Consider the following 288,358-nt stretch of genomic DNA (forward strand, 5'->3'; position numbering starts at 1 on the left):
GTGTTCTTCTCTGGCACCCTGACTTGTAACCGTGCATACAAAGAACACATTATAGCCTTGAGAGACTGATTATCTCTATTGTCACATCTCTCCATGGTACTATATAATTGTTTCAGCTGCAAGTACATTCCTGAAATACTCAGTACTGCACCCTGGATGAATGTCTGCTCAACCTTGCAAAAATGCTAGTGATTATACAAAGGGGAAAGGAGGTCCCTTTAGAGGCATTAAGGTTGCAGTTCATTCTTTATGTGTTGACCTGTGAAAACACAGATGTTGCCAAAACTAACAAATCAAATGAGGAATTTATACAGACTAGGTAGTGAAGAAAATTTGTCTTCAGTGATTTGGACTGTATATTGCAAAGGAATGATTGCATATACCATAAACACATTGTAGTCTGAGCAGATAAAAATAAATGCTACTTTGATATTTGGCAATTGGATTTTTTTCATTACTTCATACAGATAATACGTGTAAATAAATTCACTGCCAGGTGTTAATGGCATACAATATCAGGAATGAACTCTTTTCCCTAAAAATATATGTATGTTTGAATTTTTAAAAACAAGAAGAGAAAAAAAAACAAGAAATAAGCAAACTTATTCAAATTAGAATTTTTCTTTTAATTAAGCAAATTTTACTCAAGCTTTTCCAGATGTTTTTAGTGTTATATGTAATTATGACTTAGTGAAAACACGGTGCTTTTGATTATTAGATGGGACCTGAAACCAATGATCTTCTAATTATCCTGATTTTCTACTAGTGTGATAGCTAGACGACACTTAGATTGGTTGCAGAATAAAGTTGGGATAGATTTATAATATCAGTATATGAAGCAGTAGCAGCTTGTTATAGAATGGGAGGGGGGATTACTGAGTGTATACAGTTGTATTGGTGTTTATATTTTTGAAGCTAGTAACCTGGCCAAATTGAGTGCAAGATGAATCATTAACAGTTATAAAATTCAGTTATGATCATGAAGTAAAAGATTAATGTTTTAAATGTAATCATCTAGGTATCATTATGAACCATACAGTTAAAATCAGTATCCATGGGCTACAAATATTTTAGTAAATATTGCAAGAAAGTGGAATATTATGTATTATACCATCTTTTGACTCTGAGTAAATGTTTCCATTTAATGAGAAAATACAATGGCACCATTTCTGGAGGCTGCTTACTCTTCTTCAATTTTCCTGCTGTTTCTATGATTAAATATTTTCTTTACAGGCTCTAATTTGTATGCCAGTGTAGTGCTGGATTGACAGGTAAATTACCCTTTATAAACATTAAGAATATTCACCAGATAAACTATTATACTAAAATACATCACAGAGCTTAGAGTTTTTTCTTGACCTTAGTAGTGAAAAATATTACTTTTGAATCTGCAATGGAAATGAGCATAAATTATAACATCACTTAAAAGAGAGACTCCCCCTCCCCTATAATAGAATACATAAGAAAGCCAAATACTCAAAAAGAAAATAACTAAGCCCTGATTCTCCCCTTTTGAAATCAGTATGTACAACCTCAAATTAACTGCAAAATCCTTGTATATGACTGAGGCAATAGAATATACAACAATTGTTACGTTTGATAATCCAGAGAGTTTTATTTGTGGATTTGGCTGTGGTGTCTGCCAAATATAATTTTGGGTTAATACTACATTTTTTTCTCATTGTAACATACTTCATTGTACTTTCAGTAGAGATTTATATCCATGCTTTCCTAAGGCAAGTATTAGACTGACAGTTGGAAAGTAGTATGGTAGGTTACATGAATGTTTTCAATTTGACAAATAAAAATTTAGAAAGTCTTCAGAAGCATCTATATAACCTCTAAGGGATTTATATTACATAAATTATTAGAGTAAATTTCTTGTTATATTTCTATAGTTATATTTCTATATAGTTATATCTTTATGGAGTCATAGTTACGTTTCAATAAATATATCTACATACATTTCAGTGATAATATTTATAATAATATTTTTATCTGTATTTTTAAAAAAGATTTTATTATCTGTATCTTTATTTTATAGCATCAAGTGGGAAATAACCCAAAAGCCCACCAACACTAAAATTAATAAAGCAATTATAGTATATACCTACACTTACTAGTATCTAGATGCATAATGAATGAACTAGAGTTACATGCAAAATCTGGCAAAATCTGGGAACAAATCATTTAGATATTGAAAGATCCACATAAAAGAGTACACACTGTGTGATTCCACTTAAATAATACTAAAACAAAACAAAACAAAACAAAAAACCAGTAAGCTTAAAAGTCAGGATGGTGTTTACCTATGAAATATGAGAGTGATTGAGAGGGGCAAATCATTTCTATGTGAAATTATACATGCTTCTGGTTTTAAGCTGCAAAATATTATGGTATTTAGCTTTACAATAATGCATATATGCTCTGACTTTAGAATAGAACTGTTTTCAGGTATATCTCTGGCAGACCCCTTCCACAAAGAACAACTATCATTACAAAATATATATAATATATTGAATGTCAGGGGTGTTATTCTCTCACTTGCATGTTTACTCTCTTCTTGAACAGTCTGAATTATTAAATATTATCCTTCCATTGAAGAGTAGAGTCCATAATTTTTACTCATATCTCCTAATTCTGTGGTTACCTGATTCTAATTAGCAGCACACAGAGAAAGGTAACTCTCTCTTAATAAGACATATCCTTTCACTTGTGAGAAGCAAACTGGTAGATTTACTTTAGGTATTTATACCTTTATGGCTTCTGCATACATATACAAAATACAAGTTCAGCACTTCTGCTAATTTTACCCACTAAAATTTTCCAGAAAGAAGAAATTCTAGTGAATTCCTGCTAAGAAATGCCAGACCAAAAGGATTAGTACTGCTCCAGGTTCTAAAGGTCAATGGGTTTGTTAAAGAGGGAGAAGGAAAGATTTCCTGAAGCCAAGTCTCCACCATCAAAAATGCCCTCTCTGGTTTCCAGAAACCCAGATCTTCAGGCTGCTTACAAGTCAATATTTATAAATCTTTTATGAAAAGGTCAATGCTAGGGTATTGCAATACAAGCTATCATCACTAGAAATAATGTAAAGGTCCTGCTAAAGGCTGGCAGGGTAGGTCCAGCATACACAGTGACAAAGCAGTATCACCTATGCTAGTCATGTAAGAGCAATGAAGATTATTGTAATTAGATTTCAACTTTCTTAATAAATAACCTATACTTAACTACATAATGACTCATACTGGAAGATTTTCAAATAGTCCTCAGAAAAATTTAAAACGCGTTCATATTTTTAAGACTTTGTATCTCAAAATGCTTAAATTAATGATTAGAAGTCTTATATAAAATTAATTTTCAAAGAAAACCTTGTGATACTGAAGTCTGAATAACATTCATAAAATCACGTGGCCTTGATTAAATATAAATAATGCAGATAGATTGTTCATTTCTAAAGTGTTTGGAAAAATAGACCTCAAAAGGATTTCTATTCTTGATACCAAGCAGATTTGGCATCTTAAAAATCAACCTTGTTAACTAAGTAAAATTTAAATTAAAAAAGAAAAATGTTAAAATAAAATAAAATAATAATAAAATTAACTTGATTCATAACACCAACAAGTCTGGATTTAATATAACATTTTAAAAAAGAGTAATTGAACTCCTAAGTTAAAAAACAAAAGAAAAACAAAAACCATTTGACCCTGACATGGAGGACAGTGGCAAACTGAAGTGGCCAAATGTGGCTGAACTACAGCTATTTGGGGAGCATCTTTTTGGGGGGGGAATATATATATATATATGTATTTTTATATCAGAGCCAAGAGGCATGCCATTTAACTACTTTTTCGAGAATTGGAAATAGTACCTTCGGCCTACAAAATTTGTTGGGTTAAATCTGAGACCAGTAGAAAACAAAGATGTTAATCACAAGGGAAGTAAGAAAAATATGCCCACTTAGAAAGAGGTATGATTAGAAACAGAAGTTTCTAATGATACTGACTGGGGTATCTATAACACATGAAAACTTGAAAATATGGACCTAACTACATGGAGCGTTGGAGTTTGAATTTAAAGTCTGAGTGTATTATGGGAATTCCCAAACTAAGAAACTAAGAAAGTAGCCTAAAATGACATGAGATAGTGGCATCTCAACTCACCTAAAACAGCAACTTTTCTCTGAATAGACAACATTAAAACAGGCTCCACAGGTTTTCTGCAGATAATATCCTGCCTTAAAGGCTCATGATCCTAAATCATCAAAGACACAAGGATGCAACTATGAGTGAGATGGAATAGAAACCACACCACAGCACAGTTAATATGCTCAAAAATTAAGGTATTAAGTAGTCAGATATAAAATACAAATAGGTACATGTAAAGGTTTAAAAGAAATGGAAGGTGGAGTCACAGCTGTGATTTAAGAATAAGATATTATAAAACAAGTCCAAGTATATTTGATGATGAGTCAAATTCATTTTCTAAACTTGACAAATGTAATCTTACAATGAGAATCTACGGCTAAGTTAAATGGATGGATGGATGGATGACAAGAGAAGTAGTATGGATGACAAGAGAAGTAACGATACTGGATGCACAGTTGAAGAAATTACTCAGATTTGTAGCACACTTTTACAAGAAGCAGAAATAAGAGCTGATAAAAGTAACAGATGATGAAATGTCTTAAATTTGCCTTACTGGATTCCAAAAAGAAGGAAAATGAGAAAATGAGGGGCAGGCTATAATGAAAAATAATATAATAACTGAGAATGACTCAGAATTGATAAACACAAAAACCAAAAAAAAAAAAAAAAAAAGAATCATCTTATTTAGAAAGCATGGACACATCCCAAGCAGAACACATTTTTAAAAATCCATCCTATGAAAGATTATATTTTACAAAGGTGACTGCAACAGTGTCTCATATTCCAGATGCTTTTCTATAGTGTGACCATACTATAGAGGTATGGTTACATACCTCCCTCCAAGAGGAGGAGTTGAATTCCCTTCTTCTTGAATCGGGGATGGTCTTGAGATTTGTTTCAACCATAGAATGTGGAAGAAGTGATGCAATTTACCTTCTGCAGCCTGGTCAGAAGAAGTCATGTGACTTCTGCCTCTTTTCAGATACGTGTTTTAGGGAAATTCCCTCCCAGAAACCTCTCTCAGAACTCTACTGGATGCCGTGAGAAGCACAAGCTTCATGGAGATGCCATAAGGTGCATTACTCAATGGTTCAAACTGAACCTTGCCTTAGAGTCATGGCAGCTGAAGTGTCAGACACTTAAGGGAAGAGGTTCCCTAATGATTCCACGCCTCAGTTGTTCAAACCTTCTCTGGTGAGGATCTGGACATTTTGGAGCAGAGAAGTTGTCTCTGCTGTGCCCTCCCTGGATTCGTGACCCATAACAAGCACAGTAATATAGTTGTTTTATGCCTCTACATTTAGGATGCTAAAGAAAATTTACCTATGATAGTTACCTGTAGAATAATAAAGGAAATTAGATCTTAAAATCAGTCTTAGGATGCCTGAGTGGCTCAGTATGTTAAGCATCTGCCTTTGGCTCAGGTCATGATCTTGAGGTCCTGGAGTGGAGCTCTGTGTCAGGCTCCCTGCTCAGCAGAGAGTCTGCTTCTCCTTCTCCCTCAGCCCCTCCCCTGCTCCTGTGCACTCTATTTCTCTCCCTTGAGTAAATAAAATCTTTTTAAAAAATCAGTCTCTCAATTTGATGTTCACATATTTATTAAAGTTATTGTATCAAGAATATAAAAAAAAACATTCTAGAAAAAGACACAAACCTGATAGAAATAAATAGTCAAAATTGAGAAAAATTTTAAAAAGACAATAATAGAGGATAACTATATGGCCAATAAGCATAAGACACTCGACTTCATCAGTCATTGGGAAATGCAAATAAAAAACACATTTCATAGAAATCCCCATACTGCAATGGTTAAAACAAAAAAGATGAAAAATATCAAACAATGGTGACATTAAAAATCAATTGAAACCCATATAACCCATATAAACTCTTGGTGAGAGTGTAAATTGCTACAACTCTTTAAGAGATGTTTTTGAGATATCTACTCAGGTGAAATATGCTTAACCTATAATGCAACAAATTTAACTTCTAGTATTACATACATAGGTTCACCAAACAAATAAAACCAAAACATGTACTAAGAGATTCCTAATTGCTCTTGTGAATTCAAATGCCATCAAAAGTAGAATGAACAAATATATTTTGACATAGCCACACAATGTAATACTTTAGAACAGTGAGAATAAATATTTCAGCATAAATGCATAAATCTCACAAACACATTGTTGAACAAAAGAAGTTAGACACAAAAGACTAAAGACTAAAAGACTACATGCTACATAATCCTTCTTATGTAAATCCACAAGCAGGCAAAAACTAATAAAGTTCATTAGAAGATTTAGTAATATGTACCAGTGAGAGGAAAGAGCTAATAATTCTAAAGCAGCTTGAGATCAGAGGTTCTGGGGTATTGGTAGTGTCTTATTTCTTCATAGATGGTTGTATTGGTTCAATTCATTCAGCTGTAAACTCTTAATACCTTCTTGTATATTTTATATACTTTATAAAGCAATTAAAAGTACTCACAGAAGCACAAACAGCACATATTTAAATACTAGCATTTACAACTATCTAGGACCAATCCCATAACTGTTTTGCCTCAAGTTTTTCACTTGTAAATATAGGAAATACTAATACAAGATAATTATATGAGTTAATTTATATAGAGGAAATGCTTGAACTCTCCTTTAACCAATAAACAATAATTTTAGTAATTAATATTATGAAAAATATTTTGTTACAAAATTATCTATATATTTCAAAAATCTCTATATTTAATTGGTTCATAATTTTCTTCATTTTAACTTGAGTTTTTTCAGGATTCAAATATATGTCAACAGTCCAAATTTTCCATTTGAAAATGTAACTTAAATTATTCTGTATCAAAAAATTTTTAAAAAGTGTTAACTTAAAAAAATAAAATAATAACTATAGATATAACCATGATTTAATTTCAATTAAATTCAAATTATTTCTTTTTAATAATCTTGAATCATTAATTTCTCCCACTTCATAAACTTCTAATCATGAAAAATATACGCATGAGGGGCGCCTGGGTGGCTCAGTGGATTAAGCCGCTGCCTTCGGCTCAGGTCATGATCTCAGGGTCCTGAGATCGAGCCCCGCATCGGGCTCTCTGCTCCGCGGGGAGCCTGCTTCCTCCTCTCTCTCTGCCTGCCTCTCTGCCTACTTGTGATCTCTCTCTCTTTCAAATAAATAAATAAAATCTTTAAAAAAAAAAAAGAAAAAGAAAAATATACGCATGAAATAAGGTTTAAAAAATCTTTCCATAATTTCCTTTTAAATCTTAAATTTTGAACCTCTTCCAAACAAGGCCAAAAAACTAACCTTCTGAGATAATGCAGGAAAGAGTTATTTCAGATGAAAGATAATGCCCACAAACTTGCCCACTTCTGACCATTAAAAGGTTTTGATCATTTCTCTACTTATGTTTGATGATGAAGGTGAAATACACTAATTAGGCTTTTCAGTGTTACTTGCTTAATCTTTTTCTTATCCAGATTTCAGGGAATGTGTTTGATCTAATGGTGTGATTTAGAATAAATTTCAGTGAGTACAAGATGGAGTTTTAAAAAGGTAATGAATTTAGCTTCTGATGAACTGGAAATTTCATATAATCTTATATAATATCAATTTGGAATATTCAAACAAATGAAAATGTCAAGATAGTATATATTTATAAAATGTCTTGACAATTTCATGTGATTTCTATATAAATTTCATTAACTAAAAAATTATTGATTCCTATAGAAGAAACTATAAAAATGGTTAAATCATCATACGTGAAAAATAATTTGAAATAATTTTTGAAACATTTTTGTTTTGCAATATTTAACTGAAAACTACTAAAATATAAAATATTACACAGTTAAGGAAAGGAAGAGAAATTAAATTTTCTGAGCTCTATTTTAACATATATAACTGTAAAGATTGTCTGCAGTTTCCACAAGTGGGATATAAAATCTTTTTTTTTTAAGATTTTCTTTATTTATTTGACAGAGAGATAGAGAGAGAATGCACAAGTAGGCAGAGAGGGAGGCAGAGGGAGGGGAGAAGCTCTCTGCTCTCTGTTCTCTGCTGAACAGGGAGCCCAACATGGGGCTGGATCCCAGGACCTGAGCCGCTTAACAAACTGAGCCACCCAGACACCTCAATATTAAAATCTTTTATACAGCTTTTGGACTTTCGTTTTAAAGTGTTGCTAATAGATCTTTAATCCAGTTGAAAGATTTTAAGGTTTTAAATCCAAAACATATATCTAATCAACAAAATCTACTTCACAAGAGATTAACAACCCAATCAAGTATTATCAAATATCAGTAAATAATTCTAGGAACAATGAAAAGTTTCAAAGCACTAAAGAGCATAGTTGTAAAAGTTGATATGTTAGCTAACATTCTCCAGAGAAACAGAATCAATACAAGACCAATGGATAGACAGATAGATAAAATTCATGTTTGTTTGTTTATTATAAGAATTGACTCATGCTTTAATGGAAGCTGAAAACTTCCATGATCTACTATAGGCAAGCTACAGAACCAGGAAAACCAATGGGAAATTCAGTTTGGGTCAAAAGGCCTGACAGTCAGGAGTGCCAATGTCCAATGTCTAAGGGAAAAAGAAGATGGATGTCCCAACTCAACCAGAGAGAAAATTTGCTTTTCTTCTGTCTTTTTGTCCTATTCAGGCTCTAAACAGATTGATTGGATGATATAAACCTGCATTGGTAAGGGTGCTACTGTTTACTTGGTCTAATCATTCAAATGCTAATCTCTCACAATCATACTCAGAAATAATGTTTTACCAGCTATCTGGGCATCCCTTAGCCAGTCAAACTGACACATAAAATTAATGATCACAACTACTTTATACTATGTGTTTTAGAGTTATGAAGAGACTAAGAGATGAATAGATTTTAAAACAATATGCAAATATTTATTACTCAAAAAATATATAATTTGAAAAGGAATCCAAGCTACCCAAAACACTATATCAATTTATTTACTGTAGTGTACAATAAGTATATGGTCCTGATTAGACACTTATGTCTCTATAATGAAAAAAATGAAAGTTTAACTTACTATTATCTCATGAAAACATCTCTAGAAACTTAGTACTCTTAAGCCATTAAAAGAAAAAAAAATGTGGGTCTCGCATGTAACTTTTGATCTCAGGGTTGTAAATTCAAGCTCACGTTGAGGGCAGAGTTTGCTTAAAATAATACATTTTAAAAATGTGGGTCTTCAGTGGAACAGAGTAGACAGCCCAGATATGGACCCTCAACTCTATGGTCAAAAAATCTTCGACAAAGCAGGAAAAAATATGCAGTAGAAAAAAGAGTCTCTTCAACAAATGGTGCTGGGAAAATTGAACAGATATGTGTAGGTTCTCTTACACCATACACAAAGATAAACTTGCAATGGATAAAAGACCTCAATGTGAGGAAGGAATCTTTCAAAATCCTAGAGGAGTAGCATAGGCAGTAACCTCTTTGACATCGGCCACAGCAACTTCTTTCAAGATATGTCTCCAAAGACAAAGGAAACAAAAGCGAAAATGAACTTTTGGGACTTCATCAAGATCAAAAGCTTCTGCACAGCAAACAATCAACAAAACAAAGAGGCAACCCACGGAATGGAAGAAGATGCTTGCAAATGACCCTACAGACAAAAGGGTGATAGCCAAGATCTATAAAGACCTCCTCAAACTCAACACACACAAAACAGACAATCATGTCAAAAAATGGGCAGAAGACATGAACAGACATTTCTCCAAAGAGGATATACAAATGACTAACAGACACATGAAAACATGTTCATCATCATTAACCATCAGGGAGATTCAAATAAAAAACACATTGAGATACCACCTTACACCAGTTAGAATGTCCAAAATCAAGAACACAGAAAACAACATGTGTTGGAGAGGATGTGGAGAAAGGGGAATGCCAGTTGCTGCAGCCACTTTGGAAAACAATGTGGAGATTCCTTAAGGAATTAAAAATAGAGTTTCCCTATGACCCTGCAATTGCACCACTGGGTATTTACCCCAAAGATATCATATGGTTTCATTTACTTGTGGAGCATAAGGAATAACATGGAGGACATTGGGAGATGGAAAGGAGAAGTGTTGGGGGAAATCAGAAGGGGAGACAAACCATGATAGACTCTGGACTCTGAGAAACAAACTGTGGGTTTGCGGGGGTGGGGGGAAGTTGGGTAAGCCTGATGGTGGGTATTATGGAGGGGATGTATTGCATGGAGCACTGGGTGAGGTGCATAAACAATGAATGCTGGAACACAGAAAAGAAATAAAATAAAATGAAATAAAAAAAATGGAACATTTGACACAAGGGATTGTCTTATTATCAGGATGACCTTATATTTAGGTATATTGCGCATACAACTGACCACTGTACAACACAGGTTTGAACTATAGGTCCAATTATATGTGGATTTTTTTTCAATAAATACAGTACAGTACTGTAAAAAAATATGGGTCTTTAGTAGAGAAAGAAAGAACTTATTAGTCACTAATTTTTTTTCATTTAATGATTGTCATTTATAAGAATTAGTAATTTAGCACTCTAATTTTCGTATGACTCACAAAAAGTAATTACCAAGACAGCAGAATTATTGTAGAAAATAATACTGGATGTTAATTAAAAAAAAAAAACAAAACTATGTTTGGAGTCTTGTCTCCCATTTTATTACTTTGTGTCCTTGAGCAAGATACTTATGCTTTCTGATCATTAGTTTCTTTGCATGTAAAATGAGAATACTAAAATAGGATATCTCTCATAAACTTAAAGTTAAGTAATTTACCTAAGCCAGAAAATATACATTAGATTCTATTTTTAGATGGAGTTTCCACTTTTCAATCAAAAAGAAGTCCTGGATGTAGTAGGTCATGTTTTCTAGAGGGAAAAAAAAAAAAAAAAAAAAGCACAGGCTAGCCATTTTGTCAGGATCCTAAGAGTGGATAAAAAGGGATGATGACTTCCTCATGTGGCCTCCTCCAACTCTTATGATCTGTGACCACATTCTTTTCAGTGCCATCCATTGGTTTGTTGTGCACTAGAAAAGAACTGAAATGGGTGTGTCACTTGTTCAATGATACGATTTTATTTGAATTCTTAGCTCTGTTTCCTGTTTTGCCATTCATGTCCCTATGTGGTTTTGTATTCTACTTGCTTACCTGACACAGATTAGCAATCTGTACTGAACCTCAATTTTAACTTGAGAATCACGCCAACATAAACTTGTCATATAGAGAGAAAAATAAAATATGTGATGAAATCTTTAGTGAGGATTTAACTGACACTCCTATATTGTCTTGGCCTTGGCCTTTGTACACTGCCTATAAAGACATACATAGGATATTCAACTATCTGTAGCTCTAAACAATGTCTATCTGTTGCCTAAATGTTATCAAATATGTACTGTCATGTCCCCATATACGTTTTATTTATAGACCATTTTACTCACTGTTACCTAAGGTATCAACCTTGAAATTATTGTCTGAATGCTATTAACTCCAAAAATAATTATTAATTTCTCTCAAGTTTACTTCCAAAATTACTTTCAACAATATTTAATTTTCTCAGTATCTGTTGTTGCTATACTATTCTGGCCATGTTCTCAGATCAACAAACTTAGACTGGTCTCCTTGGACCCTGTAGTCATCTCAAGCCTACCAGTCAATCCATTCTTCACTCAGTCACCAAAACCAGTATAAACTCCAAGTATGACCATACTCATCTGTTCTTTAAATCCTTAAATTTTTCTGATTTAAGTCAAAACTTCTTAACATGATTTGCAAGTTTTTCATGAGCAAGAGCCAGTTTTACATGCTAAGTACCTTACTGAATTATTTTCAGTGCCATTAAGGTATCATGTTCATTATGTCCTAACTTACCTCTTTACCTTTTGAGAAAACTGTCTTCTACCTGGAAATATTTTTCCATCACATTCATCAACTTTTCCTCAACCTACATGATTCACCCATCAGTTTAAGTTTTCCTTTCCTGAGACTGCCTTTTCTGACTCCCAGAACACTCAGTCTGGAACATTCAAATGTGAATTTATCGAACCTTAGGACCAAGTCCTTACCCTGTAAGAGAAATTGCCCTGTTTGCATTTTCTTATGTACTCATTCCTTTTTTCTAGCAGAGTCTTTAGCACAGAGTGAACATCTAATACTGTTTTTGAGAGAAAGAAGGATTAGACAAAGGGAGGGAGGAAGGGAGGCAGAAAGTGAGGAAAGGAGGTGGGGGACAAAAGAACAGCTAAAGCAAGAAGAAAAGCAAGAAAGTAATCTTTCTTTTTTATTTTTTTTTATTTTTTTATATTTTTATCCCCAGGGGTACAGGTCTGTGAATCGCCAGGTTTACACAGTTCACTCACCACAGCACATACCCTCCCAATGTCCATAACCCCACCACCCTCAAGAAAGTAATCTTTTAATCAAATAAGAAGTATTTAGCTGAGTTATCAATCTGTATTTCATTTGCAAGAATTAATTCAACCATAGTAAAAATAATACTATGTACAATGAAATAAATATATTTTCACTTTCCTCAATATGACATTCTAGGAATGACCACTAATGACATTTCCCCCCCCCCCCTCTGGTTCCAAAATCTATTATTTTTTTTTCCATTTTATTTATTTTTTCAGCGTAACAGTATTCATTCTTTTTGCACAACACCCAGTGCTCCATGCAAAACGTGCCCTCCCCATTACCCACCACCTGTTCCCCCAACCTCCCACCCCTGACCCTTCAAAACCGTCAGGTTGTTTTTCAGAGTCCATAGTCTCTTATGGTTCGCCTCCCCTTCCAAATTTTTTTTTTTTAATAAACATATAATGTATTTTTATCCCCAGGGGTACAGGTCTGTGAATCGCCAGGTTTACACACTTCACAGCACTTATGATAGCACTTACCCTCGGGATTGGGAGAGGGGGAGGGGGCTATGGACATTTTTTAATATATGAAAATTATAAGCAGGTTATAACTCTTTTTTTTTAGATTGTTCTTAAAATCTGTTAAATGGGGGTGCCTGGGTGGCTCAGTGGGTTAAAGCCTCTGCCTTCAGTTCAGGTCATGATCCCAGGATCCTGGATCGAACCCTGCATCGGGCTCTCTGCACAACAGGGAGCCTGCTTCCCCCTCTCTCGCTGCCTGCTTCTCTGCCTACTTGTGATTTGTCTGTCAAATAAATAAAATATTTTAAAAATAAAATAAAATCTGTTAAACTGCAGATGCATTAATCCAATTCATTGGCCAGGGATAAAAAAGCCATTCCAAGTGATAAAACTATAATTTTAAGAGAAAATCAGAAAACAATCTGCTAGATATCTTTTTCTTAGTAACACTACAACTTTTTAACATTCTAAAACTTTGTTATTTTAAATGTTATAATCAGGTATTTAATTGAACAGAGCTGACAAAATATTAAAATATGTAACATATTTGCTCATTTTTTCAATACTTTTACTAATTCAGTGAGATTCATATTCAGATTAGTAATTTGCTCAACTGCATGATTCATTGTAAAAGAACACTAATTTGAAAGTCTCAGAGATAAAGTGATGATAGTCTGTATAAACATGCAAGTTAAATTATCTTGCTAATATGAAATTTAGAAGACATTAGACTGAGAACATAAGACACAAAGTATTGAAAACTACAGTCAGAAAAAACTAAAAAGGTTGCAATTTATAAAACGAGAGAGAAAAATTCCAGCAATATCATTATGTCAACTTGTTTTCAAATGCAGGTCCTAGCTCAGTGGTTTGAGGTGATTAATTCTTTATTCACATAATAAATATTGAATCTGTAAAAAGGTAAAAAATACTTGAAATCAGTGCTTAGTAATTCTTTGTGACCAAATTATTAATTCAAGTTAGAAAGAAAAACACTATGTAAATCTCTCACAAAATAACATGTTTGCTAAACTGTCATTTAAAAATCATCATGGGGAGGGCGCCTAGGTGGCTCAGTTGGTTAAGTGTCTAACTTCTGCCCAGGTCATGATCTTGGGGTCTTAAGATTTAGCCCCTCCCATGGCACCAGGTTCCCTGCTCAGCAGGGAGTCTGCATTTCCCTCTCTCTCTCTGCCCCTCTCCCCGCTCTGTGTGTGTACTCTCTCTCTCAAATAAATAAATAAAATCTTTACCAAAAAATTAAAAAAAAATCATCATGGGCACTGTGGAAATATTAATATAAATTTCAGAAAACAGAGATGTAATTGTGAAAAAAAATTTTTTATTCAGCTGTGAGATTAAACTAACTTAATACATTCTTTTAAAAAAGGGGAGGGGGAGGAATTTCAAAGATCTGTTCTTCTTCCTCTCCTCATCTCCCCTCACCCATCACTCTATCCATCTGTTCAGTTTGCTTTCTGTCCCTCGTCCGTCTCCCCATCCCCCACCCCTTTTCCTCTGTTGTCTGTGTTTCTGGATGTCCTTCTTCTTTTTTTTTTTTTTTTTTTTTTTTTAAGATTTATTTATTGGACAGACAGAGATCACAAGTAGGCAGAGAGGCAGGCAGAGAGAGAGAAGGAAGCAGGCTCCCAGCTAAGCAGAGAGCCCCATGCGGGGCTCGATCCCAGGAGTCTGGGATCATGACCTGAGCTGAAGGCAGAGGCTTTAACCCACTGAGCCACCCAGGCGCCCCTGGATGTCCTTCTTTTGAAGTATCTGCAGACCAAATACTTTAACTTGACAGGGGCCAGGATTACCAAAAGCTCTTAGCACCTCACATCTCTTTACTACCAGAAAAGAAGTGCAGGTCACCGTCCTGGGAAATCTTGCTGATTCGCACTATTTGAGCCAGATCCCCACGCCTGCGCTAAGCAGCTGTGAATGGAGGCAGAAATGACCGCCTTAGCCTAAATCAAGTACTTACCTCCAAACCAGAGACTCTAAGAAGGTAAAAGCTTCCATTTTAATGCATGTTTAGGAGAATTTTCCAGGCACAGGGGGTGCTGTTTTTGTCAGAAAAACTATAGATGGCATTTCACAGGGAATGCTGGGTTATATAGGAACTGAAAGAGGCAAAGATAAACCTATGACATTTTTCTGAAAAATATTTTCTAAAGGAGCATAATAATGTAATTATATCAAGGGAAGAACCAAGGCTATTTCTCTGTGAAGTGATCTAAAATTAACTAGAATTAGTCAATACATCCATGTAAAACTTTTTATAAAAGCTACTTCCTTCTTGTTCTCTTTCTACAGTCCAAACTCCTTTGGCCTGACAACAAACTATTATACTTTGGCAAAATTACTTTCTGACATTCACAGGGGAGTTGCACACAATCAAAGAGCAGAAAGGCATGTCTATGTCTATCCCTGTCCTAGGCTAGAGTGAAAGCAAATAAAAAGGCTTGCCAGGGCATAATGCCTCACAAACCCATGTCTGGTTTGGGATTTTGCCCAAAGTAAAGGAATGGATATTTGGGCTGCTGGTTTGCCCACGTTCATCTCAAAAGTTTGTTTACTTTTTTGTGACTCACAATAGTTTCAACAGTCTCACAGTGCCTTAATTTTAGATCCACAAATTTATTAGCTTTTTCATTTCCACTTAATCAGTTAGTATTATCAATACTTAAAACAATTTGAAGTTTTATAAATTTTCCAGATATGTTTACATTTTCTCTTCAAATTTTTTTCTTAATCATTACAATGGATGTGTCAGCTAGTTATTTTTATTCTCATTTTTGAAGTAAGAAAACAAAGAAGCAGGGTTAAAGAAAGTCCCCAAGTTCATATAACTAGGAAATGTGTGTGAGTTTCACTCCTATCTATGACTGACACTGTCACCCATGTTCTTTATGCTTTAACAACTACAGCATTCATATAGATCTCAAACACATCATTATTGTCCTCTACCACTGCTCTTATTATGTAATGTTTAGGCATTCTTTAAGTATGTTGTCTATCTCAAGTATCTCCTTATTCAGTCTGTTCTTCAGATCCCTGCCATATCCCTTCCACATCACTGTAAGTGGTGGCCATTCCCAAAAACCATCAGGACAAAATGGGATAATTTACATACCATTTTCTTATATGTTCCTAGTGAGAAATAGGTATTCAATGTAGCCTTCAATAGATTGAACACTGGTTATTAATTGCAGTCATAATCAAATCCAAATAACTTCCAATTCTACTCTATATTTAGCTAAATGAGCACTTGTTTAAGGCCACCTTTGAGTCTCTATACCTTTGTGCTGCCTGCTCTGGACCAGAAGCCATTATTAGCTCTTTTAAGCTTCCATAGAACTTCCTTGCCATGTCACATGCTGTCTAAGATTCTCATATTAATAATGCTTTATGTCGCTATTTGGCCATGTACTTGAGACTTGAGGTTTGGAACTGAGTAAAACTTTTTGTGTACTGAAGAGCATTTACCAATCACCTTGGACATAGATGTTCTGATAAAAACCTAACTTTCTGGAACTAGAGGGTATCATGCTTAGTGAATTAAGTCAATCGGAGAAAGACAACTATCATATGATCTCCCTGATATGAGGACGTGGAGATGCAACATGGGGGGTTAGGGGGATAGGAGAAAAATAAATGAAATTTATTTTCATTCATTCATTCATTCATTCATTCATTCATATCATTCATTGGGAGGGAGACAAACCATAAGTGACTCTTAATCTCACAAAACAAACTGAGGGTTGCTGGGGGGAGGGGGGGGTTGGGAGAGGGGGAGGGGGGTAATGGACATTGGGGAGGGTATGTGCTATGGAGAGTGCTGTGAAGTGTGTAAACCTGGCGATTCACAGACCTGTACCCCCGGGGATAAAAATACATTATATGTTTATAAAAAAATAAGAAATAAATAAAAAATTTTAAAAAAATAAAAAAAAACCCTAACTTTCTCTTAGTTGTTCTTGACCTTATTTAATTAATCATAGGCAATTTCATAATGGGATTAAAACATTCTCAAAAAATAATTTTTGTTTTTTAGCTAAGATTTTACCATAAACCTGCTTAGGGAATTTTTTGGTGTTGTTGTTGTTTTTTGTTTTGTTTTGTTTTGTTTTTAACAGCAAGAAATAAAAGAGATGAATTCATATGGGATAAGGAGAAGGCTATGATGTTATACAGGATGTCTATACCAGATACAAATAAAGAGTAGAACAGATACTTCCATTCCTATAAGGAGAGAGAGAAAAAATGGGGGGAACTCATATAATTAGACAAATTTGTGCTGGCTGCTATCTTCCATGACAAAATCCTAGAGAGATGCTACATAAATTAGATAGCAAGGCAAGAGATTGTGCCCAGATCCACTTTTGGAATTTTGGAGGTGACCACTAAGCAGGCATTCCCAAAAAATCTGTGGGGGTTGGGGAAGGGTATAAAATAAACCAAAAATGCATCATGACATGGCAGGGTGAGAGAGGACCAGAGAAGCACTCCAACAGTTCTTACAAATTCTGTTCATCAGGAACATCCTCCAATTTTCAGTACGTCTCAAGGCTGAGTTGAGACCCACAGGTCTGTCATGCAAGGGGAGAGATGACCCTGCTCCAGAGGGTGATTACGGATGGACACCCATCCTCCAGGTGGAGGCCATGGTTAAAACTCAAGAGGAGTTTGCTGAGTCTGTGTGATTAAATCTGGGTTTGGCTGGGAGAAAGCACGGGGCATTCATTCAACAAGAGAATGGAAAATGTCATCAGTGGTCATCCTGACAGATAAAAGTACCAGCAATTTAGAGACCACTCAAGCCAAAAGCCTTGCAGCTGAGTCCAGCTCAAGGACAAAGAAAAAGCTCTGTATTATGTCAAGGAGTCTCCTCCTCCATCCAAGGTTTATGGAAACTTTCACACTCAAACCCCTTCCGGGACAGGGAGAGAGTGATGGAGGTGGTTATGAAGAGACTGGTTAACACAAATACTATCTCAAATAATAGATTAAGATACCTTAACTGGAAAGTTTAAGAATGCCTTTATTTTTGTGCCAGTACCATACTGTTTTGATCACTATAGCTTAGCAGTATATCTTGAAATCTAGAATTATGATAGTTCTAGCTTTGTTGTTCTTTCTCAGCATCACTTTGGCTATTAGGAGTCTTTTTCAGTTCTATACAAATTTTAATATGATTTCTCCTGGTGCTGTGACAAATGCTGTTTGTATTTTGATAGGAATTTCACTGAATCTGTAGATTACTTTGGGTAGTATGGGCATTTTAACAATATTAGTTCTTCTAATCCATGAGCATAAAATTTTTTCATTTGTCTTTTTGTCATCATCAGTTTTTTTCATCAATGTTTTATAGTTATCAGAGTATAGGTCTTTCACCTCCTTGGTCAGGCATATTTTTTTGTGGTGAAATTATAAATAAGTTGTTTTCTTAATTTCTCTTTCTGCTACTTTGTTATTAGTATATAGAAACACAGCTGATTTCTGGATAGTAATTTTGTATCCTGTAACTTTATTGAATTCAGTTATTACTTTTAATAGTTTTTTGGAATGAATAAATCATGGGATTAAAAGGCACAGCATAGGGAATATAGGCAATAATATTATAATAGTGTTGTGTGGTGAAAGATGATAGCTATACTCATGGTAAACTCATTTTTTTTATTAAAATTTCTAATTAAGCTTTAAAAAACTCTTTTACTTTTTTGTCTAGAATATTATTTATAAAATGGCTTGAAAAAATTCAAAATGGGCACCTGGGTAGCTCCATCGGTTAAGCAACTCTTGATCTTGGCTCAGGTTTTGATCTCAAGAGCATGACTTCAAACCCCAAGGTGGGCTCCACGGCACATGGAGCCGTCTTAAAAAAGAAAGAAAGAAAGAAAGAAAGGAAGGAAGAAAGAAAGAAAAGAACTCAGAATGTTTGCTGGAAGCATATCATAACTGGTGACAACCTGGTTAATAAATTTTTTCCAGAAGGTATCACATAATAATTCACATACTTTATGGTCCAGAACTTAGTCACACCCCTAGGTAAGAAGGTTGTCAGGAACTGCAGTATTTATTTTGAATGACTGTATTTCATTAAAATACTTAGAGGTTTTTCTTTCTAAAGCAATAGAGGACAGTAAACATTGGAGTAGACATACACCAGTCTCTGACAAAGGGTTTGTTCACATTTTTTTCCCTCAAATTTTGGATTAGAACCTTTGACAAAAATGCTTCACTATCACTGTTAGAGTCTAGAAGAGCGTTAATAGAATTCTATGAATCACATATATAATTTTAAAAAGCTTATAGTCACATTAAAAATGTAAAAAGAAGTAGGTGAAATTAATTTAATAATATATTTTAGTTAACCCAATACATTCCAAATATTATCATTTCAATATGAAATAAATACAAATTATGATATATTTTTCATCCTTATTTTCAAGCTAAGATTTCAAAATATGGTACATAATTTATGCTTACAGCCCATCTTAATTTGAGTACATTTCAGACACTCAAGAGTCACATGTAACTATTAATAACTACATGTTGGATAGTATAGCTCTAAGACAACTCTTTGTCTCCGTGCGCCTATCTTCCAATAATTACAAAACATCTAACTTTACCAAGTTTCTTCTCTTTGGCATTATAAGCAGAAAATGCAAATCTGAAGTCTCTCTCTCTCTCTCTCTTTTTTTTTTAAGATTTTATTTATTTATTTGACAGACAGAGATCACAAGTAGGCAGAGAGGCAGGCAGAGAGAGAGGAGGAAGCAGGCTCCCTGCTGAGCAGAGCGCCCAATGCGGGGCTCGCTCCCAGGACCCTGGGACCATAACATGAGCAGAAGGCAGAGGCTTTAACACACTGAGCCACCCAGGCACCCCTGCAAATCTGAAGTCTCAACTGTGTTCAGTAAAAGGTAACGGCAGACTGTCAACTTTCTTTATACCTTCTTGGGACAACTGAAAAAGAACACTGAAGGATGGTGACACTATTATAGCATCTTTTCATATACCATCTTTTTTTCCTTAGCGTGACTTGGAATAATTGATGAGTGGTGAAAGAATTCCTAAGATGATAGATAGCAAAAATTTTTAAGACATAGCAAAAAGAAGTTAAGAACGTAATGTATCTAAGATTGATAAGAGGATCTTGTGGACACAGACAAGTAATTGCCAGATACAATAAATTTGATTGTAATACAAAAGAAAATAATGTTTTTTCCTCTGATCTTTGGAAGACCTCAAAGAAAACAATATGTTAATCACTATGAATAGTTAGAAATGCTTAAAAATAGAAACAAAAAACTGAACCTAAGTACAATGCACACTTAGAGTCAACTGAAAACTAAAGATACATATTGCACACTACTTCCATTTTGTCTTTGTGCATTCCTCCATTGAGCTGCCTACAATGTGATGTAATTTTAGAAAGTACTGCAGTCATCTTGAGCGATAAGCACAAAGTTCACACATCCAGAAATATTAGAATGGTGAGATGAAAGAAGCTGGCTACCAAAGCAGAAACTACTTCCTGACTTTTTCTTATTTTTTAACACTTGGTTGGTGCCCTCAGTATGGCCCTCTTACAGAATGGTGTACAAATGAGGATTATGCCCATGTTTTCAATGTTATTTCCCCACTCAAAGAGACTTTCACATAGGGCAATGATAAAGTCAATGCTAAATTACACATTAGAGAAAAAAAAAACTCTTATTTATTTAAAACATCTTTCACCTAACTTCAATTTTCTTCTCGTTTTACTTTCTACTTTACTGAATGACTGGACAATTCAAATGTCAATCAGGGTTTCTTTCATTTTTAAGAATGCATTGATGTTGAAATGATGAAAACTGGTGAACAATAATTACCACGTAAAGTGAAATTTATTGTAAGAGTACTGATAAATCTTTGAACACATGAAAATTCTATTTGTATGTTTATTGCCATCTCAATATAGTGCTAGTTCATTCAAACAGGACTACAGTGGTTATAATATGATTTTTAGCCCTTTTTTTTTTTACGCTTTCTTAAGTCTGGGCACTGTATTATCTATATTTGTTTCATGGTTGACTATGAATAAAACATCAGAAACTAAGTTATATGTCCAGGTAATATAAAATTGCCTTAACCTCTTTGTAAATATCATCAAATCTTGCAGAAAACCACATTTTCTTATTTCCAAACTATAGAGTAGTTTCTTTTGAAATGAATAGGTCAAAAAGTAAATCATATGCATTTTAAAATATGGATATAGGAAACTACAAAGAAGAAAGAGAGCATGTAGGTCAGGTTAATGATCCTTTGCTTATCACAACCTGACCAAAATCTACAAATGGTAAAATATTTTTAGGTTATTTTCTCTGCACAAACATAGGAAAACAGAAAAACTGTTTTCTAAGCACTCAGCCCAATTTTCCTTTTGGTGTTAACACATATAAGGAGATATATAACACCAGGTTTAGGAATACAAGGACTTTGATGAAGAGAATTAGATGACTAAATCTGAAAAAAAGAAATTTTTTTTTTTGCATGAAACAAAAAAATGAAATGAACTTTTCTTAAGGAGGGGAAAAAACTAAAAGCATCTTGCATCTTTCTTCAAAAGCATTTTTGTCTTAGTAACTTTTAACATGACAAAAATGAAAGGTGAAATTTACAAATAAATTAACATTTGAGTTTTCATGTCTGGATTATTCATATCGAGTACCTGAAAAATTCTTGTAACCTATATTGTCCTTTTATTTTAAAAATAAATCTATTTGTGAACAGACTCTACAGTTGGAATTAATTTATTGAAAATTAAAGGCATGGAGACAAACAGAGAAGACAATAACTGCATTCTGAGTTCTACTCTGACCTTTATCTTTCAAAACAGTAACTCTCCAAAATTGCTGAAAGGTTAACTAATCTCTTAAAAGGTCACCTGTCTTTAAACTAGCTCCAGTGTATAAATGCTTTTCTGCTATCCTGGAGCAATTCATCAATAACTCATTAAAATGGCACTGTTTCTTTCTTAAAGTTTTTATTTTCCTGAAAGGCTATTTCCTCTTGGTCAATATAACATTTAACATATGTCATAACTTATGAAAACATGATTATATAAGGCTATTATAGAGCCATTTTGTTCATTAATATTATTGAGCACATAGTATATGCCCAGTGCAGGTCTAGTTGCTAGGAAAAGACAGCAAAGAAAAAGTCATAGAACAGAAAAAATGTTTGCTGTAATATATGTTTATGGATCATGAGTATGGTGTATAAAAACATATGATATTTAAGCCAATATAATGTTTCATGAAGCACTTTAAAGGAAAAGGTACTTATTTTAATATTACTGAATTGATTCAAACATTTTCAAAACTATTTTTTTCTAACTCATTTGAGGGCCTGCAGTGTTTCTTAATATACTTAGTTTTAAATATAAAATAATGCAGAACTTTGTCCTCTGAGATAAACTGGATATTTCAATCTGGTCAAAAGTCACTAAAATTTAATGGGTTGAGTAAGGTGACTATGATAGATGAAAAGGGGCTCCTAATTGTGGACAAGGAGAGGATTCTAGAATAATAACACAGAATTTTCTACTTTCTGCAAGTTGATCCAGAAGCTTTTTTTTTCTTTTTTGGTATTGTTATTCTGAAAAGAATAAAAAATATTTTTTATATAATTTTTGTTTATTATTGAAAAATGAGTCTCACGTAAGTCTATGAACATGTGTTAGAGTTAACCATAACCCACTCATTAATTAAGGCCTGGTATGCAATTCTACTCAGAAGGACAAAGATATGCTTTATGAAGAAAGACCTCTTTCTTTCAAAGGAGTAAAAATTTGTCCACCCTATAATAAATAATTATAGTTAAAAATAAAAGTGTAAATGCAGTTTATAAATCCATTTTAATTGAAAGTGTCCTCATTTTTGGCATTTATTAAATTCATGTTTTTTCAAACTTTCAAACAGTTTTTCAAACTGAAGAAACATGTTTGTTTGTTTTTTTTTTTTCAAATATACGATCTGCCGTATATTACCTAGTTTTTCCTCAGCATAAAAAATTATAAAACAGAAAATGCAACAATAGATATCAGGGTGTATCACATATAGTAAAGCCAAAAAGTGCTTGGAATCTTGTGTTTCAATTATGTTTATTTCTTGTCTCTATATATGTATTTACGCATAATAGGTTGCAGTGTAAATCCTTTTCTTAAGTTTTTTCCTTAATTTGAAAGACACTGAATTTGAATATTAAGTCAGTCTTGAAAACATCAATAGGATATAATGTCTGATTTTCATAAATACTCGTTAATATCACATCTCTTGGGTTGCCTGGGTGGCGCAGTGGGTTAAAGCCTCTGCCTTCAGCTCAGATCATCTCAGGGTCCTGGGATCCAGACCTGCATCAGGCTCTCTGCTCAGCGGAGAGCCTGCTTCCTCCTCTCTCTCTGCCTGCCTCTCTGCCTACTTGTGATCTCTCTCTCTCTGTCAAATAAATAAAATCTTTTAAAAAAAATCACATCTCTTACTTTTCCTGCAAATAAGCTTGAAAGTTTTAGCATTCATATAAAAATTAGTGATGATTTGAAAAGAGAATACAAACTTGTGATCTGAGTCATAGGAAAAGAGAAAAACACAGAAATTATTTAAAGGCACTTAACTTATATGGGCATTCAGAATATAAAAGCTCATTCATTACAACACACAACTTAGCTCATGACCAGGAGATAAACTTAAATAATACAGTTCATTCAGAAAAGCATTTACAACTTTAGCTATATTAGCTATCTAACAAAATTATTTTAAATATAATTTAACATATCGTATCCACGCTTTTTAAAATATATGCACTCAGGCTTCCAATTCCCTGTGGGAAATTGAGGCAATAGTTTTTTATGTTAGTGCTGTTATTGTTGCCTTATAACTAACTAAATGAAATCCTGAATTATTTACTTAATTCCTTACTTTTGAATTCGCCTGCTTGCCTAGGAGGGAGTCTTAGCTCCAATGACACTCCCTATGAGAAACTTTCCTTTTACTTTCCAAACTAAAGTACTATCGACTTTTGTAACGCCAGTCTCTATTTAGAATGTCATTCTGTTTTATTTTCTTGATAGCAATTTTGTCATAGGAATGACAGCACTTGATTTAGGAAACCAACAAAAACAATGAAAGGCTGGAAGTCCTTTTAATATAAAGACTTTTTTTTTCAACCTTTCTGTAAAAAAAGAAATGATACAGACAAAACAGAGGACAGGTCAGTAGACTGCATTTCAAATAACCTTCCCAAGCCCTTAAACTCTAGCACATTCTATATTTACCTTCATTCAGGAGGAAATGAGGCAATTTAACTGGAGAAAAAGAAATAGGCTTCAGGCTTGCTTGAAGTCCTTTCCTGTAATCCACCTCACCTGTGATTCAGTATTTTTGCAGTACCACTTTGCTAGTTCTATCATAACTTCTCTTTCTAAAATATTTCTTATAGTTTGTATACCTGTTGTTTTTACCATGATAAACTCATGCACTGCATACCCAGGAAGGGAAGGGTATTATATTTAATTAAATAAATAAAAATATTCTACATTTCTTTGTGAATTTAAGGTTGTTTCTCCTTTTTCCTGAGGGAAAATAGGCAACAATTGACTGACATCTCTAGGTGTGTATTTGTTATAGCATTTCCTCTGCTACTTATCCACTTGAGGATCATTATGGCCCCGTGGCCATGCATAAACTCATCAAACTCATCTATATACAGTGTTGTTTTCTGCCCTAATTTTTAGTAGTATATATATATAATATATGATATATATTATATTTATGTATGTGTTATACGTAACATGTACAAAATACTAATATCATATATATGTTTGAGATATATATTTTTTGTTTGTTTGAAATATTTTTGTTTGGTCATATCAATAAAAATTGGAGGTCCACTGAAGTTATGTTGAGGCTAATTTTTAAATTCTAAGATCTTTGTATCTTAATATTGTAGTATTCCAACTTCAGTGGTTTTTCTTTTTTCCACCAATAGACTATTTAGGGTATGAAATAAATAATACATAGAATTAACAGTGGAAATAAATGTAGTGGACTAACACTCAAAAGACCAGATTGGTGAATAGCTTTTGTCTGATTATCAAAGTTAATGAACGTAACATTAGTTTTCCCAGGTGAAATTCACAGTTAACTGTACGTGCTAACAAAGTACATACTTCTGAGCTCTCAAATGATGGCAGGAGTACTCGGGAATAGACCCCAAGAGGGTAATATAAAAATGCTAAGTCTAGTAGACAAATGATATGTCTAAAAGGATGCCAACAGTCATCAGAAAAATTGCAAATTAAACTACTTTATATATAATGACACACAGCAAATTAGCTAAAAATTCTGATACTGCCAAGTGTTAGCAGAAATGTGGAACAACTGAAATTCTCATATATTCCTGGTGGAATATTTCTATGTCTACTCAAGCTGTGTTTCTGTCATACAGCATAGCATTGCCATAAAGAGGGTAGAAAAGACAAGATTACAGTTCCACTCTGAGCAATTGCCAGTTGTCAGCATCACTGTTAAGTGACCAAAAATCAGGCGCCTGGGTGGCTCAGTGGGTTAAGCCTCTGCCTTTGGCTCAGGTCATGATCTCAGGTTCCTGGGATCGAGCCACACATCAGGCTCTCTGCTCAGAGGGAAGGCTGCTTCCCCCTCTCTGCCTGACTCTCTGCCTACTTGTGATCTCTCTCTCTCTCTCTCTGTCAAATAAATAAATAAAATCTTTAAAAAAAGAGAGAGAGACAGAGAGACAGAGAGACCAAAAATCCACAAAAGTTTGAGCAATCAGGATGGTGATACTTGAACATAAATTCCAGTCTCAAGAAATTAGGCCTGAGCAAGAAGTCTAAGGAAAGAGATAAGGGTAAGAGCAGAACGTAGCATGATCCATTCAAGTCTGCTAGATATTTTGTGTAAATTGTGCTTTCTACATCTTTAGAGGGCATCATTTCCATGTTGGCTATGTTAATGGAGTACTCTAGAGCTGTGCAGTGTACTATCTGACCATATAAATGGTCCTCCTATGCATGGGCAAATATCTAATCACAGATATGCAAATTTAGATCTTAGATCTAAAGAATCATATATTAATAATTTATATTTTTATAACTAAAAGTAATAGTTGGAAAACAATTAGGAACAACCTCTATCAAATAGAACTTTGTTAACTTTTTTTTGTAGACGATAACAATAACTAAGAGCGATTTAGCCCATAACCACGGTATATGGTCCAATGTTGAATAACAGATCTATTATTTTTGTACAAACCTCTAGATTTATTTATAAAATAATCATTTAAATAGCAGCAATATCATAAAAATATGTAATATATATTCAAGAATTAATAAAATAAAAGAACACAATTAAAAAGAGAGTGTGCAAACGAAAGAACTTTTACATCTCTAACTTCATGTAATGGAAAACAAAGCATGAAGTCTTTTCTGCCAGTCTCTGTTAAATCAGATTGAGAGCAGTAATATCCAAAATATTACCAGATAACTTTTCCTCCTGTTGTGTGGTACATACAAAATAAGTTATACAATAAAAAAACACATTTTTCCTTTCAGTATTAGTGAAGCAGTCTCTGGAAACTTATTTTCCCACTGAAGTATTTTCTAAATAAATAGAGGTTTTTTCCAAATAAAGTTATTTTAACACCATGTTATATTAGAAAACCTAAGATATACATGGAAATTAGCTCATAGAGTGTTCTGTTCATTCTGAAACTTAAATCACTGCCTAGTAAAAATATAGATACTTCAAAAGGCACATTTGCTCTGAAATGTTACTGCCACATGTAAACTAGCCCACTGTAGCAGTAGTGTGCTAAATGGCACCGATTAATGTCTCATTATGTAGAAGCTTATTTTAGAAGAGCTTCTACTCTTTCAGAACCCATGGAAAGGACACAGAAAACTTCATTTTCAGTACTAACCACTAAGTAAATTTGCCAAACTTAAGATAAGTGCTCATTATCAGTGTAATCAATTTTTTAAAGAAAGGAACTAATTGTCGGCTTTGTGGCCAAATCTTAACAGAGACAAAGTATTGAATATTTTTAGAAACTTAGAAGTGATCTATAAGCTCTCAATAGAAATCTGTTCCTTAATCCTACTGTTAATTATTCCATAATAAAAAAGTAATATAGAATACATTTGGGAAACTCTATAAATCAAATATTAAATGAAATGACAGAGTTTATATTCACTTTTCAAAAGAAAAGGCATAGATGATGACCTATTATAAAAGACATTAGGGGCACCTGGGTGGCTCAGTGGGTTGAGCCTCTGCCTTTGGCTCTGGTCATGATCCCAGATTCCTGGGATCAAGCCCCACATCAGGTTCTCTGCTCCACGGGGAGCCTGCTTCCTCCTCTCTCTCTGCCTACTTGTGAGCTCTGTCTGTCAAATAAATAAATAAAATTAAAAAAAATCCTTTAAAAAAAAACAACAACAATCCTTTAAAAAAAAAAATAAAAGACATTAGACTTTCCCATAGTATTACAAAGGTAGAATTGGAACATGGAATTATCTTTCATTATCTCCACCAGGTAATATGTCTTAGATACTCAAATCCTATACAGTGGAAGAAGTAAGAATTTACCATAGCTCATTTCAAAATTGATTTAATTTATTCGATATGCATTTGAAGAAAAGTTATTAAGTACCTTCTGTTTAAATCAAGATGCATTTTGTTGCAAAGAATAGAATACCATTGCAAAGTAATTCATGAAAAAAAATCATTTATCTGGATTCTAAAATGCAAATAAATAATGTCATCAAATATCTTTCTCTCTTATTTGCTTAGTTTTGCCTGTCTTTCTTTTCTTTACCTCTTGATTGCATTCTTTTCTTCTTCAAATAGGCTGAATTTATTTTCTGGGGAAGGTAGACTTCCAGCAGCCCACCTTAACACACTTATGAGATGAAAACCCAAAAGAAAAAGAAACTTAAGTTTTCTAACTACTAACTACTAACCTCCTCACATTTCAGAAAAATCTAGATAGTGGGAAACTTCTACCTTTACATCAAAGACTACACCCCAAGTATAGGTTCAGTGAATGGTAATCCCACCAATACCACAGATGGTAGGAAAATTCTCTAAAGGAAACATGGTGGGTTACTTTAGAAGAAAATGTATGGGAAACCATGATAAGCAGACAAAATAAACAAACAAATAAAAAATACAATTACTACATCTTCTACAACTAAGGTATTTAAAACTTCTACAGCCTTCTATGAGATATATAAAGTTAATATATTTTTCATACAGTATAGTACTTACAGTTTTATTTTGTTGCCATAAAATAATAATATACAATCATAATCATCAAGTCAAGCATTTTTAAAACACACAAACTCAGGAAATGACAATATTTTAAAAATTGTCAGTTCTGTTTATGATTTCCAAATTATTATTATTTTTTAAGATTTTATGTATTTATTTGAGAGAGAGCACAAGTTTGGTGGGGTGGGAGGAGCAGAGCAAGAAGAAGTAGGCTCCCTGTTGAGCAGAGAGCCCAATGCCAATAAATCACAGGACCCTGAGATCATGACCTGAGCCAAAGGTAGACACTTAACTGACTGAGCCACTCATCGTTTCAAAAGTATTATTTTTCTTGATTTAATATTAACTTTAAGAGCTATATGAAAAAAATAAAATATTTTCTTTCACATTATAATTCAAAAGTTATTATTGTATAAATCATTATATCTAGCATATGCAAGACCACTTCTGGACTATTATTATGTGTGATTTGGAGGGCCAAGATTTAGGAGAGATATGGATACGTTAATTTTATTCAGAGGAAGCTGGCTTGATTTTTAAAAATGTTTAAAACTCATATTCTGTAATTAATTTGAAGAACAAAGAAAACAAGTCCTAAGTGTCAGAAACTTTAAGTATAAGGGATTAAAAAGTATCAACAAATAGTTGAAGAATCTTTTGTTAGAAGAAGATATCCACGGAAGTTCCAAAAGCCACTAGGAGTAATGAGTGGAAGTCATAAATAGGTAGAATTTGACTCCAAGTATAAATTTTAATAGCATAAATAATAAAGAAAAATTGAATGGATTTCTCCTAAACTATCTTTCACTCAAAATACTTAAACAGAGCCAGAATAAGTGTTCTAATAGCAATAGAGAAGACTTTGAGTTGTTATAAGTTAGGAAAATGAATGCCTGTATACTTAATAATTTTTTAAAAAAAGATTTATTATTTCTATTTTTGTTTTAGGTAGGTTTTTGAAACTAAAATAAAATAAATGTTCATCTTGATCAGTAATGGAATAATTGATATTTTAGAAAGAATGTCAGTTAAGTATTGAATGTGTTAACATTTTGACTTCATTCATAGATATTTTTAAGAGTCAATTTTGTTTAAGAGAATAATGCCTGAAATATAATCAACTTTATTAATATATTATTACTGACAGGAAGTGATATTCATTGTAACTTAAAGAAAATGTTCAACTAATTAATGATGATTTTCCAGTAATGTGTAATGAATTCTTAAACTATATTAATATTAAGGAGCATGTAATATACTACTAGTATGGTAGGATTTTATCATAGTATTATATGAAAAGACCAAAAGGACCTAAAGGTAATTTCTAGGTACAACTTATTTTACTGATGAAAAACTAAATCAGGAATAAGTTACTAATTCCAGGACACAATTAATAATTTATTCCAAATCAATGACATATTCAAATTTCTTCACATTATTAATGATCTCACATACTGATACTCTACTGATCCACTTACTTGGAGTGTTTGTTTGTTTGTTTGTTTGTTTTAGGACCACAGTTTCCAACACTATCAAATTAGCATTCCTCCAGGAAAGTGTGATCAAAATGCAGGAGGTTTGGAGGAAACAATATGTGAGAGGCAATTTTGGAAACTAGGGATCCTTTTACTGAAATCAGCAACAATATCTCAGGTAATGAAATGTTGAGAGCTCAGGGTAATTCTTTTCTTCTTTAAATCCAACGAAGTCAAAACCTATCAAAACCAGCTTTCCACAACCTTCACTATTTTAGCCCTTGTCCTAACCAACATTCTCCTATATTAATGTTGTGGTGTCTCAACTAGCTAGCCTTCCTCATGGTAATCTTCTGGAGACCTAATACCATGACTTATATATAGTACAATCTGCTTTAAAATTTTGTGATTCTATATGCTAATGGTACTCAAAGAATGGTCCACGAATTCTGAAGGTCTCTGAGACACTTTTAATGGGGTCTGCAATGTCAAAGCGTTTTTCTTAAAAATAGAATTTGAAGAAGTTTATTGACACTAATTCAGATTCTGCATCACCACTAACCTTTAGAAACAACTATTTGTCAAGTTTTAGTATGGCATCAAAGAAAAATACCTATAATTATCCCAAAAGACTACTGAATTTCCCTTTCATTTTCAACTACATATCTGTGTGCCTTATACAGACATTTACTTCATATTCGTTAGACATAAAAATATACAGTAAGAGATTGAATGTGGAGGAGTGGCTGAAAATCCAACTTTCTTCTACTAAGCAGACACTAAAGAGATTTACAAAGTTGTGAAACAAGGTTCCTTAAATAAATTCTTAAAATGAAATATTTCATATAAATTGAGACAGCATTAATGCTTACCTAGCATATAAAACCTCTGAATAACTAAGAAAATGTAAGTTTCTGGCATTAACTGCCTTAACATAGCTATTTACCATGACAAGCTCTGCCTGTGAATAATGTAGGTATTCATTTATACATTCATTCACTTCACTGATTTTTGACAAATATTTATTGAGTCCTTACCTTGCCCCATGCACTCCACTAAGTCACAGGAATTCACATGGAAGTGCAATGTCTCTGCCTTGTGGTCCACCACTAGAATCTAGTCATATTCCAGAAATTACAATCAAGACTTTGCATTCAAGATAATGGCAATCAAAGTCATTATGGAAACCTGAGATGGGATGTTGGAGAGACTTCCTGGAAGTTAGGAAACATTTTGTAATATTTTACATGAAACTAGTAACATAGAGTTAGAAAAGGTAGTGTAGGCAAGGGGAACAGCATATCATCTAATTGGCACATTATTGAAAATACTGTGCCAATATTTTTAACAATAAACAGAAAAGGTCAGCAGTAAAGGGAAGAGAAGTAGATATGAAATTATAGACAGAGAAAAGGATAAGGAAGCTATTTGAGTACTCTAAAGGAACTCTCTGAACTAAGGCAAGGACACTTTGGGTACAAAATGACTTCCAGATTTCAGACTTTGACATTTTGGGACATCTACTACCATGGCCTGTAGGTGCTAAGGAAAAACTGGGAGGGAGATCTTAGGATATCCCTGTGGGGATGTCGAAAGGAGAGGCAGATATGGAGAAACAATGAAATTCAATCCATAGTGAATAGTTATATCAATGATCATTTAAGACATGAGTCTCAAACCCAACAAGAGTAAAGACAGAGTGATATCAGAGGAAGAGTTCAAGAAAAGAAGTGTATAAATAAAGGCAAAAAGGTGTATATAGGAAACTGATTCGATACAGAGATAAACATAAAGAAGTAATGGAATACAATACCATGAAAATCAAGAGAGCAATGTGTTGTGAGGAGTGGAAAATTAATGGTGTCAAAGCATACATGATTGAAAAGCATAACATTTAAATATACTCTGATATAGTGATGCAAAATGAAGGAACAGAATATAGCAATTCGTCTGCTATCATGAGTAATGGTCATAATTTTCCTAAGAGAATTAATGTGTAGACTTTTGAACAATGTACTTCAAGAGAAAGTTCTTAGAGGAAAGTTGGAAAGATAGTTAAAAATACTGTAAGATTTGACACAGCAATGAGAGATTAAAGAAAGTAGAAATCTTCAGTCTATAGAAAATATGATTTAATGTAGTTCTTCAAGTAGTCCTTACATGAAGGTCTCTTACATGGACTCTTCTCTGGAACACACCTATGGAAATTAAGAAGTTAATACCAGAAAGATAATTCACTGGGAAATGCTGAATTCTAATTTGGAAAAATAGAACAGGTTTGTGACTAATGAAGTAAATTATGTGTTTGAATTTATTTGGAATAGAAAAAGGTAGGGAGAAGTTATAAAGATACATAGTATGGTACCTAAGGGAATGCCAATGTTTAATTGTGGAAAATAATATCTTACTTAAGTGGTTTTATTATCAGAAAAATAAATATACGTGACTTTTTTTTACAGACTAACTGAACGTAACAGTTTATGGAGATGAAAGAGATTTTGCTTCCAGTTATAAGAGATTATATACTATGTCATTTTTTTTGTATTTTCTCAAAATATCAATTGTTGATGCAGTTTCATGTTTCTAGAACAAGTATGGTAAGCACAGTAAAATTTTGCTTTCGGCTTCAATTGTTTGTGAACCTGGAAAGCATTGTTAAGTATTAGAATCATTATTTAATCTTTATTAGGTACTGTAGCTTGCATTTTCTGAAAGCATATGAAGATAGAAAATTATAGGTCAGTAACAAAAGGAAGTATAAACCTGATAAATTAACTTTCTTTTTTAATCTAAGAAAATAATGTAGATCTAAATCATCCTGATAATTCTAAGTTTGAGTGAGCAATTTTTTGTGATCGCTTTAATATGAAAATGATAAGAAATAGTCTGCTTAGCTGTATATAAAAACTATTTGGGATTTAAGTGGTAGAATAGTATATTTTAGGAAGATATGATTGACCTTTCATGACTAATGGTTTATGATTTATCATTTTACCTCCCTTCCATAAAAATGGACTGTAAGAGAGTGACAGACACTTAAAAGGAATCAAGGGTCTTTTCCTGGCCAAATTTATGATGGAATTTACTATGCTTCCAAGAAAGAAAAGGATATCTTCAAGGATGATCATCTTAGGCATAAATTTAGACATTATTGATTATATTGTCCTCTAGTTGATGTAACTAATCCTTCAGCTGATGGCAAATGGAAGTAAAATGGTCTGATTCTTTCACTTTGAATTTTAAAAGGCACACAGTCAAGTTTAAACTTAGCCAGCTAAAAATAAAATAATGAAAAAAGGTGTTGTCAGCTAACTGAACAAAAATAGAAATGTTTTCATTACTTTAAAAATAATGAAAATATATTTTAGTAAAGAAGAAATCAACACTCCATTTCCCAGCATTATTTTGGAAACAGATCATAGGATGATAATGTAAGAAGACCAGATGGGAAACACAAGAAACAAAAATTAGACTTTCAAAATAATTCAGTATAAGGTACATGGGAACCTGGAAAATAACTCCGTGCTTTAGAAAAAAATTTATTATTAATTACACTAAAATTTACCAAAGACACTTTATGTTAGGAGTCACATGGAAAAAATTAAATAAAGCATATGCGTGTGTGTGTGTGTGTGTGTGTGTGTGTGTGTGTATGGATATATACACGTGTGGATATACTCTGTGTGTGGATATATACATGTCTGTGTGTGTACATATATACACACACACTTTAAACATATTTTATTCTTAATTAAGTGAAACAAAATGAAAATGATTCACTGATTTTGTAGAATTTATTAAAAATCACAAAACCTTTCTGAATGTTGTAACACATAGTATGGTGCTGAATTTAATCAACTATAGCATATTATAAACTTTTCCACAAATAGGTCTCTATTATGACTATAAGGAAAATTATGGCTAATATTTTCCTTATTGGAACTTGTGCTTTATATTTTAAAAGAATTCAAAAGAACAATAACAAAGAAAGAAATATATACTACTTGATGTAAGGTGTAACACTAGTTGCAATTTAGAGTAATGCTTTTGAAAATAACAGGGTCAATCACTTCTTTTCAGTTTATATGATAAAAAATTGCACACCACTTAAATTAGGGTTAATACATCGCATATTCAATGTAACATTTGGTTAAATAGACCATTTACCCAAATTTCAGTGCCCACTTTTAAAAATCAGAGTCTGTAATTTCTTAATCAAATACTATTGAACAAAGTTATTTGTGAATTTTTCACAGCTGTGAAATATCAAATGTGATCATAACTCCACAGTTAAAAATAAATAGAAAATTTATGAAATTATTTTGATACTTGAGACTAACTTGCCAATATGTATATTTTTTATATGACTTCTTTTGCCAAAACAAAACAAACCAAAACAACATATGTAGAGAGAAATTATGGAATTGATGTAATTGACAATTAAAATTAGGCCTTTATGGTTTCAAATGACATGATTAACTGTAGACAAATCAATGCTGAAAATAAAGATTACCAGTCATGAGATGATTTTGACCTATTAACGTATGTTCCTGTGAATACAGTTAAGGTTATTTATAAACAAGGAAATCACAGAGCTCTTTCATATATTTATAAAAAGTGTTGTCCTTAATTCACTCATTAAAAAAAAAAAAAGAATGAAACTTACTATCAGCCTAAGACTGTGCAAGGTATTTAGAATAAAGAATGCATAAAAAATTGCTCCTCGACTTACGTAACTGAGGACCCTGTTACGTCTGAATCCATCATCCACCGCACCCCATCGTCCTCACTCCTAGCAAGTCATGATAGCCCACCTTTATTCTTCAGATGCACAAAACACTTTCCTACCTCAGGTGCCTGTGCTGGAGGTTGTCTCCACCTGGGATGCTTGACATGACCAGCCAGCTATTTCTCAACCTAAGGTCTTTGGCATTCATGAAATAGTTGCTATATCCGTGCGCTTTTCTCCTTCTTTTTGGTTAAAATTTTGCATGGAGGCAAAGGTGATGTTCATTCAAAGCCAAATATAGCAAAAATAGTCCTATTTCTTAAACTCCTTTGCTATTAGTACATATACATATTTCCCAGTTGTGGCAATCCAATGTAAGCAAGAATCTGTTGGACACTTCTCTGGGAAATCTGTCCTTTCCCTAAAGACATGCAGCAAATTTAACTATTCTCTAGTTCTTTCTGCTTTGAACAGAAGTGGGATGGATGGAAATGCGGTGGCTATTGGGTAACCATGAGGCAACAAGCACCAGGGAGAAAGCCAGCAAACTAAGAATAAGTAAGTCACTGGTTCCATCATCCTCTAGCTAAACCACCATAGCAACCACCTACCTCTGGAATTTTCAAATGAGGAAAAACACTCTTTTTTATGCTACTATAGTTAAATGCCATTACTGATTGGTACAAAACCCCAGTTCAAGTTCTCTGCTCGAATATAGAGGATGTTCTCTAAAATTCCTTCCCCAACTAGTTATGTTCAAGTGCCTGAAACTTTCTATTTATTTCTAAACATGTATAATAATATGTGATTTTCTCATGTATTTATTTGTTCACCTGTTTATTGTCTCTCTCCAGCTCTGGATGGACTTCAATCTCCCTGAGAGCAGGGACTTTGTCTTTCTGTGTATCCTTTTATTCTCAGCACTTAGACTTATCAGAGCGACAACACAGAGCAAGTGAAAACTGCCTGAACCTAAGAGATAGAAGAGAAATTTTCCATGTACCTAGAGAGGAAAAATATTCTAGGCAAGAAACACTGATATGGGAAAAGACAAGGAAACATGAAGAGAGGACAATCTGCTCTTCCCAAGTGGAAAGTGTGTGACCCAAAGTAGTAAAGGTGAGATTGAAATGGTGTTGTCACATCGGTGGGAGTTTATACTTCACCTGCTATAAATGGGGACTCTCTGATTGAATTTAGTAAAGCAAGTAATGTGAGAGAAAGAAAAGTTTGATGCCTTGTGTATTAGAAGAAAAAAAGATTAAGGTTGGTTCTCAAAAAAAAAAAAACTGGAGTGTGTTGTACAAAAAAGCTTCAGTCAAGTTAAATATATTGGGATGGAAGAGGACAGGTATATCGAGGAGACTTTGGAGCTAGAACCTATGCTGATTTAATGATAAATTTTTTAAAAAAGTTAAGTTCATGTCAGTATTTCAGAAGAAAGAATATGCTTGGTATAACAATTCAATTGGTTTTATTCATCTTGATCATAAAGTGCCTACAGAACAATAGCTAACAGTAGCTAATTCTGGATTGGCACTAAGATAAGTTGTCAGGTCTGAAGATGCATACAGGTAGTAGCTGAAAACGTGGAGATGGATAGATACCTTACAGAGGATGCAGAGGGAGATAGAAAGTACAGGAAAGACCTTTGGGGAAACCCAAGATTAAATGGGAAAGGAGGGGGAAAATAAGATGGAGAAATTATAGCTAAAAAACAAATGAAAAAAAAAAACTAAGAAAGTCAGAAAAGAATAATTCTTCAAACACAATTAAAAGGACAGATAAGCATCTCGTGAGAAAATATTTTAAATTCCACCAATATATCAAGTTAGGAAACAAATTCAAAATGCTTGCTGAATTTAGTAATTAAGACAATCTCTACTTTTGGAGCAATAGAAAAGCTTCTGTTTCATGTAAATCTTTTTCTACTGACAAGAGTATACATGTACAACTTCTTGCTCTTGTCAAAAGAACAGTAGCATAAGAGGAAGAATCTGCATTAGTTGGACATCTCTCCACTCTGGCAGATGTGATAGGAGAGTCAAATACAATTTAATTTGGGAAATCATAAAATGTACTGTTTTTGGCACACATATGTTGTGCAGCGTGTTGTACCCATAGCACACAAATCAACCATACAGCCGTGACTACCTAGTGAACAATAAATAGAATCCAACTTGTTGGTGGATATCATTCCATCAGGAACAAACTATCCTCTCTTAATTTACCATTTTCAGTTATTGGTAATCTGAAATGACAAGTGGTAGTAAATGTTACTGAGTTGGGAACCGTGGAATGCATAATTCTTTCCATATGAGAGAAAATACTCCTCTAGTAATGACAGCTATTTCTAACTTAGAAGTACATGGTAACAGCTACATTTGTACCCCCATGTTACATGGAAATTCATGCCCAAATGATGATTTAGCTCTGTCATTTTTTTTCTCTTAAATTGTCCTGGCTATTACTTGTTTTTGTGTCAGATGCAGTTTATTTCCACAACAGAATTCTCCAACATCTCTGGGAAGGGCTTTCTTGGTTTTGGATGTCTATGGAATAATTGTGTTCTTTAGTGTCTTTAAATTTTTGCTGAAATTAAACTGTCAACAGAAAACTGCACATATAATAACAGAGTTGCTTTCCAATTAAGCACACCTGAATAATTCGCACCTGAATCAAGCCATAGAATTATACCAACATCCTGAAATCCTTCCTTACGCTTGTTCAGATACTACTAAACAAACGATAACCATTGCCCTGAATTCTAACACTGTATATAATTTTGCCTCTTCTTGTATGCTAGATAAACAGAATTTTACAATGTGTACTCTTTTGTGTCATATTTTATTAGATCAACATTCTGTTTGTGAGAGTCACTCACATCATTATGTGCAATTATAGATGAATCATTCTCATTGCTATATTTCATTATATACTTATAATTAAAATATATTTAGCCACCTACTTTTGATGGCCATTTGAATAGTTTATTCTGTTTGATTTCTCAGAGTAACCTGTTTGTTTTTCCAGGCTTTATTTTTTTGTTTGTGCATTTGTATATCTGAGTGTATGTTTACTACAGATAGAATTTCTAGAAATATTCTCAAACATGTCTTTTGGTGTACTCATGTAAACCCTTCTTTGAAGTGGCTGGCTCTTAAAGTGTTTATGCTCTATAGTAAATATTACCCATATTTCCATACTGTGTGAGAGTCCCTACAGCTCCACATCCTGCTGCCAAATTTGTCGTGTCAGTTTTTCATTTTAGCCAGTACAATGAATATATAATGTATCTGATTGTGGTCTTGATTGGCATTTATCTGATGACCAATGCAGTTAGCCTCTTATGTATGCTTACTGATTTTGTTTACTAGAAATTTTTATTTTGGTAAGTATCTGTTGAAATCTTTTGCCCATATTTCTATAGGGTGTATGTGTTTTCACTGTTTGTAAGAGTTCCTTATTTTAGATAAAAGATTTATTTGAAAATATGTACTATAAAATCTTCTCCCTTCTATGGGTTGCTCTTTCACCACGTGTCTGGTGCCCCATGAAGGTAGAAGTTCTTATTTTTGATGAATCCAAATTATTTTCACTTACCATTAGGTCTGTTTAAGAATCTTGTCTACTTCATGTCCATCAACAGATGAATGGATAAAGAAGATGTGGTATATATACACAATGGAATACTATGCAGCCATCAAAAGAAATGAAATCCTGCCATTTGCAACAACGTGGATGGAACTAGAGGGTATCATGCTTAGCGAAATAAGTCAATTGGAGAAAGACAACTATCATATGATCTCCTTGATATGAAGAAGTGGAGATGCAACATAGGGAGTTTGGGGGGTAGGAAAAGAATAAATGAAACAAGATGGGATCGGGAGGGAGACAAACCATAAGCGACTCTTAATCTCAAAAAACAAAGTGAGGGTTGCTGGGGGGAGGAGGGGGGTGAGAGGGGGGTGGGGCCATGGACATTGGGGAGGGTATGTGCTATGGTGAGTGCTGTGAAGTGTGTAAACCTGGCAATTCACAGACCTGTACCCCTGGGGATAAAAATACATTATATGTTTATTAAAAAATTTAAAAATTATAAAAAGAAAAGAATCTTATCTACTTCAAAGTCACAAAGATATTGCATCATATTTTCTTCTAAAATAAGCAATCGACAATCAATTTTTTTCTATGATGTAAGGTAAGAGTATGTATGTATGTGCTTTTTATATATATGTAAGTATACATATGTGCATGTGTTTATATATATTACTTGAACAACATTAATAGAATTCTAAAGCTGTGTTTTATACAACTAATTTTCTTAATTATTAATCTTAAACCTTTGAAACTTTCTTACAATTTTAACAAGGAAAGAAAATGTTGCAGTAAGAGCAGACCTTTCCATCCTGAAACCTAGGACAGTGTTAATTACACAGAGGATCACAAACTAAACCTTCATCTTCATTATAAATAAAGGGATACCCACACAGAGAACACAGAGCCCTGGATGAAAGGAAATAGAGACAGGAAGATTGGAAGGCAGAATAGCGAGCTGTTATAATAGAGATATGGCTAGTGAGGCTTTTCACGAGAAATCAGGCAGGCTATACAATGTAAACTTTTTAATATGTTTCTCCTATAAAAATCTTTAGGAATTGTCCAATAATGTCCACTAAATAAAGAATATTAATTTGAGGGGCACCTGGGTGGCTCAGTGGGTTAAAGCCTCTGCCTTCGGCTCAGGTCATGATCCCAGGGTTCTGGGATCGAGCCCCGCATCGGGCTCTCTGCTCCGCGGGGAGCCTGCTTTCTCCTCTCTCTCTGCCTGCCTCTCTGCCTAGTTGTGATTTCTCTCTGTCAAATAAATAAAATATTTAAAAAAAAGAATATTAATTTGAAAGGATACCAAGTTATTAATCTGCATATGGCTTTCTTTCTTTCATAAATTTTTATACGTATTCAAGTTGACCTTGTATGATATAACCCATCATATTTATTTGCCAAGAACATGTAGTCTGATACAATGTCTGAAAATTTAAAAAAATGTAGCTATGAAATGACAAATAGATGATCAGCAGCAGATTTGCATAACAGATTTCTGCAGTCTCCCTTGTTGAACACATAATTTCTTCTATAATTCATTAGATGGCCCAGGATATTTGTATACCAAGTAATGAAATATCAAAGTTGTACTATTTAAAGTGTGTGAGTAAAATGACATTGGTAGTTTAAGTTATCTGTAATATACAAATACATAAAAGAGAAGTAGATTCTCTATAAATAAATAAATAAAATCTGTCTCTGAACAACCATAGCTAACTATTAAAGGAATCAATGAATTTATCATTATCAGAGGTTTCTTTTGGCATTTTAAGTATGTAGATCAATTACTACTGATGTTTAACTTGCTTTGATGGGAAAATAAACTCAGCATTTGTTGCTCATATAATTTAATAAAAACTTCATTAGAATCCTCATATTTTGCTTCATTTCAGTCTTGATTTCAATCATGAAAGATGGTTTGTGTACTTTGGAGTTCACAGCAAAACTCAAACCAGTGAATATGCTCAAGAAACATATTCCAGAGTGATTACGAAAACAGGTAATGAGCATACTATCCTTGACTATACAGAGGGCAGATTTTTCATAGTCTCTGTATGTTTACATGTATAATATAAACCAGAGAGTATGTTAGTTTGTTTATATAGTTTAAAGAACTATACTGCTCACTAAGGTTTTCTGCTCCAAAGTGGTGGTGGTTTCTTGAGAATGGCAGTTTCCTGACTATGGCAGTGACAGTATTGAGACACCCTCTGATCACAGACAAGGCAGTGGTTCTCTTAGGAACTTGGTCTTGCCGCATAATATTAATAAGGATTCCTGAATTCTCAACCAAAGATCCCTTTCCTTAACCTTCCCTAGGATTATGTGAGGCATTTCATAATCTGTAATAAATTTCTTCCTGCTTAATAGACCTAGAGAGGATTTCTTTCTTTCTAATGTGTTTTGACCAAAAGTGTGTGGTGTAAAAATGAAATGTAATGTAAATTGGTTAACGCAATGAGTGGGATATTGTTAATATACAACAAATGGTAGTGAGTATCACAATTATTGAAATGAAGAGTCCTCAGGTATGTTTTGGGTATAAGCTAAGTTATAGTGATGAAATATACTTTTGAACAAAGTTAAAAGCAAAACAATTTCCTGGGAATTTTAAGATACCTCTGGCTATTGTTTACAATTTCTCCTTATTGTCAGTTGCAATTTACTTAAATCTGGGGGTGTTGACCTTATTCTTACCTTCATAAGTGAAAATTATGATGTCTCCATTATAGTTCAGAGACTCCATAAAACTGTTTATGATAGCTTTTAAACAGAGTCCAAAAAATATGGTATACTTGATGATTGAATGAAGGAATACAACTTCGCTTTGGATGTCCTCCAAGTTTACTCATCTAAGTATTGATTTCTAAGTAAAAAAGATGTTACTCTGCTCCATCTGATATGAAAAAAAAAAGGTGAAATCTTCAGACCAGATGAACACAATTCAGTCAGTTTTGTCCAGTTTGCATAGTAGTTTTTTTTCATAATCATGGAATACTTGTGCAACATAGGAACATTTGAATATGAAGTTCTGAGCCATCTTACTCATCATTGTATCACAGGTCTTAGACAGGGTTGGTATGGCGGCTCACTTAAAAATCACCATGCTTGTCACCATCAACATCATAGCAACAAAAATATCTACTGATTACTGTCACTTTATGTATAGCTTGTCCATAGCAAATGCTTGGGGGAAAGGCATTACAAACCCAAATTTACTCATGAAGTCTCTGAGGCTCACTGAAATTACCCACAATTACCAAGATAGAAAGTGGCAAAACCAAGCACTGAACATAGATTTGTCTTAAAAATCTTTTTTTTTTTAAGATTTTATTTATTTATTTGACAGAAAGAGAGAGGTCACAAGTAGGCAGAGAGGCAGGCAGAGAAAGAGGAAGAAGCAGACTCCCCGCCAAGCAGAGAGCCCGGTGCGGAGCTCAAACACAGGAGACTGTGAACAATAGAGAGCTACTTCAGTGTGAGATATCATTTTTTTCCCTATGGGATTTATGAAACATTGTTACTATTTGCCTTCCCCAACTATCATTTTTGTCAGCTGAACACAATGGGGATTTACTGACTCTTCTGCTTCTACAACTGAAACTATTGTGTCTCTTCAAGTTGCTACTCTGTCTTAAAGGAAAAAAACAAAAACAAAAAACAGACCTACAGGAATTCCTTCTTACTATTAGCTTACTGTTGACCAGAAGCCTTACTGATAACAAAAACAGTTGGTGAACACATATTTTGTGTGTTTTATGTATTATACACTACATTCTTATAATAAAGTAAGCTAGAGTAAAAACAAAATTGTTAGTAAAAATATCATAAAGAAAAGAAAAAACTCCAGTACTGTATTAGATTTGTCTTTTTTTAATCCAGGTATTAACAGACCTGCAGTTCAAACTCAGGTTGTACAAGTCAACTAAATATAATTTTCTCTATAAAATTAGAGGGTACAGTTATTCAAAGAACTCATATCATTTCATTAAAGGCAATTAAGTCATACTATGAAGAAATAATTTCAAAGAGTTGGAAAGATGTCCACATATTCCTTCTGTTGTCAAAATAAACTTTCTCTACTTTTATATAACATTCTAGGGGGAAAAAAAAACTGCATTACTTCTCCTATTGATGCTGAAATCAACCTGAATTGAGCTGTTTCTTTCATAAAGGTTTTTAACTTAAAATGAATATCTAATACATATTAATACTGGCCATAATCCTAAACTCCTGGGATGATAAAATTAATTCTTTATAGTTCCTGATAATGATAACACCACTGTCAAACTAAACCTTGGACATAGAAAAATCCTTCCCAAATAGTTTAGATGAAAATGGCAAAGAAGGGGCACCTGGGTGGCTCAGTGGGTTAAGCCTCTGCCTTTGACTCAGGTCATGATCTCAGGGTCCTGCGATCTCTGGGATCGAGCCCCATGTCAGGCTTCTGCTCAGCAGGGAGCCTGCTTCCCCCTCTCTCTCTGCCTGTCTCTCTGCCTACTTGTGCTCTCTCTGTCATATAAATAAATAAAATCTTAAAAAAAAAAAAAGAAAAATGGGAAAGAAACCTTAAAATGACTTTTGCTCTAATATTCTAAAAAGTCTAGGCTTTATTTTGATGACAGTATACAGATAAGATGGTAACTGTTATAGTCAGCAAAATAAAAAAAGATTATTCATACAGCAATATAAAATCCTTCCACAACTGTTATATTAAATTGTTCAATTTTTCAGCATATTGTTTTAATATATACACATTATTACATTAACAAAATAAAGTGAAGTGGCCTTTACCACGTTTATAAAGAACATACAGCTTATTACTGATGTTATAATAGAGCTCACATAACATAATTTCCTTTGTTTTCTGTAATCTCTAAATCTAATCTCTATAAATAAGTCTTCTCCAATAAACTCTATATAGACCTATTCCATAATTTCTTACCTCATAACATATCTTACTTAAATAATGATTTGTAAATTGTCTTCCTCATTCTTAAAACTTTTTCATGTAACTCTCAGATATGTCCAGATTATAAACACCGTGAAGACAAAAGTCATCTTTTGTTTTGTTTTCAAGTCACTTCTAGAAGAAGAACAAAAAGATCAAGTAAAAGAAGTGTAGACAATTATCTTGGTAAGTCAAAGATGTCACAGAGAAATTGGCATTTAAACCATTGAGGAGTGAAAGATGATTAAGGATTCATTAGACAAAAAAATGTTACTGAGACTGTTCCACACAAAATGAATACCAAGTGCCAGGAGCAAAGAGATTGAGGAATGTTTGTTCAACTAAGAAGAAATATATTTTGGCATTCCTAGACTGAAAAATGTGAGGCAAACTTAGGAAGAGGAGAGGTTGAATTCATTGGTCAGGGTATGAACTGAAGTTGTTTCTAGTTTATCCTGTAAGTTAATGGCATTAAAATATTTTACCAGTAAAAATCTTCTAAAATATTATCTGTTATCTTAGACCCAAAATAGACAAAAGTGGAATGTCTGTAGTTGAAAGGGCAGGCCAAATATCCAAATTTTTGTTGTCTATCCTTCTCTCACAGCACCACTTCCCAGCACAAGTGATAGATCTTTTAAGTATATTTTATTGTGTTCAGAGAGTGGCTTATTTTTGTGCAAACACAGGCATATCTCAGAGATATTGTGGAGGTATTGTGGATTCTGTTCCAGACCACAGCAATAAAGCCAATATTTAAATAAATCAAGTCAACTAAATTTTTTTGTTGCCCAGTGTTTACCCTAGAGTCTATTAAGTACACAGTGGCATTATATCTAAAAAATGTTCATATGTTAACTTAAAGATACTTTTTTTGAATACAGTATTTTTTTTAAGATTTTATTTATTTACTTGAGAGATAGAGAGTGAGAGAGAGAAAGAATGAGAGGGGGAAAGGTCAGTAGAAGAAGTGACTCTCTGCTGAGCAGGGAGCCCAATGTGGGACTCGATCCTGGAACTCTGGTCATGAACTGCGCCAAAGACAGACGCTTAATTGACTGAGCAACCCAGGAACCCAGTTTAAAAAATGCTTAATCACTAAAAAAATACTATCATCTGAGCTCTCAACAAGTCATAATCTTTTTGCTACTGGAGGGTCTTGCTTTGATGTTGATGGCTCTTGACTGATCAGGATGGTGGCTGCTGAATGTTAGGGTGGCTGTGACGATTTCTTAAAATAAGACAACAGTGAAGTTTGCTACATCTATTGATTCTTCCTTTCATGAATGATTTCAACTTGAAAGCATTTTACCCACAGAAGGACTTCTTTCAAAATTGAAGTCAGTCCTCTCAAAGCCTGTTGTTGCTTTATCAGCTAAGTTGATGTACTATTCTAAATCCTTTGTTGTCATTTCAACAACCTTCACAGCATCTTCACCAGGAGTAGTTTCCATCTCAAGAGACCACTCTCTGTGCTCATCCATAAGAAGCAACTCCTCATCTCTTAAAGTGTTATCATGAGATTGCAGCAATTCAGTCACATCTTCAGGCTCCACTTCTAATTCTAGTTCTCCTGCTATTCCTGCCACGTCTATAGTGACTTCTCCCACTGAAGTCTTGAACCCCTTGAAGTCATCCATGAGGGTTGGAATCAACTTCTTCCAAAGTCCTATTAATATTGATATTTTGGCCTCTTCCTATGAATTACAGATATTCTTTATGGCATCTAGAATCCTTTTCAGAAGTTTTTTCAATTTACTTTATCCAGATCCATCAAAGGAATCACTATCTATGACAGTTATACCCTTATGAAATGTATTTCTTAAATCATAGTACTTGAAAGTAGAAATTACTTCTCGGTCCATGAGCTGCAGAATGGATGTTACATGAATCTTACAGTCCATCTCCATCATAGCTTTTGGTTGACCAGATATATTGTCTATGAGAAGTCCTATTTTGAAAGGAATCTTTTTTTTCTTCTTCTTTTTTTTTTTTTTTTTTTCCTGAGCAGTAGATTTCAACAGTGGACTGAATATATTCAGTAAATCATCTTATAAACAGATGTGTTGTCATCCAGGCTTTGTTGTTCCATTGACAGAGCACAGGCAGAGTAGATTTAGATAATTATTAAGGTCCCTCGGATTTTCAGAATGATGAATGAGCATTGGTTTTAACTTAAAATCACCAACTGCATTAACCCCTAACAAGAGTCAGGCTGTCTTTTAAAGCTTTGAAACCAGGTACTGACCTCTCCTTTCTAACTGCAAAAGCCCAAGGTGGCATCTTCTTCCAATAGAAGGATGTTTCTTTGAATATCTGTTGTTTAATGTAGTCTTAGTTAGATCTACTTTATTAATTAATTGTCTTAGCTAGATCTCCTGGATAACTTGCTCTATCAGCACTGACTGCTTTATCTTGCACTTTTATGCGATGGAAACAGCTTCTTTCCTTAATATCATAAACCAACCTCTGCTGGCTTCAAACTGTTCTTCTGCAGCTTCCTCACCTCTCTGAGTCTTCATGGAATTGAAGAGATTTAGGGCCTTGCTCTGGACTAGGCTTTGGCTTCAGAGAATGTCTGTGGCTGGTTAGATCTTCTATCAAGATCACTGGAGCTTTCTCCACAATCAGCAATAAGGCTGTTTTGTTTTCTTACCATTCATGCCTTTACTAGTGTAGCACTTTTAATTTCCTTCAGGAGTCTTTCCTTTGCATTCACAGCCTGGGTAATTTTTACAGCAGGCTTAGCTTTCAGCCTGTCTCATCTTTCAATATATCTTCTCACTAAGCTTCATCATTTTTAGATTTGATTTAAAGTGAGAGCCATTAAATAAATAAGCAATAAATAAATAAAGTCAGAGCCATGTGACTCTTCCTTTCACATGATTATTTCAATATTGATGAAATATTGGGAGGGACTAGGAGGCCTGAAGAGAGAAAGAGAGGTGGGGGAATCATCCAACAGTGGGGCAAGCAGAACACACCTTTATCAATTAAGTTTGCTGTCTTAAGTGGGCATAGTTCATGGTGCCTCAAAACGATTACAATAGTAGCATCAAAAATCACTGATCACAGATCACCATAACAAATGCAATAATAATTAACATTTGAAATACTGTGAGAATTACCAAAATGTGACACAGAGACATGAAGTGAGCAAATGCCATGGGAAAAACGGCACCAGAAGACTTGCACAGTGGAGATCTTGCCACAAATCTTCAATTTGTAAAAGATGCACTTACGTGAAGGGCAATAAAGCAACATATGCCTACGAATACCTTAGTAAGAGGAGGCCTTGGCTCATTTGAGCTAGAAGTGAGACCTTAAAGAGTGAACAGAAGAGCTGGAAAGCAAGGATACTCAGAGATTGAATGAAGTATAGGCTCTAGCTTTGGAGAGTACCTTGACCACTTTTGTGGCAGGGGAAAGTCAGCAGTACTGGGACAAGTTCTACAGGGTCCAAAGTGAGGCTTTAATATTCAGGTGTATTGAGTGTGTGGAACTGGCCTGAGAAACATGAGCGTTTGAAGTGAAGGGACATCAGAGTGGTTGGGCTACTGAGACAAAGTGAGAGACTACACATATATGAATCGAGATGTTGTGTAAGGATGTAATTTTTAAGTTAGGGTAGTTTGAACATGTTCATATACTGAGGAACAAACAGTGGAGAGGAAGAAGGAAAGGAGGAGACAACTGAATGGAACAAGATGTCCAAAAGGCAAGAGGGAAGCAATGGGATTAAAATCATCAGTGAATAGATTAACCTTGGAATTTAAGAATTCATCTTCACATTTGGATCCTTGAATACACCCATCCGTAGACCTTTCAGTTACCTGAGTGAAAGTAATCCTTTCCTCTTAAGCCCATGTAGGTTGACATCCTATTGCTTATGAGGAGTCTTGACAAATACAAACAGTGAAAAAAAATGTTCTTTTTAAGATGTAAGGATGGATGCAGGTGATGTGGAAATTGTGAGACTTTTAGAAGGTATATCATCCTTTCTGATGATTAAACTATCTCTCTGAATTAAGAAGCAAGGTCATCCACTGAAAACTAGAGGTGACTCAGGCTTAAAGGAAAGGAATAGAAAATAGTATGAAATGAGATTACATTGTAATGCTTAGACTATGTGCAATCTGATTTGATGAAATTTAACTAACTTTAGAAGGTATTATCAAATTTTCATTTTACTAGGAAGCATTTCTCAGAAAAATAAGTTTATTAAGTTTTATGTTAATTTTAATATCATTTGGTTCTTGAACTGGGAATATATGTATACTTGGCCTAGATGAACTATTCAAACTTGAAAAAGTAGACATGATCTTGTATTACTGATAATTGCACACATCAAGTATTAATTAGGTAAATCATGTTAGAAAAGTTTCCTGTTAGAAAGGCTAAAAAATAGGTATCTCCAAAATGTTTTCCCAGTGCTTATATTAATTCCCGTCTCTCCATTCCTTTTAATTAAGAATAAATAATAAATGCAATTTATCAGTGTCTTAACGTGTTCCTTATTAGCCTTGATTTTGTACAAATCAATTACAAATAATCTGTTTTTAAACAAAAAACATTGTTTTTCACAGCATATCTGAAGGACAATAGACACCCTTTTAGATAATGAGGTGAAATATCTATTAAATTTTATATATGGAGGCACCTGGGTGGCTCAGTGGGTTAAAGCCTCTGCCTTCAGCTCAGGTCATGATCCTAGGGTCCTGGGATTGAGCCCCGTGTCGGGCTCTCTGCTCAGCAGGGAGCCTGCCTCCACCTCTCTCTCTCTGCCTGCCTCTCTGTCTACTTGTAATCTCTGTCTGTCAAATAAAATAAATAAAATCTTTTTAAAAATTTTATATATGTACATGCATTATGTATATAAACATACATATAACATACCTGCCTATATACACGTGTATGTATACATACACACATACTAGGTTAAAAAGCATTTAAACAGGACATTTTTAAGTAAAAAGATTCCTGTGAGACTTTTAACACAGTGAGGTGAATTATAAATTTTTCAGAAATGGATGTAGTGTGCAATATCCATTTGAAAATGAAAATTCCTTAACTTCTCCCTTTTTCCCCACCTTTGACCAAGTGACACTGAAGGTTCATGTAACATGCTTTGGGAAACTTTAGGCATGGAGATCTTTAAATCATATTTTACTGCAACATGTTCAACTGTACTCTATTGCATACTATTTTATTCATGTCTGATACTGTGACCATCAAGTTCCTACCTCATTTTATTCACACACACACAGACACACTTGCACACAGAATCAGGATAGTGTGAGATGCACTATTGTAGTTTGAAGCTGTAGGAAAAAGCATACAACCTACAATTTAAATCTGTTAGTCTTTTTATCACTTCTAATACTCGCACCATGAGCTTTTTTTAGACCACAAGACCATGTGGTTTAAATGTGAGAGGAATGTATGTATCTTAGTTTACCTTTAAAATTCAGCGTATACCTATTATGGGCATTTCTAATGAAACATTATTTGCTTAATTGCTTCATTTTATCTTTTCTTCTGCCATATTATTTAAAGCAGCTGATAGTAAGATCAATATGTCAGAAGTCATTTTGAAGTTTCAACACTCACTAGCCTTATAATTAAGAAATAATCAAGTTTACATGCTTCTCATAGTTTCATCAACTGCAAATTGATTAAAAGTATCACTTTTCATATAAATGTGATGAATAGCACAGTACTTGTCACAGATGGAATACTAAATAAATATTAGCTTTTATTATAGCTTAAAACTATCATAGTTTTGACTTTAATGTGAGTCCTCTATGTTAACTTTGTTTTATGCCACAATTTGAAATTGTATAAAAATTCATGGTAGAGGGGTGCCTGAGTGACTCCATGGGTTAAGCGTCTGCCTTCCACTCAGGTCATGATCTCTGAGTCCTGGGATTGAGCCCGCATCAGGATCCCTGCTCAGCGGGGAGCCTACTTTCCCTTCTCTTTCTCTGCCTGCCTCTCTCCACCTACTTGTGAGCTCTGTCAAATAAATAAATAAAATCTTAAAAAAAAAAATTCATGGTAGAGATGGCTTTTTACCACCTTTATCAAGAAAAGATTACTAGTCACACCTGCCAATATAACTTAATATATAACTATTCCTTCCTTATCACTAATAATTAGAACCATTTTAGTAGGTCCTTCACAGTATTGCAAGAATTTTTTCATTTGCTTTTTATTCCTACCCAGAACCTCTACTGAACAGGGGGTTTCACATGCATTTATGGAATGAATATGCCATGCCCCACCCCCCTTCCCAGCAGGTCATCATATATTCTCTCTATAAAAAGGAAATTGTTTTGTCTTAAATTATTCCCAACTAAAACTTGACTCATGACCCTAATTTAGATATGAGAACAGATTTGAGTCTCTAAATCAACTGCAGAACTCTAGCAAGGTCATAAGATTTTCAGTAGTAAAGCTGGGAGATAATCTAGTTTGAAATAATTTCAGAGGCATCATGCTGCCCATTTCCTATTGTTTGTATATTTTCTGTAGTATCAAAGTTAAGAGTGGTACTAATCTAATATATACATTAAGTTGCATGTTTAAAGCCTTTGAATTTTCTTTTAAATTCATGTCAATCCTTTCCTGAAAAGAGACATTTTAGTATATAGGTATATATGTTTTTTTGATTATAGTATCAGAGCTAATTAACGATTATGTTTTTTCACAACTGTTTAAGTTATCATCATCTCCTTTCATATATATTTTGCAGATTAATCAGTGGCAAGCTTTGCAAAGTGCCAAATATGGTACAATTCCCTAGCCTAGATTGAATACAAAAGTATTAAATTCATCATCTAGTCAGTTCTGCTTGAATCAGTATTAGTATCAAAGTATATATTTTGTTCAAAGTTTTACACTTTGCCCTTGATCTGATTTCAATTATACTTAATATCTGCACATTCTAGAAACACCAGAATTTAGGAGATTTTCATTTTCAATTTTAAGACCTATTCCCTTTACTAGCAAACCCAGATGAGATGAATATTTCATTTTTTTGTTTGGATTATAATTTCTGCCTTTTAAGCAGAAAAAAAAAAGGTCTATTCATGACTGATATAAAGACCAATTCTAAGATGTACTGTTACTTAACGCAAAGCAGTTAGGGTATTAAAAGTGAGCAGTACATACTCTTTGCATATAAAAGTTGGGTTTTTTAGAATCTGCTTGTAAATAAACATGGCATTGATTTCAAGGTTTTGAACATACAAAAATTCACCGGGTTCCTTTTATGCTTTTATCTTCCTGTTAGTTATAAGAAAGAATGTGGGCGCTTTAAATCCTCTTGACATGTCTGTCACCAGCACAATAAACTCCCCTCCTGAGCAGAAGAGACCCTGTCTGTCACTGGGATCTCTCCGGAGGTGACGATTGCCAAGTGGGTTTTCTGTCGACTTCCTAAAATGTAACCTCCTCATCCAGGCTGCCAACTCTAGCATGACAGATTGGGTGGATGATTCCATCATCGCGTCACACTATGTTTTACCATTTGGGGCCAGATGTCATCTTTGGGGAAGAGAGTTAAAGCTTTTGTCAGAGAGTATTTCTCTTGTTTCACTTAACATCTACTCACCTTTTGGTATTGAAAGAATAAAAAATACAAACTGATAAGACTATCCCCAGGCAGAGTTTCCATGCTACCCAAAGCAGTCTCGGCAGTTATAAAGATCCTTCAATAATCTGTCAAAAACTGACATCACAGTGTAAAGAGCTGTTCATTTCTATATCTCATTTTGGATTGATGTACGTGCACTTTTATATCCTTCAGTTCGATATAACATTTGGCCTTTCATGTTCTCAGTTTAAGCTACAGGGAATTCAAAGCTATTTCAAAGCATAATTATATCAATCTGCATATAAAAGGCTCTATGTCCTACAGAGGGTTCGATGGAAAAGCAAACTCTTTCAAAGAAGAAAATTAGAAGCAATTCCCACAACTAAAATTCACAAAAGTTAATACATTTTTCATCTGATGAGAACAGTTTTATTTTTTTTAAACCAATAGAAGATTAATCAAGAAAGTGTTGGGGACTTTTTTTGTGAGGTAGGGAGGAGTAGAGTAAGAAAGGAAAATTGGAAAGGACAGCCAAAACATGATGCAGGTACATTATACATATTGTTTGATTATATACATCACATCAGAAAAATCAATAATTCATATTGCTATGGCAGATAATAGGATTGCCAATTCCATATTGTATTAGCTATACGTGGCTGGAAAACACTATACTCCAAATTTGTATGATTCAAAACTCTTAGTGCACTTTAACTGGGAACCTCTGCCTAAGGGTTCCTTTGAGATTGCACTCAAGCTGTTGGCAGAAGGTGTGGTCTTCTCTGAAGATGCAATTTGGGAAAGGGCGTCTGCTTCAGAGTTCATTCATGTGTTTGTTGAAGGGCCTCGATCTCGTGCCACAGGGGTCTCACCACAGAGCTGCCTCCACATCTCTGCAAGCAATTCAGAAGAGAAAGAGAAAGTGTACAAGGAGAGTTCCAAGATGGAAAACATAACCTTTATATTATCTAACACCAGAACCAAATTCTGTTTCATGGAAGTGGGTTCCATAGCTCAACTACTTTCAGGAGAAGGGGGATACTCAAGAGTTCAATACCTGGAGGTGATAATCATTATGGGCCATCCTGGAGGCTGCCTACCCTACATATTACATTCCTGTTAAGTTGGTTTTGGTATTTTGTTATATTACAGAAGACTTTTGAAAATGTAAGTCCTATAGTTGTGGTTTTACACTGAAAGTAATTGCCACTCCACAAGTTTATTTTTTCCAAATATCTGCTCTCCAAATATGCCTTTAGTAGTTTTCAAACGTTTCATAACTGGAAAATGACAAGCACGGTTATTTTAAAAACTTTAAAGTAACTCGTTGTTAATCTTTTTTTGTTTTTTACAATGGCAAAAGAAAGATTAAAAAAAAAACCACCTCACAAACATAATTGTGTAAATTCTGAAGCTAGCAAAATACTTAGCAAGGAAGTTATGTAGCATATGGTTATCCTAGTCCCAAACAGTAAAATGTGTCTGTATGTGCCAGCTCTTAATTACCGGCTCATTAACACTCAGGTGTCAATTGCTGGTGGCAAAGGCAATACCCAAATGGCCTAGTTTCTGTCATGCACAGTGTAATTAAATTGACCTCAAGTACTAAAGCTTGCAAGTTGCCTGATACTTTTGGACACTAATTTCAGGCATTATTTAAAATAGAATAATATGGTGAATAAACTAATGTAAGAGAAAAGCACTATCAGGTTTCAAATTGTATATTCATACATAATTATAATCTTAAAAACAATTGAATAAATAATCACAATTCTAATCTATACCAAATATAACAATGCATATCACCTACTTGGTTTTACCATTATCAATCTAAAGCTCAAGTTTAATCAATTTTGAAACTCAAAATACTGTTAAACTTGTTACAAATCAAAAGAAAAATAAATCACTGTAATAGTCACATTTGGGAAATAGAAATGTGTATCATTTTTTATAATTTCATTTATTAATATATAAAGAGAAAATATGTATATCTTACATTTAAAATATTAATTCCCAAATGTAATCAAATGTGAAGCATATTCGTGTCTTCTATATGGTTCTAACAACAAAGAAATATGTACTTTTAGCAAGAATCCCACAAACTCTCCATAATCTAAGAGCCGATTTTTTCATGACTTTGTATTGTAAGACTTAGCTCATTATGTGAAAGCTTATTTTTAAGCTTCCATTTAAAGAGAGAGAAGAGATGAATTCATGCACAAACCTTTGCTTTTCATAAAACCTCACATAAATGAGAAGAACATTTTCTGCAGAAAAGCCTATAAGAACAAGCAAAAGACAAAGGAACAAGTGAACAAAGAGCTATAACAACATTTTGGAAGTTTGGAAGTGGATCAGTAAGTTGCTATCAAAGTACTAGTTTTAAAAATATGTAATCTTGAGCTGGAAGTTAAGAGTATGAGGAACGAAATCTGATTTATCCCACAGAATATTCCAAAGGCTAAGGAATTAATAGAACAAATTAGTTCTGAAGTGGGAGTGAATATAAAAATAAAAAGAAGGATCAAAAAATGTCATTGAGAAACAATTAGACTCCAGGTTTCTCTCATCGACTGTGCATATGTAGGTGATCAATTATCCTCTCTGGTTAGAAGACAGGAAATTTATTCTCTAAGGAGGTTAAAACAGAGGTGCCTACATTGGAAGACAGCAGGTACGGTTTAATGTGAGATCATCAGACCCAGAAAACTTGGGCTTTTGGGTCTCCCAGACATCTTTCCCCAATTAACTTTCAGAATGCAAGTACAAAGGCTTATAATTCTAGGCAGAAGACCCGAACATATTTCTCTGGATACCTCTAACTAGTCTAAGAAGAAAAATATACCAAACATATTGACTTTGGATTTTCCTTAATTACATGATCCAGCAAGATCACCCTATAGACAAACATATTCAACAAGCTTTCCACACAAGGGCAGAGTTTCCTTTCAGCCTTTTAGAGTATCATTTTTAATTATGGACACAAAGCTAAGCATCATCAGACATTGGCAAAAAAAAAAATCTCTACTGTAGATTTCTGGAAAGAGACACTATTGCAAGAAAATAAAATGTAATATAAGCTATCATTAATCTCTTCAGGTGAATAAGAGAAAATATTGTATACCTGAAAAGAGTTCAAAATACCTTTAGAGAGAATATTGAGAAAACATTTTAAAAAAAAACTCAGTCTTAATAATAATACAATGGAATAAAAAGCTCAGTAGAGGTTTGAAAGATAAAGATAAGAACATCTCTGAGAAAGTAGCTGAAAAAACTATAGAAAGTAGGAAAGAAAAAGTGAAGAAAATTGGTAGGTCATTAGAGGAGGTTCAATATCTAAATATTAAAGGATTAAAGAAAAGATGAAAAGAAGTAAGGGAAGAAATGATGAAAGCAATAATTCAAGAAAATTTCCAAAAACTGAAAGGTTGGGTGTAAAGACTGAAAGAGTTTACTAAGTTTCCGAAATTCAGATGGAAACAGATCTACATCAAGTCATGTGATAACTATGAAATTTCAGAACTTGATGACAAAGAGACCCTCCCATAAGTTTCCATAGGAGCTGGGAGACCTATGCTCATAAAAAGTTTAGTTTCTACTTTGGAAAATGTTCTACTTTGGAAGGCAATGCAGGAAACCTCTCAAAGAACTTAAGCTTAATATCTGACAAATTTGGCTTGAAGCAAGCCTAACCAAGACTTAAATTGTTCAAGATTTTGGTACTCTACAACAGCATACCACTCACTCTTATGGTATAAACAAAATTAAGCCCAATGTATGTGTTGCCTTGACATCTGGCACAACTAGGAAGACTTCAAATAACCTAACTCCCAAGTTTCTCACTCCATTCTGCTCCCAAAGATAAGATCCCCTAACCAAACAACCCTACTTATCAGGGGGACCAGTTGAAGGTGTGTGTCAGTTCCTTGCTCACTTGTAGAGCAAGCCAATTCAAACAAGCCAATCCTATCTCACCAGAACCAAGGAATGCCTCCCGGTTGATACTACAAAGCATACCTCCTGCAGCCCCTGGCTATTGACTCTGTTACTGAATGCAATCCCTTATGGCCATGTGCAGCATCCTTCCTGCCACCTTCCACCCCAATGCTGTGACTAGTAAATTGCTGTTGGTTCTTCTGTCCAGTATTAGGTGCTACATAATTTCCAACCCCATAACTCTAGGATAGAAATTTCTCCCTCACCAAAGGGGTGATGAAGAGGTAAGTAAAACAACTCTTTACATGATGATACAACCATGACCAAGGACACCCGGTCAGCTTAAATTGACTGCTCCTGGATAACTAAATGGTTTCATGATATAGGCATGGCTGCCTGGGACCAAACTGTCATTGCTGGTGGACTTGCACTCTGGCCTATTGGCCACTGTGTTGTCTTTAGCAGATATTGCCCTCCCTTCCCATCACAGAATGCTCTTGTCCTCAAGAAGAGATCTGTTGTTAATTAACGATTCCTCAGCATATGTTCTACTGGAGTTAGTCTATGTCTAGCAAGAGTCTCTGGGACTTCTGCCTATAATGGCAGTGACAATACAAAACCTTACCCGATCAGCTGGTGCTTCAGTTCCACTTACAATGATAAGCTAGAGCTCTCCGGTCACTGCACCTAACTTGAGAACCATCACTAGCTACTTGGGGTAGCCATTTGGACATTATTGTGATTGTCCACCCTCAGGGAGAGTCAAGGGGTGGCTCATTATGAGGTTTGTGGAAAGGAAGAACATCATCACCCTAGCAAGAATTAATCATGACCCCTAAGTCACTTAATAAGAGTTGTTTGGGCAAGTATAGATACCTTGCCCATTTCCTGTGCTGCTGTTCCCCTTGCTGCTATCCCAAGTATACATTTCAGGCAACCTATGGACCAGGCACTGATGAAAAAAAAAAAAAAAGAAGAAGAAGAAGAAGAAGGGGAAAAAACATGGGGTACCAGGTCTCCCCAAATAATGGAGGAGGTGACACAATTGCTGTTTCAATGAAACATCCCTAGCCAGTGTGTCTGGACTTGTCTTCGTGCTGCTGGCTACCAGCAGACCAAAGGGTTAATCGTCTAATCATGGGGCTTGACTACTCAACTAGCAAACCGACTAGCAGTGGTAGTTGTTGGCCACATACCAACCTCCTCTACAAACAGTCTCTCACAGACCCTGAGCATCTATTCTTCCATACCACGCTGGTCATTATGCCTTGGGTCAAGGAACCAGCACTCAAAAGATCTGCATAGTTATCAAGCCCGCCATTCTATAAGCTGGAGTCAAATCTGACCCTCTGACATATTCCATCTGCAGGAAGGTGTAGCCTCACCTCTCCTCCGATCCTTGCTAGATACCACAGTGTTAGAGGAGGTCAACCCTCTCCAAGCCCCCTTAGCAACATAGAAAGCCCCATAGGAGCAAGTTAGTGAATCATTAATGGAGTTTATACACTTTATGGAACATATTGCCATGATTACATATGATGGAATCTGGTGGAATGTTCTGCTTTTTATTCCTTATCCAGGATGTCCCAGATAATGCAAGATCTAAGGGTCAGCACAGTTGACCATATATTAGGCAGTCAACTTAGCACCACATACCCTGGCCAGAAAATGGCTCCATATGTACATTTTTCTAAACTCTTGGTGTATTTTGTAAGAATTGCTCCCTTAGAGGTAAAGGACTCTAGCAATCTCTTGTCTCACAGAGACCTAAAATATAAATCAAAGGAACAGATGTCACTATGTGTACTAAGGCCACAATTTGGCCTCACCAGAACATTCCTATTCTCCCCTTTGGAATTTCAGAGATTATTGATAGTGACCAAGGCATTCATTTCACTTCTCAAAACAGACACTGTTAGGCTCTGGAAGAAGACATTCAATACAACTTCCACGTCCCCTATAGGACTCAGACTGCCAGTTTAGTTGAGAGGTTTAATGGATCCTTCAAAGAATTCCAAAGAAAGCAAATAACACTCTGCTATTGCCACAGGCATGAATTAGTTTAAATCCACATTCCCGAGGGACATGCACTCCCTGTACTAATGCCACACATGTTCCTCAATTTCCTTTATTGGCCATAAAGGGAAAAACCTCTAAGGGAAAAACCTCTAAAGTTCATATTTTTGAAGTTCACCTCACTATGTGGCCCTCTGTGTTGGGAAGACCCATGGCTGATGCATTCAATTGAAAATATACAGATTATGATCTGCTGAATGAAGAGGCATAAGCCATCCCCACAAATTTGGCAGATATCTCCTTCAGTATCTAAGCTCCCACTTTGTGAAAGTGAAACCACAGTCATTTTGATCAAAAACACAGTTTCTGTACACTCACACAAAGGAAGTCAAGTCACGAGATTTATTACTTACAAATCTCAGTACTGTGGTCAAAGAGCCAGGGAAAGGCAGATTCCTGTCCCAGGCCATGAGTAAGCAGGCGATTAAGAACGGGGTAGCAAGCACCTAAAAAGCGGTTGCAGTGGACGTCACTGACTTTTCACTGGCTTAATTCTAAGTGGTTAGTTTAAAAGGTGTCCCAGGAAGAGCAAAGTGGGAACTTCTGTTGGGAATCCTAAGCTCAGGTCCTTATCTAAACATCCAGACTCTCTGCAAGAACAGGGTTATCATACTCTGAAATGCCTAGGAAGCAACTCAAAGTGTTTATTTTTCTCCTCACACTGTCTTCTTCCTGGTCAAGTGCCTACTTCATGTCCTGGAAGATACTTATACTACCTAGAAATCTCAGTTCATCACCAAGGTAAAAATTGGTATCAAGATAATAAGGAGTCAATTAAAGTATAAGGACTAAAATTAAAGCCCAATATTATGTTCTACCTTGACATCAGTCCTATCTAGGAGTACCTTCAATGGTCTAACCTCACCTTCCTCATTCTCCTGGGGATATGATCCCCTGGCCAAACAGCTCTGCCTATCAATGGGACAGATTACAGCTGATTCTTAAGTAGTGTGGTTTCATTTCCCCCTTAGCTCCATTGAATTCTCCCTGGTCACATCCTCCCGCAGAAACCAGGGAGAACCCCTCCCTTTTGACACCAAAAAAGCCTGCTTCTTATAGCCTCCCCACCCCACCCCCCATAGTGTGGCCCTATATTTTGTGTGGTGTCCTTCTCCCCTGGTCTGTGAGAATATGTGATTCATAAATTGTTGTCAATTTTGTCTGTCTCTCTAGCGTCACATGTTGCGTGTTCCCCATCTCCAAAACCCTAAGGTGGATAGCTGATGACTATCCAATAGTCATCACCTCACCAATAAGGTGGATAGCTGATGACTAAAATCACCCTTTACTTGACTTCTTATTTGGACTAAATTAGTTGAAATAAGTTGAGCTAGGTTGGGTGAATTTATTAGCTGGGATGATGATGATTTTGTAAAGTCAGGTATATTTAGACCTATTCTCAATGAAGTAGCGGTTGTTAATAGCATTTCTATGGGAGATATACTCCTATTTGACTCTAGTTTTGCTTATTCACTGCCAACATAACATGGTGGTTAAGAGGAATAAGAATGCATATATTAAAACAGTTTATTCTAAATATAAATCATAAAAGGACAGTCAGAACTGTCTTTAGTTTCTTAGGCCACATTTCATGGTGACTTCTACATGGGAATCATCCTTAGAAATGAACATGTGGCATAGGGAGAGCATTGAAATTTAAAAATATAAAGTGAAGTTCTAGATGCTATAGCTTATTTTTATATTTTCAAATATAGTTACTCCTAGAATTTCAAGTTAAAATAAGACACAGAGACTAGAGATGTAGCCTGGCATAGGTTAAGAATTCAGTCAAGAGAAAGAGTTTGGACCTTACATTTATGGTTATGTTCTTCCATCAGTTGGTCTATATTTGTCTCATTTGCTTCTTAGGTAGGTTAAGGACGAAAATATTTTCAAGGACCTGCTCTGCACTAAAAGTTTATTATTCTGTGGGGTCCACTTAAAAAGAAAAAAAGAAAAGAAAATTAATTGCTAATAGAGTTTAAATAGGAGTTGATGAATACAGGTCAAACAGATAATAGAAGATAAATAGATAAAAAAAGATAAACAGATAAATAAAAGATAAATAACTTCTTTACAATTATCATGTCTTGTTTACTTTTATTTATATGTCTTCCTCTTCATTATGTAGTGTCAGGCATGTCACAAAAAGAGCCAGAGGTTTTGAATTAATCTGCATTCTTTTTAAATTAGTCAAGATCACGTTTGGCATAAACACTAGCCAAAGTTGCACAGGGGGAAAAAAGAAAACATTTCAAAATATTTCTAATTTACATATTATGTATTTGTAGAATTATTTCCAAATAATCATAAAGAAAAAATTCAACTTAAGAGTTTTAATTTAAATGGTCATAACAATAATGTTACCACAGAGAAAATGAAGTAAAATACAGTAGAGACTGTCATTTGATTATAAGAGCAAAAATCTAAAATATTCTGAATATGTTTAAATATAATGCAGTTGGGGTTCCAGTTGGACAGCCCAGCATAGCAAAAATTGAATGATAGAAAATTAGCAACCCCTCCTACAAGTAAAATTACCCTTTTCTTTCTTTTATGTTGTCTTCCCTGAAGGCAGCATGATCCACTCAGACAAACCAAAACTCCCAGTCATAATTACTTCTCCCTCACCCTCATCAGTCATCTGACCACCTAACCAGGGAGGAAGTACCATCTGTTTGCTTTCTCAATTGTCTCTCAATTCTGTCCTTCCACCTCCATTTTTACCAGTCCAGTCTGTAAGTTACTTGTGCTCGCTTGCTTCCTAGTTAAATTTACAACAACAATAGGTTTCTCATTATCCCAATTTCTCTTTTTTTGTTTTTATTGTTATGAGTTATCTCATAACATCATCTAAATCATAAAGTGTCATCATTTGCAGCATTTATTTTCATCTCTTAATTATTATTATATGTAATACTGGAATAGACTCTTAGAGTGTTAAAGGAAGTATTATATTGAAACTAAAACTATGCTACATATCTAAATTTTAAAAATACATAATATCCTTGATCACTCCACCTACCTGACTTGTAACTGAAAACATACTTACCACCTCAGCAGCAATACTCTTGGCTAATAATCACAGTGCTGTAAACTTGTCATCTAACTTCATGAAATGTTATGACAGTGCACATGATTTTGCAAGATCTCTTAATGGCATTTCCAGTTTCTCCCCTGTTCTGGTCCCTATAATTGCAAGTTGACTTTCTCAAGATTATTGAGACACCTTTGAACTTAAAATATTTGCAAACACTGTCATGTAAATCCATACATCCTTGTCAGAGAAACAATGGACACAAAACACACCTCTACGGAAACATCCCAATGAGATAGTTTGGTATCTGTATATTTTAAAATAAAATTTATATATCCTTTCTCTGTTTTACTCCTTTTTTTCTTTAAGATTGTATTTATTTGAAAGAGAGAGAGACAGCAGAGTGAGAGAGAAAGAGAGAGAGCATGAGCTGTGGGGGAGTGGCAGAGGGAGAAGCAGGCTCCCCACTGTGCAGAGAGACTGACACTGGGCTGAATCTCATTACCCTAGGATCATGACCTGAGTCAAAGGGAGATGCTTAACCAACTGAGACACCCAGGTTCTCCTGTTTTACTCTTTTCTAAGGTATCTCACTTTACCTCAGTCTTTATTATATTTTAATTAGAATTACCTAACCATCATTTATTTTCAGTAGCTTTCTCCTTGTTTTACTTACATATGTATATGATTATATAAACTTTAAAAATCATAACTGTTTCTCAGTCTCTTAAAGCTTACTGGAGAATGAAGGAAGGCAATGGTTGTATTCTCTCTCCCTCTCTTTCTCTCTTATTTTCACTTTTTCTCTCTAATTCAACTTTACTTAATATATTTTATTATAACCACTGTGTTGTCTCTTTGTGGTCCGTGTAGCCAGTATAAAATAAGGATATGACCACAAAATGCCAGAAGAAATTGGATCATTGATTTCCTACATGTGGAAAAGGTCATGCCAGCTTCTTGAAGATCAAATATATCATTACCTTCCAACCAGACATTCTGATAGTCTAAAGATTAATTAATAGAGTGTACAGAATATATGTTTGCCTATAATATGATTTTATCCATGCATTCCTCCTTGAGCCTCTTTGTGTTGGTTAATATCTCTACCCATCACAGACACATACACACAGACATACACAGACACACAGACACATACTCACACACACACAAATATCAATTTTGAGAGAAGTATATTGCCAGAAAATCTTGAAGTTGGCCATTCATTCCATTATTAATTAGGAAACACAACAAGAATATTAAAAATTCTCACACTTCTAGGATAAAATTCAGTTTCAGTCTTATGTAGTTCACCACACCAATGCTTGTTTTCATCCCTCTTTTCATGATCAAGAGTCACTCATCATGATAAAGGAGCAAGCGGATGGAGATGGTGTTCCAAATTAGATAATTGTAACATTCATTAAATGTTTCTTACTCCCAGGCCGACTAGGTGAGCAATGATCCAATGATTAGCAACTACTCTCTCAAAGAAAAGTAAATATGTAAGATGAAGCAAACTAAAAACTGTCTTCATCTATGCAATATTCTCAATAGAATTTTTACATGGATTAATTAATAATTAATTATATTTCTTTTAAAATTCAAGCACCCCTTTGGAAACACTAATTTAGTCACAAATTAATAAGAACTGCTTTAGTTTGGTGGTAGATTAAAAACCTAGTTTTCATAAGGAGGAAACAAAAGCTTTGATTAATTAAAGAGAAAAGAAGAAAATAAAACAATTTTGAAGCACCCACGGACAGATCTAGGGAACAGGGCCTGCCAAGCTAAGAAATGACAACTTCAAGATGTCTACAATTACAACCATTGGGGGGAAAAATCCATTCAGTGCAACAGATACTGAATACGGAAGGTTTATATGGCACTCCTTTATTATCTTGATTTAATCTTGTTTCTTTAAAGATCATATCCATTAAGGACTACTTGAAAGGGGAATCTCCTACAAGCTAAGTCAACTCAACAAGCAGAGCTCTAGGCCCTTACCAGAACACACCAGTTATCGGAAGGATAAACTGTTAATATTTATACTGACAGCCAGTGTGCCTTTGAGGTAATCCATGATTTGGGGATGTTATGGAAACCAAAGGATTTTTTTATGTCCTCTGAGACCCTAATCAAAAAAGGACCACGAGTAAATGAACTTCTTACTGCTATTCTTTTATCTTCTGAAATTGCTGTCATCAAAATTGAGGTCCACACAAAAAAGACTGAAATTGAACGTCAGGGAAATCTAGCTAACTTTCATGCAGAGACAGTAACAATGAAATCTGTAAAAGTTGCAGCTCAGGTGGTGAACTCCTTCTGCTTCAGCAAAAAATAACCACTCATTGCTAGACTTTTGTCATCTTGAAATGCTTGTAACATAGCAATTGTCTGATCCTGAATCAGAAAAAATAAGATGGGCAAACAATGGCTATAAATTAAACAAACAGTTGGGGCAATGGGAAACCCAAGAGGATGGTTTTTCCAGGCCCTCTAGTAAACCCCAATTTTCAGGTTTCCATTCCTTTATCCACCACGGTGCCTTTAACATTACTGAAATTATGAATAGACATTGGTGTAGCAACTTCCATAAAATTGTGCAAACAGTTTACTACCAACATCTAACCTGTCAGATCTATAATACTAGAGAAACTATTTTTGTCCCAAGAGGCCTCAGACTTACTCCCTCTGGTCCTTTCAAGCACCTGTAGCTGGACTTCATTCAGTTGCCACTTACTGTAGGTTATTGATATGTACATGTTATTTTCTGCATGTTTTCTGGGTGGTTTGAAACTTTCCCCTGCTACAAAGCTGATGCTCTCAGAGTGACAAAGAAATTATTAGAGAATGTGTTTCCATTTGGGGATTACTTTCTGCAGTCTTCAGTGATAGAGGCACCCACTTCACTGGACGAATCATCTCAGCCTTAACAAAAACCTTGCAGACTTCTTGGAATGATTACTAGCCCTATCATCCTCAATCATCAGGCAAGGTCAAGAAAACTGATGGTATTCTCAAACTCAAAATCTCTATGCTTGTTGAAACTACTGGACTCCTTTGACCTACAGTATTGCCTCTGGCCTTGCTGATTGTTCTCAGATCCCCTTTGGGAACCATAAACTAACTCTACATGAGATAGTCACTGGAACACTAATGTCTATTGGTATACAACTTTCTGCTGCTCCCTCATTGTCTTGCTAGTATGGCTATCTACTGTTAAGTATTTAATGCCTTACGCTAAAGAGTATCAATCAGTTAAAGAACCCCTCCCAGATCCCAATTCAAAGGGTCTCGTTAGTTGGCCATTGTCTGAAGCCTAGTGACTAGATATTCTGGAAACATCATCATCAGAGGACTCCTCTTGAACCCCACTGGAAGGGATGTTACCAAGCACTCTGAACCACTCACACTGCTGCAAAACTGGAAGGCACCGAGTCTATGGTACACACACATCTCACAGCTAAAGAAGGCTTTACCTGACATCTGGTCCTGTACAGACACTGAAGACCCCTTAATCAAACTGACAAAGAATACAAGTAGCTGACATTAGGGTAGACTACTTCCACCCAACACACCAGATTAAAACTTCCTCCTTTAACTGAACATCAAAGCTTTTTTTTTTTCTTCTGTGTCTTTACTTTTCTCTAGCATTGGCCTGGAAATCTAACACCTTCATCCATATTTCCAGACCATGCTAATGGCGGTGAGCTTCAGTCAGTTCCTCTTAGAAGTCTTTTACCAAGTTCAACTTTTATGACAGAACATCTAGTGCCTTGTTTTTTCCTTTTTCCAATTATAACTGTACTTATGCAATTCAACTCATATAGCTATGTAGATCTTTATACAATCACACTCTCACATTCCCATGAGTATCTAGATCAGATCTGCTCCCAATCACTAAGAGATCTCTCCAACAGCACACATCTTTGCAAGGTATTCAGAATGATTCTTTATTTTAGGCTATGAGATTTACTCTCTGAATGTGCTGAAATCCTAACTGATCCCTGGGTCGAAGGGGCAAATGTATTCTTCTCAGAATTTGACTCAGAATTTGCTTCCTTTGGCATGGCCATACTTCCCTGGTTAGGAATAAATGTAAATGAGAATATGATCAGAACCCTCTCCTTAACTTTTGAAGATAGTGTAGAATCTGTTGCTAAGACAATAGCTACCCAACAACTCAGACTTAGATTTTCTGAACACAGTCATTCTTGATAACAAGAAAGTCCTCGATTTTTCTTTCAGCTGAGTAAGGAGGTATCTGTGCTGTGGCCACCACCACCCGCTGAACCTGGATTAACACTTCTGAGGAAGTTGAATCTTGGGCACATAGGATCCCTGAGCAAGCCACTTGGCTTAAAAAGACCCCTTTAGTGGGGTCTTTGACTCATTTGATTTTGATTGGCTTGGGTTTTGGGGACCATGGCTCCAAAGTGCACTCCAAACATTAAAAATATCCTGCCTATTATAATCGTAATAATCTCCCTAGTGAATTGTACTCACTCAAAAGCCTTAAATGCATGTTCACAGCTGCTAACCACCAAGAAAATGATTCCCCTAAGACTAGAATTCCTGAAAAGAAGCGAAGAGAATGACAAATTTAAGGACTGTGAACCTGGAACCATGACCTATGGATACCTCCAAAAAAAAAACAAACAAACAAACAAACAAAAAAACCAGAAACTGACAAGTGGTAGCTGAGAGTGGTGCTAATGCCTTGAATTTTGATCGCGTCTCTCAGTCAAGCTGACAGTCTGATCAAAAGGAAGGAACTGTTAAAAAGGAAGCCACAGCTCCAAAATGAAGTCACTTCTGCTAGGCCCACATCACCAAATGGGGGCTTAATTCATAACCTAATTGCAGTTTCAACCTTCCCCAGGAATGCAATCTTAATTAGTACGTCTGGAATTTTCTGCTCAGCACCAGTGAAGTAACCCACATAATAAGATCCTTTTATTCCCTAAAGGGAAGTGACCTTTCCTGAAATAATCCTTTATTTTGTTTATGACTCCCTTGTCCTGGCTTTAAAAACCCTTCCCTTTCTGTAGCACTTCGGAGCTCTCTTCTACTTTCTAGATGGGATGTTGCCTGATTTATGAATTGTTCAATGAAGTCAGATCTTTAACATTTACTCTGTTGAATTTTTGTTATTTCACACTGCCCAAATTCACTTCATAATATAAGTCATATGCAAAAAAATATCATTCTGTCAGTTATTCAGTAATTCCAACAAACATTTATTTGCATGGAAATAGAAAGTTATTCAAAAAGCACATTAGGGGTTGAGGGGGGAAAAATCAGGTAAATATATCCTAGTGCAATCACACATATATTTTTCAATAGTAGGAATAGAGGGCTATTTGAGAGTTGCAAAGGGAAATGACTGGAACTCAGCAGCTGTGAGTTTTATTTCCTGGACTCCAAACCACCAATAAATAGAGAGGCAAAGGTGAACTGAGCTAAGTAAGGAGTGGATACCAAAGGCAAGTCAACTTGCATGTTGAGATTTTGCAATAAGCACTGCTTACATAAACTTGAAAGCAGTCTGGAGTTTTGAGAAAGGAACAATTTCCATTTGTAGACTGTATTCCATACTTGTGGTAATCAAGAATAGTGATCAAAGGATGAAAGTGATATTAATAGTAAAATACACTACCTAATGAGCATTAGCATTGTGCTATGCATTTCACATGTGTCAGTTCACTGAATTCTCATAAGACTTTTACAGCTAAGTGTACTTCATATTTTACAAAGATAAAGATCAAGATTCAGATGTGAAAGAACTTTTTGAAAAGATCTTCCCTCACTTTCTACAGCATTAAATAAATTTAATTTGAAATAGTGATCATATGGTGCAGTGCTTTTCAAACATTTGGGCAATGATTCACAGCAAGAAATATATTTCACATTGTGACCTATTTCACACATGTATCAGAAAAAATGTTTCACAAAGAACTATTTGTTTTTTACCATGAGTGATGTGCTTTCATATTCTTCTATTCTACATTTTTACTATTCTATTTACTTATAGTTTTGTTTTATGTTCTCATCTTAATATATTGAATTACTCTCATGTCCACAGTTGGATTTTGACCACAAATTTGATTACTTAATTATTTGACCATTTAATTATTCAGTATTTTCCTATGAGTTCTTTGGTTCTCAAGGCAAAGTAGAATTTTCATGAAGGCAGATATTACTTCCATCCATCCTTACCTCCCCTCATTGTTGGACCTTACTATAGGTGTGTAATTTAATAAATTTAATTTTTGTGTCTGAAAATTCATAGTCTTGGTTAAATGGAAGATTCCATGATATGATTCCCAGAAAGGGTAAAAGTAAAAAAAATCCTCCCAGATAGGAGGCACAGGTCTAGGGGAACAAAGTAACTTGCAGTTATAGCTGTCAACGTTTCATTGAGAATCATCATTCCTGTGTGTTTCAATTAGTACTTTGCCATGATAGGGTTGGCTTTATTTGATGTCCAAATATGAGAAGTACTTAGTCCTGTCTCTAATTGCTTCATAAAATGAATTTCTGTCCAGATATGTGTAGTCTGAACTCAAGAAAATCAGTTACATAAACCACACATGAGATTACAAAGCACATTTCTTCTATTACCTTTTAGCTGTTTCAGACTGTAAATTTCTGTAAGATTCATTCAGATTATTTTTACATTATAAAAAAAATCTATTCCATAATTTATATTTTCTTCTTGAATAATGATCCCATCTGTATTTTATTTTTTCTTATGATTCCTTTGACTTTAAATATGAAATAATTTCTAAAATTTTAGATAAAATGTTTTCCTCTTATTGCTTGAAGGCACTCATATCCTGTGTGCAACTTCTCTATATCATTCCCTGTGGACACTTGTTATTGCTACAAATCAAAAAAAATTAAAAAAAAATTAACATTAAGTGGAAATATATATATATACATATATATAATATTCATTGTAGGAATCATGAGAATCATATGGAACTAAATGCCTACTTTTAGAAGAATAAATATCATGAAATCCTTTAAACCTAGCATATGTTTCTTCGAATAAGACTCAGTTTTGAACAGATGTCCCCTTAGACCTGTTATATTAAGACTAAAATTACTAAATCAGCATTAGTTTTTTTTAAACTTAGGGCCATATTTTGCCACTGATTTTTATTCAAAGCTCCCACGGGCGTCAGTGGAAGATCCATGCATGGAAAAATGGCATAATATGTATCCTAGTTTTATTTATTTCATATGTATACAGCAGTATAAAATAATATATTACATTTACACTCATTTTACTTATGTATTATTATAGCATTCACAGTAACAAACACTATAGTTAAGATTTAAACTCATCTTTTGTTATAATACCCTGTTTTCACTCACAGATAACTGTCTCAAAATGTGTTCAGAGCTGAAATTCCCTGCTTACTTTCAGCTCCACGATGTACGGATGTATTGGAAGTCTGAGTTCTATCATTCAGAAATTTTTGAGTCTCATGTGAAATTTTAATATTGCATCATTAATGCAAAATTTTCATGCAACTCAAAAACACCTGGAGTGTAAAACTTCAAACGAAGCATGTGACAAGCTTTCAAGAAATAAAAGTCATTTTTCTAATTTTACAAATACTTAAAAAATAACAGTGGTTAGAAATACATGCATGCACACTAAAGGTATTAGAATTTTAGTCATATTATTGCCTGCAATACTCTGGCGGCACCCATCTACCAGCATCCTCATAGAATGCTATAATCTAAAACCTATGCCAAGTTTTAGAAGAAAAAAAAAAACTCTATTGAACAGTAGTTTCACAAATTACTATATCAGCATTTTGTTGGACCTAGAAGAGGGAAATTCTTTGAAGTGTAACAATATATAAAATAATTTTACTACTCCATGACATAAAAAATACGGAATTTTGTCGTTTTCTGTTTTTCCTTGTTAAAAAGGAACATAAAAAGGATGTTAAGTGCAAAGCCTTTACCACTACAAAATTAGCTGAAAAAGATAAAGAACCCAAGAAACTGCAATATGAAAAATATAGGATTTTCAGAAAAATTATCAAGTATACCAATGTTTTAAATATTTTTGACTTCCTGGGGTATTAAAAGCACATGTAGAAATATGAGGGGAAGAAAGAAAAACACATGAAATGACAATTAACAGTGCTCTTATTCTTCAGTACCGTAATTTTCTTTATCCTGCCTAACATTTGCAATATTCTGGGTAATTATATTAAATATTACCTTTACTCTAGCAAATACTTTTTGTAAGGTGAAATGGTACAATGCATATGCAGTTATTAAAGTTTTTTTGAGAATTGTGATGATTTTTGTTCCTCCTCTCGTCGGAGAAATAGGAGTTTCTATATTATGGAAGATCTGACGTCAAATTATAACTCTATTAAGAAATAAAGCAAGAGGATGAGTAGTTAAGATATTTAAATCTTTTCCTATAGTACTTAATTTGCAATGTTTGATAAAGGCATTGCATTTAATATCTTCAAAAAACAATATACATATTCCCTTCATATTTCCCAAGAAAGATGATACACTTATAGTGACACCATTATATCTGTTAAGTAATTCTGACATGATATTTAAATACTGGATTTAAAATGATTTCACAGAATTATGTTTATAAGGTAAAAATTAGAATTTCACATGTGGATAAAATATTTCTAAAAATTGTCGTTTGACATACCTTTGAAACATTAAGACACTATTTCCACAGGAAAATATTTTGACATTCTTACTACTTTAAAACTAACCATGTTATCAAGGAGTAAATATCATGATTATTTGTTTTGGAAATAATTTATTGATGAAATATTGTCTAATAATTTAGATATTATTTTCCTTTGATAAGGATAAAATTATATAAGACTGGATATTAGGACAACTGGATTAAATAGAAAAACTTTTCTAAAATTCCTTTTCATGCTACTCTAATAAACTTTAACTTGGAAACCTTTACTATTGGAGGATTGCATTTTTCTGTTTTATATATCATTGGTAGATATTTTCTGTTTTATATATCATCGGTAAATAATACTTTAGCCAATTTGCTAAAAATTATATCTTTACCCAATTGTAAATTCTGATTTATTCTGGACGCAATAGAAAATTGGTTAATAACTAAAATTTAGTATTTTGTTTTAAATAATTCTATTTTCCCCAAATATTAGGTAAAGTTTCCTTGTTTTTTCTTATTGTTTGTTTTTGTAGATTAATGATATAATTTAAGAATTTAAATGCAAATTAAAAGAACTGTTACTATGACATAAAAACCTAATGCATAAATATATGGCATAAAAATTTGTTCAAGTGAGATTATATACAATGACATAAAGGGCTAAATAATTAAAGAAACTTTAAGGTTGAACGAATGAATATAACTGTAATACATAAAGTGAAAATATCCTTACTTTTAATGCATGTGATAAGGCAGATGGATGTGTGTTTTCCATCATAATTGTAAAATGATGAATGAAAGGTTTTAATTAAAGCAGAGTGACTCAACAAGAAAATCATTTTCTTGTTTAAAAAGCAATTACAACAAACAGACGTTTATCCAGCTAAATTATATAGAAACAGAACCTTACTAAAATAGTCTATCATTCAAAATATTAATATAGTAGTGCCAAAAGTTTGAGAAAATGTTACTGCTGCACTTATGTGAATGCATGTGCTTTTTATGTCATATATGATGGATTAGTTTTATATATTTTAAAGGGTCCCCAAAAGACTGGAACACTACACATTTATTTCAATATATAAAATGATTGGGATTATGATGTATTAATATCTATAATTCGATAACAGTCAAATGAATGATGCCAAAATCCACTCAAATATATACATATCAAGGACATATAAATATGTGTATGCATTTTAATGTTAAATCAAAGGAATTTTTCCCATTTAAATGACCATAAAACTGGGTGGGAAACATTTGTTATGTGTTAAGTTTTAGTCTGTTCCTTAATAATATAGCACAGCTCAAACTATCATTGAATTCACAAAATCAGTTGACAATTAAGGTTAAATATTGCCAAATTAATCTGTAATTTGTATTGGACAAACATTCAGATATGTTGAAGGCTTTTTTAGAGGGGAGCTATGGGAATTCTGGTTTTTGCTAAGAAGATTATCTCAAATTCTCTGATTTTTCTCTCTTAATTTCTCTCTTAGTTAAGCAATATACCACAGCAGGAAAAAAAAAGAAAAATATGTAAAAGAAAGAGAAGTACATCTTAACAGATTTAATAATTAACTTAATTGACCCCAAAATAAGAGGCAAGCTTAACCTTTCAAGGTTGACTCAGGAAGAATTTGTTTCATTAATAAAACACTGGCTATATTTCAGCTATAAAACTTTAACATGTAAGATAATACTGAAACAATAACAATATCATGTTTCTATCTCCAAATTTATTTATTTTAAATTTAGAGATCCCTTATATCTTACACTTACTCTTTACCAGTTCAGATATTGATATATCTCTATATAGTCATATAGAGTTATAAATAGATTTTATATTCATGTTTTATTAGGAGACACAAAACTATGTAAAACTATGTAAAATAAAATTCTGTGTGAGTTCTATGGTTGAGGACTTCTTAAAATAGTCATCTCAATGTCAGATTTTACATCACAAAATGTACAGACACCCAATGTTTGCTTTTGTTTTTTTCTAACAACAAATACAGGAGAATTTATAGATTCCTTATAAAAACTTTAAATGATTCTAAATTCAAAGCCATAGAAATAGAATCGAAAAATGTAGATTGTTAGAGATTTTGATATTATTACATGTTCAGTGCTCTTTTGATAACATCGACAGCTATATCTTTGGCATTGAAAATTCAGTATGAGTTCTTGACAAAATTTTGTAGCTTAGAGCTTCGTTTTCTTTTAAACAAGGAAAAACAGGGTTGAGTAGATATGAAAATTGGGATGAAATTATTAATGATTTTTTTTTCTTAGTAAGTTTATCTTTGGGACCCTGAATTACCTTTTACTTTACTGTATGATGTGGACTGTATGAATCCATTTAAAAACCAACTGAGTTGTACCACATTTTAGGAAAATTATATAATATAATATATATATTTTATATTTATTTAGAAGCTTTGAAATAGTACAGTAAACACTTTGCAACACGGTGTATAAACTACAGAATGTCTTTGATATTTTGTGGGTCTTCAGAATACAACATTTTTTATAACCCACAGGTGAAAAGAACAAAATCACAATCTCTCTTGTAAAGTTGGAATAGTTTGGGGAACACTTGATCACACAAAAATAATATAAAACAGTCAAGTTTAAAACAGTGATATTGCATTTATAATGCACAGATTTCCTTTATCTCTATGACTGGCTTCTCGTGGTGAATATAAACATCTAAAGGGCTCAGTGACATTTGGAGAGAGAAAGATATATAGTGCTGTAAACAGGCACACACTGATCGGAGAGGCAAAATCCGTTGCCTCTAAAGTTTCTACAGTTCTGCACATTTCAACTCATTTCTCAGGCCTGCTGAGAGCAATTAGGTCCTATAATTGGCCACGATGACTCCGCCGGCAATCTAAAACTCAGTTACACACAACTAACTGGATGGCCAAGATAATGAAGTTGAAAAGTTGATGCTTTTGTTGGTCGACTTTGTGCAAATCATGCTGCTTCAGGTAAATCCTGTAGAATTGACTAGCATATCCTTTTCCGTGCTGTGAAAAAGAAAGAAAAATACTCTAAGAAAAGGAGCCTGGGTTTTGGAGTTTTATAAGTGCATGTCATTGTAAAAGAAACAAATACAACTGGAAATAAGTTGTGTCCCTATACCAGACCCATGTAGTGTCAAAATATTTCAGTGGTAAACTTGGTTTCTAATAGTCAAGTCATTCTGGTGCTTGGCTTTCTAAAAATGACAATTTTGATTTTTAAAAAATCAGTTTCGTGTGGGAGATGTATACTTTATATACCAATCACCAGTAATGTGCAGACTAACCTTTTAAAGTGACATACTAAACAATCCCTACTTCACTACTTATGCGTGATCAGAGTATAGAAAAATATGTGTGGCTCTTAAACATTCTGGAGTTGTTACTATGAACAACTGGTTTATGTTTGGTGCAATAAATTCTAAATTATATTTATTAAATCAATGTATAATATAGAAAACTATGCCAGGAAATGTTTATGTAGTTAAAAAGCTAAAGGATATTTCACATTTTCTAGGTTTACTTTATCTCATCTTTGAAATTATGCAAAAACCAAACCTATTTATGTCTACCAAAAAAAAAAAAAATCTAAATTCATCCCCTAAAAGGAATCAGTTTTTTTATAAAGAAGGCAAAGGTGAAAAGAGAAAAAAATACTGAATTTGGCCCAGTCATAAAATTATTGAGTTATGAAGTAGAATTTCTAAATTCAATCATTTAGGTTTTATGATGTTAAGTATTTTATTTATTTATAATGATAATGGGTATTTCTTCCCACCTATCCATAATCTTTATAGTTGGCAATGAGCACAATGAGAACAGAAAATGCATCCCCTAGGTCAGTATCTGGCACATAACAGACATATGATGAAATGTACTGAAAACTGTAGAATTGTGATAAGAGGAAATTTGGTTGCATAAAATCAATTATAATAAAATTATATATATATAGAGAGAGAGAATTAAAAATTAAGAACTACTCTAAAAGCGTAACTGAATTGTTTCAATCTGGTGAATAGCTGGATTTTTTTGTTTCTTTTTGCAGTTTCTTTACAGAAATGTAAGAACATATAGGTTAGTTCAATTCCTCATCTATGGTATTTCCATTAGTTTCAAGTAGATTATCTGGTTATATGTTTTTCCTAATTTGTTTCCATGATTCTCTCATTTATTTTTCCTCACATGCTCAGTTTGTGACCAGACTACGACATTTCTTCCCTAGGCCACTGTTTAGCTGACACATCAATTAAAATTGTAAAAGTCAGGCACCACTCATTGACAGAAATAAAGTGAAAATGAATATACACATGTACTATATAGTAAGTAGTATCAAAAACAATCAAAACATATTTTGGTTTGTAATATTATATAATAATATCATGAATTACAAAACGAGTTAGCTTTAACATGGTAGTTATTATAACTTACCTGGTCATAATGCTACAGAGAATATTCTATAAAAGCAAATATAAATTTGGTCTTTTTAAATAGTCAGATCCTATTTTCCTATGTTGTTGAATTCAAATTTCCTGTTTCATGATGTACTTGAGTATATCTGATTTAAATACATTTGGTTTATACATATCAGAATTTAATTCTTCAGTAAATTCAAATAATGAAGCACTGTAGAAATTCAGGTTTGTAAAATGGATTGAACAAATAATTACAGTGACCAAATAATTTATTGTCCAAGATGAACAATTTTGTAAATAAAAGGGAGCACTATTAATAATTACATAACACATAATCTTATGCATTCATGGACAACCAGGAAATATGAACACCTTATAAAAATACTACTTTTCTTAAAAATAAGTTAGAGATATTATTTATAGGATGAAGTTTTTTCTTAAAATACTCATTTAGAGGAAGCATCTTAAAATGCTCACTTCTAGGAAACTAATTTATTGGAAATATCTTGAACACTTACAGTTCAAGGACAAACTCAAGAGTGACCTATCCTCAACTTATAAAGTAGTTTATTATGTGCAAAACTTAATATACTGAAAAACTACATCATAGTGTAGTGCAGAAATTAGCCAACCCGATACATATTTAAATCAATAAAATATTTCTAATTAAGTTAAAAGATTACTTATAGGAAAAGCTATTAGCATGGATATTATATGTTCATTTGATTCAAGCAAGATACAAAAAGAAATTATATTATTAAAATAGTCCAGAGTTTTAAGAACATAGAAGTGTAGCACACATTATACTTGATATCTTAAGTCTAAACATAAGCTTAAATGCATATTTTAATTACTACTTAGAGTTACAGGTATGTTGCTTTTATTTAAAAGTGCACGTTTTCCAGCAGTTGTGTGAATAATATAATCACTTTTTATTAAATTACTTCTCCCACCTATCTGTTAATTCAGAAATGTAAATCTGAATAGGACAAGTGTTAAGGGCTGAAGTTGAAGGTCAGAACAAAGTAGGACAAGGAGGAAAGATTTCCTCCATTTCTGAAGCAAATTTCCCAAATGTGAAGTACTGCCAGACAAACTAGAGAAAATGAAATATTATTACTACAGTTACAGTCACATACATTTTTGTTTCAAGGTTTTTAAGAGCTAAGTTTGAATACTAAATACTCATTATCTTTGGGGGTTGTCTGAGTTAATGTTGGACAAGTAGCACACAAATATATATGTATATATAAAAAAAGCAATGTTATTACATTTTAGAGTCAGTGACAAAGATAGCTATTCCACAGCATTAAATGTTAAGGCTATGCATTTGCTGAAGCATTTCAGGCTATAGAGAATGGGTCAAATACATTGAATCTCTATGCTTTATGATGTATTCTACATATGTTTCAGAATTATGAAAGCACACTTGAAAATTTTCTGCTTTTTCTTTTGAATTCACAAATGTGTTTTTTTTCCCCTAGCTATTCATCAGCATATGTAGGGAACTGGTCACTTGATAGAGATGAAAGATTTTTTTTCAGTCAAATCTAAAGTAATAGGAAAAGGACTGTTAGTATTTCTTTTTATTTCTACTTACTCATTCGCTGCATTTATTCTTCAAAGTAAATCACAGAAATCTCACATTTAAGAGCTTTATCTTATTGTTTGAACTATGGATGAAAAAAATCACTCTTAAGGAAAAGAGATACTCAAATATTTACATTTTTGTAGTTTAGCACATATACATATGTATATATTTAATACATATGTATGCATATATTTAACATATTTTTTGATGAAAGTTCCAGGATGCATATTTTTCCTCATATTGTGGACTCCTATTATTGCCTTTGATAATTTGTAAAGTATAATATTAAACTTTGGGACTTTACAAATTCTGATCGATGACTATAAGCATGTATGTTGCAAAGACAATAGTAAAAATATCAGTACTGATATCCTATTTTATACCATGTATAATAGTATAATTAGCTTGGTGAAAAATAGTTTGGTGTAATATATTAAAATGACAACATAATAATTTAAATATTCACATTTCTGTACTTGCATAACAGGAAGCAAAATACCTTTTATACTTTATGACTATGACAGTATGAAGCACAGAAGCTAAAGAAATATATAAATATGTGAAGGGACCTAACCTATTTCTGTGACTGAAAGAAAGAACAGCCCTCAAATATCCCAGATGATTGAGACTCCACTGCAGTGAAAAACTTCCAGAGACTGAGATCAGTAACCTACTCCAAAGCACATTAAAATATTTAATGAGCCTCACGGTCAGGATATTTCTTTATATGTAAAGTGAATCTAGCAGACAAGAGTTAAAGCCCATTACCCTTAGAGAAGTCAGAAACACCTGCCCTCTGTTCCCTGGGTAAAAGCACATCGTAAACTGAAAGATCGTTTAAAAGCAAGCCTCCATTAGAGGTCTGTCCAGTTGAATAATCAATTCTTTTAACTTTCCTCTATCTTATTCTTGAGACATTTTCGAGGATTCTCTTTCAAAATCTTGCAAATTTGTTGTTGTTGTTGTTGTTATTGTTTAACTGTAAAGTCCAGCAATAAGCATAGTAGCGGTAACTACTAAACGTGGGTCACTGCTTGATTTGTCTTTTACCTTCTCCCTTGAACAGTATTAGATTTGCTTTTATATTTTAAAATATAATTGTACATGGTTCATATTGTAGATGTTTCCTTTCCACAAAAAAATGACAGAAGGATTTTAAATTTTAAGATATGTATAATGGAAAAATTGATTAAATGCTATAGTTTATTATGAATTATAAAAAGAGTGAAAGCCTTCAGTTAATATAACATACATTGTCTTTTGTCCAATAGTACTAGCTTAGTGCAGCATAAACTTGTATTCTTACATTTATTTCATAACATTCACAACATCTTCATGCTAAATCTCCCTTCTTCCTTCCGTCAAACGGTAAGGGATTATAGAATATATCTAGAAAACAAAGAGTTCATCTGGAGAAAGTAGTTCCCATATGTAAACTTGATTAGTCTTTTAGAAAGAAAACTTTGTAAGATAAATGACTCAAATAAACCTCAGAACACACGTGCAAGAAAGATACATATTAAAGCCAAGTGTTCAGGTCAGTCTATATGTGTACATAATGCTTACAATGTGATTTGCAATTAATAAATGTTTGTTAAAAGATAAATTCATGCGTATTTCAAGAGGTAAGAAATTGGCAAGCGTAGTTTTGCGGTAGAGAAATTGACATGAATGAATGAGTAAAATGGATCTCTTCTAAGAGAGAAACCTAGTATGTTGAGCAGATTCTTTCCAGAGACTGGATTCTAGCTCTAGCAATTATAGCACCCTTAACAACTATTAAAAAGAAAACCACTGCCTGTCGTTTTCATCTTTCAAAATGACATCACTTAGATCAAATTCCTAAACTGGAGCCTCATACCTAATCTAAATGCAGTTTCAGTCTCCCCGAGAAATGTGGTATTAACCAGTCAGAAGAAACTTTTTGATGAGCGATTAGCACCAGTGAGTCAGACAGAAGTACCCTCTCCCTTCCCCAAAGGAAGATGAGGTAATCTGCATGTTAAGACCCCTCCCTATCTTATTCCCCCAAGGGAAAGAAGCCTTGCCTGGAACAATCCTTTACTTTTGCTAATAACTTTCTTGCCCCACCTTTCTTCTATAAAAACCTTCCATTTTGCAAAATTCCTCAGAGGTCCCTTGTATTTGCTGGAAGGGATGCCGTCTAATTGTGAATCATTTAATAAAGCCAATTAGATCTTTAAAATGTACTCCGTTGAATTTTTGTTACTGAACAATAGTCAGCATAACCCATACTACTCTGTTTTAGTTATGATGAAGACTGCATACTAATTTGAGGCTACGGATTAAAAATGAATTTGCTCACTAAGAATGGTATGTCCAAAGAAGGAATTTATTTTGTAAGCTGGAATGTGCCCCCCAAGATCAAGTAGAGCGATGCACTGTGCAAAGATCTGAATTTATTATCAGTGAAAATTTCAGAATTTATTGCTCAAAGTTTATTTTCAAGCCAAATTTTATTGTTAATTAAAAGACTTAACAACCTTGAAAATAGTAGTTTCCATTTGTCCAGAAGTACATTCCACAACTGTGACAATATACCATGACCCTCACATAGCTTTGCATGAGGAAATGAATCCCCTGAAACATCATGGGTTCCTTCTAGATAGAGAATCCATAAGCTTTTAGAAGTTTCTATATACTTGCATGTGTTTTTGTGTATGTGGGTTTTGTAATTTAAAATTACTTTCACACAAAGGTGTTGGTACATTTACAACTGGTTCCCTAGAAAGTTTCTGGTCTGTGGGTTACTGCAACCATGCAAGTACCACTGTATTTTTGACAGGGTAGATGTAAAATTATAGTAACTCAGTTTTGTTTGGTTTAAAAATCTTTGATTCCAATTAACTAGATTAATTAAGAGTGATTTGAACTCTATAGCAAAAATCAGTGATAGTGTATCAGCTCCTTTAATTAGACAATACACTTTGATTATTATCATTATCTAAGTTGATTTAAGCAAGATAGCTAAAAACAATAATCGTGCATAATTTTTCCATCTAAACACAAGAGTTGTCAATATTCTAAATATCTGTTTTTAAATGCTAAAAACATTACACTTTAAAGTTAAAATATTTGGGGAAAAGTAAAAACCTACTATGGCAAGATATTGCATAAAATTTTATAGATTGAAGGGATCTATTCCAAGCTCATCTAGAAATGTGGAAAATTATGACTCAGAAGCTTAACAAATTTTCTCTGCAGGGAAAAAATAATAGGACATGACCCTACTCAGCATACTCTGGTCACTCCATCAGGCTCTCTTTGATGAGCAAAACCACCTTGCCTCACTGGTGTCTTAAAATGGAGTTTGGAGACTGAATTAGTTTTTAGATGCTTCCACCCTACACTGGTATATAATGAGGTAATGGAACTCTAACATATGTGGCCCTTTATGTTTATGATATTGTTAAAATTTCCTGGAATCATAATCCACTAAAATATGAACACTGATTTGTTCCAGAACTATTTGAAAATCACATTTTTTTTTATACTGGCAATGAAGAAGTATCCTGGATTTCTTTTGAAGACAATCCACTCAACTATCTGACTTTAGTAATTAAAAGAATACTTCTATTCAAGTTAAATAAATAACATTATTCTGTGTATCTAGAATTCTAACAAGATTATCTGTATGTTCCTTTAAAGAATAAATAGTTCTTTTTTCTTTGAGAATCATGAGTGATAACATTTACTGACATTTAGACACTTGTATTTCAACTAATTTCCTTCAAAACAACATTATAAGATCAAATTAGTTATTTCTCTGTAAGGTTGAAATTTCTCTGTAAGGTTCAAAGCAGAAGGCATGAAAAATGCCTGAATGGGATTGGTCATTCACAGGTAAAGGGATATATAGAGCTATCTACAACAATCATTGTACGGTGATATTAGATCAACTATTAGTGATGTGTGCAACTTTGTCTTTTATATGAAAACCAAGCATAAATTCCACCAAAGATAGGTAAAACTTCAAAAATAAATACATAAGACCTTCCTTCAAAAAATATGTACACGCACATCTAATTTATTAACCACTAATAACCTACTGAAACAGAGATACAACTTCAAAATAATTTAAGTAAAACCTTAGATAATTAAGCCATGGAAATAAGTGGAAAATCTTCTGGACTGGTCACTAAAATACTTACAACACAATTTATACAAGTTTATTTTCAAGAAAGACACAATACACACGACTTAGAAACTGTGTGTAAAAATGGCTGTTTATTTAATACTCTTAATGATATGATTTCCCCTAACATGATTCTACGTCGAAACAAATAGCAGATTAAAAACAGGAACTGCAGGCTCAGAGAGGGGTTGGAAGGCTGACCACTCACACTAAAATAGGTTAGGAACCCCAAGACTATGTATGGACTTCCAAAACCCCTTTAGCAAGGTTGGCAGAGGAAATATAGAGTGCCCAGGTACATCAATAATGAATATCTTGCAGTATACATATGTCCCGTGCAGTACTTAGGTGTCATGTCTTTTGTTTGCTAAACCTGGCAACCCTACCCTAAGGCGTCTGCTTCATGACACCGCAGATGACACTGGTTACCACTGAGGCCAATATTACAGTGTTTCCTAGAAAAATGTTGCATTGTGTTTTCTAATTATTTTATAACACTGTAATTCATATATTCTATATGTCTTTCCATCTAAAATGATTAAAATTAAGATATCAAAAATTTTTGTAAATTTAAATTAAGATTTAAAATTCAAGAGAAGAAAGTAAATAAAAACACAAATAAAATTCAAAAGTAGAGAAATGAAACTCCATTATCTACAATATAAATTCATATTTAATGAATTAAATATCATACATAGATGAATTTTAATTGTCATTTAAATTAGTTCTTTGTATCAGAATTAAATTTTAACCTTGTTTTTTTTTTTTTAAATATTTTATTTATTTGACAGAAAGAAATCACAACTAGGCAGAGGGGCAGGCAGAGAGAGAGGAGGAAGCAGGCTCCCTGCGGATCAGAGAGCCTGATGTGGGGCTTGATCCCAGGACCCTGGGACCATGACCCGAGCCGAAGGCAGAGACTCTAACCCACTGAGCCACCCAGGCACCCCAAATTTTAACCTTGTTTTGAATGAAATCTTTGTTTTTGTGAGATAGATATAGCATATTAGATAAAATGTTCTTCTTTTGCATAATAAGCATAATTTTAAATACTTTAAAATCTAAGACTTTGTGTACATTTTAATTTTAGTTATCCCCTAGAAACTCATTAAACCACCTCTTCCTTGCCCTTTCAATTTAACCTACCATCAGATAAATAAAGATTTGAAAACTGAGAGGCGGGGCACCTGGGTGGCTCAGTCAGTTAAGCATCTGCCTGGGTCTCAGGTCAAGATCTCAGCCTATGCACTGGGCTTCCTGCCGGGCAGGGAGCTTGCTTCTCCCTCTCCCTCTGTTCCTTGCCTCCCTGCCCCCACTCCTGCTCTCTCATGCTCTCTCTCTCTCAAATAATAAATAAAATCTTTGGAAACTGATAGTGAACCAAACTCACCTTTTAAAAAAATCTCAGAAATGCTAAATATTGAAATTAGATTATATCATGCTTGTTAAAGTTTAGTTATGTACTAATTATGTGACAAGATTTGGATCCTTAAATAGTTAAATTACTTCTCATGACTTTACACTTTGTGTTTCAATAGTGTTTGTCTTAATTACTATAAATATTTAACCACATAATAAATAAAAGTAATGCTATACACTATTTATGAAAAATATCACAATAAATCTAGGAAAGAGTTCAAATTTTAAATAATCAACCTTTGCTGAGGCCAGTAACAGATTCCAGTTAAATAGTATTGACAATGTATGTTTATATATATCTATAACATTATTAAAACATGATAAATGTACAAACCTACCTGCATATGTAATAAAGTTCTCACACAAAACAAAATATCAAAATTTTGTCTTATTCAAAAAAAAGTATCTGAGATACTCAGTTATCACAAGACCATAGAAAAATAACTGTCTAAGAACCAATCTGGAAATAATTTATGCAATAATGATGATGAGTGAAAATATCAAACACTTAAAAATTCTTACACTGAAACTCCCCAAAGCTAAAGGAAAGTCAGATAAATTACCTGTAGTCGTAGTTATCCTGTACTATGAATAATCTCCTGTCCCTGCCTGTAAACATGTATTACAATGGATTTCCATTTATGCTCATGTCTAATTACCTTATATTTACTTAAATATTTACATACATGTTTGCAAATGACACACAACAGACCATTGAAAAAATATATTAGTGAAATTAACAGTTGGTGATTGTGAAACATGAGGCCTAAGGGTTTTTTTTTTTTTTTTAAGATTTATTTATTTATTTGAGAAAGCAGGTGTGCTTGTTCAGGATCCTGCGAGTGGGGGAGGGGCAAAAGGAGGAACAGACAGAAAATCTTAAGCAGACTTCCTGCTGCAGGGACTCTCATATCATGACCTGAGCTGAAATCAAGAGTTGGATGCTTAACCAAGGGAGCCACCCAGTCACCCTTAAGCTTAAGGAGTTTTTAAAGAGAAAGTGATCAATTAGAAAAAAAGAATAAAATGACTAATATAGTTAAGGCCAGAATAAAAAGGACATGGAAATTATGGAAGTTTGAAAGATGGTGAAATCAGGGAAGACTATGTTAAGAATGAAAATGATTAGGTTTGGGGGTTTGTTTGATTATTTGTTTTGGTATTAAGACATTATTATAATTATATTAATTTGTGTAAGTTGGGAAGATGCCTACCTAGATAACTAAAGAGAAAAAAAAATAGCACTTGCTTTCTTTAGCTTTAGGATGTTTCATTTGTTTATTCATTGGTGTAGTCTATAAGCATTTATGGGTGTTTACTTTGCTCCAGACAGAATTCTGGGACTTGAGACTCTAAAATGAATACACATGGATTCTGCTTTAAAAGATTTAACAATCCAATAGTAAAAACAATTGTTTTACCAGATATTTTAAAAATAGAAATCATGTATAAAAATCTAAAAGTTATAAGAAGAAGGTGTATCTGTCTTTGTCTGGAAAGGCTTCTTATTAAAAGTAAAATTAGATGAATTAATGAGTGAGAGATGGCCACACTGATGTAATGAGGAGTGGTTTTGGAGAAGAGAGAACATTCCAGAGGGAGAACAGAATGTGTCAAAGCACAAGGACCTGTGGAAAATGGTGTATCAAGAAGGTGACAATCACTGAATGACACGAAGCAAAGACTGTAGGCAGGGTTTAAACATAAAAAAACTTTAAAGCTAGAGAATATTATTGTGGTCACAACAGGGAGCTTCTCAAAATTTTTAGAGGAGGTTATTGAAGTCAAATGTCTATAAATATAAATTAATACTCTACTTGGCAGTAGAAGCCAGATGGAAAAACAGAGGGGTTTTCGTTAATTTTGGCGAGCTAGTCAGAAAGGACTTGGATTGGGGAATGCAAAAGAAAGTACACTTGCATCTCCTCACAGAGCCCAGTGAAGACCCAGAGTTTATATTTTACAAATCAGGAAATAGTTTGCATTCCATCACCCTAAATTTCCCAAATTTAACAAAATATTTTGCAATCAAATGATTACCTGGGTGTTTTGAAGCTGATCACTCAATACTAAGGTAATTGTGAAAGAAAATTGGTGAAAGGAGCTGTTCAAAGAAGTGATTCTGTCCCAAATCTCAAGCCTCGCCTCGAGTACATCAGTAGCAATAAAAGCTAAATACCTAAAGAAAACCATGGAACATTTTTTCCCACACATCTTAACAAAGAAAAAAATAAGGCAGATAATGATCATAAATGAACATTAAATTTACTTTATAACTGTGAAACTGATTTTTTTAAAAATAAAATATAGCTCCTGGTTTGTTGTTTCAGAGACACATAAGTAAGTCTCATCCTGGGAACATCTGGTTGGCAATTCACAGAAATAGTGAAAACACAGGGACAATTTTAATTATGGCATTTAAAATAACATATTTTAAGTGATTAAAGGTCACATGCATTGATCAGTCTTTCCTATCCAAAAATAACCTCAGCCTACTAATATTTTCAGTTATCATCTTTCCTTGTATCTACTTTTCACTTCCCAAAATATTAAATATTAATTTAATAAAGTACACATATTTCATCTTCTCCATCTTACTGATACATACTTTCAAGGGTGCTCCTAGCTGTTTATTAGTTTTCCAATCAAAATATAGTCCCTTCTGGGTGCCTGGGTGGCTCAGTGGGTTGAGCTACCAACTCCTGGTTTTGGCTCAGTTCCTGATCTTAGGGTTGTGAGATGCAGCCCTTTGTAGGTCTGAGCACTCAGCACAGAGTCTGCTTGTCCCTCCCTCTCTGCTCCTCACCCTGACTCACACACACTCTCTCTCTCACTCAAATAAATAAATGAAATCTTAGAAAATAAAAACAAAAACACGTATTGCCTTCCAGCACGTGATCCTCAGTAGTAGTATAATGGGGGTGCAAACTTTTCCCAATCATTCAGTCTAAAGTTTTCAGAATGGTCCTGGATAACTATTTTATCTTTTATTGCTACATTGAGAATTCTAATACTTTCTATTTCTTTTTTTTTTTTTTTTCAAAATTTCTCTAATAGTAATCCTTTCATTGTCGTTGTCCACCAGGCTCTTATTGTCACAAAGCTTGACAACGCCAATAACACTCTGCTGATAAAAAAACAAAACCAAAACCACCACACAACACATCCTTTCTGACCCCCTCTGAACAGTGCTCACTTTCTTGAGCCTGGGATTCAAACAGTGAATGGGTTACAAACAAACACTCCCTCTAGAATCAGGTGTCCTCAAATAAAGTCTAACTCTCCCTAGCCATCAAATCACGGACAAGCTACTGAACATTTCTTTTTCTTAATTTTATAATCTGTAAATGGGCCAGAATACCTACTTCATTTGGCTATTGTAAGGCTTATATGTATTAATATCTGAAAAGTTTTTAGAATCACGAGTGCTAGGCTGATAAGTTCTTAATTGTTAGCTACTATTACTATTGGTATTATTACTTAAAATGAGTCTTAATCTCTCCAAAACATAACTTTCAAACTATTCCCTATTTCCTAAACTATTTAAAACTATTTCTAACTATTCCTTTTGGATTTATGTTATAGATTTGGCAACCTATATTATTCACTTCTTCATATACATTTGCTCTCTAGTTCCGCACTTTCGTTCAATTCTGTACTCCGAGAACACCTTTTTTTCTCTGTCAGTTAAAATCATTCAGATAGTGCTCCAATAATGTCCCCAAAGTAGAATTCTATAAATCCTTCATTGGTTACACTCGGAGAGATCTTTTCCAAAGATAGCCAAAGGCATTTATTATAATAAAGTAAATATCTTGTGTATCTGTATCTGTTAATGAGCTGAGAAACTTAAAGTAGAATCATTGAAAAACTGCATTTTGAGAAGAGAGAAAATGCTTAATTGCAGTTGATGCTGTGATTTCATTCACAGATATGTAAATGAAAAAAACAATTAAATCTGTTTTAAAATTTCATTTTTTCCCCCATAGTTGGGCAACAGTACTATTAAGTGCAGGAATTTTCACCATTTTATAAAAAGGTGAGAAATTTTTATTTTCATATGAAAACATATGAAATATGTTTTTATATGCACATAAAAAGAATATGTAATGCTGAATTGTAATCAGGCACTAAAACTTAGTTGTTAGGGCTATTGTTATTCAGGCAGATTAGTGATATACATGCAAAACCAGCCTGGAAGGCAGTAGACAGAAAACACATAGAATCATATTCATGGACAATACACAGAGAGCCCAGTGAAAAAACCATAAACAAAAAGTAAAGTTTGGGTAGATTTTTAGGCACTTCTCAGATGAGTTTCTGACATCACTTGCTAGTTCTGTGTGACTTCTAAAGACAAAGTTACAAAAACATAAATATACAATGCTGCCTCAGAGAATTAGGTTTATCAAATGGGATTTCAGTGAAGAAAAAGAGGCAAGAAAATATCTGAGCTTCTGCATGTTCAAATACTGATTTATGACAGACAGAGATATCTATCGTATATCCTATAGAAAGACTCAATTTTCACATTTACTTTGTGATGATCTTTGGGCATCTGCATCTCTGACATAAGGATATCAGAATCCTTTGGAGTAACAATGCCGTGCCTAAGGCCAGAATTTACTCTAATGTGTTAGTACGATTGTCAAAATGTAGATTGTGTCAAATTAGATATGGGCATCTATTCGTATCACTTAAAATTTTTGTTTTTGGCCTAAAGAAATATTTCTTTATATTCAAATATAATATGCTGCTGCTTAAACTGAAATAAGAATCTATCATCTCAAAAGTGTTTCTTTGTCAGATTATTTTTACTGTTTGTCGTACATGATCAAGTGTCTTTACTCATTGTAAATGCACAAGGTAAGTAAAATATTGAGAACATGACATTTTAAAATCACACTTTGTGACTAACATCACCATAAAATTAATACAACCTAGTCTTTGCTGGTCATTACGCCTTGGTTCTATTCAATCGGTTTCACAGATATAAAAGAAAAATAGCGATACTGTACTTTTAAAACATATGTATTATATGAAAGAATATATACTGCAGATGTAAAATAGTGATATATTGTGAAAAGAACATTTGGAGTCTGATTTTTCTCTGGGAGTAAAAGAAAGCATAATTAGTTCTATTTGAGCCAGAATTTTAATTTTCTCCATACTCAGGCTGATGTCATTGTTCCAATTTTAACTGAATATATGGTTGCCTTGAACACTTAATGAGTGCTTCCTCTGGTCCCAAGCACTCCCTGCTTCAGATATGTTAAATAATTTAATCTCTGCAATGAGCTTTTGAGGATCTATGTCACAGATGAGGTACATGAGTTACAGGAAGGTTAAAGAAATTACAGAAGTCACCCAGCTAGTAACTAGCTGGATCAGTATTGGAACCCTGGCAGATCAGCCCTGTAACCAGAGCTCTTAACTATACCACATTACATCTCTGATAGGAGGACAGATATAAAGACCTACTCTTGTAATTATGTCATGGGCTACAAGTCCAAAGGAAGTACATACATACCATAATAACAAAATCAGAAAGTGATATTTACTGAAAATAATTTCGAGTTATCATAAAGTCAGAATGGATAAAATTGGTGATGCTTGGGGAAACTTACCCTGAAAACAAAACTAGAATATTTGTCAAGTGTTTGCCAAGACCACAATCCAACTAGGTAAGGAAGGTTGTGCTTCACGTACATCTTAAAGAGGGAGTTGAGAACTTTTTACTAGTGTTGTAATATGCCTCTTTTTTTCCTTTTTTCCCCAAAATTACCTCGAAAGAGGGCTGGTCGTTAGCATGAGGTATAGGGTGGGGAGATATCAATAATCAAAAATGTTTTTGCATATTTCTAGATTGGCGCAGAGCAGGTCACACTGAGATGACCTGATCTGAGTATATTGATCTATGTAGAAGATACTGTATCCTTCTACTTAATGATGATGTATAAGGCTATGTATGATCACTAACAATGAACCTGATCTGATGCCATTTACATTTTCAACCAAACTTCTCATAATATTTCTGTTTTCCTCCTGGATATCCCTCGAGTATTTCAATTGATTCCATTATTACATATGTATTTAAATTAAGATATTAATCTTATTTTCGCATGTGACAGTGATGAGTTCATGAGCCATAATAATTTTCCTATATAGTTGGCCTAGAGAACATTTATGTAATATAGTTCTAGGGCAAACAAAACTGAAAACCACTATGCTTGGAATATAACAGGTTCTCAACAATAAGTTTTCTTGAATGTGGGTCACCCTGTTTTTGTCAGTAGCTTGGGCAGACATGCCTAAAGCAGCTAGCTAAACACTTTCCTTACAGTTCTACACTGCCATGGAACCACTTTATAATATATAATAGTATTACAAATAATAGGAGCTATCAACATCCTTCTGAAATTAGAAAGTAATTGAAATAAGAAAATCTCTGAAAGATTAATAAAGGGCATAGAATTAAAATTAACCTCAAAGCAATGTAATATATCTTTTACAAACTACATTAAATGTTTTTATTTAAGGGGAAGATTATATTTCCCCATTTTAGATATATTAGCACGCCTTCCCTATAAGCATTATGAAAATATAATTTCTATGAAGAATTCCTACAAAGCAAGCAATTTAAGTTCCCAAGAATTATGTCCCTAGATTCCAAGCTCGACATTAAATGAGAGAGATGAAAATTAAATTATTTAAGATCAAGTATATCCTAAAAATAATTCTAAGTAAGCCTACATTAAAAAATTACCTTTTTCAGTAATTTCAATGAGTCAATATTTTGTTGTTATAATTTGAGAAATAATTATCTTCACACCATCCCATATATAATTAAAAAATACTGATTTCCCAAATACTTAGCTTAGCAAAGTTCAAAGGAGATAGAATTCATTCCAGTCTATCAATAAAAGGCATTTTTACATCGTCTAATACCAAACAACCCCTTTGGCTCTATATAATTAAGTATATTTACATAATCACAATTATTCCTATATCTAATTCAAAAATTACTTCATCACCCTTGATAGATAAAAATAACTATCACCTTGTAACATTGGTTGTGTATTTATGAAATCAGTGCCTTATCGTGTCTTATTTGGCTTTTCTTGCCTATAAAATGGACCTTCAGTAGTAGCTACTACTGTTATTAGACTTAGACTTAGTGTTTAGCTAATTTCCTATTTGATTATTTTTCTTTTCATTTTATTTTCTTAAGTATGTAATTAATTTATGATTTCTGTTTTCAGGCCAATGCTACATTTTAATTTACTCTCCAAAGTAACTAAAATATAATGATCATATACAGTGTGTTGCAATATCTTCCGAAATAATTAAGAAAGCACATGTTACTACTAGGTTTAAGGAAGTAGCCAACTTGGGGTGCCTGCATAGCTCAGTTGGTTTAAGCATCTGCCTTCAGCTCAGCTCATGATCTCAGGGTCCTGGAATCAAGCTTCCTGCTCCAGGGAGCCTGCTTCTCCCTCTCCTCCCTGCTCCTGCTCTCTCTCATTATCTCTTTCTCTCTCAAATAAATACAATCTTGAAAAAAAAAGAGGCAGCTTGACGTTGAATCATTATTAATGTCTGTTTCATTTTTTTTATTTAATTGTGAGCCATTTCACAGTAACTGATACCAAGGATTTTCTTTAAAATTCAGCAGAAGATAAAATGATACCACAGGTGGAGAATTCTTATTATAAGGGAAATAAAGCAGCTCAATGAAGATTCAGTATTTGACAAAGTAAGATATTTAAAATCTAGTCATCTGTCTTCCTTTTATTTATTATTATTATATACATTTTTAAGTTGTAACACATACTTTCAATAGACATGATCTATCTTATATATTGTGTATCTATCTCTCTATATATTTATAAACATAATAGACATTTTATATTCAATGTTCGTCCTGTACACATGTCCGCAAATTTCCTTCTAAAACTATGATTTCTTAATTTCTGGTCCTGGATATTTAATCATCCATTGCAATTCAATGTGAGGGGGACAAAACTTTACGAATCCATTTTTTTTCCTTTCAAAATCCTTCAGAAATACAAGAAGTAATTTACACAGAAACAGGAAGGAAAGGGAATGGATAAAAACCTAGGCTTTCTCACTTGCCTTTCCTTTGTCCTCCAGTAACACTGAGCCTCATCCGCTTCACTCCTTCACCAGCCCCCGTGCTGGGAAAAGCGTTCTGCAGGAAATACATATCAGGGCTAGAAAGTGCCATTCCACCAAATCACAGCTGACATATGCCTACGTTTGTAGTTTGTAAAGCTCTCTAGGTAAAGCGTTTCCACATCTCTCAGGAGCAAATACCAATGTCAGGGTCAGGATATTTCCCATAATGTGTAATTTACATCTCTCAGGATGCAATATAGATCCATTTTTTCCTTTCGGCTCTCAATAAAGACAGATTAACTGATCCTTATCTTATCTATGTAGTATTTGTTTAAACACTTAACATTTGTTAAGTCACCTCTCCCCTTTTCTTCTCAATTCAGTCCCTCAATCCTTTTAAACTCTCTTTAGATATGCCATTTTCCAAAAGGTTAATCTCTTCATTTTAGTAAGTCTCCCTTTAGCATCCGGAGTGCCAATTCGCCACAATCCTCTAACCTAGACTCAAGAAATGTGAAATACATACATCTGGTATTCAAATGAACATATTTAAATATTTGCTTTTATAAAACACCACTAAGTTTACAGATAATGTTTCCATAAATAAGAAAGATGTAAAGACAGGTACCAAGCATTTGTGAAAGACTAGACACGATAAGAATTCCAAAAATAGTTAAGAGCAATCATGTTCAAGGGGAGTACATGCTAACTAACTTGTCTTTTTAGTTTACATATTGGTGTATTTTAGGCTCTGCTGATTGCTTTCCCTATATTGTCAGAGAGAATATGTGGTTATTATATTTTAGTGAAACAAAAATATTATTCTATTTCATTTATTCAAATTATATAAATTCGAAAACCCAGAAAAGTTCATTTTTGGTTAGAGGTCAGGACAGTGGCACCTCCTGGGTTGGTAGTAGCTGGAAGAGGACAGAATACAGGGCTTTTTGAGGTACTTTTTGAAGTACTAGGACTTTTTGGCTACTGGACATGGTACCAAGTTAATGTTGGATCCCTGATTACACAAGTGAGCTCATTTTGTGAAAACTTGGGTTATACATTTGTGACTTTTACACCTTTCTATGTGTATTTTATACTGTAATAAAATTTTAAAAATAAAAAAACTAAAAATGGGTTGCTATGTATGGAGCTTATTTTAATCATGAATCAAGTTAATAAAATGTAGATAATATTAATAATATTTATGAGAAAATTATAAATAATAAATGTAAAAGTAAATAATATTTATTTAAAAACTATGGAAATTTGAACAATAATGAGACAACCAATGATAGTAAGAACTTTCCTTAAAGAGGAATACTGTTCTTGCGGTTATGTTAAAAATAAACTTAATCTTTAATAAACATATGCTGAAATATTAATGGAGTAAGCTGTAGGATCCTCTGGATTTGCTTGAAAAATCTGAGTGAAAAGACAGTGTTTTAGCATTTGGATGAAACAAGTATGGCCAAGAATTGATCACTATTTAGGCTGGAGAATATGGAGAGTTTAATACTACTCACTCTATTTTTGTATATGCATGAAATTATCCATCATTTTTATGTTTAAAAGTACTATTTAGTAGAACTCTGTGGGTTCTACATAGTATCATTTTCTATTACCTTTGTTCTTAACAAAAAGATTGAGGTAATTCAAGAATCAAGATACAGCTACCAAAACATATAAACATATCTTGATTTCATGACTTTCAATATAATCATCTGATGAGTACTTCTCTGGCAAATAAATCTTAAACTCACACCACCAGTGACTAGCAAGGGGACTAGTTTTGGCATTAGGTTTATTAACAGTAGGGGAGAAAGAACACAATAATTTTATATTAATTTTACAGATCAGCCTCCAGATTTTCTATATGTTTTGTAAGAATGAAACGACAGCAACAGTTAAACTATTTAACATTCACCTTCATATCTATGGACCAATTTCTAACACTATTTTGATTAAACCTACATGGAAAATATTTTATCTTATATACACTATCAAGTGTATCCCAGAAACTTATTATGTACACTTTATATACTGTTGTCATTGTTGACTCAGAACTTTCTACCACGTGTCGCACTTTGAGACAAAAACCAATGTTATGTTTAGTGAGCTTGCAAAGAATCCCTTCATTATGGCTATTTCTTTATCCAGCATGATTCAAAATTAAACTCAAGAAATATACATTTGATATTGATTTTATTTATGTATTTCTCCTCGGCTTGGGTCTTTTTTCCTTTTTAAGACACTTATTTGAAAATTTTAACAAAAAATATTTACAAATACGCTTTTTATGAATAATGCAATCTTTATCTAACTTGCAGCTGAAATACAGTCATTGGCATAAAATGAAACTTACACCACTAGATGACAAACTAACTCACTTGTCTAGTACGTGTAAAATACACCATTGAATATCCAACACAGGTAGTACTGGAATCTAGGGTAGGATTGTGTCTAATAGCAACATGAAAAGAGGAAAAAAGTCCTACTTATTATAACATTTTTACAAACAGTAACAATAATGTTTTCCTCAGAATTCAGGCCTCTATTTCCTCCACACTGTCACGATTAATTTTACTATAATACACAGTGTGAACTGGTCCTCAAAAAGTACAATCAGTATCCTAAAAATAAAGAAACAGACCAAAATTTATTACATCACTTATCTGTTTCTCAAAGAACACTATGTTCTGATGTTTAGCAGCTTCTGATAATGAAGGAGCCATTAGTTAATCACACTAAAATAATTGGAAGATAAAATTAAAAATTAAATCATATTAAAAATATAATATTTCTATATGAGATATCTGTATGCACAAATGTATCCACACAACAGAATCATGAAATGGAACAGAGAAAATATGCTTACAATCACCTGTCAAATTCAATGACTTAAAAGCTATCATTGATAATTTTCTTTGTTACTGACAATCTAATAACACTCTACAGATTATGGAAATTTTGTGATAACACTCTACTGTACAGATAATGGAAATTTTGTTGAAATTAAATTCACATATAATCTTTCAATCTCATAGTTAAAAGAAAGATATTCCTAGGAAAAAGAAAATGGCATGTGCCTAGGTATAATGTACAAGTATAATGTCATAAATGCACTGATGAAAGATTCAGAAATAAAACCCTGATTTTTATCTGTGAAAATTTTTAGTTTATAATTTGTCCTTATCCATATCCTTTTGTGTGTATTTACATTTGGGATTCAATGTTTTCAAATCCTCCATACTGTCCTCACCTAAACTGATGTAGGTGATTAGGACCACTAATGAAGTCTTATTGGACCTCAATAGAAAACTTCCAAGATTTTTATTATACTTTGGGAAACATTAAATTGACTCCCATTATGCTGAGTTTAGTCCTAATTTGATAGTATTATTTAATCCTGAACAATGAACATCACAGTCCAAAACAGTTTCCAAGCTATATTGTCTAAATGATGTTATCTAATTCCTATTAAAAGGACTTTAGAAGATGCAGACTCACCCAAAAAATGTCTGGCACATTGAGTATTAAATAATGTTTAATGATGTTTATAAGCAATTGAATTTATATATTCCAGATTCTTTACTTAATGCATTTGAATTTTGACCCACACATCTTCAGTATGATGAGGCAGGGAAAAAAATCCCACGTAGATAATCCTTTTCATTGAATAATTCTATTTATATTTTAATTGATAATCTTCCTTTGTTAGGCTCACATAATGGACAAGTGCTTATATGGATTTACTTCCAATTACAAAATAAGAAAGAAGATGGAAATTATCTGTAATATAAAATGAGGTATATAAATAATATTAACATGCTAAATGTTAGCTCAATAAAATGCAAAGTATGCATGAAATAAACTTCTTTAAATAGTATATGGAGCCTCATATACTAAGGATTGTAAAATATTGAGTAGAGATATTAATTACTTTTTTCAATTAAGTCTTCTCTAAAAACCTTAAATTTATTTTTTATTTAGCCAAGTATCTGTCAGTTCAAAAATATAATTAATAACATGCAAATAAATAATTCCTACATGGGAATTATATAAGAAAAATAAGTAACTACACTAGATGAAAATTTGTATCTATTAGCTTTACAAAGAAGTGAAAGATAAGACCTAAACAATGAAAGCTGCTAGTAAATAAAATATGTCAAGGAAAGATTCTCTCAAAGATTTGGTACGAAAGGGAGTATTTAAATTCTAAGAGAGTTAACAAGTATGAAACAAATTTAATACCTTTTTAGAATATAAGTTCTTAGAATGAATCAAAAGGTGTTTAAAATCTCAAAGTATTGAAAAACTCCATCATATTTTACAAAGCACCTTGGATATGTGCATATCAATATTTTGAATGAGTTCACAATCTCCTTCCCGTGATAAAAACTTGTAGCATTGTAATAGCCACGAGAGAAGGATAACTAATTTAAAACATATTTTAAAAATTGGAAGAAAATAAAGTTTGCTTAGAGATGAAAAAACAACACAAAACTGTGTACAGAAAGTGTGTGTGAATGAAAGTATAATGACAGCATTAAAGATTATTTGGGTACTTCAAAAACACTCATTCAGCCATTCATTCATTTTTTTTATCACATAATTTTTTAGCATTTATAATATGCATAGCTGGGTAATGAGTCTAAATACGCCAAGAGAGTATTGGATACCAACCAGTTCCAATGCACCCAAAGGCACAAATTTTAAATGACAAGTGATAAGTCACTGAGAAGCACTGATGTCTGAAAGTGAACAAATTGCTTACAAAAATTGCCAGATGTATAGATGCAAAATGAATGTTCACCTCAGAAGGATTTTTATAGCTTTCACTTAAAGTCGTATTAATTGAGGTAGACCATTAATGAACAACTACAGAAGAAATAAGATAATGTGATAATATCTCAGTTATCTGGAGTTACAGGAAGGTTCCAGGCAGCTGTGCATCAGCTAACTGCAGTAAGAATATAAATTATGAATAGATTACCATTTTTCAAAGAAGTAAAATATCATAAAATTCAGTGGACATTAAATCTAACAGTACATGTACAGAGAATATGAACTGGGATTGGGTTTTTTCCTGGCCCTGAGTTATCATTTATTTCCTGCTCACAAAACTGAGGTGAGTAAACTACTTTAATTATGAGAGATCAATTCTTAATTACTAAACAAAGGAATTTAATGAAAAACAGAAGGACTGGTGTGATTCAAAGACCCAGGATTTGTCACGAAGGTTTAAACTAAAAAAGTGAGAAAGTTAGGTTCACAAATCTAGAGCTATTCTTATAAAGAAGAGTAAGAGAAGCAAAAATCTCAGAAATAAGATATTATTAAAAAGTAACACAACTTGGAGAAAAAGGAAACATGTGTACTAAAATTAATATATGTACTAGGAAAAAAATATCCTGAAAAAGATGTTCATTCATTTAGTGATGTATGGACCTAGAGACAGATTAAAAAGGCCCTGTATAATAATGCTTATTTATGCACTTCATTATTTGATAAACTGATGCTATGTTTATGACGTTACAGGAATATAGAAATCCCAGAGAAAACATATACAAGGATTCATAAATATGAGGGTAATGTGTACCAATAAGAAAAGTTGTTTTATTTTGAATCTTATGTGTGCTCTTACCACACTATTGAGTTAAATTACGAAAACACAGAAAGCAGATTGAGACAATGAAGGGATTGAAAGAGATGTGTCTAAACAAAACATGCTCTACAATTTTAATCAACTAAAAACTTGAAGTGCACCATAGAAATAACATAGATGCCCAAAAGAATTTTCTCAAAATGACGTTTACTGAAAAAAGTCTAGGTAAAATGTCAGCAATTTTTCAAATGGGATGGTTCAAAGTTCTGACATCTTTTCTTGTGTTATGTTAAGATTGAGTTGAAGTTTCAAAAGGACTCAAAAAGTAGGCAAAAATAAAATTAGGTCAGGAGAAAACCAGTAATTTTTTGGCACACACTGACTAGTCTAAATGCTGTGTAATGTGAACAGAGGATGAACCATGACACTTCAATAAATAGTTCCCTACAGCCCTACGAATCTAGAAAATTTCATGGATTAAGGTTTTAAAAAATTATTATGTCAATGTGTGTTTTTCATTTCATTCAGTATAATTTATTACTGTATGACCCTTTAAATAAATGAAAGAAGGATTTTTCACAAATGTATTTTAGGTGAAATTTCATTGGTTATTTGTCTTTTGATTGTTGTCAATTCTTAGGCATTGATTAGGTTTATTGACAAGAAATCAGCAAGTTTCCAATGAATCCTTACACCTTTATTACTGTACTGTTTATGCTGATTAGAACCAAAAGATATGCTTATTTACTAACAAAAGTTTGCAAGCAATGATATTCAAAATGTGAAGCCAAAACCATAAGTAAGAATGATTGCAAAAGTAATATTTAGGTGTTGTGTTAACTATTGGGTTTTTCTAAATTTTCTTAATAATATAGCTTTTATGTATTATATTCTTTAACTTAAATCATTTTTATGCTCCTTATTTTTTTTCTGTATAACGCTGTGTTATTTGAAATACTGTTATTTTAAATAAGATGTCTATAGTACTAAAGAAATCCTTGAATTCTTTACAATAAAATATGGTATTATTTTTAGACTCCAGGTAATTTTTTTCATGTTTTATTTTAATAAGTGTTAAAAACAGTGATTAATTTTTATTAAAAGGGTGATATTTTAGTATTTTTTGTGTCTCTGAAAAGGTAAAGCTATGCGAAAATTCACTAGCACTTTAAGATAAATCAAAACACTGAGTTTTGAATACAACCATTTTTTACATGTTTATATTTATTTCTTTAATCTTTCAGTGTATCCCTTTGGTTTTCATCAAAGTATTAACAAACTACAACATTATAACAAAAATAAGAACAAGCATGCTCATAAAGTGCTCATGACTAATGAGTTTGAATTGATGTTTTCAAAATTATTCTTGATTTAAAAAATAACTTCCATTTCATTAAATGCATCATCCATACTCTTTGTGGATCTTTCCTTACACATTAAAAAAAAAAGGAAACATAGTTGTATTTGGGCATTTCAAAAAACACAAACTTTTTTAACATGTGCATACATGTACTTTTGTGTAGAAGTTGGTTTCTTGTGACTTTTAATTTTAAATTTAATAATCAGAAGTATAGAAATGGGAAGTTCCTGGATATAGATAATGATTTCATTTGTATTATTAAGCATATTACCATTTCCTGATCATTTTATAAATGACAGTGTTCCTTCATTAGGCTTTATTTTTAGAGCTCTACAAAAATAACTATTCAGCTACTTTCTTAAGATTAAGTAAACTTTATATTCACTAGAAAACCAAATGCATGTCCAACAAAAGAAAACTACTACCCCAATAATTATTTAAGCATTCTGGTTAAAAACAAGTTATAGGTGCCAAGTTCTTAGTTTAATGATGTAAGAGACATTCTTTTCCATTTAGAAGGTGAGAATATTTCCATTCCTGATGATAAATAGTACAAGTATTAACAACTATCCTCATGTGAATTTGGAAAGCAAAATGGTCAGGGATGTTATCTGTAGTTTATACCATCAAATTAACCATAAAATTGTCTATGTCTATTAAATCAGAGCCATGATATAATTTTTAAGATAATTGTGTGAGACTAAGACAGCATTAAACCCTAAAAGCTGAAGTTCTATGAAGAACTAAGGATAGTATAAGTAAAAAACAACAAAATACTTCTATTTCTGCTTATTTTTAGCCAGGTCACACTTCATCCCAAATCCTAAATTTTAAGTGGTATGAGTTGGCTAACACAGAAAAAAAAAAATAGGTTTTAAAAACTAACTTATTTTACCATATCTGCATCATATGCAAACAAATCTTAATTTTCTTAACTAAATAACTTACGCATTCTTTGATTTCTAGCAACATACATAACTATTTAGGCTATTTGAAATCACTAATGTGTGTAGATGTGTGAGCTAAACTTTAGGACTCAAGCATCCAAATTTCATCATAGTTACTATGACATTTCAACACTTCCCTTAAGTATATGTGCTCTTCTTGTATTTTTTAACTTCAAAAGATAAAGCAAAACAAATATCAATAGTTTATAGAGAGAATAGTTTAGGAGAAATTATTTATACTCAATACAATATACAGCATACATATTGTATTTATACAATTATATTTATACTCCTAATAGTTTAGGAACAATTATTTGGTTCTGAAATGCTAAAATACTTATTATATCATATGTGGGGTAATGGTATTTCTGAGTAGTTTGAAAAGTTGAAGGCATTCCTTCATAAAACAGTTTAATCATTGTTGCCATCACAATGTATATATCCAGTGGCAGATCTATTCCTTTATTCATAGGACTTATCAATGTCTAGAGGAGCAATCTTGTCCCCAATGCATTCAATCCATGCCTTTCATATTTACATTCATAAGAGCTAAAATATATGTTCTTCTATATATGTTTTTTCTTTCCTTTCTTTCCTTTCAGTATTTTTTTATTTCCCTCCCAACCATAAATCATAAAAGAAATGACACATCAGCAATCTGTCTCATTTTTGTTCCTAGCTTATGATTTTTTTTATACTATAAGAGGAAAGAAAAGAAAACATCATGTATGTTTTGTCATCTTTTGACTTTTTGACTTTTTAAGAGCTTCACCTTTATCAAACATTAGTTTATATGGTTTGACCAACCTATTGAATTGTCAGTGGCATTTACCCATTAAATAAAGGAAAAGATAACTATGTGGCAGAGAATATAGGATTGTTTCATTGCCAAGATCCTCAAAGAAAATACACTACAAAAATCTCTAAGCATTTTTATTTTCACAATGGTTATATAAAATAATCCACTTAGATAATATGGTCCCAATATTGAAAGAGCTGAGTACAGGTTTCAATGTCTCCATGTTAGAAGAACATATTACTTTAAGTAAATGAAGATTATTGCTTTATTTCTATGTTTCCATCACATAGTTCCTCTGATTCTGATCAGAGACTAACTCCATATGAACATATTTCTAAATTACATTAAATGGCCAAAGTGATGGCTGCACTGATTTCCTAATTCAGCCTAAAATGTTTAATGTCACTATGGAAAAATGATGATTATGTGATAATGCTGGCATCAAAAAAATAAATAAACAAAATCTCCCAGTGACTCAAGTGTCAAGAGATGTTCTTCCACCTTAATTAAGCCCTTCAAAACACATGGAAATCAAGTAAACAAGAGATCAATATTCAAAGGAAGTATGAAGCACATTTGAAAAATGTTTTCAACATCAAAAGTTATGTTTGATTGTTGTCAACAACCATGTCCTAACACAGGAACCTGTCTTCCTGATACGTATATTCATTTTTCCATAGTAAAGTGCTGCCTGCATCCAAGAGTCACTTTTATCTTGTTTCGGAAAACAACCTGAACTCTATTTTTACTAAGAAGAATGGCATGTTGAACTTATTCCCTCAAAGGGAATACTTTGATAAAGCCTTTTATGTAATACTTACTCAAATATGGTGGTTTGTAAGGCGCTCGTGTATTAGACAGCAGTCCATCCAGCTCCTTCCTCTCCAGAGTGCTGTGAAGGGCCTTCTCTTTGCCAAAGGTGGAGAAAGACCTCTCCGTCCCAGGCTGGGCTTCTGGAGTTTCAAACACCTCGGTGTCTGGAACAGAGTCCATGCCAGGAACATGTAGATTGCTGCGATAATCAGCAGCCTGGCGTCCATCAGCGGGGACAAAAGAAGGCATCCAGCACCGATCTGAGTGGCCCAGAGCTTTGCATTCCTCAGTGCAGTTGGAGAAGAGATCCATACCTGTAACCAGGAAAAAAAAAGAAACTCCGAATTCAGGTTTCACTATGTGAGAAGTTGCAGGTAACATAAAGAGTGCTGGGTAAATGTGTTTTGCCCAAATGTTCTTGCCTTAACCTCATAGGAACCAAAAATGTCTTTGTACTATTTTCCAAAGGGTTAGACTTCTAGCAAAGAAGACCCTGAGGTAGATGTTTCTAAAATTCTCAGAGTATTGGGAAAAAAGTCTGACTCTAAATTATTTAAGTAACTAGGGAATGGTGAGTAGAAAAAGGACAAAATTTTTTTAAATCTCTGGTGAAATTCATAACAGAGAAAAATGCACAGTAAATCTTTTATAATCCATAATCTCTAATGATGATAAGGCATCCAACATTGTTTCTTCCTTAGAGACAAAAACATCAAACTATGTGAAGCACAAATTATGATATACAGATTATGAAATCTGGATATGAAATAAAAAGTGAAATTCAACAGAAATACAGCACTCATATTGATAAACTCACAAATAACAAGAATGAAAAATTTCATGAGTGGCCAAAAGCATGCTTTCTCAGGTTCTCAGAAAATGACCCTAAAAGGTATATTTCAATGACATTCTGGTAGCCCATATTACTACAAAACACTTATCATTTACCACTGCAGACAAACCCAGAAAAAACGACTGTAATTAGTGAAACCAGGGTAATCAAGTGTACTGTGAGTCAGGTGCAGATACTATTGACAAATACCTTATTACTTGTTCCATATTGGAAAAACACTTGTACTAGTCAACACAGAACTGTTTCCCTGCTAATCTGAGAATATTAAGATTTCAAATGAAATCTTCAAGTTTCACTGTCTCCCACAGATTAACAAGATTATTCAACATTATCTATCTGATTATGACTCAAGAAAGTTCAGTTTCTTAAGCAAAGTATGACAATTTTTGAGCATTATAGAATACTTTTTGATATTTATTTTGTTAAATATCCCATGCAGAAAAACAAGTACATAAACCCAAATCACATTTTAATATTTTTCTAAACATACCAACACATTTACTGTGCTTGTTTTTAAACAGGATCAATTTAAAGTAATTTGAGTGTGATTATTCTGTATAAAAGAAACTCTCAAATGAGCATGGGTTTCTTTTTTTAATTAACAGATTAATATTTGTTTAATGAACCCATCTGATTATTTCTTCTTATAAATCCAATGAGTGATTTGAACTCTTGAGTCAGTTTTAGTTTATAAATTCCTGATGATATTGTGTCACAAATTGCTTTACTTGTTTTTGTGTGTATGTTAACATCTGTATGAATAAAATATAGAAAAAATTTTTTTCAGAGTATTAATCTTCTAGATTATCCACAAGTATTTTGGAGTTCAGAACAGTGAATTATGTAAATTATGTTTAAAGAAATAAAACAAAGCTACTTATCCTATGTTAATCTCACTTTATTACTTTTTTATTTTAAATTAAACTATATATAATGCCGAGTCTGACTTTGACTATAATGTTCCATTGATAATTGTCATGCATAAACCGGGAAATAAATTACTGATCAGTGAACTGCTGGGGAACTTAAAACGTGAGCTGAAATCAGGATAAGGAACCAGACTAAAAAAGCATGTAAAACAAGTCAATGTTTTTCTAGACACCAGAGTAGCCCAGTTTTTTATCCAGTTTCTTCAAGGAGCGATGTATAAAGGAAAAGAGTAAGGGAAGGACAATGTCCCTGATACACATTGACACACAAAGTCGGCAGAAGCTATAGAACCAGAGAGATTTGTATTTTGAATACTGTACTAGAATTGCTCCATATTTGCAGTGCGATAGAGAAAAAAAGAGTTTTTGATAGATGGAACTACTGTTAAAAGTCCAATTATTATGAGCAATCATTTGTTTGAAAATTAAATTCAAGGCATTAAATTTGAAGTTGGTGGAATTAATTCAAATAGTAAGATCAAATTGTATTATTAGACCCTAATAAAGATGGGTATATAATGCAAAATTTGGAATTAATGCAGTTTTTCCTCACATGGACTGATAAATATTTTAAATATACTACAAGAACCATTAATAATCTTCTATGTCTTTTCGAGCACCTGTACCCAAAGACTCTCATATTCTTAAATATGATCATCTCTCTTATAGAAAATTTGTAATAAACTAGTCTCTCAACATTATTAAGATGTTTGATATATTAGAAGTTACTTTCAGTAGGACTGGTTTTTATAGATAGTGTATACGCAATTGTGCCCATTTTCTTTTCTTGAAGTTAATGGTTTTTCTGGTTTTTGGCTTCTTTAGTTATTAAAGGCTAGTTAAAATTCCCTTAGATGATGTAATCAAGCTCTCATGAGTTAAGAAACTGTACAGAAAATATGTCGTGTGCATAAAAAGAAAAATGTGAAATATGATAAAGTTTTTGTTGGAAGAATAATCTTACTTGACAGAAGAAAGAAAACACTTGTAAATAATGTTCTTAGTGTATTTATGAACTAGTACTTTTAAAGTTTACTTCCCATAGTAATAACACACAGCTTTACATGACCAGAGTGAGAAATTTGTTGCCACGAATTGTGCTTGAATATATTTCATCAGTTTTACTTATAAAACAAGTGTACTGATTTCTCATGAGGAAAAAAATATCAGACATAGCAACAAAATTAAAAGAAAAATAACAAACAGTCCATCAACAAATTTCAAATCATTTGCCTTTTAGATGTATAGTTTGAGAACCAGATAAATGTTCCTATTATCATTCCTCACTTCAGGGAGTCTCTAAAAGACTAAAGTATTTACCTTTTTTTTCCTTTATCCCCAGGCCCATTAAACATACTATTTAATGGCCAAATAAACAGAATTATATTTCAATTTTGTGGTAATAAATTACATGATATACAGGAATGCCTGGTATTATACGGCAGGTGACATAGTAAAATGCATGCCTTTCACATTGCTCTTGGAATTTTTTAATAGCTCAAACTGAAGTCCCAAGAGAAAATAAATTTAACTTGATTTTTGTTTTTCTTATTCAAATGCCCTTACTATAGAACCTGTGAGATTTGTACAGCAGAAAAATACAGGCCAACCAAACCTCAGTTTTGAAGTTTTGGTATTTTCTAAGAAATCTCTCTCTCTCTCTCTCTCTCTCTCTCTCTATATATATATATAATTTGAAATTATTTGAAATTTCTTCTCCTAGTTATTTATTTTTACAACTTCTCAGAAATAATCTGTTCTACAAGGCATGACAGCTGACGTGATAGACTGCCTGTTAATGCAAAGATATATTTAGAACAATTTTAAAATACATATTTTTAACCAGCAAGTAACTTGTTCCTTATAGTCAGAGGCAGTAATAGTACCACTGAGAATGAATTGTCATTTCAAAAATATTATAATTGTATTCAATTTGTGCTGTTTTCTGATGAATGTAATAATATGAAGTTATGGGTACATTTCTTCCTCATGCATCAAAGCTTCATAAAAATGTTTAATTTTTCATAATGTGATAAATTAATTTTAAAGAAAATCAATACTTAATTTTTTGAAGAAATTTCCAGTCCTCCTTTAACCACTTAGCACCAAAAAATGGAGAGATATTAATTACAACCACAAAAGTTGCTATAATTTTTAGGAAAATATAGCTCATAGTCAGATATTTATCAACATAATTCACTCATGAAAAAGTCAAAACATGTACATCAAAATTTCTCCCTACTTATCTTTCAAAATGTTTATATTTTTTTGTTTTCTCTAATATTTTGTCATATATTTTTCCAATTATAAATCTTTCTGTAACATCATTTGTAGTTCAGGTTTTCACCAGAAACCTGAATAAGCTTTTGCAAACAATCATGTAAATTCGTTTTATTTGTAAGTCCAGCCACTAATCAACCAGCATCTTAATTCTTACTGGAGTTGGGAAAGGGAAATTTGTACTTTCGATAAATCAAAAATTGTCTTGTTGGTAATGTAGTAGTTGTGCAATGGCTGAACACATTTCATGATATACTTTACCTACTAGTTTGAAGATACTAACGATTCAAATCACTTTATTTGTTTTTATGTATAGCTTAATAATGACCATGTATCATGTATCAAGCTCAAGAACTAATTAAAAAATAAACACACTTAGAAGCTAACTGTAGCTGAAAGAAGAATTTACAAGAACGAGTGACTTGACAACTTTCAGGTACACCATAACAAGTAACATTAACAGAATCACTTATTAGGGTTATCTTCTTCAATATACTTTTTAAGAAGGAGCAATTAATTCCAGGAGTATGCATATTACAAATATTTAAAAAGAGGCAAAAAACATTCTTACAACTGAATACATCTCCTCAGGTGTACCTGCAATAATGTTAAAATGTTTAAGAATATACAACTAAACTGTATCAGTGTTGCAAATCAGAAAAAAAATTCTTTTAATCTAATAAGATACTAAACAAATGTGAAACTATATTTCTTTTAAGTATACTTTGACTTTTTTTTTTTTTTTTTTTTGGCTATTTGAGTTGTGATTAATCAGATTTTCCTCCTGTGATTTTCCTCTTTTATGCATATATTTACCACATCTCCCTGGACTTCTGCCATATCTAACCAATACATCAATAGTGCACTGAAAAAAACGGAAAGCACCTTGACAAGGCTATAGAAAGAAAATGCCACAGAGCAGTGGTCAAGCTGAAGAATTTCACACATGGAGCCAGGTGCAGTAGAAAACTGAAAAAGCTTATGTGATTCTCTGTGCAGCTGCCTCCGTGTTTAAAGCCTTTCTATGAACAAGATTGGTGACTGCAAATGGTTTAGAAAGGAGAAAAGCAATGGGGATAGGGAAGAAAGAACAAAAAAGAAAACTATTCATAGAAAAATAAATAGAAGGTATATCTAAATAAATAAATACAAAATAATGTTAACATAGAAAAAGAAATTGAGAATAAACAGTAAGTTAAGAAGTTTAAACAGGTGAAGCACTAAGCTCAGTAGTATATATAATGTATATAATATGGAATGAGATACAGACTGAAAGACAGAATTCAGTGTCTATGACTTTCTAGTATTATTTTTCCTTGATAACCTGGTGTTTTCCCCCTAAAAACTGCCCAAGTAAAATTTGTTATGGTATGAAGTTTTTCCATATTGTAAACCTGGAAATAGATGTGCTGTGAATAATATTTCCTAAATATTACAAAACTGGAAGGTCATCAATATCTGGCTTTACAAGAAAATAAAACAGAGGTACTTATTCACCTGAAATGGGTTTAACTTTTAGGAAATATTACAGCTGCTTGCTATAAAGTTTATGGTACACAACATTAGTGTGAACTGGAGAAAGTCATAAAAGCAAATGTATTTCAATTCTCTGCATTTAGGGCTTTATACTTAAAAAAGAAAACACTTCAAAATAATTTTTACAATAAAATTAGACATATTAAATCTGATTGCAATTCAGTACACAAAGGTGAGATTACTTCTTAACACAAATATGTCATTACAATTCTCAAACAGCAATTATTGTGCTCAGTATGTTGCAACTGCCCTGGAACTACCAATGAAATAAAAAATAAATTAATTCTGTAACACTTTTCATGTTTAAGAATGTAAAGGCGTAGGTAAATTTTTTTTGCTATTATGATAAAGAAAAATACAAACTGCCTTGCTTTTTAAAAATGTTTTCCAGCACACGATTTGGCATTTCCTTTTTCCTTTAAATCTTTGACCTCTCAAATAATTTGAAAGAAACATTACCAAAATGGCAACATTGAGTCTCTGAGAAATAAAATAGGTACTGGGAAGGTGCATTGATAAGAATCTATCCCCAACCATCTTACAAATCTAGCACTTTTTGCAGCTGTTTATTCGTTTCTCTTTCTTTGGTTAGGTTATTATAGCTCATTATGTCTGAGGGACTAAACTAATTGAAATGTTCATTGAGACTGGAGTGCTACAGAAAAAAACAAAGCAGGGGGTGGGGGAGTGGGAAAAGAATAAAATGCACCCAAGGAAACATGCAGCAGATACTGTTTAAATATTAAACATTTTGTTTTAAAAGTTTAAAAAGGCTAACTTAAATTAGAAACCCTGAAAAATGAATAGGAATGAACAATTCTAAACATACAGCTTTTTACAGATAACAATAAATCATATGCCATATATAGGCCAAAAATGAAAGGGACTTTGTACTCAAATATAAACTTCTGGCAAGATCTGGTTTGTTGTCAGGTTCCCAGACACTAAATAGATGCTCTGTTCACTTAGCGTGAAGGCCCGCAAGGGGCAGGGACCTCCGGGGATTCTTGGCAGTTCTCAAGTCTCATTAGGTCTGCATATTAATGACTTGCAGCAATATAAAGAGACCCTTGAGCAGCCTTTTTCCCCCCTCCTCCTGCCTGTGTTTCCCAAGGCTAAGACAGCCTCAGACACAGCACACATTAGCCAAGTGAGAGGCTTGCAGTAACCACTGCTGCCAGGAGACCATGGGGCGGGTACTGCCCTTTGACACACTGCCTCAGCACCATTCAGAGGTCCACTGAGTGTGTTAAGGAATGTGTGCTCTCTAGGACCAAGGTTACCTTGAAAATGAGGGCTCTATCTCTCTGTGGTTACATCATTAACCAAAATGAAGCTCAAAATCAAGTGAACAGAGTTGAATCTAGAGATGGTCATTTTTATAAGTACAAAGGTTAACTTTCCTTTCTATTTCTTTATATGTCAGAAAAACACAAAACTCAATCAAAAAATAAAAAGTAAAAAAAAAATCAACAAGCACCTTTCTTAGTTGAAATGCAAATGAAGCGGGAAGAAAATCCAACCATTGTGAAATTATTTTCATCATTATAGGGTATATGCTTTATTTTTAAAAGTTCTTTAAGGATTAGTAAACAGAGTTATCAGCATCCTATAAAATTTAACAGTTAAATTTATATAGAAAAAAGTAAAATAAACAATGTAAAATATATGCATTATACTGCAACCCCATCAGTGGCTATCATTACCCTGACATACAAATACACAATGGGATTCAACACTTGACAGGTCAGGGACCCTGCTGAAAATATGGGGAAACCTAGGATGCTTGAGAAAATACACATTTTGAAATGTTTACTAATGACCTGAAGCCTAAGAACCCAGCATTGGAAATTTTGCTTTCAGCCTATTCATGACTTTTAATCACCTTTCCTTCTTTCATTCAATACTCAGTGGCTTAAAAAATGCATTGCTCTCGAAAGGAATAAATTTGGATTCTATTTCCCAATCATCCACTTATTCTCTGTGATTTTGTGCAGGTCAATTAATTTCATTCATCTTCAGTTACCTCATCCATAAACAAGTCTAATACCTTACTTGACTGAAGACCAAGGCCTGATCAGGTGAGAAATCTATGGTTTTTTTTTTTTTATGCAATATGATTACACTAAAGAACATTATATAAGAAAGAAATAGCTCATATTCTATTGTATTTCACAACAAATCTCTAACTTTACCCAAAGGAACATTAGATTTTTATAATCCTCCTTGAATATACAATTATCAACATAGGATGACACCATTTTCCTGTGGACTTACCAACCTTAACCCTACAGAAAATTACCCAGAACATCATTCTTTCTAGATTTACTTTTAACAACAACGACAACAAACTAAAAAGTCAGCATTGCCTTTTGAACACACTTACCAGCTGACTGGCCGCGGTTGGTGGCATCATGATCACTATCTCCCTGTTCACTGTCTCCATGACCACTGTCCTTAGAGCTTACAATGTCAGCTTCCTGGAATGCAGAACTAGAAGTACAAAAACGTGAATATTAGAATAAAAAATGTGAAGAAACACAGAAAACATTCTTCTGCCACCACATGGTCACCAATGGTGCTGCAGATTCATAAACCTCTCAGTTGGCTTTATTTCTGCAGAAAGCTAGTTTTCATCACCTTAAGTCTAATTCTTTAAAACTGAGCAGAACAGTCAGTTCGAGCCTTTAAGACATGTCACTTTAGTCATTATTCTATGATTAGCGTTATGTATGTGTGTATATCATTTTCATAAAAGAGAGTATATATTCACCTGGAATAGGGAGGCAATCAGAAGCAGTGTAGGAGTATAAATTGATAAAATATTAACATATTTAAATATATTCAGTAAGCTTTATATAGATGAATTATATCCATATTTTTAATGTATTGTCTAGGAACCCCAACATAATCAGTATTTATGTTCTGACCTAGCTGGATATGCTTTATACATCTTATATTTTAATACTGGACAATACACCTAATTCCTAATTTTTGTAGGTAGAAAACTGTCCACACATGGCTAGGGGAAAAAAAAAAAAAAGTCCATACCTGTTAACTCGGCGAGGTCTGTCAACTAGATAGCTGAGCTCTGCTCGCTGGTGTTTAGTCTAGAAAAAAAATAAATAAATCAAGAGCATTTGAATGCTAAGGGCTTAACTAATAGTCTTCTTCTGAGGTTAGGAACTGAGTCTATCTAGTTTAAGTAATTGTGTGTAGTTTTATGAATTTTCAAGCTGTTCTAAGACCTCATCCTAGTGATTACTGGGTAAGGTAAGGGCAATATACATACACATGTCAGTCTAGATTTTCAGTAAAAGTTAAAAAAATTGGAAAAATAAAAGGCCAACTTTAAATGTGTGTGTGCATGTGTGTGTCATTAAGGAGAGAATGCAAATGACCTCATAGCTAGGGCTCATAAACTATTGTCCCTAATAGAGTCAACCTAGGTATACTCTGCAGTATTTCTTCCAGTGGCCTAAAAAAGTGTTTAGGTGCATACTGGTTGACACAAGAAAAACAGCACGCTCAATAAGCAAAAAGTTTGGATATTTTATGGAATTATTTTGTTGTTTATTTTCAAAATGTGCTTAAGATACAAATGAGCTGTACAAATATTCATGAAAGTCAATTAATAATATCTAAGACTCAAATAAATAAAATAACCTGCCAAGAAAGGAATTCATAATCCCCCTCCAAAACTTTTCCCCCTCCAAACACCCTCTGCATTTTCCTTCCCACCTCCACCATCCACACAGCTTTTCTGCTCCAAACCTTCTTGTACATAAGTCAACTCTGTTCTCCCCCTCCCTCCCTCCTTCCAACTTTGCCACTTCTCCATCCTTAAAAAGAAATCAGAATTGACAAGCCAAATTCTTCGAGAAAGAAAGCCAACAGCAGTGATTTATCAAGAACAGTGGCAAAAGGTGATTATTAGCTAAAAGATGTATTTAAGGTAACAATTGTTTAAGCCTTTTGTTAGTTTACGCTTACAGGGATTTGTGCCAAAGCAACTTCATTCAAATTCATACTGTGTGGGCGTTGGACTTGAGGAGCGTCTGTAAATGCTGTCCAGAGCAGAACTGAAGGCTTTTCTGTAACCCGAGTTCAGAGGACAAGGATCTGATAACTTATTCACTAAAACATGCATTTGAGTTTAGACAACTGTGCGAAGTTAAACAATCTATAGCTTACTTTACACGCGACTGAAACCATCGATAAACAAAGCAAACAGAATTAACTTTATTAATGCCTGGGGCAAACGCAAAAAGACCTTTGCCAGTACCAAAAAGTCCCTCCATCGCAGTTCCCTTGTTCCCCTCAGAATTCTGAGAAGGGAAAGGACTGAGAAGGGGTTAGGATTTTAAAGGAACGATGCCAGAGGGAAGAAGGAGGGTCCAAGGTGGCAAAGCACCAAGGGGAGGAAATGAAAGTAAATGTGGAGGGGTGGAGCGCAGAAAATTAGGGACAACACGAAGTTTAGGTTACATACGAAGGGGTGGGATAGCCTCCCCCCAATTCCTGCCCCCACAAAGATACAAATAAGTTAATATCCTAAATATAAATACACAGTGCACCAGAGATACAAGGGCCGGGCTAGAGAAGGCTTTCAGATGGAGGAGATGAGAGATGGTGGTCCTTTCGCTTCAGCCTTACCTCGTTGGACAAAATGCTTCCGTTGGAGATGATGTCGGGCTGCTGGTCTGTGTAGCCGGTGACGATGGCCCCACAGGGGTTGTGCTCAGTGTCCGTACTCCGTGAAGGACTGCAGGGCTTAAGGAACATCAGGTCGGTCTTGGCAGACTCAGGGGTCAGGCAGACCTGGTAGCAGTAATTCTGGTTGTGGTGGTGGGAGCCGAAGCTCCCGGACTCCTCCACCGGCACTTGGGCCGGGTTACTGGGTACATTGGAGCTTTGCACCAGCATGATGTCCGACTTGCTGAGTTTTTTCTTGCGCGCCCGGGCTTGGCGGCCGCAGCAGGTCGAGCTCCCGCTGCCACAGCAGCAGCAGCAAAGGCAGCAGTCGCTGGCTAGACACGTGTAGATGTTGAGCTTCTTCTCTTTTTGGCAACGCACGGCAAGCACGATCATGGCTAGCAGGAATATGAAGGACACCGAGCCCAGCGCAATTATGAGAATGAGGGTTAGGTCCAGAGAGGTCTCCCCGCCGCCAGAGCGGCTGGGGCGCTGATGCTCCCCTGACCCCCCGCTACCGCCCCCGCCCCCACCCTGGGGCTCCACAGCTCCATCCACCAGCTGCACCACCAGTGTGGCAGTGGAGGACAGGGGCGGCTGCCCGTGGTCGCGCACCTCGATCACCAGCTCGTAAGGCCGCTGGGGGTCGCGCTTGGCCGGCACCCGACGCGCGGTGCGGAGTTCCCCAGTGCGCCAGTCCATGCGGAAGAGGTTCATTTCGTTGCCCCGCACAATGCTGTAGGTGAGCCGGGCGTTCTCGCCGTCGTCCGCGTCCACTGCGGCCACGCGGGTCAGCAGGTAACCTGGCTCCGCCGACCGGGGCAGCACCTCCCGCGCTGGAGTCCCGTTGCGCCCAGGGAGGGGCGCCACTATGGCAGGGGCATTGTCGTTCTGATCCACGATGAGGATGTTGACCGTGGCGTTACCAGCCAGAGCCTGGGGGCTTCCGGCGTCCCGAGCTTCCACTTGGAAGCTGAAGTCCTTGAGCTGCTCGTAGTCGAAGGAGCGCAGGGCGTACAAGTAGCCGTTCTCAGAGTTGATGGACACGTAAGTGAAGACGCTCATGCCCTGGATCTGGCACTCCAGGATTGAGTAGGCTAGCTGGGCGTTGGCGCCCTCATCGCGGTCTGTGGCGCTCACCGCGTAGATGTACGCGCCCGGCACGTTGTTCTCGGTCACATACACGTCGTAGACCGGCTGGCTAAACCGCGGTGCGTTGTCGTTCACATCTGACACTTGTACCTGGATCGACTTACTGGTTGAGAGCGCCGGCTCGCCCCGGTCCCGAGCCACCACTGTTAGGGTGTAGGAGTCTCCAGCCTCTCGGTCCAGTGGGGCCTCAGTCACGATGGTATAGTAGTTCTTGAAGGAAGACTTGAGGCGGAACGGCACATCCCCTAACAGCTCGCACTGCACCTGCCCATTTTCCTCTGAGTCGCGGTCGGTCACGCTGAACAGGGCCACCACTGTACCGGGCGCGGCGCCTTCGCTCACCGCCTCCTTCACCGTGCTGAAGCTGATCTCTGGCGCGTTGTCGTTAGCATCCAGTACTCGCACTAGCACTTTGCAGTGCGCGGGCACGGCGTTGGGGCCCAAGTCCTTGGCTTGTACGTATACTTGGTACACTGGGCTCTCTTCATAGTCTAGCTCGCCGCTCACCTCCAGCCGGCCGGTGCGCGGGGAGAGTCCAAAGAGCTCCCGCGCCCGGGGCGAAATGTGGCTGCTAAAGGAGTACACGACTTCGCCATTCTGTCCCTCATCTGGGTCTGTGGCGTTGAGCTGGATTACGAGCGTGCCGGGTGGCGAGTTCTCTGGTAGGGACACAGTGTAGACGGGTTGGTCGAAGGCGGGGACGTTGTCGTTGGAGTCCAGCACTCGGATGGTGAGTAGGGCAGTACCGGTGCGCTGCTGCTGGGGGGGTAGGCCCCCTCCCCCGCCGCCTCCCCCTCCTTCTCCTCCTCCTCCCGCTCCTCCCCCGTCCACCGCGGTCAGCACGTAGCGGTGCACCGCTTGCTGTTCTCGGTCCAGTGGCTTCTCCAGCACCAGCTCCGCGAATCGGTTGCCATCCCCCTGGGTCTGCACGTCCAGAGAGAAGTAGCTGTTGGGGGTTATCTCGTAGTCGCGCAAGGAGTTGGTGCCCACGTCTGGGTCGAATGCGCTCTCCAGGGGGAAGCGGGTGCCCGGCGTGGCGCTCTCAGAGATCTCCACCGTCAGGTCCGGCTCGGGGAAGGAGGGGGGGTTGTCATTGATGTCCAGCACTTCGATCTCCACCTGGAACAGCTCAAGGGGGTTCTCCAGGAAGACCTCCAGGTGCAGGACGCAGGATGGGCTCTGCTTGCAGATTTGCTCACGGTCGATCTTCTCGTTCACGTACAGCACCCCGGTCTCCAGATTGAGGTCCAAGTAAGGGGTCCGCGAGTTGGGCACCGTTTGAAACCTGCGAGCTGAAAGTTTTGTAATGTCCAAGCCCAGATCTTCAGCGATATTCCCCACGAAAGTGCCATGTTCCTGCTCCTCCTGCACTGTGTAGTGAAGCTGGGAAAAGACTCCTTCTACCATCCAGAGCAAGGCAAAGAATAATAGCACAATCATCTCCAAAGGGAAAGGAAGCAGCTTCCCGCAGCCAGCCAGCCACCCAATCACCTCCCCCACCACCACGAAAAAAAAAAAAATCTTAAAAAAATACAAATAAAAGTGCGCTATGTGGGGGGCTCCTGTGGCTTTCTGTCCTTAAAAATCTTATTCCTTTTGCTTCATTTTAGGGCTTCCCCCAAATCAGCCTCATTTTTCAATCTTAGCGCAGGAAGGGTGACAGGCGTCCCTTTTCCTCATCTGTAATCTTCCCACTGACCAATTAATAAAATAATAATACAATAGCCAGCGTCCTTTATTCCGACAGTCTTGGCGCAACGCGGCGCTGGCAAATCCCAAGGAGGAAATTTCGATATTTCAAGACTGTCCTCGGTTTGTCTTCTTGCTGATGGGAGGAGAAGGAGGAGGAGGAAAAAGAGGAGCAGGAGAAGGAGGAGGAGGTGGAAGAGGAGGAGGAGGAGGAAGAAGGTGAAGAGGAAGAGGAGAAGGAAGAGGAGATGCTGCTGGCACCGCTGAACATGCCTCAATGTCAATGGCTGGCAAAAGCAAAAGGGCTTAAAAACAGCAAGAGAATTTTGTTCCGGAAAAACATAGAACGGCTCTGCAGCATAAAACTTTCATTCTCTTCATTTCTCCGGATGGATGTTCTTCTTGACATTTTCTCCTCTTTTCGCTCTATTTGTATTTTTTGGCTTTCATAGTTCTGTCTCCCTCTGTCCTCATCTCCAGCATCGTCTGCCTCTCTATAAGTGTGATGAGCAGTTTCTTTCCTGCTGTTTTCTTCCCAAGCCTCTTTCCCTCTAACCTGTCTCTCTTCCTTCCAGTCTTTCCCTCCTCCTGCTTTAGCCCTAGAGCCTGTGATCTAGGCTGGCAGTTTCTGAGCTCCGAACGCTCCGCTTTTCTGTTTTTGCGCAGCGCCCTCATTCTGCCAACCAGTCGCTGAGGAGCACCACCCACCGACTCGCTGCTAATTGGCCAACCTGGCTGTCAAGCAGGTGCGTCATTCGGCAGCCGGGAGGGGCGGGATGGAACCCGCGTCCGGGCTGGCCGCCGGGGTGAGTGTGAGTGTGAGAGTGAGAACAGCCCCGCAGGTCCCAAGACGCTGGCTGGGGACTCTGCCGCGGAAAGTTCCCAGTCCCCAGCCGCAGGTAATGAAGAGGGAATAGAGAGGTTCCCTGTTTGCATCAGCAAATGCGAAAACATAATAGCAACAGCAGCGTGTCCTCTCTCCGGAGCGGGGTTTCCAATGACGCTAGCATTCTTTTTCCTTTAAGGTATTTTCCTTTACTACTGATCGTGGTAATAAATCACCGGGAAGGGAAAAAGTTGCAGTGGAGCCACTAACTACAGGGGTTACCTAATTAAGGGACTCTGGCAGAGTTTGGCTTTTTTTTTTTTTTTTTTAAAGAGATATGGATTGTGTAAAATTAAGCGTGAGGGTCTGAAGGGACTGTGTGGAAAGGAGTGAAGCGGTTGGAGTGTGGGGCGGAGGTGGGTACTGAAACGCCCAGGGATTCACGCCAAGGGATGTTGGAGGACAGGTACTATAGATGTGCAGACCCCTCAGACTTGCCTCTTCCCTTCCTGTATATCCACGACATTCTGACCAAATAGATGAATTCCCTTGGGGACCTATTTCAAATTGAGAGTGCTTTGATCAATGACTGAGGAGTTTCATTTGAGCTCTGCCTTCAAGCACGCCAGCCTAACGCTCGACTCGCTGGCATCCGACCATCGCTGGGCGCTGCGAGGCGCCTCGGATATCCCTGCGCCTCACCCCGCCAAGTGCTATGCTGCGGCGGCGCGCTCAGGCTATTTTCTGCTTTTTCTGACATTTGGAGATCCCCCTCCTCACCCCCATGCTAAACCGGGGCACCGATTGTTGCCCAGTTTGAGGTAAGACCGCTGGATGAGAACAGCGGAGCGGTTGAGAACACCGGCCGGTGTGAGGATGGGTAGGTGGGCAGGGGCCGAGCGCATGCAGTGTCCTAGTCTGTGGGGCTCCGGGTATCGGAGAATGCGCTTGCACACTTAACGGTGCTCGCATCCATCCTCCTTGGCCCAGTGCACAAGTCTGTGCAAAGCCCCAACGGAGCGCCAAACCACACACCCCGATCTCGAAGGATGCGCTTGAGGAGCTCTGAGTGCCCACTGCCGTGACGCGGGGGCAGAGCAGCGCATCCATGCATCCAGTTCTTGTGAACTTAAAATACAGCGCGAACTCTTCAATGCTAGAGAGTGGAATGAATGTCAATTCTCCAAGAAAAAGATTTTTTAAAGCGTATTTTTTATATTAACTAACGGGCTGTAGAGGATTGTTATTCACTAAAGCTGCCCCTGTTCAGTCTTCTTCCTATGCCACAATATAGAACGGTCCCCTGCGGCTTCCTGGTAATGAATGACCCGAGAGTAACACCGCCACAAACTGCGAGAAAAGGAGAGCCCTTTACCCAATCCCGAGGTACGTCGACATTTCTTCGTGGCAGGGTATTGAGAGCGAGTGTCCACAGGCGTGATTACAGACTGAGGCATGGCTCTGTGAGTCCCGTGAGTGCGTGTCTAGTGCCCTGACACCCCCACCCTTGGCTCTTTCATGGAGATTGGTCCTGCCTTTGAGCGGTTAGAAGGAAAAGATGCCAGCAAAAATGGCTAATCCTTTTTCAGCTGCAGTAAATTGACTACTGGCCATAGCCAAGAGAAAACCGCTGCAGTTAAAATGATTTTAGCATCGTGTCTGCTGCTGAGAATGGAGTGGCAGTTTATAAAAAGGACCTGTGGATCAATGAAAAGGAGATTATAGTGTATCTGAATATTAATAACGACATTGCATCTGCATTTTCTACCCCCCCCCCCCTTTCCTTTAGATCTGCAGGATTGAAATGAAATATTTTGAGCTCTTCCAACTGACTCATCAGAATTCTGGAGCATTTTTAAAATGACGGTAATTTTCTAATGTTTTCATTTATACGTTTGGAAACACTTCTGTGTGCGCGCGAGTGCACGCGTGTTTGCATGTGAGAGACATGTGGCTGAATGACAATGCAGATCCAGAGATTGTTTGAGGAAGAGGGTTTGTGTTTTCAAAATGTAGATGAAGTTTGAGCCGACTTGGGGCGTTCGCTGAGAGCCACAGAGCTTCCAGAGGTGAAGATGAGAACGTGGAGAGATGGCCAGATTTGCCTGTAAATAATCACTACATCCACTGTAACACTTGAGCTGCCTTTTTTTTTTTTTTTTTTTTTTGGTGGCTGTTGTGTTTGAGCCGGGAATTCTCTCTGCAAACGTGGGTTACAGGCGTCTCCTAGCGGCGAAAGCAGCATAGGGCAAGCCAGAGAATTTTTCTTTGGCGCTTTCTCATTTGGCAGGGTTCGCCTGTTGGGGGCTCTGCAGGATTTCTTGGGTCGCGAAGGCCTGTGTCCGGGCCGGCGACACCGGCCCGGGTCCTCTGGGGGTCTCGCCTCTCTGACTTCTGGTCTCTGAGGCTGCCCGGGACCTTCGGGGTGACGATGGGGTCTTCTGCCAGGGGGAACATACCCGAGTCCAGCCGTCCTCCTCCCTCTAGGTAGCTCCATCCAAGGGCAATTGAGAGAGTATTTTGTTCAGGGCAAGATTCAGATACTGGCATTAATAGCCTTCCTCGCCTCTTTACCCTAGAACCATTACACAGCCCCACCCCGCCACCCACAAAACAAAAACCTTTTAAAAAGGCCTCTTAATTCCTTTTCCTTTTACATTTCCTTCGGTGAACCCCGGAATTTAGTGAGGCCATGATTACAAAAATAAGAACCTCGGTAGTGGGGTTCACGACCGCTTTGAAGTGCAGAATATCCTGTGATACTGCATCCCACTCTCCTCCCTCCCCCCATTGTGGACCGCAAAGGGAGCAGTAACACCTAGACAACACAACCTTATCCCCCACCCAGGACACCCGCTCCAGGGGAGCCAATATGGGCTAAAACAAATTGCATCCTAAACCAGAAGGGAAAAGTAGTTATTATTTCGAGGGATGTATCAAAATCAATTGTCATAAAAGTCCTGGTTGGTGTATGAGAATGATAATGCACACTCATGTATTTCATTGGCCTCTAAGCACAGCAGAAATTGGGGGCGCTAAGGATCCCACAAATGTGTTTTATATACATAGTTACAAACTTCAAAACTAGGAAACAGGGTTGCTTTCTTCCCTACCCTTTTCTGGAAAAGGCGGGAGGGAAACAAGTTTGTTAACCAGCGTTTGGATAAATGAATGTTTGCAGTGATTTAACTTGACTTGAAAGCAATTTGTTTCTAAATCCTTTTATTATTGCAGTGTGCCCAGAGCTTTGAGAGGGTTTTTTTTTTTTTTTTTTTTTTTAAAGAAATGGAAGAGAAAAATTTAAATTGTCAATGAGAAGTCTTTCAAACACCAGACCCCGCCAGGATTGAGCTAGGTGGTTCCTGGCATTTGTTTTCCCAGCAAGGAGAGTGCAGAGAGCAAACTCAGAGGACCTGGACCTTACTGCATTTCTTATGGGTATCCATGAAATAGGTTTATTTGTAGTAGTGTAACCTAACTTAAGAGTTAGGAAGGCAAGGTTTTGGGGGCAAGACACTGTGTTAGTTTTGTTCATCTACTTTAGAAAGAGAATGTTGACTAGAGCTTCTAGAAAATATTTGTAACCTATGCTATTATAAGCATTTAGGTGACTCTTTAGATACTGTGGCATAATGTTCTTGTCAACAGAGAACAAACCAATCCATGTTTTGGGGATTGGGAATACTAGCTATTCCATTAAAACATTACTTATGTTCAAAGTAGAAATGTTCTCCATTTTGTTTAACCTAGTTAATATTGGTGCAGCTTCACATTTCAATGTCTTTTCAGTTATCAGACAGGGCCAGCGTTTTGTTAAACTCTAAACAGTGAATTAAAAGCACTGATGAGCTGAAGCAGCCCTCTAATGCAAAATGACAAATTGCACTTAAGCAATACATGAAGAAGAAAATGATTTATGGATTTTTACAATGGTCTGAGCAAATGAAAGCAACATGAATTATACATCCTTATGCTCACGATATCATTTTCTAATAATACTGTTTCAGTTCAGATGCTACACTCTCATCCTTTCTATAAGAGATATTGATCAATAAGAGGTCCAGGAATATTTTTAAATTAGGCAATGGTGTCTGATATGGGTTCCAAATACATATATTTTTTCTGAGTATGGGGCAGGGGATGAACATTGAACATACTAATATTCTAGCAGCTCCTTCACATATTGTGTCTTTGGGTGATAAATAGTCCTTTGGAAACTTATGTTTTGTTCCACACCTTTCAGAATGCAAATAAATAGATCTAATTTAGAATGACAAGCTTTATTACATCACGACCTCATTCTCTGAAAAATCAAAATGCATAATCTCGTTTTACCTTTTCCTTTCATTGCTTTTGATATTGAAAAACCTGGTTTCTCCAAAATGTCTCTTACCTTCTTCATATTTGTTTTATCCTATTTTTCCAGAACACTGTTTAATTCCTTAGTGTGTTAAAGACACACCTGAGTTAGTAAAAAGGTCATATACCTTGGTTTTATTTTGGTCTTAGTAGACAGAATAGATCTTATGGCTGTCATAAATTACAGGGAAAAAAATCAGACTAAATTTTATGTGGTGCTTGTTTTCTGAGTCTGGAAAAAAAAAAGTTTAGTTACCTTTGTGTTATAATGAGTGTCTACTCCTAGCACTTTTATTTAACCATTTTTGGCTAACATAAGTAATTTAGGGCATGGGTAGAATTTTAAGTGAAGACCGTCTTTTCTGTATTATGTACTCAACCACAGGAAACTTCTAATTACCCTGAGGCCTCCAGAGCCACATTATTAGGCTTAATCTTAATTATCCAGGTTTATAAGAAAAGAAAAAGAAAAAAATTGAATCACAGCTTCTGCTTTTGACAGCATTAATAATCACTCTTACTGCAAGTTTACTGAAATCAATGAAGTGATTAGGATTGTAAATAAGAACTACAAGATATCACATTTAAAAAGCAAGCTGCTTTGCTAATATAAGTGATCTGTGGGTTTTACTGATGGAACCCAATGGTAGAAATGAAGGTTGAAACATTAAGATCAATTCAGAACAATTTCAAAAAGTAATTACAAGCCCTGATTAAGTTTATATAAGTAAGAAAAAAAGATGTTTAGAGTTCTGTGTTTTTTTCTTCCCTAGTGTGTTTGCTTCTGATTTGACAATGATACAGTCAACATAATGCTAGCATTTGTCTGGTAAGTATAAATTGTGTTCTTAAGGGGAAGCCCCTTGAGTTTATAAATACAAAATTGTGATTAGGGTTATAAGCCATAGCATTATTTTCTGAAGAGTCTGAAAATGTTATTGGAGACAGACACCAGACAAAGAATATCAAACATAACTTGAGAATTACATTAGTAATTAGTAATTGGAATTACAATAGTAAACAGTAAATAGATACTTCAATAAAAAATTTTATCTATTTTGGTTTGATTGCCACCCTACTTAGTATAACTTTTTATAAATCAGAAACTTGATTTTCATTATGTCTTATTTCAATGGGCCTAGGAATGCTACACTGTAAAGTGCTTTATTTTATTACAGTTTTTGGGAGGCTTTTTAGATGAAATTGACTAATGACCTTTTTTTTTTTTAAGATTTTATTTATTTGACGAAAAGAGACAGAGAGAGAGAGGGGAACACAAACAGGAGAGTGGGAGAGAGAGAAGCAGGCCTCCCACAGAGCAGGGAGCCTGATGCAGGGCTCAATCCAAGAACCAAGAACCTGGGAACCATGACCTGAGCCAAAGGCAGACACTTAAGGACTGAGCCACCCAGGCGCCCCTTGACTAATGACTTTTAAACAGCCAATGTATTCCAAGCATTCTTACATAAGTTATCATATCCCTCCCCATATCTATAAGTATACAAAATGAGAATTTAGAATGAGTTTGTCATTTCAACATTGTAGGTAAAGATACTAAGGATGTTCAGAGTTTAAGTAACTCTTCGAATTAATACAAAATTCACATTCAGGCCTTTTGATGCTCATGTTGAGGCTCACTTTCCTACACCATGATGTTTTTCTAGTTTGAGTTAGATTTATTTAAGAGGCAAAACAAGCAAAAAATTAGCTAATTTAGAGGTGGGGTTCATCCAGATTTTGTATGGCAATAGTGCTGGTTTTATCCTAGTCAAAATGGCTGGTAAATTGAGTTGAGCCATGGAGAAATTCATAAATGAATTTAAGGAGCTGTTTTGTGTGTGTGTGTGTGTATGTGTGTGTGTGTGTGTGTGTGTGTGTATGAGGGAGTATTGTCAGGAAACCCAAGCTTGAATATGTTTTCTTAAAAGAGTGAATGGTTTCTAGACCCACCTCTTTCTCATGCAGAAGTGTCTGACATGTGAATTGTAGGTTTTAATAACTGAAAATGTAAATTGATAAAACAAATGTGTCCAAAAGGAAGGCAGCTCTGCTTCATCCAGTCCTGAAAAATACAATGTTAATCAACGGTCCCGAAGTATTGTCTTAGTTTATTAGAGTTTGTTAAAAGCTAGAAAAAAAAACAAGAAGTGTATCAGTTTTTTACAGTTCAAATATTAGTGTTTATTTTGTATACGTTTCTGAACTTGTCTTTAATTTAAAAGGAAAACTATTTCTTTAAGCAACATTTCTACTATCATTTTGTACTAATTTCTTCAGTGTTTCTCAGAAAAGATTGTTTTAACTTTATATTTTAAAGTTAAAGAAATTTATTTGACAATTTTGTGCCAGCAGGAAATGAAAGGAAACAACTTTAAAATAATTTTAATATGGAAAGAAATAATCAAAGAAGATGATTATGGAATCTTATTTACCTACTATAAGTAAAATATGTATTATTATTTTGATAATAAGTGTTGACAGAGGAAAATATCATATTTCTTTTAGAAGTGTATCCAGTCACTCAGAGAATGTGCAATGTAGACTCTACAGGGTAGGTTCTGTATCTTACTCATTTCTAAAAGTACCCAACTGTGGAAGGCAATGGTACAGTCAGTTATGAAGAACATAAACTTGAGAATCAAGTCAAACTAGGCTCAAATCTCTGCTTCTCAAAATATTTGAACTTGAACACTTTACTTTCCTCCTTTGAAATTCTGTGAAAGTGTATTTAACATGCTGAACATCTGTTAAAATATGATAATATATATTGACCTTGTTGAGTCATTGTGAGGCTTAACTAAAATGTTCTATGTAAAACTCTTGGCCCATAGTAGACTCTCAATAAATGTTAAATATTATTATAGCAAGATGTTTGGAATAAAGTGTCCTTAAATAGGATGCTTATTGAGAATAATTGGCATTGATTCCTAACGATTTATCTCCTTCATGAAACACAAACTATTTACTTTGAGGTGCAAAAACAATTTCACATTGTTTCTATTTTACAGGAAATTGTAATTTTGAAAATTGGATGCAAAAAAATATATGAAAAAAGACTAAACCAACATTTTAATTAGATACCAAGACATAAAAATCAATATTGACCTTTTTTCATAGTTGTGTTTTGTTTTTTTTTAAAGATTTTATTTATTTATTTGACAGAGATCATAAGTAGGCAGAAAGGCAGGCAGAGAGAGAGGGAGAAGCAGGCTCCCTGCTGAGCAGAGAGCCCGATGCGGGGCTCGTTCCCAGGACCCTGGGATCATGACCTGAGCCAAAGGCAGAGGCTTAACCCACTGAGCCACCCAGGCACCCTTAGTTGTGTTTTATTTTAAAACTTGTATTTGTTTTCTTCCAGATAAGTTTAAATTTTCTATGTTTTTAATTTATATAATACTGACATGTAGACAGATTTTAAAAATCATTTTGATAAGAATATGCTCTTTCATTGTGAAAATTTGTTTTTCTTACTTCTGTAATTATCAAAATTTTAGGATTAAAGTACACTTATTTGATAGGTTCACTTATTTTTCTTCCAGTTCTTTGATGTAAAGCCTTCATACCAACTATTCTATTCATGCTGATGAGTACTAAAATTCTCAAAATTAAAAACAAATTAGTGAATATCAGTTACTTAAAATAGAATGAGTTTGTTAGAATTAGACTCAATTCTGAGTCTCAAGCCTTACTTGTATTTGACTTTCTCCTCAGCATCCTTCTCCTTGCAATTTTTCTGCCTAATATTGCTGTTATTAGAATTGTATTCTCTTTAGCAGCTTCTTATAATTTTAGAAGCAAAAACATGCATGGGTGGCTAGTGTGATAGGAGCACAGTCATAGGAATACTGAAAGAATAGAAAAAATGTAATTCATGGGCCCAGCACGCTTCCGCTGCGCTACTCTGCTGACAAAATGTAATTCATGGATATATTTTTTTAAGGATTCATACTCAATTTGAAATATAAAGAACATACATTAAAAGGTTTGAATAACTTCATTGAATGGAATGAAAAAAACCTGTTAAAACATACAGTGACTATGACCACCAAGTGCATAACGAATAAAGAAAAGACTACAATAAAACCAATTAGTTAAGCAAAGATTTTCAGAAAAGGGCATTTTTGGTTATGATCAATTGATCTTTGAGCAAGAGAGAGCAGACATGAGTGAGGGTGGGCAGAGGGTAAGGGAGAGGGAGAGAGAGAATCTCAAGCAAACGCTATGCTGAGCACAGAGCCTGACCCGGGGCTTGATTACAGGACACTGAGATCATGACCTGAGCTAAAATCAAGAGTCAGTCACTCTGAGTCACCCAAGTGCCCCTTGTTATGACTTAAACTATCTGAAGCAGGGCAGAGAGGTTTGCACAGTGAAGAAGTGAAGGCAGTGAGAACAGAAAGCTTTCGGTTGAGATCATAAAAAGAGCAAAATGGTCTTTTCAATTATGGGGCAATATCCTGACCCTGGACTCAGTTCTTTAAGTCTACCATGTCAGAAGGCCTTAATTTTGTTTCATTGGATTTTTTTCCTCTCCATCATCACCTGCAAGAACTTGGCCAAATTTAAGGTCAGCAGACAAGGGTGATATCCTCATTCAGTATATATACCTGAGTAATGCTTTTGGTATGGTTTGGGCTAATAGCCAAAGTTCAGCCTTAGAATTATGATAAAATGTAATATTATTGCTTGTTCATTAGCATATATATTTGAGGACCTTGGGGCTATTGTTAATCTAATGATGAAGTGCTGATTGCTGATTTTCTCAAACCATTTTTTAACCTTTCCTACTCAGAATACCTAAGTATCTAATTTAATAAGAACATATTTTCATTCTGCTGGACAGATAAGAGAGAGAAGTATTACTTAAGTCTAAGGAACCTAACAGACATTCAGCTAACTGGTCACATTTTTGATGGATTTGTTGGCAGCATAACTGGTACTTCATAAAAATGTGCTGATTAAATAAATGAATGACCCTTTAACTTTCTTACTATTATTCATCTTAAAAGATATTTCTAAGATATTTTGCTCAATTCCACAATCTATGTTTTTAATAATCTGTATTTGAGAAAGGTCTTTTTAAGTTGGTTATTGCAAAGAAACCCAAGATGGAAAGTTCACCATGTAAGTGCTTACAACTAAAGAAATGCATTTCTTCTCTCTCCAGTTACTACTCAAAAGTGATGTATCATTATGATTTTGTTTTCCAATTTTCACCCTATTTCATATATACTATGTTGACCTTATATACAAATATGAATAGAGTAAGTAAAATGGCCAATATTCTGAATTTATTCCTTTTATAAGGTCATGACAAACTAAGGACTCCTCTGTGATTAGAATGTTAGATGTTAAGGGTAAAACATAGATGAGAAGGGAGGACATTTGCTGCCTCAGACGGAAGCAGAAGATACTATAATTTAGAAGAGTATTTCAGGATTAGGTTAAAAAAATGTTGATTAATTTTGTGGACTCTAAGTGATATACTGAATTTCAAGCCAGAGGGGACACTGTCTTGCTTCTAAGCTTCTCTATTCTTTAATCTCCCTAAATGGAATTATGTCACTTCAAGAAAAGGCTATCAGTTGCCTTAGTGTGTATAGATATATATATCTCTCTTTCATATTCCCCAGCTTCCTTATTCCAAAACTGCCAGACTCATATTGTAGTTTAGATGTTATGGAGTTTGGAAATAATTCTGTAATTAATCTGGCAACTATTTTACATATGCAAGATTCAGAATAATCCTGTGAGGTTTTTCACAGACTAATAAAGTCAGGATTAGTTGACCAGAATGAAAGGGTTTCAGTGTGAAGGTAAAGTACACACATTAGGAAAAAAAAAAGGCATAGTAGTTAAAACTATGTTTTTGGTATAGGAAAATTTTAAAAAGTACCAATGGAAAAGGACAGATGACACATCAGATGATGTAGAAGTTTGCTTGGTTTAACATGGAGAAGTTTCATGTCTGTTGTGAAAAGAAAGGTTTATTTTTTCATATTTCATGATAAATGAATCCTGCAGGATTTGAGCATTAATTAAAAGATATAAAACCATGGGATAATTAGATTTATGATAGCATCTGTCAACTGAAAAAAGAGGTAAACTCGAATTACCAGAAATTGAGTTTATTCAGGAATAGCAAAAGAACTACAATCGGAAGGCAAAACTTACCGAGCTTTTGTGACCCGGAGGGCCGCAGGATGCTGCAATGGACCAGGAGTGCAAAGAGTGGGGAGTCCAGCCAGAATCTAAACAGTAAATTTATTGGCTTGAGAAGAGGGAGAGATTCTTCGCGGATGTCCATTGGCCCAGAGATAAGTTTCCCTCTTTTTAAAATGGGACTTATAGGGCAAATCAGTATCCCAGTTTTCTCTAAGAGCGCATGCGTGAGATTCTCTATCTCCGAACCTCTGAAGCTTGGTTTCGGTTTTAGATTGAAATCTTTTCAAACGCGACAGGTTTACGTCGCTCAGATACCCTTCTTGCAACGGGGCTTAACGTTGTGTTCTTCGGGTTTACTCCTGAAAACAAGTGAAAAAACTTCCGGAACAAATATGTGAGAGATAGCAGAAACTGTGCTCTTCCCACTACGTGAGGCCCTCCAATGGAGAATGGTAGCCTCCTCCTCTGGGGCACTCCTGGAATCCCCACCTCAATTAACCCAAACTGCTAATGGTGGCAACAGATGGAGATTCTGGAAGGGGAAATCGAGGCTTGAACTTTTCAGACCTCTCTTTACTGCAATGTGAGTTCCCTTTTGACATTGATGTGGGAGGAGGGGAATTAGGAGGAGGGGAATTAATATTGTTAGCCTTTCTTCATTCCCAGGGTTAGAAAAATACCCATTTTTTGGTGTTGAGATCCCAGAGACTCGTAAGAGGTCACTCAGTTAGGGAATCCTGAAATGATAACCTGTTTTTCTGATTCTGAGTGGAAAGTTTTGTTTTTGTTTTTTTTTCTTTCTTTCTTTCTTTATTCATTCGAGAGTGAGCGAGAGAGAGCGCGTGCGCGAAGTGAGAGCAAGGCACCTAAGTCCAAGCTGGGCGAGTGGTAGGCAGAGGCAGAGGGAGAAGCGACTCCCTGCTGAGTCGGGAGCTCCATCTGAGGACCCGGGAATCATGACCTGAGCTGAAAACCGATGCTTAACCGCTTAAACAACTGAGCCATTGAGGCTTCCCCACCCCCAAGTGGAGAGTATTTCTAACATGCATAGATAGCTTTGACAGTGTCTTCTGATCGGAAAACCAAGTTATTGGTTGTTTTATGGTTATTTCTTACTGAAAGTCACATTAAAATTTGTCTAAAATGTTTTTGTTTTTTCATTCATGTTTTAGTATATCATTTCTTACTTAACTGTTTTTCTACAATTAAATATGTAAGATTTATCTCTGAAAAGCAAAAGAAAAAAAAAAGGGTAAATATCAACCCAGAACACATGCTTTATTTTAAAAATCTATTCATCTTTGGAGCGCCTGGGTGGCTCAGTGGGTTAAGCTTCTGCTGTGGGCTCAGGTCATGATCTCAGGGTCCTGGGATCAAGCCCCACCTTGGGCTCTCTGCTCAGCGGGGAGCCTGCTTCTCCCCCTCTCTCTGCCTGCCTCTCTGCCTGCTTGTGATTAGTAAACAAATAAAATCTCAAAAAAAAAAAAAAATCTATTGCTCTTTGTCATGATTCTTTTTAATGACACACCGGAATTAATCTAGGATGGGAAAATTCATTTACAAATTTAAAATAAATCCTCCTTTAAACAAATGCTCCTTTTTTTCTTACTCTTAAAGTTGGGGGCTTAGATTTAGCTGACTTTCTTATGACTTATGTAGCATTTTTACGTTTAAAATAAGGACACTCATGGGAGCGTGAGATCCGATTTATAGATTGAAGACAATAAGAGGAATGCCTCTATTTCTGTTCTCTGAAATTTTACATATGAAGAATTTTAGATAAAAGAATAGAAATGCTATTGATTTTATAGTTTATTCTAACTTAAATAATTATGAATAAATAGATTAAAATGAAAGGTTATGGCATCTAAGAATATCTTTTTAATAGGGTGCTGTTCTCTTAAATTGCTGATGGTCACAGAATCCCTGCTGAATTTGTATTGTGTTCAGCAACATTTGCAAATTTTCTTTTTTTATCTGAGAAGAATGTGTTTTATTTCAGTGAATTCTAGGTGGCAGTATACACAGCTAAATTCTGTTTTATTGCAGGTAGATAGGAGATATCTCAGTTGGTTAACAATTTCATATTTAAGCTTTTTTGTAATTCTAACTTCCATTCTAAACTCCCCTCTTCTTTTTGTTTTTGATATAAAAACATCAGATAAACTTCCTCAAATAAGAATATGCTCTTGGGAAGTATTTTAAAGCTTAGGTTTATTCTGAAAGATACAAAGATTTTTTTTTTTGTAATGTTATTAAAGGTACATTAGAAACAGATAATAATATTCACTGACCAGTTGATTTAATATTAACATCAGAATTTTAAAACTGAAAATCCTCTTAGAATTATATATCAAACCAGTGAGAAGAGATTTTTTAATCTGTCTTTACATCTTCTGTTTTAAAGCTTATAAGCAAATGGGTTTTGACTGCTAATTATAAAAATTCAATACTTTCTTGATTTACTTTCTTGAGGTGTGATATCTATCTTTGAGAAGAAGTAGAAAATTGCTATTCTTTATGCCTCATATCCACTCTAAAGCATTATATTCATGAGTATGATTATAAAATTATACATGTTGTAGAGAAACAGAAAACCTTTAAATTGATGATCAATACCCATACCCACCTTATAGAGAATAAGAACATTAAAGTTCTTATTCTCTATAAGGCATTATTCTCTATAATAAGGCATTAAAGTGGTCCATTGACACCATCCGTTCCGGAAATTTTCACAAAGTGTGTTCAAAGGATTTATGAAGGTTGCTCAGAGACATGCAGGGTTGGAAGATGTGGCAGAGTGGAGGTGAGAGCCAAAGATGCAAGCAGTTCAAACTCTGGTGCCCTGCAATTTTCCTGTTGCTTTGTTTTTACATGCTGAACTTTGTAAAACAATCTCTTTCCCTTTTAACCTCAAACCATTTTATCTAATCCCAAATTCTTACATATGAAGGAGAAAATTGACAATGGAGTAGATTGAGATACTTGCTGAGGGTCAAGTCAATAATTGGCAGTGTAGGGCTGACTTTATCCAATATTGCTACTATACTGCCAACCAATAAGTGGTATTTACTTTGTATTTGTCTTTTCTCTGTTGTGGGGATTTTTTATGTTTGTTTGCTTGCTTGCTTTGTCCCTTTCCGTACCATAATTTGTTTAGTTATTTTATGCAGTCCGTTATTTTGCAATTTTTGGCCTATATGTAATTTATAGTTTTCAAATAAATTTGCTTGCTTGCAAATGCTCACATTAATGTCGGGCAGTTGTTTTAGGATCATTTGGTTCTCTCAAGCTGATATTGAAATATTATTAATTCTAATAAGAAATAAGTAGATGTAGAGGAATTCAGAGACTGTTTCTTCAGATTTTTTTCAAGGTCAAAAAGATAAGTTCTCAAAACTTGAGTGTTTTTGAAGTGCTTTCCAACAGGTTTTATTGTTTTTTGATAAGATGTGGTTCTCTAGCATTTGGAAGTCTGAATACCCTTAAGCATTTGGAGTCCTGAGGTAGGCATAGGCTTGCAGAAATGTAAGAAGATATTAGTTAAATGTATTGAGCTAAGTGCATTTGAAAAACAAATTGAAACCATGAAAATAAACCCCAAATCTCCTCCCATTTGGATTGGAGAAATGCAATGGACCCCAGGAATTAGCCTCCCTGTTTTTGAATAATTTACTCTTTCAGATAGCTTTTGAGTCAAATAGTTAATGTTAAGAATAAGTATTTTTTCACCTGAAAGACATATTATGCTTGGAGCTATCATATTCCCACAGATTATGTCTTTCTGAGAATGTTTTATTATTGTATTAGTTGAGATCTCAATCTTTCCCACTACAGATGCCTAGGTTTAATAAAAATAAATAAATGAATAAACATGTTCAAGATGCCGATAGATATTGCAGTGTGAGTACAGTGGACTTATTTTGTGTGTTTGTCTAGAGCCTAGGAAAAAATCATTTATTTAGATTGTGCTTGCGTGGATCTGTATGATAATCTAGATTCCAAGTTTATGAACTCAAATTTATTAAATATAGGGCCTTCCCCAGAAGTTAATTCATCTTTATGCTTCAATATGAAATAAAATGAAATAAAAAATGGCAGGAAGTTTTGGTTCATTCATTTATTCCTTAAAGAAATGCATATTCAGCATCTACCATGTGTCAAGGTGTTTGGGATATATTAGTGAATAAAACAGACAAATGTTCTTGCCTTCATTTTAGTGTGTGTGTCTACAGACAACAACAAATCAATGTATTAAATAAATAAATCATCTAATATGTCAGAAGGTGAAAAGTGCTATGGAGAAAAGGAAAAACTGAACAGGTTAAGAGGATCTTTGATTTAAAATTAAGTACCTCCGAAATTTGTGAGGGTTATAGAATTCAGAGATGACATGGAGTGTGTTATTATTAATTGTCTATGGTTGTTTTGCCATAGAAAGAGAAAACAAACATAACCTTAGCTGTTCTTTTTTAAGATTTCCTTCAGGAGTTGCTTTAAAGTAGATTTCTCATTAGCCATTAAATTGAATGTTTTCCCAGTAGGCGATTTGCCCCAAACACTAAATTAGTGAGAGAACCACTAAGATAACTTTGTCATTCTAATGGCAAAAAGGCTTTTAAAGAAAAGGTATAAAGGGCTGTTTGGATAGAGAGAAGGTTTCCTTTTTTTTTTTTTCCCCCCCTTTGTAGAAATTGAAGGTAGTATTTAAGAATGTGTCGGTGGAGGTAAAACTGTGGTTTAAGATCTTGAGTTCCCACAAGGAGACCTTAGGAGAATTTGTTGGTTACATGATCAAAACCCTTATCTTCCATGAGGAATGGCTAAACAATAATAAAAATAAATTAAAAGCAAAAAAGAAAATGTAGTTATTGTCATTTGAACAAGTAAGTTTCACATGGAAACTGACAACAAAGAACTTTATCAAATTTGACTGCTCCAAGAGCCTGCCTCCATTGCTCTTTGCAAAAATACCATTCTTATGCAAGCAGAAGTCAGAACAAGTCCTGTCCTCTGTGAATGCATACTCTGTGATTACAAAATGCTCACTTTTGTTTTAAAGCTCTGAAGGATTTTCTCCTGCTGCCTCAATTTCCTAATTTTATTTTAGCAAAATGCCTATCTTCCAAGCTTACATAGTTATTTGTTACTAACTTCATATATTTATTTACTCACTTATTTAAAAATGTGAAATGAAGTCCTATATGTTTGGGACATTGTGCTCAGTGCTTACAAAAACTTTCCAGTCAAAAAATTTCATATGAAAAGTGGTAAGGTGATACCACTAGTCTGAGTACCTGATTTGAGAGCCATGGTTTAGTTCTTTCTGGCTTATAGCTGTATAGAGATAAGAAATGGATGACAGTCAGGATATGGGTAGAAGTATCTCTAGATACTTCTGATACACCAGATACACCAGAAAGCAGAGAGAGGTATCTGTATGAATTCAGTTAAGTGCTACACATGTGATGATATACATAATGAAGACAAAGAGAAAAAGTTAAATGTTTTTGTTTGTAGTCCTTTTAATAAGAAAGAGACATTTTTAATTTATTTCAGAATGATTTCAACACCGTGGTCCACATTTATACAAAGTTAATAATAAATTACATTAATGGTAATAATCCTTTACATTTATGTATTTAAGAAGTTTGTGAAGTCCTTGATTAGTCATTTTTGAAGTTCTTTCGTAAAAGAAAATTATTTTGGGTGGATTATATTTTTAGAATTTGATAAATAAATTATACCATTATAGATTGTATTTAATCTACGTTTTTTTAAAGATGCTTCATATATATTTAGCTTACTGATTTGCTGTACCTGATTTGCTGCAAACCTATTTTTTATATAAAGATTTTCCTATTTTGCAGATTTATAGATTTATAATGCAGTTAATGAATATATTTTTAATCCTAATGTTATGCCGGAGTTTTCGTGTCTGAGAGACCACCAAGGAGCCAAGCACCGATGCAATCACACGAGGGTTTATTTGACAAGCTTAGGCTTGGGCCCAAGTATACCCGACACAGCGGAGTAGGGACTTGGACCCCGAGGTGACATGCTTAAGCTTGGGTCCAAGTATACCCGATGCAACGGACGGAGTAGGGACTTGGACCCCGAACCAGATTATAGTCAGAGTTTTTAAAGGCAGAGTAGGGGTGGACTCTGCAGTGGGTGAGGACAAAGGGGGTTATGGATGATGTAAGTCTCTAAGGAATTTTGGAAGCAGGTCTCCAGGACCTTGAGAGGCTATCTGTTGTCTGGGGAAAAGGTTATTCATTACCAATAATAAAAATCTTCTTGTGAGATCCTTTAGATGTATATCAGTGGGTGATATGCTTGGGAATGATCGCTGACACTGTCTTGGAGGTTTAGAGATAAAGTTTCACATTTCTCCTATCAAGTGTCCTTGTTAGTGAGATTTAGGTTAGGAGAAATTTAACTTTATTTAGGGCTTGAGGAACTGAGTTATTTGCCTCTGGAAATTGTGCTATTGTTAAGATAACTTCTTTGTTGTAAATCTCTAGGACATTTCCTGCCTTGCAGGATTGTGATCTTTTCAAGTTAACTATTTGCTTTTCCCCCAGGGCAGCCAGGGGTGGCCAAGGAATATCACACATACTACGGAGGGGAGTGGGTGGAGAGGAGGTGCAAGGCGCCAGCTTTTGCTTTGCCAAGATGGCTGTACTTATGCTAAAGCTAAACCTGAGGTGGGATGGCCTTAATTTTTTCGGCCTCCACACTAAATGTTAAAAGAATCATATTTAAATCATTCTTGCATTTACATACACTGAGCTCAGTACAGTACACCATATATGTAATTATCTTATATATGCTTGTGGATGTCTTGTTTCTGATAATTTTATCACATATTGGAAATATGTGTTTTAGTTTCTACAGAATAATTGTTAAATTTCATATAATATCTTTCTGGGAGAAATGTGAGTAATTAAGCAGCACAAAGCTACCTATTTAATTAGCCTACTTGTATCCACAGAAGAATCTTTAGTTGTAAAAAGTCAGAGGGAGCTTGCCTTTAGTTAATTGAATCAGAGGATTTTTCACCTTTTTACATTTCTCTCTACTCATTTGATTTAGGTTTAGTCACTCTCAATGACTCACTAAAAAATTCCAGACTGTATACTTTTGTCTAAGTAATATTTTGTTGAAGTCTCTCTATGCTCAAATCTAGGGTCAATATCTAACTTATTTTGTTACCAGAAAGGCATGAATATGTTTTTTTGATAAAGACGTATATTCAAATATAAAAATAGATTTCATTGATCTTTAAGAGTAAGGGATTTAATATTTTGACATCTACTGAATAGTTCAAAATGTAGTTTGAGAGCTGCTTAATCTTTCTTGTGGATATTGGTAAACCACAGGTGTGGAGAACTTGGCTTACGTATAGATCCTTCTGTCCCCAGTTAATTGTAGTGTTTATGAAGGTGAACTTTACCTGTTTCAGCTTAATATTTCTTTGAAAGGGCAGTCCTAATTTAGAAGCAATTGAATAAAAAGCATCATGCTTTTAATTACTTTATAAAAATAACCCGATTCTTTCCCCCTTTGAATACTCTAAATTAGATTAAACTTTTTGGGGAGAAACAAAGCCAAGGGGAGTTGCTAGTGGAGAAGTGTTTTGAAGCCCAATGTAAGTTACTAATCCTTTTATGGAATAAAGGACACTAAGAAAAACAGCAGCTGCCATTTCAGCACAGTAACTCCAGTAGCTCCTAGTGAAATCATTTTGAGACTGCTGAGTAGAAATAGTTTAAAGGTCTATTGTAAAAGAAACAATAATTTTATTCATTAATTAGACTCGTCAGAGACTGCTTTGATTTTGCAAAAGTGAATAACCTTTTATTCCCTGGTTATAGTTAAATCCTTAAGCTCATTTGATTTCCTGTGCCCCGTTCGATTTCACTTTAAGGTTTCACCTTTGCAAATGCATTATACCAGGCCAATCCCTTTAATGTTTTCCTTTCCCTCTCACTTTAATAAAAAAGCAGGGTAACTTTTCTTAAAATGAACACAAGACAGGGAGAACATAAATTGCAGAATTGAATGTACAAGTAATAGAATGAGCAACATTTTGTTTGTGTTTCCTACCTCAACTCGAATAGATGATGAAGACTGATTTTTTTTTTTCCTTACTAATGATTTTTTTGTGTTGCAAAATACTGGATTTTTATGGAGATTACTTTCAGTTTTGCTACTTTTTAGTTGAGATTGATTCAAAGGCAAAATTTATGCCAGCATTTGGGATTTTGCTGTCTAGCATCTATCAATTCACACTTGATTAATTTGGAATTTTTGAAAATTTTGGTGTAGTATTGAACTTTTTTGGCCCAGTGGAAAAAAGTATATGAAACAAATAAATAGTGTAAAAAATTATATATGAGAAGTATACATACTTAGAGATCAAGCAGTTTTCAAAGTCTTTTTTTTTTTAAGATTTTATTTATTTATTTGACACAGAGAGAGAGAGAGATCACAAGTGGGCAGAGAGGCAGGCAGAGAGATGGGGGAAGCAGGCTTCCTGCTGGGCAGAGAGCCCAATGTGGGACTCCATCCCAGGACCCTGAGACCATGACCTGAGCCAAAGGCAGAGGCTTTAACCCACTGAGCCATCCAGGTGCCCCAGTTTTCTAAGTCTTAAAAATAGTTGAAAATGTTGAAAACATTCTTTTTTGTTGTTGAAAGCATTCTTTTTCAATCACTTTGACATGACAGTTTCAACTTATTTATTAATCATAGCGTTTATGTTCCTAAGAAATATTTTAGATTTTAGTATGTTTCAGGTTACGGTTGCTTAAAAGTAATTTTAATTTAATTTTTAAATGTAATACATTTGCATACATTTTAACTAAATAGTTCAGTGTGCAAAAAATGGGAATTTTCTGCGCCTATCCTCCCCATCCAAGATACCCAGTCACCAAGGACAAATATTTTGAACTTTATAAGCTTTTTCTTTGGATATTTTTAGCTATGTATCTAAATACCTCATTGATATTTTTATGTCTTGACCTCTCAATTTTAGGCTGCATATAGCTATTATTGTCCCAGAGTAGAAGCTCTTTTAACAATGCACTCATACATATTAAAACATGCTTCTATACCTTCCATTATCCCATTGGAATCTTATTGTAATTTTGGTTAAAATATTATTTGGTGATTACATTATTATAAGTATGAAATTTGTTTATATCTGAGTTAAATGCCATATACTATGAATATAATTGCTTTCTTGTGCAATGGATTTTATATGGAGTGGATGATAAATTATGTCTTTAATTTGTATATACCTATCTCTCCAAATTCTTCAGAAATGCTATAAAATTCCCTCAGTACATACATATCAGATAATCTTTTAAATTCTTTTGTTTTGTTTGTTTTGTTTTGTTTTCCCTTTTCACTGCCAGCATCTTATTCTGTTCTGTGGTAGCTGAGCTGCAGGTCAGAGAAACAGTTATCAATCCCAGGATTTCCTTTCACCATCATCTGGAAATTTCCTGTGTGTTCTCTTTTGTTCAGTTTATATTTATCCTCTTTCTAGGTTTTTCCTTAATTTTAGGTGAATGTGTTGTCCAGAAACAAATGAGAAAGGGGTTTGTCTTGGGAGTCACATTTTTGAGGTCATAGAATTCTGAAAAACATTGTTGAACATTGTATTTTGACTAAAGATCTAATTCTAGTTCAGAAATGTTTATTTTTCCAAAAGTTGAAGATTTCATTTCTTCTAGACCCCAAGGTTGCTCTTGAAAAATCCGACATTCTTGAAGCACCTGGGTGGCTTAGTGGGTTAAAGCCTCTGCCTTCGGCTCAGGTCATGGTCCCAGGGTCCTGGGATCGGACCCCGCATCGGGCTCTCTGCTTGACTGGGACCCTGCTTCCCTTCCTCTCTCTCTGCCTGTGTCTCTGCCTGCTAGTGATCTCTGTCTGTGAAATAAATAAATAAAATCTTTAAAAAAAAAAAAAAAAAGAAAAATCTGACATTCTTATTCTAAATCTAGCTCTGTGTAATGTGACCTGTTGTGCTTATTTACCTTTCCAGAAGATTTTAGGATTTTTCTCTTTATCTTTGGTATTCTGAAATTTCAGGATGATACAACCTGTGTGCTGCTCCACACAAAACAAAACAAAAACACATTTCATTGAGCTGAGTACTCACTGGATCATTTTGCATTCTAAAATATGTGTGTTTTTAAAAATACATCTGTTTAAATATACATATATATGTGTATCTTTCAGTTTTTGGACATATTTTGATACTATTTCTTAAACTTTCTCTATTTTGTTGTTCTAAAAATTAAATCAGTGTCTTAACTTTATTATATTTTCCTGTTTATTTTCTATGTCTTTGTGATCTTTTTCCTGCTGTCTAATTTTTTTCTCAATTTACTCTTCCAGGTTTTCTGTTGGATATTTTTATGTCTGCTATCATATATTTAACTCATAAGAGGTTTTTTTATTCTTAATGTACCTTTTTAATACCTCTCTGAGGAAAAAAAAGATTTTCTTCTGAATTATTATTCTTTTCCTATATTTACTCTTCTTCTCAGATCCTATTTTCTGTTTGTTGATTTTGTTCAATGTTTTTAATTTATAGGATTGTTTTATGTGTGGTGTTCATTGACCATCAATTCAGTTTTTAATGCAGAACTAAAATGTTGCTTTAATGATCAGAATAAAAGAGTTCACTGGATGCTCAGTGTACAGGGGTCAGTGTGAGAATAATGTGTCCCTCACAGTAGGAAGAATCTAATCAGGGATTCTTAAAAATGAATGTTTGGGATCATTTATCTGGGACTAATTTGCACAAAGCAGGATCTTCTAATCTCTTGCAGAAAGATGTAAAATGGGCTGGAAATGCCACTTTTGACTCTGCAGATTTTTGTGTTAAAACATTTGTTTTGATTTGGGTACCTCACCTCTACCTCTGTCACCTTTGTCTTGTGACCCAGAAATATCAGCCTCTTGTACTTCCCAATTCCATAAAGTTAATGTGTGTTGAGGGGAGGAAGGGGTACTTTTAGGACTGGGGGAATGATTAAAAAGATCTGAGAAGTGATCTATTCCATCTTTTAACAAATCTCTTTATTTTCAGTCTTATCCCATGTGCTCTCCATGTTGCTCTACCGGTAACTCCAATTCCTGAACAATTCATTGGTGTCTAAGAAGGGATATGACTTTCTTCCTGTGAAGGCACTTTAGCATTGGCTTTGTTTGCAATGCTATGTCAGTTATCATGTGTCCATCTACTTTTCTTTTACCAAAAAATTTCCTGACATCTTTCACCCACTGTGTTTTCTTCTTTTTCTCTTCTGTATATGTAACTTCTTAAAAATTAATTTACTCGTCATTTTATTTATTTATTTTATATGTCATTTTAATACAGTTTTGAGAGGCATCAGAGAGAAACCATGTTCAACCAGAAGTCACATAGGATAATTTTAATTTGTAAAACAATTCGGTAATTCAAAATTTTTATTATTTTAGTGAATTCACATTAATAACTTTATGTTAGCTGAGATGGTGAAATGTTCTTGTGAGAAATTATTACTTGCTAACAACAGAATTCAAATCAGATCTTCTACTGGAATAAAGATGATCTATATATATATATATATATATATATATATATATATATTTATATACTGATTGAATTCCTTCATCAGTAAAAAATGTATCACCAGTCCTACCAGAGTGTTCAATTGATTTTCTAAAGTACTCAGTTCCAAATGTTAAAAGTGTATGGATGAGATGTCCTATGAGTAATATTGGAATCTGTTGTTTCTAGAAAAACTGCCACTGTTGTTGTCCATGTTTCAGACATCATTAATGCTTATAAAAATATCGATATCATTGGCTAGTATCATAAAATGTCCTGCTCAAATGTATAAAATTCAGTGAACATATTCATATGTAGCATTATTTTTCTATAGTTTAGCTAGAGATAAGAATGTACTATTGAAATGGGGGTAAACTCTGGAAGGAGATGAATTCAAGTCAATTCAAGGTAATATTGTTGACTATTTCATATTTACAAATGAGAGTGGAAACATCCAAAGGAATGTAGGTTTATGGGAATGTAGGTTTATTAGATATATGGGAAAGAAGTTTGGGAGAGACAACTGTTTTGGTTTCAGATGCATTAACCTTGAGGATCTTTGGAAATGTTAAATAGCAACCTACATGTAATCTGTAATCTTTTAAAATATTAAATAGCAATCAGCAATCTGATGAGGACTGGACCTCATCAGAAAGGTTTGGTTCAAGTATATAGAATTGATTGAATTAGCTAAGCTTTACAGAACAGGAAGACTCCCATATCACAGGTGCTTAACTTTTTTTACTTGTGAAAGAAGCATAGTGAAAGTCAACTTGGGCTGAATTGGACACTAAAAAGTCATTCATCCTTATTTCAGATATTCATTCTGCCATTCCAAGGTGTGGCACCCTTCCATAGGATTCAAAATTGCTAGTGTAAATGTTCCATCACAATGGTGTATCCAGTAGCAAAATGGAAGAAGGCATAACTCCTCCCTTTTAAGGAGACTTAGCCAAACTTTCACCCCATTCTGTTTATATCTATTTCACAAGAATTTAGTTGTATCTCACCAGGTTACCAGGATGCCTTGGAAATATTATCTTTTATTCTGTATGGTAACATGGAAAGCTAAAAACAAAACAAAAAATGACTTTTTATATTTAAATAGAAATAAGGGAATGGAAGATGGAGTATGCATCTCACAGTCCTATATTAAGTCACTGGCATATAGATTGCATTTTGAAATGTGGATATGTATAAATCACAGCATGTATATTAAAAAAACCTTATTTTGAAGTCAGATTTTTGTGTGTTGAGCAATGAATGGCAGATGAGGAACTGAAGAGAAACAGAAAAATCCTTCAAAAATCTTGGATGAGAGATAAGAAAGAAGATAGGTCAGTTGTCCAAAAATACAGGGTTTGTGAAGAATGAAGCTAACTCAGAAAAAGGTGACTCAGAAATGGAGGATGTGTTGAGGCTGAGGACCAATTAAAATTTATTAACTGATGTTATCGATGTATTGAATGATTTTATATGCACTAACCCTTTGCTTTAGGTATAATAATCTCCATTTTATAAATGAATAAACTTAAGTCTGAACGATTAAATGACTTAAATTGAGACCCAGAGTTGCTAAATACTAGATCTAAGAATTTTATACGTAAGAGATCCTTTGCCAACTCATAATCACAGTTTACCTATTTCTTATTAATTAGGCAGGATCTCCCTAGGGTCTTCTGGGTGGCTCAGTTGGTTAAGTGACCACCTCTTGGTTTCAGCCCAGGTCATGATCTCAGGGTCCTGATCTCAGAATCAAGAGATTGAGCCCCTCTTTGGGTTCCGTGCTCAGCGCAGAGTCTGCTTGAGGTTCTTTCCCTCTCTCTCCTTCCCTCCCCTGCTCCCTTTGCTCTGTGTCTCTCTTAAAATAAATAAACAAACAAGTCTTTAAAAAAAATTAGGCAGAATCTCTACTCTGAACCACCATTCAACTTAATACTTGAATTTTTAGTTAGGAAGGTAAGGAGCTCAGTGAAGGTGAATGGATAGGTTTAATCAGAATGGAGAATGAATAAGCTTTTAGTGGAAAAAAAAATTTCCTAAAGATGAGAAATTTCAAAACAGTTTTACCAGGAAACTAGATTAGGTGCCAAAGGTACATGTTCTAATTATGTTTCCAAAGCAGAAACTGATGACCATATTTTAATAAAATTAATACTACTAATCCTCTTTGAACTATAAATATTGCCTTAAGGGAATTAGTGGTTGTGTTTTACATTTCATTATTTTTAGTTGTATTTGGTCTCTTGTTTAAAAATTTAAATAAAGGACAATTACGATAACTGTGATAATGTTATAATTAGAATTAATTTTGTTTATATGAAAATGATACCATAAATGTCCATTGAGTTGGTGACTACGTTTTTATTTTTTTTTTTTTTTTAAAGATTTTATTTATTTATTTGACAGAGAAAGATCACAAGTGGATGGAGAGGCAGGCAGAGAAAGAGGAGGAAGCAGGCTCCCCGCTGAGCAGAGAGCCTGATGCAGGGCTCTGAGATCATGACTTGAGCTGAAGGCAGAAGCTTAACCCTCTGAGTAACCCAGGCACCCCAGTGACTACATTTTTAGATGATTTTGTCCTTTAGAACCGTGCTTTGCAGTAGAGGTTCAAATAAGTGTATAGAATAGAAAAAGGGTATGATTACTTCTTAGGGAGGTACCAATAGGTTATTTCCTAAAAAGTCTTCATTTAAGTGGATTTTTCAAGGTTGCTGAATAACCTGATTCTCTGAATGTATTGAAATTATTTCTGTTTCTCTAGTATCGTTTCATATTGACCAACAGTATAAGACTGATGCATACGAGCAGAGTGTATTTAACCACAACAGTGGGTAACTTCACAGAGACCAGAGTTGTAAAAACCTGTATGACTAGAAAAACCTTCTTTATTTCATGTAGTTAAGCCTCCTCTGGGATCAGTTGGTAGGTGTTCCTGAAATGAGACTAAGACAAGTTGATTTAATTTAATCTTATAGCATTACTAAAATTGTTTAATTCACCTCTCATCTCATGGTGGTCTTCTCTGAAGAATAGTCTATTAATAATAGTCTATAGACTAATATATAATAGTCTATATAACACACCTGTTATATAAAGGTGTGTAATTGTCTAGGCCCTTAACATGTATTAATGTACTGAGATCTTTAAATGCTTTTGTTCAGCATTTAATGCAAGATTTTAAGGTTAATAGTATTATTCTCATTTTACACATGAGAAAACTGAGGTTACAAAATATTATGAATTGTCCAAGGGTTGTAAGTGATTCAGTCAGAATTGTAACCAAGGCCATTTCCACAGCCCAAAATGTAAAGGATTCAGTGTACAATATTGTCTATAGGATGCATGTATTCGTGTTTCAGGCTGCTGTAACAAGTTACCAGACACTTACTGGCTTAAAATGACGTATGTTTGTTCTCTCAAAGGTGTGGAGGCCAGAAATCCAAAATCAAGCATTGGCTTCCGCCAAAGCCTCTAAGAAAGTATTCTTTGCCTTTTCTAGCTTCCGGTGGCTTACAGTTTTTCTTGGCATATGACAGTGTAACTCCAGTTGCTTCCTCCGTCTTTGCAGTCCTTCTTTCTTGTATGTCACTGTCTTTTTTTCTGTGGCTTGTAAGGAAAGTTGTTATTGGATGTAGGACCCACCTTAATCCGGCATGGTCTCTAGAGATTCTTAACTACATTTGCAAAACCTTTATTCCAAATAAGATCGCATTCTGAGGTTCTGGGTGGAAAGACTTTTGGAACATCACTTTTCAACCCATTACAATGGGCATGGCCAAATTTTAAAAATGCTAAAAAAATTTGAACTATAACAGAAGTACAGAAAAATATATAAACGTAATGTACAATGCAATTAGTAATTATAAAGTGATCACCTGGTAGCCATGACCCATATCAAGATATAGAACACTCCCAGGAATCTGAAAATACACTGTTTCCTTTAATGATTTTCTCCGTGTTCATTATAATTGTTCTGACTTAAAGTGAATCACTTCCTTACTCGTCTTTAAAATTTTGCTTTTCATGGAGTGAAATAATGGTTTTATACATATTTTTTAATTTATATAAAGGAAACATTATCACATATTTTATTTTGTTTTATGCTTCTTTCAATTAATAGTGTATAGGAATCATAGATATCTTTGAGGGTGGCTGTGGTTAATTTGTTTTCTTTACAACTTATAAATTTTATTTTTATTGCATATGTTTGTTATATTTTTGTCTATCAAAAACACTGTTATCAAAAATATACATTTTTGTATATTTATCCTCCTGTAACTGCACAGTTTTATGTGAGATATATGCTTACTAGATGATAACATATTTTCAAAGCAACTGTAGCAATATACCTCTCATCAGCAGTTTATCTGAGTTCCGTTGCTCTCATATATTTAATAACCCATGGCATCGGCTGAAATTTTAATTATCTGATAATTTCATAGGTGTGCAGCCAATTCCATGACAGTTTTCACTTAAGTATCTCTAATTGCCAATGAGTATCATAAATTTATTGGATTTGTACTTTTATGAACTGCCAGTTCAGTTCTTTTTCCCATTTTCCAATTTATCTTTTCTTGCTATTTCTTTTTTCTTATTATTCTGGGTAGGAGCCCATTTTTATTTTATGTAATGTAAATATTTCCTTTCATGTAATGGTTGTCTTGTTCTCCTTTTGTGTATGTTTTGATGAGCAAGAGTTCTTTTAACATCAGTTCAGTCCGTCTTTTTCTTTAAGATTAGTGCTTTTAAAAAAATTTCCTATTCTTTCCTAACAGTGCTACTGTTTGTAATTCCTTTTATCTGTGTTTCTTTGACCAACCAAACCTTTTCTGATTGACACTTCCTTTTTTAGAGATGGTGGTATTTTTAGGTTATAATCAAGTCTTGCTTATTGGGAGCAATTCTGTCACTTTCAGGCATGTTGTACATTTCTTGTGTATTGATTTTTCTAGGTTAACTTGGAGGTTTGCTCATTTTCATCTTCTTGGGAGATTTGTTTACAGTGGGCCTTTGCTATCTAGTAAGTATGGATAAAAATGGGTTGGGTTTGAAATTGGATTTACTCTGATAGTGTTTTTTTTTTTTTTAAGATTTTATTTATTCATTTGACAGACAGAGATCACAAGGAGGCAGAGAGGCAGGCAGAGAGGGAGGAGGAAACAGGCTCCCTGCTGAGCAGAGACCCCGATGCGATGCGGGGCTCTATTCCAGGACCCTGAGATCATGACCTGAGCCGAAGGCAGAGGCTTAAACCATTGCGCCACCCAGGTGCCCCTCTGCTAGTGTTTTTTGGATAAAGAATCTCCTCAACTGATTTCAGTGTTGGTCCTACTTCATGTTGGTTAGGTACCTCTTTACCAGATATTTTATATATGACATTTCAATTATCTCATGAAAACAACAAATACATGTTTATATATAATTATAATCATATTATTGATGAAAATTATGAGATTGAGTGGCATTAATATACTCAAGGACACATTAGGAAATTATGAGTTAAAATATGTGTTCAACTCTCATTTTTTTAGACTCCTTTGATGTCTCTCCTTAAATGCATTTTCAAACTTTAAAGTTACAAATTCACATATTTTATATGACATTGCCAGTTTAAAAATAAGTGAAAGAGCCCTGCTCTAATTTAAACTACTTCCAAATTTCTCCCTATGAGCATTCTTCCCTTATCCATATTCAAGTAAAATTATTTACATTTATAATCTTTTTAAAAGTTATTCCTGTTGTTTTACATGTTAGTTAATGTATTTTCTTTTTCTTTGAGGAATTTTGGGGTGAGTCATAGGGAGTCTTTCGAGGACAACTTGCTTAGCAAATAGACTTCTTCCTTGTTTGCTTTTTAGCAAGTATTTTAGATAAGTGAAATAAGGGCAAGATAGGCAAGACAAGAAAAAAGATCCAATTAGAGAAGTTCACTTAACATTTGTCAGCAATAGATTTGACTATGGTTGCCATTTTGAAAGTTTATTCCTAAGAGGATACTTATTTCCCGTTAAGCTAATACAGTTTTATTCGCTTTAAAACCTTGAAAATCACACTTAGCTGGTTGTAATGAGCTAAGTTCCAACCTTATATCTCAGGAATTATTCTTTAAAAACAGACAGTAATTCCAAATGCTTCTACAAGATTCAAATCAATGATGAAGGCTATACCTCTGAGGTTATGGGATAGGTAAGGGAAGTCTTAAAAAAAAAATGGGAGTATCTATCTTTTGACCCTATTTAACAAAGTGATGAAAATATAGTAATTAATTGATAAATTTTAAGAAAAAAACTAAAATGTGGTGTCTAGTTCAATATAGTATCTTCAGATAAATATGCTCACAGTTGTGAGATTTTCTAATCCTCATTTGTCTTCTAGCATAAGGCTATGAATAATTTATTGTCTGTTCAATTTTTAGAAATTACTATATTATCCATATAATACCAAATTCTAATGAAAATTTAGTTATTCAAAATAAGACTGAACCTTGACTAGCATTAGCCACTAAGTGGTAAGCCATATTCTGCACATGCTCTTACCTATGGTTGCTTTTTAGTATGATTTCTTATTTTGAAAAGTTTTAGTAGTTCCTAGGTTTTAAATCTAATTCTTTCAAAAGTTTCTTGTACTTTATAATTATAATCACTTGTCTTTCAGAAGAACAATACAAAAGGTGGCTATTATATGCTAGTCTCTCAGATGGATTATATTCTATCATGCTGCTGTTGTCCAAACACAAATACCCTGTTTTACTAGTTGATATAGATTGAAATCTGAGTAATCTATATTGTCATTCTTCTGGGTGTTGGGGTTTTCCCTGAAAATCATGCTTTTCAATTTCCTTTGAGTCTCTTTGGCTCAATCTCCTGCTGTTGTAATTATTAGAAGTCCATAGAGACTGGAATTTCTCAAAATATAGACAGTTTTATTCAGAACATGAGCCCTCAGACATTTCTTTTCATTTTTACTTAGCTTGGGATATATAGGTACACCTTTGACTTTAATGTGCTTATTACAGAGCCTGAACGCAGAGTATGCTTCCTTCTGCTTTGAGATATAGGTGGCAAGAATTCTTGATCTGCCAAGGAATTTTATTTGCTTCTAAATTCTGACTGTCCCATTATATGACTTTGTTATATTAAGATTTTAATAGTGCAGATAAGGGTCAAGGCTTCTTTGTTGATGAAATATTAAATCACTCTTTAGTCTTCTTACATCTGACAGTTATTTTCTACTTCATCTGTAAAAGCGGAAGTGTGTGAGCTTTCATCCAGTGGAGTAGTTGGAATTTATTCATATGAGTTCAGATCCATTGAAATCTGCCAACCATATAAAAACAGTTGCCAGTGTGGGAGAAGTCTTCCTTGTGTTGTGATAGAAAGGGTTTCACTGTTTAGATGTGAACTTAAAATAAAAATGTATTCCTCCATTTAAAAAAAAAAAAAAAAAAAAAGCTTATGCCTGCTTGTCCCAGATGGCTTTCTACAGGAATGAGGAACAAAGTGGATTTATTTGATAACATCTTAAATCTTAAATTATTTTTCAATTTATATGTGTATGTGCTTACATATATTTTATATATACGTGTGTGTGTGTGTGTGTGTGTGTGAGAGAGAGAGAGAGAGAGAGAGAGAGAGAGGAGAAAGTCTTGATTTAATGTCAGCTTTAAATTGGACACAGAATTTAGTTGGACTTGTTTTTGACCAGCTAGGCAAGCCAGCAAAGACTTTTTTTTTTTTTAAAATGTATGCATTTGTTTTTTGAACCATGACTGATACTTTGGCATTTGGATTTTAAAAGTATCCAAAATGATCTGAATTTTTATCAGTGAGTGTTTCTTGACACTAGTATGGTTTTTCTCTGCTACCTGGGTTCTTTGGTTAGTGGTGGTGTTTTCATTCTAATCACCCATAGCAGCAAAGATGGATTCAGAGTTAAACACATCAAAATCCTGGCTCAGAGCTCCTCTGGCCAAGGGCCTGAGAGTTGAAGGAGCCAAGATTTCTCAGGCATGACTGAAAAGTGAAGTCCCAATGGTGCTACAGTGCCAGAAGATGGCTCATGAGTGAGGTGTAGAAGAATGATAGGGAAGACATCTATCATTTGCTTGAAAGTATGCAAGCCAAATCCTGGGGAGAATCATGAGAACTCTGATCCCTGAACAGTTACAGAAGCAGACTCTGGATGATCTGAAATGCACATGCTTCAGCATAGTTTGGTAAAAACTGGTCTTCTTCTCCATAAACTCTTCTCCCTTTTTCCTTTCTGAGGCCAGTTGTTGCTATTATTTCATCCTTGTTCTATGCTCTAGGAGTAATGGTACTTGTACTAGAGAGCCCTCTAAAGTCTCAAAACCCAACCCAAAAGGAAGGGGGCGGGTATCTTTCCATTGATAAGGAAGGGACACCAAAACTTGGGTAAGAGAGGTTGAAAGATGTGGATTGTTTTACACACTTACTTTGGAAGGCAGGAGAATACTTAGGAATTCTTAACATCCCTATTGTGCATGAATTGCAAGAGTGAATAGTACAGGGCTTCCTGGAAATCTGAACATGACTCATGGTGGATAGTCTCTCTCTCTTAACCTTTGATCATGCAGACATTTAAAAAAAAAAAAAAAAGTTAAAATCCTGTTTATTTTGCCTCTTCAGTGTTTCACAGTCATTTTTTCCCCTTCCATTCATCCTGTCACTGCCCTAATTCAGGTCTTCAGTCCCTAACATCCAGATTTTTGCAGTTAGTTTGGCTGTTTAGTTTTCCAGTTTCTCTATACTCCAATTCATTCTAAATGTTACTTTCAGTATTATTTTTCAGAAATATAATTCTCATCTCATTATTTTTCCTCCTATAAATCTTCCATGGGTCTTTGGTTTTGAAGTTCCAAATGCCTTAGAAAATGCACAGCTTAAGAGAGTAGCCACAGCCATTTTCAGGTCTTTACATTTAAATGGAAACTTAATTAAAAGTAAATAAAATAAATAAGTTCCTCAATCACAGCTTCATTTCATGTATTCAAAAGCTACTGTGGCTAGTGACTACTGAATTGGATAGCACCAATTTAAAATATTTCTATCATCACAAAGTTTTATTGGATAACTCTGCCTTAGAATGTTGTACAAGTCCTTCCATAACATGTTCCAGCTTACTTTTCCAGTATTATGGATTTAGTCATGGGAGTCTACTTATTGTTGAAAGCATCAACCATTCAATCAACAGACATTCATTGAGTATACTAAGTATCATTCTATTGGCAGCACTGCTCTGAATTAAGAAAGAACAAAACTGTTCTCATCAAGTTTATATTAGTGGAGAAAATAAACATCCAAAATTTTAAACATGTAAAATATGCAGTGGTAAGGGGTACTAGGGAGAAAAATAAAAATGATAATGTCCGGTGAATAATGGGTGGGTTGTTACATGGGGTGTTCAGGAAAGACTTTTTGTTGAGGGTTATTGGCCAAGACCTGAATGAAGTGAGGAAATGAGTCATGACCTCTCTGAGGGAGTATAAGTCTTTCATTCTACTACCTTCAAGCTTTTGCCTCTCTTATAATGTTTGTGAGAATATAATCTATAAAGGTCACATCATCATTAAGTGGTAGTCTTTATCTTGCTCTAAAGATTTTTGGTCTCAAGCCAGAATGTAATCAGAATCCTAGACTTTTAAAACTAGAGACAACTATAGAAATCATCTAATCTATTTCCTAATTTTTTTTTAAGATTTTATTTATTTATTTATTTGACAGAGAGAGATCACAAGTAGGCAGAGAGGCAGGCAGAGAGAGAGAGAGAGGGGGAAAGCAGGCTCCCCACTGAGCAGAGAGTCCGATGCGGGACTGGATCCCAGGACACTGAGATCATGACCTGAACTGAAGGCAGAGGCTTTAAACCACTGAGCCACCTAGGCGCCCCTAATCTATTTCCTAATTTTAAGGAGGAGATAGCTAAGGTGTAGACAGATTTAACTGATTTAAGTGGCAAAGTGAAATAGTGGTAAAATGTCAATTAAAAACCTGGTCTCCTGGCTTCTACTGTTGTCTTGCTTAGGGTTGAGTTTTCTAAGTAATGGGATTAAAATGAGGAAGATCTCTTGAACCTTTAAATTTTTTTTCTTTAAATATTTATTTTAGCTTTCTCAGAATTTTGTTGATATTTATGTTTCAAAAGAACCATTGTTTTTCTTTTTACACTGCAAAGTCTATTTGATTGTTTAGAGACATATTTGTAATTATTTCTGCATTTAGTTGTCTTTTAAATTTTAGCTTACCAATAAAATTTAGCTTACCAATATTATAAGCATGATACATACACGCTGCTTTTGTGTTCACACAGTGTATTTTCAAAAAACAAAAATGTATTTTGTGTATTCCCAACTAGCATAAATTCATGGATTTTAGTTGACTTATGATGGCCTTATTCTCCAAATGAAATCCTGAGGAATTGCTTCAAGAATTCTCACAGATGGTGGGCTAGTAATTTAATTAATTTTCTAGAACATTTTTAAGAGATTAGAAGCCTTAAACTCATCTTTGGTAGGTAAGGGCTAAGTCTTCTCTCCTTGTGGAATGCAAGTTCATGGCACATTACTCAAGATTAATAGCTTAGTAGTATAATTTTTATTAAACCTACTATATTGTCAATGAATAGTAAGCTCATAAAGTAAATCTTTAATGATTTTGGAAACAGTGAATTTCAACACTGAAACTAGGGGTATTGAGAATGTATTTCAAATTATGTGTTTTGGAGAATTACATCACCAGTATGCCAACATGGGTCAATCCTGGTTTTGCTCCCCTCACAAGAATAACAGCTGATATCTATTCAAGATATCTGAGAGATATTCTAGAGCTGAGAGAATTCTAGAACATGGGATGAGGCTGAAGCATACCCCTGTACCTCAGAGACCCAGACAAACTGCATTAGAAGGGTAACAGAAAGAGCTACATGTTGACTGCATTGCACTTTCCCAGGATAGCATAGCACCATACAGAGTGGTCTTCCTTGAGCCTCTTTTTTTTCCAGTAGGAAAAGAGAACTTGCAGGTCTTTGTGGGAGCCCTCACTCTGATCTTGCATCATGAAGATTGCAAGAGAATCTGTGGGGTTCAATCACTGAGAATCTGACTGCCATAGAGAAGAGTGGGACGGTTTTCCAACAACCAGCACTTTTATCTTGGCGGACTGAGTTGATACCTGAAGTGCCCAAGCAGTGATCCCAAAGAGCACATCTGCTCATCTGCAGAACCTAATCAGAGGTGCACTCTGACCAGGGAACTTGGAAGGGTGCAGATCTGCCTGATTCAGATCCTCAAAGGAGGAGTTTGCTAGCCTAGGGCCCAGTATGCCTACATAGAGGCTGAGTCATGATCCATAGCCCCACCCACTATGGAGACTCTCATGTGACTCATAGGGCTGACAGACAGACAGGCAGAGTTGATTACCCCCAGAGCAAAACAGTACCTCATGTCGAGGCTTCCTGTGCTATGCACAGGTGGGAGACTTAATTCATAGAAGGCTGAAAGTGGCCTCAGTCTCCACTGAAACAGAGAGCCTGTTTGGGAAATTGAGAGTAGTGTGGAGTGGCTCCTCCCCATTCTGTCCTGGCGAAGAGGCTGAGATATAGCCCCACTTGCTGTGGAGAGTGTCTTCAGTCCTTTGTAACCAGAAGATCTGGCAAGACACCTGAAAGGTATGCAGTTTAGTGCTCATGCCAAAAGAAACGACAAAGACAGCAGTTTATAGAGAAAACCCAGTGGCCATGTACAGCCAGGGACTTTGGGGTGTAAGTCATCCTAAATTAAGACAACAAAGACCTTCACCAGTTTTCAAGCTACTTCAGCTGCACCCAGGCAAGGAGTCTAGTTCATAGCCCTGCTCATTGTTAAATTCAGCCTCTAGCCTGTTTAACCAGAGAACTTAATAAGAGCAAACAGGAAGCTACATAGCTGATTCAACAGTGGTACTATGTACAGTGGTCCTTGACCAGAGTGTAGCCTGTGGCTTCTCCTGTCTGCGGAGCAAAACTGGTGGCCTTATCTGACCTAAGAACTCAGTGCACATTCAGCCCTGATTCAGCAACCTCCCCTCAACCCCCAACAACAAGCTGTACAGGTTATAGCCCTGGCTTGCTTTCTTTCTAGGGCAGGGAAGCTAATTCATAGCCCTGTCTACTACTATAGACCCAGTCCCAGCACTCTTGTAAGTCTGACCAGAATATTCACAAATACAGAGATCATCCTAAGCCTCACCTGGGTAGGGAACCAAGCCAGCAGTCTTATCCAACTATTCTGTTAGTGAAACACCTGCTATCCCTGTCCTCAGAGTTCAAACAGTTTCCTAGCCTCAAAATAGATCATGATAGCAGGCCCCAGCTGTCCAAGGACATTATCGGCAGACATACCCAGAAACTCTAATTGAGCTGACTGGTGAGAAACAGTCTCTTCCAAAACAAACCTGTGAAATCTGGAAGAGGAGCCCCATTACTCAAACGAACAGATACGAATGTAGGGAATCAGGCATCACAAAAAAATCAGGTAAATATGATACCTCCAAATGAAATAAATAAAGCTTCATTAATTAAACCTAAAGAAATGGAGATCTGTGAACCATCAGAGAATAGGGAATAATCCTCTAAGGAAGTTTAATGAATTATAAGAAAACCTAGATAACTAAATGAAATTAAGAAAAAAATGCATGAGGGGTGCCTGGGTGGCTCAGTGGGTTAAAGCCTCTGCCTTCAGCTCAGGTCATGATTCCAAGGTCCTGGGATCAAGCCCCGCATCAGGCTCTCTGCTCAGCAGGGAGACTGCTTCCTCCTTTCTCTGTGCCTGCCTCTCTGCTTACTTGTGATCTCTGTCTGTCAAATAAAAAAAAAAAAAAAATGCATGAGTAAAATAAGAAGTTTGACAAAGAAATACCAACCATTAAAAACAACAACAACAAAAAGAGATCCTTGAGTTGAAAAATACAACAAGTGAACTACAGAATTCAATAGTGATTTTTAGAAGTGGACTTCTATGATGTAGAAGAAAGAATCAGCCACCTAGAAATATTGGAAGTTAACTAGTCAAAGAAGCACAAAGATTAAAGAATGAAAAATAGGGAAGAAAGCCTATTGGACTTGTAGGATGTAATGAAACTAAATATTTATATTATGGGAATTCCAGAAGAAGAGAGAGTAAGGGATGGAAAGTATATTTAAAGCAATAATGACTAAAACTTCCCAAATCCAAGGAGAGAGATAGACATCCAGAAGTGTGAGGCCCAAAGGACCCCAGATAGATTGAATCTGAATAGGCTACCCTGAGACACAGTATAATTACTTTGTCAAAAGTCAGAGACAAAGAACTTCAAGAGCAGCAAGAGAATAGAGAGAAGTTACATGCAAGGGAATATAGGTGGTGGATTCCTCAACATAAACTTCTCATGTCAGGAGAGAATGAGTGACATTCAAAATACTGAAAGAAAATAACTCAATCAATAATTCTATATTCACTGAAGCTGTTCTTCAGAAATGAAGGAAGGATAAAAACTTCCCAAACAAAAGCTGGGAGAATTTATTAGCAACAGACCTCTTTTACAAGAAATGTCAAAGGGAGTTATTTGAGTGGAAATAAAATAATGCTAATTAACATCATAAAAACACAAAAAGGTAGCACACATTTCACTGGTAATGGTAAATATATGGTCATAGTTAGATTTTGCAGGTAATGGTGGTTCATTAACTCCAAACAGTAGGTTAATGGAACTGAATGTAGCAAAAGTAATCATAAGTACAATAATCTGTTATTGTTACAGAATATAAAAAAAACATGTAAATTGTAACAGAAATAACCTAGAATGTGAGGGGGAGAAGGAAAAAAAAAGTGTAATGTCTATAAATTCTATTGAATTTAGCAGTTTAAAATAGTTTTATAACTTTAAGATATTTAATTTACGCTTCATGGTAACTATAAGGGAAATTTTGGTAGTAGTTACAGAAAAGAACACAATGAAACAAAGTATACTGATATTAAAAAACATTAAAACACAAAAGAGAAAGCAAGATAAGAAACAGGACAATAGATCTACATAACAACCAGAAAACAATTAACAAAGGCAATAATAATTCCTTACTTATGAATAATCACTTTAAACATAAATGGATTAAATTTTTCAATCAGAAGATATAAATGGCTAAATAGATTTTAAAAAAGTCAATGTCCAATGGTATGCTGCTGCAAGAGACTCAATTTAGTCATAGGCACACACAGACTGAGAACAAAGGGATGGAAAAAGACATTTCAAACAAATGATAACCAAAAAGGCAATATAGTTATAGTTATATATAAGTGTACTTATGTAAGAGAAATACAGATGGAAACTGTACTAATATCAGACAAAACACATTTTAAACTAAAAGCAGTAAGAAAGAGACAAAGGTCGTTCTATAAATGATAAAGGGTCAGTACATCAGGAAGTTGTAAGAGTACTTTCACAGGGCGCCTGGATGGCTCAGTGGGTTAAGCTGCTGCGGTCGGCTCAGGTCATGATCTCAGGGTTCTGGGATCGAGCCCCGCATCGGGCTCTCTGCTCAGCGGAGAGCCTGCTTCCCTTCCCCTCTCTCTGCCTGCCTCTCTTGTGATTTCTCTCTGTCAAATAAATAAAATCTTAAAAAAAAAAAAAAGAGTACTTTCACAAATTTTGTTGTACTTTTACAAATTTGGAGCCAAAATTAGAGCACTTAAATATGTAAAGCAAAAACTGACAAGTAAAAGGAGAAATAAAGAGCAATACAATAACAGGGACTTTAATACCCAATCTCAACAATGGCTAGATCATTTAAACTGGGAATCCATAAGGAAACAGCAGACTTGAACACTATAGACCAAATGGATCTCACAGACATGTACAGAATGTTTTATTTAACAACAGCAGAATGTACATTCTTCTCAAGGGCACATGAAACATTTTCTAGAACAGATCATATATTAGGCTATAAAACAATTCTTGAAAATTCATTAATATTTAAATTTTTCCAAATATCTTCTCTGACCACAGTGGCATAAAACTAGAAATCAATAACAAGAGAAAAACTGGAGAATCCATGAACACATGGAAATTAACACTCTTCTGAAAAACTGATGGATCAAATAATAAATTAAAGGAGAAATAGTTTCTTGAGACAAATGAAAGTGGAAGCACCACATACCACAGCTTATGGGATGCAGCAAAACTTGTAGTAATAGATGCCTACCTACATTAAGAGGCAAAGAGCAGCTAAGGTGGTAGAGTAGTAGGGGGACCCGAAGCTTGCCTCTTCCTTCAAACACAGCTAGATAAATATGAAATCATCATGAATACCCAAGAAATTGATCAGAGGACTCACAGAACAAACTGCACAACTAGAGGGAGAGAGGAGGCCACATTGTAGAAAGTAGGGGGTGTGGAGATGTGTTTTTGGTGGGGGGAAGATCATAGGTGCTGCAGAGGGGAGGGAGCCCTGGTCTCAGAAAGGGGCGATATTGAGAGAGTGTGCAGAGGCGTGGATCACATAAGGAAAACACTTCTCTGAAGCCACTGACTGGAGGAAATGAGAGGGGCTGATTTTCCCGAGTTTTTAACAACCAGTGGATCTCGACGACTAGAATTTTAGTGGTCTGCTGTGTGGCTGATGTAGAGCCCTGAGGGCACTGCAGTGCTTCTGTATAGAAGGCAGGCAGGTAATGGGGGGCGGTGGGGCAGACCACATGATTTGAAGATCACCCAGAGATGCACTAGAAGAGAAGATTCCCCCTTCTTGGAGTGCATCTGAGAGAGGTGACATTGCCTCTCTAGGGACAAAGGAGCCTGTGGGACCCATTTCCCTCCCCCACCCCTCAGTCTAGGCACAGAGACATCTGCTGAGGGTAACTAATCTGGAAACTGACTCCATCATGTGCTTTGCTCCAAAACCCATACACACCTGTCCTCTGGTGTGACTGGCCTTCTGGGTCAAACCTGCATCAATTCCAGCATGGTGAGACCCTCCCCCAGAAGACCACCACAGGTCCCCTTCACACCAGGTCCCTAAAGTTTGAAGTTTTAAAAACTCAGCCAACCTGGCTCGGATAGAGCCCACAGTGCTCTGCGTTACTACAGGCAGGTAAGCAACAGTGTAAAGACAGTGATGTGAAAAACACCTAGGATACACAAGGGACATTTATTCACTCTTCTGGGAGGTCTTCCCTGACACCAGCAAGCACAAACTCCTCTCTTCAGGGACAAAGGAGCTGGAGGGTGCCATTTCCCTACTCCACCCCTCAGCATAAACTACCTTCAGTAAACAGTGCAGTGCCAACAGTGGGACCTAACTTGCTTACACCAAGCCCTGTCTGCCTCCTCCCACCCCCCATGGTCTGCTGATACTGCTTTTCTTAGGCAGCTGTGCCTGAGAACCAGTGCAGCAAGACCCCTCCCCCAGAAGACAGGCATAAACCCCTGCATGCACCACATCTACTGACCACAGAGTTCTACAGAACTTCAGCTCTAGTGGAAATAGCATCAGGTCGCTTTCAACAAGCAGACCAGAGCACTCCTAGTTAAAACTCGCCACATTCTGGCCAAAGTCCAAACACTCCCCACTGCAGGCAAGGAGATACTCTGCTGAGGAGTGACTTGAGGGATAGAGCAGCCAATAACACAGCAGTAGAGTACACACAGAATACACAGGAGACACTTCCTGAAGCACTAGGCTCTGGAGAGTATATGACTTCTTCATAAAACCATTACTCTCAGGAGCAGGAAACCTAATAGACTTTACTAATACACAGATGTTCTAAGAAAGATTCACAGCAGCTTGTAGTCTCAGTTTTGAAAGGGAAAAAACACATTATTTATACTGCAAAAAATCTAGGAACAAGAAAAGGGAAATCTGAGCAAAGATGAGGGCAAAAGTAAGCAGTAAAAGGAGAATAAGACAGAGTTACATCAAATCAGTTACTTAACAACATGCAACCTCATTAGCTGGGAAAGCCACATGGAGATGGTCAGGCTGAAGTCCCCATTGAGAGGTGTAGGTGGAGCATCCTCCCCTCAGGTGAGAATTCCAACTGGCCATCCCTATATGGGCCCTATATATGGGGTAAATGATGGGGTCATTTGTTTTCCTATGTGCAGGGGTTTTGTTTTGTTTGTTTTGTTTTGTTTTGTTTTGTTTTTGCCTATGTGCAGTTTGAGGCAGGCTGCATTTTTATCTTGTCTTTACATCTTTAAGGAGCCTGGACAATATACCCTTGTTTCCACTCCTGGATTCAATTCTGGGGGGCCAGCCCATCCTGGAGCTAGAGGACATCAAGGCAAAATTTATAGCCCTTGGTGTCTAGACCAGAAGGGTCAGTTCTGACCTGGAGACCACCTAATGTCAATTAACCAGGCTCCCAAGGTCACTCAAGCAGCACAAGTCTCACAAACAACATTTATTTTATTTTATTTTATTTCATTTTATTTTATTTTATTTTATTTGTTTGAGAGCGATCACAAGCATGCAGAGAGGCAGAAGCAGGCTCCCTGCAGAGCAGAGAACCCGATGCAGGGCTCGATCCCAGGACCCTGAGATCATGACCTGAGCTGAAGGCAGAGGCTTAACCTTCTGAGCCACCCAAGTGCCCACAAACAGCATTCTTTAGCCTGCCTGAGTACACGCAGTTCAGGATGGTCAGTTATGCATGACAAATCACAGACATCTCCATGCATACAATGCAACAGACAAAGAGAGACTTAGACAAAATTCCAAGATGGAAGGATTTATCCTAAAAGAAAGAACAAGAAAAGGTTACAGCCAGGGATCTAATTGAAACAGTTACAAGTAATATGCCTGATCCAGAATTTAAAGCAGCAATCATAAGGAACTAGCTGAGCTTGAGAAAAACATAGAAGACATCACAGATACCATTACCACAGAGATAAAAGAGCTTAAAACCAATGAGACTGAAATGAATTATGCCATAACTGAGATTTGAAACTTGCTGGGTATAATGGACCACAAGGATAGAAGAAGTAGAGGGATGGGTTAAGAGATATAGTAGATAGAATTTTAGAAAATAATGAAGTTGATCAGAAGAGGCAAAGAAAAATCTTGGATCATGCAAGTAGACTTAGGGAACTCAGCCCATCAAATATAATAAAATTCATATCATGGGAATCCAAAAAAAGAAAAGACAGAAAAGAAAGCAGAAGTTTTATTTGAGGAAATTATATCTGAAAACTTCCTTGATCTGGGGTAAGAAACAGATTTCCTAATCCAGGAAGCACAGAAAACTTCCATGAAAATGAACAAAAACAGGCCGACAGCAAGACATACCATTGTTAAATTTGCAAAATATATAGAGAAAAAAATCTTCAAAACAGCAAGATAAAAAAAGTCCCTAACTTACAAATGAAGACAAATAAGATTAGCAGCAGATCTCTCCACAGAAACTTGGCAGACCAGAAGAGAGTAGAGTAATATTTTCAACATGCTGAATGGGAAAAGTATGCAGCCAAGAATACTCTATCCAGCAAGGCTATCATTCAGAATAGAAGGAAAGATAAAGAGTTTCCCAGAGAAACAAAAACTAAACGAGTTCATGTCTACTAAACTGGCCCTGCAAGAAACATTAAAGGGGACTCTTTGAATTGGAAAGAAAGATAAAAAAACTACAAATGCTAGAAAGGAATAGAGAAAATCTCCAGAAATAATGAAAGAAGTAATAAAGTGGCACTAAATTCATATCTATCAACAATCACTCTGAATGTAAAAGAATATATGCTCCAATCAAAAGATAAGAGTGTCAGAATGGCTAAAGAAACAAGACCTATCCATATGCTGCCTACAGGGGACTCATTTTAGACCTAAAGACACCTGCAGATTGCATTTACCATGCAAGTGGATGTCAAAAGAAAGCTGAAGTAGCAATACTGATATAAGACAAACTAGATTTTAAACCAAAGACTGTAACAAGGTAAAGAAAGGCACTATGTCATAATAAAGGGTTTTATCCAACAAGAAGATCTAACAATTATAAATATTTATACCCCCAACTTGGGAGCACCCAAATATATAAAAAATAACAAAGAAACATTGATAATAATACAATAATAGTAGGGGACTTTAACACCCCACTTATATCAATGGCAGATTATCTAAGCAGAAAATCAACAAGGAAATTTTACACACTGGAACAGATGGACTTAACAGATATATTCAGAACATTTCATCCTAAATAGCAGAATGCACATTCTTTTCAAGTGCACCTGGGACATTCTCCAGACTGGATCACATACTATGTCACTTAGCAGACCTCAACAAGTATAAGAAGATTGAGATCATACCCTGCATATTTTCGGACCACAATGCTATGATACTTGAAATCCACAGGACAAAATGTGGAAAGACCATGAATACATGGAGGTTAAAGGGCATCCTACTAAAGAATGAATGGGTCAACCAGGAGATTAAAGAGTAAATTTGGATACAAATGAAAATGAAAACCCTATAGTCCAAAACCTTGGGATGCAGCAAAACATGGTCCTAAAGGGAACTATATAGCAATATAGGCCTTCCTCAAGAAGCAAGAAAAATCTCAAATCTGCAACCTAACCTTACACCTAAAGGAGCTAGAAAAAGAAAAACAAATGAAGCCTAAATCCAGTAGAAGAAGGCAAAGAATAAAGATTGGACCAGAAATAAATCTTATAGAGATGCACAAAAAACCAGTACAATAGATCAATGAGAATAGGAGCAGGTTCTTTGAAAAAATTAATACAATTGACAAACCCCTAGCCAGACTTAAAAACAAAAGAGAAAGGACCCAAATAAACAAAATTACAAAGAAGAGAAATCACAACCAACACCAAAGAAATACAAACAATTATAAGGGAATATTATGAAAAAATATATGCCAACAAATTAGGCAATCTGGAAGGAATGGATAAATTCCTAGAGACATAAACTACAAAAACAGAAACAGGAAGAAATAACAAACCTGAACAGACTGATAACCAGCCAAGAAATTGAATCAGTAATTAAAAATCTTCCAACAAATAAAAGTCCAGGGCCAGATGGCTTATATCAAGGGAATTTTACCAGACATTTAAAGAAGAGTTAATACCTATTCTCAAACTATTCCAAAAAACAGAAATGGAAGGAAAACTTCCAAACCCATATTACAAGGCCAGCATTACCCTGATTCCCAAATCAGACAAAACACCACTAAAAAAGGAGAATTATAGGTCAATATCCTTAATGAACATGGATGCAAAAACTCTCAAGATAAGAGCAAATCATATCTAAGAGTACATTAAAAGAATTATTCATCACAATCAAGTGGGATTCATTCCTGTGCTGCAGGGGTGGTTCAATATCCATGAATCAGCCAACATAATACACCACCCTAATAAAAGAAAGAAGAACCATAGAAATTCAGAGGATCATAGGAGGCTACTATAAACAACTATGTGTTAACACATTGAGCAACTTAGAAGAAATGGAAAAAATCTTAGAAACATACAAATTACAAGACTCCAATCAGGAAGTAGAAGTAGATAATCCAATCATAATAGATAGACTGCAATCATCGTAGATAGACTGCAATCAAGAAGTAGATAATCTGAATAAACCAATTACTAGTAAGGATATGGGATCAGTAAATAAATATTTCCCAGAGAAGACAAGCACAAGAACAGATGGTTTTATTGGTGAATTTTACTGAACATTGAAAGAATTACCACCAATCCTTCTTAAAGTCTTCCAAAAAATCAAAGAGGAAGAACACTCAGTCCCAGACTGAATTTAGAAGGCTGGGATTATCCTGATAGTAAATCCAGAAAAGGAAAACTACTGGAAAAGAAAACCACAGACCAATATTTCTGATGACTAGGTATGCAGAAATTCTCAGTAACTGAAACTGAATTGAGCAGCATGTTAAAAGGATCATTCATCATGATCAAGGGTGATTTACCCCTAGGATGTAAGGACAGTTCTACATATGCAAATGATTGTGATGCATTGCATTAATAGAATGAAAGAAGAAAATAGTATGAACATCTCAATAGATGTAGAAAAAGCATTTGACACAATTCAACATTCACTTATGATTAAAAACTTAACAAATTAGCCATAGAAGGAACATTTCTCAACATAAAGGCCATATATGACAAGCTCATAGCCAACACCATAGTCAATGGTGGAAGAAAGAAAGCATTTTCTCTAAAATGAGCAATGAGACAAGTGTGCCCATTGTCACTTCTCCTATTCAACATAGTGCTGGAAGTCTTATCCAAAGCAGTCAGACAGGAAAAAGCAATAAAGTATATTAGAATTGGAAAGGAAGAAGTAAAATTTTTCTGTTTGCAGATGACACAATTTTATATATATAGAAAATCTTAAAGATCTAAGGATCCAGCCAAATATTGTGATCTCTAATTAGAATTCAATAATTTGTATAATATAAAATTAACATACAAAATCAGCAACATTTCTACACACCAACAACAAAATTTCTGAAAAAGAATAAAGAAATGAATCCCACTTACAGAAAGTATAAAAAAACATTCTTGTGTGAGAAAAAGAGACAAAGGGTTCATTATTATGAGAAAAATGCTTTTGACCTTGTGGACCCCTTGAAAATTGTTGGAATCACTGGGAGTCCTTTGACTATACTTCAAGAACTACTGCTGTTTTTTTTGTTGTTTGTTTGTTTTGTTTTGTTTTTGTTTTTTTAAGAACAGCTATTGAAGAGTATTACCCTGTTCATTCAATACATTTTATGTTTATCACAACTCCATATCTTTTAAAAGGAGTTGCTTGTGGATTTTTATATTCCAGTCCTATAGTAATGGATTGCTGTTTGTAGTGAGATCAAGGTATGGGATTAGAGATGTCTCTGACTTTGCATGTGTTAACCCTCACTGCTGAGGAAAGTTTTCCTCATCTTGCATCTTTTTCAGATCATCAGTCACCTTCTCTGTGACACATTTAATAATTCCTGTGTCTTTCTTACGTACTTCATACATATTTTTAATATTTTACAATCATGCGGGAATTAATTACAGACAAAAAGCCATGGTGTGTATAAAATACTACTTTATTTCCTGTGTAATCTGTTTTACTGTGACTTCTCAAATTTCTAACTTCACTGGAAATTCCATATTCAGCATGGTACATTCTCCTAACCTGACCTAATATTCCTTCATACTTTGAGAACCTACTTGGTGCCCAGAGAATGGAAATGAGCTTCTGGTCACTGATGCAGACATTGTCTTCTCTTATGGTAGTACTCTACTTGTCTGTGGCATTTTAACTGCTGCCATGCCATACATCTTGTGACCAGATCTCTGCTGAGTCTGGTGACCCATGACTAGTGTCAGTGGTCACTTCTTCCATTCCTACGCAGCTATTCCTTTTGGAGGCTTTGGGGCACTGTCCCTTCACATCTGTGTCTCTAGTTCTGGGACCCCACTAACCTAACAAAAACTGTAGGAAGGGAGAACACCAACTAGTCTCCTGCTTTTGCAAGACTCTTTTTGATTTATAATTGACACTATTATGCTCAGTGGGTCTAGGACTTACAAAAAAAAAGGGTTAAGAATTCTGGCAAGCTTTCTTTTCCTTCCAGCTATATACAAATCCTGAGTATACTGAAGTATGGAATTTTCTACTTTCTTGAAGGGGAGGTGGAAAAAAAGAAAATCTGGAAAGGGAGAAAAGACAGCACTAATTAATCCAACAATATATTATCTATCCATATATGTATTAGACATGATTATTTTATTAAGTTTTATCTTTGCACCCCTCTCCAACATACATACACACATGTGTACACACATAATCCATGACATTAATGTAACTGTTTTGACATAGGTAGCTTCTAGTATGACACATAGTGATCAGCATATCATAGAATCTCTAAATATTTGATAAAGCAATCTAAAAATAATGTAACTAAGATTTTACCAGTATATTTTATCTTAATTTTCTTTGGAAAAGAATCTAAGCTATGCCTTCTTGTTCGTTGTTATTATAATTGAGGAATGAAAGGCTAAAGACCATGCATAAAATACTAATACCTTTAAGGATTTAATATACTAAAACAAGTTCTTAATATACTAAGGACATTAACTGTCAGTGGCAGGCAAAGATCTAGATTTAGGCATTGGAAGGAAGCATGCAATAAATAGATGATATGTCTTCTGACTCAGAATTTTTTATAAATTAAAAGTTCCTTTATGCTGGAAAATTATAGCCATCTAGTACACTTAGGTATGCACAGAAATTTCTGGTAACACTCATTGAAACAATGTTTTAAAATGGCTAGTGTGATATGTCATAGGTGATGTTCAGGAAATGGCAGCAATTTGCATTGCTTTATTTTCCTCTCAATGTAGACCGTGTGGGTCTACAGCACAGCTATCTTGGAACTTTGAGAAATGCCAGTTTTCTCTGCTGCCAGTAAATTCTTTTTGCAGCAAGAGGAAATCTAGACTTCTTGCTTAGTTAATGTGCATAATAAAATAACTGTTATAGAAGTAGAAAATGGAGGGTCAAAATGATCCTGCAGTGTCTTAAAAATGTACTTCACACAGACAATTATAAGAACATACTATGAGCAACTCTATGCCAACAAATTTGACAATCTGGAAGAAATGGATGCATTCCTAGAGACATATAAACTACCACAACTGAACCAGGAAGAAATAGAAAACCTGAACAGACCCATAACCAGTAAGGACATTGAAACAGTCATCAAAAATCTCCAAATAAACAAAAGCCCAGGGCCAGGTGGCTTCCCAGGGCATTCTACCAATCATTTAAAGAAGCACCAATTCCTATTCTCCTGAAACGGTTCCAAAAAATAGAAATGGAAGGAAAACTTCCAAACTCATTTTATGAGGCCAGCATCACCTTGATCCCAAAACCAGACAAGGATCCCACCAAAAAAGAGAACCAATACCCTTGATGAACACAGATGCAAAAATTCTCACCAAAATACTAGCCAATGGGATCCAACAGTACATTAAAAGGATTATTCACCACGATCAAGTGGGATTTATTCCAGGGCTGCAAGGTTGGTTCAACATCCTCAAATCAATCAGTATGATACAACACATTAATAAAAGAAAGAACAAGAACCATATTACTTTCAATAGATGCTGAAAAAGCATTTGACAAAGTACAGCATCCCTTCCTGATCAAAACTCTTCAAAGTGTAGGGATAGAGGGCACATACCTCAATATTATCAAAGCCATCTATGAAAAACCCACTGCAAATATCATTCTCAATGGAGAAAAACTGAAAGCTCTTCTGCTAAGGTCAGAATGTCCATTATCACCACTGCTATTCAACATAGTACTAGAAGTCCTAGCCTCAGCAGTCAGGCAACAAAAAGAAATTAAAGGCATCCAAATAGGCAAAGAAAAAGTCAAACTATCTCTCTTTGCAGATGATGTGATACTTTATGTGGAAAACCCAAAAGACTGCACTCCAAAACTGCTAGAACTTGTACAGGAATTTAGTAAAGTGTCAGGATATAAAATCAATGCATGAAATCAGTTGCATTTCTCTACACCAACAACAGGAAAGAAGAAAGAGAAATTAAGGAGTCAATCCCATTTACAATTGCACCCAAAACCATAAGATACCTAGGAATAAACCTAACCAAAGAGGCTAAGAATCTATACTCAGAAAACTATAAAATACTCATGAAAGAAATTGAGGAAGACACAAAGAAATGGAAAAATGTTCCATGCTCCTGGATTGGAAGAACAAATTTTGTGAAAATGACTATGCTACCTAAAGCAATCCACACATTTAATGCAATCCCTATCAAAATCCCATCCATTTTTTTCAAAGAAATGGAACAAATAATCCTAAAATTTATATGGAACCAGAGAAGACCTCGAATAGCCAAAGGAATATTGAAAAAGAAAGCCAAAGTTGGTGGCATCACAATTCCGGACTTCAAGCTCTATTACAAAGCTGTCATCATCAAGACAGCATGGTACTGGCACAAAAACAGACACATAGATCAATGGAAAAGAATAGAGAGCCCAGAAATAGACCCTCAACTCTATTGTCAACTAGTCTTCGACCAAGCAGGAAAGAATGTCCAATGGAAAAAAGACAGCCTCTTCAATAAATGGTGTTGGGAAAATTGGACAGCCACATGCAGAAAAATGAAATTGGACTATTTCCTTACACGACACATGAAAATAGACTCAAAATGGATGAAGGACCTCAGTGTGATAAAGGAATCCATCAAAATCCTTAAGGAGAACACAGGCAGCAACCTCTTCAACCTCAGCCGCAGCAACTTCTTCCTAGGAACATCACCAAAGACAAGGGAATTAAGGGCAAAAATGAACTATTGGGACTTCATCAAGATGAAAAGCTTTTGCACAGCAAAGGAAACAGTTAACAAAACCAAAAGACAACGGACAGAATGGAAGAAGATACTTGCAAACGACATATCAGATAAAGGGCTAGTGTCCAAAATCTATAAAGAACTTAGCAAACTCAAACCCAAAGAACAAATAATCCAATCAAGAAATGGGCAGAAGACATGAACAGACATTTCTGCAAAGAAGATGGCCAACAGACACACAAATAAGTGCTCCACATCACTCGGCATCAGGGAAATACAAATCAAAACCACAATGAGATATCACCTCACACAAGTCAGAATGGCTAAAACTAACAAGTCAGGAAATGACAGATGCTGGCAAGGATGCAGAGAAAGGGGAACCCTCCTACACTGTTGGTGGGAAGGCAAGCTGGTGCAACCACTCTGGAAAACAGTGTGGAGGTTCCTCAAAATGTTGAAAATAGAGCTACCCTATGACCTAGCAATTGCACTACTGGGTATTTACCCTCAAGATACAAACGTAGTGATCCGAAGGGGCACGTGCACCTGAATGTTTATAGCAGCAATGTCTACAATAGCCAAACTATGGAAAGAACCTAGATGTCCCTTAACAGATGAATGGATAAAGAAGATGTGGTATATATATACAATGGAATACTATGCAGCCATCAAAAGAAATGAAATCTTGCCATTTGCGACGATGTGGATGGAACTAGAGGGTATCATGCTTAGTGAAATAAGTCAATCAGAGAAAGACAACTATCATATAATCTCCCTGATACGAGGAAGTGGAGATGCAACATGGGGGGTTGGGGGGTAGGAGAAGGATAAATGAAACAAGATGGGATTGGGAGGGAGACAAACCATAAATGACTCTTAATCTCACAAAACAAACTGAGGGTTGCTGGGGAGAGGGGGGTTGTGAGAAGGGGGAGAGGTTATGGACATTGGGGAGGGTATGTGCTATGGTGAGTGCTGTGAAGTGTGTAAACCTGGCGATTCACAGACCTGTACCCCTGGGGATAAAAATACATTATATGTTTATAAAAAATAAAAAATAAATAAAAAATTTTAAAAAAAAGTACTTCACAGGAGACAATGGGAAGAATTTACCAGTACTTTTAAGTTTTTTTCTGACTTCTTTTTCTGTGGTTTTTTACATGCTCAATTTCTGCTGTGTCTTCTGCTTCCTCCTCTCTCTCTGCCTGCCTCTCTGCCTACTTGTGATCTCTCTCTCTGTCAAATAAATAAATAAAAAAAAACTTAAAAAAAAAATAAATAAAACTCTAGGGGCGCCTGGGTGGCTCAGTGGATTAGGCCGCTGCCTTCGGCTCAGGTCATGATCTCAGGGTCCTGGGATTGAACCCCGCATCGGGCTCTCTGCTCTGCAGGGAGACTGCTTCCTCCTCTCTCTCTGCCTGCCTCTCTGCCTACTTGTGATCTCTCTCTCTGTCAAATAAATAAATAAAAAAAAAATCTTTAAAAAAAAAAATTAAAAAAAAAATAAATTTCTGCTGTGTCTTGATAAACTCAAAGTATGTGTTCCCATGACACCTGATCCTCGGTTTCTTGAAGTATATTAATACATATAAGATCTCTTCCAGGACAAAAATTAGTCTTCATCATATAATGAAAGAATTGCCTTAACTTTTTAATAAATATTTGAGGAAGAATGATTCAAGGCAAATTCAGAATTTATTATAAAACTTTTTAAAAAAGATTTAATGTATCTATTTGACACAGAGAGAGAGAGAGAGAGAGAGCGAAAGAGAGCTCAAGCACACAAGCAGGGGGAGCAGCAGGCAGAGAGAGAGGGAGAAGTAAGCTCACTGCAGAGCAGGGAACCTGATTTGGGGCTCAATCTCAGGATCCAGGGATTATGATCTGAGCAGAAGACAGACACTTAACTGACTGAGCCATCCAGGCATCCCTGTTGTAAAACTATAGAAACTTGATGGATTTGTAGACAGGGACTATGTTTGGATAATTTTGTCAAAACAACAACAACAAAAAAACAATAATGTAAAATCTTCAACATCAAACTCTTCCTCATGTTGGTTCTTAAAAATGCAGGGTGTAACATCTGTGGTATAATCTTGGTTCTACATTTGCCACCATGAGCAAATTCTTACATTTTATGATCCCCAGTTTTCACATCTAAACAAGTGCAATGAGAAATAGGACCTTGTCATAGGTTTATTGTGATTAATAAGTGAATAATTCATATAAGTTGACAAGAGTGTCCACCACATTATAAGTCTTCATTAAATATTAAGTATGATAATAAATTAACTTCCAATTTCTACCCTCAGAATTTATCCTTAATATAGTTCATGAAATATTATTTAAGTTTTAAGAATTATTTTCTTGGGGCACCTGGGTGGCTCAGTGGGTTAAGCCTCTGCCTGTGGCTCGGGTCATGATCCCAGGGTCTTGGGATTGAGCCTCATGTCGGGCTCTCTGCTCAGTGAAGAGCCTGTTTCCCTCTTTCTCTCTCTGCCTGCCTCTCTGCCTGCTTGATTTCTCTCTCTGTCAAATAAATAAAATCTTAAAAAAAAAAAAGAATTATTTTCTTCTTGCATTTAAACTATGCTGAACAATTATAGTGCATTTGGTTGATGGATTATCTCATGGAATTGTTCTTTATTTATTATCTAGTCCTAGGTTTCAGGAATTAAAGTTTGAATTTAGAAAAGGAGTTAATATTCCTAATTGTAAATGCAATCTTTATAGCTCGATTTTATCATAAAGAGTATTTATTTGACATTCTTGTTAAGTTTCTTTCATTGACGGTAAAATAAATCTCTGTTGTATTGTTTGAATGATAGCATTGAATATGTGCTAAAAGACTCCTTTCAAAAATAAAAAAATTTTAAAAAAAGTCTCCGTTCTCTAAACTTGGTATAAATATACTTTCCATTCTTAGATAGTTATAGGAAGTAGGTAAACTTTTCCTTTATTTTCTCTACTTCAAGATATGTACAGTGATAAGTATCATTGATATTCTGAGACTTATCCCACTTTTACACTCACTGTTAACTTGCCTAACTTATTTAGTTCATCTAAGCTTGTGTGCAGGTCAACTTTGACAAGTAATTTAGAAGGTTGTCATGTTTGACAGGAAAGCTTCTGTGATCATGGATTTTCTACTCTATTAATATTGTCAACTGGACTGTTTTCTGACATTTTAAAATAAATGTGAGCCATATTTACTTATTATTCAAAAGACCACCACTCAACTACTGTGAATGAAGAGTATTTCACTGGCTAGTGGGAATTTTTTAAGACATAAATGTTATATTCAGAAAACTTAGTGAAATGATCATTAAAATTCCTATTATTTAAAGGAATTGGGGCTTTTTTATATATAATTACATTTAACTGCAGTGTTATATTTTCTTCAGCTAAATTAAAAAAGCAGTAATTTCTTAAAACCTCAAGTCTAGATAATGGGTGCCTTTGTGTACTTCCATTTTATATTAGCAAATATTTTCTCCAAAGGTTACAATGTAAAAGTACCATGGGGCAAATTTTCTCTTATTCACTAAGCCCCACCCCACTGTCCTGCCTTCCACAAAAAGAGGACTCTCTTGATTTTTTTTTTTTAGTTAAACAAATATAAAGCCGAGGTTTCTTCTAAAATGAAAGTTTCTAGTGAAGTAGTTCCAGAACATTAAACCTATTTTCAAGAAAATAAGAGCAGCACTCCAGTCATTTTTCAATCAGCATACCATTGTACCATAGTATTTAAGGTAAGGTTTTGTTTTGTGTGTGTGTGGTTTTTTTTTGTTTTTTTTGTTTTTTTTTTTTTTTAGACATGGCATGGGGTTTATAATTCTGTCTCTACCACCTGGGACCTTGATCAGGTTGGGGATAAAAATGATACTACCTCATCAGGTGGTTATGTGGGACAAGTGAATTTGTTTTTACTTTTTATTTTTAAAACACTCAGAATTGTACTTGGCATGCACAGTAAACACAAAGGGGCAGAACAGCTTCCCTGATTGGCACTACTCAGTGCATATTGAGTCATACATATTACATCATATATTGTAGGGGGAAAATAAAGACACTCTGGGAGACGATGAATGGAAGCTTATGCTTGGTGACTCCTGGACCTTTTTGATACTAGTATGTACAATTTTGTTGTAATAAACTGTATCTGTGAGTATAATGCTTTTTATGAGTTCTGTCAGTTCTGGTGAATTATTGAACCTGGATGTTCTTGGGACCCCTCCAAACTTAAAATCCATGTCAGAAGTGAGGGTGATCTTGAGGATTCCTGAACTTTGCATTGCCATTCACAATTATCTTCATACTCTGTGGCCATTTTGAAAGTTTCATGCATAAGTCTCCTTCAGACCTGTTTATTCCCACTTTTCAAACATTCCCTTTACAATTGAATGGCTAGTAGCCAAACTTAGCTCTTGCCCATGAGTGCAAATGTCGATATGTCTTTTCTTGTAGGAAGAGTGGACAGCCAGATACACTGCCTGAAATTATACCCTCTGTACGATTTTCCTTACTGATATTCCTCAGTAGTGCAGTAATCCTGTATCCTTCCAAGTTCCAAAAATCAGGTCTGAATTTCTCATCTCCTGCTAGCTGGTCATAGGAAATCCCATGCACCTCAGCCCTCAGGCTTTAGCTGTGGGTTTAGGAAAAGTTTGTGAGCTGCATGATTAACCATCATGAGATTCTGAGCCAGCAGCTCATGCAATTTAATTGTGTGTTCTTTGGTGTTGGACTCAGTCTCATGCATACCATTTCCATTTAATGATGGAGTAAATACAGACCAGTTCTTGATGGGCAATTCATGCTGCATATTTCCTTGATGTTCTTTAATTAGAAGTCTTTACCAGAACCCAGTAAATTGCCAGGAGTTGCTTCTCAAAAGTAGAATGATATTTGGCAGAGAGGACATAGCTTTACTCCAAAACTAATGAGTCTTTAATGTGATTCTCCTATTGAGACTTAACAGATACTCCATGTACCATTGTCATTGCCCATGAATACTTCCCAATATTGTTGGAACTGTACTACCTAATCACTTTAATAGTAATCTGTGGTTATTTTCAAACATGTAACAAGCTCTTCCACTGTCAAACAAACAAGATAAAAATGGATCAGATAGGAATGACTAGCCTTGCAACTTTCAAATCTTCAAACCATAGTAAAAATCTTTAGCTTTCTTACAGATGTGGTATTGTTTATTTATCCTTAATTTGTATATACAGGACAGTTCCAAGAGTTTCCTTTTAGCTTTTATGACCCTGATACTGGGGAGTCAATGTAAGGATTCTAACTTTGCATTCAGGAACTGAAAAAATAACCACAGGATTTGTGGTGGGTCTGCAGGATCCACTGGGAGACATATATGAAGATTCAGTCATTTGACTTCCCATTCTAGAAGTTGGGCCTGAGATGTATTTGCTTTCTCAAGTTTAGTGTTAATTCAGGCCCTATATTTAACAAACCTTTGGAGATTTGGGCATTTATCTGAGTCCAGTTATAAAGCACCCAAATAAATAGCTGTTTATCTCTCTGGAGAAGTCTTGGACACCTGTTCATTTAATATAGCTAGGTGCACCATTTCAGGGATCTTCCACAAAGCCTCTGCATTCATTAATCAAAGGACTCATGGTCTATGAATTGACTCAAGGCCATAAATTTACTAATCAACTCTGTTAAGTTTTTATTTGCAGTACTTACTTTATTTTTTTTATTAATGTCAAGCACATAAAGGTTGCTCATTTATTGTGTTCTAGGGATGGCATAATAAAATATCCACTGCTTCAGTTCCCTCCAAGTCAATATTCTCTCATTACCACTCTTTCATTGTGGTTTTGTATTAATTCATATGCCTTCTTCATCTGGCTTTTATTATACTGGGATTCCATTTTTTCCTGTCTAAAACTGTGAACCCAATTACCTTCCAGTCTCACAGGACAATTGCCATAAAGCTCTTCACAGATGATGTTGCCTCCCTCATCAATACATTTATTAATGTCTCAGAAAAGGAAAACTCCCTGTTATTATTTCTTTTCTTTTTTTTTAAGACTGATTATTATTATTACTACTACTATTATTATTACTACTACTACTATTGTTTTGGAGAGAGAGAGGGAGAGAGAACATGAGCCGGGACTGGAGGTGTGGGGGACAGAAGGAGAGGGAGAGAGAATCTCAAGCAGGCTTCCTACTGAGCATGGAGCCCAATGTGGGACTTTATCTCTTGACCATGAGATCATGACCTGACCCAAAGCCAAGAGGCAGAGGCCTAACCAAAGTGTGCCAACCGAGGTGCCCCTCTTTTATTTCTTTCATTCTCATTAGTAATTGTGTTCTTTATTGGTTGGTTTGTTAACACAACAACCATCTTTCTAGTATGTGAGATTTCTGTAATGATAGAGTAATTCTTGTCTTCTTATTCTCTGATAGTTCTGTCGTGCCTAAATAGGTCCTACTATACAGAGGTGCTTAGTAAGTCATTACTGACTGACTGACTGACTGACTGACTGAATGATTATATCTCTGTGCTTCTATGTGAATGTTAATATGGGATGGATTTCCAGAAATTTCAATTGCTTTGTCTAAATTTATGGACCTTTTAATTTTATGAAGTACCATCTGCTTGTCCCTCAGATATTACTGATGGACATTTTCATCAAGTATGTATGAGAATACTCATTTCCACAAATTCATCCTAATACAGGGCCTTAATTGCATTGTCAGTCCATATGTGAAAAAAAATCCTATTGATTGATTTGCATTTCTTTGATGATTGGTACATTTGAACATTTTATATTATATATATTTCATATATATGTGTATACATATAAAATATGTGTGTATATATAAATACTGGCCCTTTATATTACTTTATAAGAACTTGTTCATACATTGTTCATTTTCCCATTGAATTTTAAAAACTGTTTATTTGTAGAAGGTTGTTTTGTTTTGGTGTGGTTTTTTTTTTTTTAAGATTATTTATTTATTTACTTGACAGAGATTACAAGGAGACAGAGAGGCAGGCAGAGAGAGGAAGGGAAGCAGGCTCCCTGCTGAGCAGAGAGCCCGATGCGGGGCTCAATCCCAGGACCCTGGGATCATGACCTGAGCCGAAGGCAGAGGCTTTAACCCACTGAGCCACCCAGGGGCCCTGTTGTTCTTGATTATATATTGATTTGTGCTTACCAACCTTTATCAATCTTGTGCTTATTGCATAATATTTTCTATAATTTCATTTGCATTTTTGATAAAGCTTATCTTGTCATTTGTGAATAAGAGTCTAGGTTTCCCCCCCAATTCTTAGACATTATTTATTTTTCTTGCCTATTGCAACAGCTTAAAGTCTTGTACACTTCTAATTAAGAAATGAGAACTGCAAGCTCCCTTATAATGTCTTACAGAGTATTTTCGTTACCCTAAAAATCCTCTGTGCTCCACTTATTTATCCTCTCCTCCTTCACAACTCTGGAAAATACTGATCTTTTACTGTCAGTATAGTTTTTTGTCTTTTTCCAGAATGTTGTATAGTTGGAATCATACAGAATCTAGCCATTTCAGATTGACTTCTTTCACTTAGCAATATGTATTTAAGGTTACTCCACATCTCTCATGGCTTGATAGCTCATTTCTTTTTAGGGCTGAATAGTATTTCATTGTCTGGATACACCATAGTCTATCCATTTACCTAATGAAGAGCATCTTGATTGCTTCCATTATTTCACAATTATGAATAAAGCTGCCGTAAACATCAATGTGCAGGTATTTGTGTGGACATAGATTTCCAACTCCCTTGGATAAATACACAGGAGTGCAATTGCTGGATCATATGGTTAAGAGTATGTTTAGTTTTTTAAGAAACTGCCAAAGTGTCTTCCAGCTGGTTATACCATTTTACATTTTCACCATCAATGAGTGAAAGTTCCTGTTGCTCCACATCTTTGTCAGCATTTCTTGTCAGTGTTCCAGATTTTGACCATTTTTTTTAAAAGATTTTATTTATTTATTTGACAGAGAGAGATCACAAGTAGACAGAGAGGCAGGCAGAGAGAGAGAGACAGAGGGAAGCAGGCTCCCTGCTGAGCAGAGAGCCCGATGCGGGACTCGATCCTAGGACCCTGAGATCATGGCCTGAGCTGAAGGCAGCGGCTTAACCCACTGAGCCACCCAGGCGCCCCTGATTTTGACCATTTTAATACGTGTGTAGTGGTATCTTGTTGTTTTAATTTGATTTTCTCTGATGACAGATGATGTGGAGCATCTTTTCCTATGCTTATAGTATCTGTATATCTTCTTTGAAGACTTTGGCCCATTTTTAAATTTTTATATTGTTGAGTTTTTAAGAATCTTTGTATATTTTTGATAAAATTCTTTATCAGCTGTGTCTTTTGCCAGTCTCCCCATCTGTGTCTTCTTTTCTAATTGTTTTGATAATGTCTTTCACAGAGCAAAAGTTCTTAATTATAAAAAGTCAAGGTTATCAATTCTTTCTTTCTTGGGTTGTTCCTTCATATTGAAAAAGACATTGCCATACCCAAGGTCATCTAGGTTTTCTCATATATTATTTTCTAGGAGTTTTATACTTTAGATCGATTTTGAGTTTTTGTGAAGGGTATAAGGTCAATATATAGATGATGATAAGGGTATAAGGTCAATATCTAGATGATGATGATAAGGATATAAGGTCAATATCTAGATGATGATGATGATGACGACGACGATGATGATTTTGTATGTGGTTGTTCCACTTGTTCCAGTGCCATTTGTTGAAGAGAGTGTCTTGTTCCATTTTATTACATTTTCTTCTTTGCCAAAGATCAGTTGATTACACTAATGGGAATCTATTTTTGGATTCTCTATTCTGTTCCATTGATCTATTTTCTATTCTTCAGTCAATACCACAGCATTTTAATTACTATAGCTGCATATATCATGAAATAAGGTAGTATCACACCTCCAAGTTTGTTCTTCTCTTTTAATATTTTATTGGCTATTCCAGGACTTTTGCTACTCCATATAAACTTTAGATTTAATGCTTGTTGATATCCATATAATAACTTGCTAGGATTTTGAATGGGATTGCCTTGAATCTATAGATCAAATTGGGAAGAACTGATATCCTAACTATATGGGGTGTTCCTATTCATGAGCAAAGAAAATTTATCCATCATTTAGCTTTGTGATTTCTTTCATCACAGTTTTATAGTTTTTTCTCATATAGAACCTATAGATATTTTGTTAGATTTATACCAAACTATTTCAGTTTTTGGTTGCTAGTGTAAATGTTATTATGTTTTTAATTTCAAATTCCATTTTTTATTATCATAAGTATATAGGGAAGCAATTGACTTTTGTGTAATTGATCTTGTATTCTGCAAACTTGTTATAATCACTTATTAATTCCAAGAGGGTTTTTTTTTAAATCAGTTCTTTTAGATTTTCTACATAGATGATCATGCCTTCTACAAAGACAGTTTTATGTCTTCTCAATCTATTTATGTTTCATTTCTTTTTTTCTGACTTATTACATGAGCAAGGACTTTGAGTATGATGTTGAAAAGGAGTGATGAGAGGGGACATCCTTGCCTTATACCTGATCACAGTGAAAAAGCTTCAAAGTTTCTCACCATTAGGTCTGATGTTAGCTGTAGGTTTTTATAGATAGTCTTTGTCAAGTTGAGAATTCCACTCTGTTCTTAAATTACTGAGAGTTTTTAACACAAATGTGTGCTGGATATTCCAAATATTTTTTCCACATCTATTGATATGATCATGTGATCTTCCTTTTTTTCTTTCTCTGTTCATGTGATGGATTAATTCCTTTTTGAATGTTGAACCATCTTTACATACCTGGATAAACCCACTTGGTCATGGTGTATACTTCTTTTTACACATTGTTTGGTTCAATTTGCTAGTTGTTTATTGAGGATTTTTGAGCTGTTGCTGTATAAAATAGCCAACAGATGTTATTTCTATTCAATTGGTTGATGGTATTGTTGAGATCAGCTGTGTTTTTACTGATTTTCTGTCTATTCTGTTTTTGATAGAGGGGTGTTAAAGTCTCCAACTATGATAGTGGATTTATTAGTTTCTCCAGGTAGTTCTATAGTTTTTGCCTGTGTACGTTGATGCTATGTTGTTAGGTGCATTCAGATTTATGTGTTTTGGAGAATTGCCTCCTTCATCATTATGTAATATCCTTCTTTGTTAATTTTCCTTACCTTTTAGTCTTCCTTGTCTGAAATTAATACAGCTACTCCTGCTTTCTTTTGATTACAGTTAGCATGGAGTGTATATTTCTCTGTTTATTTATTTTTAATTCATATTAGTCTTTACATTTAAAGTGGATTTTTTTGTAGACAACATATGGTTGGGTCATATTTTTTTATCCACTCTGACAATCTCTGTCTTTTAATTGGTATATTTATACTATATACTATCCATTTATACTATTTATACTGTACATTTAAAGTGATTATAGATATAGTTGAATTAGTGTTTACTATTTATTGCCCTTGTTCTTTACTTCTATATATTTCTTTCATTTTTCTGCCTTTGTAGTATTGCCTTTGTGGTTTTATTTTATTTTATTTTTAAAGATTTTATTTATTTATTTGACAGAGAGAGAGATCACAAGTAGGCAGAGAGGCAGGCAGAGAGAGGGGGGAAGCAGGCTCCCTGCTAAGCAGAGAACCTAATGCAGGGCTCGATCCCAGGACCCTGAGACCATGACCTGAGCTAAAGGCAGAGGCTTAACCCACTGAGCCACCCAGGTGACCCTCCTCTGTGGTTTTAATTAAGAATTTATTTATTAATTTTAAGCATTTCATGATTCAACTTTCTCTTCATTCTTAGCATGTCATTCTTTTCTTTTTCTTTTTTTTTTTACCTTTTTTATTGGCTGTCCTAAAGTTTGCAATATATGTTTATATCAAGTCAATTTACAAATAATACTATGTCACTTTATGATAGTATATCTTATATTTTAAAAAATCCTTATTTTTTCCTTCGTATTATTTTTTCCTGTCTCGTATCATTGCTGTCATTCATTTCACTTACATATAATCTTACATAAACATATATACACACACACACATATGCATATATAATTGAGTACATTGTTGCTATTATTATTTTGAACAAACTATTTCTATTAGATCCACTAAGAGTAAAAAAATAAGTTTTATTTTACTTTCACTTGTTCCTTCTTTGGTACTCTTACTTTGTCATATAAATCCAAGTTTCTGACCTATATTATTTTTTTTCTCTCTGAAAAACTTATTTTAACATTTCTACTTGCAACAGATTCCCTCAATTTTTGTTTGAGAATATCTTTATTTCTCTTTTATTTTTCAAAGATAATTTCACAAGGTATAGAATTCTAGGCCTGTAGCTTTTTTCTCTCAAAACTTTAAATATTTCATATCACTCTATTCTTGCTTGTATGGTTTCTGAGGAGAAGTTGAATATAATTATGTAATTCTTTTTTATTTTTCTATAGGTAATATTTTTTTTCTTTTTTTTTCTGTGATTTTTTCTTTTTAATCTTTGATTTTCTGTAATTTGACAATGATATTTCCAGGTGTAGTTTTTTTGCCATTTATCATGTTTGGTGTTCTCTGAGCTTTCTGGATATAGGGTTTGATGTCTGACATCAATTTGGGGAAATTATTAGTCATTAGTGTTTCAAATATTTCTTCTGTTCCCTTCTTTCCTTTCCCACTGGTATTCCCATTATGTATATCTTGCACTTTTTGTAGTAGTTCTACAGTCCTTAGGTTTTCTGTTCCGCTTCTTCAGTCTTTTTAGTTTTTGTTTTTCAGTTTTTGAGCATTCTATTGATACCTGTATTAGACCAGAGAGTCTTCCCTCAACTCTCTCCAATCTACTAGTAAACCCATCAAAGACAGGCTTCATTTCTGTTATATATATTTTTTTCATCTGTAGCACCTCTTTTTCATTATTTGTTAGGATTTCCATCTCTCTGGTTCCTTGTGTATTTTTTCCTGCTTATCATATACTTTATCCATTGAAACTCTCAACTTGTAAATTATAGTTGTTTTAAATTCCTGGTCTGACATCCAAACATCTCTGCCATGTCTGGTTCTGATGCTTGCTCTGTCACTTCAAATATTATGAAATGCAGCTAATGTAGCACTTAACTGAATACTTAGAGCCTAAAGCACATACATTATAAAAGAATGAAAGTTGAGAATATGTGAGATATGTTTCCATCTCAAGATGTTAGAAAAGAACAATAAATCTTACAAAAGAAAATAAAGAAGAGGAGTTAACATAAGAGCAGAATCAATGAAATAGAAAATGAATAAATGCACAATATAATTTTGTGTTATAATTATAGTATAATTGTATTAAAATTTTTTCTTGATAGTCAGATATGATACATTGAATAAAAGGAACTACTATAAATAGGCCTTTAGTAATGCATGCTGAGTTTTCAGGAGAGGGAAAGTATTCTCTAGTCCTACAGGTAGGTCTCAATCTTTTAGTGATTTGTGTCTCTGGACTCTAACTTCACAAGTGTTTTTTATTTCTTTTCTCCCTCCTTCATTGGGACAGATTGGTTACAGTGAGTTTGTATTGGGTATTTCCCTTCGCTAGGCCAGTTACGCTCTGATAATACCCTAGTGGGGTTAGCTCTGGTTAAGTAGTTTCACGTGAGGGCAGACCTTGTTAAGAAGAACAGTATGCTCTGGAGTATTTAAAAATGGCTTCTTTAGGATTTTGATGATTTCCTTTCTCAAACTGTGTCTTTCATCCAGTTTGAACTTATTTCTGTGGATGATGTAAGAAAAGTCCAGTTTCATTCTCCTGCTTGTTGCTGTCCTGTCGCGGCCGGCGGGACAAATCGACCAGGAAACGTGAGGGTAAGAGGATGGTGAAAAGAAGTTAAAGAGGCAAAGAGATGGGGGCAGGAGGGACACTGAGGAGGATGTCCAACAGTGCCGAGTTTATTCAGGGCAGCGAGGCATTATATAACCAACAGAAATAATTACAAAGAATTGTCCATCATTAGCTAATTACAAAAGAATTTGTTATATATGCATGAAACCCTCCAGACTTCCCCATTAACTACTTCTCAAGGTCTAAATGCAGATCGTCCAAGGCCAGTGGTCTTTGTCTTCAGATAATTACAAAGAAGTAACAACAAACCTGAGAGTGTTCTTTGAGCTGTGCTGAAACAACAAGGACCAGTTAAGAATTTAGGACCCCACCCAAATTGCTCTCATCTCACTAGTAAACGTGTGGGAAGTCATGTAGGCGAGCGCACAACACATAGCACAGACCCTTTCTCAGGGCAACTCAACTTTTCCGTCCAAATAAGCCTTGTGTTAGGCTATTCGGACTTTAAAGGAGACACATGTCAGGGCCTGGTTTGGTCCTCATCTCAAACCTTATCGTGGCCTCCCACATTGTCCACTTTTCCAACACTGATTATTGAAGAGACTGGTTTTTTTTTTCCCCACTGGATATTCTTTCCTGCTTTGCTGAAAATTAGTTGACCATAAAGTTTTGGCTCCATTTCTGACTTTTCTATTCCATTCCATTGATCTATATATCTGTTTTTGTGCCAGTACCACACTTTCATGATGATTACAGCTTTGTAATATAGCTCGAGGCCCAGAATTGTGCTGCCTCCAGCTTTGCTTTTCTCTTTTAAGATTTGGGTCTTTTTTGGTTCCATACAAATTTTAGGATTGTTTGTTCTACTTCTGGGAAAAAATGCTGGTGGTATTTTGATAGGGATTGCACTGAATGTGTGCATTGCTTTAGGTAGTATATTTTACAATATTAGGTAGATATTTTACAATATTGTTCTTCCTTTCCATGAGCATGAATGCTTTCCATTTCTTTGTGGCATCTTCACTTTCTTTCATAAGTATTTTATAATTCTCAGAGGACAGATCTTTCACCTCTTGGTTAGATTTTTGTCTAGGTATCTTACGATTTTTGGTCCAGTTGTAAATGGGATTGATTCCTTGATTTCTCTTTCTGCTACTTCATTATTGGTGTGTAGAAATGCAATAGATTTCTGTTTGTTGATTGTATCCTGCAACTTTATTGAATTCATGTATCAGTTCTAGCAGTTTTTGGGTCAACTTTTCAGGTTTCCACATAGGGTATCATTCTGTCTGCAAATAATGAAAGTTTAACTTCTTCCTTGCCCATTTGGATGCCTTTTATTTCTTTTTGCTCTCTGACTGCTGAAGCTAGGACTTCTAGTACTATGTTGAACAACAGTGGTGAGAGTGGACATCCCTGTCTTATTCCTGACCATAGAGGAAAAGATCTCAGTTTTTCCCCATTGCTGAATATTAGCTGTGGGTTTTTTGTGCGTGGCTTTTATGATTTTGAGGTGTGTTTTCTCCATCCTACCCTGTTGAGGGTTTTTAATCAAGAATAGATGGTACATATCTTTAAATGCTTTTCTGTATTTATTGAGATGATGATCACATGGTTCTTCTTTCTTTTATTAGTGTGGTGTATTATGTTGATTGATTCATGGACATTGAACCACCCCTGCAGCACAGGAATGAATCCCACTTGATTGGTGAATAATTCTTTTAATGTACTCTTGGATATGATTTATTCTTATCTTGAGAATTTTTGCATCCATGTTCATCAGGGATATTGGCCTGTAATTCTCCTTTTTAGTGGGGTTTTGTCTGGTTTGGGCATCAGGGTAATGCTAGCCTTGTAATACGAGTTTGGAAGTTTTCCTTCCATTTCTGTTTTTTGGAATAGTTTGAGAATAGGTATTAACTCTTCTTTAAATATCTGTTAGAATTCCCTTGGTATAAGCCATCTGGCCCTGGACATTTGTTCATTGGGGGATTTTTAATTAGTGATTTAATTTCTTTGCTGGTTATCAGTCTGTTCCAATTTTCTACTTCTTCCTGTTCCAGTTTTGGTAGTTTGTATGTTTCTAGGACTTTATCCATTCCTTCTAGCTTGCCAAGTTTGTTGGCATATAATTTTTCATAATATCTTAAAATAATTATTTATATTTCTTTGGTATTAGTTGTGATTTCTCCCCTTTAATTCATTATTTCATTTATTTAGGTCCTTTTTCTTTTCGTTCTGGTATGTCTGGTTAGGGGTTCAATCAATTTGGCAACCACCTCTTTGACTTTGGCCATAACAACTTCTTACTAGACACATCTCCAGGGGCAAGGGAAACAAAAGCAAAAATGAATGATTGGAACCTCAGCATGATAAAAAGCTTCTGAACAGCAAAGAAAATAAAACTTAAAGGCAGCCTTTGGAGTGGGAGAAGATATTTGCAAATGACATCTGATGTAGTGTTAATACCTAAACTTTATATAGAACTTATCAAACTCAACACCCAAAAAGTAAATCATCTAGTCAATAAATAGCCAGAAGACACAAATAGACATTTTTTCCAAAGAAGACATTAGATGGACAATAGACACTCATCAGCAAGGAAATACAAATGAAAGATGCTCAATATCACCCATCATCAGGGAAATGGAAACCCAAACCCCTATGAGATACCACCTCATTCTGTCAGAATGGCTAAAATTAACAACTCAGGAGACAATAGATGTTGGTGAGGATGTGGAGAAAAGGTATAAAAGGTATAAAAGGAATAAAAAGGTATAAAATAAAAATAAAGGTATAAAATAAAAAATAAAAAGGTATAAAAGGAAACCCTTTTATACCGTTGGTGGGAATGCAAACTGGTATAGCCACTATGGAAGATAGTATGGAATTTCCTCAAAAAGTTAAAAATAGAATTACCCAATGACCCAGCAATTGCACTACTAGTTATTTACAAAAAGGATAGAAAAATCCTGATTCAAAGGGGCACATGCACCCTAATGTTTATAACAGCATTATCAAAAATAGCCAGATAGTGGAGAGAGCCCAAGTGTCCATCAACTGGTGAATGGATAAAGATGTTATGGTACAGATATACAATGGAATATTATTTAGCCATCAAAAGGAATTGAATCTTGCCATTTGCAAATGTGGATGGAACTAGAGAGTATTATGCTAAGCAAAATAAGTCAGAGAAAGACAAATACCATATGATTTCACTCAATGTGGAATTGAAGAAGCAAACAGATGAACATTTGGGAAGGGAAAAAAATAAAAAAGAGAGGGAAGCAAACCATAAGAGACTCTTAGCTATAGAGAATGAACTGAATGTTGATGGTAGGGTGGTGGGTGATGGATGGGCTAAATGGATTATGGGGATTAGGGGAGTACTTGTTGTATTGAGCACTGTTATTTGTATGTGATGAATCACCAAATTCTACTCCTGAAATCACTGTTACACTAAATGCTAACTAACTAGAATTTAAATAAATTTGAAACCAAAAAAATACAAGGAAAAGTATGGAAAATTAAAAACAATTTTAAAAATGGCTATATCCCCAGAAGAAAAAGTTTGGAAACAGTGTGATGGTTGCACAGCAATTAATGTAATTAGTGCTGCCAAACTGTACACTTGAAAATGGTTAATATAAATAACAAATTTTGGGTTAGATAAATATTTTACCACAATAAAAAAATGATACATAAAAAACAAATAACGGGGCACCTGCATGGCTCAGTGGGTTAAAGCCTCTGCCTTCGGCTCAAGTCATGATCCCAGGGTCCTGGGATTGAGCCCCGCATCGGGCTCTCTGCTCAGTGGGGAGCCTGCTTCCCCTTCTCTCTCTGCCTGCCTCTCTGCCTACTTGTGACCTCTATCTGTCAAATAAAAAAAAAATCTTAAAAAAACAAATAACTAACTAAAAAAAAAACAAAAACAAAAACAAAATGCCTTTTTTCTTCCACCTACTGGAAGCCCTGGGAGATATTTCTCCAACATTTACCTTTGGAATTTGGCCACGCTATTGGAGGTAAATCTCACAATATTGTGGAGCACCCTTATGACCGTGTCCCCTGGAGTTTTTAAGTTTCAGAGTTGTCTGCACTGAGCCTCCAATAATTCACCAGCAGTTCAGTTTTTCTTACCTGGAACTGGGTTCTTGTAGAAGTTTCTGCATGTAAACCTCTGCTCTTGTAAGCTAAGACTTCTGTATTTGCTTGTTTGTCTCTCTGATTTATGGGTCAGCAGTTATCACTGTGCCCTCCCCTTTCTTATGGAACCAGGAAGATTTGTGTGTTTTTTGGTCTTTTCAGCATTTTACTTGTTTTTAGGATGGACTGATGACTTCCAAGCTTCCTACATAAGGAACTAGAAACTGGGACTCTCTTGGACTGTATGTGTCAGTTTTTAATATAAAGTTTATGATAATAAAATAGCTGGTGTTTTCTTTTCTTTTTCTTTTTAATTTTTCATATATTACTATAATAAACAAGATTATGTTCACATGTATATCTGTATTTATGAATATGTGTGTGTCTGATTTTAAAAGCTGTGCAACCACCTCCCAAATCATATGGATAATTTTTTTAGCATTATAACCCTATTTTTTAAATAGAACTTAGGTTCCCATTGACTTAAAATGTCATTTTTTGGGCATGCCTGTGTGGCTTAGTCCATTAAGTATCTGCCTTCAGCTCAGGTCATGATTCCAGTGTCCTGGGATTGAGTCCTACATTGGGATCCTTGCTAGTGAGAAGCCTGCTTCTCCCTCTGTCTGCCATTCCCCCCTGCTTGTTCTGTCTCTGACAAATAAATGAATAAAATCTTTAAATGAACAAATAAAATATCATTTTTTGGCATTTATCAATGATACATGTTTTTGTTTCATTGAACATCATTCATTGATGGCACATTCTCTTAGCAATGACAATCCTTGATTACGTAAAGACCAAGACCTTGTCCCTAATATACTATTTTTTTCCTAAGAGGGACTAGGACTTAAAAAAAAAAAAAGACTCAAAACAATTCTTAGACTCCCAAAAGAAGGAAATAGCCTGTGTAAGATGTATAGTTTCCATAAGTAATGAACAAGTAAGTGTCTCCCAGAGGGCAGATTCTCAGATATGAGAGAACAATAAGCAAGGAAGTTCCCTTTGATCAGGAATGTGAATCTAATAAAGTAACTTTCTCTGCAACAGGTCAAAATTAGTGAATTTAAGGGGAGTACAGTACAGGGCCTAGCCAGCTACACTGTGTGTATGTGTGTGTGTGTTTGTGTGTATTTTATTACCATATACTGTTTTATTTGCCCCAGGGGTACAGGTTTGTGAATCATTAGACTTACACATTTCAAGACACTTGCACATACCCTTCCCAGTGTCCATAACCTAGCCACCGTATCCTTAACCCTCCACCCTCAGCAACCCTTAATCTGTTTCATGAGATTAAGAGTCTCCTATGGTTTGTCTCCCTCCCAGTCCCACCTTGTTTCATTTTCTTTCCCTCCATAGATCCCATAAACCCCTGCCCTGCCTCTCAAATTCCTCATATCAGAGAGATCTTAGGATAATTGTCTTTCTCTGATTGAGTTCTTTCGCTTAGCATAATACTCTCTAATTCCATCCACGTTGTTGCAAATGGCAAGATTTCATTTTTGATGGCTGAATAGTATTCCATTGTATATATACCACTTCTTTATCCATTCATCTGTTGATGAACATCTAGATTCTTTCCGTAGTTTGGCTATTGTGGACATTGCTGCTATAAACATTTGGGTGCACATGCCCCTTTGGATAACTACATTTCTATCTTTAGGGTAAATACCCAAGAGTGTGATTGCTGGGTCGTAGGGTATCTCTATTTTCAACTTTTTGAGGAACATCCATACTGTTTTCCAGAGTTGCTGCATCAGCTTGCATTCCCACCAAAGTGTAGGAGGGTTCCCCTTTCTCCACATCCTCACCAACACCTGTTGTTACCTAACTTGCTAATTTTAGCCATTCTGACTGGTGTGAGGAGATATCTCAATGTGCTTTTGATTTGTATTTCCTTGATGCCAAGTAATGTTGAGCACTTTTTCATGTGTCTGTTGACCATTTGGATGTCATCTTTGCAGAAATGTCTGTTCTTGTCTTCTACCCATTTCTTGATTGGATTATTTGTTCTTTGGGTGTTGAGTTTGCTACGTTCTTTATAGATTTGGATACTAGCCCTCTATCTGATAACATCATTTGCAAATATCTTCTCCCATTCTGTCATTTGTCTTTTGGTTTTGTTGACTGTTTCCTTTGCTGTGCAAAAGCTTTTGATCTTGATGAAGCCCAAGTTCATTTTTGCTCTTGCTTTCCTTGCCTTTGGCAATGTTTCTTGGAAGAAGTTGCTGCGGTTGAGGTCGAAGAGGTTGCTGCCTGCATTCTCCTCAAGGATTTTGATGGTATCCTGTCTCACATTGAGGTCTATCTTCCATTTTGAGTCTATTTTTGTGTGTGGTGTAAGGAAATGGTCCTGTTTCATTCTTCTGCATGTGGCTGTCCAATTTTTCCAACACCATTTGTCGAAGAGACTTTTTTCCATTAGACATTCTTTCTTGCTTTGTCAAAGATCAGTTGACCACAGAGTTGAGGATCCATTTCTGGGCTCTCTATATGTCTGTATATGTCTCTATATGTCTGCTCATCTATATGTCTGTTTTTGTGCCAATACCATACTGTTTTTGTAATACCATACTGAGCTTTGTAATAGAACTTGAAGTCTGGAATTGTGATGCCACCAACTTTGGTTTTCTTTTTCAATAGTCCTCTGGCTATTTGGGGTCTTTTCTGGTTCCATATAAATTTTAGGGTTATTTGGGGTGCCTGGGTGGCTCAGGTCATGATTTCAGGTTCCTGAGATTGAGCCCCGCATCTGGCTTTCTGCTCAAAGAAATGGAACAAATAACCCTAAATTTTTTTTAATGATTTTATTTATTTAAATGATAGAGGGAGATCACAAGTAGGCAGAGAGGTCTGCAGAGAGAGAGGGGGAAGCCTGACTCTCTGCCTACTTGTGATCTCTCTCTATCAAGTAAATAAATAAAATCATTTTAAAAATTTAGGGTTATTTGTTCCATTTCTTTGAAAAAAGTTTATGGTATTTTGATAGGGATTGCATTAAATGTGTAGATTGCTTTAGATAGCACAGACATTTTCACAATATTTGTTCTTCCAATTCATGCATGGAACATTTTTCCATTTCTTTGTGTCTTTCTCAATTTCTTTTATGAGTACTTTATTGTGTTCTGGACACAGATTCTTTGTCTCTTTGGTTAGGTTTATTCCTAGGTATCTTATGGTTTTGGGTGCAATTGTAAATGAGATCAACTCCTTAATTTCCCTTTCTTTTGTCTTGCTGTTGCAACTGATTTCTGTGCATTGCTTTTATATCCCGATACTGTACTGAATTCCTGTGTGAGTTCTAGCAGTTTTGGAGTGCAGTCTTTTGGGTTTTCCACATAAAGCATCATATCATCTGCAAAGAGTGAGAGTTTGACTCCTTCTTTGCCTATTTGGATGTCTTTAATTTCTTTTTGTTGTCTGACTGCTAAGGCTAGGACTTCTAGTACTATGTTTAATAGCAGTGGTGATAGTGGACTTCCCTGACATGTTCTTAACTTTTGGGGAAAAGCGCTCAGTTTTTTCCCCATTGAGAATGATATTCGCTGTGGGTTTTTCACAGATGGCTTTGATGATATTGGGGTATGTACCCTCTATCCCTACACTGTGAAGAGTTTTGATCAAGAAAGGATGCTGTACTTTGTGAAATGCTTTTCAACATCTATTGAGAGAATCATATGGTTCTTGTTCTTTTATTAATGTATTGTATCATACTAATTGATTTGAGGATTTTGAATCAACCTTGCAGCCCAGGAATAAATCCCACTTGATTGTGGTGAATAATCCTTTTCATGTACTGCTGGTTCTTATTAGCTAGTATTTTGGTAAGGATTTTTTCATCCATCTTCATCAAGGATAGGGGTCTGTAATTCCCCTTTTTGATGGGGTCTTTGTCTGGTTTTGGGATCAAGGCAATGCTGGCCTCAAAAAATGAGTTTGGAAGTTTTCCTTCCATTTCTATTTTTTTGGAACAGTTTCAGGAAAATAGGAATTAATTCTTCTTTAAATGTTTGGTAGAATTCCCGTGGGAAGCCATCTGGCCCTGGGCTCTTGTTTGTTGGGAGATTTTTGATTACTGCTTCAATCTCTTTCCTGGTTATGGGTCTGTTCAGGTTTTCTATTTCTTCCCGGTTCAGTTTTGGTAGTTTATATGTCTCTAGGAATGCATCCATTTTTTCCAGATTTTCAAACTTGCTGGCATATAGTTGCCCATAATATGTTTTTATAATTGTTTGCATTTCTTTGGTGTTGGTTGTGATCTCTCCTTTATCATTCATGGTTTTATTAATTTAGATCTTTTCTGATGTCTTTTTGATAAGTCTGGCCAGAGGTTTATTGATCTTATTAATTCTTTCAAAGAACCAGCTCCTACTTTTATTGATCTGTTCTACTGTTCTTTTGGTTTCTATTTCATTCATTTCTATTCTGATCTTCATGATTTCTCTTCTTATGCTGGGTTTAGGCTTTCTTTGCTCTTCTTTCTCCAGCTCTTTAGGTGTAGGGTTAGTTTGTATACTTGAGACCTTTCTTCTTCTTGAGAAAGGCTTGTATCACTATATACTTTCCTCTCAGGGCAGACTTTATTGTATTCCAAAGACTTTGAACAGTTGTGTTTTCATTTTCATTTGCTTCTATGATTTTTTAAAATTCTTCTTTTATTTCCTGGTTGACTGATTCCTTCTTTAATAGGATACTCTTTCACCTCCATGTATTTGTATTCTTTCCAACTTTCCTCTTGTGATTGAGATCTAGTTTTAAAGCATTGTGGTCTGAAAATATGCAGGGAATGAGCCCAATCTTTTTGGTACTGGTTGAGACCTGATTTGTGACCCAGGTTGTGATCTATTCTGGAGAATGTTCCATGCACTGGAGAAGATTGTGTATTCTGGTTTCACTGGGATGGAATGTTCTAAATATATCTGCAATGTCCATCTGGTCCAGTGTGTCATTTAAAGCCTTTATTTTCTTATTGATTTTTTGCTTAGATGATCTGTCCATTTCAGTGAGAGGGGTGTTAAAGTCCCCAACTATTATTATATTATTGTTGATGTGTTTCTTTGATTTTGATGTTAATTGGTTTATATAATTGGCAGTTCTCTGGTTAGGTGCATAGATATTTAAAATTGTTAGATATTCTTGTTGGACAGACCCTTTAAGTGTGATATATTGTTCTTCCTCATCTCTTATTATATTCTTTGGCTTAAAATCCAATTTATATGATATAAGGATTGCCACTCCAGCTTTCTTTTGATGTCCATTAGCATGATAACTGGTTTTATAATCCCTCCCTTTAAATCTGTAGGTGTCTTTGGTTCTAAAATGAGTCTCTTGCAGACAGCATATTGATGGTTCTTGTTTTTTTTTTTTTTTTTTTTAATATCCATTTTGATACCCTGTGTCTTTGATTGGGGTATTTCACCCATTTACATTCTAGGTAACTATTGAATGATATGAATTTAATGCCATTGTATTGCCTGTAATGTGACTGTTACTGTATATTGTCTGTGTTCCTTTCTATTTTGTTACTTTTAGGCTCTTTCTTTGCTTAGAGGACCCCTTTCAATACTTCCTGTAGGACTGGTTTGGCATTTGCAAATTCTTTTAGTTTTTGTTTGTCCTGGAAGCTTTTTGTCTCTTCTATTTTCAATGACAGTCTAGCTGGATATAATATTCTTGGCTGCATATTTTTCTCAGTTAGTGCTCTGAATAGATCATGCAAGTTCTTTCTGGCCTGCTAGGTCTCTGTGGATAGGTCTGCTGCCAATCTAATATTTCTACCATTGTATGTTACAGACCTCTTCTCCTGAGCTGCTTTCAGCATTTTCTCTTTGTTACTGAGACTTGTAAGTTTTACTATTAGATGATGTGGTGTTGACATATATTTATTGATTTTGACGTGGCTTCTCTGTGCCTCCTGGAGTTTGATGCTTGTTCCCTTCAGAAATTAGGGAAATTCTCTGCTGTAATTTGCTCCAGTATCCCTTTGGCCCCCCTCTGTCTTTCTTTTTCTTCGGGGTTCCCAATTATTCTAATATTGTTTCGTCTTACGGTATCACTTATCTTTTGTAATCTCCCCTTGTGATCCAGTATTGTTTGTCTCTCTTTTGCTCAGCTTCTTTGTTCTCCATCACTTGGTCTTCTATATCATTAATTCTCTCTTATGCCTCATTTATCCTAGCAGTAAGAGCCTCCATTTTTTATTGCACCTCATTAATATCTTTTTTAATTTCAATTTTTTTTAGATTTTAGTTCTTTTATTTCTCCAGAAAGGGATTTTATTTCTCTTGAAATGGATTCTCTAATATCTTCCATGTTTTTTTTTTGAGCCCAACTAGTGCCTTGATAATTATCATTCTGAACTCTACTTCTGACACATTACTGATGTCCATATTGATTAGTTCCATAGCCACTGGTGCTGCTTCTTGGTCCTTTGTGTGTGTGTGTGTGTGTGTGTGTGTGTGTGTGTGTGTGTGTTGAGTTTTTCTGCCTTGTCATTTTATCAAGATAAGAACAGATGAGTGAGAGAACCAAGTACTAAAAGGTCGCAACGAATCCAGAAAAAATATACACTGGCCAAATCAGAAGAGCCCCCAAACCAGGGGGAGAAGTGAAGGGGAAGTAATGAAAAGGAAAAAAAAAATATATATATATATATATATATATATATATATTAGACTTGTGAATAGAACACAGCCACACATTTGATTTTGGGTGTATTTTGGTCTGTTAGAAGAAACTACCTCCCAGTATTTTAAAGAAGGAGTAACATATATATACAAAAATATGGGTAAACATGATGAAGGGATGGAATATGACTGTAAAGATGAAAATATAAAAAAAAGTTTCTAAAAAAGGAATTGATAAAATAAGAAGTTCTTTGAAAAAAGAAAAAAAAGAGGAAAGTATGTGATTAGGCTGGGGAGTAGAACAAAACCATGTACTAGATTTAAGGTATATTTTGATCTATTCAAAGAAATTGTATCCCAAAATTTTAAAGAAAAAAAGTTGTATGTATGTAAAAAATAAGGTTAAATATCATGATGGGATAAAATGTGATTATAGCATTGAAAATTTAAAAAATATTTTAAAAATATATTGATAAAATAAAATTGTTAAAAGTTAAAATGGGAAAGAGGAAAAATAAAAAAATAGAATAAGAAAAATAAAATTTAAAAAATTTAACTTTTAAGAACTGAAGGATCATGGAAAATAGCCATGAATTCTATGTGTTGCTTTCCTCTAGCTCGGGAGTTCTGCAGTTGTCACTGATGTGTGAACTTGATCTTGGCTGGATGTTCTTGCTTATCTTCTGTGCAGGGCCTGTTGCAGTGATTATCAGATGTCTTTGCCTGAGACAGAATTGCACCACCCTTGCCAGGGTCCATGCTCAGTAATCTGCTTGGTTTTGATCTTGGGATCTTTTGTTCCCTAACCACTTTCTCTATAGCTTTGGAGGAAAGGAATGAAAATGGCAACCTCCAAATCTCTGGCCCATTTGAGGCCAAGAGCTCAGGGCCCCACTCCTCAATGCACCCTCAGAGGAAAGCCATCAATCCCTCCTGTCTCCCCAGTCTCCGGCCACACTCTGAGCTTACCCAACCTGTGATGGAGTGTTTCTATCTCTGGTGCATGGCTCTATTTGGAGTCTCCAAACCCAGCAGATTCCTGCAGCACCTCCTGCGCTGCTCCTCCCAGCTGAGGAAGGAGGGGGTCTCCCCAGATCTGCCCCTTGTGGGGTCCCTACTTGAAGAGAGGTGGCCTGACTGTGCCCTGGATCACAGTTTAAGGTAATCCTGAGCTGAGAGCCCCCTCTTTGGCTCCATCATTACAGCTGGCTTCCCCAATCTGATACCTGGAAGCTCTACCACATTCTGACACCCCTGGTCTTTTTGTTCCTCCACAGGTCCTGAGACCACACTGTCCCTGCAAGAGCTCCATGCCTCACTTAGATTCTGGAGTGACTTCCCTCAGTGGAGCAGACTTCTAAAAGTTCTGATTTTGTGCTCTACTGCTCTACCACTTTCTGGGATCTGACCCCTCCCCCTGTGATCACTCTTCCCTTATGTTGCCTTGGATTCACTTCTCCACACATTCTGCATTCCAGAAAGTGATCACTTTTCTGTTCCTAGCATTTCTGCTCTTCTTTCTTCTATCTCCTATTGAGTTTATAAGCGTTCAGAATGGTTTTATAACTACCTAGCTAAACTCCTAGGACTTGATGATATTTAGGTCTCCTACTCCTCCTCCATCTTGCTGCAGCATTTTATATTGTGAGCAGCTGTGTGCTTCCCTTTCCAAATGTAAGTTTTCTACTGTTATTGTTGTTCTGTCAGTGATAGCACACACAGGACTGATATTTTGTCCTTTACATCATATTTTGCAGGACCACAACAACTAGATCCAGCAACAATGAGAAGATAAATCAATATCCAGAGATTTTGAAATTTCAGCTCTGTGGTTAGTGAATAAAATTTTGTATTGTCTTCTTTGGGTAACAAGTGAGTAGATATCACCTGTGGAAAGAGGGCACACATAGATATATATAAAGAGAAAGATGGTTTGTGCAGAAATTACTTGCTGCTCAACAATGTTCTTGTTCTCCACCTCTTGATCTCAGAAGTGAAGATTTCTTACCTCTCTTGCTCTTTTGTGCGGACGTTTCCCAAGTTCTAGCCAATGAAGTGTGAGCAGAGTTGACCTTTCCAGTCTTGGCCCATTAAAAACTCCCATGTTTGCTCCTGTGGGCTCTGTTTGCTTTCTATTTGGAAGGAACAGCATTGCCAGGCAAGACTTGTATTGGTATAAGGTGAAGATGACAGAATGTCTGTTGGTCATTTGGAGGAGGATTGCCCTACTGACCTGTTTACTCTTTTGAGCAAAAAATAACCTTCTAATATATTCATAGTATGTCTTAGGGCAAGTATAACAAAGTATCACAGATAGGTTGGCTTATAAACAAATTTATTTCCCACAGTTCTGGGGCATAGGGAGAGGGAGAAGCTGGTTCCCAGGCCCCTGGGATGATGACCTGAGCTGAAGGCAGACACCTGACTAGCTGAGCAATACTGGCACCCACTTAGAATGCCTTTAAATGTAGGTATTCTGTTGAGCAGTGTGCTGCTTCTCCAATTTCTCTTTTAGGGAAGACTGTAATTGATTTACTTTGAAGTATTGGGCCATTTCTAAAACAATAGTTTCCTATAATATAATTTTGATGCCACATGCCTTATCTTGTGGTACGGACACATCAGAACTGCATAGAATGAATCCCATTGATGAAATAGAGGCTCATCTATCAGATAAAAGGGAAAAGTAATTAAAACACACACACGCAGACCCAAAACGCTGATTTCTACATGAGGACCTATCTAAATTTCATCTGTAGTTATAGATGCTCATGTCTATATGGAATCATAAGGTGATAACCTATTCATCTCCCCTGCTCTCTATTCATCCTCCTTCAAAATGAAATGAAAATATTTCAGTGGCATGATTTTATTTTTCTTTTTAGACCTCTTTCAGGCACTAATTGGGATGGATTTGATCTGATACATTGTTCATCTCCTAGTATTGTCAGAAGTTATATGATAAATGGAATTGACTTTGTATATGATATAATGTTTTTCCTGTGTATAATCAATTATATTCCAGCATCATCTGCTGAATTAGATATTGAAGTGTTTTCCTAGTGATTTGTAAAAGCATGGCTACTAGATACAAATATTCTTATGTGAAGATCTGAATCATGGTTCCTTAATATGTTCATTGTGCATCTCTGTCCCAACATCACACACTTGGTATTACTAAATGTCTGAATATTTGACAGATTGAAGTGCTCCTCCTAATTCTGCAGCTTTAAATTTGTCTTGGTGATGCATTGCCCTTTATTATTTCACATGGATTTGTAGCAAACTTGTTAGCTGTGAAAATCATTTTTGGGATTTGGATCATTATCACATCTAATTTATAGAATAACTTGTAGGAAATTGGCATTCTTCATAACATTTAGTCTTTCCAACTATGGATACATAATTCATTTCTTTTTTTTTTTTAATATTAGTATGCACTTTTAGTAGTAATAGGAGTAGGAGTAGTAGTAGTAACAATTGCAAGAACCAGTTGAATGGTGGTTACTATGTGATAAATGTTTTCTATGTACTGTCCATATATCAAATCATAGATTTCTATGGGTGGGAAATATTATTATCTACATTATGCTGATGATGAAACTGAGGTACAGGTACATGTGTTGTTATATAAGAGGATGATCTAGTATTTGAATCCATACAGTTTGTCTGCAGAGTTTAGAATCTTCACCAATATCTGATAATGCCTCCCTAAGAAGTTGGACCACCTTCTTGGTGACTCTACCATTGGTTTATTACCTTGGATTTTCTTTTTTTTTTTTTTTTTAAAGATTTTATTTATTTGATATATATAGAGAGAGATCACAAGTAGATAGAGAGGCAAGTAGAGAGAGAGGGGGAAGCAGGCTCCCCGCTGAGCAGAGAGCCCGATGTGGGGCTCGATCCCAGGACCCTGAGATCATGACCTGAGCCAAAGGCAGAGGCTTAACCCACTGAGCCACCAGGCGCCCCTACCTTGGATTTTCTAACTAAATAATGATACTTTATGTGCATAACTGCAATAAAATTATTAGTTACATTCCAGTCCTTAAACTACTCATGTTTGCTCACTTACATATTACCTTAGCTAAGACTTCCAGGAAAACGTTCATTATCATGGGTGATAGTATACTGCTTTTGATTTAAAATAGAATACTTCCAAATATTTAGCAAGATGTTTACTGTTTTAAGAGTTAACATGATAAAGTTATTTCACTTCTATTTCCCCCATTTTAAAAACTATAAATGAAGGGCGCCTGGGTTACTCAGTCAAAAAGTGTCTGCTTTTGGCTCTGGTCATGGTCTCAGGGTCCTAGGATCAAGCCCCACATCAGGCTTCCTGCTTGGCTGGAAGCCTGTGTCTTCCTGTCCCACTCCCCCTGCTTGTGTTCCCTCTCTCACTGAGTCTCTCTCTGTCAAATAAATAAATAAAATCTTAAAAAATAATAAAACTATAAATGGGTTCTTAATTATTTTTTTTAAGATTTTATTTATTTGACAGAGATCACAAGTAGGCAGAGAGGCAGGCAGAGAGAGAGAAGCAGGCTCCCTACTGAGCAGAGAGCCCAATTCGGGGCTCAATCCCAGGACCCTGGGACCATGACCTGAGCTGAAGGCACTCACTGAGCCACCCAAGGCACCCTGGGTTCTTAATTTTTTAAAAATATCTTTTCTGCTCCTATTTTCTGCTGCAAAAACTTGTGCTTTCTTGAGATGAATCCAGTGTCTCAGAAGAGATCCCAAAGTCCAAAAAGCATGACTTCCACAATACACTTTCTGGTTGCAAGGTTTTCTGTGTCATTTGTAAACCCTGGGCCTTGGGAGACTTGGTTAACTTCCCTAACAGTAACAATCTTAGATGCTGGTGAGAAGGAAACTTCCTCTGGACCCTGCCCTTTGGGGGTCCTATGTATCACAATTACACACAAAAAATGAATTTATTAAATAATATTTGAATGTCTTTTATTGTTTTGCTGGTAAATATTTGACAAGAGGCTCTCAAACATGTGTTCATGCATATGCATACATGTGTATATAAATACAAATTTTATTGCTACAAAGGTTGTGTATCATACTACTTGTAAATAATATTCGATACCAGGTACTGTAAATTATATATAGCCAATTGCTTTTCACAAAATGTTTACACTGATTATTATTATTATTATTATTGTTTTGCTTCACTTCTGTATATATACCCAACTTTTGAATGTTGGACTAACAAATATGTCTTGACATGAATGTTGGCTGATCAATTTCATTTATATTAATAATACAAAGTGAAATAATGAAGACATGTATTGGAACTTCATTTGTCCATCAGTGATGCAAGGAACTTCTTTACTGAATTGGATATCAGATTTAGAAGAACAGAATAATATTTTCAGTTTTATTCTACTTTCAGTGTAATGGCTACACACAAGATATACTTCTGGTTTGACGTCTATGATTAACATTTTCTTTTTCACTTTCTTAAGTTTAGGCAGTCAACAAAATAATAAATACCTGATTGTAGAATTTGCCTTTTTGTTGTTGTTGTTGTTATTTTTTTTAAGATTTTATTTATTTATTTGAAAGACAGAGATCTCAAGTAGGCAGAGAGACAGGCAGAGGGAGAGGAAGGGAAGCAGGCTTCCTGCTGAGCAGAGAGCCTGATGTGGGGCTCCATCCCAGGACCCTGAGATCATGACCTGAGCTGAAGGCAGAGGCTTTACCCCACTGAGCCACCCAGGCGCCGCTTGTTTTTTTTTGTTGTTGTTGTTATATAAATGCTCCCATCAGGGCAGATTTCTTCTCCACGTGAAAGAGATGCACAGTAGCACACCATAGTATACTGGCTCTGCCATGCAGATAAAATAGATATAAAATCTTCTTCAGTATAGAACATAGTAAAATGTGTTAAAATAATGACTTATTTTGAATATTAATTTTCTTAACTTTTAATATAATTTGTTTAAATGTACATTTACAAAATTTAATTCTTAATAATGTGTGGGTTTAAAAATTGGCTTGTAAACTTCCTGAAGATATAAGTTGTTATGAACCTGCATGCACAGACTCCAGTATACCACTAGCACATCCACATGTAAATTCAGTTCCAGTTGCTCATATATTGCATCCCATAATATTAAACATAAACCTTCCCATGTGGTTCAGGCTCCAGAAAAACACACTCTACATCTTTGCCCTGTGTTTTAAGGCAAAAGCATGACTGAATTCATTGATGTGAAATTTATAGATACTTTGGGCTGCTGCCAGTGTTGGAGATGGACTTTAGTGCACAAGGAGGATTTGAACAGAAGTGCTAAGGAAAGCTTATTACTTGCCAAATCCTTCTTTTAGAAAGGACCAGAGCAATAGGTTTTGTGTGATGAAATATCGAGTTCAGTATTGCAGAACCTCCTTCACCTGGTATTGCAATTCATGATCCTGGAGTTACACATTCATTAATGTGGCACTCAAAAATACTGTAGAAAGCAGGAGAGAAATATTTTGTGAATCTATACAATTCAAATTTTCTTGAAGTTTTACCTATGTGGTCTACACAGAATGTGAATGGAACATACTAGGTTTTTTTTGACAAATTGTCGGTGAACATTAAAATTATAAATAGCATTTTTTGTCAAAAATTATATTGAAATTTCTGAATAAAGTTTTATTAAAGTGTAGATTTTTTATAATTTGTATCTTTTGTATAAATGTTATTGAACTGTAACATACATAGAAAAAGAGTGCACAGATTTTAAAGATAGATCCTGATAAAATTAAATATTACTGTTGTAACTACTCTCTGATATAGAAACAGAACTTTACCTGGATTCCAGAAAGTCTTTCACATTATGCTTATCTTTTGCAATCACTATTAACTCTGAAGGGCAACATTTATCTTGACTTTACCCCTATATATTAGTATTATTGCTGCTGCCTTTTTAAAAACATCTTTAATATATATAATGCACATATGTATTCATATATATCAAATATATATAGCCTCTCTCTTTTGCATCTTGATTCTTTCTTTCAACATTATGTTTGTGTGATGTATCCATGTTGTAGCACAAAGATGTAATTCTTTTTTTTCTCCTTGCTGTATAATATTGTATGAATATATCACTTTATTTATTGTCATGCTGATGGAACTTTGGGTTGTTTTCCCAATTTATATTATATAATACTGCTATGAATGAATGTTGCATATCTTCTGGCAGATGTATTTTTACATATTTGTAGATACAAGCACTATTATAGAATAAACATTGGTTCCCAGTGTGCTGCACCATAATGTAAACTTAGATCTATCTGTTTCTAGACCCTATTAACCATTTCTTAATTATAATAGTCAGTGCAATCTTGATATCTGGTAATGTAGATCTCTAGATTTCTTCCTTGAGATTGTCTTTACTGTTCTTTCTTCTTTATATTTCCATATACATAGTAAAAACAGCTTCTCAATTTCTTCATACACACACACACACACACACACACACAGAGAGAGAGAGGCATCAGCTTGAATTCTAAACTGGATTGTATTAGATCTATAAATGAGTTGGATAAATTTATATTACTCAAATAGTCAACATTCGAATTCATGAATATGCTATATTCTTCTTTTTGAGGTTTCCATAAAAATTCCTTGTTAACGTCATGAAGTTTTTATGTACCAGGTTGCACATCTTGCATTAGATTTATTCTTAGATACTTGATTTTTTTTAATCTGTTGAAAATTGAGTAACATTTAATGTTTTTTCTTTAAAAGATTTTATTTATTTGACAGAGAGAGACAGCCAGAGAGGGAACACAAATAGGGTGAGTGGGAGAGGGGGAACCAGGCTTCCTGCGGAGCAAGGAGCCGGATGTGGGGCTCGATCCCGGAACCCTGGAATCACGACCGAGGTAAAGGCAGATCCTTAACCACTGAGTCACCCAGGTGCCCCACATTTAACATTTTTTAAAAATGATTTATTTATTTATTTATTTGAGAGAGGGAGAGAAGGAGGGAAAGAGTATATTTTCGAGTGGGAGAAGGGATAGAGGAAGGAGAGAAATCCTCAAGCCGAATTGCCATTGAGTGCAGAGCCCGATGAGGGGCTCAATCCCAGGACCTTCGATCATGACCTGAGCCGAAATCAAGAGTCAGACACTTCACCTGAGTCCCCCAGATGCCCCAACATTTAACATTTTAATTTTTATATTGTTTGTGGTGCATAGAGATGCTTTATGGCTTCTAACATCTTAAGTTTATTTTAAACCAGAAATCTAACTAAATTCCTTATTAATTTAAGTAGTGTAGAGGTACTCTTTTATATTCTATCATCACAGTTAAGTCACTGTTAATGATGAAAGTTTCATACATATATATATTTTAAAATTTCTTATTCTCTTTACTGCCATTTTATAAGGCTTTTATTGCCTGAATACAACTGCCTACCACTTCTTAAATAGTACTGAATAGAATTTACATAGTGGGTTTTCTCTGTGTCACTTCTGACTTTAGGAATAAATCTTGTAATTATTCATCATTAAGTATGAGATTTGTTTTTGTGTCTTCATGGATACATTTTTGGTATATTTAGGAAGTACATGATTTTCCTGGTTCCATCAGTGTTTTTTTTTTTTTTTCCAAATGTTGAATGATTTTGAATATTATCATATCTTTAAAATGTACTGAGATAATATTTAGTTTACTACAACAAATGGTGTTAATTTTCAAATGGTAAACAAATTTAGCATGCCTAGAATAGAATCCACTTGTCTGTGACATGCCATTTTTCTCTTACATTGCTAAGTTCAGTACAAGAATGTCTTGTTAAGGGTATTTGTATCTGTTATTAAGAAAGGATTAACTATATGTTGGAGCTTGAGAAGCCCTGTCCTTCTAGGAGGATCCTTTAGTCACTATGTTAGCTGACAAGGTGTCTCTCCTGCATACAATGAAAAGCAGGGATCTAAACTTATCAAAAAAGCTAGAGGGGCATCTTTTATTCCTATTGGAATGTAGGTTTTGCTGCAATCATTGCATTTGGACTGTATAAATTGAAAAACAGGGAAAATACTAAAATATCTGTTCACCTGGTCCAAATGTGTGTGGTAGCCTAAGACTTTGCTGTGGGAACAATGACTCTTGGAATGGCTGTTCCATGTATACAGAATTCTGGGCAAAGCCTAAACCTTGGAAGAAGAGAAACTGTCTGTCTTGATTTTATTGATAGTGCTTGCTTTAGTTAGACATCTCATGTTGACTTTATATGTTTACATTGAAAATAAATTGTTTGAATGGGTAGGACAATAACATGGTAATTTGAAATTATGAGTGACTAGTTAACTAGCTAGGTCATTCAGGGGAGTCAAATTAGCACAAAAGAAACTTGTCACTTTTAAATGTCCTTGACAGAGGTAAAATATGAACCTTCTTAAACTCTTTTGATGAGATTAGTTCTAAAGAGGACAATTTGCCAGTCCTGAGGTACTCCCACTTGCTACAGAATATTATATGCTTTTGATGTTAACGTGGGAATCCTATTTGCCCTAATTAATTTAACTTTATTCAACCTGTCTTGCAGAATGATAGAGCGTTTCAGTTTTTAGGGCCGTGGGGCTGTTAATGAACTTTTCAGAACAGTGCATGGAATATAACATTATAAGCTTCCACACAACTGAAAATGTATGTGTGTGTTTAAATCTAACCTGAGAAGATAATAGCTGCATAGGAGTAGTATTTACTTCAGAAGAAGACTTGCAAACATGGGAATAATTTAGCTATGGATCCCTAGCTTTTTTGTAACTGAAGAATTCTATTTATGTTCCTGTTGCATTAGAATAATTTTTAAATGTTATCTTGAAATAGAAATATGTATTTTGAGTACTAATGTAAAGTAAATGAAAAACACCTTTTAAATGTAAAAAAAAGATTATCTGTACTTTTTCATTCTTATAATGCTCTTCTCAGATTTTTGTGTAAGATTTTAGATTCCTTGGAAATAATTTCTTCTCATATAATTTTCTGGAAGATAAAATGGGTTCTGCTTCTTTCTTAAATACTTAAATTACTTTACCAGTGGAAACTTTCACAAGTGAAGTTTGATTTGTGAATAGTTCTTAGAAAAGGATTCCTTTTTTTAACCATGTAAAACTATTTAATTTTTTTTCTAAGTTGGATTTTGCAAGGTATATGTCTATTTCATTTATGTTTTCAAATTTTAGTGTAAAATTTTCATTATATTCTCATATTTTTAATATTAGCAAGATCTATGGTGTGGTCTCATTTTTAATTCATGATATTGGTAGTTTTTTTCCATTTTCTGGATTAGTTCTAAGGGAATTATTAAAAATTTATATTCTTAAATAAAACATCTTTTAGCTTTTGATTTTTTTCTATTGTACATTTATTTATTTTCTATTTCATTGATTCTACTTTTATGTTTATTAAAACCAACACTTTTTATCATCATTGCTTTTGGTACAAATGCTGACAAAATGAAAAGGATAAAATAGCACGTTGGTAGTATTATGAAAAGATAGGCTGCCTATGTAGGCTACACTAAGAAGTACTGCCTTGGGTAGTTCATCTTGATAAAGTCCCACTAGTGGGATGAAGTCCCATTGTTGGCTTTTGCACAGCAAAGGAAACAGTAAATAAAAGCAAAAGAGGTAAAGTTGGAATTTTCATAAGGATTTCTTATTCTTTTTTCACCCATTCTCTTTGGGTGGAGCTAGCCAAGGATTTCAACAAGTCTGTAATGTTCCCTGGGACTTTCTTCTTGGTGGACCTTAAAGTTAAATCTTTTTTAGTTTTTATCTTTTAATCTTTTAAAGTTAAATCTTCATCTCCTCAATGCTATATAATCTGTAATTCATCCTGTGTGATTATATCATTTGGAATTCCCAGGTCTCTACTTTTTTCTTCCAAAACATTCAATGGATTATTTTGTTTATCCATCCAGTTTTTTTAAAATACCAAATCCATTTTTTAATTTAGAAATTGTATTTGTTCTGGGGCGCCTGGGTGGCTCAGTGGATTAAGCCGCTGCCTTCGGCTCAGGTCATGATCTCGGGGTCCTGGGATCGAGCCCCGCATCGGGCTCTCTGCTCCGCAGGGAGCCTGCTTCCTCCTCTCTCTCTGCCTGCCTCTCTGCCTACTTGTGATCTCTCTCTCTCTCTGTCAAATAAATAAATAAAATCTTAAAAAAAAAAAATTGTATTTGTTCTTTTAAAATGACCCTGATTCATAATGTCCTGTTTTAAATAAGGTATCCATTTCTTAACATCTAATCATTTAATATGCACTTATTATAAAGTCAAAGTACTTTTTTATTATTTATAATTTACAACCTTTGGATTATTAGGAAATACCATATCTCATGACACTCTCTCATAATGCTTTATTTTCTTAAGTAAATATGGATGTTTTGTCTGTATACTTTTCATTTGGATGTTTTATTTCTGTAGTACTTTGTTCATTCTATGATAAGAATTTAGTAAAAATAATTGTATTTATTTTTTGCCAAAAGTCCTTGGTCTCTTACCTTTTCCAGCCCATTTTATATTAATTTCACTGGTTGATGTTTCAAGTTTAAAAGCATATTTAAAATTCAGATTTCACACTTGAAAACTAGTGTCATTTTCCCTCACATATTTTTTAAAACCCTTATTGCCTAGGTAAAATTCAAGAGAGGACATTCAAATATTTTTTTCCTCTACTGCGTTCTTTCCTCTCTCCCTCCCTCCTTCCCCCCTTCCCTCCTTCTATCTTTCCTTCTTTCTCTTTTCTTTTTCTTTTTTTGACAAGAACATTACTTTTGGACTTCCTGTAAATCTCTCAGATTCTTTTTCAACCTAATGCCTGTTCAAGGTAGTACCTCCCCTCATTAAAACACAATTCAGTATCTTCTCAGTCTTACAGGTGAAGTCAAATCTTCATAAACTACCATGGTGTCATTTCATTCTCGCTATAGAGGCTTTGCATTTCTTCCTATTTTTGGTCCTTGCTATGGTTTTTTGTTTGGTTGTTTGTTTGTTTTCTTTGCTGTTTTTTTGTTTTGTTTTGGTTTTTTCCTCTTCTCCCCCTCCTTCTCTTCCTTCTCCTCTTTCTTCTTCTTTGGCTTTTTCCCTTTCCAAATTCAGCTATGTATTTTAAGTTTTTTTTTTTTTAATATTAAATTTTAACCAGAATACCTATTTGTTTGTAATTGGATTGGAAGAGTTTTCCAAATTAGCTTAATGTACCATATTGATGGAAGTATTATTTATAGCTTCAATTCAGTATTTATTTGACATCTATCATGTGGGTTTGCCGGACTGATATAGATTACTTGTATCCTGATTGTACTACATGTACAACACACTGTTAGAGTACATGTGAAACATAATCTGCAGAAAGAACCCTAGTATTTTAGTTTAAGTCCATTACATAGTTTTATAATAGTTTCCAGGAAGGAATGTTATACTGTTTAGAGTAGACAGAATAATGCCCCACCCTCCAGAGCTGTCCATGTCCAAATCACTAGAATCCCTGAATGTGTCAGGTTATATAATGGGAAAGGGGAATTAAGATTGCTGATGGAGGGTGCCTGTGTGGCTCAGTTGGTTAAGCATCTGCCTTTGGCTCAGGTCAGGATCCCAGAGTCCCAGTGGGGAGTCTGCTTCCATCTCTGCCCTTCACGCTGCTTGTGCTCTCTCTCACTTTCTCTCTCAATCTCTCTCTCTCTCAAATAAATAAATAAAATTAAAAAAAGACTGCTGATAGAATTAAGTCTGCTGATCAGTTGATTTTAAAATATTATTATCTGATTATACTGATGAACACTATGGGATCACAAGGATTGTTTACATGTCTAAGAGGGAGACAGAAGAGTTAGAAAAGATGTGAAGGAAGCCAGGTTAAAATGGTGTAAGGCAAGTGTTCAAGCCACAAATGCTGACTTTAAAGATAGAAGAAGTCCATGAACCAAGGAAAGTAGGCAATCTCTACAAGTTTTAAAAGACAAGAAATAGATTCTCCCCATAGAGCCTCCCTGAAGGAACATAGTTCTGTCAACACTTTGATTTCCATTGTTTTCTTCATTGCTCAGAGGCTTTTTATTTTGTTGTAGTTCCAAGGGTTTATTTTTATTTCCCTTGTCTGAATTATTCTTAATGAAATTCAGAAACAATATAATTAAGGGAAACTATTCATATAGTGACAATAGTCTTATTTTTCAATAAAGAATAAATATTCAATAAAGAATAAATTTTTCTTTCCTGTTTCGTAGATATTTTAGTGGACATTTGGAGAAATCATTAATAACATTCCTTGTTATAATTTAAATTGTGAATTGAAGACTTTAAATAATATTTATTTATATAATAAATGGCATGTTAGGTAGCAGCAACATGTGCCTGTGGATGGGTGTAAGCAGTCAAGTGACAAAACTAGAACAATTAGAAATGAATTTGATGTCTTTTATTTAAGAGAAAAAGATCCATGGATTGGGGAAATAGAGTGCCATACAAGAACTGGAGCACCCTGCCTGAATGATTTTGGGCAAACTGAGTCTTACAGAATATTTTTTCTTTTTTTTTTTTTTTCTACTTTTTAAAAATTTCTTTTCAGCGTAACAGTGTTCATTGTTTTTGAACCACACCCAGTGCTCCATACAATACGTGCCCTCCCTATTACCCACCACCTGGTTCCCCAACCTCCCACCCCCCACCCCTTCAAAACCCTCAGGTTGTTTTTCAGAGTCCATAGTCTCTCATGGTTCATATCCCGTTCCAATTTCCCTCAACTCCCTTCTCCTCTCCATCTCCCCATGTCCTCCATGTTATTTGTTATGCTCCACAAATAAGTGAAACCATATGATACTTGACTCTCTCTGCTTGACTTATTTCACTCAGCATAATCTCTTCCAGTCCCATCCATGTTGCTACAAAAGCCTTTCTGATAGAGGCATAATACTCCATCGTGTATATGGACCACATCTTCCTTATCCATTCGTCTGTTGAAGGGCATCTTGGTTCTTTCCACAGTTTGGCAACCATGGCCATTGCTGCTATAAACACTGGGGTACAGATGGTCCTTCTTTTCACTACATCTGTATCTTTTGGGTAAATACCCAGTAGTGCAATTGCAGGGTCATAGGGAAGCACTATTTTTAATTTCTTGAGGAATCTCCACACTGTTCTCCAAAGTGGCTGCACCAACTTGCATTCCCACCAACAGTGTAAGAGGGTTTCCCTTTCTCCACATCCTCTCCAACACACGTTATTTCCTGTTTTGCTAATTTTGGCCATTCTAACTGGTGTCAGGTGATATCTCAATGTGGCTTTGCTTTGATTCTCCCTGATGGCTAGTGATGATGAGTATTTTTTCATGTGTCGATAGCCATTTGTATGTCTTCATTGGAGAAGTGTCTGTTCATATCTTCTGCCCATTTTTTGATATGATTATCTGTTTTGTATGTGTTGAGTTTGAGGAGTTCTTTATAGATCCTGGATATCAACCTTTTGTCTGTACTGTCATTTGCAAATATCTTCTCCCATTCCATGGGTTGCCTTTTTGTTTTGTTGACTGTTTCCTTTGCTGTGCAGAAGCTTTTGATCTTGATGAAGTCCCCAAAGTTCATTTTTGCTTTTGTTTCCTTGGCCTTTGGAGACATATCTTGAAAGAAGTTGCTGTGTCTGATATCGAAGAGGTTACTGCCTATGTTCTCCTCTAGGATTCTGATGGATTCCTGTCTCACGTTGAGGTCTTTTATCCATTTCGAGTTTATCTTTGTGTACGGTGTAAGAGAATGGTCGAGTTTCATTCTTCTATATATAGCTGTCCAGTTTTCCCAGCGCCATTTATTAAAGAGACTGTCTTTTTTCCACTGTATATTTTTTCCTGTTTTGTCAAAGGTTATTTGACCATAGAGTTGAGGGTCCATATCTGGGCTCTGTACTCTGTTCCACTGGTCTATGTGTCTGTTTTTATGCCAGTACCATGCTGTCTTGGTGATCATAGCTTTGTAGTAAAGCTTGAAATCAGGTAACGTGATGCCGCCAGTTTTGTTTTTCAACATTTCCTTAGCAATTCGGGGTCTCTTCTGATTCCATAAAAATTTTAGGATTATTTGCTCCAGCTCTTTGAAAAATACCGGTGGAATTTTGATCAGAATAGCATTAAAAGTATAGATTTCTCTAGGCAGTATAGACATTTTAACAATGTTTATTCTTCCGATTCAAGAGCATGGAATGGTCTTCCATCTTTTTGTGTCTTCTTCAATTTCTTTCATGAGTGTTCTGTAGTTCCTCGAGTACAGATCATTTACCTCTTTGGTTAGGTTTATTCCCAGGTATCTTATGGTTCTTGGTGCTATAGTAAATGGAATCGATTCTCTAATTTCCCTTTCTGTATTTTCATTGTTAGTGTATAAGAAAGCCACTGATTTCTGTACATTGACTTTGTATCCTGCCACATTACTGCATTGCTGTATGAGTTCTAGTAGTTTGTGGGTGGAGTCTTTGGGGTTTTCCATATAAAGAATCATGTCATCTGAGAAGAGAGAGAGTTTTACTTCTTCATTGCCAATTTGGATACATTTTATTTATCTTGTTATCTGATTGCTGTTGCTAGGACTTCTAATACTATGTTGAACAAGAGTGTTGAGAGTGGGGATCCTTGTCATGTTTCTGATCTCAATGGGAAGGCTGCAAGCTTTTTCCCATTGAGGATGATATTTGCTGTGGGTCTTTCATAGATAGATTTTATGAAGTTCAGGAATGTTCCCACTATCTCTATACTTTGAAGCATTTTTATCAGGAACGGATGCTGGATTTTGTCAAATGCCTTTTCTTCATCAATTGAGAGGACCATGTGGTTCTTCTCTTTTCTCTTATTGATTTGTTCTATCACATTGATTGATTTGTGAATGTTGAATCATCCTTGTAACCCAGGGATGAATCCCACCTGTTCTTGGTGGATAATCTTTTTAATGTGTTGCTGGATCCTGTTTGCTAGGATCTTGTTGAGAATCTTAGCATCTATATTCATCAGTGATATTGCTCTGAAATTCTCCTTTTTGGTGTGGTCTGCCTGGTTTGGGGATCAGGGTAATGCTGGCTTCATGAAAAGAGTCTGGAAGTTTTCCTTCTGCTTCAATTTTTTGAAACAGCTTCAGGAGAATTGGTGTTATTTCTTCTTATAAGTTTGGTAGAATTCCCCAAGAAATCCGTCAGGTCCTGGGCTCTTGTTTTTTGGGAGGTTTTTGATCACTGTTTCAATCTCATTACTAGATACCGGTCTATTCAGGTTGTCAGTTTCTTCCTGGTTCAATTTTGGGAGTTTATAGTTTTCCAGGGATGCTTCTATTTCATCTAGGTTGCTTAGCTTATTGGCATATAACTGTTGGTAATAATTTCTGATGATCGTTTCTATTTCTTTGGTGTTAGTTGTGACCTCTCCCTTTTCATTCATAATTTTATTAATTTGGGCTTTCTCTCTTTTCTTTTGATTAGTGTGACCAATTGTTTATCGATCTTATTAATTCTTTCAAAAAACCAGCTTCTAGTTTCATTGATACATTCTACTGTATCTCTGATTTCTACCTCATTGATCTCTGCTCTAATCTTGATTATTTCCCCTATGTGTGGAGTTGGTTTGATTTGTTGTTGATTCTCCAGTTCTTTAAGGTGTAGAGACAGCTGGTTTATTCTGGATTTTTCAATTTTTTTGAGGGAGGCTTGGATGTCTATGTATTTCCCCCTTAGAACCGCCTTTGCTGTATCCCATAGGATTTGGACCGAAGTGTCTTCATTCTCATTGGTTTCCATGAATTGTTTTAAATTCTTCTTTGATCTCTTGGTTGATCCAAGCATTCTTAAGCAAGGTGGTCTTTAGCTTCCAGGTGTTTGAGTTCCTTCCAAACTTTTCCTTGTGATTGAGCTCCAGTTTCAAAGTATTGTGATCTGAGAATATGCAGGGAATAATGTCAGTCTTTTGGTATCGGTTGAGTCCTGCTTTGTGACCGAGTATGTGGTCAATTCTGGAGAAAGTTCCATGTGCACTTGAGCAGAATGAGTATTCTGTTGTTTCAGGGTGGAATGTTCTGTATGTATCTATGAGGTCCATCTGGTCCAATGTTTCATTCAATGCTCGTATTTCTTTATTGATTTTCTGCTTCGATGATCTGTCTATTTCTGAGAGAGGCGTGTTAAGATCTCCTACTATTAATGTATTCATATCAATATGACTCTTTATCTTGATTAATAGTTTTCTTATGTAACTGGCTGCTCCCATATTGGGGGTGTAGATATTTACAATTGTTAGATCATCTTGGTGGATAGTCCCTTTAAGAATTATGTAGTGTCCTTCTGTATCTCTGACTACAGTCTTTAGTTTAAAATCTAATTTATCTGACATGAGAATCGCTACCCCGGCCTTCTTTTGAGCCCCATTGGCATGAAAGATGCTTCTCCATCCCTTCACTTTCAGTCTGGGTATATCTTTAGATTCAAAATGGGTCTCTTGTAGACAACATATAGATGGGTCCTGTCGTTTTATCCAATCTGCAACCCTGTGGCATTTTATGGGCGCAATTAGGCCATTTGCATTGAGAGTGATTATTGATAGATATGGTTTTATTGACATCGTGTTACCTTTGAAGTCTTTCTGTTTGTAGATTGTCTCTATGTTTCTGTTCAATGATATTCTTAGGATTTTTTCTCTTTTATAGAACCCCCTCTAATATTTCTTTCAGTGTTGGCTTGGTGGTTGCATAGTCTTTTATGCCTTGCTAGTCTTGGAAACTCTTTATCTCTCCATCCATTTTGAATGTCAGTCTTGCTGGATAAAGTATTCTTGGCTGCATGTTCTTCTCATTTAGTTCCCTGAGTATATTTTGCCAGCCCTTCCTGGCTTGTCAGGTCTCTGTGGACAGGTCTGCCATTATTCTAATGGGCTTTCCTCTGTATGTAAGGAGCTTCTTTGTCCTAGCTGCTTTCAAGAGGGTCTGCCTACAGTTATAATTCTTCATTCTTACTATCAGGTGTCGCAAGGACTTTTGAGAATATATAATCGTGGGGGGAAACCAAGATTTCTTCCTCTAGTACATGAACACTGTTTCCATTCGTGAGATTGGGAAAATTTTCATAGACAACTTGTTCCACTATGTCTCCCAGACTTCTTTCTTTCTCCTCCCCTTCAGGGATTCCAATAATTCTGATGTTGGAACATTTCATGGCATCATTTATTTCTCTGATTCTGTTTTCGTGGCTTCTGAGCTGTTTGTTCCAGGCTTCCTCCTGATCCTTTCTCTATCTGTTTGTCCTCCAGATCACTAATTCTATCTTCTGTCTCAGTTACCCTACCTTTTAGAGAATTTAGATTAGAATGGAACTCATTGAGAGCATTTTGAACATCATCCCTGGTGGCTTTCAGTTCTGCCCTAACATTGTGAACATCATCCCTGGTAGCTTTCGGTTCTGCCCTAATCAATTCCATTTGGTCATCCATGGCTTTCTCCATCCTAGCTATTGCCTGGATAATTGTTAGCCTGAATTCCTTTTCTGACATATTGTCTGTGTCGATAGCCATTAACTCTGTTGCAGATGGTCCATCCTCTGTATTTTTCTTCTGTTGGGCATTTCTCCTCCTAGTCATTTTGGTAAGAGATAACTGAATGGATGTAGCTGGATGTATCGACTGTGGTGCAGTCAAGGTGCACCCTGGAATGCTTCTGAGCAATCAGGATTCCCACCCAAATTAGAGAAAAAAGAAAAGAAAAAGAAAGGGAGAGAGAGAGAGAGAGACAGGAAAAAAAGGGAAGATAAAAGAGAAAGCTCTGCCCAAATGGGCCCCAAAGTAAGATTTGTGAAGTATACAAACAAAAACAGACAAACAAAAAGACTGATAAAAGTATATGACAAGAGAAAAAAAAATATATATATAAAAGCAAAAAATAAAAAAATAAAAAAGGAAGAGCCTCGTCAAAAAGAACCCCAAGGATAAGATTTATATACTATCAGGACAAACACAAATACACAGAAACACTGATGGAAGGAAAAGATGGGAGAGTGGCTATAAATTCTCAATGTGGGCGAGGAAGGTTATTTTGATTCTTTCTGGATGTATCTTGATGTTTTTGTTAAAGGACTCAACTTTCCTAAGAGAAAGGGGGATTAAAAATTGATTTACCTATAGGTGTAGTATTGATTGGGGAAAGCGGATTACCTTGAAGTTTAACTCTATATGTATACTAGAATATAAAAATTAAAAAAAGAATAAACTAGGCTAAACTAAAATAAAATTAAAAAAAAATAAAAGAATAGAAAAGCAGAAGAAAAACACAGTGTATGTATCAAAAAGTTCAGGTTAGACGGTCATTAAGGAATTTAATGTACTGGACATCTCACTGTGATGGTAAATAGGTTAAAAAATTACCTATATGTATAAAAAAAATGAACCAGAATAGTGGTAATGAGTTAAAAATAAAAGTTGTATCTATGAAATTGTGGTGGTGTTCTCTTGTTGTCTTGTCCTTTTTTTTTTTTCCTTTTCTGGTTGCTTTTCTGGGGGAGGGGCCTGCCACGTGAGTTTTCAGTCAATGATGTTCCCTGAGTTAAGTCATTCCGCTCCCCTCAAGGGGGTGGGCTCTGAGGAAACCGTTTTTTTCAGGCTTTTGTTCTCTGGAGGTTTTTATGTTCGCTCATCTATTTTCTCTTGCCTTGACAGCTTTTGATTGTTTTTGGAGGTTTAGAGGAGAGCAAACTGCACCCCGACCTCCCTCTCAGAGAGAAGCCTCAGAATGCTCTGCAGAGCTGCTGGCAGAGTAGGTTCCAATCACAGTCCCTGGGGGATGCAGGTTCTCCTCCTTGTACCCAAAACCATGGCAGCAGCGGCTATCTGGACAGCTCCAGACCACCAGAGAGGTTCCAAGCAACGATCACACACTGAGATTTTCATGCTGGCCCAGGCTGGGAGTGCCTGGTTTTTGTGGGTCTGAGAGCTCCCGGCCAGTGCCTGTGAGCACCTCTCCCAGGGGAGGGTGTAGGGTGCGCACTTGCCTGGCTCTGATCCCTTGACGCCGGTCTAAGAGTGCCAGGCTAATGCCTGCCTGCACCTCTCTCAGGGAGGATGTGGGGCGTGCGCATCTCAGGAACGCCGTCTGGTGAGGCTCCCAGCCCCTCATGGGGGCCAGACCCCACGCATTCTCGGGTGCACTGGCGGCTCAGGTGTGTTGGCGGCTAAGGACCAAGACCTGGTTTCTCTGCCCCACTTTCTCTGGCTCAGCGCCAGGGGAGGCTGTCCTGAGTCCTAACCTCCCCGATTCCCACAATTTCCCCCCCGCGATCTTTTGCTCTTTTTTGAGTGCTTTCAACCAGACTCCAAGTTAATGCTGGTCCCCAGATGCAGGGCACTCTCATATTGGGGTATTACTTTCCAATCGATCACCTCTGGGCTCCCTCCCCCTTTTGTTTATCTTCCGATATCAGTCCGAAGTTCCCACTCAGCTTTACCTTCCCACTGGTGTCTTCTGCTCCTATAGATATCCAGATGAGTATAATTCTGATCTCAGGCTGATTTCATGGGTGATTGGAGTTCTTTGGTAGGTAATCAGCTCACTTTAGGGTACAGGTTGAAACGGTGCCTCCTCCTACTTCCCCGCCATTTGACTCCTCCTCCTGAGTCTTACAGAATATTAAAACAGGTGAGCAGAAATAGAGGATGATTGTCTAGGAGGTTGGGGATTTCCTTATAAGGCTAGGCAGGCCCTAGATTCTAGGGAAAGGTAAACTAGCTAAAGCAGAGTTGGAGGATTGTGATTGGTGTATGTTGGCTGTTCTTGATAGGTGTTTCCCATAAATGCAAATCAACTTAGGTTTAGATTTGTGATATGGGACTGGCTACTGGTATGGCCTCCATTTTGTGGGTCCTGATGCACAACTTTATCAAAGCATATATTTTTATCGTAACTGTGGTAAACTAATTTGCATCAGTATGCAATCAGAGTCAAGGTTTGTTTTAATTTAGCTTCTGAGTGAGATAAAATTAGTACATAAATTCTGACCTAAGAGTGTTTGCAAGTTGCATTATCTCTTGAGATACCAAGACATTATTACATATTTATGCATTGAACAGTTTAAAATAATTCTGACATTTTTATGTCTCTCTACCTGGAAAAACCTATAGCTTATTCCTTCTGAAATTCTTGATTATTCTGTCTCTCTCTTGCTTTCATTTATTAAGTGCCTTATGAGCAACTTGGGCATGGTCCATCACCTCTACATGTTTTTGTGGAGGACATCCATCAGTTACATTATTCCGATTAAGTGCATTGTTGGAGATTGAAAAAAAGAATGTTCTTTATTATTTCTAATGCTTCCCACCTACATGTTTAAGTACGGAATGAGGTTCAGACCATGGCTCTAGATCACTTTCATTTTTCATAAAAAAATTGTAGAAAAACATTTTTTTGTAATATAAATGTTTTATCTCTTTATATATGAAATACAGTCTTTTAAATTGAATATAACCAAATGAAATAAAATGCTGAAATATTTTAGTTTGTATAATTAATTGATTAGTAGCCTATTCAACTATTTCTTTGATTATGTCAATGGCTCATAAACTTTGCCCTTTCTGCATTCACTGGCAGCATAGCTGATTTTTAGGGAACTATTTCTGGCTTCATTGACATTTGTAGTGACTACAGTTCCTTTCAGTCACTTGCTTCCTTTGATGATACTTTATTGGCTCAATGAGGAACAATATCTTCAGTATTCATTTTTGAGTATTCTGAACACAGACATGGGAGCCATCACCCATTTAACATGCTTAATTATAATAATTCATATGGTAAATGATGCCATTAACTTTTAAATTAAGTTTTCTATTCATGAGTTCAGCAGGAGCTTCTTCCAACTTCAGAGTAAAGTAGAAATCTTGCTCCCCTGCAAATATTTTTGAGAGAAACAAAAGATCAAAAGATGAAAACAGCAGCTTATTTGGCCTTAAGATGATTTATGTTTTGAGCCAGACTCGAATAAACAGAAGCAGCAATTATAGTTCATAGATTATTCAAAACAAAGTAAACATTATTTATTATTGCTTTCTAATTATGCATTTTTAAAATTTATTTTATTGCTTGCTGATTATTTCACAGTCCTGCCACATTAGTAGACTTGAGTCTAGTTCTCATATTAAACTAATTAAAATGTATGAATTAAATTGTAATTTCCATTCTACTTCAACTGCAGTAATCTGAAAAAAATCTTCATATGTCCCTTTAAAATATAACATTAATCTTAATTACCAAATACTAGTTAGTACATAATGCTTCTAGCACTTTAGGACATTTTCTAATTGCATATCTATTTTTTCATGTTATATTGATGGGAAAACCATTCAAATATTTTAGTGCATTGCAATTTATGGAGATTTGTTATTAGCTATGGCTATATTATCACTAAAACATAATCCTAGAATGTCAGTCTAGCTCTGAAACATAAACCTCTATAGGTCGGGACTCCTGGCTGGCTCTGTCAGTTAAGCTTCTGACTCTTGATTTTGACTCAGACATGATCTCAGGATCTTGAGGTCAAACCCGAAATTCTGCTGTATGCTGGACATGGAGCCTCCTTAAGATTCTTTCTTCCCTTCTCTCTCTGCTCTCTTTCCTAAATATAATTGCTATAGATAAATGTTCATATGTTTGAAGTAAAAGTATTTTTCTTTTTCAAACAGACCTTGCATAAACTCATAAAAATATTTCTTGGTGAATAAAAATAAACGAATTTATCTGTATATGAAGAGGAAGATGATACTGTATTTGTCAGATTTATTAACTTCAAAAACCAAATGAATTCTGGTTACTTTGAATAAAATAGTCATTTTAGAAAAATGTCTGCTAGATTATGGAGTTTCAGGGAGTATTGTAGAACTAGGTTTGGACAAGGGTCAGTGTCATCCAGACAACCCAAAGAAGTTACCTGATAGGCCATCACCACTAATCCCAGTTTTAATTAACTGTTATTGTCGCTACCTTGTCCCTGGACACTTAACTCCACAAGTTGACACAATCTCTAATTTGACTCTGTGTCTTCGTCTAAAGTCCTCAGACTTCAAATTTCAGAGTGTCAGTTAGGAGAATATGAGTAGACGAACACCTCATTCTCTACCTGACAAGTACAGGGGAGAAGGGATATCTCTGCCCACCTTAAATCTGTATCTCTGGCCATCTGTCCTTCAGGTGAAATGGCCAATCAAATGCATTACTTGAAATTCTACCCACAGGTTTTCCTTCTTCACTGCCCTTTAGAGCCCCTAAATGTGGTGGTACTGCTGTGACAGTTTATACCTCAGTAGTACCAACTTATTTTTCCATCTATAAGCTGGATTTGAATTTGGGGACTTGTGGGGCCATAGTTGTGATTTGAAGGAGAGATGGCAATGTAGCAAAAAGAGATGGAATTGAGAGTGTGAGCCAGCTCCTCATGCAGTTTAGCTGTGCCTTTATAACCTGCTTGAATTCTGTTTCATATATACTACTTCTACTTGGTGTTGGAATGTTGCTGATCATGCTCATGCCTATCTGTATGGCAGGTGATCTAACGATATTTCATTGATGATGAGCAGCTTAGCTCACATAGTCCTTAACTGAGTCTCTATTGCACAAGGAAGGCAATAATTGATCACTAAAACTGTTCATTTTGGGGGCGCCTGGGAGGCTCTGTCATTAAGTGACTGCCTTCCGTTCAGTCATGATCTCAGGATGATGGAATCAAGTCCCACACTGGGCTCCCTGCTCAGCAGGAAGCCTACTTCTCCCCCCACCGCCCGCTTATGTTACCCCTCTCTTGGTATCTCTGTCAAATAAATAAACTCTTTTTTTTTTTTTAAAGATTTTATTTATTTATTTGACACAGAGAGAGAGCACAAGTAGGCAGAGAGGCAGGCAGAGAGAGAGGAGAAAGCAGGCTTCCCGCGGAGCAGAGAGCCCGACGCGGGGCCCGACCCCAGGATCCCGAGATCACGACCCGAGCCGAAGGCAGCGGCTCAATCCACTGAGCCACCCAGGTGAAAAATGTTTCTTTTTCATAGAGATATAGTTTTGCTCTGACATCTAAGTTGCATTATTATTATGATGCTTTTTTCCATGTACAGTGTTATATTTTGGTACAGGTGTCCACTGTGGAATTACCACCAGATAACAAGGATTAAGTGAGTTCTGCCTTTGTAACGGCCTGGACAACTGAACAATCTTCTCCTGTTCTAGGTTTCTCATAGTTAAACAATAATATAATCCATATTATGCCATTCAAGATTCCTCAAAAATAATACTAATAAAAGGCTTAAACAGAAGTCTTGTGATAGAAAATCTAAAAACATTATTTTGTTTTAGTTGTTAGTTATTAATTTGGTAATTGACATTGACCATTGAACCAGTCCCTATACCTTATTATTAAAGTAACTATTCTCATCATACTTATGGCTCCACCATGAATTCCTATTTAGTCATTAAAATATATTAGGCAAATTCTATGATTTTTATTGTTACTTTTTTTCTTTTTTCTATTGACTCAGGTAACTAGAGAAAGTAGGAATTTGAATGCAGCTTTCATATTGATCAAGAAACTTCTGGGTGAGACAAGTTTGAGTAAGAGAACTAGCTGAACAAAATGCTGTGACTGAATTTAAGTATCTACCTTAAATCTATGCTAAATAACATGGAGACTTTAGGAACTACTGGATGATTTTAATATATATTCCATTTAGTCAGTTTTATAAATAAAAGTGTATGTTCAGATGTATAATGTTCTCTTAATTTACTTCTCTTACATTTTTCCAAAGTCTTTTGGGAATATTCTAGGTTTATGTTAATATCATGAATCTATACAAATCACTCAGGCATAAAAGACTGCTGATTTAAAGGACAAGTTTAAGGGAGATGTCCATGAGATTTGGTGGACAGATCAGTAGAGAGCAATAGCAGAATTTTTTGTAACCATGATTCAGAATGATTGTTCCTCTCTATTGGGTAAATTAAGTCTATTATGGAGGCTTGAGAGAAGAGACATGTCCTGCTGAGCTGGAAAGGGTAAATGAAGAGGAAATTAAGAGTTTGACTCTTTGCAAGTGAAATTAGTGGTTTACAATGTGCAATTGGTCAAACATAAAGATAAAAATACTTGTTGTTTGGGTAACACAAATAGATACTAGTTATTAGTATCAATCCAGTGTTAATTTTCTCTTAAGAACAAAGAAAAACCATTTTAAATGTGAAATGAAAATTTAAGCTAATTAGAGAATACCACTGAGAAATTTTGAAAATATAAATAAAAAGGATTTTCTTAGTGCTCAGTATAAATGAGAGTTCTTGCCAGAAACAAAATGTAATCAGAGAAATGAAGTACATAATGATAATGCATCATGTAATGAAATATTGAGACATGTATATGACATATTTCTGGGATGAGATGACTTCAGTTTTATGTTATACAGCCAAATCATTTTTTTAAAGATTTACTTATTTATTTTAGAGAGAGAGAAAGAAAGATCACATGTGCATGTGTGAGTGGGGGAAGGGACAGAGGGAGAGGGAGAGAGGCAGATTTTCCCTTGAGCACAGAGCCCAGTGCAAGGCTCCATCTCAGGACCTTGGGAATCATGACCTGAGCCAAAATCAAGAGTGGTACACATCACCGACTGAGCCATCCAGGTGCTCCAAAATCAATTATTTTTGTCGCATAAACAAAAACACCAATTCTATCATCGTGCCAAACTGTAGTCAGCTAACTTTTATCTTCATAATAACATCATTATAAATGCATCCATTTGGATATTTTTGGAAAAAAAAAAGAAGGGTAAAAATTTTGTCTAAAATAGTAAATTAGGAAAAATGAGTTATAGATTATTAATCTAAAGTTAGAGTTTCCTTTCTGTATGACTGTATTGCTGTTATTTAAAGTAACAGCTTATTAAAATATAGAGTTTTAGAAATATATATTGATCATAAAATCTATGATTTTATGCTTTTTATTTCTCCATTCCCTGCTCAACCCAAAGCCTCAGCAGAGTGAAACTTCATAGAATTTTTATATAGACCAGTTTAACAGCAACCTCAATAGCAACAAAACAGCAGACAGCATTTACTAAACTTTTTACTATGTTCCAGACACTGTGTAAATGCTTTACAGGAACTCTTTCTTTCACTTCTACAACAATTCCACCAGATGATTTCTGTTGAGACCAAGACTCAGAGAAATGTGAATTGTCCAAGGTAATACAATGAGTGCCAATCCAGGGATAAGGGAGTCACTCTTTATTTTAAAGCACAGTTGGAACTTTTACCCTCTATTTCATTTCTACTTAAGCGTAGCAAACCATTCCTAAACTAGGCAGTTCTAAAGAACAATATGGTATATTATTTTTCTTAATATTATGGATCAACAGGATATTTGTATCCCCCAAAATTCATATATTGAATCCTAAACCCTGATGTAGTGATACTAAGAGAGGTGGGGTTTTCTGGAAGTATTTAGTTATGGGTGTTGGCTGTTGGCTGAACATTTAGCTGAAACTGTCCATGAGAGCACCTTAGCTGTGATCTCCCACTTACCTTGGAATTCTCTGTGTGTGGGGGGTGAGTTCTTAAGAGGAAACTTTCTAAACATATGAAAGTAAGAATAGTACCTTAACTGTTACCTCCCACCTACTTTGAATTCTCTGTGTGTGTGGGGTGGGGGTAGTAGTTCTCAAGACGAAACTTTATAAACATATGAAGGTAAGAACTGCAGATCTCTTAAGGTTTAATCTCATAAGTTAGAGTTATTATATTATGTTCTAGTGGTCAAGGAACATTGTAGATCTAGCCCAGAACCAAGGGGATGAGAAATAGATATGCCTCTCTTTTTGGGAGATGTGGCCAAATATATGTAGCCATTTTAATCTACAGTGTTACTAATTTATTTTACTGTATATCATGTTGATTTCAATAAAGCATTAGTATTTATATTTTAATGAAGTTAAAATTTCTTTAGAGATCTATTTTAAATTATTAACTTCTGTTTTTTCTTATACTGTTTGAATCACAAACACTAAAGGTGTATAACACCATTGTATTAACTAACCTTTCTGTCACTCTATATTTAATGCTTTATTAGCCTAAGGAAGGAAACATTTTGTTGTTGGAAAAAATAGAGATAGTAAATATTTTTTGTCACCAATTTTATAAATTTTAGTATGTTTTTCTGATCTATCACCTTTATTAAACCACTTCTTTGTAGTTTTTTTTTCCTTACTATTGATTTTTCTGTTATATTTTTGGAGGCCTTTGACAATTGACATTTCACAGTTTTCTCTCCATGGTGAAGGAAATACAGTCCTGTTACTTTTCCATGAAAGAGGAAAAAAAAAATTGACCACATTTTGTTTCATCCATTTGCCTGATGAAATTCCATCAAAACACCAAGAATAGTGACTGAAAATGATTGTTATTTAATAACTGCAAAATTAATGTTAGGAATTTATTCCACATTTCTTTATGACTTTAAATATCTAAATATTAGAGATTATTTATGACTTTATTATTTCATGATATATCAATAAAGCTGGGAGCTGATAAAATTATAAGATGGTGAATAATGTGATATACAATTTAAGTAGATTGTTTTCATAGTTATTACAGTTACATATACTATCACTCCCTTGATCTTGGTGTCATGCAAATATGCTGCATAACACGGACTGGTCATTTTCTAAACTGGGCTTACTGAATTCAAATTCTTAACGTAAATATTTGTAAGCCCATCATATTGAGACATAACCTAGTTTTATTTAATTCTTTCCTGAAATTTATGTAAGAACTGATTGCCTACAAACTTTCTTTAAAATATATATGTATAGGGGCACCTGGGTGGATCAGTGGGTTAAAGCCTCTGCCTTTAGCTCAGGTCACGGTCTTAGGGTCCTGGGATCGAGCCCCACATCAGGCTCTTTGCTCAGCAGGGAGCCTTCTTCCCTTCCTCTCTCTCTGCCTGCCTCTCTGCCTGCTTGTGATCTCTGTCTGTCAAATAAATGAATAAAATCTTAAAAAAAAGAAATAAAAATATTCCTTTAAAAATAAATGATGTATGTATAGTAATAATAAATATATGTGTAATAATATTAAGAAGTATTGGGAATGTAGTTTTGGAGGCTCTCTACTAGGAATTTGTATTGATCATTGATTTTAATATACTTAAAACCTTAAAGGAAAACTGTTTATTAATTATGTCCATTATAAAGATGAGGAAATTTAGGCTTAGAAAGTTGTATAAATTATCTAATGTCATACATCTAAGGAGCCAGAGGGGCAGAATTCGATGCTCTTTCTGTCTCCATGCCTGTGTTTGTAGACTAATATTATTTATTATAGTTATAGTTATTATAGTCATATAGTTATTATAGTTATAGTTATTAAAAGAGGTAACTGTGATTATTCTTTCTACAGTACATACAATATTAGTTTATTTGTCTTCTTTGAGTCACATACTGTTCATGGCGATGAGAAAACAGTAATGAGCAAAACAGATATGATTGTGGACTTATGGGCTTTTAGGCATGCAGTATATGGCCACTAAGCAAATATATCAGTTTATAAAAAAAGAAAAAGTGTTACAGTGCCAAGAGAGAAAGAATAGATCAGATAACAAGAAATTGAAAGACTTTCCTAATGAAAATTCATTTGAACTGAGATCTGAGAAAGACAGTTTAAAAAGATGAAAAGCAGGGAGAGCTTGGGATGAGTGCCAGCCAGTGAGAAAAGCATATAGAGTTGTCTTTGAAAGAGACAAGTAATTCAAACGAAGTCCATATATCTGGAATTTAAAAATTAAAAAAAATATTAGAAACAGGGTATATAAGATTATCCACAAGTAGGTAAGGACAAGATTATATTTTAAATCATGCTAAATATTTAAATTTTAACCCAAGATCATTGATGTGTTTTCCAGAGTGGATGATGCATGAGATTCGTGCTTTTAAAATGCTTCACATCTACATTTGTAGAGAAAAATAGGGAAAAAAACAGATGATTAAAAATTTGAGGTATTTTTATATATCCAAGTAGAGATTAATAAATACATTAGAATTCAGAGAAGAGATACAAGCTATGAAAAAAAGTATTTTGAAGTAACTCGAAGTATAGAGATGCTACCTGAAATAAAGAGGAGTGAAGATTTTATAACAGAAAAGAAAAGGGGGAGCTACATCTATTCATAAGAACTGAGTCAACATTGAAGAATGAGATTGGCTAAAATCTGATGAAAACCTGATGCAATGATTTTTTTTAGTACTGAAACAGTGTTTGAAGGAAAAAAGGAAGTAGTTAATAATATTAGATGCTGTTAAAGAGTCAAGTGAGACAGGAAAGGAAAAGTAACTTGGATTGAGTAATTAGAGACCATTGGTTAACTTTAGTGGGAACAATTTTGGGAGGAGGTTGGGGCAAGAGCCAGATTGGTATAGGTTGTGGGGTGAACACAAAGTGTTCATGCAGGGAGAAAAGACCAACTCTTCGAAGATATAAATTTTATAAAGAGGATAAGAAAATTAAATTTATAGAAGAATTCTAATAGGGGTTTCCCTGACAAAATATTTTTAAAGCTTTTTGGAGGTATAATTGACTCACAATAAGCTCCTCATGTGTGTTTGACAAATTTTGAAATATATATCCTCTTGTGAAATCATCAGATTCAATAAATACAACTGTCAGCCTTCACATTTCCTTATGCCCTTCTGTAATACCTTCATTCTGCCCCTCCCTAACCCTTCACCCTATTTCAAGACAACAGCTTACCTGTTTCTGTCAATTAGGTTTTTAATATTCAAAAAATTTTTAAAGATTTTATTTATTTATTTGACAGACAGAGATCACAAGGAGGCAGAAAGGCAGTCAGAGAGAGAGGAGGAAACAAACTCCCCACGGAGCAGAGAGCCTGATGTGGGGCTCGATCCCAGGACCTTAGGATCATGACCTGAGCCGAAGGCAGAGGTTTTAACCCACTGAGCCACCCAGGTGTCCCATATTCTAAAATTTCATATAAATGAAAGCCTACAATATGTTTCTATTGCTTATCTGGCCTCTCGTTTATTTGGCCTGTTTCATTTCACATAATTTTTCTGAACGGTCTGTTTTTGGGTATATCAAGAGTTCATTCATTTCAGTGGATATACCACAATTTATTTTTCCATTCACTTATTCATGTACATTTGGGCCATTTCCAGTTTGGGGCTATTACAAATCTGCTATTAATATCCATGTAATAATCTTTGTATAGATGCAAGCTTTCATTTGTCATGGGGGAAAAACTGGGTGTAGTAATGTCTGGGTTAATGATAGATATTTTAGTTTCTTAAGAAACTGCCAAACTTTCCTAAGTGGCTGTCCCATTTTCCATTCTCATTACCAGTGTCTGGGAGGTTTAGTTGCTCTACATCCTTATCAATATTTGGAAAGGAGAGCCTTCCTAATAAAGGTACAGTGATATCTCATAGTAGTTCAAATTTTTATATTCCTAATTATGTTAAATATCTTTTATTATGCTTATTTGAAATCCTTATATTGTCTTTGGCAATGTGCCCATTCAAGTACTTTACCCATTTGGTTTTTGAATTGTTTGCTTTCTTAGTGTGAGTTCTTTATGTATTTTAGACACATGTCCTTTATTAGATATGTAAGTGCGAATAGATTTTCCCATATGAGAGCTTGCCTTTTCCTTCTCTTAGCAGTATCTTGGGAAGAGTAGACATTTTTAATTTTGGTAAAGTGTGAATTAGGATTTTTTTTTTTTTTTGGTGTATCATACTTTTGATGTCATGTTAAATAAATGTTGACCTAACCCCAGTTCACAAATATTTTTTCCAATGTTTTCTTCTGGAAATTTTAGAATTTTAGGCCTTATGTTTAGGTATAAGATCCATTTTAATTCAATTTTGTATATGATTTTCAGTGTGATTTGAAGCTTTTCAAGTAAAACATGAAAATATTAATATTTTCCTCGGAATTGCTCTTACAACTTTTTCAAAAATCAAGTGGCCTAAAATTTATAATCCTGTCTGTGTTATCTTGGACAAGTTAAATGACTTACTTTATTTAATTAATTTATTTACTTAAAGATTTTATTTATTTGTCAGAGAGAGAGAGAGAACACAAACAGGGGAAATAGCAGGCTCCCAGCTGAGCAAGGAGCCCAATGTGGGACGTGATCCTGGGACCCCAAGGTCATGACCTGAGCTGAAGGCAGATGCTTAACCTACTGAACCACCCAGGCATCCCTAAATGATTTACGTTAAATCCTAGTTTTCTTTTCTTCAAATAGTGGAAAGTAGGACAAGCATTGTATGTTTGTTTTGGAGATAAGATTGAGTAAATATATAAACATCTAGTAGGATGCTTTCTACATAGTCATTCTTTAAATATTTGTCTCATTTTATTCCATTTATGTTCAGAATAGAAGTTAAGTAAATTGTCTTAATATAATTATATGTAATGTGATATGGAATCATCTAGAGATAATTATCAATCAGTCGCTGGATCTGCCACATTCTTATTCTACATTTTTATTGTACACATACATGCCTACATACATGTACTCATATATATGTATAAGGTTATGGAGGAAATGTCGGTTGTTAATTGTGGATTGCTAATTATGAATTACCACTTTTATGAAGAAAGAAAAATAAAATAGTATTCCTTTTTTATTATTACTTGTTGTATGTTTCTCTTCTGGAAATTCTTTACATATATCCTGTACAAAAAAACTTCTTTTGAAAATTAGACCACTGCAATCAAGCAAAAATAACTGAGGGATAATTACTTTTTTATTGTGTGTATGGACACTTGTAGGTTCTCATTACTCTCTGTTGCTTCCTGATAATGTAAGATAAATCTGTATTGGAACCTGTATTCATTTATTATTTCCAGATTCTACAAAGTTATATTGACTACCAACAGTATATGAATCATTCTTGATTTGGTTTATGAAATGAATAAAATATCATTATTTTCTAGGAATTCTGTCTACTGTAGGGGAGGATAAAATATAGCTGTTATAAACAAAAATTATATGTACAAACAAATATTATTTCCATGAAGAAGATTAAGTGCATTATTTTATAGTGAATTTAGGTAAGAAATTTGGGTAAGAAGGGATCAGGGAGAAGAAATAGATTGAACAGGGTGAAAATGATAGTTAAGGAGAGGAAGGGCATTTTCAGGAAGAAAATAATATGCAAATATAGACAATCTTAAACATAAATGTTTTATTCAGAAATTCTGGAGTTGTAATGTCTGCTGAGGTGAAGTATATATGTTGGCCATGATAACAATTAAAATTTTGATTGTCAGATTTGGTTAAAGTGAATTCTAGGATTATTTTACCTTAAAATTAAAATAATAATGGAAGAAAAATTATCACATAGGTTTTAGTGTTGTATATATAACAGGAATTCAAATATTTTAATATTTGAGTGGGAAAATAATTGAAGTGTGAAGATAAGGATTATAACAAGTGAATCAATTTAATAAGTAAAAAATCTTATGGTTTAAAAATGATTAGTAGTCGGTTTTTTAGCTTATGTAGCATTTGAAACTTTGTTCAAGCATCTGTTTGTAAACATTTAAAAAATTACTAATCCTTGGATTAGAGTGAGGTTAGACTTTTTTCACAAATTTTTTTTTCTGTTACCTTCTTTACCAGTTTTCAAGCTTATACTTTTAGAATGTTACTATCAATATAATCTTTGTTACCTCTGTCTGATTTTCCATCTTCTACAAAATATTATTCCATTATTATCTAAACCAATTATTCTTGATTTCTCAATGTTAGTGTTTTCAAAGAAACTCATACTTTTAGAGATTACTATAAAATACGAGTTATTTTACCTTATTTTGCTGCCACCAGGAACAAATGGGACTTCTGAAATTATCATTAATGTACTCTCATTTCTTTCTGTTCTCCCATTTGATCACTCATCTGTAACTTTAAAATATTAACTGATTTCATCAGATTCTCTGACTTTAATTCGAAGAATTAAGTCCTATCATTCTGTGTAATCTAAAATATTTTCGACATCTTTTGTAGTCTCATTTACTTCAAACATTTTCTGTTCCTGGCTATAAATCTGTCCTTGATTGTTTTGTTTCCATTACTGCCATTTAATTCAATGTATTTGTCCTTATTGACTTAAATTTGTCAGCATTTAATATTTAATGTTATCTTTTTTTGCCATAATGTTAATGTATTCCTAGACCACTAATTGTACCTGAGATACACATATATTCCTCATTTCAGAACATCTTATTTTTTTTAATGGTTTTTGAGGAAATTTTGATCCATCAATGAGTTCATCTCTCTATTATGACATCAAGTTAAATACCTTGTTTTGATTCTTCTGTTGTAGGCAATCCTTTTCCTAGAAACAAGCAGAAAATAATCTTACTGCTTTTACTTAATGGCAATATAATATATTAATTATATGCCAATATTTAAGGAATGCTGTAATTTCTAAAATGACCGTTTAAAAACGTCAGTTTTATTTAAAAAAATATTTACCCCACATTTAAAAGTTTGAACCATACTATTCAAAAACAGCTCCTTCTTTTTTTTTTTTTTTCCTGGCTTGAAATTTTATGATATGGTGTAAGCTTTTTGGCACCTCTAGAAATTTTATAAACTTAAATGATTATAGTCATGTCTTATAATTTGTTATAAGTTATAGGTAAGTTGATATGTTTATTTGGATTTTAAATTTTCATTTTTGTAGGCTCTGCAATGTATAAATCAAATAATTATACATTTTCTTTTGTTTATGATAAGGTGGGCTTTATGGAAAGAAACTAAATATCTTAAGTGAGCTATTTGTTAACATTTGGCGAACAGTTATATGATTAAATAATATTTTATTTAAGTATATAAACACATTTTATTTTATGAGAAAGACCTCTTTATCATTTTATTTCTGCTCTTCCCCCCCGCAAAAAAAGCGTTCATTTCTAGCCTGATTTTTTGCTCAACTTTTATTCATTTATATATTTAATTTCAGGAATAAATATACATAGATTATCCCACAATTGTTAGTAAACAGTAATAAATTTGTAGGATTATTCAGGTAAAATGACATTACTTGAAAGCAAATGATATATAAAACTAAATTATTATGGATGTATAGGGGAAATGATAAACCACTTTTGTTTGGTCTTTTTATGGCATTTTTAATTAGCAATAATCGCGCCTTGGATAAACCTCATTGGCTACGATACTGCCACTGCGCAAAGCTTTTTTTATGGCATTTTAATTTAATTTTTATTAATGGTTTTCCATTGCTAATTTATTTGATTTTGATAACATAGTGTTATATAGTATACCTGTAAGGAAATGAAACAAACTACATGAGATTCTAGCAGGATTTAGGCTTAAAATATTCCAGAGTATACACAAAATAGTTGTATTTAAAATTAAATTGTTCCAAGCATAAATTACTATAAGAGTTTTAAAAATATCACCTATATTTTATGGAGCAGTCTAGATTTACAGAAAAATTATGAAGATGGTCGGCTTCTCTTGTACCCCACATCTAGTTCCTGCTATTATTAACATCTTATATTTGTATGCTACATTAATTGTAAGTTGTCAGTTATTAACTGAAATCCATACCTTACTCATGTTTTCTTGATTTTTACCTGATGTCATGTTTCTTTTGGAGGATCTAGTCTAGATACCACATTACATTTAATTATCATTTCTCCTTAGTTTCTCTTAGCAATGACATTTTCTTACACTTTTTTTTTTTTGGTTTATTTTTTGTTTTTGCATTTTGTTTCATTTTGTTTTGTTTTTGATGACCTTGTTAGTTTTGAGGAAAACTGGTCAGGTATTTTCTAGAATGCCTAGCTGTCAGAATTTGATGTTTTTCTCATAATGAGACTGAGGTTATGGGTTTTGGGAAGGATGAACATTAGAGGCAAAGTGCCATTTTCATCACATCGTATCAAAGGTACATACTATCAACGTGATTTATGAACACGCATGCTGACCGATTCCCTGGCTGAGGTAGGGTTTACAGTGTTTCTCCACTGTAAGATCCCTGCAACCGTTCCATACTGTACTCTTTGGAAGGAGTTGCTATGCCTAGTTCATCCATAAAGGGTATATAGACTTATGCTCCCCTTCCTTGAGGATGGAGTATTTACATAAATTATTTTCAATTCTTCTGCACAGAAGATTTGTCTCTTCTTCCCCTTTTATTTATGAATTAAGTTGGGATAATCTGACATCTTAACAATAGTCTTCCTGGCCAAGAACACTATTTATTTAGATCTTTGACTTTTTCATCAGAGTTTTCTAGTATTTTGCATATAAATGCTATGCATATTCTCTTAGGTTTTTACCTAAATATTTCCATTGTTGGTGCTGTTGTCAGTGCGTTGTTTTTGTTATTATTTATTTATTTATTTATTTATTTATTTACTTTCCCACTTGTTCATTCCTTACATATTGGAAAGCTACATTTTAGAATTTGATACTGAGTGGAAGTGATGAGAGAGGATATCCTTGCCTCTTCGAGATCTTAGTGGGGGGTATTTTTATTTTCCATCATTGATTATGATGGATCCAAGAATAGCCATTGGTTTTAGTTTCTGCATGTTGTTGTAGGTTGGAATGACAATATCCAAGCTGATTAATTGTCACCATAGAAGCCAGAAATTCTATGGTATGATTATTTCAGCCTTTAGCTTACTTTGTTAATTTCAGTCTACAAGTTATGTTTTCTTCTATATTTTACAGACATTTATGATTGAAGAAAGAAATAAAGCTAAAAAAGATAATTATACATTTAAATATTTGAGTCTACACAATATAGTATAACCATAAAAGAGTTAACACTATATTAATCCTGCATTTTATAATGAAGACATTTGAGTGAAGTTTGTTTCTATCCTTTCAAGATATGTTGCTATTAGAAGAAAGTAATAAATGTTCTTTGGTTGAATAGTGTCATGCATGGAAAATTCTCCGTTTTGATATTTGCCATTTCAAAGTGATTGGCAAAGTATGTATCAAGTAAAGATTCTATCACTGTGAATGAACACTGACTTAAACAGTGTACTCTATTTAAGCATCCTGCTGGGGGACTTTGATTCAGTTGTAAATACTTCTTGTGTTAATTCTTTTTAAAAAAGAGATTCATACACTGAATAAAAAAAAAAAAAAAAAAACCCTATATTTGGCTTTCTCAAAGTGTTCCATCAAACCTAAAAGAAGATGCACTGTTCCTGGTTAATTTCAGCTTGAAATTCTGTAATAATTATTTCTAGCATTTTGTATGGCTGATACCTCCAACTTTACAGTTAATAGTGTGAAACCCCTTTCTGTCCCCAAAGCTATATGACACATAATTATTTTAAGTATTTAAAATTCAAATTACTGGTATTTTAGAATTCTGTGAAACCCCTTGTGATAATTAGAGATCTAATTATCTAACATACTAACTATCAGGTTTTAGAATCAGAAGAGGCAAGCAGGCAAGGAAATTGACAGTGATTTCTTTCTCTGCATTTCCAAATCTCTTGACTATATCCTCTGAATGTGGAAGTGGTCCTTAACAATGTCAGAAAGAAGTTTGTCTTAACTGTTTCTTCATTGAATTTGACTTTCACAGAAACAACAACAGCAAACAGAAAAGGGATGTAGAGGTACAAAGTATTTGTATACTTGCTCTGCCATATTCATGATTTGAAATGCCTGACTTTGAATCCTGACTATTAGCTATGTGATTTTGAATAAATTACTTAACATTCTATGTCATTTTAAAACTGAGACACTATATTTCTTTTAGTTTCTATAAGAGTTGAATTAATATGTCAAGTGTCTTGAATACTGTGAACATGGTCCATACATAAAAGTGTTCGTTAATATTAAAGTTTTGGTGTAATAATTCACAAAACATACTATCAAATTCACATCATAGTTTATTAACAAAGAGTTCCATAGAAGAGAATTGTTTTGAATTATTAAAAAAACCAAAACCAACAAAAACAAAAATAAAAAAAAAACTGCAACGAAGCAATATTATTTTGGGATATGTCAAAACCAATGTTGGGAGTCACTGCATGAAAACAAAATTCATCAGTTTTCCTGTGCAGTTCTTTCTCCCTCCACACAGTGATTTTTTTTTTTTAATCTACATCTTACTTTTGGAAATATGACAAAATCTTTATTTTCTATTTGAAGTAGCAATTACAGTATTCAGCAACCAAAATATAAGCCATATTCCCATAGTGTTTTTCTACTACAGGGACCCAAATTTTAATTCTTTCTAGGATAGACTGGAAACAGCTGAATTAATAGTGAAAACCATTTGTGAGAGAACACTCAACATATGATCATATTGGTATCATAGGATTCTTTCAAAGTTTAAATGAGGTAACATTTCTCTAATATGTAATGCCTGAAACAATAGAATCTCAATAAATGGATCTGCTTTCATTTGTAGTTGAATTAACAGAGCAAACCAAATACAGAAATAAACCAAATTCTAAAGATTAGGTACTTACAGCTTAAAAATTTTTTTAAATATTTTATTTATTTATTTGACAGAGAGAGATCACAAATAGACAGAGAGGCAGGCAGAGAGAGAGAGGGAAGCAGGCTCCCTGCTGAGCAGAGAGCCCGATGCGGAACTCGATTCCAGGACCCTGAGATCATGACCTGAGCCGAAGGCAGCAGCTCAACCCACTGAGCCACCCAGGCGCCCACAGCTTTAAAATTTTTAAGTGAGATCTTAAATATGATATACTAATTATATCCTATAGAATTAAAAAAGACCCTAACAATCCTGTGTTATCATTGAATTGAATCTAATTTCCTTACCATTCCACAATGATGGAAAATTAAGACTGACATCTTCTCTAATACATTTTATGCACATACTAAGTTAAGTAGGAGTTACTGAATACACTTAACGCCTAAAACCTAGGCAGATTACAGAATATATGTAATTATTATTGAACCAAAAGTTGAACACAAATATATAAAATTCTATAAGGATTTCATTTATAAGATATCTATTAATGTTATTTATGCTTATCAGGTACTTTGACTGCTGCTCTAGAATAGTGCTGTCCAGCACAATATAATGTGAGCAACAAATGTAATTTTTTATCAGCCACGTTAAGAATATAGAAACACTTGAAAATAATTTAAGGAATGTATCCTGTTTAAACCAGTATATCACACTATTACAATTTCAGAACAAAATCCAGATAAAAATTAATGAGACATTTATATTCTCTTTTCAAACTAGGTTTTCTAAAACAACTATGCATTTTATACTTAAAGCATATCTCAAGTCAGACTGTTCACATTTCAAATGGCTGAACAGGGCTACAGCATGATAATACATTCTAAAAAATACTGTTGCTCAATGAGATAAAAATATTTTTTTTTTTATATTTTTATTTATTTGACAGAGAGAAATCACAACTAGGCAGAGAGGCAGGCAGAGAGAGAGGAGGAAGCAGGCTCCCCGCGGAGCGGAGAGCCCGATGTGGGGCTCCATCCCAGGACCCTGAGATCATGACCTGAGCCGAAGGCAGAGGCTTTAAACCACTGAGCCACCCAGGTGCCCCTGAGATAAAAATATTTGTAGGTAGTTTCAACAATTAAAGCAATCCCCATGCCATGTCTAAATTTTAATCTGAGCTTCAACACAATATCTAAAATAGGGATAATTGAGGGGCGCCTGGGTGGCTCAGTGGATTAAGCCGCTGCCTTCGGCTCAGGTCATGATCTCAGGGTTCTGGGATCGAGTCCCGCGTCGGGCTCTCTGCTCTGCGGGGAGCCTGCTTCCTCCTCTCTCTCTGCCTGCCTCTCTGCCTACTTGTGATCTCTCTGTCTGTCAAATAAATAAATAAAAAATCTTAAAAAAAAAATAGGGATAATTGATTTTTTATCAACCTCACATTCTAGACAATTTTACCAAAATTATTTCATATTATTTATATTTTTATATACACATATATAAAATGGAATGTATTTATATGTATTTGTTACTTATTTATATTACTGAGTAGAAAGAAAAGGTCAATTGGGGGATACTAAATTAAAAATCCAAAATATGTTATTAATTGTTTTTATATTACTATACCCTACAGAGCATAGAATTATTATAAGACAAGATCTCTCAGTCAGTAGTAGTAACTTAAAACTAGATCAGAATATAAAGGGCATATATTTTAAAATATATTAGATAAATGAAACAGGCGTTACAAAACAATGGACTAGATGTACAGTTCAAGTGAGAAGACCTTTGCAAATGGGGTAGTTGGCAAGGTGGAAAAACTTTGAACTTAAAGTGAAACATGTGGCTGTAGGTACTGATCACATTTGTACATCTTTAACTTTTTTAGCATTTTTTTTACAATTGTAAAAGATAGGACTTGATTGAATTATCTTGTATGAGATTTCTAGAAGAACTGAAAAATATTACAATTGACAGTATACAGCCCAGAGAAGCCCGTCACACAACCACTTCATTTACTGTAATGTGAACAACAGGTCTGATCATATCTGATCACTGAAATTTAAAATTCTGAGGTTTATATGCAAAATATATTCTGGATTTGAAGTTGTAGTATAAAGGAGTTACATGTTTTGCATTTAATATTTTCCTAGAACTTCAAGTTTTAATGTTATCTCTACACAAGTTTTAGCAGCTATCCATTGAAAGTACTGAAAAGAAGATACTGATTATTCTAATATAAATTTAGGTCATTAGTATATTACAAAATAAACTTCTTATAAATTTCATAATCACTCTATGGATGACACAATTAAGTTGCACAGCATTTTAATTTCAATTTATAAATTTTCAAATAAATATTCAAAAACGTCACAATTTTCATAATTCTGATTTTTTTACTTTTTTGAAATAAAACTGAAGTCATTGGAAATAGTTTTACTTCTACTAATTTCTTAGTATAGAATGGTATACAATTGACTAATGAGTATAGCTTTAACTAGCATCAACTCATCCTAAAGAAAATAGTGAGTCAGATATGTCACAGCTGATTTACATGATTACTATCAGTGAATTGAAGATTCTCTGGTAAATATCCTTGATATAGCACTTACACAACTCTAGGAATTAAACTTAAATTAGAAAAATTGAAGTAAGCAGCATGCTTTATTTAAAAACAAATACATAATTTCTAGGACTATAGATATGTATGTTAACTGCTTTTATACATTAATGTTCAGAGAAAATCTTTTGAGCTTTAATTTCTTAAGCTCTAAAATTGAGAAAAATATTTTACCACTTTATCAAAAAGATGAGCCACATGGAATGCATAGTAACATGATTCATCAATCATGACACATCATATTTTATTTCTTTTGGGCACTTTTGTTCAACATAAAGAGATCAAGCAGAGAAAGTAAATGACAAATAATTTCTTCAGACACCATTTGACCCAGCAAGTGTTAGACTCTGCAGGCAAATCACAGTGGCTGTAAATAATAGGGTTAATTGCAGGCTTTTTTCAGCTTCAGAAATTCAGTTATGTTCATCAAGAGGAAAAAAAAAAAGTTCAGCAGTGATATGTTAATAAGCTATTTCAATGTTGTGCATTATTACTGTTGTTTACCCAAACTAAAACATGCCGCTGGAAGCAGGGGATCCTTTAATTTTGAACTCAGGGCAAAAGGAATCAATCTAAAGGGACATGCTTAGTACACAGAGATTCAATCCTTCAACCCAACAGTTTGCAATACTGGCTGTATATGAAAATAAGTTTTAAAATCCAAGTCCCCAGTCCATCAGCATTTAATTAAATGAGAATCTTTGCAGGAAGATCTCTCACTTCATTATTTTTCAAAAATACCCCTAAATGATTCTTACATGCATCTGGATTGACAACTAATAGACTAGGATACCCTCTTCTTTCTTAAAATAATCTAATAGAGATAGTTGAGGTTGAAACGTCAGCAAAATATCATCAGTATTTTCTTTATTATAAGCCACTTGGTAAATCTATTCTTAATCAACAATGCCTAACGGTCAGTTGGAGATGCATACCAATTACATGGTGAAACCAAGAATTCCATGAAAGATAGGTATTTTCAACATGCAAAGCTTTATTATTTCAAGCTACTGTGTGTCTTTTTTTTCTTTTAGCATATTTTATTTGATTGAAGCATAATTGATGTACAATGCCCTGTAAGTTTCTGATGTACATCATAGTGATGTGATATTTGTATTGTGACAGATGGTAACTAGACTTATCATGGGGATAATTTTGCAGTGTATAAAAATATCAACTTGCTACCATGTATCTTGAAGGCTCATCTTTCAAAATATGAAAAGATAACGATGTGCTGTCTTTCCATACAATTTCAGCATTATTGAAAAAAATCCCAATTATTTCATTACATGAGCAATCACAAAAACTATCCTTCTCAAAGGATGACAGCAAAACCCTGAAACAAAATCTATTACCAATCAGCAATGATAAAGAAAATAGACTTATCTCCTAACCGTGTATTGGTTGTCAATATGTACTGACAGAAGATAAAAATCCACCTACAAGAGTCTGAATCACTGGCCCAAACTTTTGCTGTGTCCCTCATTTTAGCAACTTGCCTGCTGAGCAGACTTATGCAAAACCAATAACAAACAAACATGGCATATATAAAGAAAAGAGTAAATAAGAGATAACTAATTAAAAAGAAGAAAGATGGAATGTGGAAACCTGTAAACCCTACAAAGAGAACTAAGAATCCTAAGTCCATTGGCATATGCTAAGAATAAGACTGCTAATAAAATAATGCAGAAATTTAAAGGCCATTTCCAAATTAGGCTACGATATGTATTCCAATCTGATATGTTAACATATCTAATATCATCTGAGTTTTGCCTTTCCTACTGTGTGTTTTTGCTGTGAGGTTCACTGATAAGAGGCAGATTTCCTGAGATCCACACCTTTGAGACCCCCAGAGCCTAGCTTTTATCTAAAATGTGACATAATCTCCTATCAAACTGAAATAATAGACACAAAGCAAACAACAGAGAACAATGAGGAAAATTAATTCAAAATATAATTTCTATTTATTAGATTAAATGAGTAAGGTGATTATCTTCTCCCCCTTGGTCTTAGTTAGTGGTACAGTAGATTGTTTGAATTACACAAGTTAGAGATGATAGTGTCATCTTTTTTTTTTTTTTAAAGATTTTTTATTTATTTGATAGAGATCACAAGTAGGCAGAGAGGCAGGCAGAGAGAGAGCTGAAGGGAAGCAGGCTCCCCGCTGAGCAGAGAGCCCAACGCGGGGCCAGATCCCAGAACCCTGAGATCACGACCTGAGCCGAAGGCAGAGGCTTTAACCCACTGAGCCACCCAGGCGCCCCTGGTAGTGTCATCTTTGAACCATTCATCTTTGTTAGCCTCACATGTAATTATATTCAAGTTCCATTTTTCTTGAATTTTTTTCTCTTCATTTTTAAGCTAACACTTCCTGGCCCCAAAGTCCAGGCAGGCATTCATATGTTATTACCTTAGCCTCTAAACTATTTCTTTCTTCCAACATCTCCCTGAATTGCTGTGATTCATTTCCATCATCTTTGTGGCAAAACAGGGAGCTGACTATGAATGCCTCTTTAATAAATAAACACTATTTGTAATTGTATCCAAGTGAAGTATGAATTCTGTCCTTTTCAGGTATGTCATTTTTTTACTTTCCCATCTCTTTTTTCAGTTATATGCCATACATAGATCCAATTAAATCAGACTCTTTGGGAGGCAGGATAACATAGCTGTTAAATAATGGCTTAAATTAGCTTTGGTGTTTGAGGGCTTACTCTGTCACTTAGCTTTCTCTGATTTTGGTGAAATTACTTCAGTAAAATCGAAATTAGAATATTAACTATTACAAAGTAATATTGTGAGAGTAAAATGCTTAAAGTACATAAAATGTTTTTTACTGCTTAATATGTACTAGTTCTTAGAATGTAACTTGAATTGTGTCTCCCAAAAAGGTGTGTTGAAGTCCTAACCCTTACTCAACACCCCAGAATTTGACCTTATTTGGAAATAGAGTTGTTGCAGATGTAATGACTTAAGACGAGGATAGACCGAAGTAGGGTGGATGCCTTTATAAGAAGATGGCCATGTAAAGATACAGTGATACAGGGTTAATGTCATGTAAAGATTGAGACAGAGATTGTAGTAATGCATCTACAATCTGAGGAATGCCAAAGGTGCCAGCTGTTACTAGGACCATGGAATAGTTTCTCTGAGTGCTCAGAAAGAACCACCAGTGTCAGGACCTTGATTCCAGACTTTCAGACTCCAGAGCTGTTTTAAGACACCCCGTTTGTGGAACTTTGTATGGCAGCTCTAGGAAGCTAATGCATTTTATTATTTCAAATTTATTAATTATATTCTCTTTTCTTTATTCTATTCCTTTGCTCTCACTTTACTAGTTGTGCTTTTCAGCACTTAATTCCTATTTATGACTTATGTTCAGTTCTCTAATGTCTCTATTTCTGCATGCATCCCTACTCTTAGCTATTAACTCATATATATACTTTTATTACAGTCCTTAATTATGATTTTATTGTTTATTTATGTATATTTCCTTTTGCTGGAATATAAACGTCAAATATTCAGAAACTAGAATTAATATGATTTTGCTTCTTGGTTTGCCCTCTATCTTTCATGGAGTTTTACACATAGATCATGAAAGTTTTTGAATAAGAATTGCTTTAGCAAATGTGACCATGACAGGATATTGTTTCTAAAACTTCTTTGTAATGCTAATTCTAATACTTATAAAATATTGAAAATTTATAAGAATATATTGGACAAATGTAAGTGAATTTTATAATCTGTAATTTATAATAAAGTTACAAACTAGATACATTGCATCATTAAACTTAACATTCACTTTTTTTTTTGGTCAGAATATTTGTTTGCTAATTAAAAAAATGTCAGACGCCTAAAGATTTCTTTTTTAAAGGAACACATTATTTAAAAGTTAGATTTTTATCAAGTTCAACATTTTATATAGCAAATTTAAAAATTGTTAAATTAGTAGAAACTTGAGAAAGTATTTAAAATTGAAATGTCACCATCAAAATTTACCATGTTTTATTCTTACAGTCAGTGACTAAATAAAAACTCAAAAAAGGTCAAAGCTTTTTAGCATTTCTTGTTGTTTAAGAATAGGATCTAAAGCATATTGTATATCTAGCCCTTAATTTACTAAAGCTCATTAGGTCAATATATCCTCATTCTTTGTTAATAAATACTATGTTTTTAATTTCAGCAATATGATACCTCAGGCAGGTCTAAAACCTGGGTGGCAAAGGGAAAAATCATCTCTGAGGCATTCAGCCTTATAGTAAACACCCAGGAATGTGCTGAAGTTACATCATGAGAGCTGGGATTATCGTAGTTGACAGAATTTGTGAAGGTTTGAAAGCCAGGGAAGCTTGCATCTCTGGGCAAAAGCCTGCTATGTTTGTGGCTCATCAAGCTAAATTTTCTGCTTTACCCTAACATTAGTATCCCCAAGGGATACTTTAGCATTGTTCTGTCATTTATCCCATCCTCTGACTTGTGACAGTCCTACATTTTATAATTTGTGGTACTTTATCATAGAGACAGATTTTCTCACATATTATTTCATACACAGTTTGACATGGAATTTAATTTTTATTTGAAAAGCAAAACAAAATGTATAGTTTTGTTATTACAAAGTGTTCAATAAGAAAAATAAACCAAAATAAGAAGGGAAATGGAGAAGGAAAAGGGATCTGGTTGGGGATAGGAGGTAATCAATAGGCGCTGCATAAAAACAAGCTAAGTGAAGTTAGTGTCACCATCCCATGATTGTTACCTTAAGCTGTCTTCATTATTAACACTCATCCCATGTGACACCTTCAGAAAAGAGTTTGTTCTGGGTAGGTTTTCTATGCATAAAATATCAGCAGCCAAAGATGGATGTATAGAATCACCTGATTCACTAAATTTTTAAAAAAAACACAAAAAGGTTTTTATAGTAATCATACACTTTTTTTCTTTCTTAGGTGAAATCAGTTGTGAGGTGTGTGTATGTGTGTGCTTGTGTGTGTGTGTGTGCCTTTGTTTAATCACAGTAGTAATTATAGTGGTATTAGGTAGATATTAGCAGCTGTGTTTTCATATTATTGCAGTTTAAGATGGACAAACATAGGGCACCTGGGTGGCTCAGTGGGTTAAAGCCTCTGCCTTCGCCTCAGGTCATGATCCCAGAGTCCTAGGATTGAGCCCCACCTCAGCAGGGAGCCTGATTCCTCCTCTCTTTCTGCCTCTTGTGATCTCTGTCAAATAAATAAATAAAATCTTAAAAAAAAAAGATGGAAAAACACCCTTATCAGTGGAAGCCTATTAGAATATTAACAGAGAAATTTTAAGAGGATAATAAAATAGTGACTAAATTAATTAAATAAATAAGTTTATTAAATTATTTATTAATTTTAAATTTAATTTAATTTGTTAAAGATGGAACAGAACAAAAAATGTTTATACCCTAAGTATAGGTTGTATTTACAAGGATATAATTAAATGGTTTATATAGCACCTGTAGATCATTCTATTTACTTAGTTAAAATTTTCACTGGGATAGGCACTGAAAAACTGAAAAATTGAAAATGAGGTCTGAAGGTTATATACCTCCTGATAAAATTTAGTGCTCATTAGTAATTGTGGTAAAATGTTAAGGAAAACTTCATGGTCTGCTTACCAAGTTGGATAGCATTATTATTGGCCTCTAGAAGACACTTTTCAGGATTATTAAAGCCTCTTATCTGTTCAATCCCTTCAACCAACATTTCTCATATTTCTGATTTAACAAAAACCTAACACTCTCCTTAGGAAATTACTTCTTTGCCTCTCTTCCAGGTGGAGTTTGTTTGTTCTTTCGCACTTTGGTCACTGTCCAGAAGATCTGGTAAATGCTCTCTTCAGTTCTTCAGCATCTTCATGCTGTTTTAATTTGATATAACTGAAAAACAAAACAAAACAAAAAAACCTTGCCCACTTAAGGCCCCTGGCATGGGAATAAAATACCTTTACCCTAATGTACCAAAAGTATCTACTATTTTACTGAATATGTTGCCCCGTAAGTTGCAGCATTAAAATATTGATCTTGTCAACCCATCTAACAGTATGACTTCTCAGTTTCTTGACTTTTTCACCAATAAAAGCTTATCATCCATAACTCCTTTCCCTAACCTATACCCTAGAATTTAGCACCTGCAAATGTAGACCTGGTGTATCAATAAATTCAGACATTTCTTTTTAAACAAAATTTTTTTTAGCAACTTCCTTTCTTATTTTAATCCTCTATTGTTTTTTTCGTCATCCACGTTGGTTCCTCAAGTCCCTCTTGTCTCTAATTTTATCCAGCAGTCTCAACCTTGCTATGATAGATTTTTTTAACACTGAGGGTGACCAAGCATCACAGCTTACTTTGGACTAAGAGGTTTCTGTGGACACATGACTTTCATTGCCAACTCTAGGACAATCCCAGCAAAACCAGGGCAGCTGGTCCTATTGCTCTATTACTACAGCCCCTTGCTCTTGTTCTACCAGCCTGGTAAAACCACAACCTAATCCACTGGGAAAAACAAAAACAAAAACACAAATCTCTCAGTTGGTTAGACTAGCACCACTATAACCTCATAATTTGTCTTTAACACTACCTGAGATTCCAATATTATTTTTGTCAACAACACATTTCTTGGTTTTCTATAATAAATAATTAACTTTCTTCATTATTGTCTCTTTATATATTCACACCGTCACATTGCCCTTCCCCTACTTTGCTGAAAAAAATTGTCTAATAAACTCATTAAACTGACTGCAAACAGACTTAAATGTACATCTGCAACACTTCTATCACCTTTTATTTGAAAGAGGAATAATTTCTCATCAAAGCTAATCCCATGATATTTAGTCTGAGTTGGTTTCATCCCACCCTTCTCAACTGTACCTCCAGTTGGCCACCAAGTCAGATTAATTCTTGCTCTAGAATAGCTTTGAAGTCATTCCAGTTTTATAAATCCATATCTTAACCATTATGGTAGTTTCATAACTAGTCATGTGTCTGTAATATATCTATTGACAGTTGACTTAGGATACTAAAGTGATCTTTGAAAATGGAAACTGATCATATTCTTGAATCAAAATGATTCAAAGACTTTTCGTTATGTTTAATATAAAACTTCAGAATGATAATATGGTCTGCAAAGTCCTGTATCATCTGGCTTAAGACCATCTGTCTGTTTGACTTCTTTTCCTTTTAATCTGTGATCCACATATACTAAACTTTTCTTGTATTTCCTGTAACGAGTATGCTGATATTAGAGATTTTCCATGCACTGTTCTTTTCAGCAGTCCCTCTTCAGAACCTGTTACTCATTCTTCAGATTTTAACTTACATATTGCCTTTTAGGAATCATTTATTGGAGTCTTAGACTTGTATGGAACTTCTGTTATTTAGTCTCATGTACTTCCCCCATCAAAGCACCTCCCACAGTTTTAATGTCTGTCTTCCCTACTTGACTATGAATTACCCAAGCAAACTTGTCTCTTCTTTTTACAGTTGTTTCTAAGGCGACGAACACAGTGCTTTGGGACACAGTAAATGAGCAGTATGCATTTACAAATAAAGTAAATCGTTGAACTTAATTTTACAAAGTCACTTTTGATATCTGGTTGTATTTATTATTCAGAAATATATTATCAGATAGTTTGTGAACATGGAGAGTGGTTTGCAGCCATGAGGAAAAACAAGTCACGTGTATGTGAATTTTTCCTAAAAGGCAAACCCATGACAAAGGAATACACGTGATCTTATAGGAAAACATTTATGTGTGTAAGAAGTTAGAGGTGTTTTCAGCATCACTAGCCTTCTACCACATGGTTTTTTGAAGAGATATTACAGGGACAACCACCATGTAGAAAGGGGTCATTGTAGGAGAGAGATACTAAGCAACCGAACTGACATATTCTCAGATGTTATGGTTCTACCTATCCAGCTCCTAAATGTCTATTACAGAAGGAGGAAAGTATTTTGGAACATGAGACCCTTCCTTAACTTCTGATTATCAAAGGACTAACAGATCAAATAAAATATGTTGTAAGGGGGGATATTTGATTTGGGTTTTGTAGACAGGTAAGGTTATGCTGTTGAGTTACAATCAGAGAAGTGAGGGATTTCCCCTCTTCCATTACCCCTATGTTTTAGTTTCTATTGGATCTAAACTAATCCATTATTATGGACCAGAATTGTTATTATTAATTTATCAACAACCAGGTCTCTTAACTCATTTTATTTCTTACTGCTAATTTCATTATACTCCAAATTATCCTTACTTAACTTCCATTTTGGACATACCTTTAGTTAGTAAGAGTGGTATCATTATTTAGCATTTGTATGTAAGAGAACATCTTGTCTCCTTCCTTTTTAAGAATGTGTTCATACTGTAATGTTCTCATGATAGCCTAGATTCTTTTAAAATATATTTAATATTTTTATTTTATTTTATTAATTTTTTAGAGAATATTTGAGAGAGAGAGAAAGCAAGAGAGAGAACACAAGCAGGGGTCAGGGAGAGGGATGGAGAAGAGGTAGAAGCAGATTCCTTGTTGAGTGGGGAGCCTAATGTGGGGCTTGATCCTAGGACTCTGGGATCATGACCTGAGCTGAAGGCAGATGCTTAACTGATAGAGTCACCCAGATGCCCCAAGATTTTTATCTTAAAAATAAATGGACAAAGAGAATGAGATAGTTGAAATTACAATTTTAAGGAAACACAGCAAATTATACACACACACACACGTATACATCTGTGACAAATGTTATTGTATACCATCTATAAAATAAAAGATCTATAAGGAATTTATTGTGTCCTCTATTTTGACTTGTTATTTATTCAACTATGTTAATTGAAACTATGTTGTAAATATTGCCTATGGAATGTATAAACATTTTAATTTAACAGCAGAAAATCACCACAGGAGTCTGAAAGGAAGTCAGTACTCACACACAACTCATACACCATACACATCATGACATTTTCATTACATAAAATCTGAAGTGAGTATAGGAATACAACCTTTTGAGTTATGAATTTGGCAATCAAAAATTTTAGTTGAGTGTAGGAACACATAGTTTTGAGTTATGAATTTGCAGTCAAAATTTCAAGTGATATTTTGTGTAGCAACATGAAACAGGGAGGCACTTTAATAGCTTAGAAAGATTTCTGCCTTGGGTAGTTTTAACTGTGCTCTTTGGTAACTCAGTGACGCTGAGTAAAGTACTTTATCCTGTCTTGCTATCTATTTTCCATCTATAAAGTGAGGGATAACCACAATTGTTTGATGAACCTGAGCTACTAGTTTGTTACAAAGATAAGTTAATATGCAGTAGTATATGCTAAAGTAATGAATTATAAGCTGTTTAGACCTATTGGTTACAGCTCCTGTGGAGCTTCCTCCTCCCAGCAACAGATCTGCTGAATGTAATGCAATTTCTGGCAAGCTTCTGGCAATGCATGGTGGAACAGTTTAATGGGGTTTATTGTTATACTGAGGAGTAGCCTTTGGGATCCCACACTTGTGGTGAATATATCTCCACTCCACAACCCATGTGGAACATATCCTGCATTTGGTAGCCAGTGTTGTGCTGCCTAAGCAAAAAATCTGATCAAGTTCCTGGGGTTAAGAAATGCTCCCATGGTGAAAGTAACTTCAAGAGTAATTTAATTCTTTGGGTTTTGCTTTCTCCTGTACTTGGGGCAGAAAATCTTATTTTATCGTCTCAATTAATCTTTCAATGGAAGAGGTAGCCCTAATACCGATTCTATACTCTTGAATATAATAAACAGAACAACCATCTGATCATATTCCTGGAAATGGAAAGCTCCATGTATGTCTTAGTTTTTTTTTTTTTTTTTAATTCCAAAAGTAACAAGTGCTTTGAGGGCTCTACATTACCCCCCCATTTTATTGTATTTATTTTTTAAAGATTTTATTTATTTAAGAGCGAGAGAGAGAAAGAAGGAACACAACCAGGGGGGATGGGAGAGGAAGGAACACACCTCCTGGTGAGTGGGGTGCCCTGTGCAGAGCTGGATCTCAGGACCCCAGGATCACGACCTGACTGCACCACCCAAGTGCCCTCCCCCCATTTTATAGTATAAAATATCTGTGCCAGATTAGGTTAAAAGTTATGTCAGGTAATCTGTCCTGACATATATGCCTAGAATGAAGACCATGAATCATATAGGCAAATGGGTAGGAAATTACAGAAGGACTAGTATCTTTATTTTTTTTATTTTTTTAAGATTTTATTTATTTATTTGACAGACAGAGATCACAAGTAGGCAGAGAGGGCGGGGGAAGCAGGCTCCCTGCTGAGCAGAGAGCCCATGCAGGGTTTGGTACCAGGACCCTGGGATCATGACCTGAGCTGAAGGCAGAGGCTTTAACCCACTGAGCCACCCAGGCGTCCCAGGACTCGCATCTTTAAAATCAAAGGCATATTTCAATAAAATGTCATGTGGAAATTAGAAATAATTAATTCCTTAAATTATTTAATCATAAATGGGTATTCTTTTTTAAAATATTTTATTTATTTGACAGCGAGAAATCACAAGTAGGCAGAGAGGCAGGCAGAGAGAGAGGAAGAAGCAGGCTCTCTGCGGAGCAGAGAGCCCGATGTGGGGATCGATCCCAGGACCCTGGGATCATGACCTGAGTCGAAGGCAGAGGCTTTAACCCATTGAGCCATGGGTATTCTTTTTTAAATTCAGATTTAGAATGGCAATGAAGTATTTTCATATGTTCCATACATATTTTAATTGCTACCAATACTGTTTAAGGAGATCAAAGTATTGATCAATAAGATTCCAGCTCTCATAAACTTCATTCACCTTCTACTGGGAGGAGATAATAAACAAGTAAAAAAATATGTAACCACTATTTTAAAAAAAAGGCTTAGAAGAAAATTAGGGCATTTTAATAGAAACTGACTAGAGGAAGAATCTAGGTTAGAGGGGGCAAATATGTAATTTGTGAGCTAAATGACCAAAGAGAAGCCAATGAAGTGGATATCTTCAATCAAGTAGAAAGCCCTGAAGCTGCTGGTTGTACTAGAGAATTAAAAAGAAAGCAATAAGCAACCAGGAGTGCAGGAGCTAGGGAGAGAGTGCAAGATGAGTGGTGTTTAAGGGCCACTTCATTTAGCCCTTTGTAGACTATCTTAAGAAATTTAGTTTTGGTTCCAACTACAATGGATTGTTTCAAGCAGACAGGTAACCAGATTTGGTTTAGGATTTTAGAAACAAAACAAAACTAAACAAAACAACAAACAAAAATCTTTCAGGGGAGCATGAAGCCTCTATCAGTTAAGCCTCTGACTCTTGGTTTCCGCAAGATGATGATCTCAGGTTTGTGAGATCAGTATGGAGTTTGCTTGTCCCTCTCCCTCTGCTCATCCCCCTGCTTGCTCTCTCTCAAATAAATAAATAAAATCTTTAAAAAAATTGCATTCACTGTTAGTAGAAGGTGAATTCTAAGGAAGAAAGACACTAGTCTTTGGGCTGCTTCTGGCCAAAAAAGGTAAGGGCTTAACATGAAGCAGTATCAGTGGTTGTCTTTTCAACAGAACAACTAGATTTCACAAAAATATTAAACAAATAGAATCCATAGGAATTCTGTACAGATTATACTTTAAGAAGTCTATATAATTCACTGATTCTTGGCTTGAATGATTGGTTTGAAATGCAGTACCATTCACTTGAGAGAGGAAGCATGGAGGTACAGGAACAGAGATGATGGAATAATTTTTGTAATTGGGTGTGAGTCATATATTGAACACCTGACATTTGGCTGTGGAGAAACAACCTGTCTTGGTAGAGAAATCATGTATATGTAATCAAACTAAGATTTTCATCATGGCTTTGCTCTTTATAAGCTGTGAAGGCTTAAACAACTTAAATTCTCTGATCCTCAACATTCTTTTCCATGAAAGAGAATTATTAATACAAAATATTGTGTAGGGGCACCTGGGTGGCTCAGTGGTTGAAGCCGCTGCCTTCGGCTCAGGTCATGATCTCGGGGTCCTGGGATCGAGTCCCGCATCGGGCTCTCTGCTTGGCAGGGAGCCTGCTTCCTTCTCACTCTCTCTGCCTACCTCTCTGCTTACTTGTGATTTCTCTCTGTCAAATAAATAAATAAAATCTTAAAAAAAATATTGTGTAGATGTGAAAATTATTGATTACATAATGTTTTAGTGTTAGTTGGCATGTGGAAACTACTTTATCATTTTCATTAGCATATGTGGCTTTGTATAGTGAGAGAAAAATTATAGATACCATTTGGGAGATTTGGGGATGCAGCTTTTTTATGAATTCGGATGAAATATAATATAAAAACTAAGAGAAAAATGATATGGGCAGGAAGACAGATATCGAGGGGGTAAGTAAATGGTGGTGGATGAAGTTGATGCTGAATATCAAAGAAATTTCATAAAGGAGAAGTTGGAAAGTTGGAGGGAGGAGAAAGAGGGAGAGGGAGTTTGAGAGGGAAACTGCAGTTTGTGATTGCAGAAAAAATACAAAAGGAATAGAAAAGTCTCAGTGAGATATAATAATAATGGCAGTGATTATTAACCTGGTCAAGGGTTGTATCACTGTGGACAGAAATCTTGGAGAAGAACACCTTTTCCATTCAGAGGAGTGTAAAAATATTATAATATGAACACTATAGTTTCTTATTTGTAGAAATGAAGTTACAATCAATATATTTCTTAGGTAAGATGCAAAATCATGTTAAGTGGAATGAGGGTGAAAAGATTTGAGTAGGGCATTTGATGAGAGATGACAGTTGGAATAAAACGATCAAAATTACTTCTCCAAAATTACTTACTGACAAAAGCAGTAAAAATCCCAGGATTATTGGAAAACATTTGCTTACATTAAAAAAAAATCTGGCACTATATTCTTATGTCATTTTCAGCAAAAATATGAAATTAAAGTACACTAAAATTATATATACTATATATAATATAATAATATAAATATATATAATATATTAATATAAATATATAATATATATTAATATAAATATATATAATATATATATAATATAAAATTATATTAAAATAAAATTTTTTAGTATCTTTTGTATATACTAAATTGTGGCTCAACACATTTTACCAAAAATGATCTACTCAAAAAGAACGACTATTTTTATATGTTTCTGATCTAGAAGACATGCTGTTTTATTAATTAGTGTACAAAGAATTGTTAGGTTAGATGATTATGTTCAATTAAGTATAATGAATATAATTAATGTAGTTGCTGTTTTAGGTTTTCGAGTTAATAGTGCCATTAAATGCTGCTGTTTTTGTTGTGATACTGATTATTGTTATAATAGAATACCAAACTTTGAAATGAACGGAAACCTAAAACTTTGGCTATTCTTTTGTAGCAGTGCGTGTGCATGCGTGTTTGTGTATGTGTGTGTTTGCCATTTAAGTAGCAGATCATAACAAATGCATTATACAGTAATTAGCTTTTTAAGTCATTATATTAGCTATTTAAAAACATTTTTATCTATTTAGAAAGAAGGGTTTCAAGTTAAAATATAGCTATCAAATTACAATTGAAAGATAAGTATACATGTGTTTTAATTATCTGAATGAGAAATCTTACTTATTGAGTTCCTGTAAAAATATGTTAAACATCTTCAACATGCCAAATATTTTAAATAACGTGATTTTTCTTTATTAAATGCTTCAGTAATTTGTGTTTATATAAAAATGTTTTCCACGATATGAGCCATCAGTAACAATGCACAATAAAATTTTAATAATATTTGTAGTTTGTTTTTACATCTACTTGTTCTACAGGAGATAGAAATGAATATTTAAATAGGGATAAATGAAAATCCTTCTTTTACATTTAAGCAGTGCTGAAAAAAGCACATGGGTGATCTGCATTTCTTGGATTATTTATAGCATAAAGCGTGTAATTAAATTGTTTTTAATATAAGTTAGAAATATCTCATTGACTCTAAGCTATAGGTATACTAATTGCACTGAAAAAAATGTTAAGGAATTCTTCTTAAAATTATTTTTTAGATATGTTCCCAATTTAGCTATGAACAGGTATAATTTCATGTATTTTATTATCTGTCATTTTAGGCACATAAGCCTCCAGGCCACTTGGGTTCTGCTATGCGAGTTAACTAAAAGTTCCTTCTTATCAACTGTTTTAAAAGAGTAAGATGTAGTGTTCAATAATTCATCAGTACAACTGAAGCTGGTGATGTACTCTATGATGGTTAATTGAATTCAAATTAAAAAAATATAAGAGTAAGATACCCCACAAATACTTATTTACTTAGTTTTAAAATCATTTTACACTATTTTTCTAGTAGTAAACATTTATAGTTTTTTTCCTCTAATAATGTATTTTTTTGATGTCTGAAGTTTGTAGGTGGTATCATAGCATCCAATTTCCCAATTTATTTGCTGAAAAATGGAGATGATTCTCTCAGTGTTGGATGTTGAGGATGAGTCTGGAGTTATAATTTGTCAATCACATATTTCTTTTTCTATTGGGATAAAGATGCTATTTCAGTTTTCTTTTAGCAGAAAGAAAATCAGATTAAATAAGGTTGAGGTACCTTAATTCAGAAGACTTTTAGTGCAGAATTTTGAAAAGGCACTGGACTCAGAGTAAGTTGACATTATCGATATTGAGGAACCAATTCTACCCTCTTTTACCCTGAAACAAACAAACAAACAAACAAAAAACCCACTTATTTTGTTCTCAGTGTCCTTTAATACAAATTGAAATGGTTAGGCCAAATCATGCTTTTCAGACTGTGTTCTTTTAATGCCTTCAGACAGGGCCACCGTTCAGTGGTTTCATACTTCATAAATGCAGAGATGCCATTTACCACCTCATCTACTCACAGAACTTGGTCCTGAGTGTGTCTTAGAGGGGAGTAAGCAACAGGTCCAACCACTAATTTTCAAAAACTCAAGCTGCAGATTCAGTCAGGTTTACTTTTAAATGTTATTATCAGATTAAAATGATGGATTCTCTGAATTTATTCACTTTAAAAACATTTTAGGCCATTTTCTTTGTATGTTCTTGAGTCACTTTTGGAAAGTTATAATTAATATTTTTTCTGCTTAAAATTTCTTCAACAAAGCCTTTTATGTTTTTAGAAAGTATTTACAGCATGTGTACTATAAACTTATTTTATTAACATATTTTTGTGTTTAGGATCTCTATTGATATTGTCATAGATTTGTCAAATTTCTTTTATTTTAGTTAATTTTTTATAATTTATTTTAAAATTTATATAGAATTTTATTTACAAACTACTTCTACATTTTTTCCTTTTTTAAGTGTTTTATTTAAATTCCAGTTAGTTACTGCACAGTATGATATTAACACCCTGTACTCATCACAAGTATACTCTCCATCTCTGTCATTGCAAATCACAAGATTTAGTTCTTTTTTACAGTCAAGTAATATTTGACTGTATATATTTATATATATATATCTCACATTTTCTTTGTTCGTTCATCAGTGGATGAATGGGATAAAGATACTAAAGTTTCCTTTGCTGTGCAAAAGCTTTTTATCTTGATGAAGTCCCAGTAGTTCATTTTTGCTTTTATTTTCCTTCCTCCAGCGATGTGTCTAATAAGAAGATGCTGTGGCTAATGTCAAAGAGGTTACTGCCTGTGTTTTCAGATTTTGAAAGTTTTCTAGGATTTTGATGGTTTCTTGTCTCACAATTAGGTCTTTTATCCATTTTGAAATTATTTTTGTGTGTGATATAAGAAAGTCGTTCAGATTCTATTTTCAACATTTTGAGGAACCTCCATGCTGTTTTCCAGAGTGGTTGGACCAGCTTGCATTCCCACCAACAGTGGAGGAGGGTTCCCCTTTCTCCACATCCTCTCCAGCATCTGTCATTTCCTGACTTGTTAATTTTAGCCATTCTGACTGGTGTGAGGTGATATCTCATTGTGGTTTTGATTTGTATTTCCCTGATGCCGAGTGACGTGGAGCACTTTTTCATGTGTCTGTTGGCCATCTGGATGTCTTCTTTGCAGAAATGTCTGTTCATGTCCTCTGCCCATTTCTTGATTGGATTGTTTGTTCTTTGGGTGTTGAGTTTGCTAAGTTCCTTATAGATTTTGGATACTAGCCCTTTATCTGATATGTCGTTTGCAAATATCTTCTCCCATTCTGTCAGCTGTCTTTTGGTTTTGTTAACTGTTTCCTTTGCTGTGCAAAAGCTTTTGATCTTGATGAAATCCCAATAGTTCATTTTCGCCCTTGCTTCCCTTGCCTTTGCCGTTGTTCCTAGGAAGATGTTGCTGCGGCTGAGGTCGAAGAGGTTGCTGCCTGCGTTCTCCTCAAGGATTTTGATGGATTCCTTTCTCACATTGAGGTCCTTCATCCATTTGGAGTCTATTTTCGTGTGTGGTGTAAGGAAGTGCTCCAATTTCATTTTTCTGCATGTGGCTGTCCAATTTTCCCAGCACCATTTATTGAAGAGGCTGTCTTTTTTCCATTGGACATTCTTTCCTGCTTTGTCGAAGATTAGTTGACCATAGAGTTGAGGGTCGATTTCTGGGCTCTCTATTCTGTTCCACTGGTCTATGTGTCTGTTTTTGTGCCAGTACCATGCTGTCTTGATGATGACAGCTTTGTAATAGAGCTTGAAGTCCGGAATTGTGATGCCACCAACTTTGGCTTTGTTCTTCAATATTCCTTTGGCTATTCGAGATTCATTATTTTGCATGTTGCTGTCCAGTTTTCCCAACACCATTTGTTGAAGAGACTTGTCTTTTCTCCACTGATATTCTTTCCTACTCTGTTGAAGATTAGTTGACCATACAGTTGTTCATCTATTTCTGAGTTCTCTGTCCTGCTCCCTTGATCTTTGTGTCTGTGTTTGTGACAATACCATACTGTCTTGATGATTACAGCTTTGTAATGCACCATGAAGTTGGGGATTATGATGTCTCCCACTTTGCTTTTTCAGTATCACTTTGGCTATTCAGGGTCTTTCTGGTTATAAATAAATTTTAGGATGGTTTGTTCTAGCTCTGTGAAAAATGCTGGTGATATTTTGATAGGGATTTCATTGAATGTGTAGAGTGCTTTGGGAAGTGTATTTTAACAGTATTTATCCTTCTGATCCATGGGCATGGAATGGTTTTCCATTTCTTTGTGTTTTACTCAATTTCTTCAACTGTTCTACAGTTTTCAGAGTACAGATCTTCTGCTGCTGTGGTTAGGCTTATTCCTAGGTATTTTACGGATTTTGGTGCAGTTGTAAATGGGATAAATTCTTTGATTTCTCTTTCTGCTGCTTCGTTATTGGTGTATAGAAAGTCCAACAGATTTCTGTACATTGATTTTATATTCTTAGACTTAGCTGAATTTCTGTATCAGTTATAGCAATTTTTGGGTGGTGTCTTAAGGGTTTTCTACATAGAGTATTATGTCCTCTGCAGAGTGGAAGTTTGACTTTTTCCCTTGACTATTTTTATTTTTTTTTTCTTATTTATTTATTTATTTATTTATGTTGTCTGATTACTGAGTCTAGTACTTCCATACTAAGTTGAACAACAGCAGTCAGAGTGGACAACCCTGTCATATTCTTGACTTTAGGGGAAAAGCTCTGAATTTTTCCCTTTGGGGATGATATTAACTATGGGTCTTTTATATATGGCCTTTCTGATGTTGAGGTATGTTCTTTCCATCCCTACTTTCTTGAGGGTTATTATCAAGAAAGAATGCTGTATTTTGTCAAAAGATTTTGCGTCATCCATTGAGTGGATCATGTGGTTCTTATCCTTTCTTTTAATTAATATGGCAATCATCTTGATTGTGTTGTGGACATTGTATCACCTCTACAGCCCAGGAATAAATCCCAAATGATCACAGAGAATAATTCCTTTAATGTACTGTTGGATTTGATTTGCTAGTATTTTGTTGAGTATTTTTGCATCCATGTTCATCAGAGAATTTGGCATGTATTTCTCCTTTTTAGTGTGGTCTCTGATTTTGGATTCAACTTAATGCTAGCCTTACAGAATGATTTTGGAAGTTTGCCTTCCATTTCTGGTTTTTTGTTTGTTTGTTTGTTTTTGTTTGGTTTTGGAATGGTTTCAGAAGAAAAGGTATTAACTCTTTTTGAGTGTTTGGTAGAATTCCCTTGGGAATCATTCTGGCTCTGGACTTCTGTTTGTTGTGAGATTTTTGATTACTGATTCAGTTTCTTTGCTGGCTATGCATCTGTTCAAATTTTCTATTTCTTCCTATTTTAGTTTTGGTAGTTTGTATGTTTCTAGGAATTTATCCATTTCTTCCACAATACCCAATTTGTTCGTATATAATTGCTTTTAATACTCTCCTATAACTATTTGTGTTTCTGCTGTATTGGTTGTGATCACTCCTCTTTCATTCATGATATTATTTATTTGGGTTATTTCTCTTTTTTTTTTTTTTTGATAAGTCTGGCTAGGGGTTTATCAATTTTGCTAATTCTTCCAAAGAACTAGCTCCTAGTCTCATTCATCTGTTCTATTGTTTTTGTTTTTGTTTGTTTGTTTTTTAAATTTCTTTATCATTTATTTCTGCTCTAATCTTAATTCTTTCCTTTCTTCTGCCAGTTTTAGACTTTATTTGCTGTTCTTTTGCCTAACTCTTTTAAGTGTAAGGTAAGGTTTTATACATGAATCTTTTCTTGCTTCTTGAGGAAGGCCTGTATTGCTATGTACTTCTCTCATAGGACTGCCTATGCTGTATCTCAAAGGTTTTGGACTGTCTTGTTTCATTGTCCTTTGCTTCCATGTTATTAATTTATTTATTTGAGAGAGAGGAAGAGGGAGAATGAGCAGGGTGAGGGGAAGAGGCAGAGGGAGAAGCAGACTTCCTGCTGAGTAGGGAGCTCAACATGGGCAGGGCCTGGTGATCTTGACCTGAGTCAAAGGCAGACACTTAACCAACTGACCCACCGAGGTGTCCCACTTCCATGTATTCTTTTAAATTTCTTCTTTAATTTCCTTGTTGAGCTATTCATTCTTTAGTAAAAGTTTCTTTTTTTTTTTTTAAGATTTTATTTATTTATTTGACAGACAGAGATTTCAAGTAGGCAGAGAGGCAGGCAGAGAGAGAGAGACAGAGGGAAGCAGGCTCCCTGCTGAGCAGAGAACCCAATGCGGGGCACGATCTCAGGACCCTAGGATCATAACCTGAGCCGAAGGCAGAGGCTTTAACCCACCGAGCCACCCAGGCGTCCCTAGTAAAAGGTTCTTTAACCTCCATGTGTTTGGGGTCTTTCCAAATTTTTTCTTGTGGTTGACTTCAAGTTTCCTAATGCTGTGGTGTGAAAATAAAAATCATATATCTCAATCTTTTTTTATTGGTCAAGACCTGATTTGAGACCCTGTATGTGATCTATTCTGGAGAATATTCCATGTGCCCTTGAAAAGCATTTTCTGATCTGTGAGTGGGTTGTTAACGTCTTCTACTTTTATTGTATTATTATCAATGAGTTTAAATTTGTTATTAATTGATTTATATATTTGGCTGCTCCCAATTTAGAGACAAATATGTTTATAATTGTTAGAACTTTTTGTTGGATAGACCCCTTTGTTACGATATGGTGCCCTTCTTCATCTCTTGTTACAGATGTTTGTATTCTTGTTTAAAATCTAGTTTTTCTGATATAAGTATGGCAACTCCAGCTTTTTTTGATGTCCATGATAAATGGACATCAGAAATAGCATGAAATAGCATGATAAATAATTCTCCATCCCCTCACTTTCAATCTGGAAATGTCTTTGTGTCTAAATGAGTCTCTTGTAAGCACCATATCAGTGGATTTTGTTTTATTTTGTTTTGTTTATCCATTCTGATGCTCTTTGTGTTTTGACTGGAGCATTTACTATATTGACTTTCATGGTAATTCTTTATAGGCATAAATTTAGTGCCATTTTATTATCTGTAAAGTCACTGTTCCTGTATTTTGTCTCTGTTCCTTCCTAGTTTTTGTTTGGTTTCTCTTTCCTGATCAAAGGGTCCCCTTTAATATTTCTTATAGAGCTTGTTTAGTGTTCACTAACTCTTTCAGTTTTTGTTTGTCTTGGAAACTCTTTAATCTCTCCTTTTATACTGAATGGCAGCTTTGCTGGATAAAGTATTCTTGGTTGCATATTTTTTCCCATTCAGCTCATTGAATATATCCGACCACTTTCCTCTGCCTACCAAGTTCCTATGGACAGGTCCACTGCCAAACTTATGTGTCTACCCTTGTACATTAAGAACCTTTTGTCCCTAGCTGCTTTCAGAATTTTCTCTTTATCTTTTTATTTTGCAAATTTCGCTATGATATGTCTTGGTGTTGATCTGTTTTTGTTGATTTTGAGTAGAATTCTCAGTGCCTCTTGGACTTGAATGCCTACTTCATTACCCAGATTAGGAAAGTTCTCAGTTACAATTTATTCAAATAAAACTTCTACCTCCTCTTCCCACTCTTTTTTTTTTCTGGGACATCTATGGTATGGATATTATTGCACTTTATGGAATTGCTGAGTTCCCCAAATCTGTATTCATGATCTAATAGTTTTCTTTCCATCTTCTTTTCAGGTTTATTATTTTGCATCTTTTTATCTTCTGTGTCACCTATTTGTTCCTCCACCTATTTGTTCCTCTTCCATCCTCATTGTGATTACATCATTTTGCATCTCAGTTATAGCATTTTAAATTTCAGCCTAACTAGCTTTTGGATCTTTTCACTCTGTGGCCAGGGTTTCTCTGCTGTCTTCTGTGCTTTCTTCAAGCCTAATTAGTATTCTTTTTTTTTTTTTTAATTTTTAAAGATTTTTATTTATTTACCTGACAGAGAGACCACAAGTAGGCAGAGAGGCAGGCAGAGAGAGAGAGAGGAGGAAGCAGGCTCCCTGCCGAGCAGAGAGCCCAACGTGGGGCTTGATCCCAGGACCCTGAGATCATGACCCGAGCCGAAGGCAGAGGCTTTAACCCACTGAGCCACCGAGGCGCCCCAAGCCTAATTAGTATTCTTAAGACTGTTGTTTGAAATTCTTTGTTCAGATATATTGGTTATATCTGTCTTGAGTAAATCCCTGGCTGTGGTTTCTTTTTGGAAGAATTCCTCCATCTTGTCATTATGTCTACATTTCTGTCTTTTGCATGTTATGAAAGCTTGTTATGTTTCCTGTTCCTGAGAGTAATGCTATATTAAGAAGGGGTCATACACTGTACAGTGCCTGGTGGTTCAGGAAGTGTTTCTGGTGTATGTTGTGTTCACTCTGCTGTTGTGTTTTGGCTGCCTTCCCACAGGTTAGCCCTCTGCTGAGTTCCTCCTGGCTTGTAATGGGGTGTGTTTGAAATTTTAACAAGTTGTGCTTTGATTTCTTTGTTGAAATAAACCTGAATAAAAAAGAAGAAGAAGGGGAAGGAGATGGAGGATAGAGTTAGAGAAGAAGAAAGAAGAAGCAGCCTTTCCCCCCCAAAAAGAAGTCTATTCAAAAAAAGAGGAAAGGAAAAAACAAAGAAAGAAACAAACAAGAACTATAAGCCTGATTCCAAAGGAATAAGAAAGAAAAAAAGAAAGAAAGAAAGAAGAAAGAAAAGAAGAAGAAAAAGAAAAGAATAGAAAGGAAGGAAGGAAGCAAGCAAGCAAGCAAGCCTGGTCCTATTTCCACCAGAACTGAACTGACACTCTGGAGCACTCTATGATCATTAGACTTCTTATGTGCATCCAGACCTGTGCTGGTCCTCTGGGGGAGAGGTCTGCTGCAATTGCTCACAGACCTGTTCTTTTATAAAGATGCCCCTGCAGGTAGTGGGGGCCAGGTTTGCTCCAAATGGCTCCAGCTTCCACTGGGGGCACTGTGTTGCTCACCAAAGTACAACCATGCTTCTGTGTTGAGGGGGAGATTGTATCACCACCACGCTCTCTCATACCCAGGAAGGGGAGCTCTTACCTGCCTCTGTTCAGGAAGCCCTCACGAAAAAGCAAACAATGTCCCTTCTTTTCTTGTGTGCCAGGCCTTTGTCAGAGCCCTGCCCTCAACCTGCCTATACCCAGGCCTTAGGCACTCCCAGAGCCACAGTTCTGTTTTATCTCTGGCTGGTGGCTGGGATTCAAAACTCCAAATCTTAAAGGAGCCAGCAAGGCAAAGACCTGCTTCCCTCCTCCAGAATGTCTAGTGCTGTTTTGTCCCAGAAGAGCAGTCACACGGCCCCACAGGTGCTTGGAGTTTTCTGTGAAGCACAGTAAAAAGCTGCAACCAGGTTATCTGCTGTCTGTGTGTACTTCTGTCTTTTGCTTATGAATGGCATTTCAGTGGCTCCTGGTGGGTCTTTTGTCCTTGGAGAGACAGTATACCTTCTTCCAAATGTACTCCAGCAACAGGAACTTTCTTCCCCAGTGCGACTCAGGGGATCCCTACACCATGCAGTCTACTATCTGCTCCTGGGCCTCTGTCCTTCCCGCCAGGTGCTGCCTGCCTTGCTTGACTCTGCCAAATGGGGCAGGATTCTGAAACCTCAGAATCTGAGCTTCACTGTTTATAAAAACCTGTGATAGTTCCTCTTGATTCCCCAGTCACTGTTTTTTGGGGGGGAGAGCGGTGTTTTTCTTGTGGGAACCTGACCCACTACCCTTTCTCCCTCTTTCTCTTTCTTTGTCCTCTCTCCACATAAAGGACTCCCTCCTGTCTGTGGCACTGCAGCTTTTCTCTCCCCCAGTTCATGTCTCCACACCTCACACTTGCAACATGTCTCCCTCTAATTGTGCATATTATTCTGTTAATCTTCAGGTAGATTTTCTAGGTGTTCAGAATGATTTGATGTTGAGCTAGCCATGTTTAAGGGTCAAGGCAAGCCCAGGGTCCCCCTACTATTCTGCTGTCTTAACTCCCTCCAATTCATAGTGTATTCTTACTTGTACTTCATTTATATTTCTTCTGTTTTCTATCTCCTCATTTTTAAAAAAATTAACCTCTTATATATTTATTATAAACATGTAAATTTCCTTCTATGTCTAAATTTAGGTTCATTCTCTAGGTTTTCTTAAATATTATTGTCATGTTTTATTTCTTTGGGCAGTGGATGGGAATTTTTAAATGTTTATATCATCATTTTCAGCATAATTGCATGGTTGTGCAGTAGTCAGAAAATATATCATGTGTAATACAGTATCTCTGAAAATTTCTTTATGTCATGCCTCATTGATTTGCTCAAATGTATTATCCTACAGGTGTATTTTCCAATTGAGTACAGAAAAAAAAATATACACACAGAATAAAGTATTATATTCTTAAAATCTCCTATTTATTACAAATTGATAATTTTTATATATTTAATAACTTTAATTGGATGATTTTAGTATAATCCATACTTTGTGGAATTGTCTATTCTTAATGTTGTTAATTTTTTTGAATTGACTATTATTAGATATGCAAATATAGAATTCTTGATTCCTTCTTTGGAATTGTAGCTTCTATCATTATGTAGAAAACTTTCTTATTTTTACCTATTATGAATATGTATCTGCTTTCATTTAATTGGTATTGTCCTTCTTATCTTTTTTTGTCCCTCCCTACCACATATCTTTCCGTATACATGCCTACGTATACATTTATCTATGTATTTATATTCTACATATATACTTTGGAAAAGAGGTATATACATACACAGACACACAGATAAATATAGGCATATGCACATGTATATACATTTGGGTGTTTTATCAAGGTATAATTCATATACAGTGAAATAAAATCTTAAATATAGGGCCTGATATTTATATATGAATTTTTATGTGATTTTAATATTATTATATTATATTATAATAATATAATATTATGACATAATATTATATTGCTATTATATTATTATATTATTATTAATTTGTATTATGTAACAACCAACCAAACAAAGACAAAATTTCTTTTATTGCAAAGTGTTATTATATTTATCCATAATTAGGTCTTCATTACTGCTTAATATTCCTTTGTATGAATTTAGCATCATAGTTTATTCCATTTTCCATGCAATAGACATTTGCGTTATTCCTGGGTTTTGGCTATGATGAATAGAGCTACTATAAATCTTGTCGTACAAGTATTTTTGTGGTAATCGGCCCTCCTTTCTCCAGAAGTAGAATTGTTAGGTTATGGGTATGTATGTTTTTAACTTTAGTAGCAAATTCCAAAAGAGTTGGAAATGTGTGTTTAACATCTTTAAGATATTTCTTATGTACATTAAACTTTGGTTAAAGTGTGTAATTTGGTAAGTTTTTTCTTATGTATGCAGCTATGAAATCATAACCATAATCAAAAGAATACACCTACCCATCATACTCACCCTCCTCTCTCCCCCCAAAAAAACCCACATTTTCTCTTGCTTCTTTTTAATTATGCCCCTTGGCTCACTTCAAGAAATAATAGTAGAATGTGCTAAATGGTAGGCCTATATTTCAGTATTTATTAAACTATAAAGTTGTTTTCCAAAGTGGACATACATTTTAAATCCCTAACAAGAGTATATAAAATTTCCAGTTGTTCTGTTATTATAAAATTTCTCTTATTGCAAAGTGTTATTACATTTATCCATAATTTGATCTTTATTACTGCTTAATATTCCTTTGAATGAATTTAGCACTGTTTGTTCCATTTTCCATGTAATGGACATTTGTGTTATTCCTAGGTTTTGGCTATATAGCATGTTGGCATGATAGCAATACATATATTTTTCGATCTCTAATAGGTGTCTAACAGTCTCTCATTGTGATTTTAATTTGGGATTGTAAATAGTTTTGATTTCCTGTTTGGATGAGTGACTAGTTGTTTTCGACTGTGATTTGATTTACATTTCCCTAAGGAATAGTCATGTTTGACAACTTTTCTTGTGCATATCATCTATTTGAATATTCTACATTAGGAGAGAATTTTCAAATCCTTTGCTCATTTTTTAATTGGGTTTCTTGCTTTTTCTTATTAATTTGTACAATTTCTATATTCTTAATATGAAATCCTTGGCAGATATTTGAATTACAGGTATTTTCTTCTCTTCTGTGGTTTACCTTCTTACTTTCTTAGTAGTGTACTTAATAAGAAGATTTTTATTAATTTTTCAAATTTGTCATTTTTCCTGTTGCACTTTTTATGTCCTGTTTAAGAAATCTTTGTCTAATACAAGGTCATGATTATATTCTCCAGTGTTTCCTTCTAGAAGCTTCATAGTTTAGCTTCATATTTAGGTTTCATCTTGAATTAAGTTTATAACATTGACAGGTAGGAGTCAAGACTAATGCATTCCATTCTGGATTTCCAGTTGCTGCAGCCTCATTTATTGAAGTATATTCTTTCCTCCATGGAATTGTTTGGATGTTTTTATTGCGTCACCATAGAAGTGAGGGCCTACTGTGCTCTCTCTTCTGCTTCACTGACATGCTTGCCTCTACTGTGAATACCACACAGTATTAATGAAATTAACTTTATAGTAATCCGAAACTCATATAGTGTCTTTATGTATATGTATAATCTAGAACTTTTTACAAAGATTTTATTTATTTATTTAAGAGAGTGCAAGAGCAAGAGCAAGAGAGAGAGCATGAGTAGCGTGAGGGGCAGGGGGAGAAGCTGACTCCCTGCTGAGCAGGAAGCCGGATGTGGGGCTGCATCCCAGGACTCCAGGATCATGACCTGAGCCGAAAGCAGACTCTTAACTAACTGAGCCACCTAGGTGCCTGATCTATAACAATTAAATTGTCTTTTTTTTTCTTTTTGTGTCTGTTTCATTAATGTCTCTTTTTTCCAGGCATTGATCCTTTTACTTAAATCATCAAATATATTGATATAGTACTGCTTGTAAAGCCTTTTAATTTTTTTTAGGATTTGTAATGATGTGTGCCTTTCCTTAGTAATTGTAATTTGTTTTTGCTATTTTATTTACTTGATCAAAACTGCTAAAGAGTTGCATTTTATTACTCTTTCAATTTTTTAATTTAATGATTTGTTCTATTTATATCTGTTTTCCATTCCATTTATTTTTCCTTGTAATTTTTTTATTCCTTCTAATATTTTTGAGATGAATATGCTTTCCTTGGTCTGTTTTCTTGAGAAAGGAGTTCATATAATTGATTTTAAATTTTACTTTTTTGTAAGATATCATTTAAAGTGACAAAGTTCTTCTGAGCACTGTTTTAGGGGCTTGCCACAAACTTAATTGGTTGTATCATTCAAGATGTTATTACTCAGTCCAAATGATTTTGAATTTTTTTGAGAATTACTTAATGAGAATAGTCTGTTGTCAATTTTGGTGAATGTTTTGCAGGCACCTAAAGAGAGTAGGTTTTCTGAGGTTGTATAAATAGTGTTTAATATACATGCTATCTGAAGTGAATTCATATCTTGTTTAAGTCTTTTTTAAAACATTATATGTTAATTAATTGAATTTAAATTTTTTTTAAAGATTTTATTTATTTATTTGACAGAGAGAGACCACAAGTAGGCAGAGAGGCAGGCAGAGAAAGAGAGAGAGGGAAGCAGGCTCCCTGCTGAGCAGAGAGCCCGATGCGGGACTCGAACCCAGGACCCTGAGATCATGACCTGAGCCGACTTACTTCTTTTTTTAACATTTCATAAACATTACTTTCTAATAACTGTCTTTTTGGTATGTAACAAAACACCATAGATTTGGTGGCTTCAAAAACAGAAATGTATTTTCTTATATCTTTAAAGGACACTAATTATATAAAATCAGTGCCTCATCCTTATGACCTAATTTAACCTTAATTACTTCCTTAGAGCCTTCCATTTCTGAATATAGCTACAGTGAGGTTTGGGGTTTTAACATATGAATTTGGGTCGAGGAGGCATAAACATGAATTCCATAACACTTGCATTTTTAACTCAGTTTAATGTTGCTTCTTGGAAGTCCAAATTACATGCCCTGAAGAGTTTTGATGCCTACATTGAGCCCAATCTGATCCCTATGCACAAAATAAAATGTTTACATCTCTGAGGAAAGCCACTGATATCTGCAAACTGAGGAACCCTCTTCCTCATATGGATTTGGTTGTTTAGACACCTCTGTATTCACAGTTCACACTGATACCTTTATTTATATATAAAGGAACTGATAAATAAAAATTATTTTGCATATTAATATATTACATAATATATCATAAAACCAAATCATTTATAAATTAAAAATATATATTCATTATAATACATTATATTATATATAAAAGATTTTAAAATTTTATCAATTCCTTTATTTTAGTTATTACTATAGGTCTGATCATCTGAAATGTTTATGTCACACTAATTTGGGAACATTATTGAAGGTTATTTTTTTTAATTGCATGCATTTGACTCAGTCCATTTCCATTCCATATATTGTAGCTACTCATATATTTATATTACATTTTGCCTTTTGTTTGCTTTTCTTTGTCTCATTTTATTTTGCTCTATTTTATTCTTTTCCAGCTTTCTTTATATCTGATTGAGGTTTTTACCCCCTTTATTATTAAATGTTCCTTCTGGATGTATGTATACTTTCTGCCTCTCTTTTTCCAGTTTAGGTACTCCATATTTTTACCATGTTTGTAAATTAATTTAAAAATTAAAGTTTTTTACATGCCAGGCAAAAAAATAAATTAGAATTACTGGGTTCCCAATTTACATGGACTGTTGTTGTAATTTAGTTTTGTTATCCCTAACTTAAGGAGGTTAAACTTATTTATACTAATTATGTGTAGGAATGCATTATGTTTGTATAAAAAAACTTCAGTGAAATAAAGCTCAGTGCAGTTACACTCCTATGCTTTAAAGTGGTTACCTTTCAACAAAGATTTATTCCATTTTCTTTTGACTTCCATTGTTGCTTTTAAAAAGTCAATTATTTAACTCGTTTACCAGTTGCAGAAAACTTTTTCTTTCCCTATGGCTGGTTTATGACTTTTTACTTTCACTGGTCAACTTTGGTTTTGTACTTAAGTTACTAGGCATGGATATATTTGTATTTATTGTGGTAAGATTCTTAAAACTTTCTAAATCTGAAGAATGCTGACTTTTCCTTCCTTCCTTCCTTCCTCTTTCTCCTCTCTTCTTTCTTTTTAAAGATTTTTATTTATTTATTTGAGAGAGACAGAGAGGGAGAGAGCATGAGCGAGCGGGAGTAGCAGAGGGAGAGGGAGAAGCAGACTTCCCACTGAGCAGTAGCCTGATTGGGGGCTCCATCCCAGGACTCCAGATCATGACCTGAGCCAAAGGCAGACGCTTAACGGACTGAAAAACCCAGGTGCCGAGAATGCCGACTTTCAAGTGGTTCTACTCATTTTTGAAAAATCTGTCCCTAGAAACTCTGGAATATAGAACTTGGATTTCCTCTTTCCAGTTTTAATTTTATTAATTCTGTTTTCATCTCTGTTAACCTGATGTTTAAGACCACCATTGTTCAAAAATGTATGTGTTTTAGCATTGTTTCTAAATTTTCCATTTGACTAAATGACAGGGTTGCCTAACCATTTTTAATAATTTAGGGTTCTGGATTTATACTTTGTTTTTCTTATTTCACTTTTCTTAACACAGAGTTATTCTATCTGTGGTAATTCTTGAGGATGACAGTCATTGTGGTTCTACCACAAGAACTTGCACTTGATCTTATCTTGTTCCTGGGAATGTTTCAAGCCCAGTTTCTGTTAAATTAAAAATCTTGAGTTAGTAACAGATTTGAGTTTGAATTTACAGTGTTAAACCACTGTTAAAATGTCCATTATAGTTCAAAAGATATGTAAGTATGTACATATTTATTTATTTAAACATCACCAAATAACAAAACGGGTTTAAAATTTTCTTTGTGATCTGCAAGTTCGTTCGTTCATTCGTTCGTTTTTTTTCTTCTTTCTTTCTTTTTCCTTCCTTCCTTCCTTTCTTTTTCTCTTCTCTTTGCCTCACTTCGCTTCGCTTAGCTTCTCTTCTCTTCTTTTCTTTTCTTCCTACCTTTTCCAAGGTATTTACTTCATCCTAAGATTAGCTCTGTGTGTGGTATTCTCAAATTCATCTACCTACCTTTTTGGAGCTCCTATTATTTATATGAAAGAGATCTACTACCTAGGTCCTATCTATTCCCTGAATAGATTTCTGAAACCACATTCCATTATGTTTCCTGGACTCTGTTAATTTTCTTCAGACTTACATATCTGGAAGCATATTAAATTATTTTACCCAGTATTTTATGTTTTATATAATCAGTTTTTCATATCAGATATCATCTGAATAAATAGTATTGATGCTATAAAATTTTAATTACATTGAAATATATAATTCTTATGTCCCTTTTGATTCCTTAAAATTTATGATGCTTTTACCTTTTCTAACTAGTCATTAATGTATAATTAATTGATTATGATATAAAATAAATAAGAATTCAAGTGTATATCAATAGCAAAACAAAGATCAATTTCTTTTTTCTTTTTTTTTTTAACAAAGATTTTATTTATTTATTTGTCAGAGAGAGAGAGAGAGAAAGAGCACAAGCAGGGGGAGAGCAGGCTCCCTGCTGAGCAAGGAGCTCACAATGGGACTCGATCCCAGGACCCAGGGATCATGACCCAAGCTGAAGGCAGACTCTTAACCGACTGAGCCACCCAGGCGTCCCACAAAGATCAATTTCTTAAATTAGCCTAAATTATTACTATGTGGATTCATTGAGTTTATTTTTTTATTTTATGTTTTAAATTTTATTCATTTATTTGACAGAGAGACAGCAAGAGAGGGAACACGAGCCGGGGAGTGGGAAAGGGAGAAGCAGTCTTCCTGCTGAGCAGGGAGCCTGACGTGGGGCTGGATCTCAGGACCCTAGGACCAGAGATCCTGAGGCAGATGCCCAATGACCAGCCACCCAGGTGCCCTGATTCATTGACTTGAAGTGCTTGCTTCCCTCATTTTTATCCATCTTACCCATAAGAACAATTATGTTTTTTGTTTTTTTTTAATTCTGGAAGAATGCCTTATAATTTTGGCTCCGCAATACAAAATAATTCTAAATCAGAGCAACAACTCCTTAACCTTATGTCTGAACTATAAATAAGAGAAATGATTCTCTTAGATTGGGTATTGATAGTAATATTTATTGTTTACTTAGTTAATGGTCAAATTTAGATATTTTCTGAAAAAATAATTAACATGATATATGTAAGATTTTAAGGCATTATGTGAACTTTAATGAAGAAGCTTCCAAAAAGTCAACATAATAATTTAGGAGATCTGAATCCTTGATCTTTATGTTACACCCAATTAAATTGTGGACAGTATTAATTCTATCTTATAATGCCTTTCTAATATTATATTTTATATATTATCCAAACAATATCAATGTTCATATATGAAGAAATTCCCTTTACAGCAAATCAGCACAGTGTAAATGATGCTAAGATCTTCACCAGTTGTTTCTGCTACCACTCATCTTCTTGCTCCTTTTCTGTACTTCTTTCTTCTTCTTCCATGTCTCTTTCTCTACCATTGTTTACTTTTTCTTTCCTGTTTTCTTCTTAGTATCCTCACTTGTTACTTAATGACTTGCCCGCTTTAAACTCTTTTCCTGAACTGCCAAAATTCATTTCCCACCCTTACAGATCACTGCAAAAACAGGCCAGCAGTACTCAAGGTGACATCAAATTTTTCATTATTTAATGTTATAAGTCTGTCCAGATCTCCAAAAAATTATGTATTCCTAAACCTAACTGAAAACTCCTGCCCTGAATTCAAAAAGTATCTTCCAAACAATTTTATTCTTCTTTCCTCTTTCCAAGTCTTGTTCCCACAGAGGTGTTTATATATTTTTATTCGTATTATGGTCTGAATGTTTGTGTCTAACCCAAATTCATATGTTGATGATATTAGGGGGTGGGGCATTTGATAAGTGAGTAGGCTATAAGGGCAGAGCTTTCATACTCGGGGTTAGTACCTTCCTATGAGACCCCACAGGATCCCTAGTTCTTTTCATCATGTGAGGACACAGCAAAAATATCCTGTCTAGAAACATGAGAGCAGGCTCTCACAAGACACCAATCTGCTAGCATTTTGATCTTGTGCTTTCTAGCCTCCAGAACTGTGAGAAATCAATTTTTGTTCTTTAGAAGCCACCCAACCTGTGGCATTTTGTTATATTAGCCCAAATGGATTAAGACAATGGTTTACATTGTTGAATGCTTTCCCTAAATTATATTCTTTATCTTCACCATTGCAGGTACAAATATTTGCCTATGCTAATACAAAAACATGAAACCAATTATTTACTTTAAACTAATATTTGAATAGTCTTTTGTAATTTATAAAACAACTTAATGTATAGTATTTTAAATGCACATGGGAAATACAATTTATCTGGATTTTATGGATAAAGAAACTGACACTCAAAAAGGTTAAATGATTTACCTAAAAAATAAAATAAAAAATGCCAAAATTTACTGGAGCTGTATTTACCTAGAAAGGTCCTGACCTACTTTGGATTATTAATAAATGCTTGCTGAATGAATAAAACAAGACAGAGGTAAGTTTATATCAAACTCATTTACATGCTATTTATATAATTTTGCACAATATCCTGGAGCATTCTGAGCCTGAGTTTCACTGTCTGAAAATTGAAAATAATAATTCCATCTTAAAAGAACTGCTATGATCATTAGAGTAGTATATATGAGATAGCCAATAGTATGTCATTTAAATTATCTTTCTTCCTCTCTTATTTGAAGAGTCATAATTAGTTTTTGGTGTTCCAGGACATACAACAATGTGCAGAATTCTGTATTTTATCCTTTAGCTAAACCAGGTAATTTGCTTCTCTGCTACTTTTTTTTCTATGTTCATAAATTTTGTTACTTGTCACCTTCAAACTGAAGACAAAGTATGGTGGTAAAATGTTACATTTACATTCTCGGAGCTTGTAAAAATTTATTTGTTTTAATGTCCATAATCATAAAGTTGCTATGACAAATTGTTTAAAACTTAATGTTTTAAATTTAAAAGTTAAAATTTATTTAAAAAATAGGCAAATTTACCTAGATGTCCATCAACAGATGAATGGATAAAAATGTGGTATATATATACAATGGAATACTATGCAGCCATCAAAAGAAATGAAATCTTGCCATTTGCAATGGCATGGATGGAACTAGAGGGTATTATGCTTAGTGAAATAAGTCAATCGGAGAAAGACAACTATTATATGATCTCCCTGATATGAGGAAGTGGAGATGCAATGTAGGGGGTTTGGGGGGGTAGGAAAAGAATAAATGAAACAAGATGGGATCGGGGCAGAGACAAACCACAACAGACTCTTAATTTCACAAAACAAAGTGAGGGTTGCTGGGGGGAGGGGGGAGTAAGAGAGGGGTAGGGCTATGGACATTGGGGAGGGTGTGTGCTATGGTGAGTGCTGTGAAGTGTGTAAACCTGGTGATTCACAGACCTGTACCCCTGGGGCTAATAATACATTATATGTTTATGAAAAAATAGAAAAATATTAATGCCCCCCCAAATAGGCATATTTAGTAACCCCATAAAACATCTGCTTACACAATATCATATTCTTAAGCAGAACTGAAGAAAGAATCCCAAGAGAAAAAAAAAAAAAAAAAAAAAGAATCCCAAGAGAAAATTAACTACAGAGGTATTTCCCCGCTCAGATCCCGCTTGAAAACTATTTAGATCTGCAGAGGATTTGTTCCTTTTTTTTTTTTAAATTTTATTTATTTGACAGAGAGAAATCACAACTAGGCAGAGAGGCAGGCAGAGAGAGGGGAGGATGCAGGCTCCCCCCGGGAGCAGAGAGCCCGATGCGGGGCTCCATCCCGGAGCCTGAGATCAGGACCTGAGCCGAAGGCAGGGGCTTTAACCCACTGAGCCACCCAGGCGCCCCGGATTTGTTCCTTTTTTATTATCATCAGCATTTACTGAAACATATCTTGTTCTGAGAGGCAGACTTCTTTGACAGTTTATATAGAGAAACCACTCCAGTGCAGGGATCCTTTTCTGTTTGATCTTGCGCATCATTCCTAATTTTGAGACATTCCAATATAAGTATTCTTTGACTCTGTTCTTAAAAACAGATTGACTATCAAAATACCTGAACAGTTGAAATCACATGTTGGTGATTTACCTTCTAGTTTGGATTTCTGAACGCTGACTTCCGGTTTATGTTGTGTAAGAATTATACTCTCTCATCTCTAGGATAACTTGGTTTTCTGTGTACCATCGTTCAGCTTCTAGATCTTGAGCACACCCTTGCACATATTCCTGATTGGGTATCTGGTGCCAGACTGAAAAATTATCCACATCTCAAAATTATGCACTAATTATCTTATTTTCATTAATCAATTCATTAATAATACAAGCTAAATCTAAACTTTACTGTGTATCTTCAAGCACCTTTTGTGTACTGTATACACATTCTTACATTTTTCACTTGCCTTGGCTGAGAAATGCACTCTCCAGCCTTTTCTTTAATGCTTATTATGTGCCATGTACTGACTAGGCACTGGAGATAAAGAATTAAAGAAGGTATTTTTCTTTCCTGAATGTGCTAATGAGTAACAAACTCTTATAATATTTTTATTTTCATTTTTTAAATTCCTTAAATGTTTGGGTATAAATAATACATGTATAGACATACTTGTAACTGTTATAACAAAGATAGGCCATGTAACCTCTAGAAATTGCCCTTTAACTTGGATATTTACAATAAGATGAATAATTTGCATAAAAAACCCAGGAATCCAGATAAACTGTATTTTGGCAAGGTTATCATTCTATAACTGGTTCATTCTCTTATAGCCAAGTTAATCTTAGAAGGTGAGAAGCTTGGAAAGAGACAAAATTAATCCACAATACTGATAAAGTAAGAACTTAGCTTGCTAAATAATGAGACACTGAAACACTTTAATGTTGTGAACTCTCACAGGAAAGTTTCAGAGGGCTGCTATCATTCACTTGATGTTTAAGACTGTGTTAGATTGAAATAAAATAAAAGTCAGTATGTCTTAGATATCCAGCATCTTAATACTTTATGTCATTAATAAAACTGACTCAACTACTTTTCTGATGGCACTATTAGATTACTCCTCAAAAAAAAAGCAAAACAAAACAATAATCCCATGGTTCTAATATTTCTAGGGAGACTGTGAGTATAATGATATACAATAGGATTTCCAAAAGTCATTATTGTACAATGCTAATTTACTGAAGACAAGCCTACTCATATAAAATATCTCAATAACATGCATCCTTGCTTTTATTTATCTTGGATCCAAAAAGTTTTTTACTTTGGTAACAAATTTGGGGCTGTCTATGACACCTTTATCCTTGGATAGAGGTACTACAGATGACTTCTTACTGAGTGTCAAGAAAAAGGTTCTCATTTAATAATCCTCTTTACTATTGCCAGGACACTTTGAGAGATACATTTTTCTCTTTTTATCTTCACCCTTTGCCTCTTATTTTATGTACTTTCTGTACCTAAACAACTTCCTACTGGACATTTCTTCTTCAATTTCTCAGGAAGTAAATCAAACCTGACATGCAAAGCTGAACTATACATCATTTTGCATATTATGTAGGTTTTGTTATAACACCATTTTCACACTGGATTATAATTAACATTTCTTGTTTATATGATATAAGGCCCATGGATCACTTGGATGTCTGCTAAGCTTGACTGGATTTTGCATAACTTCTGATTCTGGGACCACTACCTGGGTATACTCATGGCAGAGGGTAGGAATGCAAGCACCCAAACTATATTACACATTTAAATTTTTACTTGAATGAGGTCATGGTAAAATCATTTCTGCCATTTCCTTCACCAAAATGGTCACTGGACTATGCTTAAGGTCAGTAAAATTGGCTTTACATTCCTTGTTCAGGGCCAGTGGTATAACAATGAGTAGGAATCCATAACTCTAGTACAGAGAGAAAGAGTGAATAGTGGGCAGCATTAATTCAGCCTCCTGCAATGTCTCCAGCTTGATCTTTTCCCTAACTCATCCATCTCATTGATTATGCCTTTATTATGTTAATAATACCAACTACGTTAATGCTGGTAATCTTCCTGAACTGGTCATTCCTCAACAATTAATTGACCATCAAGAATGTCATGATGCCATCTCTTCAAGTGTCTTCCACTAGCTCTTCATCTGATCACTACCACAGGCATTCTGTCATTTTTCATTTGCATAATTATCACTGTATCCTTCTTGAATTGACTGATTTAAGGCTTCCTTAAATCCCTTTTCCAACTGAATAAAAAATGGGTTTCAAAAAATGCATTAAGTAATGTCATTCCTAAATTCAGGGTCTTTTTTTTTTTTTTTTTTTTTTTTTTTGGTCTTTCCTGTGACTTTATGTATAAAATCTTTAAGCCAGAACATAATCACCTTGAGGGCTTTTATGATAAAGACATGTTTAGGGGTCCAGCCTAAGTTTCCAACTTTACCACTCTCCCAAGATACAGTTCAGCTAGTTGAACATTGACATTCTAAGAAGATAACCTTCACTTTGAAGTGTTGTCTTTTCTTCTTTCCTTTGTTCATTGGAAGTTTCTGCAGGGTACTGCTATAACACCTTGTCTAGGGAGGACATCCTCCATCACAGCCACAGGCTGTGTCTTCAGTGTTTTTTTGCATGGTGTCAGCACTGTGTGCATTCACGCATATGATATTTGCACTTTATCACAAATCCATGCATATGTATCTATCCCTCACCCAACTAGGAATGTGAAAGGGGTATTTAGTGATATAATGAAATAAAAACACAAATATTCATGTACAAAAAATTTGAAATTTGTTTTATTTGATCGTTTTATTGTTTTATTTGATTTTACTTTTGATATCACTATTACCATTTTCATAATATTGGACCTTTTTGCAGTATGACATTTATAACATTTTGCCAATAGGTAATAAAATTTCAATTTATAATGGCTTGAACTGCCATACTATCTGGGAAATAATTGGGTTATAACCAAACTTCAGATAAACTTATTTGAATTGAGGCCCAGCTTGAGATTCCTCATATGGAATTCATTTTTTGTTTTTGTTTTTGTTTTTAAAGCTTTTATTTATTTATTTGACAGACAGAGTTCACAGGTAGGCAGAGAGGCAGGCAGAGAGATGGGGAAGCAGGCTCCCTGTTGAGCAGAGAGCCTGATGTGGGGCTCGATCCCAGGACCCTGAGACCATGACCTGAGCTGAAGGCAGAGGCTTTAACCCTCTGAGCCACCCAGATGCCCCCCTCATATGGAATTCTTATAGTGATTCATTCATCATGTTATGCAAATTTTAAATATGATATTTCAGTATAAGTATGTATGTACTTTATAATTAGTCTGTAAATTATGTTAGATCTCAACAGGCAGATCATTCCTCTAAAATCCAAAAATTGAGAAATAAGAGCATGATACCTTAAGGAGTAAAAGAAGTTAAAACTGTTAGCTAAAAATTAATCTCTTATGATTACCAACTATTGTACTAACCAGCATTTTTTTTAATTTGCTACAGATATGTCACAGAATTTAATTCCTTCATATTCATTTGGTTCAAGTAATGTTTGCTCTTGTTGGAAGATCACTCTGCCAGTGTTCCTGAGTGTCCTTGCACATCTTTGCTGAATACATCAAACAAATAGCAAGGTCCAGGCGTCTCCTGATAATAAGCAGTTTCAGTAGTTAGTCACATAGACACTTAAGTATGTCAAGGAAATCACATGTGACTTCTAGGCAACTTCTAGGAGAGAAGATTGGCTCATTTTCTGCTCACGACAAGTGTTGAGTCCTTGAACCTAGACTCCTCTGCTGTGGCACAACACACATTTATGTAGTCTCTATCTGGGTCCATTTTCTCTCCCCTGGCACTCAGACTCAGGAAAACCTGCATTACTGTGATGATGCCTTTGCTGGTTGCTGTGTTGTAGATAGTAAATTATTTTGCCAAGAACCCTTGAGTTTTAGTACTATTGGGCTGTGGTATGCTTACCTGCTTGCTTTTTTTTTGGTCATCTTACTACCCTTCTTATTTGTTTTTCAAAGATTTTATTTAGGGAGGTGGGGAAGGGGAGAGGGAGAAAGAATCCCAAACAGACTCTACACTGAGCACAGAGTCCCACCAGGGACTCAGTCTCACAATGTTAAAATCATGACCTGAGACAAAATTAAGAGTCAGATGCTAAACTGACTAAGTCACCCAGGTGCCCCAATCTTACTACTCTTTGCAGTCTTCTCAGGTTGGGGTCCTTCCCTGTCAGATTCCCTCATTTCAATTAATTGTTTTTCACATTTAAAATTTAACCATAATCTTAGTGTACAATATTTTCTCTTATAATTTAACAAAGGGAACTGTACACAAGGCGAACACATAAGGACTAACCTACACAAAACTTTTGTTGCAGCTTCCAATTTTTAAGACCTTTTAAAATTGAATTTATGCCACACAGCCTGATGCTTTCAAAGGTGTCTTTTTTTTTCTTTTTAAACAATCTTTGTTTCTTCATAATCTGAAATTGTGTATCATTATGTCCTTAAAATATCTACTCCTAAATATACTTAAAATAGTATACAAATGCTCAGTTAAATGTATATTACTGAGCAGTTGCTATTGAGGACTATTACCTGTATTTATATGTAGGTAACAGATTCAGAGAATTTAACAATTGAACTAGTAGAACCCTAGATTCAAACTGGAAAAATTAAAGTATAAATAACTATATACCATAATACCCTTTAAGAAAAATAACCACACATTTAGATGAACTACAGATGATTATTATATTAGGAAAATAAATGGGTGGGGACTGCAGAGTTAATAAAATTCTCACATGACATTTCTATTGTGAACTTTTGTTGTTAATTACAGCACTAAGGAAATAACAGAATAAATGAGATCCAAGTTGCAGCCATAATTCTAAAAGGCACATGAGTTGTCCATAGATATTATTCCATTTCATTTTATACACTTTATTGCCTGAGTGCTTTTTTGCATTTTAATTTCCATTTTAGTGTCATTATAAGTCAATATAATAAGAAATCATTCTAGAGAGTTAAATTTGAGTAATTAAGCAATTCAGCAGTTCTGGATCCCAACCAAATAGTTTTTAAACATGCCTTGTTATGATATGTAGACATTTCTTATTTGTTTGCTTTTGCATTATGAATGGACTGAGACATATAGATGGCATCTTGGGATCTTGTGTTTCCAAGAACAGATCAAATAGGTCTCTCTACCTTCCAGCCACTGTTTCTTATTTTTATCCTAATCCTACTATTTACCATCTCCAGCAACTGCAGGGAAAGGTGTTCCTGAGGGCACTAGACCTTGGCAAATTAAAGGGGCACTTTTAAATGAGTAGTGCTTAAAATACTTAAAATAAGCAATAATGAAAACCTTTGTGGCACTGATTTTGGGAACACGAAATTAAAACCCGTTTTAAAGGACAGCTTGCCTCCTTAGGGTGTTGCTTGATACAATTGTATAACTGAAGGTATTTTATTTATCCTTCTGTAAACCTGTATCAGTATAGAAAGTGACTTGCTTTGCTTTTCCTATAGAAAGAGAGTATTATAAGGATATGAATTTTAAATTAAGCCAGATAACAAGATCTATATTTGAAAAATAGGATTCATGTTTTTTTTTTTTTTTTTGGAAAAATTACATAGAAGGTTTTAATGAGAAAATATTACTTATACTAAAAAGAACTCTGTTAGTAAAATGTGTAAACCATGTAATTTATAATACTTTGATAATATTAAAATGTGATGAATGAGGGAAACTTAAAAATCTTTGGGATATTTAGAGGTTTTCCAACTAGATAAAACAAGCAATTAAATTCGCTTATAAGGGCATCCTAAAGGATAGATAAATTATTTTATTTTTGTAGATCTCACTACACCATCCAAATTTGATTTTGCCAATTTTATTTTCCAATTAGTTTCAGAAATGACAAGAATGTGTTATTACTCACAAATGTCATTTATTTGCTTATTTTATTTGTCAGTGAATTATTAAGCATCTACCACTTCTACTGTCCTATATGCAAGGCAGTGGATATATAAAAGGAAATAAAACACAGTCCATTCTGTTAAGTATTTCAAGTAAGAAGAAAATTCACTTATCTTCTCTGTTAATTGTATGCTTTCTTTGCTGGAAACGTTGAAGTTTTATGCCTCCTGCAATTATTTGTTTATGTTAAAAACAGGATTTTAGAGTCTTTAGATTCCTTTGTCGATGTTTGTGTTGGTGTTTGGAGGAATATTTTATGTATTGTCAGATAGAGGAAATGTGTAAACATGTTCAGTCAAGCCTAAAGAAGGACTAGATCATTGTAATCTAGTGGAACAGTTCATTTCCAATGATGAATTATAGTATATTGAAAATAATGAACTTCCATATTCTCCTAACCCATCTAATAAAATAGAGTCTCAGGAACAACTTCAGATAATTTGGCGGAAAGTTTGACTCTACAGGCTACTGAAAAACAGTAGCACCTTGTGGTTTACCTAATAGTATGTTTCATTTGCTCTAAGTTTTCTGACAGTGGATCCCCCCCATACCCCGCACTCTACAATTTCATGTTTAGCTCCTGACAGTGCTTTTCTGTCCAAGGTCAGCACACTAATAAAGGTTCACCTGTGGTCCTCTTTTATGATATCTAATCTTGAGCTATTCGAAGATTTCCGCTTACTGTGTGTAGCAGGGCAAATGGGGTTAAGCAAAGGAAAAAGAAAAGTTAGCAAAATGAAAGAAAAAACTTTCTCAATGACACTAACGCTCTGAAGGGTCAGTTCTATTTATAAAAGAGGATTAGTATTAGCTCACTGAACATTTACAATTCAGATGACAAGAAGATACTTTTAAGAGCTGATTTACTATTCTCAGGCCAGTGCTCATGCCAAGTGAGCTAAAGTAACTTCACCAGCTGAGCTAGTAAAAGTACTTAATATACTCATCTAAGATCTCCACAAGAGTGGCTTTTTGGCTGCAACAACAGAGCCTGCAGCTGTCAGCTTTCTCCACTGTCACCAGCAGATATCACTGCAGTCAATTAGAATTACTACAGAGTATTTCAGACGGAGACACATGCATCTTTTCCCTCTTGCTTAGGCAGCTGCCCAAAGGTCAGTAATCCATGACTAGAGGGAGGAAGTCTTGGCAGAGATGGGACTCATGCCTTGACTGAACAGCTATAATCATCTGTCCAAATGTCTTAGCGAGAACATCAAACTGATCTCTCAACACAGTGAAGTGAGTTTCCTTTTAAAATATGTGTGATTTATCTTGATATAGTTAAACAGGTTAATCCTAGTCACATTCCCATAATTATGGCAACATTCCCATAATTTGAAAATGGTCATAAGAAAAATGGTTAAAGGAAAAGAACATGTTAAGTGGTTACACTGTAATTATTTCCTAAAATAATAACAGGAAACTTGGTGCTATTTCTTATTTTTCAAAGTGTATTTCAATAATGGAGAACATTTGGGAGTAACTCCTTAATATACGTTTTAATAATTGTGTAAAAATATTTTTTTCAATTTAAAGATTTTGGTAGGCATGCCATCTATTAATTTGGATTAATTAAATTATATCTTTGTTTCAGTATATTTCAGGTTTTAGATTTTGAGCTTTTGGAAGTCATGGAGGTGGTGGCAGACACGTTTTCTATACCTCAAGTTATATATTTATTGGAATATAGTCAGAAATACACAGAAAGAAGGAATTATTTCAAAAAGTGATATGAAATCCACATTCAGTGATATGAAATTAATGTCATAGTTTACTCAGAGCCAACCTTAATTCACATAAGATTCTATATGGTTATTGTCAAAAGTAATTAATGCTACTACTGTCTTTTGGAGAAAAAAGTTTTATTCTGAGTTATGTAACTATGTTTATGCTGTGGCACAAAAGAAAACCACATCCATAAATATTATACAGTAAGTAAATGATTACTTATGTTGTGAGAAGAATGATTTCACATTTATATGTATATAATATTAAGGGAAATGGAGTCTTGGCTGTAATAACTTGGTTCAAATAATTCTCTTATTTGGATTTGTGGAAATAATTATTTTCACAGAGTTCACACATAACTAATTCTAGGGAAAAAAGATAAAATTTAGCATTTGCCTTAATTATCTTTATTTTATTTGGAATAACATTAGTTTTTTAGCCTATATCATGTTGTATCATGTCTGTTTTATGTTTGTGTTTCCAATTTTAGTTGGCTTCACATCCCAAATGGTCACAAGATGGTGCAGGAACTCCAACCATTTTGTTTCTCTTTACTGAGTAAACACTCAAAGCAAATAGGAAAATATTCTCATACTTCTCTTTTAATCAGAAAGAAAATCATTCCTCTTCCATTTCTGACTCTCTTTACAAAAATCCAACTGAAAAAGATGCTAAGGAGTGATCTCCTGGTAAAGAAGGAAGGAGAAACATTTTTGTTGGTTAGAGACAGATGGTGTCCCTACACTCACCATAATTATAACAAGAAAAGACATCTTTCTGAATCGTTATATAAATAAGAGGGAAGTAAGAGTACTCTATTTGCAGTATATGTGTGCAAGTGATCTTGGAAGCTTAGAGATGCCTGGATGTCAGCTTTCAAACTTTTGTAGCCAGTGAAGGATAGAAAAATTATAGAGGAAAGAAATAAAGTCTCTTTGATATAGAAGATTATTACCTTTGATTATCTTGATGACAAAACTACATCAGTTTGACACCCATTTTAGAAAGTGTGTGTCACGATTTTGAATGATTGATATTTGCGGAGTAAAAATTTTATCAAGAGTAACAGCTGAGATGGTTTGTTTTTCAATTGTATAATGTAGGTTTTCACAAATTCTCAGAATAAAAATTATGAACCTATGAAATATGAATAATAATGGAATCTGGGTAAGAAAATAAGGAGATGTATTTTAAAAGGTCCTGATGAAGTCTGGGATTGATATATAGCTAACTAGACAAAAATATTGTACCCTTAAAAGAGGAAAAATTATTGTGTACGTAGCCACATTTTCTCCCTTAATATTAGGGAAAATAGAATTGGGCTGGTAATTTAGTGCCATGATAAACTCAGGCTATTTCCTATTTTGAGTTTTGCTTTTTGACACACTGAAATATATAACTAAGATACCAAAGAAGGTATTTGTTTGAGGAGAAATTAGAAATAAATCCTACAGTTTTAAAACAGGACATGCAACTTGAAAGATTTGTACAGAACACTTTTGTAAAAATTCAAAGTTTTATATAAATAAGAGTTCAATGAATGGAATATTTTGAAAAAGTTTCCTTCCTGCTGATATGTTTCTAGTAAACGCAAAAACATTTTAGAAGAGTAAGAGCTCTCTGATAAGTATCACTTTTAAAATATAGTGCATGCTTTTATGTTGAACTTAATCTTGAATATCTATATTAACTTCCCATAATATCCTGCATTTTTAAGGCAAGCATTTTTCTTGTATAACCATGTATTTCAATATTTTTTAAAGTTTGTTTGTTTCGGGAAGACTGTTGTCATCCAGCTGCAGATTTATTCACTGAATATGATATTTGAAGAAGTACCCAGCAAAACATCATGTGCAAATAGGCCCATAACACATGCATTTGTGAGTGATGGTGATGGTGATGGCAGATTATAACCAATCTACTCTACTGTCCTTTTTTTCCTTGGAAAATACTGTCTGTACTAAATCACTGAAAATGTCTTATTCATTATTATAAGTGAGATTATATTACATAATTCACAAATGTCAGTTTGTTTAGATAGCATCGAATTTAAAATTTACAAATATAATTAAGAAGAGTAATAAATCTCACTAATAAAGAATTTTAAAAGCATTTGATTATCTCAATGTAATGTAGATATATATTGCTTAATCTCTGAAGATAGAAAAGAAACAAAAATAAATGAAGTGTTTCAGGAAATGGTTCCTATAAATCTTGTAAGGGTCATAGGAATCTATTGAGATGGATTTTTTTCTTTTCCAGTTCAATTTTTAAATTTTTTTCCCAACACAGAGGAATAAATGAAATAATCATGTGGCTATTCTTTGAAGTTTTGCCTTTTTATTGTTTAAAAAATCTTTATTGAGTATCTACCATATGCTGCAATTATTTTTAGGTATTGGAGATACCTAATTCACATTTATCTCTCCTGATGCCTTATGCAAAGAAATTTTATCTTTTATTTTTTAATGTGCTAACTTAATCATCTGTGATTCTCAATGCACTATCCTGTCCTATTATGCATTCCTTATATATTCTATGGTACAGACACGGGACTGGGATCCCAATGCAAGTATAATTTCTAGAAAAGACCTTTAAAAAAAGTACTTCAACAATATTTCAATCAAAATATATTATGTATGTCTTGCAAATTATCTTCACATCTGTAAAGCTCCCCCAAATATCTGCTCTAGCAGGGCGCCTGGGTGGCTCAGTTGGTTAAGCGTCTGCCTTTGGTTTGGGTTATGATCCCAAGGTCCTAGAATCAAGTCCAACATCAGGCTCCCTGCTTAGTGGGGAGTCTGCTTCTCACTCTCCACCTGCTTGTGCTCTCTTTCTCTCACTCTCTGTCAAATAAATTAATTAAAAATCTTCAAAAAAAAATCTACACTATCAACACAGAGTACTAATATTTGCACATGAAACACACATACACACACATACACATGCCCACATGCACATGTGTAGACACAACCACATACACACAGAATTAGGTTTTTAGGAAAATACTTCCTCTCCTCAATTTCCCCCTTACCATTAAAGTTGAATTAAACAGTCTTTCAGCCTTATGGAAACTGGTGCAGAAAAGAAAGCTCTGGGTGGGCATTAAGATCATTGGTAGTATATGCATTGCCTCTTATTATGACTTTAGTGAACGAATTAATCTTTCTGTACCTTGATATTCCTTTGGGGATTTAATGCTTACCTGGCTACTTTACTTACCTGTGAAAATTACATATATGTGACAGTCCCTTGTAAAATCAAATGTATTCCTAGGGATCTTATGGTTTTAGGTGCAATTGTGAATGGGATCTACTCCTTAATTTCTCTTTCTTCTGTCTTGTTGTTAAGGTATAGATATGCAACCGATTTCTGTGCATTGATTTTATATCCTGATGCTTTATTGAATATCTGTATGAGTTCTAGCAGTTTTGTGGTGGAGTCTTTTCAGTTTTCCACATAAAGTATCATATCATCAGCAAAGAGTGAGTTTGACTTATTCTTTGCTGATTAAGATGGATTTTATTTCTTTTTGTTGTCTGATTGCTGAGGCTAAGATTTATAGTACTATGGTGAATAGCAGTAGTGATAGTGGACAACTCTGCTGTGTTCTTGACCTTAGTGGAAAGCTCTATTTTTCCCCATTAAGAATGATATTTACTGTGAGTTTTTCATAGATGGCTTTTACGATACTGAGGTATGTGCCCTCAGTATCTATCCTACACTGTGATAGATGTATCTATCCTTACACTGTGAAGAGTTTTGATCAAGAAAGAATGCTATACTGGGGCGCCTGGGTGGCTCAGTGGGTTAAGCCTCTGCCTTTGACTTGGGTCATGATTCCAGGGTCCTGGGATCGAGCCCCGCATCGGGGTCTCTGCTTGACAGGAAGCCTGCTTCCTCCTCTCTCTGTGCCTGCCTCTCTGCCTACTTGTGATCTCTCTCTGTCAAATAAATAAATAAAAATCTTAAAAAAAAAAAAGAATGCTGCACTTTGTCAAATGCTTTTTCTGCATCTGTTGGGAATATCAGATGGTTCTTGTTCTTTCTTTTATTAATGTAGTGCATCACATTGATTTGCAGCTGTTGAGCTAGCATTGCAGTCCAGGAATAAATCCCAGTTGGTCATGGTGAATAATCCTTGTAATGTACTGTTGTATCCTATTGGCTAGTATTTTGGTGAGAATTTTTTATCCATATTCATGAGGGATATTGGTCTGTAATTCTTTTTGATGGGGTCTTTGTTTGGTTTGGGGATCAAGGTAATGGTGGCCTCATAAAATAAGTTTGGAAGTTTTCCATCCATTTCTATTTTTTGGAATAGTTTCAGAAGCATAGGTATTAATTCTTCTTTAAATGTTTGTTATAAATCCCCTGGGAAGCCGTCTGGCCCTGGCCTCTTGTTTGTTTGGGAGATTTTTGATGACTGCTTCAGTCTCCTTCCTGGTTATGGGTCTGTTCAGGTTTTCTATTTCTTCTTGGTTTAGTTAATGTAGTTTATAGGTCTCTAGGAATGCATCCATTATTTCCATATTGTCTAATTTGTTGGCATATAGTTGCTCATAATATGTTCTTATAATTGTATTTCTTTGGTGTTGGTTGTGATCTCTTGTCTTTCATTCATGATTTTATTTATTGGATCCTTTCTCTTTTCTTTTTGATAAGTCTGGCCAGGAGTTTATTGATCTTACTGATTCTTTCAAAGAACCAGCTCCTACTTTTGTTGATCTGTTCTACTATTGTTTTGATTTCTATTTCATTGATTTATTATTTCTCTTCTCCTGCTGGTATTAGGCTTTCTTTGCTGTTCTTTCTCCAGCTCCTTTAGATGTCAGGTTAGGTTGTATATTTGAGGGCTTTCTTGTTTCTTGAGAAAGGCTTGTATTGCTGTGTAATTTCCTCTTAGGACTGCCTTTGCTGCATCCCAAAGACTTTGAACAGTTGTGTTTTCATTTTCATTTGTTTCTGTGAATCTTTTTAATTCTTCCTTAATTTCCTGCTTGACTGATTCATTCTTTAGTATAATGCTCTTGTAGCCTCCATGTATTTGAATTCTTTCCAACTTTCCTCTTTTGATTGAGTTTGAGTTTCAGAACACTGTGGTTCAAAAATATGCAGGGAATGATCCCAATCTTTTGGTACTGGTTGAAACCTGATTTGTGACCCAGAATGTGATCTATTCTGGAGAATGTTCCACATGGACTAGAGAAGAATGTGTATTTTGTTGCAGTGGGATGGAATGTTCTGAATATATCTGTGATGTCCATCAGGTCCAGTGTGTCATTTAAAGACCTTATTTCCTTATTGATCTTTTTCTTCAATGATCTGTCCATTTCAAGAAGGGGGTTACTAAAGTCCCTTATGATTATTGTATTATTGTCAATGTGTCTCTTTGATTCTGTTACTAATTGGCTTATGTAATTATCTGCTCCCACGTTAGGGGCATAAATAATTACAACTGTTAGATCTTCTTGTTGGATAGACCCTGTAAGTATGATATAATGTTCTTCCTCATCTCTTATTATAGTCTTTGGTTAAATATATAATTTGTCTAATATATGGATTGCCACCCCAGCTTTCTTTCGATGTTTGTTAGCATGATAATGGTTTTATAACCCCTCACTTTAAATCTCATGGTGTCTTTAGGACTATAATGAGTGTTTTGCAACAGCATATTGATAGGTCTTTTTCTTTTTCTTTTCTTTCTTTCTTCTTCTTCTTTTTTTTTTTTTTAATGAATCTGATACCTTTTGTCTTTTGACTGGGGCATAAATCTAACCAAAGAGGCAAAGAATCTATACTCAGGGAACTATAGAATATTCATGAAAGAAATTGAGGAAGACACAAAGAAATGGAAAAACATTCCATGCTCATGGATTGGAAGAATGAATATCGTGAAAATGTCTATGCTATCTAGAACAATCTGCACAATTTAATGCAATACGTATTAAAATACCATCAACTTTTTTTCAAAGAAATGGAACAAATACTCTTAAAATTTATATGGAACCAGAAAAGACCCAAATAGCCAGAGGACTGTTGAAAAAGAAAAGCAAAGCTGGTAGCATCAGAATTCCAGACTTCAGGTTCTATTACAAAGCTGTCATCATCAAGACAGTATGGTACTGGAACAAAAACAGACGTATAGATCAGTGCATTGGGATTGAGAGCCCAGAAATGGACCCCCAACTCCATGGTCAACTAATCTTCAACAAAGCAGGAAAGAATGTCCAATGGAAAAAAGACAGTCTTCAACAAATGGTGTTGGGAAAATTGGACAGCCATATGCAGAACAATGAAAGTGAAACATTTATTTACACCACACACAAAAATAGACTCAAAATGGATGAAAGACCTCAATGTGAGACAGGAATCCATCAGAATCGTGAGGAGAACACAGGCAGAAACCTCTTCAACCTTAGCCTCCACAACTTCTTCATTGACACATCACCAAAGAAAAGTGAAGCAAGGGCAAAAATGAACTATCGAGGGACGCCTGGGTGGCTCAGTGGTTTAAGCCTCTGCCTTTGGCTCAGGTCATGATCTCAGGGTCCTGGGATTGAGCCCCGCATCAGGCTCTCTGCTTAGTGGGGAGCCTGTTTCTCCCTCTCTCTCTGCCTGCCTCTCTGCCTGCTTGTGACCTCTCTCTCTGTCAAATAAATAAATAAAATATATATATATATAAAAAAAAAAAGAACTATCGGGACTTCGCCAAGATCAAAGGCTTTTGCACAGCAAAGGAAAGAGTCAACAAAACCAAAGGACAACTGGCAGAATGGGAGAAGATATTCACAAATTATGTATCAGATAAATTGGCTAGTCTCCAAAATCTATAAAGAATTTATCAAATCAACACCCAAAGAACAAATATCAAAAAATGGGCAGAAGACATGAACAGACATTTCTGCAAAGAGACATCCAAATAGCCAATAAACACATGAAAACGTGCTCAACATCACCTGGCATCAGGGAAATACAAATCAAAGCCTCAGTGAGATACCACCTCACATCAGTCAGAATGACTAAAATTAAAGAGTCAGGAAACAACAGATGTTGGCAAGGATGTGGAGAATGGGGAATCCTCCTACATTGTCAGTGGGAATGCAAGCTAGTAAAGCTATTCTGGAAAATAGTATGGAGGTTCCAACAAAAAGTTGAAAATAAAGCTACCCTACAACCCAGCAATTGCACTACTGGGTATTTACCCCAAAGATACAAATGTGGTGATGCAAAGGGGCATATACACCCTAATATTTATAGCAGCAATGTCCACAATAGCCAAACTATGGAAAGAGCCCAGATGTTTATCAACAGATGAATGGATAAAGATGTGGGATACATATGCAATGGAATATTATGCAGCCATCAAAAATGAAATCTTGCCATTTGCAATGACATGGAAAGAACTAGAGGGTATTATGCTAAGTGAAATAAGTCAATCAGAGAAAGACAGTTATCATATGATCGGTAATATGAGGAATTTGAGAAACAAGACAGAGGGTCATGGGGGAAGAGAGGAAATAATGAAAAGGGATGAAACCAGAGAGGGAGACAAACTATAAGAGAGTTTTAATCTCAGGAAATAAACTGAGGGTTCCTGGAGGGGAAGAGGGTGAGAGGGATGGGGTGGCTGGGTGATGGACATTGGGGAGGGTATGTTCTATGGTAAGTGCTGTGAATTGTGACTGACGAATCACAGACCTGTCACCCTGAAACAAATAATACATTATATGTTAAAAAAAATGAAAATAAGCATATTTTAAAAAATGTAATGTATTTTTGTTACTCTAAATTTCTCTAAAACAGGTACAAAATTCATTAGATAACTTTTGTTCTTTAAGAAGGTGTTTTATAACTATAAGTTTGATAGCTCCTTGAAATACCACACCATGAACATTTAATCTAAGATACTGATAGTATTTTAATTTAGTATTAAAATATCATCTTCTCATAAGGTTTAAACTAAGCAGAGGAGCCATTTCACACACACTTTTACTCTACATATTAAACTTTAAACTTTCTATTTAATCATTCAGATTAACCTGTGGAAAGTTGATTTTAACCCTCAACCCTACTGCCCTTTTTGATTTCCTGGTTATTTTCAAGACATTTTTAAAAGATTTAATTTATTTATTTGACAGAGGGAGAGAGAGCAGAAACAAGAGGAGTGACAGGAGGAGGGAGAGGGAGAAGTTGGCTCCCCACAGCATAGGGGGATCCCAATGTGGGACTTGATCCCAGCACCCTGGGATCATGGCCTGAGCTGAAGCCAGTGGCTTAACCAACTGAGCCACCCAGGCAGCCTATTTTCAAAAATTTATAATAAAGTATTATTAAGAACAGGTATATTTTGTTGTAGTTTGATAGGAAGAAATAAAATTCACCCTGTAAACCATATATATTATATACCAAAGCAAATTTTCTTTCCTTGAATTAAATATTATTCTCTTGTAGCTAAAATAACAAATTTATAAATATTAGATCTTACATGTTATGCATTTGGTAATAGAAATGGAAATTTATCTGTTAATATTGTGATTATTAAAATATATATTTAATATGTGTACAATTGAATATATCCATGGTTTTGTGAAAAAAAAGTGTTCTCAGAGATAATTTGGTAACATTTTTGGTAATTTTAGCATAATGTGAAATTTCATGTGCAGCCTGAAATACATGTTAAACACAGCATTTGTTTAACAACATTTTTGTTTTTTCATTACTTACAAACATGAGAAAGTATGAAAACTTTATAACATGAAGTTTTGAACTCAGTGTTCTTTGTTATAGTCAAGGCTCTTTGGTTACAAAGAATGGAGACTCAGAGAGCCACTTAGGAATAGTGGGGTAGAGATTTAACATGGTTTTGACTGACTTTGGTGTTTAGAGATCTCCCTGAGTTAGAGTACAGGAAACAAGGAACCAGCCCGTCTGAGAGATTGATCTGGAAACATGAAATGTAATCAGGTGAGGCTGCTTTTCATCTGTCTCTCTTCCAGGAAAGAGAAATTCAGAACTTAAACATATCCTTAACCTATTTTGCATTGAATTTGTTAACTTTCGATTTTGGGGGTATATTGATGATTCATTATTGATATATTCTTTAAATATAAATTAAGCATAACAGTCTGGATATACTTAAGATTTCTGAACCATTCACCTAAAAGTGGCTAAGATGGTAAATTTTTTTATGTATATCTTATGATAAAAGCATAAAAGAGAAATACGAGTAGATTAAAAAACTTACTGTGTTAAAGTAACTCAAATCTACCTCTATGATTTTGACTATATTTATAGTACAATACTTAAAATACATTAAAAAATGAAATACGTTGATTATAGCTGTACATGTGTGTTGCACAATATTTAATTTGGTAAGTAATAACAATGAAAAATATATATGTATGAGAAAATAATTTAATTCCTTTAGTTATTAAACAAATTTAGATCACTTATATAAATTAACATACTGAAGCAGTATCATTTTCCCTGAGTATAGGATTACCATAGAATTTGTTGTCATTATGGGGAGAACTTTGAAGGAGAATAGGAATATGGGAAACAAACAAACCAAGGCAGTGATCAAAAAGTGTAATTATGTTGGGCAAATCTGAACCTAAATTTAGTCACTTTCTATGTGCAAATAATAAAATTGATGCCCCAGCCCAAACTGCTTAAGTGCTAGGCCAACAGAAAAAAAGAAAAGAAAATTAGCATTTATTTTCTCAGAATTTCCAATTAAGCAAATTTTATTATCTTTGTTCTATTCCAAAGTAATCAGTTTTTATATGAAGCAAGTGAATTGTGAATTATTATCCATATTAAAACTTTGCCATTTAGTGATGAAGGTAAATAAGAAAATACAAAAAAGTATGACATGGGAAGTATAGAGATACTCTACATATTGAAAGTCTGACAGGCTACATTTTTTAAAGAACTGAAATCATGATGATTAATCTTTTTACTTCTGATTAGAAATAATACAACAGACTACTTTTGCTCTATTGGATTTGTCTTTTGAACCTATAAAAAGTTATACAATTAAAAATTATATACCAAATAAAACTTAAATACTTTTTCAAACCTAATCCATCAAAAGATTTAATGGTGGTATTAATTTGTCACAATTGATAGAGTGACACAGTATACATATTTTTCAGTGGGCTGTATATAATTTACTTCTAGTTGAAATACCGAAAGGATATTCTAATTATGTTTTTAATCTAAAATTGATACAATCTAAAATAGCTAAGGGTGCCTGGGTGGCTCATTTGGTTAAGCATCCGACTCATGGTTTTGGCTCAGATCATGATTGACCAAGTCCTGAGATGGAGCTCCACACTGAGCATGGAGCCTGCTTAAGATTCTTTCTCCCTCTGCCCCCCTACTTGTGCATGTGTGTGCTCTCTCTCTCTAAATAAAAATTAATAATAATAACAAATATATATAATAACCAAGTATGTGTTTCCTCAAAATTAGTAAGGAATTATCAAGGGACATAATTCTGGAGAGAAATATCTAATATTTGATTGTCACTTAGTAACTATAGCAAAGCACACCTCAATTAAAGTCATCAGCTATTTAATACATAAACAAAATTAATAAAATGTTAGATAATGCTTATGTTGATATTAGTATTATGAAATAACTTCAAGATTAACATATTGATATTCCAACATATTTTTAAAATTACATACTTAAGGGATTTTAGGGAATTCAAAATTTAAGTTTAATTAATTTAATTAATAGTTAAAAATTAAACAGAAGCACAATTTATTTTTTAGTTTTAAGAAACAGCATTAAATATGGTAGCATTTCTCAATGACAGCAGCAGCCAATAGTTTTTCAACATGCTGAAATCATGAATCAATGTAAAAATTACTAGTTTATTTTAATAAACAAATACAGAATTTTGGTATGGATAATCAAATAGACCACAGTAATGTAAAATCAGAAAACATCCAGGATATACTTGTCTCTTCAATTAAAAATTAACCTATATGTAATGGTCAGTAAATTAAAGAAAATCATTTAGTTACTATTTGTCTATTTATGACAATTACGGTCGTGAGATGCACCAAAACATAGTATCTAATCTCATATAAATTCACATGTAAAGTTCTTAATCACTGATGGAGAACGTATAATTATATTATAAAGCAATCATAGTTAACAAACAAAATAAACACACCAACTATATTTGAAAGTCAGTAATTTTATTAAATAATGAAAGTGTTGTAATAGTAGAAGCACTGAACTCATATAAACACATTCACGTTTTTAAAAACGTTCTGTCTTGATTAACCAAAATAATTAAATACACACACCATTGGCTTTTAATTAAAAAAGATAACCATGTTATTTCATAGTCCTCTTGAATCATAATAAGTATGGTAGTTTTATTTGTTAGATAATACCATCTAAAATAAGATATTTTAACAGAAGTATATAATGTGTTTCTGCAAAGAATACAAACCATGGAATTATATAATTTAACAGATATGTATTTGGCAGCTAATCTGTATTAAAATTTATGGATACAGTGATGAAAAAAATTCCTTCCACTGTTGATATAACCTCATTTGGGGAAGATTGCCACATAGACATGGATAAAATGTAATGTAGTAAGTTAAGGCTATGTGGTGTGGGATTAGTTAGGGAATGCATTTTGAATGAGGGAATTATAAGTGAAGACTTCAAGGTTTAGGATCCAGCCAATCAAAATCAGGGGGATTTGAGTGTTGTATGTAAAGGGAGATGATGAGCTAAAACATTACCAAGAGATATGAGAAAAAAAAATGATCAGAGATGATGAATTTGTTCTCTTTCCTATGATAATGATTCCATGTGTTTATTATATGTACATCAAAGCTTAAAAATCTTAAATATCTTAGAGCTAATCCAGTGTAATGTTTTGTTTTTTTTTTAGCATTTTCCCCACTTCCAGGCCCATAGTAAGTTAAAAAAATAAACTCACCAAATTTTGCATGTTAATTATGTATAGTTTATTATATACTAACTATATCTCAATAAAGCTATAAAACACTTTGTAAAGTGATCTAACAATGAATGGGAAGGGAGAATGTGGGTAAGTAGTAAGGGATCAATCTGTAATATATATAAATATTGTTTTATAGAAAGTTACATTTGTAATTGAAATCTCATTTCTAAAATGTGTACCAAGTCCAGCTTCTTTTCCAAGATAACTCACTATAACTTTTGAAGAACATAAAATCACCATAGTTTTTCCACATTTCTGAAATATATGCAAAGTCTCAAAGATTTTTAATTCATTTTTTAACTTTTAATTTTCAAGAAACTTCTGATTTACATGAAAGTACCAAAGATAGTAGAGTGAATTTCTGTATAATTTTCATTCAGTTTCTCCTAATATAAACATTTAAAATAACCATGGCACATTTGTCAACATGAAGAGATTTGCATTGATATATTATTGTTAAAGAAACTACAGACTTTATCAGGACTTCAGTATTTCTACTATTTTTTCTTTTCTGTTTCATGATTCAGTCCACAGTGCCCCATCATGTTCAGTTTTCATTATTTCTTAGCTACAATCTGTGACGGTTTCATAGTCTTTCTCTGTCTTTTGTGACTTGGAAACTGAAGATACTGTTCAGGAATTTAGAAGAATTTTGTAGACTGTCCCACAGGTTTGGTTGTTTTTAGGTTTTTCTCATCATTCAACTGGGGTTGTGAATTTGGGGAAGACTATCAGAGAGGTGAATTATCTTTTTCATCCCGTCTTATTGAAGGAAACATGATATCACCATGAATTTTATTGGTAATGTTATCTTGATTATTGGAGAAGGTGATACTCACCAAACTTTCTGCATTGTAAATCTCTTCAAATTAAAGATTAGCTCCTTTACTCCCTTCAGTGTAGCTATATCATTTATTTATGATAAAATTAAATTCATTCTTATACAGTCTGCATTCCATTCTGGAGCCCCTGATATCATGCCTTTGTTTTTATTTTAAATCAGCATACAGGAAAATTTATTCTATGGGTTTTGACAAATGCCTAATCATGTAACCACTACACAGTACTATATAGAGCAATTCTATTATCTCCAGGTGTTTCTACCTGTTGCCCCTTTGTAGACAACCTCTTTCTACCTCCTTGCCTTGACAACCATTGATCTATTTTCTATCCCTGTTGTTTAGCTTATTACAGAATGTCATATAAATTAACTAATATAATATGTAGCTTTTGGAACTGGCATCTTTCACTTAATGAAGTACATTTAAGAGTTATTCACATTGGGCGCCTGGGTGGCTCAGTGGGTTAAGCCGCTGCCTTTGGCTCAGGTCATGATCTCAGGGTCCTGGGATCGAGTCCCACATCGGGCTCTCTGCTCAGCAGCGAGCCTGCTTCCCTTCCTCTCTCTCTCTCTGCCTGCCTCTCTGTCTGCTTGTGATCTCTCTCTGTCAAGTAAATAAATAAAATCTTTAAAAAAAAAAAAGAGTTATTCACATTGTCGCAAGATTCAATAGTTTTTTTCTTTATTGCTGAGTAGCTTTCATTTATATGGATGTTTTCCAGTTTGTTTATCCATTCACGTATTGAAGGATATTTGAGGTGTTCCAGGTTTTAATGATTATAAACAAATTGCTATAAACTATTGTGCTCAGATTTTGTGTTGACATGTTTCCAATATACATGTGAAAATTCCACAAAAATGGAATTGCTAGGTTAAATGTTGTGTTCGATTCATTTTTGTCAGTTATTTTTCCTTCAAAATCTTTTTAATTGAAATAAAATTTTCATAAAATAATATGCACTATATGGAGTTCGATAAGTTTTAAATATCCATTTCTTCATGTAACTAAATCCAAATGAGGATTTACTTTAGAGCGTTTTCATCATCCCAAAAAGTTCTTTACATTTCTTTTCAGTCAAACCCACTTTAACATACGTATACTGAGATAACTACTGTTCTGATTTTTATCTACATAGATTAACTTAATTTATAGTTTCATTGAACAAACAGACAAATACAGTATGTGCTCTTTTGTGTTTTACCTCTTTCATTCAAAATTGTATTTTTGATGTTCTTGTTTTATGATTTAATCATTCCTTTTTATTGATGTTTCTTCATAAAATTAGTGATTATGCTTGGTTTATTCATTAAATTGTGGATATTTCAGTCTCATTTTCTAAGATTTTTTGATTGGGTGAATAAAGACAGAATTAACAGTAATTGTGTACATATATTTGTAGAGAAACATTTGCATTTCTTTTGGGTAAGTTCATAAAAGTGAAATCACTGGGATATGGGTATATTACTACTTTATAGCTGACCAACAGCATTTGAAAGTGCTTGAATCATTTTACACACCACTAATAGTATGTTAGAGTTCCAGCTGCTACATGTTCTAAAGTAATATTGAAGTTATCTTTATTATAACTTTCCCAGAAGGTGTGACATAGTGTAGTCTCATTATCGTAGTGGGTTCTACATGTAATCAAAAGTGACCTTACTGAAGAATACAGAAGGAGATTTGACAAAGAGAATAGAAACAAGATAATGTGACCACTGAAGTATAACACTACATTGCTGGCTCTAGAACCTAGAAGGGCAAAAAAACAGGTTCTCCCCTTCAGCCTCCAGAGGTAGCCTGGTAAGACTGATTTCAAACTTCGGTTTTATAAACCTGTTAGAGAATGAATGTGAGTTGTTCTACACCCCCAAATTTGTAGTCATTTTTTACAGAGACATAAGAAGTTGAATAGGACCTTGTATTTGCAATGTGGCCCAATATAATATGCTTTCTAGGGTTTAGCAGCATTAAGATATACAATTTAGATGGTATTTTGATTAATTATTTCTTATCTTGAAAGGTCAGCTTAAGTGTTTGCTGCCAATGTATGAAAAGTATGAAATTATTGGAATTCATCATACACATGAAAAGTACAAAGGATTTGAGATGGTTAGAAAGACTCTATCCCTTATATTTTATAATTAGATTTTACTAAAGAAAAAGTTAAGTTAGAAGACAGGTGATATATTATGTCAAAACGAAATTATCCATTCTGTTAAATTCCCTGCATCAACATTTCTAACTGGAATATTAGTCTTCATTATCTACTTCTTAACCTAGTTAATCTTAATATTCGGACTTGTAGAGTGACAACTAGAAAGGCTTTTGGCCCTTGTTTGGTGTCACTTGAGAGTTGGAAAAAATGGGAGCCTAGAACTAGTAAACTTATCATTTATCATTCTAAGGTAGGAAAGGCCATTCTAAGATAGGAAAAGGCCACAAATCAGTTGGTATTCCATAGAACACATTTCTCTCAATTCCTGGAAGAGTGATTTTGTAACTGTATATCCTCTAAATGTCTATTTTGGTGTTATCCCTTTAGTTGAAAAGTCATGTTTCACTTAGCAAAATAAGACCCACTCTAGGATTTCTGAGGATGAATGGCTTAATCCAGGCCATTTTTATCCAATGATTGTTGGAGGATTAGGTGAAGAAGGCAAGGAAGAAGTTCTGTAGAATAGTTGATTCACAGGCAGTCACACAGAAGCCAACAATAAATGTTACCAGTCTCATGAAGGATATTGTTAGCTGTCCAAGCAAGCCATTTTCTTGACCTGTCTCTGAAGTGGTGGAGATTTCAGCATTTTTGACAAGACCGCTTAAACGTCTGTTCTCAGCTACTGGCAGCACCAGCCTATGTGAGTCTCAAGGCTAAGCTTTTGTTCAAGATCTGCTTTCACCTGCCTCAGACGTCATTTCCCCTTCCACCATATAACTCTGGGACAAGTGTCTCACAGTGGTTTACCCAACCTCAGAACTACATTTGGGAAAATATAGCTCCTGATTTCCCTCTGCAATGCATAAGAGACCTTAAAAGGGGTACCACTGAAACTAAATTGAGCATGGGTTGTTTTTTCTTTGAATTCCTCATGGTTTATGGCATTTTATTTGTGGTAATTAAAATAGCGTTTAATTAAAAGAAAAAAAGGGGGGATTCATCTTTGCAATATATTGTCTGTATTGTTATGTTGGTTTTGTTGTACTGTATTTTTTCTATTAACATTAATCTTCTGTCCGCATCTGGATTTCTTCAGGTCCTATCAGCCACTGGTATAATAGCATCATAATAACAGTAACAACAGAATAAATCTAAATTAACTCTCAAACACTGCATATTGGATTTCTAATGCATGCTTCAGTTTGTAAGGAACCATAGTCTTTCTCAACATGTTAATATCCATCATTTCATCTTTGATTGGAGGTGACCTCATTAAACATCTTTGGTCATTTACTGATATGTCCTGTATTTCTACTGTTGATTTTGTAATAACTGCTTTTCTGTTCTGCATCTGGCTCAATCAGTAGTTGGGAGAAAAAGTATATCATTTTTTCCCCTAAAGACTATAATTCTACTAGAATCCTATTTAATCTGCCCCAATATGTTTATCCCAAAGGAATTCTGCAAAAGTCTCTGGGATGAATGAGGAAATAAGCTACATTACATTGGACTTAATTATAATTTTGTTTCAGAATCTGCCATTTAAAAAAATAAACTTTACAATATTTCAGAAGAGTTTTGCTTTATAGAATTAATATTCGATCTAGTACAGAGAACTTCCATATACTCCACATCCATTTTCCCCTGCTAGTAACATCTTACATTGGTATGGTACCTTTGTTACAATAAATGAACCAACACTGGTTCATTAATTAATATTAAAAAATAATAACTATTTTAAATTAAATTTAACTATTTTAAATATTAAAAATAGTAACACTATTATTTTTTAATGTTATTTATTTATTTGACAGAGAGAGAGAGAGAGAGAGTACAAGCACAGGAGCAGCAGGTTCCCCACTAAACAGAGATCCTGATAGAGGTCTCAATTCCAGGACCCTGAGATCATGACCTGAGCCAAAGCCAGACACTTAACCGACATAGCCACCCACATGCCCCTTAATATACTATTATTAACTAGAGTTAACAATTAAGGTTTTCTCATTTTTCCCTAATGTTATTTTTCTTTTCTTAGATTAAATGCACCATAATACATTACATTTGGTATTGATATCTTCTTAGGCTCTTGTTTGTTGTGGCATTCTCTAGGAATTTGTTTGGGATGACCTTGATAGTTCTGAGTGTAATTAGGTATTTTCTAGAATATATCTCAGGATTTGCCTCGTGTTTTTCTCATGATTAAACTAGACTAATCCACTTGTGGTACCACAAAATTGCATTGCCTTTCTCATCACATCACATTAAGCGTCCAAACTATCAGTATGACTTACCGCTGTTACCTACTTGATCACCTGGATTGAGATGGTGTTTGTCAGTTCTCTACACTGTAAAGTAAACTTATCCCTTTGCACACTGTACTCTTTGGATGAAAGTCACTATGAATAGTCCACACTATAGTAGGAAATTATAATCCACTTTCTTCTCTCTCATTCTCTCTCTTTTTTTTTTTTTTTGCAACGAATATACCTTTATTTTTCTACAATGAACTGAATTTTTGTTTCAAACTCTTTTTAAATTGAATGGTCTGTCCCATCTTTCCTAACAGTTATGAACAAGTTCTGGAAGCTTTTTTACTTAACTTTTTTATTAAAAATTAATGGACATACAATATTATATTAGTTTCAAGGATATAATAGGGTGGTTAAATATTTATACACATTACAAAATGGCCACCACAGTAAGTCTAGTTACCATCTGACACCATAAAAGTTATTACATTATTTGACTATATTCCTATGCTGTACATTACATCCCATGTCTTATTTGTCCTCTAACTGGAAGATTATACCTCTTAATGCCCTTCACCTATTTCATCCATCTTTCTGCAGCTCACTGACATTGTTGCAAATGTCAAGGTTTCATTCTTTTTAATGTTTGCATAATATTCCATTTTGTGTATATGGGTAGATACATATATATGTGTATTGTGCATATGCACATTGTGTATATATGTATATACACAACTGTGTATGTTTATATACATATCCAATTGTGTGTGTATACATATACTATATATGTGTATCCAATTGTGTGTATGTTTATATATAAATATATTTTACATACATATATACACATACAGACATACCATATCTTCTTTAGTCGTTCATTGATGCCAACTTTGTGTTTCCATAGTTTGGCTATTGTATACAATGCTAATATATATATATATATATATATATATAATATATATATATATATATATATATTAGCATTGTATATATATATATATATATATATATATATATATACATACACGCATTTTCTCTGTGGATTAGTGTTTTTATTTAATTTGGATTAATATCTAGAGGTTGACTTGCTGGATTATATTTATTTATTTGGAGGAAGAGCCATAGTGTTTTCCATAGTAGTTGTACCTACATTCCTACTAACAGTGCACAAGGGCTCCCTTTACTCCACATCTTCACCAATACTTGTTATGTCTTTTTGATAATAGGCATTGTAACAGGTATGAGGTGATATCTTCATTGTGGTTTTGATTTGCATTTTCCTGGTGGTTAGTGACGTTAATCCATTTTCTTGAGGGCAGAGTATTTACATACATTATTTGCAACTCTTTTGCATAGTGCATTTGTGTCTTTACCCCATTTATTCATTAAATCCTGCTAGATGTGATGTTCATTTTATACACTGTTGGGTTAGATTAGCTAATAATTTGTTAAGAATTTTTGCATCTAGTTTATGAGAGATATTGTTTATCTGGTTTTGGTATTAGGCTAATGCTGGCATTATATAACTAATTAGGAAGAATTCATCCTACTTCTGTTATTGGAAAATATTGTAGAGAATTGGTATTACTGCTTTCCTGAATATTCAGTAGAATTCACTGGTGCAACCATTTGGACCTGTTGATTTAACTTTAGGAAGATCATTAATTATTGTTCCAATTTCTTTAATAGATACAGGGTTAACTAGCTTACCTATTTCTCCTTGTGTGTTTTGGGAGTTTGCATCTTTCAAGAAATTGGTACATTTTATATAAATTACCAAATTAGTGGGAATAGACTTTATGATACATTTTATTAACCTACAATCTATTAAATAATAGTGATGATTCCATCTAATTTCTGATACTAGTAATTTGTGTTTTCATTTTTTTCCTTGGTTACTATGGCTAGAGGTTTATCAATTTTATTGATCTTGTCAAAGGATCAGATTTTTATTTTACTGGTTTCCCTCTGTTTACTGTTCTTCATTTCTGTAATTTCCACTAATATTTGTCATTTATTTTCCTTCTTGCTTAAGGTTTGCATTTCTCTTCTTTCTTTAGTTCCCTAAAATGAAAGCTTTAGATTTTTAATTTTAGATCATTTTCTCCTCTAATATGTTTTTGCAACTACAAATTTCCTTTAAACACAGCTTTCACTGCAATCTGCAAATATTGATAAGTTGTATTTTTATTATAATTTAGTTCAAATATTTTAAATTTCTCTGACTTTTTTTGTATTTTGTGTTATTTAGAAATATTGTTTAATTTCCTTAATTTTTGAAATCTGCCTCCTATATTTCTGTTTTGATTTCTTTTCTTTTTTAAGATTTTATTTATTTATTTGAGAGAAAGAGATCACAAGTAGGCAGAGAGGCAGGCAGAGAGAGAGAGAGGAGGAAGCAGGCTCCCCGCTGACCAGAGAGCCTGATGCAGGACTTGATCCCAGGACCCCGAGATCATGACCTGAGCCAAAGGCAGAGGCTTAACCCACTGAGCCACCCAGGTGCCCTCTGTTTTGATTTCTTGTTTAATTCCACTTTGTTTGAGAATAGATTTCATATGCTTTCTGTTCTTCTAAATTTATTAAAGTGTGTTTTATGACCCAATTGTCTTTATTTATTTGAGAGAGACATGGGCCCAATTTCAGGACCCTGAGATCATAATATGATATGAAAGCAGAGCCTCAACTGACTGAGCCACCCAGGTGCCCAGACCCAAAGTGTTCTATGTGAGTGAATATACTATGTGAGACTAAGAAATGTGTATTGTGTTGTCTTTGGGTAGAATAGTCTATAAAATATCAATTAGATCAATCTGATAATGGTGCTGTTCAGGTCAAAGGTAGCCTTACTGATTTTTCCTCTCAGATTATTCATTATTGATGAGAAGTGTTAAACTCTCCAACTTTAAAATAGATACATCTGTTGTCCTTTCTTTCTTTTTCTTTATTTTCTTTTTTAAGATTTATTTACTTAAGAGCACAAGCACAGAGAGTGGCAGGGAGAGGGAGAGGGAAAAGCGGTTCCCCTCAGAGTAGGGAGAGCCCAATGCAGGACTCCATCTCAGGACCCTGGGATCATGAGGTGAGTGGAACGCAGTTACTTAACCAACTGAGCCATCCAGATGCCTTGTTCTTTCAGTCCTTTAAGTTTTTCCTGATGCATTTTGATGCTGTATTGTTAAGTGCATACATATTCAGGATTATTATGTCTTTTTGAAGGGTTTACTTCCTTATCATTATGTAATGTATATCTTTATTCCTGAGAATTTCTTTGATTTGGAGTCAGATTTGTCTGAATAGCTACCCTAAGTTTCTTTTGATTAGTGTTAGCACTTTATGTATTTCTCTGTCTCTTTTTTTCTCCTTATTCATTCTGACAATTGTTGTCTTTTAATAGGTTATGTTTAAACCAATCATATTTAAAATGATTATTGATATATTTAAACTAATCAAATTTGAAATGGTTACTGATATACAATAACAACCAGGATCAATAACCAGGTTTATATTTATATTCTGTTCATTGACAGAGGCTCTTTTTCTGTGTTCTGTTTTTAATGTGTGCATTTTATGTGATTACATTTTATTTTCTTCTCCAGGATATCTTTTTTTTAATTGCAGTTTTCCTGAAGGTTTTTAAATAGCCTGTATCTCCTTTAAAATGACACTACTCAACTTCACATGTAATAGGTACCTAGTAGTAGAGTAGTCCAGATAACTCCCTCCTTTCCTTTATGATAAATACTTTAATTCTTTTTACTTAACTATATGTTATGATCATGTTGAACATAACTATATGTTATGATACACTGTTGTAATTCTTACTTTCAATTATCTCCTAAGTCAATTAAAGATAGGAAAGCGAAATAATTATCTTTCATTTAATTCTTTCTTCCTTACTTTTCCTTCCTTCATGCAGATCCACACTTATGGCCTATATCATTTTTCTTCGGCCTAAAAAAAAATCTTTGAATATTTCTTATAGCTCTTGTCTGCTGTTGATAAATTTCCTTAGATTTTGTTTTGTTTTGTATTCAGTGTAAAAAATTTTTTTTTTACTCTTAACTTTTGAAGCATAATTTCATTGGCATAGAATTTTAAGTTTTTCCGTTCCTTTTCTTTCAACACTTTAAATATTTCACACCATTGTCTTCTTGCTTGCCTTGTTTCTTAGGAAATACTTGTGCTGATTCTTTTGGTTTACATGTCTTTGGCTTTTAGAAAAAGTTTTGTCTTCCTTTTCTTTGGTTTTCTGGAGCTTGAATACAATATACCTTTATTTTTTTATAGTCTGATTATGATATGCGTAAGTATAAGGATATTTTTGTGGTTGGGAGTGGTTGTTGTTATTTATACTGCTTGGGATTCTTTGAGCTTTCTGGAGCTTTAATACTTTCCTTCATATTGGAAATTTCACAGCCATATTGCTTCAAATATTTCTCATACTTCATTCTTTTATTTTCTTTCAATTATGTGTATGGTATAGCTTTTAAAATTCTCTCTTAATTCTTAGATGTTCTCTTCTATTTTTTCGTTTAAATCTGGAAAGTTTTTGTTGATATATCTTTTTTTTTTCCATTTTATTTATTTTTTCAGCGTAACAGTATTCATTCTTTTTGCACAACACCCAGTGCTCCATGCAAAACGTGCCCTCCCCGTTACCCACCACCTGTTCCCCCAACCTTTCACCCCTGACCCTTCAAAACCCTTTTAAGCTCTCTGATTCTTTCCCAAATCCAATATACTATTAAGATCATCAAGATATTATTCATTTTTATTACAATATTTTTATTTGTAACATTTTCCTTTAATTCTTTCTTAAAACTTCTACCTCTCAACTTACATTATCCATTTTTAAAAATTATCTGCTTTATCATTAAAGCCATTAGCTTCTTAATCATATTGATTTTTAAGTTTTCCGTCTGGTAATTCCAGCATCTGTGTTATATTATAGTCTGGTCCTCATGCTTGCTTTTCTTTTTCAAACTATTATTTTTCCCCTAAACTTTGGCATGCCCTGCGATTTTTGTTAGGAACCAAACATGTTGCTTCCAATAATAGGACTGAAGTAAAATAGTTCTCTAGGCTGACAATTTATGTCCATTAGAGTAGGAATTGGGCTTTGTTTTCTGTTTGTTGCAGTTTAAATGCCAGAAGCTTTAAGTTTCTTGATGGTTCTTATTTTTGGCACTCTTCTTGACTTTGAGCTTCCTTAGTAGTCTTCCTTGGAGAGAGTCTGTGTCATTTAGTTTTTTCAGCTGTAATTCACAGTTGTTATATTTGGATCCTGTTGGTGTGGTATTAATATGTTGAGGAGGAATTTACTATAAATTTTCAATTTATCTCAGTCCTTTAGTGGGCCTGTGTCTCTGGGTCTCACTTTCATGATATCTCTTATAGATGTTTCCCCTCTTATGTAAGATGGAAAGTCTGAAGAGGGCTACATGGGAATAATGATCTTTTATCAAGGCTCTGGAACAAGATTCTGATAAAGTTGTCTCCAGAATAGTAGACCTTTGTTAGGGAGAATGCTTGTGGTGTAGTGGTATAATTAACAAGAATTACACTTCTCCCTCTCCTAGAGCCATGTGGGGATCTTTCTTACATCTTCACCAGGAAAACCCAATGGGGTTCTTGAACATAAATCCCATAAAAGTATGGAATCACCTAAAGACTCAGCCTCAAGAAGTTCCGCACTTTCACTTAAGCCCATACTTAGCTTCTAACAATCCATCGAAGCCACATTGTATTTGTCCCTGTCAGTTGAGGGCTCCATTGGCTTGTGCTCCAGGTAAGGAGATCCTGACTGTCACTCCAGGTTCACTTGTTTCACCAAATCTCAGGGACTGTTTGTCCTGGGAATTCAGTTCTCTGATGGGTCCCAGAAATTACTGATTTTTGGTGTGTTCAACTTTTATTATTTTACCTATACGGAATTGAATGATGTCTCTAAAACTTTTTGCATGTTGGAGCTAAAACTAGAAGCTGTGCATTGTTTTTTGGAAACACATTAGGATATGTAAAATATATCTTAAGGATGATTTCTTTCGTGGTATTCTGTCAAGAAGTTTTGAGAAGCAAATTATGGATAGATTCTTTTTCCAAGGTGATTTAGAATGCCTTTATCCTGTGAGGCAACTTTCAACCTCAACTTTTCAGTTATTCAGTAATTTATGGTCTCCTTGGTCTTACCACAATGAAGCATCCCTATCTTCAGAAGTTTGAATTTGCTTGTATGGTTTTCCCAACAGCACACTCTTGCCCCAAAAATAAAACAAACAAGCAAACAAAACCATAATTATAAGTAATAATTTGTATTTATGGTAAAAACTTGTGGTTGCTTTGAAAATGAAAACCAGTATTCAGTAAGAAGCTATTCTGAGATAGAAGCCACCCTGTTGAACTACAATTGAAATATTTTACAGAAAATCCATTTTTGAAGTATGAGGGAAGTAGCATAAAATCATTGACCATTCAACAGTTTAGGAAGAGATTTTCTGCAAACTGGAAAAATCATATGCCAAAAACATGTACTTGTAAGTTAATTAAGATGAAATCTCATTTGATAGTCTTCCATCAAATATCATTATTGTGTTTATCTGTAATAGGGCTCATACAGGAACAAAAGTAGTATTGTCATGCTTATTTTTTTAATCAAAAATACTAAGTTCTACTGCTTTCTTTATTCAGTTGTCCAGTGTGCATTGAAAGGTTAAATTTAATATTTCATTTCTAGTGTACTTTAGGCCATTTACTTGGACTCTTAGAATTATTTATAGAATCCTGGTGTAGTGTTCTATTTATTGATGGTACTTTTAGCTTTCTAAAAGCTCTGCCTATGAGGAATAGGAAGACTGGAATTGACAATAAATTATCTACCACTTATAAAATGATTTTTAATCTCCATTGCATATAGTTCACACAAGGAATAGAAGAAATTTGTGGCTGAAAAAATAAACCTTCTTCCTCAAAAGTTTTCATTTTTCAGAGAACCACGAGGTTGTCCACTGCCCAGACAATGATATTCTGGAAAACTTTTCTTTCTTTTTTCTTTTTATTTTTTTTCCCGAACATTCCATTACAAACCTTGCTACAATACACAGCTTATTTTCCCACACCCACACATCTACTAACATTAGTTTTCTGAAGTGTGAAACAGGACTTCCCAGTGGTGTCTTCACATTTTACATAACTGTTGATGAAGCCACCACTGACACTGGGAATGTCACTGTAAAATCCCGAGACTTTTTGGAGAAGAGAAAAGTGTTATCCAATTATTTGCTCAAAATATAGCACTGGCAAGTAACTGAGAAAACAGTCTCAACCTA

The 288,358-nt window shown here is 34.7% G+C and overlaps 1 protein-coding gene, 1 long non-coding RNA gene and 2 pseudogenes across 4 annotated transcripts; 2 read left to right on the top strand and 2 right to left on the bottom strand.

Moving 5' to 3' along the window:
• Positions 1-51,190: 51,190 nt before the first annotated feature.
• On the bottom strand, positions 51,191-111,577 carry PCDH10 (protocadherin 10). Of its 3 annotated transcripts, none has more exons than XM_045997999.1 (5): positions 108,025-111,576; positions 106,420-106,478; positions 105,755-105,861; positions 97,779-98,084; positions 51,191-51,646 (listed from the first exon to the last, which is right to left on the bottom strand). In XM_045997999.1, the coding sequence occupies exons 1-5, from the start codon at positions 110,653-110,655 to the stop codon at positions 51,579-51,581; spliced, it is 3,171 nt and encodes a 1,056-aa protein (XP_045853955.1). In that variant the 5' UTR covers positions 110,656-111,576; the 3' UTR covers positions 51,191-51,578. The 3 variants fall into 3 exon arrangements, with proteins under 3 accessions (XP_045853955.1, XP_045853957.1, XP_045853956.1); XM_045998001.1 differs by lacking the exon at positions 51,191-51,646 and adding an exon at positions 69,042-71,535; XM_045998000.1 differs by lacking the exon at positions 51,191-51,646 and adding an exon at positions 88,244-88,319 and having other exon boundaries at positions 108,025-111,577.
• Positions 111,578-113,009: 1,432 nt separating this feature from the next.
• LOC123930970 lies at positions 113,010-116,918 on the top strand. Its single transcript, XR_006816194.1, has 3 exons — positions 113,010-113,116; positions 113,520-113,596; positions 116,863-116,918. It is a non-coding gene; the product is annotated as an uncharacterized LOC123930970 (long non-coding RNA).
• A 4,965-nt stretch (positions 116,919-121,883) lies between these two features.
• Positions 121,884-192,071, top strand: LOC123936858 (annotated as a pseudogene).
• Positions 192,072-216,995: 24,924 nt separating this feature from the next.
• On the bottom strand, positions 216,996-217,150 carry LOC123937705 (annotated as a pseudogene).
• Between the last annotated feature and the right edge of the window lie 71,208 nt (positions 217,151-288,358).

The sequence above is a fragment of the Meles meles genome, chromosome 2 (genome assembly GCF_922984935.1).
Source record: "Meles meles chromosome 2, mMelMel3.1 paternal haplotype, whole genome shotgun sequence".
In the NCBI taxonomy this organism is placed as follows: domain Eukaryota; kingdom Metazoa; phylum Chordata; class Mammalia; order Carnivora; family Mustelidae; genus Meles; species Meles meles.

What these genes read in the sequence shown, in the direction of transcription:
- PCDH10 (XM_045997999.1), bottom strand. Translation starts at nt 110,655, where the DNA reads ATGATTGTGCTATTATTCTTTGCCTTGCTCTGGATGGTAGAAGGAGTC. An exon ending in AGACCTCGCCGAGTTAACAG is followed by an intron (nt 105,862 to 106,419) that starts GTATGGACTTTT and finishes TTGTACTTCTAG; the next exon opens with TTCTGCATTCCAGGAAGCTG. An exon ending in CAACCGCGGCCAGTCAGCTG is followed by an intron (nt 98,085 to 105,754) that starts GTAAGTGTGTTC and finishes TCCTGGTTACAG; the next exon opens with GTATGGATCTCTTCTCCAAC.